The sequence below is a fragment of the Balaenoptera borealis genome (genome assembly GCF_965194805.1).
Source record: "Balaenoptera borealis genome assembly, chromosome: 3".
Classification (NCBI taxonomy): domain Eukaryota; kingdom Metazoa; phylum Chordata; class Mammalia; order Artiodactyla; family Balaenopteridae; genus Balaenoptera; species Balaenoptera borealis.
In genome coordinates, this window is record NC_138866.1 from 79,325,312 (window position 1) to 79,564,727 (window position 239,416).

General features: G+C 36.1%; 1 long non-coding RNA gene across 1 annotated transcript; it reads left to right on the forward strand.

Annotated features, from left to right (window-relative positions):
• Positions 1-3,267: 3,267 nt before the first annotated feature.
• On the forward strand, positions 3,268-156,829 carry LOC309625515. Its single transcript, XR_014242554.1, has 3 exons — positions 3,268-30,397; positions 31,094-31,174; positions 156,240-156,829. It is a non-coding gene; the product is annotated as an uncharacterized lncRNA (long non-coding RNA).
• The last annotated feature ends 82,587 nt before the right edge of the window (positions 156,830-239,416 follow it).

Here is a 239,416-nt window from a genome sequence, read left to right on the forward strand (position 1 = left end):
GGTGTGTTTTTTCTAGGTTTTATCCTGTATGGGATATCCTGTATGGGACTCTCTGTGCTTCCTGGACTTGGGTGACTATTTCCTTTCCCATGTTAGGGACATTTTCAACTGTAATCTCTTCAAATATTTTCTCAGACCCTTTATTTTTCTCTTCTTCTTCTGGGACCCCTATAATTCAAATGTTGGTGCGTTTAGTGTTGTCCCAGAGGTCTCTGAGATTGTCTTCAATTCTTTTCATTCTTTTTTCTTTATTCTGCTCTGTGGCAGTTATTTACACCATTTTGTTTTCCAGGTCACTTATCCGTTCTTCTGCCTCAGTTATTCTGCTATAGATTCCTTCTAGTGTATTTTTCATTTCAGTTATTGTGTTGTTCATCTCTGGTTTTTTTTGTTCTTTAGTTCTTCTATATCTTTGTTAAACATTTGTTGTATTTTCTCAATCCATGCTTCCATTCTATTTTCGAGATTCTGCATCATCTTTACTATCATTACTGTGAATTCTTTTTCAGGTAGATTGCCTATTTCCTCTTCATTTATTTGGTGTTATAGGTTTTTACTTGCTCCTTCATCTATGACATATTTTTGCCATTTTTTTTTTTTTTTTTTTTTTTTTATGAGTGGGATTGTATTCCTTTCTCTTACTGGTTGTTTGGCCTGAGGCTTCCAACACTGGGGTTTGTAGGCTCTTGGATAGAGTTGGGTCTTGGCGCTGAGATGAGGAACTACGTGAGACCTCACCCTGATGAATATTCCCTCGAGTGTGAGGTTCTCTGCTAGTCCGGTGGTTCGTACTCGGAGCTCTCACTGCAGGAGCTTCGGCCCAACCCCTGGCTCATGAACCAACATCCTGCAAGCTGCCTGGGGCAGAAAAAAAATAAAAATAAAAATAACAAAGTAGAAAATAAAATTAGACTAGGAAACTAACAGATATGTTAGGAAGAATATAAAAATAAAAATATAGATGAATCAACAGGTGGAAGGTACAACAGTACGACAATAGTAAAAAAAAAGGGAAAAAAAAGGGAGGGGGAAAGCCATGACTCTTGAGGGCAGGGCCTAAGCAAGGGTGAGGTTTTGGCGGTTGGCAGGGCCAATGCTCAGGACCCACAGGACTGGATAAGGCCCTGGGGCTGTGGTGGGTGGGGCTTAGGCTCAAGGAACAGAAGGGGCCAAGATGTGCCCCCCACTCCTGGTCTCAGAGGGCAAGGGACCTCACCTGGGGACCCAACAGGCTTCCTGGGCTCGAGCGGGTGGGGTAAATTTCCTCCTCTCCTCTCCTGCTCCTCTGGTCTGGGAGGGCCCCTCCTCCTGCCTCTCCTGATCTCCCTGGCCTCCCTCCTATGCCCACAGGGACACATGTGGCCTGAAAGCGGGTTTGGAGTGTGGGGGGGTGGGTATCGGCCTGGGAGCTCAGCAGGCTCCTGGCCCTGAGTGGTTGGAGCAATCGCCCTCTGCTCCTCTCCCACTCCTCCTGGAGGGCCTCTCCCACCTGCCTCTCCTGATCTCCCCGGCCTCAGGGGTGCCGATCCTGTGTGGCCTCCACTTCTCCTCCCCCCTCAGTCCCCCTACATCCTAATGGTTCATTTTGTGGTTCCTCCCGTCTCCTTGGGCATCAGAGTCTGCCACCAGTGGCCCGCAGGCACCCTACTAGTGCAGAGACGTTAACTCCACGTCTTCCCACACTGCCATCTTGACTCCGCCTCCCCTATTTCCTCTTCATTTGTTTGGTCTGGTGGGTTTTTACCTTGCTCCTTCATCTGCTGTGTATTTTACTGTTTTCTCATTTTGTTTAACTTACTGTATTTGGGGTCTGCTTTTCGCAGGCTAAAAGTTCATAGTTCCTGTTATTTTTGGTGTTTGCCCCCAGTGGCTGAGGTTGATTTAGTGGCTTGTGTAGGTTTCCTGGTGGAGGGGACTGGTGCCTGTGTTCTGGTAGGTGGGGCTGTATCTTGTCCTTCTGGTGGACAGGGCTGCGTCTGGTGGTGTGTTTTGGAGTGTCTGTGAACTTAGGATGACTTTAGGTAGCCTCTCTGCTAATGGGTGGTGTTGTGTTCCTGTCTTGCTAGTTGTTTGGCATGGGGCGTCCAGCACTGGAGCTTGCTCGCCATTGGGTGGAGCTGGTTCTTAGTGTTGAGATGAAGATCTCAGGGAGCGCTCTCGCTGATTGATATTACGTGGGGCCAGGAGGTTTCTGGTGGTCCAATGTCCTGAACTCAGCTCTCCCACCTCAGAGGCTCAGGCCTGACACCCAGCTGGAACACTAAGAGATTGCCAGCCACACGGCTCAGAAGGAAAGGAAGAGAGAAAAATAAAACAAAACAGAAACAAAAACAAAAAAACAAACAGAACCTTTGGACAAATGGTAAAATCAAACCTATACAGACAAAATCACACAAAGAAGCATACACATACATACTCACAAAAAGAGAAAAAGGAAAAAAAAAATATATATATATATATATAAAAAGGAAGAGGGCAACCAAACCAATAAACAAGTCCACCAAAGATTATAATCACTAAATACTAAACTAAGATAAACATAAAACCAGAAACAAATTAGATGCAGAAAGCAAACACCAAGTCTACAGTTGCTCCCAAAGTCCACCACCTCAATTTTGGGAACATTCGTTGTCTACTCAGGTGTTCTTCGGATGCAGGGTTTATTAAGTTGATTGTGGGGATTTAATCCACTGCTCCTGAGGCTGCACAGAGAAATTTCCCTTTCTCTTCTTTGTTCACACAGCTCCTAGGGTTCAGCTTTGGTTTTTGCCCCGCCTCTGCATCTAGGCTGCCCTCAGAGTCTTTTCCCCTCCCAGACAGGAGGGGGTTAAAGCAGAGGCTGATTAGGACTCTCTTGCTTACTCAGGCCGGCGGGAAGGAGGGATAGGGTAGTCATAATTGGAACACGGGGTGAGACTGAGGTGGCAGAGGCTGGTGTGACATTGCAACAGCCTGAGGCGTGGCGTGTGTTCCCCCCAGGGAACTTGTCCCTGGATCACGGGACCCTGGCAGTGGTGGGCTGCACAGGCTCCTGGCGGGGGTGGGGTGTTGTAGATAGTGACCTGCACTTGCACATATGATTCTTGGTGGCAGCAGCAGCAGCGTTAGCAGTTCATGCCCGTCTCTGGGGTCCAAGCTGATAGCCACGGCTTGTGCCCATCTCTGGAGCTCATTCAGGCAGTGCTCTGCCTTCTGTGGGCACATGAAGTCAGAATCCCCTCTCCTCACAAAGGTCTCTTGCCTCTCCGGCAGGTCCAGACATTTTCCCAGACTCCCTCCAGGTTAGCTGTGCTGCACTAACCCCTTCAGGCTGTGTTCACGCAGCCAACCCCAGTCCTCTCCCTGGGATCTGACCTCTAAAGCCGGAGCCTCAGCTCTCAGCCCCCACCCACCCCAGCTGGTGAGCAGACAAGCCTCTCAGGCTGGTGAGTGCTGGCCGGCACCAATCCTCTGTGTAGGAATCTCTCCACTTTGCCCTCTGCACCCCTGTGGCTGCACCTTCCTTCGTGGCTCCGAAGCTTCCCCCCCAACCCACCCCCCATCTCCGCCAGTGAAGGGGCTTCCTAGTGTGTGGAAACCTTTCCTCCTTCACAGCTCCCTCCCAGAGGTGTAGGTCCTGTCCCTATTCTTTTGTCTCTGTTTTTTCTTTTTTCTTTTGCCCTCTCCAGGTACGTGGGGAGTTTCTTGCCTTTTGGGAAGTCTGAGGTCTTCTTCCAGCGTTCAGTAGGTGTTCTGTAGGAGCTGTTCCACATGTAGATGTATTTTTGATGTACTGTGGGGAGGAAGGTGATCTCCACGTCTTACTCCTCCACCATCTTGAAGGTCTCTGACAGCCTGTATTAATAGCTACCCATGGAGTGTGCCATTTTCAACGCCCAGCCCAGCTGAGTTTCAGATGACCCCCAGACCAATCTGACAGCTGCCTGTAAGTGCATGAGAGACCCCAAGTGAAAACTGACCAGATGAGACCTGTTAATTCACAGACCTTAAGATACACTAATTTTTATTTTAATTCTACTGAGCTTTAAAGTGATTTGTTACAGAGCAAAAGCAACTGGAATAGTTGGCACAGAAGTCAGCAGTCCTGGCTGCCCACAGATTCATAACATCAAACCTCAGATGCACTCTCACCTCTGCCAGGCAAGCCCCTTGTCAAGCCTCACCGACTCCCGCGAGTACCACTCACCTTGACAGATCCAGCTCTCCCACTCTTCCTGTTAGTGAAATCTGTCAGGTTTGAAGCTGATGGCTGGGTATGTGGATTTTCAATAGAAATTCTAGGAACTTCGAAGTTTCTTAACATAGAAAAAGAATACTCTACTTCACCATATGGGTATCTCCCTTAGGTAACAAGGGACAACAGAGGTCATAGAGCCCATGAGCAAGTTGGATATAGTGTTGACCTTTCCAGAAGCCACAGAACTAAGTTTAATACTCAACAAAGTAACTATTTTAACCTGGAGGAGCAGTATATTGGCTTTCTTTTTCTGCAAGTTTCTGATATTTACATTTTTTACCTTAACATTCTTTTTGCATACATGTCTTAAGTTGCCTTTAAATCCTTCTGATGCAGGATCTAAATTGCAAACAAATAATATTAAGTCCCTTCCCCTGGTCCCTGCTGGTCAGGTCCTCCTCCAAAATCTGTGACAGATGTTTCACTCTTCATATTTAGAATAGAGTTTCCAAAGCACAGGACTTGTACCAAAGGCAAAACATGAGAAATTTTAAGGTAGACCAGAGATTCCTAAATTTTTAATTTTAACAGTTATGTATTTATTTTTAATATATATTAGAAAAGATAAAAGATATACTACATATATTATCACACAGAACAAGGCTAGGTAAAAAAGTAACTAGGTTGATTTAAGTAAAAATATTAATTTAAAAATACTTGTGGATATGCCTAAACCATGAAGGTGGTAAATAGATCATTGGGAAACACTGATTCGGAATATCTGAAAAACTGTCATGTTCTAGGTTTCCCTGGTCTTACCAATGGTTTGTTGCTGGATAGTTACACCTTTCTGACTTACTGATTTCCTGCCTTCTTTCTGATTCAGCAAACTATTACCTGCCACAGTTGGAACTCACACAACCAACGTTTTCCCTATATCTCATTCCAGCAGCAAGCCTAATTCACAATTTTTTCCATTTAATAGGAGCTTACCAAGGCCAGCTCAGCAACAACTTCATGGACTAAAGGCCTATTTTCTAGAGATACTCTTGCTTTTCAGAAGCTTCCCAGAGCTAAGTAGCATAGGGTTGGATCTCCAGACCATGCTCAGCCCAAGAGAGCCCTATACCTGAGACAGAGGCATGACTCTCTCTCCCGTCCCCTTGCCTCCTCTGCCACAGCCTCACCCTCAGATTCTTAAGATGACTGAGTGAGCATATGCACTCACCTCCTGCCTCTATCTCCACCTTTAGTAACCACCACCATTTTCTTTATCTCTGCATCTTCATCTACCCCCTGCCACCTTCACCTTACACATTTTGTGTTAGAGTTGGAAATAGTGTATTAACGCTTTCTGCAAAGTTACAATTCATGTGACTGATTTAAATAAATTACCATTGAAAATGATTCTGGAGACATCTTTAAAAGGATAGCTTATTATGTTCTTTTATCAATGGGAAAAGGAACTATTTCCATTTTGGGACTTCAAGCACCGCTTAGGAACGTGTGCCTCTTCAATCTTAACATCAAATCAACTATCCCCTGTAAGCCAGATCAAGATCCACGGGCACATGCCCTGGTCTTAGATGCCTCACAGACATCCTCATTTAGGACCTTTGAATTTACCGCCTGCTCTGGAGATACAGTTCTCATCAATTCCCATTTATTAGTAGGTGCTTAAAAAGAGGCACTTTCTGACATGCAATAAAAAGCAAACCTAATGAGCAAATGGCAGTGAACTTGAGGGGCACTTTAGGAGAAGGTCTATCAGTATTCATAGCTCTGACACACTATAAAAGACATTTCAGTGCAACGAAAATGTGTCAGAAAAGATATTGAGTTAACCAAAGGGAGAATTTTCTGGTAAAACACATAAGAGCACCCATTTCAAGTGATCTGCAGTATTAATATATTTTCACCATTACTGACAACTCATTTACCAAGTGTCAGATGAATGGTACTGGAGACAGCCCTGATATTAACTCCCAAATGAGGTTCTATAACAATGAAAGGTGCATCAGTATTCCTCCCTAGCATCTTCTCTATAATTAATACCCTTGGCCTTGTTTAGGCAGCTGATGCCACTCAAAAATTAGAAAAATTCTTTGAGAATAATTCTCATCATGCTATAAATGGCACATTATAGTTTATTTTTCACACAACTCATCTTTCACATGATACAGACAAAAGTTAGGATGTCTTCAGATTCTTAAGGCAACTTAATATTTCAAAGCACCATAGATAATGTCACATTAAGATTTTTTAGTCAATATTGTTTTCCTCAAAACAGTTTTTTAAAGCTAACTCAGCAGAAACAAAGCCCCAAACCTAAATAACAAAGTCAAGGCACAAACTATGCATCTCACATCATGGAGGAAAAAATGTATGATCACATTTGCACTTAATTAATATAATGGTAAGCATGGTCAATAAATGTAACCATTCCCTAAATCATACTGGTATGCTATTTATATAAAATAATGGGAAATTTTTTTCTTTTTTATCCTCTTTTTTAATAATGAAATTCCAAATAGCTTTCTGTTTAACCCTTGATTTATAGCATCTATATTTTTATATTTTCTTTAAAGCATGCATATATGAATGTTGCACATTATGAAAGTTAATAATAATATTCACAGAAAACGGAAGACAGTACTTGGAAGCAACATGAATAACGAACCTAATAAGAGCATACTGTGCGTTTTACTGCCCACGTCAGACTCAATTATTCATACTTTTCTGTATGATTTCCACAGGTGTTAATGTGGATTATGGAAGGGCAGCATATTTCCAGAACTATTACCTCTTTTGATCTCTGTGTCATTTAAATGAAAATACAGTTCATAAAGGTAATCTGATTAAATACTGGACTTTCTCATGTGAAATCTAGAGAAAAAAAGGCAAAGGGGAAGAAAGCAAATAATTCTATGGCACTGGCCAGAATTCAAGACCATCTTAAACTCCATTTAATGGTGAAACACAAAAGACTCCAAGTTGGCCTGCATTACATTTCTACATTCATTATAAATTTGCTATGAAAGCCGTGAGGCCACTTTATGCAGAAAATTGCAAAAATAGACATAAGAATTTCACTGGATAATTTCAGGTCAAACTATGTTAGTTTATTTGTTTTCTAGCTAGTGTAGGTAGTAAAGACATATTTTATGTTATCATGAATCTTTTACTTTCATCTGTAAGCTGTATTGCTAAATGCTCCAATAAAAACATGCAAAGCTCTCAGGGTATACAGGAAAATACTAATCCATTGTTGCTAATATTCTTTGTGATCTTACTGCATTCATTTATTCCTTCATCTATTTGCTCACTTATTTGTCATTCTACCATAATTTATTGAGCACGTAACATGGGCCTGGTTCTCTGCTAAGGCTTGGGTGATTCAGATGTGGTTATTGCACAGTTTGTAGTCTACGGGGAGGCTGAGTGGTGAGAAGATACCCTTGATACAATGTGGTAAATATCATGTTAGTGCTTACCCAGGGTGCTCAGTCATTGTGTGTACAGAGATGTGAGAGTGAGGTGATAGGGTGAGAGAGGAGTTAGCAAGGAAAGATTTCCTGAGGAGAACTCTGGACAGAATTTTCAAGGATGAGCAGGAAATACCATCATTTAATGGACATTCAGAAGACAAGTACCATCCAGCAGAAGGAGACTATGAACAGATATTTAGGGTGGTAGGATGAAAAGCAGAGTAGAGATTGAAGGCAAGGAAAGAACAAATATTGAGTGTATTTTGATCTCTACAGGAAAAAATATTGAAGATTCAATGAACTCTTTTAACTGGAAGTGGTAGAACTGAGGCTTCAGCGCATGGGTGAAGTGGTGAGCTTAGTTGTGGATTTATGTTTGAGGCAGCAGTGAGCCATATATTGGGATGCCAAATATCTAGTTGAAATTATATGTCTGGGAAACAAGAGATTTCATTCCTATATTTGTTTATTCATTTATATGTCAGGCAAATGAATTATTCTACAGGTTGCAGCTGTAGACATAGGACACAGCTCAAAATTCCTACCCTCTTGGAGTTTATATTCTAGTGGGAATAGGGTGAGGTAGGGGGAGAGATAACAAGTGAAAATATTAAAATATATAGAATGTGAGTAATATTCAGTGTTAATGAGAAAATAAAGAAGGTAACAGGGATGGTGGCATTACAGTTTTGAGTAGGTGTCCAGTAAAGACCTCAATGAGATGACATTTATAAAGGAGTCAGGGGAGTGAGTTATGTGGATATCAAGGGAAGAAGGAACAGCAAATGCAAAGGCCCCAAGCATGGAACACGCCTGGCAAGTTTGAGAGAAAAGAAGATGAGCAGTGAGGCTAGAGCAGAGTGAGGGAGAGATTAGCAAGAGGAAGCAAAGAGCAAGCCAGATTATATAGGATCTTGTAGGACATTGTAAATGCTCTGGCTTTTACGCTGACTGAGAAACCATTATAGAGTTTTGAGCAGCAGCATGATGTGATCCGACTCACATTTTAACAGGATTACTTTGGCTGTTGTGTTGAGAACAGACTAAATGGGACAAGGGCTGGAAGCAGAAAAATCAGTTGGAAGGCCATTGTGATAATCCTGGAGAGAGATGATGGTGGTTAGACAGGGTGGTAGAGGTGGAAAAGGAAAGAAGTCGTGAGCTTCTGGATTTATTCTGAGGAAGAACCAACAGTATTTGCTTATGGATTAGATATGGAGTGTGAGGGCAATAGAAGATGTAACGATGACTCCAAGGTTTTGGCATGAGCAAATGGAAAGATAGAGTTGCCATTAACTGAGATGGTGCAGGGAGTGAAAAAGATAGAAAACTTGGTTTTGAAAATGTCAAATTGAAACGAGTATCAGATACCCAAATGGAGATGTTTAATAGTTGGTATATGAGTCTGGCATTCAGATAAGAGATCCAAACTAGAAATATAAATTGATAGTCACCCATGATATTTATGATGATATTTAAAGCCTTGTTATAGGATGAGATCACCAAGGCTAGTGTAGATGTAAAAGAGACAAAGTCCAGTGTGAGCCCTGGGACACTTGACAGTTGAGACACCTGGGAGGTGAGAAGTAACCTGTGAAGAAGAATGGGAAGAAACAACTAAAGAGGCAGGAGGAAACCCAGGGGAGTATAACATTCCAAAAGCAAAGTGAAGAAAGTATTCCAAGAGAGAGGAAGTGATACCTTTGTCAAATGCTGCTGATAGGTCAAGTTGGATGAGGAATGATCATTGACCTGTGAGTTTACCGATATGAAATCCTTTGGGACTCATTAATATATATACATGATACTAGAAACCAGTTTGAAAATTAACTAGTTTCAAAGATTGATGCGGTCAGAAATCAGATTACAGAGTTAAGGGTGGAAAGGAGGTGAGAAATTAGAGACAGCAAATGATGACTATTCTTTCCAGAAGCTTGATTATAAGAAAAGAAATAGGCAGAAATCCTTGCAATTAGTAGGATACCAATGTGGCAAGGAGAAAATATATTTTTTTGTAAAGACAGGTAGGCCAGAATTTATTCCTCTGGGCTAACAAGAGGAAGGAGCTAAGGAACAAGGAAAAGTTGAAGATTTAGAGGAGAACGAGTGTGACAGACAAAGGCTCCTGTGTGATTTCAGAGCTCCTTCAGCTCCTAGCCCCTACATTCATATTTGCCAGTGAATTGTCACCTAAGCAAATTCTTCAGTAGTCTGATGACGGCAGCCAATTGTCAGGGTACCACAATCCATGTGATCATCAATAAATGTGATAAAAGGATATATGTAATAGGTATATACACATATGGATAAGTAAGTATGCCAACTGGTGTGTATGTGTGTGTATATGTATATATGAGTATATATATAAATGAGTATATATTATAAACAGTATATGTTCATATATGAAATATAAAAATATATTTCCTCCCTTCCTTCCTTCCTTCCTTCTTTCCTTCCTTCCTTCCTTCCTTCTTTTTTTACCAGTATTACTCTTGAAGAAAGAGTATAAGAAATTTCACATTAATTGCTTTCACTAAGAAAGGAATCTGCTAAACATATCCATAAAAGAATATTTGGCTGAGCCTGGGACCCAGTAAAATTCTATGGTTCTCTAATGAAAGCTAAACTGAATTGTTTATAATCCAGTTTATATATCTAGTAAAGTAAAATACCAACAAGGATAACACAAACACTTCCAAGACAGATGTCTTCAGAGACAGCGAACATATCTCTGATAATATTGCAGTAAACTCAGAGTTTTATGATAAGAAATAGATTACATTTCCTTTATCATATAGAATAAACAATAGCATAAGCTGGATTTTCTTTTTTCAGTGAAAATAATTGAAATATAGAATGCAGTGTGTTTCATCTTTTCCCACATGCAAAGAAAGCCAATCACAAGGGGCTGGTGTGGGTATAATGGAGGTAATTTGAGTTTGGTTTCTGGATATTTTATCTCTTTCAAACACAATTTGTTTACCAAACCTAAAAAGAATAACAGCATAAAAACAGAAAAACCCTTTCACAATCTTAGATGAAAGCTTATCTTTCTTTGGACCATACTTTCCAATGCCCCAAAGTGCTAGCATAAATTGAAAATTAAACAAACTGCAGCGTTGTCAGAAATAATCACACACCAGGCCAGCCCTCCCACTTCTGTTCCTCTCCTACACAAAGCAGCTACAGTGCTGCACGGAGCAGCCCCTTAAATCTTTATTGTATTTTGCCTCTGGGGTTTGCTCATCACTGCAGGTCTAAAAGTATCTGTTACGGTCAGAAATAACTTAAAAAAAATATTGCACCACTGAGCCCACGAGGAGTTCAAATGACTTCAAAACTGTAAACTTGTAAAATGTAAGGTAGAGTAAGCACTTCAGCATTTGGAATAAACTAACTACTTCACTATGTCATCCTCGGTGCTCCTGTTTTATGAAGGCTAGAAATACTAAGTTGAAGCAAGAGAACCTATAAAGCCCCTGGAGGTACTTGAGAGTGGTCTTTCCTTCCTTGCCACGAAGATGAATAGCAAAGTCTGGATTCTGCAGCTGAAAGCTGTTCTTGAAACCTGCTGCACACTTCACGGAATGCTTTCCACATGCCTGGGTGGAGAATGGCTGGGTGAAAAACATTCTGAACTGAGAATTAGAAACCTGTGTTTCTTAGAAACCTATATTTTTAGACGTAACCACATGCAAGGGGCTTTCTGATATCAGTTAAGACAGTTCACGAGTACCGCTTCTCAGTTACTTCTTGGCAACTATGAGAAGAGTTTTCATGATCTTATGTTTTCATATTACTGATGTTGTTGGGCCATTTGCTTGTTGTTCTGTTTTTAGGCTGATAGCTAAAAGATGTAAAGTTTGCTTTAAGAATGAGGTTACAGAGAGTGGGAGTAGACGGTTTTTTCTACAGGTGAAATTTTTATTAAAATAATTTATACACGTTTCAAAAGCAATACATGACTTCATGTTGGTTAGTCAATCTATTTGGAAGTTGTGATCAATCCAAATAAATAAAAATGAATATGATATTGAGAACTTAGCATAATAAAACAAAGGCCACCTTTCTTACTTTCTTAAAATTAATTTTTTATTAATTACAACAGAAGTTTTAACATATGCTTTGATGATGTCATCCCCTAAATTTGGCTTTGGCTTAGCTGTCACAAATGGGGCTTCTATTTGGATAAGACTGAGAAGTATATGTGTATATGTGTGTGTGTATAAATATATATATATACAGATTTTTAATGTATATACATACACACATATGTAGATATAACTGTATATAGTATATATATATACATACGCATATAAACATTTTATATATATGTATGTGTATATTTATGTATATATGTGTGTATAAATACATTCATGCAGAGAAAGCAATAGTGAGCATGGGTCTTGGGCAGCATTTCTTGGAACATTTGGCCTTTAGCCCACAAGGCTAAAACTTATTAGAAAGTATAAATTATTTGTCACCAGGGGAAATCTCTGGTAAACCTAGAAGCACATCTCACTTCCAGATTTACATGATTAAAATTAAGCTGCCATATAGTTGGCATTTGTGCAGGAAGATATGATTGCACAACATTGGAGATTGCATACAGGAGTTGGCAGGCAACTGTGTTATTATCCAATTCAGAAACTATGAGATCTGTGTCTTCAGAGTTTAATGACAAGGCCATGACACTCTGTTTACATTACCAGATCTCAAAGTATAGCTCATACTACCTTAGGCCAGTTCAATCTAGCACTAGGACTCCGCACGCTCTTTTCCTTCTTTTAGGCCCAAGGCTATGGCACTTATGCAACAGAAGTTCTACGGAAGTTTTTTTTTTTTTTTTTTTTTTACTTTATTTATTTACTTATTTATTTTTGGCTGTGTTGGGTCTTCCTTTCTGTGCGAGGGCTTTCTCTAGTTGCGGCAAGCGGGGGCCACTCTTCATCGCGGTGAGCGCCTCTCACTATCGCGGCCTCCCTTGTTGCGCAGCACAGGCTCCGGACACGCAGGCTCAGTAATTGTGGCTCACGGGCCCAGTTGCTCCGCGGCATGTGGGATCTTCCCAGACCAGGGCTCGAACCCGTGTCCCCCGCACTGGCAGGCGGACTCCCAACCACTGCACCACCAGGGAAGCCCTCTATGGAAGTTTTAATGCCATCTTTTGGAAACACATACCTTTTTTTAAATTTAATTTTTACTTTATATTGGAGTATGGTTGATTTACAATATTGTGTTAGTTTCAGGTGTACAGATAAGTGATTCAGTTTACATATACATATATCCATTCATCTTCAGAGTCTTTTCCCCTATAGATTATTATCGAATATTGAGCAGAGCTCCCTATGCTGTATAGTAGGTCCTAGTTGATTATCTATTTTATCAACATATACAGTAGTGTGTGTATGTTAATCCCAAGCTCCTAATTTATCTCTCCCCCACCTTTCCCCTTTGGTAACCATAAGTTTGTCTTCTAAGTCTGTGAGTCTGTTTCTGTTTTGTAAATAAGCTCATTTGTATCTTTTTTTTTTTTTTAGATTCCACATATAAGTGATATCATATGATATTTGTCTTTCTCTGTCTGACTTACTTCACTTAGTATGATAATCTCTAGGTCCATGTTTGTTGCTGCAAATGGCATTATTTCATTCTTTTTTAAGGCTGAGTAATACTCCATTATATATATATCTGTACCACATCTTCTTTATCCATTCTTCTGTCGATGGGCATTTAGGTTGCTTCCATGTCTTGGCTATTGTAAGTAGTGCTGCAGTGAACATTGGGGTGCATGTATCTTTTCAAATTATGGTTTTCTCTGGATATGTGTCCAGGAGTAGGATTGCTGTATCATATGGTAGTTCTATTTTTAGTTTTTTAAGGAACATTCATACTGTTCTCCATAGTGGCTGTACCAGTCTATATTCCCACCAACAGTATAGGAGGGTTCCCTTTTCTCCACATACTCTCTAGCATTTGTTGTTTGTAGACGTTTTGATGATGGCAATTCTGACCAGTGTGAAGTGATACCTCATTACAGTTTTGATTTGTATTTCTCTAAAAATTAGTTATGTTGAGCATCTATCTTTTCATGTGCTTTTTGGCCATCTGTATGTCTTCTTTGAAGAAATGTCTGTTTAGGTCTTCTGCTCATTTTTTGATTGTGTTGTTTGTATATATATATATATATATATATATATATTATATATATATATATAAAAAATATATATAGCTGCATGAGCTGGAAACACAAACTTTTGATTTTTTGCAATCATGTATATATCCAAGGACTTAGAAGAGCCATGTAAGGACATTCAGAAACTTAAAATTGTCAAAAAAAAATAGTAACAGTTTTCTTACATTTTCTTCAACATCAATAAAACTTCATTAAATATTGTTTATTCAATGCATACTGTGTTTCAGGCACTGTTAGAAAGTTTAGGAAGCATTATCTCATTAAAAAGTACTTTAAATACTCTGTCCAAAGTCACACAGTAAATCTTTGTAAAACCAAGATTCAAATCCACATTTGCCTACTTCCAAAGCACATGTTCTTTTAAAGAAACATTTTTTAACTTTGTATTTTGATATAAGCTTAGACTTAAAAGTTGCAAAAGAATATAAAATGTTTTGTATATCCTTTCACCAGCTTCCTCAGAAGTTATTATCTCACATAAACGTAGATTAACTACTGCAGACAGAAAATTAACGTTCACACAATATTATTTATTAATCTATAGACTTCATTCAGATTTTGCCCATTTTCCCACTAATTTCCTTTTTCTTGTTCACAATCTAATACAGAATCCTACCTTGCATTTGGTGTCACGTCTCCTTAATCTCCTCTAGTACGCAACAATTCCTCTGTTCTTCTTTGTCTTTTCATACCTTGACACTTAAAGAGTATTGATCATTTTTGGGGTAAAATGTTCTACAATTGGGTTTGTCTGATGTTTTCTCATAGTTAAGGTTATGCATTTTTGACAAGAACACACCAGAAGTGGTGTGTTCTCAGTGCATTATATTAGGGGGTACTTGAAATCAATATTATGTATTAGAAAGTAGAAATTTACTTTCCTACATTATCTTTGCCTTTTAATTGTGTGACAGTATTAATGAACTATAATCCAGCATCACAGATCTCACAAGTGAGAAAGTTTAAACAGTTCAAAACATGCCATGTTACATCACTTAATAGAAATCACATTAGCTTCCAAGTCGTCATGATTAATTCGAAGGTTCTTTAAATTCTTAACCCAATTAGCACTGATTCTGTGTGCAGAGAAATGCTAGTAAATGTTTAATAATCAGCTTTCTGGGAGAGAAAACGCTCTTATTTGTAGCATTTGCTGATTCTGTGGTGTAAATACTCCCACCATGGCCCATTTCAAGCTACTAATATTATGTCAGTGAACTCAGAGCTGGGAGGAGATACACACAAAAGCAATTCTCAGGATCTGGTACAAGCAGGCTCCAACACATCACTGGAATAATATATATTTATAGATGGCATTTTCTTGATTCTAGGCTGCAGTTAGTAGAACAGGGGACAAATACATAAAGACAAGACAAAATTTAAAATATTCAAAGAATAGAATTACCATAAAAGACAAATCTAGTAATTCCTAGAGAGTCATATTTAAGAATTAGGATGAAATAATAATAATAATAACCTGTTGTCTTTTTCTCACATCTTTAAATAGTAAAGTTATTTGATTCAAAGTATTAAAGGATGTCATTTTAATTTGCCCAATTTCTAGGTGTTATTAAAAGTAACTTCAAAAACATAGGATGAGATAGTGCTTGCACAAGAGTCACAAAAACTACCCTCTGCCTTTACCTCAATTAATTTTGGTGGCACAAAATTTCCTTAACTCCTCATTCACTAGGACACCATTAGATTGGAAATCAGTTTAATAATACACTCTGGCCTTCCTTACTGCTTATTTTACTAATAATGTCACAGCTAATCTTATAGAGGCTATTGGCAAGAGACTCATGAATGCCAATTTTAAATGAAAACTATTTTTTAAACATATTCCACAGTACAAGTTTGGCTTAAAACACTTTTTCAAAATTTAAATTTTTGCATGCTAGTCTAAAAGAAGAAACACACACTCACACATTGGAAGACTGCTTTCAGGTATTGGATTTACTAATCAAATAGTAAGTGTATTTCAAAACAACTGACAGGTAACATTAACATCCCATGCTTTTTCTACACAGATCCCAATATCCATTTAAAGGAATCAATTCCACATAAGAGTATTTTTTTTCAAATATGTCATTATCTCTATGTTGATTTAAAAGTTATAATATTTTATGCACATTGTGAAGGGCAGAATGGCCTCCCAAAGATGTCCACATCCTAATCTCCAAAACCTACATGGAAAAAAGGACTTTGTGAATGTAATTAAGTTAAGGACCTTGAGATGGGGAGCTTATCCTGGATTATCTGCATGGGCACATTATAATCACAAGGGTCCTTATAAATGGGAGGCAGGAGGGTTAGAGTCAGAGAAGGAGATGTAACAATGGAAGCAGAGGTCAGAGTAATGTGGCCACAAACCAAGGAATGCAGGCAGTCTCGAGAAGCTAGACAAAGCAAGGAATGAATTCTCTGATAGAACCTCCAGAGGAACTCAGCTCTTTTGACACCTTGATTTTTAGCCCCATAAGACCCATTTTAGACTTTTGACATCCTGCATTGTAGGATAATAAATTTATGCTACTTTAAGTCACTACATCGCTGGTAGTTTAATAAGTATCAGTAGGGAACTAACACACACATAAAACACACTTTTATTGAGATTAGCTTCATTCCTCTATTTTATGATTCATTTTAGCCTCTATCTTCTTCATCTTTCTTACCTTCCTCACTCAATATGTATGACATTCAGGGAAAAAAATGTATATTACATTTATAGGCCTGGTTTTCAAGTGAAACTGATGATTACTGCATATATCTAAAATAAATATTCCATCTGAAAGCATAGTAAAGTGTATTTTCAAAATATTTGCAACCATCATTTTAATGAGAAAGAAGCCCTTACTTAGAAATAGTACACTCACATAATTAAAAGCCTTTTTTGTGTGTCAAAATGTGCAAGCACTTAAAATGTTTCTGCTCTGAAAAACAACAACAGCAACAACTTATTACTTTGTGGTTTATTTGTATTGACACAAATGCCAGATAGGAAAAAAAAAAAATGCTTTGGTGTTGGAAATCTCTTAGCTGACATTATCTCTATGAAACAATAGAAATTAATGGAAGAAATTAAAACCCTAAAGTCCTACAAGACTTTGAAGTGTTCTTTGAATTAATGTTAGTTTAAATTCTCTCATGATATTAAATGTATTTTTTCCAGGTTTGAATTCTTGGAAATAGAAACCAGAAAACAAAATTAATCAGATTGCTCCTTTCCTTCATCACAAATAGAGTATGATGGAGTAAGTTTTTATAACCTTATTCTGTTTAAAGAATTAAAGCTTAATTTTCGCTTTAGGTAGTACATATCTGATCTAATATTTAAGTAACTATGTAAAATAGAAAGAACCATGAGCTAGGAATCAGAAGACCAGGTTCAAGTCCCAGATTAGTACCTGACCTTGGAAAACCATTTAATTGTCCCCAATACCATTCCATTTCTAGTATTATTTGCCCTAGCTACCTTGCAGGAAGTAAGTGAGATACAATGTAGACTGTAAATTACTATTCAGAAGAAATTTATAACTCAAAAAGAATTCTGAAATATCCCATAGAATTGTAATACCTGGAAGTAAAATGTCCCTAAAAGGGATGCTTTCATTTTCTCATTTGGAATCATATAAGTATGTCTGTGTGTGTGTGTGTGTCCCAGGCTGCTCATCACTGGCTAACAAATTTTAGAAGAACACAGATTTTCACAATAACTATAGATATTAAATTTTACATAATTAATTTAAGCCTATTTTTCAAAATTAAAAAGTAATAGAGATTTACTTATTTGATTATTTGATTGTAGATATCTAGAAATAAAAAATAAACAAAACTGTTGTAAGCCTCTAAAGATGTTGTTATGCTTAGAGTTAAGGCTCAGGTTGATCTTTTTAATATTGCAACAAGCTCACACATCATTAATCACTTAGAAGTGGCCCCAGGTCACGGTAAATTGATGGCCTAATAATCAGACGAGATGTTTGCTATTTCCAAATTATTGTCAGTGACTAGAATGAGGAGGTGACAATTCAATAACTAATGCTTATTAACTGGACTTTTTATTTTTCTAATGCTAATCAAGAACATAAGAAGTAGGAACGTAAACTGGAAGCATAAAACATACAATTACAGACACATGCACAAAGACAGGAACAATCATGGTAAAAGATGTGTTTATTAAAAACAACTCACAACTATCATTATGTATGAGTTGTTCTGTAGTTGGATATATTGTTTCTGCTTGTCTCAACGGTGTGTATGCAACCCCAAAATGGACTCAAAATCTTTTTTATTCTGATGTGGGCAAGAAAATAGCAGTGATGGGAGTGTATAGAAAGCATGAAGAGGATGCGTGGGAATTGAGCAAAATGGAATGCTAGAGGGGCATGCACATGTGGAAATAGAAAGGAAAATAAAATAGTAAAAAAATGAACGGAAAATGGGAGGAAAAAGGCAAGAGTTTGAGAGGAAACACGATGGGAATATAGTCAATGCAAACAATTTTGGTAATAAAGGAGGGTTTGAAGCCAAGGACATAATCAGATATAGAGCGTATCTGGTAGTGCTGTGCTTTGTCTCCAACCAACAAACCACGATATAGAATGAATTGGAGAAAATTACAGGGTGGTATTCAGCATGAAGAATGGTCTGCATTCTTAGGAGCCTGGTCTCTTGATATTAGAGTGCTATAGGAAAAGCTGGGAAAATATTGGAAAACACAATAAAATGAAAAACAAACATTAGCATTGGCCCAGAAACCATGTGATAAACAAAATTAAAGGGAGAGTTCTCATTAGAGAGTCCAAGGGTCCTGGATAGGCCTGGATAAGCATGGGATAAGGAAGAGGGAGGCAAAAGGAAATTGCAAGACAGAGAAATAGAGACAATCAGCTACATTTTGATGTTCTTAACTTCTATTAGGATAGTGAGGTAAAATGGAACTTGTGCACTTACAAAAAACAAATGATATAGATTCAAATTCCAATTTTGGTTTTGGAGAGATGGGCATGGCTAGTTGAGAAAAGCACTGACTCTGGAGTAAAACTACCTATGTTCACATCTCAGCCCAATCATGAACTAGCAAAGTAAGATCTTTTATAACATGAGTTGTTATAAGTCTAAGATTTAATTGGTTTCTTGGTCTTTAAAATGAGGATATTAACAGTCCCAACCTCTAAATTCTGTGAGAATTAGAAGAGAAAGCCCATGAAAAAGTCATAGTATTTATGCTGATGGTAATGTTAGCTAAACCACTATTAATATTAACTATAGAACCTCAAGAAAAGCCCTGAAACTCTGTCCATCTTGGATGCCTAATACGTAAAATGAAAGTGATGATAACACATCCATGTTCTGGAGGGAAGCCTAAATGAGCTCATTTATGCAAAGTGTCTGACGTACTGTAGGCTCAAAGTAAGAAGTAGCTATTATTATTTTCAAATGCACTGGTCCCAAAATAACCCATTCCAGTTTGTTCAGATAACAAAAATATATTTAGAATGCCTGATTTATTTTTTAAGTTATATGCTTGATGCATTTTATATCAAGAAGAAGGGATCCCACACAGATTGATAGTGATATTTATACTTTTCTTAGGAAAAGCTCTGAAAATAAATAGCTTCTGAAAGTCATTAGACCACCAAAATTCTGTTTGTCTGTCAAATTAGCTTTAATTCTGCTTTCAATTTTCAAAATTCCATCCACCTCTTTTTACCATTATCATGTCCTCTGCTGGTGAAAAGACATAAGTAGTTGCCTCTGGGAAATAGTTCTGGATATACCAAGAGTTTTAAGATTTGTTTTCTGAAAGAGTAGATGGAAAAGACAAATCAAATTTATTTTAAAAACACAGCCTGATTTCCATTTACCCTTGTTTCCTTCATATTGCCATCATTTTTTCATATGCTATACAGCTAGCACCATGCTAAGTGCATAGAAGCCATGAAATAAGTAGTTGTTCATTCGGGTGTTTAGAAACATAAGATTGAGTTTTCCTCACAACATTTTCTATTTAATTGTATTCAAACACCCACATCAGCCATGTTTTGCAAAGAGATTTAGAGTAGGTGCTTAACTAGAAGCTACATTATTATAATTGATTTCCAAATTTTAAAAAATGCACACACAAATTTAAATGGTTATAATTAGAACAAAATACAACCCAGTCTTCTTTATTGGGGATCCATATTGCTGTCATTATAAATGTCACTTTTCAGCACCATGTCTCTTACCAAACAGAACTCAATTTGAAGTGCCAGTTTTTGTGAAAAACTTTATCCATTTGTCCAAATGGTATTTGGGCAAGAGAAGAAGTTTTTCTCTTTGGGTTCATTTTCAGGTTGTTAGCCTAACCTAAAATAGAGCTTCTTTAAAAGTCTGCCCAAATGTTTACTTAAAACAGAGAAGGGACAGCTGAGTGTTGAGTGGTAGTGTTACATTGAGTGAAGACACGACTGTAAATAACTCCGCAGTTTGGAAATGAATGATGCTTTTGACAGAGACGATTATGTCGTATTGACAACATTGATGTCAAACGTGGAGTGAAAATACGAGATTGACTATCAGCAGTTTCCACCAGTGATCACTTGAAATAGCTTCTCTGAGATAAAGGAACAGTAACAAATGCATTCCTTTTTACTTACACCCTTTTCCTTCCCTCAGAGCTAGCTTAGTCCGGTTCCATTTTGGAGGAAAAGGATCTAGTGTTCACACTTCATCAAAGGAGGATCAAATACTCTTAGCTGTTTCTTTTTAAGTTAATCATTTCCAGGGCATCATTAGTCACTTTCCCCCCTAAACAAGGGAAGCCAAAATACCCAAGAAAAGAAGTCAAGCCCTGAACTTCTATAGAAATAATTACAATTTCCAAGTTAGACCTGACATATCTGAAATAAGGTCTTTGTAATGAAAACCTCACATGGGGCTCTTAGCAGCCTTCAAAGTCATTGTTCACATAACTGCTAAATACTGGCTTACATTTCTGGGGTGGAGAATATTCTGTGTGGTAAGTTTTCCAGCTTGAAAAATGTCACATATTGGAGAGTCTTGATGAGGAAATAATTTCTTCCATATCTATCTCTCCCTTCCATTCATTTGTTGTATTATTGAGGCTCTTTGACAGGTATTTTTATTGAATGGAAATTTACTCTTTTTAATATGCACTAAAAGTTCTTGCATTCTTTAACATTCATATTTAAGCATGTAACATCATTTTAATATTTATTAAATTTAGGATACAGCATAAGAGTTGGCTGACCATATGTACATTCTGGAGTTAAAGTACTGTGCATAAGATCTGTGAGTCACTAAATCTGGATTTGGTCAGAAGAATTTGGAGAAGAATTTGTTAGGGCATAGAATGTCTGTATGAAAAATGTTTGGCCTCTCAGAACACTCTCAGAAGTTACAATGGGATATTTATATTGGCATAGAGCAGTGTTTCTTATGCCCTTGAGTTAATCCTGCCATTGTAGCCTTTCACGTTGCCATACGGCAGTGATGCTGGTCGTCTATAGAAATCACATTTCTTACAATATGACCTTTCTATTTGGGGTGGGGAGATAGATTGGTGACTCTTTTGTTTTGGAAAGACAAATGGGGTGAGCTTTCTGTAAAGGATATGTGATTTTTCACATGGCAAAGAAAGTATCCGGTATATGATGCTAGAGCCAAACTGTTTAAAGCAAGTACCCCTCTGTGAAATATGTGTCAGTTTTTGAAGGCTCAAAACTTAGTGAGAGATTTATGAATTCATTGTCAGAATCACTTACATAGAGATATTTTCTTCATAAAGTGAAAAATAAAAGCCATCAAAGGAGAGAAAACTAACCAAGAACACATTTTAATTAAAGAAAATAAAGTAATTCATTAACTATACGACAATAGTTGATACCTTATTTCACTGAAAACATGCTTTGAAATGTAATTTAATAATTCACCTTTCAGCTGGGTTCTACAAATCTGAATGTGTATTTTTTCACCACCACATCTTAATTTCTCCCTCATATTAGACCGATGGGTAGAAGATAGTTCTTAGTATAAAAGATTACCTAAAGGTCATCTTCTTATAGGCCTAGTATATTTATTTTCATTTCTAAAGAAGTACATATTATGTATTATTAAGATTTTGTATCAGTCACTATAAAATAAATATTTTTGTAATAGGTCTGTCTCATTATGCAGAAATTTGGGAGACAATTCATTACGGTGGACTTTCTAACTTTATCTCCAGTCCCTGTGTCTCAGCTCCTTTCCTGCAAGATGATAGAACTGAACTAGCTCATGTCCAGGGACTTCTGGCTCTAAGACTTCATCAATCTATGATCCTTAATCAGAGAACTAATTTGGTATGTGTTCTCATATGAATGCTTTTTTGTTTTAATCTGAATTTTTCATTAAGTACGTTATTTTCTTTTAATTTATTGTTTTGAGAGAGCTAATAAGATAATAAAGCTCCCCTATTGATCAAGGCATTTTAAACTATTGCCTGTGTGAAACTTGTCTCCATTGTGCTTAAATGATTTTGTTCATTTTCACAAAGTACTAGAAAATTTTATGTGCACCTCGTATGTTGGTGTTTTCTTTCAACATCTTCTTTGCACTCTAGTAGGTCGGAGTAGGAAGAGGTTTTGTATTTATTCAGATTTAGAAAATGGGTGTATTAAAAGGCCTCGATTGGTATTTCTCTCTCCTCTGTTCTCCATTCTTTTAACAATGTTAGAGAACACCCACAGTGGGGTCCAGGGCTGTGCTGGAATATACATTACTAAGTGGAGGATGTGTTTTCTTGCCTTCATGCTCACTATATAATGGGGAAGGTATGTACTAACAAATGAATGTACAAATAAATTTATAATTACATTAAAAATGAAAGTGAGAGGATAAAAAAAAGGAAACATCCTAGTGGAAATATTTATATGACAAAATTGAAAAAAGGCTGTTTTAGAAGGTGGCCTTAAATGGATTCTTGATGAAAGAGTAGGAGTTGCCCAGGTGGAGGCTCCAAGAGAGTATACTGTACACAGAGGGAACAGCATGTGCGAGGAACCTGAAGCAGAAAATAGTTGGTGCTTGCAAGTTGGCTAGTGTGTAATAACATGAGATGAGTTTGGAGTAAGTCTAATTACAGGAATTTGTATTTAAGAGTAGGGTGATCATATGATTTATTGTCCAAAATGGGGCCCTTTGGATAATGAAAGTGAACACTGCTAATAGTTAAGCTGGCACAAACCAGGACTTGTCCCAAGAAAACTCATACAACTTGTTATCTACTTAAAGATAATATGAAGACAAATCCTTTAGGCAGTGGAATAATAAAATTTGATTTATGCCTTTGAAAGATCATTCTGTCTACTCTGTGCAGAGTTGATTGGTGGAAAGCAAAAATGGAAGCAGACTCTTACAGTAGTCTAGATGAGGAATGAGACAATAAAAATTGGACAAATTTGAGACATAATTTGGCAGCAGGATTAACAGAACTTGGTAATGGGTTGGATGCAGGTAGGGAGAAGAAGGGGGTTGTCAAATGACTTCCAGGTTTGCATTTGTATAACTGAGCAAATGGAAGTGCCACTTATTAAGATGTGGAAAATTAAAGAAGAGGCAGGTTTGGGCCAGAAGTGGGGAAAGATCAAGAGAATTCTAAATATGAGATGCCTGGTGAACCTCCAAATGGAGATATCATGTAGAAAGCTGTACTTGGAATAGCAATCTACATTGTAGATAAAAATCTAGGGATTATAAACATTTTTATGCTCTAGATAGCATAAGAATGTCTGAGATTACTGGGAAGGGATATTGAAGAGAAGATGGCCCAGGACTGAGTTCTGAGGAACACAAAAATTAAATGATAGGTAAAGAAGAAAGAAACAGCAAAGTCTTTTAGACAATTAAGGGGAAGCATTCTATATACTTCTCAGGAGGCCTGAGAGGAATTAATCTCTTTGCCCCTCTTTCCTACCATGTTACCCTTGATAACACATTTCTATTGTTTTAGCCTCTTTGCCTATCTTACTCTACAAAGTCTAGGAACACCTGTGCCCTTGGATCACCTCTCAAATCAACTGCTTGCACACAAATCCTCATCTCAGGCTCTGCTTTGGATCCACGAAGGAAGGACCAAAGGAACAGAAACATGACCAGGAGCATGTGCTATTGCAGAAGCAAAGAGGTTTCTTCAGGAAGGGAAGAGTGGGAAAGGATTTTGAATGTAACTAAGACGCTGAGTAATACAAGAACTGGTTTGATGATATAAATCATTGGTGATCCAAGAAAGAGCTGGAATGGTGGGAATATAAGCAAGATTGACTTGGGAAGTAATAGCGTTGAGCTGGGGTTAAATTTTTTAAAATGTTACATGAAACACTGAAAAAGAATTTTGAAAGAAGTGTTACTTCCTTCTGTATAATAACAGGGAAGAAGGAGAGGACTAGATGACTGCAGATGCAGATTTAGTCATGAGAAGATTATGTAGTATTTATTATGTCGTTTCTATATTCTCAGTGACCCATAAGGTTGGGTTATCTGCTGCGAACAAAAGGCAGTGGGACAATTGACGGGGCATGGAGAAGGTGTTGAATAGTCACTGTGGTGATGAGTGCACGATCACTTTAGTCTCTGTTGAATGACCATTTGAGGCTGGGGACCATGAATGAACCATGATCCCAGTCTTCTCTATTGTAAGATTTTTGTCCAGCAGTGCTTAGTTCTGTGGTTGCTACTCAGAGAAAATGCATTGTTGGATTCATCACTGGGATTTGCAAAGTGGATGTGATGGAAGGAGAAAGCTCAGAGAATTGAGGACATTTGCAAAAGAGTCATTATAAAGAAGGGCTCTGGAACAAGAGCAATTGAAGGAAGGAAGTGAATTCCTGAGGGGGTTGGTAGATAGAAATGAAGCAGTAAGGATAAAGTACTGGAGTTCTCTGTGAGGTCAGTGTCACAGTGGGAATGCTCCAGAAGAATACGAGGTATGATAAGAGAAGAGGATCTTTAAAAGAATGATTTTGCTTTTGGTATAGTTGTTGATGATGAACTTTGTTAGGTATTACATTTCTCTAAACTCCTACAAATTCTGTTCTATGCTCTGATAGGGCTATGCAAGGATAATATACATTTTATTTTGTCTTAGAAAAAATTGCCTTTACTTTTTCCTTACTTGTGAAAGGCACTCCTTTGAACTGGGCTTGAATGATCACATTACCTATTTCTGGAAAGCGTCATGAATCTGATGGTTTTTTCTAAGATTCTAGGAGCCATACCTGTCTCCTTTTGCATTACCCTGGGACTTCAGGGACAAGCCAAGTTGAGGAGATTCTGATACTGAAAACAAATCACATTACTTCCTCCCAGGAATTTATAATGTCCAAATTCAGCAATATGCCAACTGTCACCTTATATTCTTTATATGCCAAACTACTGACAGCTATGTAACACTGTCATGTTGTTGTTGTTTTCTTCTGGGCCTTTGTATATGCCTTTGCCTGAAATGGCTTCCTTCTATTATCTCATATTCTTCCTTCAAAAACTGTTCAAACATTAACTTCTGTGTGATATCCAACTTGACCATTCCTGACCTTCCACTTAGTCAGTTAGTTCATCCATTCTCTGTGCCCAAATGTAATTTTATACATTAATTATTTTTTGTCATACGCTGTTATAATAATTTATTTACATGACTGTCTCTTGACTTGACTGTGAGTTTTTGAAGGCAGAGAACATGTTTCTTCATCTTTGTATTCTTAATGCCTAGCCCAATTCCTGGCATATTTTAGGTGTTAAGCAAATATTTGTTTTAAAAAAATTAAGAAATGAACTGATGAATTCCATTTACCTTTTTATAAAGCATGCAGCCGTCACTAGCAACCATCACAATATTAAATGGCATACACAATTATAAGTTGTTTACTGAATCTTACATTGTTGACTGTCAGAAGAAAAGTGTCACGAAACATTTTCATAATGGAGCAGATCTATAATCTGGCATTTTATAATTCCTGTGCTGTTGTGGACTGAGTGTGGTTTTAGGAGGTGGGGAGAAAGGGGAGATGCTGTAGTACTTCCCTATTTATGAGAGGACTGAGGAGCAGAGATTAAAATGCAGAATGGCAGTCAGATTAAAAGGGCTGATGAGATCCTAAATACAACCCTCAAGCCACAGGAGAGCCCAGGGGCAGCAATCTTGGGAGGACTACAGGCCACTGAGGGGAAGAAAAAAACTAACCTTCCCACCACTAAAATAACAAGAGATAAAATGAAACCTACTTATCAGATTTTAGAATTTTATCTGGACATAGAAAACCTTCAAATTATTTATTTATACATAGTGATATCAAGCTCTATCTACTTCCACTCCAAAGGGAACTCTTAAATAATCAAATAAAATGTTGAGTTTTCCTGCTGGAGTTATTCAAAGATGAAGAAGAAGAAGAAAAAAAAAGATACGCAGGGTTTTGAGATGCTCTTTTTCTAATAACATGTTTAAATGAAATATCAAGAGTTATTAGTTGTTTTATTTTAATAGAGAAAATGTTCACTTTTTACTAAGTGCATTTCTATGTATCAAATCTACATATTTTTAGTTTTACATAAGCGTAAGTACAAATACTTCCTTTTATCTTTATGTTACAGAAAAGTAGACATTTGCTAGAGAAAACCCTTCAAATAGGTCAATTTTTACTCGAAGTTAGGGTTTAAATGTTTCTATATTCTAATTTACAATAAAAACTCATTTTAAATTATTTTAACCACTTATGTTAGCATACATTATTAAAAGCATTTTGAATAACATGCTTTTAATAATGCCAATTTTACAGACACACCAGCTTTATTTTGGCTTTAAAAATATAGTACCTTTTTAACATAGTAGCTTAAATTATTAAATCTGTTAACAGTTTCAGGAGAATGATGGGGTAAATGATGGATATTTTTCCACATAGGGGAAACTGAGGGAGAGAACTTATCAGAGACCATTGCCAAAACTTGTAAGTAAATAACTAGTTTGGGTTTACAAAACACAAAGGCAAACTAATGACACAAATAGATTTGGATGCCCCGGTGCCCAAACAGATAGATTTTTATTTACATGTCTGTCTTTGTTTCTCCAGCTTTAAAAGATTCTAGGTTTGCAGGTGACGGAGAGGGACCAGCTGGGTAGCTTCAGAATATCTGAGAATAACTTTAGATTTAAACAAGAAGCTGGGAGGAAATAATAAAAAATAAAGACAAAAGGAAGTAGGAAGTTAGGATGATAGGAAGGAAGAAAAAAAAGAAGGAAGAATGCAATGGAAAGCGCTATACATGGTTGGCATTCTAGGGTTCCAATGATCACCTCCAAACCCCAGCAAGCCTCTGCTTAAATGGCCCCATTTTAGACAAAAGGCAAATACAAAGTCTCCTGATGACAATTAAATAAACAGGTTCATAATCTGCTTTATCTGGAGTGTCAAAGAATAATGAAAATAATGACAATGTCTACCTGACAGAGGCCAGGAGTTAAAAGTCATGTGATATGGGAGTTGACATGAACAATAGCCAGATATTCTAGGCTGAGAAGCAGAAAGTAAATCTCAGATTTGGGCCCTTGCATTTGGAAGAGAAGGAAAAGTAAAAACAAAACCAAGTGCCTTGAATTGTTTCTTCCGATTCCCATATTTCTAAGCAGAATAGAAGTCAACTTCCTAAATTTCAAGTTGTTGCTTACAGATCATTGATTTCCTGCATTTATTGGGAAATTGCTGTCTTTTTTTGATTGCCATGCATTAGATCATACTGTTTTCATCTTTCTTCATGGATATTTTCTACCAATCACCAGGGCACTTGCCTGTATTCATTGAATAATTGAGCCCTCCCCTAGATATTTTCTCATATCGATTATATTCATCATCTTGGAAGATTTCCACATTCATGTGGATGACACATTCAGCACCCTTCCTTAACTTCTTCTACTGCAATGATCTTGATCTTTCCTCCCCTTCAGTCACCCAGTTCATGGCTAGAACTGGTATTCAAACAGTATACCCTGGCTGTTGAAACAGTAAAATACGTGTGTACTGGATGTTAAACACTGTCTGCCCAGATGCTCCCTCCCCACTCTGCCATGTCCCTCCACTCCTATGGGACCTGTCCAGAATTCTCCACAGTCCAGCAACTAAAGGGAAGATCCCTGATTCTGAGGAACAGCAAGATGCTGCACCAGCTTCAGGGGCAGCCTGACCTGTCATGAAATGGTTTGAATGTCAGCCCTGTCCATGGCCATACACACAATTTTATCAGTATCTGAGACTATTTCACCTCTGAAATGATATGCCCCTAAATTTATACTCTAACCCCTCAATTTTGTCTTTCCATTTTTCTTATTCGCTTGCTCTTCTTGGCCTGTTCTTCCACCTCACTGAGCCCCCCACTACTCTGAGCGCTCCTTTTGCTCTCAGACTAACAGCTTTTCTCCACCTTCACTTGCTTCTCTATTAAACTTGGTCTGGTACTTTAACTCCATTCTCTCCAACACCCTCTTTTTATTGCCTTGTCCTTCTACCACATCTGCTCTGTAAGATGTAAATTAAATTAAGCCCACAATCCATCTACTTTGATCTTAAACCACCCACGCTTTGAAGAGAGCTAGAGAAAACCAAATAAGCTCACAGACCATTATGTGCCTCTGTGCTGCCTGGTGGCTTTTACAGTCCTTGGTCAGCTTCCTTGTCCCTTGTTATTTATTCCAAATTCTTAGCTCTCTCCTCTAGTTCCTAGTCTGCTTCTCAGGAAAGCCCCTTCACTTTCACCAGAGACTTCCCTCCAATTTTAGAGAGAAATTTGATATTCTCCGGCAGTACACTCATCTTTACATACTGCTACCTCAGCTTCTAGAATGTTGACCATTCATTTAGGTCCTTCGTTTCAGAGCCAAGGGAAGATGTTTCCCTTTATTGTCCAAGGCTAGGACCCCCTTTTTTTTTCCTTCTTCTTTTTTTTTTTTTTTTTTTCTACTTCATCCTTTTCCATCACCTCTTAGACTCTCCTCCATCAATGATTCTTTCTTCCTCTGCACTGGGTCACATCTCTAAGCTTGAAAATGTGCTCATGTCCCTTCCATATTAAAAAAGAAAACCCAATCCTTTTCTACCTGATGACTCTCCTTGCTATCACATTGTTTCTCCCTCTACACAATCAATTTATTTATTCCCTCAGCTCCCATTCACTCTTCCGCCTCCTAAAAAGAGACTTTTGCCCAAGTCATTGAAACCATTGTAGTTAAGGTCACCAACGTCTTCCCATTTGTAAAATACAATGGACATTTTTTGACTTTTATTTTACCCAACCTTTCTGAATCATGTGATACTGTTGACAGCTTTCTCTATCTTAAGCTGCTGTACACCCTTGACCTGTATATCTTCTGCTTTTCTTTCTGTATGACTAGTCCTCAGCTTTATCGAGTTCATCTATCAACTAAAGTATTTGTATTCTCCTGGATTCTATTAGTCCTTATTTCTTCAAGTGTTTCTCTCTCTCTGGATGGTCTTATCTGTAATAAAGTTTTAACAACCATCTGTATGATATTTTCATCTCTCTATGGAATATCTCCAGCTAGCTAATGATGATGACATTAAAATTAATAATAATTATTAGTATTATTAACATTTATTAATCACTTTCAGGCGCTCTGCTAAGGTCTTTTCTTATATTAACTGATTAACTTAAAAGTCTGAGTTTTTTTCCCTACTCTTACATCAGAACGGTAAAGCAACTTGTCCATGTCACATAGAAATTAAGTGGCAAAATTAGGCTCCAAACCCAGCTTATTGGGCCCCAAAGCCCACACTTCTAACCACTTTACTAAACATGATATATCCAAAATTTAATGCATATTCCCTAAATTACTCATCTCCCTATATAATCCATTTCAGCTAACATAGTCACCTAGAGCAGAACACAAAACAGGAAATTGGAAGTCATGCTAGATTCCTCCCTTCTCCAAGCAGTAAGCCACCAGATCCTGCTAAATTTTTGTACCTCTTTCCTACATTCTTATCTAATGGTACTTAGTTCAGTGGGCTCATTATTTCCCTGATGCTCCATTGAAAAAGCTTCCTGATTGGATTATGCACATCCTTTTAGTCTTGGTGTCCTGCAATTTATCCTCTTCTGGGAACTATTTATCTTCTTATCCCATATATCTGATTATATCACTCCCCTGATAAAATGACTTTTAGTACATACACTGCAGCAGTTTCTCAGAGTGAGTTTTGTGCATCACCTCACCTTCCATCAGAATCACCTGGAGAGCTTGTTAGAAAGCAGAGTCTCAGGAATCACCGCAGGATTTCTGAATTAGAATTGATGGTGGTAGGACCTAGACTCAGTATTTTTAACAAGCTCCTTACCCGTGATTCTTTTTCACCCTAGAATTTGAGCCTGTCTAGCCTCCATATCAGGTGCAAACACTTCAGAATTGCTGATAAGTACCATCTGACTGTGGCTTTTCCCCCTTGTTTCCCTCAGTTCTTTCCACTCCTCCACCTACTCTCTGCACTCCAGGTAAGCCAAACATTTTGCAGGCCCCCCCTAACATGAAGCTTGCTTAAATATTGGTGACTTCATATGTGCTGTGTCTTCTACCTAAAGTCCCTTTTCCCTGTATGTCTGGCAAGTTGCTTTGTGTGTGTTCATGTGAATGTGTGTGTGTGCTGTGCACCTTGAGTCCTCATTAGACTGAAAGTTTCTCCCAGGACATTGTGAGCTGTTTAGTCATAGGAACTGTGTGTCCTGAAATCATTAAAAAAATACCATTCCAAGTTCAGGCTGTGTGCAACACTGTGTTATAGCCTGGAAAATTAGAATTAATGTGAATTTCGTATGTGCTCCGTATGTAGGGACTTGAATCTTTCAGTAATTTCTCTGTGGTTCATGACTGGTTATTTGATTGACAATTCATATAAGCTTTTTGGAGGGAAATTTCATATTTGTTGGTATCTCTACCAATGAGCACACTAATGGAAATGGAATTCAAAAAAGCTGTTTTGGTCCTCTACAGAAAGCCCTAATCAGAGAAATGTTGGAAGGAGTAATTTAACTGAAATCTCTGTATGGTCTGTTTATATCAATATTTCACACACCCTGTAACATGAATAATCCAAGGGAGGGAGGGATATGAATAATTGTGTTTATGTGTCAGATGTTGAACTAAGCATTGCTCTTCACAATTTGCCTGTAAATGTGTAATCTTCATTTTAGAGATGAGAAGACTCTGCTCAGAGGTGTCAAGCGACGTGGAAGAATCACCTAGCTAATAGGAGACAAATTTGGAATTTGCAGGTATCCTTTTTCCTTTCTTCTATTATACCTATGTTGTTTTAATTTGGAGTACATATGGATGAAGAATTTGCCTTAATAAGTAAAAGTTGGTTCAGACATTTTCTTTTCTGTGAAGAGCGGAAATATTCTATTGGGTTTTTCCAATAAAAGACAATTTTACCCACCAAGTAAATTAGATTATTTCTCCAAGTTTTAGAAAACAACACTAAGGATATATATTTTTTAAATTCCTAGGAGGTCTTTAAGCCTTCAACAAGCACAGAGAAGAGTAATACGCTGCCCATTACTTAGTGAGGGAGACATTTAATGCTAATTGCCAGATTGGTTACCTGACTGGTGGTGACACAGGTGGAAAGTGAAATTCGGGGGCTACAGTCAAGGATTTCCCCATACCCTTCCTTTCCCCCTCCTTCCCAGCACCCTCTCTCTTCCGTGCCCCATCTCCAAGATGCTGGGACAGCTGGTTATCCATCTCATTTCCCTAACAGTTGCTTGCTAACTCTGTCACCAAGCTGTGCATTTGCTAGAACAGTGGATTTTCTTTATAAGACTGATGAGGAAGAGAAAAAGTACTTTGCATTGTTTCTGTTAAGGTTCGTCATGCTGTGTGTGTGTGTGTATCCCCCTAAGTCAGGGGGAACTATTAGGGGAGAGCCAGATCTCTTTAATGAGCCTAGAGGTAATGCAAAATTCATGTGCTTTCACCTGCAGTCGGGTGAAGCCTGGTGCACAAACAGAGAGAGGGAGGTGGGAAGAGTCAGTTATTTACGCTTTTGCCAAAGCAGGTGCCCTGGCTGCTACTGGGCATCCTGACCCACTTGTTCATTTTTTAGGAAGAAGTGGATACTTTCAATGGGGAAAAACTGAAGCATCAGATTTGCTCCTTGGAGCATTAATGAAAGGGCTCAGTTAGCTTCATCTCATTATTTTACTATGAGTATTGACTTTGGCCTAGAGTCATGTATAGATAAAATGGTGCAAGGGCTTGTCCTAAGTGATTACTCAGAATTACAAATCATTTCACGTGTAACTGAATACTGCAGTCTAGCTGGCACCCTGCCCCTTGCTTCTCCCCCCCTTCCCTGTCTTTAATAGGAGCGCAAATCCAGCTTTGTCTGAAGAGGCAATTAATCTTCTTCACTGAAAGCTGAATTTCAATTCACCAGCATGTGGAGGACATATTTGCCTATCACACAGAATTAGTTTAACAGAATTCAGGAAAAAAAATATTGGAGGTCCTGGCATTCTTGGGCAGGCAAAGTATCTTGTAGGTACATTCCTTTATTAGCTATCTACATACTACAGATAAGCTTCTTTTTGTAATGATAACTGTATTAGGGTAAACTGGGTTTATTTTGTATTTGAAAGTGGCTGATAACGTTTTATTTTCTATAAAGAAATCCACAAGATATGTGTGTTTTGGAAGAAAATGAGCATAAAGTGAGAAAGATAAATTTTAGTATTCTAGATATTCTAAAAGGCTATTATTTTTAAGGGCACAGTTTAGAGCTGATCATTAAAAAAGGCGACACATAAAAATCTTAGCCTACATACATCCAAATCAAATCACATAGAGGGGTAAGTGGTGAGGTACAAAGTACCTTGGAGACTTGTGCAAAATCTGTTAGGCAAATACTGGGTTTCTGTAGTGCTTCCGCTGTGCTACGTTTTAACAGTTTTCCCCTGAGCAAGACCCCAGCCTTGTGTCTGAGGTTTGTTTCCCATGTAGACAAAGTGTTTAAAAAAAAAAAAACAACTTCCTGAAACAGTTTCTTAATTCAAGAGATTTGGAGATTTGAACAAGAATATGATTTAATGCATGTCCGTGCTTAGTTAGATATCAAATTCCCATAAGGTCAGAAAACACATGGGCTTGGTTTTGTACCTCTACTTAACATGGCACTCCTCAAAGACTACTTTAAGGTAAGACAGATATCAAAACATGTAACTGTTTCTCCCCAGTGAATAGAGGGAATTTAATAATTGTAAAAAGCACAGATGATTGTCTATGCCAAATAATAATTAGTACAGCACAAATCTGAAGAGCTTAAAAGGTGCTATTGGCTTTTCTGTGGCTCCTTCCCCACTTTTGACTGTCTCATACCCCTGGAATTAACCCCCAAATATGATTGCTTCCATTACCTCTCCCAGGGATGCACTGTTGAATACTTAACAATGAGATGAGGACTCCAGGAACAATGGAACTCTTCAAAAATTATCCTAATGTTCTGAGAGTTTTCTTTTTCTTTTTTCTTTTTTTTTTTAACTCTTGGTGGGTGTGGAGTGGGAGTGGGCTAAGTGCAGGGAAGCTATCAGATTAAGTGTGCCTAATAGTCACCAAATGTCATGGCATAACTAAGCACAGGGCTGTAAAGTCACAAAGCTTTATTGCCTTGTCAAACCATTTGCAGTGCTAAACCAGGCAATTATTCTTAAAGGAAACATTTAAAATCCGAGGTTTTCACATTATTACCAGAAAATGTTGCTTTAAGTAGTGTCAGTGCCATAAAGATAGACTTTTGGAGTCCACATGTAAACATTGCATTATCTACATGTTAAGAATTTAAATTATGCAAAATTGGAATTTGGAGATGTGAAAGCCCAGCAACACGTATTTGCAAATAAACACTTGCAAATGTTCCAAGACTTGAACGATGCATTGAAGGTACAGCAGTGTTCATCCATTACTTAATTTTTTGTAAGCTCTGCCACTGTACTAGGTGCTTAAGCTTATTTTGAGAGACGGGGAGCTCTTCTGCAATTCTTTGGTCTGTTTTATGGTCAGATCTTCAGTGCTGTGACCATTTGACCTGGGGAAAAAAAAAATCAAAGGTGAGATGAGATCAAGGAAATGGCAGAGCTTTCAATATTTCTTGTTGCTTCTCAGAGTATATAAAAATGTTCTATTTCCATTCCTCTTCACAGACATAAAATGAAACATACACCCTTCAGGGAAGGTTCTGGGTGATACTCAACTTGGTGCTCTCATCTCAGCTTGGCAGGGCTCATCAGTAGTGTCCATTCCAGTACAAGGGTGAAGAAGCCCTCCATCAGCACTCTTTTTGGATAGAGGGCTTTTTTCTCCTGTCTCCTTCAAGAGACACAGGATTCTGCTCAGAATTCTTAATGAAGCCCCAAATAAGCAGTTATATTTCCATGCCTAATTATTCCTTCTAAGCCTGTAATCCTCTATCTGGATTGTCCTGAACATTCCCGAAGTCTGTCTATTGGCGGTCTGTCTGTCAAGGTAAATTTAATTGAAGTTTTAATGAACATAAAATAAGTTTATTGCAGTCAGCGCTAACTATGTTCCAGGTATAACCTTATGAGGCAGGTTCTATTACATCCATTTACAGATGGGAAAGAGAGGCCCTAATAGTTACAAGTGTCATATAATTTGCTCAAGGTAAAGACGATCATAACATTTGAACAGGGACCTTTGATTGCAGAGCCTATGTTTTAAACTACTTTGCTATCTTGCCTTTTTACAAGCTACAGAAGATAAATAACTTCAATGGTTTAAGAAATTAAAGTGGCAAAATGAAAAGCAGAGAACTAAAATCAGGAGAGGAATTTCTTTCCATGTCTTAAAATCCAAGATCCCATCTCTGTTACAGCAGTGAGTGAAGGTTTTCAGATGATTCCTTAAACCTCTTGCCAAACAGCCCTAGGAGTTTAAGGGCCTCAGATAAGGATCAGCCACTGTAGCAAATAAGACGATTCCCAGATTCAGAGATGCAGAGCAAGGCGTGTTTTTAAAATTCATTTTGAGAAATGTTAGGATGTTTTAGGTTGTAATTCATCAGAAATCTCAAAATATCCCAAACAGTTGGGAAGTTTTAAAAAAATGTCATATAATAAATCTGAGGGTATGGAATCTCAGGATTCGGTAATATAGCAGCTTAATTGCATCACTGAGAATCCAGATCCTATTCCGTTTCCCACTCTGTCATCCTCAGCGTAACTATTATCTCTACTGGTCTCAAGATGGGGACATAATTCCAGGTGTCACATCTCCAGGTATCACATCTCCATACACCAACACTAGAGACAGAAAATGTAACTGCCTGTATTTCGTGTATTTTTGTTCAAGAAAGAAACCTTTCCTAGAAGTGTCCTTAGAATGTTTCCCCTCACACATAACATATAGTGTCACCTACAACTTGGTTGCATGTCTACCCCAAAACCAACCTCTGTTAAAGGGAATGAAATGTATATATACACACACATATCTTTTTTTTTTTTAAATATGAGATGAGAAGATGAGGATGGAGTAGAGAAATTATTTTCCCTAGGAAAATAGGTAGCTTTATGCCAAAGTCCAAATAATGGTGAGTTCCCAGAATCTTAGTGGTTAAAAAATTGTTTGAAGAGAGGAAAAGATAGAGGGAATATCAATGTGTACTGGATATTTCATTTGAGAGTCTAATATCCTAAGGTGTATCTTAAGTCCTGTTCCCCTTGCATCTGTGGAGAGAGGACGAGTGGGCAACATACTAAAGTTTACCATCTATTCCTTCTTTCATCTTCCTAGGAAATAGAGTGAATGCCTCCATGTGCTATGTGCTGTGTCAGGTACTAGAGTGAGGAACAGTGGGAGTAAGGTTAGAAAAGTAGTAAACAAGTCAGAAAGTCTGTGTGAACTTCTGGGCCTTTCTCCTGGGCAAATCAGACAGGATTTGCTGAGATCAGTGAACTGTAACGCACTAATATATAGTATTTTTGGGAGATCCAACTGGAAGCAGATGGAAGGGGCTCATGTTCTCTGTTATAGTTCCATGTTGTTATCATTCCTATAATTGAGTGCTCTTAGAGGGGAGCTTCCCAGTGGAAAAGATCCCCATAATCTTTATTCCCTACCTTTTCTTAAAGATCTTCAAGCCATAAAAGGACTGAAAAGACAACTACCTTTTTGGGTAAATATGATTGTCATCAGTTGTCTGGTTCCTTAAGGCATATAGGAATTCAGCCCTTCCACCAAAGGAAGGCAAGTCCTGCCAGATTATCTAAGCAGAACCATATTTCTATTTGAAAGAAAACCTAACTTTAAAAGTATTTCTATATAGAAAACTTCTGACTTATGGTGAAGTCTAAAAAGCTGCTGTTTATCCAACTTATTCTCTGAATCATTTTAAAATAAATGCTCAAATTTATATATCTAAATAACTATTCAATAAAATGTCATAAAAATAAATAAATAAATGTCATAGGCCCTAAATACAACTTCAGAAGGGAAGTTCCAATTTTTTTTGTTTTTAGTGGTACCTGTTTTGTTGGGATAAGTAAATAGCCTACGAAGGTGACTATTTTCAATACTCCTCTGTATAATTAAAAAATGATTGACTTACATTGTGCTTTAGGGTAATGCTTCATGTAAAGCAGTTTCCCTTTCCCTCTATGTCAGTGCCTGGTTAATGATCCAGCTGACAGTGATTGGAATAAAGCTTGTTGGATGACCAGCATTTGCGGAAATGAAATATGGGGAAATGGGATATCTACCATACTATCAATAATGTTTTTTTCAACAAGTAAAAGGAAAGTGGAAGGGGGAATGGGAGAAGAATAAGAGGAAGGGTAAAGGAGATAAAGAAAATGAAGAAGCAGAAGTAGAAAAAACAAGAAAGAGGAACATATATGTGAAATCCCAATGGGTTATTATAAAAGTTACAAGGATAACTACAGAAGTGAAGTCTAGATATTTTTATAAAGAGATAATACATGAGGCACCTTTGAGAATTAGAATTGCTGACAACAGAATTTAAAACGATGTTATATTTATTGTGAAATTGCATTGCTTCTACTTATTTCATAAAATATATGCCTTTAGGGACTCTGGTTAACATAGTTTGGTTGATTATTGTGTTGTTTTAACATCCTGTGGTGAAAGCAATCTGGCAAACTAACCACATTACAGGACAGATTCTAAGGAAATTTACCAAAAGAAAGAAATCTGTCTGCTTCAACTCTATTTATACTTGGTGGTCCTATTGAGAATTTGATTTGGAAACACTTTTAAGAGCTTAGACTCTCTGAAATACATTGAACCTTCAACTACCTGATGCTGGATACTTGTTATTATCAACTTGTAAATATCATGCATGAAGCTCTGATTTCTATTTTATACATGCTGGATGCAAATGTTAATAAAATATAAATCCCTCTTCCAAGGAGCTTAGAGTCTGGCATGCCAAATAAATATTTAGGCTTCTATAAGAGGAAATAAAAATCAAAAGTTATGCTTCTATGATTATTATAGAATCTCTGGGTCTTAGAGATTATTTTTCTATTACCCTAACAACTTGAATATGGCATGTGACTTACTAATATGACTTACTAATTCAACCCTATAGAATTTCTCGAGTTCTTTGGCATTGGTCTGAAATAGCTGACCTGAGACTGGGGTAACAACAAGTTAGGAGTGAATTATGGGCAGGGGAGTACAAAAGAGGTTTCTCTTTAGCAATTCAATTTGACAAAATTTTTTTCAGCCTTACACATTACGTATTGATACTAGATCAGGTATTGGTTATCCTAGCCCAGAGAGTCATAAAGACATTGGTGAGAGGTATCTTGAGGGACTCTGGGATGAAACTGTGTGGCCCAGATGATCTGAGTTATATCATGGAGATAAAGATCTTCACTGACCAAGAGGTTATTGCCTCTTTACAGCAGGCTCAGGTTCTAATTCATCAGAACTTTGATTCCTAGAAGCAGTGGGAAAAAAACAACTTCTAAAATTGAGTCATTAAGGATGACCTGTTTATTGCTCTTTGAGATGGAGAATGCATATTTACAAGTTGCTTGTAAATGTGTTTTTAAACATTTTAGAAAAATCTAGCATAAACAGCAGATTCCTATTAATGAAACTACACCTTGTTTTTCTGAACGCTGCATTTTCTTATTTCATTGTTACTTTGGATTTTAGAATAAAAATGATATGAATAAGGGGCATTAATTCTGTACTCAAAAGTCATATAGTTCTAGTGAAGATATAAAGTATTCACTAAATGTAGAGGGAGAAATCTAAATAAACAAATTTCTAGCAACACAGGAGAACACACAAGTTCTCAGAAGATTTTTTAGAAAGATAAGCAAGATGCAAAGCACCCCAAATTAATTCCTGTCTATTTTTTTCCTGTATCTTTGTCTTTCTCCTCCTAAGAACAAGGTCCAATGTGATTTCAACCCTGAATACATTTCCTCTTGCTTTTGTAGGGTTGAAGACAAAACACAAGTTAATACAGTAAATATGTTTAGAAAATACAGCTCTCTTAGGTTAATTTTGTAGATCTGTTTTTGCAGGAGTAAGATTGTATTTTGTGGCACTTCTGGTCTTTCAGAATATTGACTGAGGCTAAGTCCCTGTTAAAGTGTTATTCATATCTATGGAATTCAAACACCTTGTTGATGGTACATAGTAACTATTGCGTAAGTGTATATTGAATTAATTGTCTAAGTTATAATAAAAACAAAATAAAGCTCAATTCAAATGAACAATTTTCTATTTGATAGGACACAGAAGCTTTCATGTGAGTTGCTGTTCCTCAATTATGTAGAAGAGTCCACATTTGTCCTGTAGCACAACCACTAGACAAAATCATGCTTATTTTTTTTTATTTGACCATCTGAGTTAATTAGCCCCACCTGGCTGAGTTATAGTTCAATGAAAGGGAATTCTGAAGAGTTTTTCTTTGTTAGTTTCATGTTTGAAGTAAACACCCTGAACCTTTTATAAATGTAATGATTTTCTCTTAAAAACTCACTAGTATCATAACTATACTAATAAAAGCATAATGTATATTATTAGGTCTGAACTCTTGGTCATGGATATCTGTGCATTTTAGAGGTGGTCTGTGTACAAGTGTCATAAATGACCATTTTACAGATAGATAATGTTCTTAATCCATAATTCTTTATTGCTGATGGTTATTGCATTAGATGATGACCCATAGCTGTTAAGAGTCAGTTTTTAATATCACAACCATTTAGAAAGGTTAATGGACTCGGTTTTGAGACTTAACCTTTGGAGGCTGCAGGTTAAGAGGTTATATTTTGTGCACTGAAATGCCAGAAAATATCTACTTATTTTCATTTCTCTATGTACTTTTAGTAGTGTGGTTATGTACAGTAACTGTTATTTACTAAGCAAACTGAATGAAAGTGTGACATATAAGATAACAAGTTTCTAGAGCAGTGAGATTCTTTCAAAATATACATTTCATATTTGGCTTCTATTATTTTTCATTTAGACACAAGAACTGAAATGTGAACAGATGTAACCTAAATCAGTTGAGGAATGTTTATTATGGTTGTTCAAAAAAAAAAAAAAAGACCAAGATAATAATTCATAGTTTTCTTAGCTAGTCTGAAAAGTTCACATGAATTGTAATGGGAAACTGGTCATTTAGGAAAATCATGAATCCCTTCTGGATGATACCTATCTCCAGCCCAGAATTTTCAGAGGAATAAAATAGTGTCTATCTGGATTCAGTTAATTTCATTTCAGAAATCTAAATAGGGTTCCACTGTGGCCATTTATCATTTATTTTGCCACCCATTACCCATTTTCTTCTTAATATTACCCTAGTCCCTTTTATTTCATTATTTTGTTCATTGTGAATAAGCTTTGTTGGAGGAAAATTGCAGGCACTCCCCTTCTATGAAGCCAGAAGCTGAATGTATAAATAGAGTAATGGCTCCCGATAAATTACACCTTCCGTACCCATTGGGTTGTGTCTCCCCACCACACTGACTCTGGGCTTGACCATGTGACTTGTTTTGGCCAATAGGATATAAGTAAACATGATGCAAGCAGAGGCTTGAAAAGTGCTCATCCATTAGGTTACCCTCTCTTGCTTGCTCCTTTTAGAACCCATCCACAATGTGAAAAGGCCTAGGGTATGATGTATGAAGAGAGACTCCTGAACCAGTGGCTTCTTTGCAAAATTATTATCAGACGTGGGAATGAGGTCATCTAGAACCAGACAGTCCTCAGCTGATGTGCCTGTCCCCATTTTCTGTTACCTAACCTCTCATTGGCTCTCTGAGCTTCTTGAACGTTTTCTAGGAAATTGCCTTTTACTCATTTAGCCAAAATTAGTTGCTAATGCAACCAAGAACCCAAAATAACATAGGGACTTTGAAAATGCAAAGGGATTACTTGAGAATAACACACAACCACCATGAACATACTTACACAGATTCACTTAGAAGTTACGAGTGAATCATATGTATGTTAATTAGTTTTGGTTATCAAATATTCCTTACCAGAGAGTAGTTGATAGAACATTTTATAAGACAGATGGTGGTATTAACTTAGCCACCTCTGGGTAGGAATCTGAGTTTCCATTTACTTTTCACATATGTTGTATGGAGCTCAGCCTAGAAGTTACTCAAAGAATAGTTACAGTATTTGAAGACTTTGTGTCCTAAACAGCATTCTTTTTCCCAGTTTCATTGAATATAATTGACATAGAATGTTGTATTAGTTTAAGGTGTACATAGCATTCCTTCTTTATTCCTGTATTCTCCTGAACTTTTTTGTGTGTCTATTTTTTCCCTTTGCCCCATGTTTCTACATTCTGTTCCCCATGCCATCTGGGGATTCTGCTGTTGCAAATTGCGCTACCCCAGTGCCTCCCAATGTTGTTCTGACATTTGGCATGTGCTGTTGCTCTCCTTTCACATCTGCTCTGAGCTCATCACCTGCTTTATGCTATTGGAAACTTGGTGTAAAATTCACATACAATGTGAATTATCCTAAAAGACAATGCATTAATTTTTTTTTTCCACCCATAGCTCTTCTCACAGGCTAAACTGCATATTGATACATGTTTCTGTCTTTACCACTTTAAGGGCAGTAGCTTTTTGTCATTTTATCGCTTCAGTTCTAACCTGGGGTTGATGGGTGGTTAAATTGGGGCATGTGTGGATGTAGGCAATTTATAGCGAGAAGATCCTCGCTTTTAAAGTTGGCTATCATCACAAAGAGGCAAAGAATCATGTTGCTACTACCAGGCACACTGCTTTACAGGTAGTTGATGCTCAATAAATGTTCATTGAATTGAAGTTAAGTAATTTTCCAAATTTGGAGAATTGGTCTTCATTCTAGAACAAAGGAACCCATAGTTTGTGATATTATGTAACTACTTTCATGGTAAAAAGAAAGTTATTCCCTTTTGATACACAGATAAATATTCAGTCACAAAAGATAAGGGGCCATGAGAAGACAGAAGAGGAACATGAAATCTAAAATCCAAGAGAAAAAGAGGCCTTGGAGGTTAAGTAACATTTCCCTTTTCTTGCACAGCATCACTCCACCAAAGCTGTCACAATCTATTCAAAGACTGTAAATTTGGTGTTTTGTACATTAGAAGGTACATTCAACTGACAATGCTAGGAAATCCATTTTTACAACATAACAATTTCTGTCAACGTTTAAAAAATGTTTTCTCTATCCATTTCTTGGGAGACTCATAAAGCTGGCTTTCCTGAGTGTTCTTGGTTTCTGCTGTTTGTTCGTTCTTTAACTTTTTTTTTTCCTTCCATTTCGAGAAAAGCTGTTGGCCATTTTCTCATCTTCTTTGGCTTTGGCTGTGATGCCAGGTGATTCCAATATAATTAGGTGAGATTTTTATAGGCCCTCAAAGGCTAACAAAATAATAAATGTGGCAGTTCAAATAATAGCAATCATAGCAGGTCAGGCAAAAAAAAAAAAAATCCTTTGAACTGAGTGACAAACCTTAACATTATCAGAGTTTGGAAATGCAACACTCTTTCCTTATTTTTAGTTTTTTTAAACTTTTTTTGTATTGCATAGGGATATTTTCATTCTGTCTCAACTGTTGCTGATATCTTTTAAAATTTGCAATGCATAGATTCTGCTTACTAAGAAAGACTCAAATATTACTGCAAAATGAATCCTTTTCCTTGATTATATTTTTTCTAGACTCTTTCAAAGGATACCTATTTGTCTACTCTTATAAATCAAGATGTTACAGATGTCTTTGAAATGCTTTTTTATTTGATTTTAAAAGTAATGTGTTTATTGCAGAAAATTACACTACAGAAAAGCACAAAGAAATTACAATAATTATTTTTCTAGTGATAACTAGCATTACCCTTTTATTTTGTATCTTTCTAGTCTTTTTTCTATGACTAGATGTACACATGTTTATGACATATATGTAACTGGATTCATGCTTTTTGAGTAAGCAGTATGAAACATAAATTTCTTGACAATAAACAAAAAGGCTTATAAAACTTCAAGTGATAAAATTTCAAATGGAACCCTTTTATAATTAAAATGTGACAAAAATCTATCAAATTTCTATTGTTTGGGTGGGAGTACAGTTACTCCTTAGGTACGAATAGCTCTTGCTGTTTTGATGGGAGCATGTCAAAAAAATTAACTATGGCATATGTGAAATGAGAGATTTCAGATGGCACTACAAATAACGTCCTGAGATCCATTTTGATACTTATTTTCCAAGTGACTTTAAGGCTGCTCACCTCTCAGTCCCCACCTGGCATCTTTTTCTCATGAAATTCAGCTGTTACATGTAACTGGTTGAAATAAGCAAAAAGAAAGCTCACAGCATTTTACCTTTTTAAGCATAGCTTTATTCATTTTTTTCCCTCAATGCTTAGAAATGTGGCCTGTGAAAGATAACAAGGCATGGTTTCGGAGCATGCGATAGCCTCTCTCAGTCTCCCCCACTCAGTGCTAACTCTTTTGTTTGTACAATGTTCTTTTATTCTGAGCAATATAACATTTTAGTTCTTGTAATAAATGCCTTCATGTGAAGCAGTTCAGCTAAGAGAATGTTATTAGACTGTGCTCCCAGGCAGTGCACCTCCACACGATCAATACAAAGCTGGGCCTCAGCTCATTCCCTCTTTGCTTAAATTCCCTGCAAATGTGCAAGAGAAGCAGCAGAGGGTGTCATCAATCACAGGCCACTGTGACATATGCTGAAACCTGACCAGGGCTGAGATGTTTTAATAAGGCATCCATTAAAACCCTCAAATAAATTGCAATTTGAAAACAGAACATAATACCAGCCAAGTTTTCCTCATCCATCTTGTGGCATGTCATGTAATGTAATTGCGTTGTTAATTTATCCAAGAACTTTCTCAGTACACTGTTACATTGGCACCGCTTAATTTCCCTGTAGACTGTGTGTGTGTGTGTGTGTGTGCGCGGGTGCGTGCACATGCACATGCATGCATGTGAGACAGAGAAAGAAAGAGAGTGAGCAACTGGAGGAGAAGAAAAGACAGAATCTGTGTTTATTTCTGTGTGTTTGTGTGTCTGTGTGTCTGTTGGTTCCTTGGAGGAAATAGCCATGTTTCTGCTTAGCATGGCATTAGCCAGAGAGCTAGTCAGAAATTTGAAATGTTTGACATTTTGTCAATGGCCCCAGAGCATCCTGTCGCTGCCTCACCAACTCTGGCCTACAGCTGGACCACCTCTCTGCCATGGGTTTATGCCACTCCAGAGTGGGATCACTCAGAGTGCCTGTGGATCCCATCAATAAATATTGACAGAAGTGTTTAGGGGCTACTTAGGATCACCACACAATGACACTCAGGACAGTACTTGTTTTGGTTCCCTAGCTCTTGGGTTATAAGTGAAAAGTTTTGACAAGTGTAAGAAAAGTAAGAATTTATAAATCAATAGGAGAGAATGAAACAGTATTTCTGGAATAATATCAAAGTGATTGCATTGAATATAATATATATATGTGTGTGTGTGTATATATGTGTTATTTTTAAGAGCTTAGAGGAAAGATGCAGGCAGGCAAGGGCTCATATAGATTTCTTTGTCTTCTAAAAATCTAAAAATAAGTAATGCAATTCTTCATGTAGGGCTGCATCAGCAGATTCTTCACCTTTATTCTTCTAGGTTTTCTTAATCTGTTCTCTTTTTTTTCTGTAAGAGAAGCCATTGGAAAGCAGAGGGTAAATCCACTTCACACATTCCATCTATATCTAGGATGTCACAGTAACCATGTTGCCAATCAAATATTGGTTTAAAACTCTCAAATATCTTTCCTAGGCCTACTGTTTTTAAGTGTTGAACTAATGACAGAGGAGAGAAGACAGTGTGACAAAAGGGAAAAAAATGCACCATTAATCTACTTGTGTAGTTGTTGTTTTATGGTTAATAATGAAGAGTAAAATAGTTATTTGAGACCCAGTTAGATTAAAAAAGACAGTTAAATGTAAAGCATGCCAGTTAATAAATTAACAGACACCTTCTCTCAATAGATTCTTATGTCTAAAGTTGTGTTATAAGTTGGCCCTAAGAATACAGTGACATTCTAATGTGCAACCTGCATACAAAGCATTCTCCAAGGCTCCACATTCTCACTATGCAAACTATTAGACAGTCACTGAGTATGAAAGGTGCCAGGAAAAGCCAAATTAGTTTCTGCTTTCTGCTAATGGATGACCTTTGTGATTTGGATCAGGGGCTGAAATTCACTTAGTCAGAAAGGCAGGAGAGTGGGGAAAACACCTAAAATCATTTTCTCTCCCTATAGAGGAGACGCCTGCCTACCACCTGTCCAATAAATGTCAATTGGGTCATTTTTTTTTAAAATAAGCAGCCTGATTCAAAAGCACAGAATGCTTGGTTGAGAGGTACAGGGCGGTAGGAGTGAAATTGCTTAAAAATATAACATCAGAAAACATAAAGCATTTATAGATAACAAAAAAAAAAAAAACCATTAAACATTAGACAGGAGAATGGTTAGTTCTTTCCTAGGGACTTGGTTAACACCTCAGTGTTCTACGCAGATTCTTAAAGCTTTACTGAAATTTGAGCTGATTTATTATGCTTAGGAGAAATCATGTTTGGTTTCTTAGAGTTGAAAATATTTTGAGGTTTAGCTGAAATTTGTTTGGAATTGGGAGTGTAATACCCCCAGCAACATTCAAGGGATCAGAACCAACAGGAACTGGAATATACAAAAACACTTTCTTTAGCTCCACGTGAGCCTGGGTTGCCAACTTTCACATGCTTCTAATGTTAGCTCAAGCTTTCTGGCAGTCCCATTGTAAGCTCCATTTCACAGGAATCCTCTGCTATTTTGGCATTTTAATGTTGGCCTTGCTGCTTTTTATTTCCTTGTCCAGGAATACAGTCATTTTAAAAACAGCATAATTATTATTGGATGTGCATTTTTTTTTTTAAAGTTCCAGCTTGAGATGAATTCTTTCTCGCATTTAGCTACTACCCTTGAAATGCACGGAAGGAATGCAACATGAAAGACACCGAGGACATGGACCTTTAATTCCTCTTGTGTATTGCGAGGGCAAAAATGAAATGTCAGTTCCCAAGGTGATTATATAGTGCATGTTGGCAAGAATGGAATAATTGTGTCCTACCCAGGGTGTGAGAAATGTATACATGGGGAGATAAAATGGTAAGGGGAGAGACAGTATAGGGTAAGCACATGTACAGCACAAAAGAATTCAATTGGGTGGATGACACAGGTCTTTGGCCTTTGTGGAAATCAATGAACTGCTGTTTAGGTGTCTTTTTCAAAGCACAGGGATGTTGAAAGGATAAAGCCTTGACTCTCTGATCCACTGAGGCTTGCTCAGTTAACCCTAGGATATTTTTAAGAAAGCTGATTTGTTTTTCTTTTTGATTTCCTTTTTCTCTCCCTTCCTTGAACTGATTTACAATTCCTGCATCTATTGCTGCCTTTAGCTATGAGCGCCATTATTCAGCTACCCTTTTTGTAATTAAATTCTGCTTGAATTGCTTATAGGCCTAACCCTCCTTAACTTCTGTCTGTGACCTCCTGTTTCTAAGTTAGTTAGTGACATTGTATTGGACGCACCATGAATAACCTTTGCTGGCTGCTAAAATACCCAGGTCTGAATTCAATTTGAGGTTTCTTTGTACAAATTCCCTGCAAACTTGCATTCAAATTCGAAGCCTGATCCATAAAAATCTTCTAGCAATATCATTCTAATTTCAGAAGCCTAGTGAGATGAAGCCATGTGTTATGTTATAAACACCCCAACAAAAGAACTGTGATCTTACCATGTTATTTTTTTCCCCAACGTAATTTTGTAAATGTTTTTGATTCTGCCTCACCATTTGGAGACTCTTGCATGTGTTACTCTTCCAAATTCCCTGCTTTAAAATCCCCTAGAGCCCCATAAGTGCTGGGTTTCTTAAAGAAATAGGTTACCCTCGCCCCTACCCCCAACACTCCCCACTCCTCCAAAAACAATCCCCATACAAAAGTGCCAATAAACTAACTCAGCCGCATACAATGATATTGTGAAGAAAACCTCAGGAGAAAACCATTTAAATTTCATGGCATAAATCTGAGCTCTTGGCCAGCCTTCCGTTAGCAAGTAGCAAGCACCAGTCTCGTGCTAATTCTCCACCAAACCTCGAGTTTTATGAAAGCTACATTTTATCTGTTTGGTTATTTGCAGTCACTCCAGAGTTTGAAAAGGATTATTAGCACCACTCACATTTTATTGTGGGAGTCACAGTACTTGGTTGACCCCCTTTTCAGGTCCTATTGAATTTCCTATACAAAGGAAATGAAAATGTTTTATATTTAATACAGCAGCACATAACAAGAGACTTAGTTATTACACAGAGAGCTGCAATTTTCTACCTTTGTTTCAGCTATTACTGTGGAGCTGAAATTTCCAAGCACATTTTTTTATGATTTGCTTACTGCTGGCTTTAGAGATGACAGTGAGGGGGAATGCCACCTTTATGCTACCTCCTCTATAGTAAGGGGCTTTCTGTTTGTACTTATTTATCTCACAAAAGAGTGGTCCAGCTTTTTACTGATGTCCCAGTTTCTTGCAGACAGATCAATTTAAAAAGTTAAGGAAAAAAAGTGATCTGCCAGAAACCATGGATTGAACAGAGAGCATTTTCCTGATTTTACTCCCATGTGCTCTGAGATTACGCTGGGGCAAGAACTCCTGTTGGGCTCTTGGCATGGGCCAGACCCTGGTGCTAAGCACTTCACCTTTATTATTCAATTATTACAGTGATGACAGTGGAATAACAGGTAGGTATTCTTATAATTATTAACCTCTTTCTATAGATAAGGAAACTGAGGCTTAGGGAGGTTTTCTAACTTGTCCAGTGTTGCCACCTAGGATTGGAACCTGATCTGATTCCAGACCCTGCTCCTCCCTCTTTTTTTTTTTTTTTTGGTAACAATAGTCATTTATTCTATCACTTTTAAAAACTTACTTTCTTTGATGCTTCTTTATTTTAACATTTAAAATTATTATTTTTTAAAAAAGTAGTATACAACAAACACACACATACTTTTTCAGATGGCTAAACCACCTAAAAGTAAGTTTGTCATTATGATACTTCTGAAAATAAGAACATTCTCCCATTTAACCACAGTGCCATTGCCACACCATAAAAATAAACATTTCAGTAATGTCATCTACTAGCCAGTCTATATGCAAATTTCCCAGATTGCCCCCAAAATAACTTTTTGACCCTATTATTTTTGATTCAGGGTCCGATCAAGGAAGAGCTTGCCCTCTTAACTACTTTATCTACAGCCTCTGCAGAATACTGGATTTGGAGTGAGATTGTCACAGGTTAAAAGAATTAAGTACAAAAGCCGGTGCCTAAGTGCAGCTATCATATTGATTTATATATTATCATAGTAGGTCTATACATTCTAAAGTCCCTTTCCACTCTGACATTCTTGGAACCTGTGATGTGTGACACTGGCTATCCAAAGAGTGGAATAATGGAATAGTTTCGTGATTCCCTAAGCTGTTCTACAGTCATTTAGTCTCAGAATTAGTTATAGCTGCCATATGGAGCCTGGTTCTATCTTGTCATTGCTTAAATGATTCTAAACTGGCCTCAGCCAATCTGTTCCTAAACAGGTAACTCCTGACACTCCGGGATTCAAAAAGTCATTATTGAAGGATAAGAAAAGGGAAAACATGAGTAAGAAATCAGAAATGAGGAAGAACTAGGGAGAGAATGTGAAGAGAAAAAAAAAAAAAGCAATCCGAATCAGGTTGATTAAATTTATAATTACAACAACATAGCAATAAATGGCCAAAACATATTAGTGCTTAGCATGCCTGGCAGAATAATGAGGATAATTATAATAATTGAGGATTTTAAATAATGAGGATTTAAAATACTACATTTTAAATAATGTAGTATTTCATTTAATCCTTAAAAAATAATGTTCCAAAATAGGTTACTATTACCCCTTCACCATTTTATGGAAGAATTATTGAGTCTCACAAAGGTTAAGTATCTTGTCCAAGGTCACCTAGATAATAAAATGCAGCTGTGCTCAAACCCAAGCTGAAGAAGTGGGGAGGGAGAGGGGGAGCTAAGGAATGGTGACATTGGCAGGGATGAGTGGGCACTTCTGTTCCTAGTGTGCCCTCTCTTCCCACAAGTTCTTAGTCAACACATCCTGTCACTGGTCGAGAATCTCATTTTTTCTGTCTCTACTACCACTGCTTTAATTCAAGCCAAGGCCATGTCTTCACCAGATGCTTGCAGTAACTCTTAACAGACTCCCTGCCGCCAGCCTCGCCCTCCTTTACTCTCTACTATACTGGTCAGACCCGTTCTTCCCCGTGATCTTTCTCAACATGTCATTCCTTTGTTTGAAACTCTTTGACTGTTCATCACTTAGACCGATTGTTGTTAACCCTGCCTGCACAGAAAATTCCTGGAGAACTTTAAAAAACGTTGGTGGCTAGGCCCCCACCTCGGAGATTCTGATTTGATTATTCTGAGGGGGTAAGTTTCCCAGAAAAAAATACAGGACACCCAGTTAAATTTGAATTTCAAGCAAACAAATACTTTTATTTTAGGTATGTTCCAAATACTGCACTGGACATATCTACACTTTAAAAAAATGTACTAAAAATAAATTGTGTTTATCTAAAATTCTGATTTAACTGGGTATCTTGTATTTTTATTTGCAAAATCTGGCTATATGCTTGCATGTCTTGTGAGGAAGCTGAACATAAGTATTTTAAAAATCTCCCCAGGTAAGTCATGTACAGACTTACATGGAAACCACTGGAAACCAGAATGGAAACCACTGGCTTATAGGAAAAAGTTTGAATAAAATAATATCTAAATGTCTTCTTATGGCATAAAAGATCCTTCAGACTTTAGCCTCTGCCTCCTTTCCAAGCCTCACCCCCACCCACTACCTCACCTTCACCCTCCTAAATGCTGTATAATCTATCTCCATGTCTTTGCACATGCTGTCTCCCAAGACTGGGATTTCCTTTCTGGGCTGTTTGATGAACTCCCAGTCATCCTTTAAGACCCAAATCTGACTTCCTTAGGTGAAGTGAATTGCATGGTCTTCTCTACTCCTGCAGACTTTTGTGTGTGTGTCTACTGTTCTGACTACTCCTGCTACTGACAGTTGTATACATTGTCTATCCGCTTTTTACTAAGCACTGTATTAGTTGCTTTACATTCATCTCAAACTCACATCAATTTTGTGCAAATTAACATGTATTATACTTTTAACTTTAGTATATTCTAAGGTAATAATATATATTAAAAACAACATATACTAGAATTGTATACTTTTTGCCAAGATTCCTTTCTTTCCCTCCTACCCACCAACCAACAGAACAGAGTAAAACAAAGCAGCTAGACAAACACTTGTCTCCATGACTTCAACATTTAAAAAGATGTTTATATTTCTCATCTCCCCAGCTACAACTTTGTAGTGGCACTACAGTTTTCCTCAATAACATTTTAGATGTACCATATATTAATTTATGTAAATCTTTGTTAAATGTAATTAAAATGTTACTATATTTGGTATTATGTATTTTCCATACCTAACAATGTTAACATATGTCGTATAGTAAAATTCAGTTAATTTGGATTCTATTAATAATAGATTATGATTTGGGAAAAGATTGTGCTGTGGTTACTTCTCATACTCAATGTTCATTTTACCAGATCACTTCTTTTGGAGTTGGAAACAGGAAGAAAGGTAGAAATGCCAGTTGTTTCATAGTCCCTAGGTTGAAACCTAACACAGATTTCCAATTGAGTAATGAGAGAAAAGCCCACTGAAGGAGGAAGTCAGGTGGTTGCAGTTGCCCCAAATACGTTGTTCATGTTGGCATTTCCCATTCGGAAGGCAGGTGGAACCTTCAGAGCAGGATGGTGACTTTTCCTATTTGAGCTCTGGGATTTAGAGAAGCTGCTGACAAAATTGATTTTTGATAAATTTTGTCAACTGCTATATGAACTTGTAGCATTTCTCATCACTTTACAAAGCAACCCAGAGTTTGCAATGTGATCTAAATTTTTGGTTGTATAGGCATCATATATTTCACTTCTTGTAACGGGAATAATGTTCTGCTCCACTAAGCTTTTCCCTTGTCCCATGTTTTCCTGTTTTCATCTTGTAGTGGATTATGGCCACTTTCTTCCATGTACTCTTAGGTAGTGTCAGGCTTCTCCTGCTTAATGTTAAGCCTTTCTAACTTCATTTGTTGGTTAAATGCCTGACTCCTCACTAGGTGGTGACTTCCTTAAAGGCAGACTGTCAAACATTTAGAGAAGAGCTAACACCTATCCTTCTCAAACTCTTCCAAAATATAGCAGAGGGAGGAACACTCCCAAGTTCATTCTACGAGACCACCATCACCCAGATACCAAAACCAAACAGAGATGTCACAAAAAAAGAAAACTACAGGTGAATATCACTGAACATAGATGCAAAAATCCTCAACAAAATACTAACAAACAGAATCCAACAGCACATTTAAAGGATCATACACAATAATCAAATGGGGTTTATCCCAGGAATGCAAGGATTCTTCAATATATGCAAATCAATCAATGTGATACACCATATTAACAAATTGAAGGATAAAAACCATATGATCATCTCAATAGATGCAGAAAAAGCTTTTGACAAAATTCAAACCCATTTATGATAAAAAAAAAAAAAAAAACTCAAGAAAGTGGACATTAAGGGAACCTACCTGAACATAATAAAGGCCATATATGACAAACCCACAGCCAACATCGTTCTCAGTGTTGAAAAACTAAAACCATTTCCTCTAAGATCAGGAACAAGACAAGGTTGCCCACTCTCACCACTATTATTCAACATAGTTTTGGAAGTTTTAGCCATGGCAATCAGAGAAGAAAAAGAAATAAGAGGAATACAAATTGGAAAAGAAGAAGTAAAATTCTCACTGTTTGTAGATGACATGATACTATACATAAAGAATCCTAAAGACGCCACCAGAAAACTACTAGAGCTAATCAATGAACTTGGTAAAGTAGCAGGATATAAAATTAATGCACAGAAATCTCTTGCATTCCTATACACTAATGATGAAAAATCTGAAAGAGAAATTATGAAAACACTCCCATTTCCCATTGCAACAAAAAGAATGAAATACCTAAGAATAAACCTACCTAAGGAGACAAAAGCCCTGTATGCAGAAAACTATAAGACAATAATGAAAGAAATTAAAGATGATACAAACAGATGGAGAGATGTACCATGTCCTTGGGTTGGAAAAATCAACACTGTGAAAATGACTATACTACCCAAAGCAATCTACAGATTCAATGCAATCCCTATCAAACTACCAATGGCATTTGTCACGGAACTAGATCAAAAAATTTTACAATTTGTATGGAAACACAAAAGACCCCAAATTGCCAAGCAATTTTGAAAGAAAAACAGAGCTGGAGGAATCAGGCTCCCTGACTTCAGACTATACTACAAAGCTACAGTAATCAAGACAGTATGGTACTGGCACAAAAACAGAAATATAGATCCATGGTACAGGGTAGAAAGCCCAGAGAAAAACCCACGCACATGTCATCACCTTATTTTTGATAAAGGAGGCAAGAATATACAATGGAGAAAAGACAGCCTCTTCAATAAGTGGTGCTGGGAAAACTGGACAGCTACAAGTAAAAGAATGAAATTAGAATACTCCCTAATACCATACACAAAAATAAACTCAAAATGGATTAGAGACCTAAATGTAAGGCCAGACACTATAAAACTCTTAGAGGAAAACATAGGCGGAACTCTCTATGACATAAATCACAGCAAGATCCTTTTTGACTCACCTCCTAGAGAAATGGAAATAAAAACAAAAATAAACCAATGGGACCTAATGAAACCTAAAAGCTTTTGCACAGCAAAGGAAACCATAAACAAGAAGAAAAGACAGCCCTCAGAATGGGAGAAAATATTTGCAAACAAAGCAACTGACAAAAGAATAATCTCCATAATATACAAACAGCTAATGCAGCTCAATATCAAAAAAAAAACCCAAACAACCCAATCCAAAAATGGGCAGAAGACCTAAATAGACATGTCTCCAAAGAAGATATACAGATTGCCAACAAACACATGACAGGATGCTCAACATCACTAATCATTAGAGAAATGCAAATCAAAACCACAAGGAGGTATCACCTCACACTGGTCAGAATGGCCATCATCAAAAAATCTACAAACAATAAATGCTGGAAGGGGTGTGGAGAAAAGGTAACCCTCTTGCACTGTTGGTGGGAATGTAAATTAACACAGCCACTATGGAGAACAGTATGGAGGTTCCTTAAAAAAAACTAAAAATAGAACTACCATATGACCCAGCAATCCCACTACTGAGTATATACCCTGAGAAAACCATAATTCAAAAAGAGACATGTACCACAATGTTCATTGCAGCACTATTTACAATAGCCAGGACATGGAAGCAACCTAAGTGTCCATTGACAGATGAATGGATAAAGAAGATATGGCACATATATACAATGGAATATTACTCAGCCATGAAAGGAAATGAAATTGAGTTATTTGTAGTAAGGTGGATGGACCTAGAGTCTTTCATACAGAGTGAAGTGAGTCAGAAAGAGGAAAACAAATACTGTATGCTAACACATATATATGGAATCTAAAAAAAAAAAAAGTGGTTCTGATGAAGCTAGGGGCAGGACAAGAATAAAGACGCAGATGTAGAGAATGGACTTGAGGACACGGGGAGGGGGAAGGGTAAGCTGGAACGAAGTGAGAGAGTAACATTGACATATACACATTACCAAATGTAAAATAGATAGCTAGTGGGAAGCAGCCGCATAGCACAGGGAGATCAGCTTGGTGCTTTGTGACCACCTAGAGGGGTGGGATAGGGAGGATGAGAGGGAGATGCAAGAGGGAGGAGATATGGCGATATATGTATATGTATAGCTGATTCACTTTGTTATACAGCAGCAACTAACACAACATTGTAAAGCAATTATACTCCAATAAAGATGTTAAAAAAAAAAAAAGACTCATTTTCTCTATTCCAGTGCCAAGTATTGTGCTACCACAAACCAGGATTTCAGTATGTTAATTTGTTCAAAAGCTGACATGTGACATACAAAGTGCAACTAACAATGTTAGTTGTCATTAACTTGAAATAACAAATCAACAAATGATTGCATTTTAATCATGAGAACTGAGATATTCAATATAAAGAACCAAATAAATTGCTTAGCAAAAAGCAAACAGACAGTGCATACAATGGTTAGTAGGAGTAGTCAGAATAGCAGATGTTCATGGAAAACCCTGCCGGAATAGTATAAGGACTATACATTGACTTTGCCTAGGGAAGTCAGATTTGGGTCTTAAAGGACCAGTGGGACTTAAACAGCTTAAGAAAATCTCAGGCTTGGGAGATAACGCATGCAAAGACAAGACAAGAAAGTGTAGGGAATTTAGGAAGATAGGTGTTTGGAGTGGAGGGACAGAGGAGATAAGACTTAAAGGCAGCAGAAAATTAAGACATGCAAATGGCCAACAGGTACATGAATAGATGCTAAACATCACTAATAATTAACGAAATGCAAATCAGAAGGAGATACAAGCTCACACTTATTAGAGCATCAACAAGACCAGAGATAACAAATGTTAGCAAGGAAGTAGAGAAAAAGGAACGCTTCTCTACTGTTGGAGTGTAAATTGGTACAGCTACTATGGAAAATAGCTTGGAGGTTACTCAAAAAATTTAAAGAAGAACTACCATATGATCCAGCAATTCCACTTCTGGGTATATATCTAAAGGAAATGAAAACATGATCTCAAAGAAATACTTGCACTTCATGTTCACTGCAGCATTATTCACAATAGCCAAGACATCAAAACAATCTGTTCACTGATGGATGAAAGAATAAAGAAAATGTGGTGTATATATGTATAAAATAAGATACTATTCAGCCATGAGAAAGAAAAATCCTGTCATTAGCAACAACATGGACGGACCTTGAAGGCATTATGCTAAGTGAAATAAGTCGGAGAAAGACTGATACTGTATGATATCACTTACATGTGAATCTAAAAAAGGCAAACTCATAGAAACAGAAATGTAGTTACACGGGTTAGTGGGGTGGCAGAAATAGAGGTGTTTGTCAAAGGATACCAGTTATAAGATCAGTAAGTTCTGGGGAATCTAATGAGTAAAGTGGTGATTTTAGTTAGCAATACTGTATTATTATATATTTGAAAGTTGCTATGTGAGTAGATCTCAAATGTTCTCACACATAAAAGAAATGGTGATTATGGGAAGTGATGGATATGTTAGCTAATGCAGCAGTGGTAATCATTTTATGATATGTAAGTGTATCAAATCTATACATTATACACATTAAACTTAACAATGTTATGTGTCAATTATATCTTAATAAAACTGGGGGAAAAAGGGAGGCAGGGGCCAAACTCTGAAGTACATTTTATGCCATAATAAATAGTTTAGATAATACTTCATTCATAATTTTTTCTGTAAGCCAGTGGTTTCAACCTTGCATGCACACTTGACTTACCTGCATGTGTTTATTCACTAAACGATTAAACACTGATCTCTTTCTAGACCCACAGAGTCTATTTTCACATGACCCATCTGCCTAATACTCTGATGTTTTTAAAAAATCTGTTAGAATAATATCACTTACATTTGCATGGTACTTTATACCTTTCAGAACAAATCGTTTTCAAAGAAAAAATAAGTAATTTATTTTGATCCTCACAACAACTTCGTGAAATTGATAGGAAAGTTGTTACAAGTTGAAAAGTTAAATTACCTTATGATTCGATATAACAAGCAAGAATACTAATAACAAACCATCTCCTGCCTCATTGCCCATTCTTATCTATTTTTTTGTTTTTTTTCCAGCTTCATTGAGATATAATTGACATGTATAAGTTTAAGGTTCTTCTGTTTTTTCCAGTTTTATTGAGATGTAATTGACATACGGTACTATATAAGTTTAAGGTATACAACATAATTATTTGACATACATATCAATACATCATGAAATGATTACCACCATAAATTTAGTGAACTCTTATTATCTATTGAACATGGAGCTATAATGCAAACAACACACAGAATATTTTATTTTCTTAGTAGCTGGTCTGAGAATTCTATGAAGGGAAAAGTCCACATTTGTTGGGACCCTTCCATGATGAGCCCCTTAAGATGAGTCTAAGACTTTTAAAGAGCATGCTAAAAACACAAGAAATAGCTTCTAATTTGTTTACAAAGACTAGTAGGGTCTGATAATTGTCAGGTCTTTGGTTTAAATGAACAAAGATATGCCATTTGGTGATATAATTTTGATCTAGATGAATTTCTCTGTATAATAGAGGGGAGAGGCATTCGAGGTTGGAGATTATCGTGTCTGGGGAGGAAAAAACAAGAGCCAACAAGGCTACATCACATGGGAAGAAGAGACTGCCCCATCTCATACCAAAAAGAGATAAGAACAAGATCTATGTCTGAGGTTGTGAATGTGATTGGAATCTTCCCTTGCACCTCCCTAAGTCATCTTCGCTTTCATACATTGCTCACTAATAATTATGCGTGGAAGCTAAAAATAAGGATGAAAGGATGCCTGGTATTTGGATGCTATAACATAGCCTTATAGATTAAGGCAATTTATGTACATTATAAGGACCATGAATTTTGAAACCAGGCAAACATACTACCTGTGTGACTAAGGAGACCTTTTTCCTAAATTGGGATAATGATACTTAAGACAGGGGATCATCTCAAGTTTTAAAGTAGTGATAAAATATGTATGGAAGCTAGACTGAGATAGGTACCCTATATCATGCAGTAAACCATGGCTACAATTACTGATGCAAATAGACTCATCTAAATTGACAGGTCATAGAAACTCACATATTCATGTCAAGAGACCCTTGGAGCTGGAAGCCAGAGAACAAAGTAGTCCTGGACGGAATGAAACAGGCTAGGTTCAGTGAGCCATTTTTATGTCATTATTTCCCTCTACCTCCATTAATCTTTATATGCTCTCCAATTTTACATTTTTTAGACAAGGATTAAAATCTCATTTACACTAAGGTTTTAAGATACAAGTGGCTTACAAGGTTCAATGATATCTTTCTAGGGGTTGAAAGAGCATTTTATGGCTGATGAAAGTAAAATTAATCTTTGATAATGGAATTTCAGGCATCAAAAGCTGAGGCAGTGGGATTGAGAAACACCTCAAGCACTTGAATTCATACCAAGCTGATAGTCTCTTACTCTCCTTGTGCATGAGGTCTGCACAGTTCCTTTGCTAAGATCACTTTCAGAGGGTCTTGGAGTCCTATAACTGAGCAGTATTCATGCAGGATACATGTACACGGGAGGCATGCATTTCCAAAGTCTATGTGGCAGCAGTAGTTTTTAAGGAAATAAATTTCCTGGTCCTCGACATCCACATGAACTTTTGTCTGTTAATGGGTCTGTGGCTGATGCATCATCCTGATTCTTTTTTCATATCTCTTCTTTAACAATTATCCTCCTACTTTATAAAAGAAAGTCATACCACTCACCAGTTTGGCCCCAGGTGTAAAAAGGTCCAGCATACCAAAAGAAGGGATAATTTTTAATACTGTTTATCTGCGAAGCTTCCTGTAACCAAAGTGCTGTGAGAATGAAGAGTGACATTAGAACGGGGTGGTGTGGCACAAGATGACATTTTCTTTTTTTTTCTTTTAATTGAAGTATAGTTGATTTACAATATTGTGTTAGTTTCAGGCGTACAGCCAAGTGAGTCAGATTACATATATATATATATATACATATATATATATATATGTATATATATATATATATGTATATATATATATATATATATATTCATTTTCTTTTCCCTTATAGGTTATTACAAAATATTGAGTATAGTTCCCTGTGCTGTATAGTAGGTCCTTCTCGGTATTCTATTTTATATATAGTAGTGTATATGTTAATCCCAAACACCTAATTTATCCCTCCCCCCTTTCCGCTTTGTAACCATGTTTGTTTTCTATGTGTGTGGGTCTATTTATGTTTTGTAAATAAGTTCTTTTGTATCTTTTTTTTTTAGATTCCACATATAAGCAATATATGATATTTGTCTTTCTCTGACATATTCTAATTCAAGTATATTTGTAAAGTAGGTAGCAGATGTTATATTTCCTTCCAAGAATCTTGTCTTTTTTCCTTTGTGAACTATTGTCAAAGAATGACTGATTCTCATTGGAGAGACCCTTGGGAGCAAAGCAAAGAGAGACTATGAGAAATATGGAGGGTCATGAGGTAACAGATTTATGGCAAATTTTCATGCCTAATCTATCTTTATAATTACCTACTTACCTACCAACCTACTTACTTACCTACCTAGTGTACCTTAGAGCTGGAATTCAGGAGTGATATGTGTAACAGGATGATGTAATAATGTCAGACTTTTTTTCCTATTAAAGGTAAATTTGATTTGATTGATTGGTTAGACAATGAGAACTGGTTTTGCCAAGTAGGTTAAATGGCGACCATTTTCCAAAAACGGAATGAACAAAATCTTCAGCTCTAAATTTTGAAAAAAATATATTCAAAGCATGTGATAAGATAAAAGCATTTTATTTAAAAATATACTGGCAAACATGTATTGAAATTAACCATATTTTAATTTTTCCGGCCTTCTTTTGAGTGTATCAGGACTCATACAAGATGCTTCAAAGTAAAAGAGTGGCAGGAATAATTAATAGTTATTTGATGGGTATTGATAAAACCTTCTTTGTATACTTCCCAGAAACTGAGGCAATGAATGACTCTAATGACTGGGTGACAGAGCCTTTCTCAAGACAGGTTGTTTATAGTTCTTTGTTTTCAGTGAAATTAAAGGAGCACCTAGTCAAGTTGTTAGCTGATAGAACACTAGAAATATTTTTTGATGATAGATCACTATGTGATATTTTGGCATATAACTCAGAGGAATACCAAGAATTGAGTGACGATGCTATAATAAAATTCCTTCCATTTCCATCTACCTACTTGTGTGCACAAGGTTTTGCAGTGTTTATATCCATAAATGTGGAAAGGAATAGAATTGATGCTCAACTCTGTTTCCTTCTGGCAGTAATATTCATCCATAAACACATGAATCAATTGAAAATGAAACCAGTCCCATCCATCTCATTATGAAATGAATTTCCAATGAAATTTATCATATATAATTATTATTTATATGATTTATATCTTATTTCTACTCTTCATCCTTTGTTTACTAGTACTAATAATATTTGTAATCATAACCAAATTAGAAAATTCTTTTGTAGAGCCTTACACCAAAGGGAAATAAATAAGATTTTAATTTACACACATTTTTATTTGAGAGAAGTAACATAGAGCAATCAGTAAAAGACCTTCACAAGTAAAAATGTGTGTCTTGGGATTAAAATTTAGTTGGGAAATTGGAATAAATATACAATTTGAAGAGAAGGCTATAAAATTCAACTGTTAAGGCAATCTCATTTATTTATTTATTTATTTTTTGAAAGTAGATTACGGTAGATTGAAATTCCAGAAGTATTTAGGGATTTTGTTTTTTAAATGTCAATATTCATGGTAAACCAGGAACTTTATACTCTGGCTGTTTAACTTGTTATGAAAAGTTTTAGATGTCAACTTTAAAGAGATTTTAATAATTATTTCAGAAATCAGGAGAGCAAAAAAAAAAAAAGAAAAGAAAAGAAAAGGAAATTTAAATACTGTAAAGGGGAAGAGACAATTGTGAAATTTTGAGTCATCTTCTCCTTTTGCCCATTAAATGAGTTTCTGTAGCTACAGCCAGGTCCTCACACAACTGCTTGTAAAAGCATCCCCAATGCCCCTTCTGCTATGAGAATGTGCAATAAAAATGCACCTGGGTAGCCGTATACCAGCACATTTTTAAAGGTTCCTAAGAGGGACCAAAAAAAATAATTTCTGATGTCACTATTTTACATTAAGATACAAATATTGCTAATGTAGAAGCTTAGACCCCCAAGTGCTCATTGTTTAGAAACAGTACACATTGAGTTTTTATGAAGACACTTCCCTCTCCAGTTCCTTTATCATTCTTTTCCAGTGGAATCCAATGAACATGATTGATATAAAGTTTAATGGGGATTTGGCCACAATCCAAATATACACTAACCATGGGAAACCTGGGACATGACACTGTGCTGATTCCACAGAAAATCCCTTCACTCCTATTAAGAATAGGTGATTTGGGAGTTAAGGATGAGCAGCTAAATTTTATCCAGATGTACTAAGAAATTGCATTTTCATGAGTATAGATGCAACTAGAAGTGGTCCCCTATAAAGATTTTAAAGACTACACAAGGTATATAGCCTTGACTAAAGACAGATTAATGAATCAAATGTCTAATAATTAGTATTCTTTTTTTTTTTTTTTTTTTAGTATTCTTAAAAAAAAAATAATAGGGTGGGGGAAGGAAGGATTGGGAGTTTGGATTAGCAGATGCAAACTACTATATATAGGTTGGATAAACAACAAGGTCCTGTGTATAGCACAGGGAACTATATTCAGTATCCTGTGATAAACCATAATGGAAAAGAATATGAAAAAGAATACATATATGTATAACTGAGTCACTTTGCTGTATAGAAGAAATTAATACAACATTGTAAATAAACTATACTTCAATAAAATTAAAAATAAATAAATAATAACCAACCATTTGAGGTCTTATACTGTGATTGTCCTAGTGCTTACCAAGCTGTTTGAATACATTACCTGAGGTAATCCTCACAATAAATCTAATTTCGATGAATATCACTCTTGTTTTATAGATGGGGAATCCAAGGTACAGAGAGGTTGAGTAACCTTCCAAAAGTCACGCAGCAAATAAGTGGCAGAACTGGGGTTCTAGAGCCTTGCACTTAACCCCTCTATTACCCATTATTTTATGAAAACTCTGCTGCCATAGACAAAGAAATTTATACTTCTTTAAGGTGGGTTTTTTAAAATATGGCAAGGGCAGATGGAGGAGGGGGTTTGGGATAATTTGGCCCTCTGCCTAGAATTAAACATTCACTAATTTTCTTTTGCTCTCTCCTGTTTCTGAGTAAATTGCTATACACACTTATTTTATTATCATTATTTCTATCTGACATGCTGTGCAAGAACATCACGATTTAAAATATCTTAATAACAACCCAAAGAAAGAGACTTAAAAGTAATGTTCAGAGAGAAAACAGATGGCCACCAAGTGCGAATTCTAAATTCTTATATTTTTGTATGGGGAGTAGATGTGGTTGGTAAAAGGTTATGCTAATAAGCAAAATGTTCTTGTATTGTTATGAGCTTATTTAAAATCATTTCTGAGATCTGTAAAATTGTTTAAATAGTAACCAAAGTAGATTCTGGCAAAATAAACTTCAAATCTTCCTTAAGAAGCTGATCTGATTTAAGCAGATTGCTGAGACTCAGTTAAAAACTCAGAGATTAAATGTCATCGATAGGATAGAACAAGGGCCATTCGTTTAAGGCCTGGCTATTAGCTCATATTGGAAAATACCAAGGTACTTGTATAAACCTGGACTCTACACTGAAGCTATTTTTAAATCCCTATAAACTTCCCGGGGAAAAGCTCAGTAATAGGGCCGGGAAACTTGAATCCAGGATCCAAACTCCTGAGGTCCTTCTTGGTTGCCTTTGAACCCTGTCTTGCTGTATCCACAGTGCAGTCACCCCCCTCCCCCTCCCCTTTCAGTGGCCGGCTGGAGTCTCAACTTCATGCAGGTTCATGCCCTAGTTCAAGAGCCCCACCACTGTCCTTTTCTTCACCTTTTTCTGGATGACAAATGTTTCCTTCCGTTTTAGTGATTTTGGGTTAAAAAAAAAGATAAGTCATCTTCAAAACCCCCTATACAATTCTACAAAAAGGATTTATTCCTATTCCTGGTCTGCCCTTGGCGTTATCCTCCTAATCCAGCTGTAGTGATGTATTCTACTGGCTGCCTGCCACATGCAGAATTCTACCTCAGGACATCCTGCTGGAGGCAAAGGCCAATCTGGCCTGTTTCTCAGCGGCTGGCTTGACAAGCCAATACCCTAAGGATGACAACAACAGTCTATGTGTATATATTTAGAAACACGCATACATTCCATGTGTGCTTGTGCGTGTATGTATACAAACACACACATATATACTGACTGTGCCATACATGCTCTGTGTTTGTATACATATGTATACATGTATTCAAAGTCCAGATGTGCTGTACACCTAAGTCTAATATGAAGTCAATATGCCTCCGACCTTACTTTTTGTCCCTCTTAGTCTAAAAGGATATTGCTCACCCTTCAGTGTACTCTCAGAGCACAACTCTATCCTATACTGTGTTGACATGTTTTCACTTTGGGAATCCTTAAAGTACTAACACACCTTCTGACTTGCAAGTGGTAAGTGTAATGTTAAACGTTATGTTTTGTATTTCCGGGTTACCCATTCACACATCATTTTATTTTTATAAGCAAGGAAACGACATACCAATCCAAATAGATATCAACATAAACCTTGAACTTCCAGACCTGAAGGTTTAACATGGATTTCCCTCTACTCTATAAATCACTGTCCTAGAGTCTACTAAATCTAGCTAAGCAAGGTCTATTAATATTTTGTCTGACAACACAGATGCAGTTTGGAAACAAGTGAAGGAAAAAAAAAGGTTACAAGTCCTGGAGATTCTTGGACGTTTCTCTAAACCTCCTATGCAATTAGAGAACACAAATTTAGATGGATTTTAACAGATTAAAAAGAGAATTGTAATGAAGCCAGGGCTTCCTTTAGAAGACTCTTTATTCAAAAAGGGTCTGGGATAACTGTGAATAAGACAGCAATGTGTTTTTTAAATAAAAAGATAGTGGGAAGCAAAGGTTAGGGCCAGAAGAATGAAAAACACCTAAAATATATCTTTCTTGATAAAAAAAAAAAGCTTATTTAAATGTATAAATATATACAATAAATATTTAAAATATTAAAAGAAGTCAAATAACTCTGAACATATTAGGTGGTTCCAAAAACACTGTGCAGCTTAACACACAGGCTCTCCTCTTAATTATCTTTTTTTATTGCTCTAAATTTAGCAACTCTTTCTATTTGAGACTATAATCTGATGAGGAATCATTTTCTTCTGGATTTTTTCATCTAGAAATAATTTACCACAGACTTCTGGCTGTACTGAGGCACAACGTTTGAGTCTCATGCTTGTGCCCCTTTTTCACTCTAGTGATGAAATGAAACACAGGTTATTATGAATGGAGTTTCAAATAGCCTTTGAGGTATTTGTGCACAGAATAGTTCAGTTTGGGACAGAATCAGAGTGAGAAATTTTAGGGAGAAAAACATGAAGTACTTTGAGGAATTGAACAATTAAAAACAAATATAGAAATAGTTACCCATGTGTGAGTACAGTAGAAACACAAAATACAGGATGATCAAATGAGTGAGTCAGGGAAACTTGGAGGGTGTGAGGTTTTGATTTGGACATTATATCCTAGTGCTATTCATCCTTTCTTATGGCAGTTGTCTGTAAAATGTGAAGTAGCTATCTCATTTAATCATACACAGTGAACTAAAATTGATTAGTTCAATGTCAATCAATATGTTATCTCTCCTGAAAGGCATTTCTGACCCTCCAATAGAAGAAATCACTCCCTCCTCTGTGCTATTTTTGTGCTTTATGTGTACCTCCACTGTGTATGAATCACCCTCTGTTATAATTTTGCTTTTTAATGGTGTTTTCCTGTACTTGACTGTGAACACCTTGAGGGTAGAAACTGTGAATCCTTGCGCTGTGTGTCTTACTCAAAATAAATGTTTTATGAATTGATAGATGGTTGATGAATAGGTAACAATATTAAGCTGAATACTTGTCATTAAAAGTGAAAAGGCTCTTCTGAGACACCTCACATCAGCTCTTTCACTAGGGCTTCACTGAATCACCTTTCCTTTCAAGTGCATTCAAGAGTAATGATTCTGAACTACACTTCCTAAAAAGTTTCTTTGTCCCTTTTTGTAAGGTTAGTAGTAAGGATTCTGAATGACATTTCCAAATACCTTTCTTTTTTTGATATTACTACATGAGGTGTCACGAAGTAATTTAAAGAATTTTATCCTCCTTCTTAAAATTAATCCCTACAATGAGATGAGGACCCACCAGGGAACATTAATGATTAGGTGAGAACTGCTGAATAGACAAACTGTACAGCTGTTATGAAATCCAAACTCTATGAGTACTATTTAGAATATATCAAGTCTGTTTTTCTTATCCCATACGAATAGTTTATTTATGATAGCCGTTGTAGCCAAAAATCTTCTAACTTATTTCTAACCACAACTGAGAAAAAAAAAGTTTCACTGATCTTGGGGGCCAACTTCTGAAGTGATATATAGAGCAGTATAGCATTAAAGAACCTGATTTTGACCTGAGTTTTTGACCTGTTAAGCAATTAATTTTTTTAGAGTTTTGTAGTATTCATGTATATAAAATCATGCCTTTATTTGTAATACACTGTTTAGTTATAAAATATTCCTTTCCAGGTCTCTTGCATATTTGCTGCAAATTGAGAAAAAAATGGCAATCATTTTACTGGTAGCATCGTAGACTTTCATTGCTATTGTAATCACCACTGCTCAGAACAAATATTTCATTATTATTCATTGAAGAAGCGTGTTTCACCCAGTGTTACACAGTAGTTGGCTGCAAAACTAGTTAGAACCTAAGTCTTCCTTCCAACAAAATACCCTAATATAAGTCATTTGACCTTCAACTGGTTGGTAACCTTAAAGCTATAAAGGAATCTGTGAGTGTTTTATGGGATTGTTTCCAAATAGAACAAAAACCCAAGTAATCAAGAATCAGAACTTTATTAAGTTCTCAACACTGCCTGCCAGCTCAGGTGTCTTATCAGCTACACAATTATTTCAGGTTTCTACTATTTTCCTCAAGCCCATACTCCACAGCCTCTCTTCTCAAAGAATATGCTCAACTTCTAATTCTGCCAAGTTTATGGGCATCTCATTACCTTCACCTCTCAAATCTTGATCTAAGAAGATTCTGTCCTCTAACTCAAGGCAGGAAATGGCTACCTAGACCACAGATCCCCTGCCTAGCCCCACCCCAGTCCCTAATTCCCTCAAAGACTTCAGTCATAGTTCAGATTGGACATTTATCTTTAGCCTCAACTTTCAGCAGCATATTGATATTTTTCTTCCTTTCTAACTTTAAATGTCCTCTACCTTCTGCACCACCACTCCACTTACCTTCACAGATAAGGTATTTGAAAGAACAGTGTCTATTACTTCACTTACGTTACCATCTCTTTATTTCTGAGACACATTGCAATATGGTTTCTGATACCATTAGTCCAAAAAAAAAAAAAAAAGCCTCACCACTGTGGTAAGTACATTGGATGCTTTTCAATTATTGACCTGACTATTATAGAATTGGAAAAAATGAATCATTCAGTTCTTGAAGATCATGCTTACTTTGGGCTCTATGACCAGTGTTGTCAGTCTTTCCCGGTTTTTCTCCTACTTCTATGTCCTATGGCCTCCTCTACTCATATTTACATGCTCCTCAGTCTCTGTTTATTTCTTCTCACCATATAAGTCACTCTTAAATGAACTCATCCATTTCTGTGGCTTAATAAACTAACTGATTTCACAAGTATATTTATTGAGCACTGTATGTGTCAGTGAGCTACAAACCTGCATCCCTGGTCCTGACCTCTTTTCTGACCTCCAAACCCATATTCATATCACAATCATCCTAGTTCATAACAACATAAAAAAAGCCAACAGGCCCCTCAAGTTAGTAGGTCCTTGATGAATGTAGGCACAGAATAAAGAATCAATGACTGACTACTGAAGGAATTGATGAATTTCCCCTGAATCATCCTAGGAATTGCAGAAGACTCAAAAATCAGAAGAAACTCCATACCTGTGAAAGAGAGAGGGGAAAACTATATAAATACATGTTTAGTTGTGATTAAATAAGCCTTCAAATGAACACTAGGTGCATATTTTAGAGCCTTGCATTTAAACATATGTCAATTCCTAGTTCCTCCTCCTGCCAGCTAGGTAACCATAGATAAAGTACTTCATTTACTCATTCAACAACAACAAAAAATGGATAATAATACCTATCTTGTAGAGTTTTGTGAATATAAAATGAGAACTAATATGTGGAGTTCACCTAACACACTGTGCTGGTAATAAGCAGGTTCTCAGTAAATGGCATTTATAATTATTACAAGGTTTCACCTATGTAATTCTGACAACTTGGTTTTAAACGACAAAGTGAATCCTGACTATACTGGGTCCTTGAAAGCTTCAGAATGGAGTGAAAATTATCAAGCTTTTGGGAGAAAATGGTTAACTGGACAAACTAAGGTAAAGTGGAAGGAGAAATACCACTGGATTTTGTTGGTTATTTGAGAATCTTAAGGCTTCTCTTTATTGTATTATTATAATACCCTATATTATAATAATATCTATTATTTACTCTGTAGAATTTTAAATAATAGTAGTAATAATAATGACAGTAATAGTACCATCTACTTATTGTGCACATCCCATGTGTCTTACCTTTTGTTTAGACTGTCCCTAATGCATGATAGAAACTACAAAGAGGTAGTGCTGTTACTTAGTATTTTATGAAAGAGAAAATTAAAGTTCGAAGAGTTGGATCAATGAGTTAATGCCACATTTAATAAATACAGGGGTAAGATTTTCATCTGGCTGTTCTGACTTAGAGCCTGTGCTTTTCCTACAATATATCACATTGCCTCAGTGACTCTTATGATTCTCTCACACATCTTTACTCCAGTTGAAGGACCTGATTCTGATAACTCTGTTGTTGACTATTTTAAGCTGTGTGTGTGCTAGTGGACTGTAGCCAGGAGGCCGAGGTTCATTTGGGTCAAGGTCTAGTGGAGTCTCTGTCCTCTAGTCTAATCTGTTTCCAAACCCTCCTAACAACAGAGGCTGGATTGTTCCATTGGTCTTAATGCTCTCTTGTAGGCTTCTGAATCTTGTACCCTATTGGCTCTAATTAACTAAGATGGAAATTCAAGAAAAGAGGCCCTTCATCTTTTCCCCTATGACCAGTTCCAGCCTTTTCAGTGACAGAAATCACCACCCTAGAGAGAGTGGTTCAGGATTACAACATTAATCTCTGTTCTGGGCCAGGACTGGCACAATAGCCTGGCCCCTAGCTCCAATAGAGGTTCTTAGACCTTGCTTGCTTGAAATTCTCCAGGGCGTGTTTCTCCAGGTCCCCAGCTCTCTGAACCCTTCGTTTCCCTGATCTTTGCCTTCACTAGGCTTTGACCTATCTGAACTATGGTGTCCTGAACTTACTTCTTGGCTAAAGCATAGAAGCACACACACAGCTTAACCCTTTTGCTCCTAATCCATCACTCATTGACTACATAGGTCACAAATCTGACAGTTGAAACATCTCATTCAGAGTCCGAACTCTTTCATGGTTAAGAAATTTTTGTAATTTCTTTGTGAAAATTAGAATTAAAATAATTATAAAACTGTATATGGTGACTCAAAAACCTATGTATTAAAAAAGTCAACAAAATTGTAAATAAGTAACACATATTTATTTTTATAAGGTATGTTTGATATTCATTTTCAACATTTATGATAGCTAAAGTACAATAAAAAAACTGCAATTTTCCTGCAAGATTCTCATAGACATTTTCCATGCTAAGTACATAAGGATGTTTAATTTATGAAGTGTTCCATTAGTAGTCCCTTCTTCGTAAAATTAATAAGCAGATTTGAAAAGTTAGTTAAAACATATTTTATAAACATTTTAAAACTAGCACTTATTGCAATATATGATTTTAAAACTTCTTTAGACATTTTAGATAACAAGACTACAAGAAGAAAGAGCTAAATTCTAAGATCTATGAATGTGTAGTTCAGCTGACTTCTGAGAAATCCCTGCCTTCTGAAAAATCCCTATGAGTATAGAAATTTGATGACAAATGGCTGAAGATATATATTTTTTAAATCCCAATTAACAACTACTTGTGTTCAAGAATATTCAATTCTGTTTAGTTTATAACAGTAAAACATAGAAAATAGTCTAAATGTCTAACACATAGGACATTTTATGTTTTCAAAGGAAATTTATTATCAGTGATTTTTAATATATTATGTTCTTTGCATTTTCCAAATTATCTGTGAATAGCATAAAAAACACTGTGGGTAGATATTAAAACACAGTACCTAGCAATGAATTTTTTTTTTTCCAGTTTTGAGGGAAGGGGTAGTAGAAGACCATATAGCTATGATCTTATGTAGGAAGTCAAAACGAAAACAAAATCTATTTAGATCAAACAAAGACTAGGGTTTGTTAAAAATCATCTCCATTTGTACAACAGATGTTTCATATAAAACTTCTCTACATACATATTTCAACCCCACCTAGTTATCTGGAATTTAGCCTGAAGTCGGCCAAGACTTAGAAGAAAGTTCTGAGATAGTCTCCATTGAGTGCCAAAATAGGCAAATTCTGACATGACTTAAAAGAAGCAGAAGAATAAGAGAAGTTCAGAAGTAGTGAAGAGGATGCATTATGGAAAAGTGATGAAAAAATAACAGATGGTGTGGAGGTTGGTAGAATTCACTTGTTTTAAGTACAATAATACCCTGAATTTTCGATGGCTTTGGTGAGCTCTATATTGGCAGTGCAAGGTTTACTTGACTTTATGAAAAGGGTCCTTTCCTATTGTTTCCAGGAATGCATATGATTTTAGATACTAATAATATTGTAAGCATCAAACTACAGGTCAACTAAATTTTATAAGTAACATGATTCACTGGAAGAATGCATATCATTGAGAAGCCTAGATCTTAAAAAATAAAAAATTAACCAGAAAGAAAAAATAAAGCAGAACATTTGTTAAAATCATTTATGTTTACTTTTATAGAGGTTCTAAATCATCACCAACCCTGTTTACTTTTAAGCACATGTGACGTGGAACAATGTGCTATGTAGTATCCTGGTTGAATTAAAGCTTAGGATGCAAATATTAGCAACTATGTGTCTTAAATGCCTAGTACCTATAGCGTAATGTGCATACATCTGTTTTATACACATGTAAAATATTAGCACATTTTGAGCACATATTTTCATCTGGAAATGTGATAGGCTTCAAGAAGAATCTGGGTGTATAGGACAAAGAATGAGTGGAGGAAAAAGAGAGAGTTGAGAGGTAAGAATGAACATATTTTTTCTGGGAATTTTCACATGGAAGGTATAATATTATTTCCCTGCTGAGCTCTTGTCATCCTTTCTTTTTACTTCATAAACTCTTCAGTCTATTCTAGTTGAGTTTTCCTTTGAAGGCCACCCAGAAGCTCTGACCTGGCAGGCAATGGGGAGAACAGCTGACTTAAAGACTGTCTCAGAGAAATCTAAAACAACGTGGTTTATACTGCAGCATTAGGGATTTGGGTCGTTTAAATGGTAAAGATTACCAGACACAGATCTGGAGTGTAAATAAGCTTTCAGATCTTCATTTACCTCTCAGCTCACCTTCTCTCATCATATTAGTATTAATGAAATGCTGTTCCTAACACAGAGAAATGTTTTTAATGGCTTGGTATAAGTTGATACCTTGTTCTTTGATTTATTTTTCTGAACATGATGATAGAGGCAGTATTGAAAAATGCTTCAAAGTGCAGCCTCAGACGCCAGATGACCTGGGTTCAAATCCTGGCTTGGCCACTGCTTAGCTGCGTTTAAAAAAAAAAAAAAAAAATTAGCCTCTCCATCTCTCAGTTTACTTATGGAAGTAGAAATTATAAGGATAGTACATATTTCACAGAGGACCTGTGCGAATGAGCTATTAAGTGTAAAGTGTTTGGCATATAGAGGGTGCTTAATAAACACTGGCTATTATCATCATGTTATTCTGTTTTCCATTCTCTCCTCTGCTCACTTTCATGAACATATCATTCTGAGGGTTAGAAATGCAGTCTGTGGCCACAAGTGTTTTACCTGTCTAGAAAGCATCTTGCAATGGTGACTTTCTCTTCATAGTTGATCTGAGCACCAGATAACCTGAGAATGTGTCAATGGTTAACATTCTCATGGATAGAAATCTTTGGGGGCAAAAATTGAGTACTTGATTAGGTCAGAATATCCCAAGGAAGTAAGACATTTGCCTTGCCTATGACTTCAGAGGAAGCTGACAGCCATTTTGACGCCAGGTCCAATTTTTCCAGAAGGCATCAGGTCTCAGGAAAGCCAATAGCCAGCTCTACTGGAAAGCCTCTTTGCTGACTCATACCTGTACGTTGTAGCTACTACTACTGCGAATCCATAGATTTTGGTCAAGAAAAGTGGTTTCTAAAATTCATCTGGAGTGTCTAATAATACCTTTTAGTTTTTGATGACATTATTGTTTTCATTATCTGTCTCAGAATTTATTTTTAAAATCTTTTCTATGTATCATTAAGAACAATCACAAGATAAAATGATCTGTGTCATAATCTCAGAACTATTTCTAGCATGTTTGGAACTGTAAAGGAAGGATGAGGAGATAGAAGCTAATATTTATTGGGGGGGGGTGTGATTATGTGCCATCCAATCCATTTAATCTTCATAACAATTTGATGAGGGAACTCTGAGGGTCAGAGAGATGAACTGACTTGCCTAAGGTCTTCCAACTCACAACTGGTCAAGCACAATCAGGTCTGCAGGACACTGAATTCTCTTTTCATCTCACCTTCTACACCATTAGCCAACCTATCTACAAGTCCTGAGTCCTAGATCTTCAAAAGTCGCAAATCCAACTACTTCTCACCACCCCCATTGCTACTATACTCATCCAAGCCTCCATCATCTCTTGCTTAGATTATTGTAAGAAGCTCTTGGCTGGTCTCTCTTCTCTACTTTTGCCCTGTTCGAGTCTATCCAGCACAGAGTGACAGCAGAATCTTATCTTGATCAGAACAAAACCCAGAGCCTTTATGCTGGCCTGCAACATCCTACATGATCCAGCTCTGCTAAGTCCCTGACTTCAACTCCTGTAACTCTGTATCTCAAATGGTTGGCCTCTTTGTGTTCATTCTAACATATTCACTTTTTATAAATAATACTTTGATTTGCAGCCATGGGAATTGAAAGCTAAACCTATGAAAAATGTACAAAGGCTTGATTTCTGATATCAGAAGAAGACAGGGGATGGGGATGATAAATTCGTGTGTGGTGGGGTAGAAGAGAGAAACATATTTCCTGCACCTTAAAAGACATGGGCTATGAAGAATGGTGGGAATGGATTCTGCTAGCCTTAAGACAGAAACAGAAAGATATAACATTTTAATCCTTGTATTCTATAACTATTGAGTCTACTATAAAAATGCATGACTTCTTTCTCACTTAATTCAGGTCTGTAGTCAAATGGCATCATTAGAGAGGACTTCTCTCACCATTCTGTCTAAAAGAGTATGACTTGACATTACTCTCAAACCTCTTACCTGCTTCATTTTTCACCACAGTTTTACTTGATATTGCCTTAACTTGCTTACTTACTCACTTTGTCTCATCTACTAAAATGTCAACTCCATGAGGACAGGGACTTGTCTGTCTTGCTCATAATGGATCCCCAGTACTTAGAAGAGTCCCTAGCATATGGAAGTGATCAATACGTATTTGTTGAATGAATAAATGATCTGGAAGGAATTTGGAGTGGGAAATGGGAGAGACAACTGGGGAATCAAATACTTGATTTCATCTAGATGAGTTAAGGGAGTTGCTCAAGCTCAATTTCTTGCTTATGGGCAGAACTAAGACTAAAACCTACACCTTCTCAGTTCATAGTGCACTGATCTTTATACTTTAACAACATACCTCTCTTTATAATAATTTAGTATATTAACTTAATAGCATACAAGAGAAAAATTTCAAAAGCCTCTTTTGCAGTAAAAATATCATCCTTATTTTTAATAGTATTTAAATCTGGGGCTCATACTTCAATACTTAGGGTGCCTTCATGATAGAATATGTCACAGAAAAAGGAAATAGAAAAGAAGGAAATAGGAAATCCATGGCCCTCCCCAAAAGTATTTTCCCAAGAAACATTAATGTGAATAATGTATAATGTTATGGCCTCTCTATAATGGCAAGAGAATATGCAAGAGGTTATAGGGATGAATTAATTAATTTTTTATTGGTCTGGATTTTCTCTAGAGAGAGATTATAAACTAGTTTGATTATCGTCATCATCATCATTACTACTGTCCATTGAACACTTGTTCAGCACTAAGCATTGCACTAGATACCTGACAAGTATTTGAATCTTTAATTCTCACAATAATTCCACATGCTCATTTTATAAGTATAGAAACTAAGGCTCAGAGAGGATACATTATACAGCTAGGAGGTGACAGAACTGTATTCAGATTGTTATCTGACTGCAAAGCTTTAATGCATCCCTCTATTTCATAAGATAAAAATAATTTCTTATATGTTCTCCAAAGCACCTCAGTGCTAGCTATACCATGCAAGCTTAAACTATTCAGAATAAAATTTAGAGTTGGAAAGAACTTTAGAAATTATTTTTCCTAGGAAGCAATCTGTGACTCACCCTTTGGAATACAACCTTAAGGAATATCTTATTTCTTTAGAAGCAGAATTGGCCAGAGAACCAAGACCCCTTCGTTGTTGGTTGTTCTTTCACCATACCATGGCCCTTTTGTGTTGACTGGTATGAATATGATGCTCATAAGCATATTAAATTATAAATATAGTTTGGTATATGAGATTGTACCTTGAATCTGTAAATCATTTTCATTTAGTAGAATTCCAATTCAAATCCTTCTATCTTCCACACAGATTAACCAAGAAAGCTGAAGCTTAGCCTGAATCAGAAAAAAAATTTACTATAAAACTGTACCCTCATCGCAAAAACTCACCCTTTGTATAACGGGTCAAATAATGCCAAGTCTACTTATATGTTGCGTACTATCTGCCTACATATTATACATAAGTACACACCTATAATCTGGCAATACACACTATGTGATATAAGGATTATGTAAATCAGAATTGTGAATAAATCCACTTAAATCCTTAGGTAAAATTAACATTACAGGAGAATTGTGTTGACATTCATAAGTTCATGTTTGCTTTCCAAAAATATTCATCCTGTAGATTGTAAGAAAAACTGGCCCCAACCAAAAGATTATATACCAGGTAGGGATACCAAAATGCAGTTCACACAAAGCAATTACAGTAAAAGCTGTGAGTTTTACTACTGCTTGGGGAATACTTTACACATTTACTTTTCCTCTATGAAAGAAACTTGTGCTAAGAAACCACTGCCTTCTCTATGCAAATGGAAAATATGGGATACCTGAGGAAAGGGTAAAAATACAGTTTAATTTCTATGTGAGCCTGGTCAAGTAATTTTAGAAGTCAAGCTGATGTGGGAGAAAAGTAAAATAAAATCCTTCTCATTTCTGAACGGGCTCTCCTTAGCATTTTCTTCTTAGGGTATAATCTGATTCAGAGCAGGAACATACAGTACAGTTAACATTCAACTTTAATTGCAATGAGGTGACAACAGACTGGGTAATGAGTTGTTTATGAGTTGTAGATGTGTTTACAATGAGTTGACAATGTGTTGGATAAAGTGTTCTTCTAAAGTTGTATATCTATTTACAGTGAGCCGTGGGGGATGTTCATTAGTTGTCGATTTGTTTGTTTACATTGTTTTCGATTTGCAATTGCTATGAAACAAATTGCACGTTGATGAAGGATGATTGTTTGTGTGCCTTAATGATTTACTGTAGTAGCTTGTCTGAAAAAGTACTTAACCCGGCCTCATCTGTCAGTTTCTACTGCAAAAGCTCCAAGTCACAATAGTTTTATTAGCATAGCATGGACCATTTGTAAGTACATTATGCATCTAAGAAATCTCAGGACTTTGTATTCAGCCCATTGTATTTGGGCCAGCAGACCTGAACTGAATTCTTTCTGCTTGGTACACATTTATATCTTTTGAAGTTATAACATGATTAATAGTTGGTTCTCAAACTCCCAGCTACAGAAAGAGTTCTACAAACCCTTTGTAACTCAAGGTAGTGCTAATTTTTAACCTTATCTTTGATCCACTAACTTCTGTAAAAAAAACCTTTTTTAAAAAGATCAGACTGATTTGAGGGTTACAATACAATTTTATAAAATATATTTTAACATATTGAGGGACAAAAGAGTAATATGCACCCTATATTTAAAAACACAATTTGCCAGTTCAATCTGCATCAGTATGTATTATTTCTACATCTTGTGTGTTTCAAGAGATTTTATTTATAGAAGGGAAGAAAAAAGAAACTGAACAGTACCCTCAACTTTATCATCTCAAAATTCACTTCATGTCCCCTTGTACATGTACTAGACCTATGTGTATTCATATAAGGGAGGTGATGTACACTGAGCCTCATTTATATTCCATTCATACGTTATGATAGATAAAGTCATCTTCTAATAATTTGAATGGAAAAAGTTATGAGTCAGAATTCATGGGCCAAGCCTAACTAAAGCTGTAGTCTTCAAAGCATCATGTATGAAATATTGTGGTTAATTCCTGAGATCATAAGAAGAAAAAGAACTAAAAAAATTAGGAGAAACAAAAGAAGCTACTAAAGTCAAGAATAATATGAGTTTAATAAATGGTAAATAATACTAATTTCAAGTTTCCAAAGTATATAACAATATCTTATTCACTCTACATAAAGGACACAAAGTAGTAGATTATTTTTATCCCCATTTTACATATAAAGCAACTGAGACCATAAGTCTATGTTTTTATGCAAAAACTGATTTTTAAATGCTGGCCTTAATTTTTTAAAATATGTGGAGCAAGTTCTTATGGAAAATCCTCATTTTATATATACAGCATATAATAGAAGCCCGATGACTTTTTGAAATCACATATCTAGAAAGGACAGAACTGGACTGTAAACCCAAATGTTCTGATTCCAATCTGGTGGTGTTATTGTCATTTCCTGTTCTATTTTGTTTTTATTATGCGAGAAGTAAAATCTCAAACCACGAGCCAACAATTTTTCTTGTTTAAGTCATAGATAGAGATCTAGTGTTTTATTTTTCCTCCTACTAGTATGTTATTATTTGCTATAATATACTTACCTCCGTTTGAGAGTTCTAACTTACAGAAAAATAAGGGAACTTGATGAAATCCCACAAAATTGATGTTCTCCTAAACTCTTGACCCTCACTTTTTAGAAGCACCCCAAATAGAAAGACTTACTAAGTCTGGTTTCTATGCTTGTCCCTGAGAATCATGTTTTGCCTCCATACCTTCAGTCAGCTTCGTAGGCATGGTTTTCCATGCTTAATAAGGAAAAGGAAGACATTTGAATTGTCTTAAAACTTGAATAGGTATATCAAGCAGTTATTTCTAAAGATATAATCCAAAAGGTCCTACATGCTAAATAGGGCTTTTGATTTCCATATAGGGGCCCTCATTTACTAGCATCAGTGGTGCCAAAGAAAACAGAAGAGATTACATTTTCCTCTCCCAATGTGCCATTTACCACTGTGAGCTTGAAAACATAAATTCTTGCTGCTTTCCAACATGCTGACCCTAAAACAAATGTGTCATTGGAATCTGAAGAAAACACACTGGACGAAGGGCTGAGGTGTTGCTTCCAGGGAGTCAGGTTAGCATATTCATGTTGGAAAAGATTTCATCTCGGAGGCTTCTGTTCATCTATCCAGATACTCTGCAAGTAAAAATGCATGAAATTTAAACCAGCTTTGCACATGGCCATTTTTCATGGCAGGCCATTTTAGCAGTGTACCAGGGGTAGACACCTATAAATGTATAATGTGATGGATTCAATTATAATGCAGCCTGGATACATGTGGAGGTTAGTGTTTGCCCTTCAGTGCAAATCCATTTTTATGTCAAAAGGAATCCATTGAAATTAATAGGGCATTATCCAAGCAATAAGTAATACTGTATATACAATGCAAAAATTTTTAGCAGGAAGACAGATTTTCTCTAAATAATGTGAAAAATAACCATGCAAAGAAATCGTAAATTAATGCATTAAGAATAATGCATTAAGAAACAGTAAAGCTTTTAATATTTTTAGAAGAAAATAGGCAGATAGATGACTGAGATCTCAACCTTTATTGGAATAATATCAACTAGCAAAATGTATTTTCTAAACCCACGTTTGTTTTGGACACTGGCATTCAGGTCATTTTTAAAAATGTTAGTGAGTGTACCAATGTCACTGTACATATTTTCACTGTATAATGCAGTTGACTTTGCTGATCGAGAAATTATTTCATTCATTCATTTAAGAAATATTTTGGCGTTCCTATCAAGTGCCAAAAAACATGGTAAGAAGAGGATAGAGTAATAAACACAAGAGACATGATCATTATGTTCATTGTGTTGAAGGGTGAACTTTTCAGTTTCTGAATCTGATTTCTAAACTTTCCTCTGAAGCATTATTTTTTAATACTGAATTATTTTTTAGTCTCTTGACTATTTTCATATTTCACCTTCTTATGCCCAGTGTTTCTTAATAATGATATGCTCTCATACTTTTGTTCTTTAAGTAACTTTTATCACCTTATCTAGGTTTTACTGTTGTGTGTGCTCAATTTTCCTTTTCCCATCCCCAAGAAGCATTTTCTTACCATAAGGAAGATCACATGTTCAGCTCTCAGCTGGTACTCCACACATATTAATTTCTCTACCCCACCTCCAAGATGAACTACAATCTCTTAATTCCTCTTGGGCTTTATGGAATTCAGTGAAGAATCATTAAAGGGAGTTGGGAACTGGGGTTATATTTTTATACAGTCAGTAGTTCTTTACTTTCACTGTCAGTACAAAGTCATGACTGGCTATGTAGATCTGGAATGACCAGATCCAGGAGTCAACTTGATTAAGAGAACTTGGCAAATGTTATCTACAGAAAGCAGGTGCTCAAGAAAAGGAGGGCGACAGACATGTAAGAATGGGAAAGGCCAGTGGCATGGCTGAGTATTGAGTCTAGCTTTCCATGGCTCAGAAAGGGACAAACAGGAAGCATAGTCTTTTTCAGGAGATCCAAAGCATATGAGGAAAATCACAAAATATTAATTGGCACAAATAAGCCAGTTAGGCACAGGACCCTGAACCTGAAGAATCAGTCAAAGAAAAGATGAATTCTCCCAGTGTAGGTTGATAAAGACATCCAGTGTCTCAGAGCTAGTGGAGCATGAGAAGGAGGGACACTAGGAGTTAGGACCCCAAAGAATACATTCTAGGCAGTAGGACAATAGTTTATAGCTGAAGCTCACTAAATATTCTTCCTTTTCAACAAATTATACAGGCTGATGGGTATGATCTGAGGATAGAAGGATATGCCTCTTTTCCTTTCTCAAAGCTGAATGAGGACTCTTTCATAAGATGTGTGAGGTGACCATTACCTGGGCCTGGAATGTATTGGGGTCTTACTGGCTTTTTGAGCCTTGACCTCCAGGGCAGGTGCATTTAGGAATGAGGAGACTTGATATGAATATGTTCCGGCCTTGTTACCCTCCTGCAATTTGCCTAACCTACAATGTATTTTCAGCTATTTTGTTGTGGGGAGATTGCTTTTTGGAACCTTTAAACCACAAAATTTGTTGAACTAAATATCAAATACTTATTTACAATCAATAAAACTTATTATGTAGTGGGTAAAGGATAAAATAGGTACAGCCTTACTTTTTTGAAAGAGCACGTTATGTCACCTGCACTCTTGTGATTGTGGCCCACTGACTGAATGATGGGACCACTGGCTGATTCAACCAATTCATGCTCAGCAAAGCCCTGATCACACTCTGCTCACACACAGACCTGTATCTGCTGCAGCTCTCAGACATTTCTAACAAGGCTGTAAAAGAAGTTTATGTGGCACTTCCTACACTACATAGGACAATTGAAAAGAAAAATTATCCACTCCTAATAAAATGATGTTATACACATCCCCAAAATGTCCACGAGCAGTCCACAATGTGCGAGACAGATCCTTTGCATCAGTCTGGACAAAAAAGTCAAGGATGAGTCATTTTGGAAAAAGGCAACTTGTTTTTTCATCTTAGAGTTAGAAATAGAAGTGATTTCCTGCTGGATGAGAATATGAGAAGTTTAATATGTGTGGAGGAAGAGAGGCAGGATTGAGCTCAAAGTCTTCCAATGGTCAGATTACCTGTTTATGGCACAGAGCTGTGGTTTTCAAAGGTATACTTAAGAATTACCTGGAGATCTTGTAAAAATGAGGTATCCTCAGCTCCACCTTCAGTGATTCTGATTCAGTTGATCTGGACTTTGACTCAAGTATCTGCATTTTTGATAAAACACTTCAGGTGCTGTTTTAAGATAGATGGTTTGTGGGGTCATATGGTAAGAAACACTGACCTGGAGTCCTGGTGGAGTTGACCCTGATTTCCACCCTTGAGCAATGTGATACACATTCGTCACAGTGGTTGGAAGAAGTTTCCTATAAGTCTCACGAGTGGGTATTGGTGTAGAAATATTTCTAGTTCTCTCTTAGGAAGGGAGCCACTTGTAACCACACAAATCTTCCCAAAGGAGTCAACTCCTTGACTCCTTGACTCCAAAGTTAAATTCTTTGTTGAAAATAGAGTGAGGCTTCAAGTGATAGCAAATCTGGATTAGAGAGGAAAAGATATATCGTCTTCCCCTTATAATAATGGAAACCTCAACAAGTACAAAAAAAAAAAAAAAGACAAATAGACTGTCAGGGATTTTATTGTGAGAAGAAAGATCTAGAAGTGGAACAGGCTATTTATTTGAATTTTCCTATACCCTTTAAATATAAGCTATTTCAGTGTTACTTTTCAGAGACCGTGACCTTTTAAGAAGTGAAAAGGCACCAAAATGCTATACGCTATATTGAAGCAGTTTATCAAAATGTCACCCAACAATTGATGCCAATTGCTAACAAGATATTGTGTTTCCTTATCTAATTGGCCAGCTTACCTAATTATGGTTGTCTTTGGATATCTATTGATGGGCTCTTTCAGAGAAAAAAGAAAGCATCATTTGAGGCAATTTCATATAAATACATGAGAAAGGGAGATAAATTAAGGGAACACCCCCAATGAGAATTATTAGATAAAGAAATTTACCTGTTTGCATGGATTCCTAATTTACAGAAACACCTCCATAATGTATCTAACACAAACCTGGATAATTGCCAATTACCCATGCTGCTATACCTTCCAAAAGTTATCTTGGCATACAACTCAGCAGAAAAATAGGAAGTACCCTGGAAATTACTCACAAAATGTGAATACCACATGTCAGAGTCAGTGAGCTTTGGATGAACTATAAAGAGTTTTCATTATTTAGGTCTAGGGTCTATGAAAGCAAAGGAAACAGAAATACATCCAATAATGTAAGGCATCGGAACCAGGAAATTTATAAGAAGGCTTAATCTATGGATGTAATTTAAAATACTGGGCCATGTTCAAACTGCGATGTTAAAAACATTAGCCCTGGCCATAGTAGTGATCACTCAGAGGTCAGGAAGAATACGATGTCAAACTTCCCGAGGTTTTTAGACAAAGGACTTTTAATGAGTCCTTTCCCTGAAGCTTTCCTTTTTTCTTATGTGGACATGAAAGACAAAACCTTAACACATTCCACAACCAATGGAGAGTCTGCCCAGTGCCACTTACCTTAAATACTATATTAATCTTATTTATTACCCATAGGCTGAGGCTTTAGATAATTAAGTGGGCTTAGGTCAATACATCCTCTGTAAAAATGCTAATAAAAAATTCCAAATCACAGAGAATTAGACATAATGATGTCAAAACTCACTTCTCTAGATGCTATCACCAACATTGTTCAGCTTTGGGAGATACAGAGAACATCAGAGGGTAGAAAATGATCTTAGGTTCTGTGTACAATGTTCATTAGGTTTGGAGCACTTCCTAGAGAGGAAGTTTGGGTATGTCTATACTGGATGGTCCCATTAATTCTCAGGACGTTTATACCCGGGGCTTGTTTATACCCAACAAGAACAGTATCTGCAGGCAAAATGAATCTTGGAACCTTTAGGACATACCCAAGGAGTTACAAACCTCTTGAGAAGGACCTTCTGAGTACCAGACCCCACTTAATAAAATAGAAGGCTTTGGTGTACACTGCAAGCAACATGTCTTAGAAGTCTCATATTTCAAATCCTCTGGATCACAAATCACTTGAGTTTTCATGGAGTAAATACTGGGTAAATATTCTGTGTTCCTCTAGCTTGCTGATTAATGCAAACTGTACCACTGGTCAGCTGTTTGATTTGTCTGATTTGTTTTAGAGCAGTCAAGAGCCCAGGTGAGATGAGGGAGTTTCATGTTCAGTGTAGAAACACATGGCCAAAAGTCAGAAGACAAACTTGCCAAAACTACTTGAGAATACTGTAAAACTACCATAGAAGGTATCCATGGATTGATGCCTCAGGTTATTAAGGATAAACTGTTTAATCAAAGTAACATCTCTTAATCACTGAGTAGTACTTTGGCTTGAAAGCAACAATGAGAAAAATACTTAAGTAACACTTTAAAACCAGTTACCAAAACTCTGATTAGAAGTACAAGGTTGCTCCAAAGTGTCCTGAATATTAACATCTTGTGATAAAACTATTTAAAATGAAAACACAAAGAAAAAAAAAAAACCCCATGGTGTGCCATGGTCAACTCCAGCGGCTAAGATGCATTTGGGCCACGTGAATGGTGTCCTACTGATTTGAGCAACCACAGTGACCCAGTTTATTTTGTTTCTGAAATATTTGTGGTGCTGAACCCTAAGAGAAAATTAAATGACGTAAACAAAACCAGTTAAACTTGTGTAGGGTGCTAAATTAACAATGTAACAAAACCAGCAACTGCCTGACTACATCCTGAGAGAGGGTAGAGGCATAAAGATTGGGCTTGAGACCATCAAACAGCCTATTACATCTTCCCTCATCTGGAAGGCATGACAGACAAAGAACTCACACTGAGACTTTCATCTAAAACTACCTAAAAATGCCAACTGCTACTTTGCAGATCAGCATTTTTCTTGAACCTAAAATTCTTTGTTTCCCCCCATAAGCATAACTACATGTAGGTTGCATTGTAAGAAAGAAATATTTATTTATTCATTCATAGATATATATTCATATATATATATAAAGAGATGATCATTTACATAATTGTGGTTCTAAAAATGGTGAATTTATTCAAACTAGTTCTTTGAACGTGGGCTGGGTGCAAAAATGACAGTTCTATCTGGCTTTAGTAGTAAGATTCTGCATGGTGTTGCTTCTTTTCTAAAAATGTTGAAAAGAGCTAGTAGCTTACTTAATCATTTTCAAATATTCAAATTAACCATGAAAGCAGCTTCAGGATGAGCTATTAGAGAGAAAGTATAATATGATAAAAAATAACAATACAGTTAACTTGGCTTACCCAGTAGAATTCCAACCTCCTGCAGACCCTGGATGAGGGGGTATGAATAAGATGGTTTTTATAGAATAGGGGTGGAACGGTGTTATGGACTGAATTGTGTCCCCTCAAAATTCCTAAGTTGATATCCTAACCCCCAGTGTGACTATTTGGAGATAAGATCTTTAAGGAGGTAACTAAGGTTAAATGATGTCATAAGGGTGGGACCCTAATCTGATATGACTGGTGTCCTTATAAGAAGAGAGACATCAGACATGTGCACACACAGAAAAAAGACCATGTGATGACACAGATAAGTTGGCCATCTACAAGCCAAGGAAAGAGGTGTCAGGAGGAATCAAAACTGACTAAAGCTTGATCTTGGACTTCGAGCCTCCAGAATTGTGAAAAAATAAATTTCTGTTTAAGCCACCCAGTCTATGTAATTTTGCAATGTCAGCCAAAGCCCAGTAGGATGGATTTCATGGGTGACTCCCATGTGTTCGCAAATGACCATGTTTTCCCCTTTTATCCTGTACATGGAGTCTCACTGCCATGCCTTCCATTGTTCCCATGATATGCTTGGTGTGCCTTTTTGTGGCCATTTGATAGCAGTTGACACTTCTGTCTTGTCTCCTGTTGTCCCCACATTGATTGTTTGAATCCCAAACTCCTAAGCAGCTACCTTGATGGCCTGGGCTGTTTCCATAGGAGATACCCTGGGGAGATGGAAAAATGCCTTCTAACTTATGGGATACACTTTGACACCAGGACCACAATGAGGCTTCCCGGTGCTCTGTTTGTTTGAGACACTGAAGTCAGACATGCTTTTTCATTTGCCTTATTCTAGCCCACCTCTCCCCAGAACTCTGCCCCTAAAATCTGAATAAAATTGGAGTTTTATGTTTCCAACTTAAGATCCATCTCAGCATTGTTATAACCAAACAAAATACCACTCCAAAGCATTAACAAATATTTCAAGTCTTTTTTTTAAAAAATCAAGATATAATTGACATATAATATATGTACAATATGATGTGATATCTGTATGTGTTGCAAACTGATCATCACGATAAGTCTAGTTAACATCTGTCACCAAAGATTTACAAAATCTACTTTTATTGTGATAAGTACTTTTAAGGTCTACTTTTTTAGCAACTTTCACATATGCAACAGAGTCTTATTAATTATAGTCACCATGCTGTACATTATATTCCCATGACTTATTTATTTTATAACTGGAAGTTTGTACCTTTTAACCCTTTTTACCCATTTGCTCACTCCCACTTTTTCTTTTAGATTCCCAATGTAAGTGAAATTATGCAATATTTGTCTTTATCTGACTTACTTCACTAAGCATAATGCCCTCAAGGTCCCTGTCCCTCTATGTTGTCCAAATGGGAAGATTTCATTTTTTTTATGGCTGAGTAATATTCCTTTTTGTGTGTGTACTTGTATATACAGCTCCTTTTCTATATCCATTCATCCATTGATGGACACTGAGGTTATTTTCATAACTTGGCGATGGTAAATAATGCTGTAATAAATATGGGGCTTCCTATATTTTTTCAAATTAGTGTTTTTGTTGTCTTCGGATTAAATACCTAGATGTAGAACTGTTGGATTACATGGTAGTTCTTTTTTTAATTTTTGAGGACCCTCCATACTGTTTTCCATAGTGGCTGGAGCAATTTACATTCCCACCAATAGTGCATTGGAGTTCCTTTTTATCCACATCCTCGCCAATGCTTGTTATTTCTTGACTTTTTGATAATAGCCATTCTGACAGGTGTGAGGCAATATCTCATTGTGATTTTGATTTACATTTCCCTGATGATTAGTGATGTTGAACATCTTTTCATGTACCTGTTGGCCATCTGTATGGCTTCTTTGGAAAAATGTCTATTCTCTGCCCATTTTTTTTTTTAGTTGGATTGTTTGGGTTTTGTCTATTGAGTTGTATGAGTTCTTTATATCTTGGATATTTGCCTCTTATCAGATATAATTTGCAAATAATTATTTTTTCCCACTTGTTAGGTTGCCTTTTCATTTTGTTGATGGTTTTCTTTGCTGTGCAGAAGTCTCCTAGAGTGATATAGTCCCACATGTTTATTTTTGCTTTGTTGCCTTTTGGCAACACCTGTTTGACACCTGTTTTGGTGTCAAATCCAAAAAACCATTGCCAAGACCAATATGGTTTCAGGTCTTACCTTCCAGTCTTTAATCCATTTTGAGTTAATTTTGTGTATAGTATGAGAGATTAGTTCAGTTTTATTCTTTTGTATGTGGCTGTCCAGTTTTCCCAACACCATTTATTAAGACTGTCCTTTCCCTATTGTATTTCTTGGCTCCTTTGTCATAAATTAATTGACCATATATGTGTACGTTTATTTCTGGACTCTCTGTTCCATTTATCTGTGTGCCTGTTTTTATGCTAATACCATAGTGTTTTGATGACCATAGCTTTGTAATATAGTTTGAAATCTGAGCGTGTTATTCCTCCAGCTTTGGTCTTCTTAACATTGCTTTGGCTATTTAGAATCTTTTGTGAATTCATACAAACTTTTGTATTGTTTGTTCTATTGCTGTGAAAGATGGCAATGGAATTTTGATAGAGATTGCATTAAATCTGTAGATTGCTTTGGGTAGTTTGGACATTTTAACACAATATTATTACAACCCATGAGTACATAATATCTTTTCATTTATTTGTGACTTCTTCAATTGATTTTCATCAATGTCTTAGAGTTTTCAGTGTATAGGTCTTTCACCTCCAGTTAAATTTATTCCTAGGTTTTTATTTTTTTGATGCAATTGTAAATGCGATAATATTTTAAATTTCTCATTCTGACAGTTTATTAATGTATAGAAATGCAACAGAGTTTTTTTTTTTTTTTGGCTGTGTTGGGTCTTCGTTTCTGTGCGAGGGCTTTCTCTAGTTGTGGCAAGCGGGGGCCACTCTTCATTGCGGTGCGCGGGCCTCTCACTATCACGGCCTCTCCTGTTGCGGAGCACAGGCTCCAGTCGCACAGGCTCAGCAATTGTGGCTCACGGGCCCAGCTGCTCTGCGGCATGTGGGATCTTCCCAGACCAGGGCTCGAACCCGTGTCCCCTGCATTAGCAGGCAGATTCTCAACCACTGCGCCACCAGGGAAGCCCACAACAGAGTTTTATATATTGATTTTGTATCTTAAAACTTCACTGAACTTGATTAGTTCTAACAGTTCTTTTGGTGGGGTCTTTAAGGTTTTTTTATGTATAATATTAAGTCATTTGCAAATAGTGGCAGTTTCACTTCTTCCTTTCCAATTTGGATGCCTTTTATTAATTTTACTTTATTTTTTTGCCTGATTTCTCTGGCTAGTACTTCCAATACTGTGTTGAATAAAAGTTTCAAGACTGGGCATACTTGTTTGTCACTGATCTTAGAGGAAAAGCTTTCAGTTTTTCACCTTTGAGTAAGATATTAGCTGTGTCATTGTCATATATGGTCTTTATTATGTTGAGGTATGCTTCTTCTATACCCACTTTGGTGAGAGTTTATAATGTAAATGGTTTTGAATTTTATTAAATGCTTTTTCTGCATCCATTGAGATGATCATATTATTTTTATCCTCAATTTTGTTAATGTGGTGCACAACACTGTTTTGCAGATGTTGAACAATTCTTACATCTCAGGAATAAATCCCACTTGATCATGGTGTGTGATTCTTTTAATGTATTGTTCGATTTTGTTTGCTAATGTTTTGTTGAGGATTTTTGCATCTGAGTTTTCTATGTTGATAAAGGATGTTGGCCTGTAATTTTGTTTTCTTGTCCACTTTTGATATCAAGGTAATGCTGGCCTCATAAAATGAGTTTGCAAATGTTCATTCTTCCTCTATATTTTGGAAGATTTTGAGAAGGATTAGTATTAATTCTTCTTTTAAATGTTTGGTAGAATTCACCAGTGAAGCTGTCTGGTTCTGGGCTTCTGTATTTGGTTTGTTTTTGATTAATAATTCAATTTCCTTACTAAGAGTATATTCATATTTCTGTTTTTTCATGATTTATTTTTGGTAGGTTGTGTGTTTCTAGGAATTTACCCATATCTTCTAGGGTGTCCAATTTGGTGTATATGAATAGTAGTCTCTTATGATCCTTTGCATTTCTGCAGTATCAGTAATAAATCTCCTAATTCATTTCTTTTTATTTTTAATATCTTTATTGGAGGATAATTGCTTTACAATGTTGTGTTCCTGTTGTACAACAAAGTGAATCAGCTATATGTATACATATATCCCCATATCCCCTCCCTCTTGAGCCTCCCTCCCAACCTCCCTATCGCAACCCTCTAGGTCGTCACAAAGCATCAAGTTGATCTCCCTGTGCTATGCAGCAGCTTCTCACTAGCCATCCATTTTACATTTGGTAGTGTATATATGTCAATGCTACTCTCTCACTTTGTCACATTTTCCCTTCTTCGCCAGTGTCCTCAAATCCATTCTCTACATCTGTGTCTTTATTTCTGCCCTGCCACTAGGTTCATCAGTACCGTTTTTTTTAGATTCTATCTATGTGTGTTAGCATACAGTATTTGTTTTTCTCTTTCTGACTTACTTCACTCTGTATGACAGACCCTAGGTCCATCCACCTCATTACAAATACCTCAATTCCGTTCCTTTTTATGGCTGAGTAATATTCCATTCTATATATGTGCCACATCTTCTTTAACCATTCGTCAGTTGAAGGACATTTAGGTTGCTTCCATGTCCTGGCTATTGTAAATAGGGTTGCAATGAGCATTGTGGTACATGTCTCTTTTTGAATTATGGTTTTCTCAAGGTATATGCCCAGTAGTGGGATTGCTGGGTCATATGGTAGTTCTATTTTTAGCTTTTAAGGAACCTCCATACTGTTCTCCATAGTGGCTGTATCAATTTACATTCCCAGCAGCAGTGCGAGAGGGTTCCCTTTTCTCCACACCCTCTCCAGCATTTATTGTTTGTAGATTTTTTTGATAATTGCCATTCTGACCAGTGTGAGGTGATACCTCATTGTGGTTTTGATTTGCATTTCTTTAATGATTAGTGGTGTTGAGAATCCTTTCAGAAGTTTGTTGGCAATCTGTATATCTTCTTTGGAGAAATGTCTGTTTAGGTCTTCTGCCCATTTTTGGATTGGGTTGTTTGTTTTCTTGATGTTGAGCTGAACGAGCTACTTGTATATTTTGGAGATTAATCCTTTGTCAGTTGCTTCGTTTGCAAATATTTTCTCCCATTCTGAGGGTTGTCTTTTCATCTTGTTTATGGTTTCATTTGCTGTGCAAAGGCTTTTAAGTTTCATTAGGCCCCATTTGTTTATTTTTGGTTTTATTTCCATTTCTCTAGGAGGTGGGTCAAAAAAGATCTTGCTGTGATTTATGTCATAGAGTGTTCTGCCTATGTTTTCCTCTAAGAGTTTTATAGTGTCTGGCCTTACATTTAGGTCTTTAATCCATTTTGAGTTTATTTTTGTGTATGGTGTTAGGGAGTGTTCTAATTTCACTCTTTTACATATAGCTGTCCAGTTTTCCCAGCACCACTTATTGAAGAGGCTGTTTTTTCTCCATTGCATATTCTTGCCTCCTTGTCATAGATTAGATGACCATAAGTGAATGGGTTTATCTCTGGGCTTTCTATCCTGTTCCATTGATCTATATATCTGTTTTTATGCCAGTACCATACTGTCTTGATTACTATAGCTTTGTAGTAGAGTCTGAAGTCAGGGAGCCTGATTCCTCCAGCTCTGTTTTTCCTTCTCAAGATTGCTTTGGCTATTCGGGGTCTTTTGTGTTTCCATACAAATTGTGAAATTTTTGTTCTAGTTCACTGAAAAATGCCATAGGTAATTTGATAGGGATTGCATTGAATCTGTAGATTGCTTTGGGTAGTAGAGTCATTTTCACACTGTTGATTCTTCCAATCCAAGAACGTGGTATATCTTTCCATCTGTTTGTATCACCTTTGATTTCTTTCATCAGTGTGCTATAGTTTTCTGCATAAGGAGGCAAAAGACCTCCTTAGGTGGGTTTATTCCTAGGTATTTTATTCTTTTTGTTGCAATGGTAAATGGGAGTGTTTCCTTAATTTCTCTTTCTGATTTTTCATTGGTAGTGTATAGGAATGCAAGAGATTTCTGGGCATTAATTATGTATCCTGCCACTTTACCGAATTCATTGAATAGTGCTAGTAGTTTTCTGGTGGCATCTTCAGGATTTTCTATGTATAGTGTCATGTCATCTGCAAACAGTGACAGTTTTACTTCTTCTTTTCCGATTTGGATTCCTTTTATTTCTTTTTCTTCTCTGATTGCCATGGCTAGGACTTCCAGAAGTATGTTGAATAATAGTCATGAGAGTGGGCACCCTTCTCTTTTTCCTGATCTTAGAAGAAATGGTTTCAGTTTTTCACCATTGAGAATGATGTTGGCTGTGGGTTTCTCATATATGGCTTTTATTATGTTGTGGTAGGTTCCCTCTGTTCCCACTTTCTGGAGAGTTTTTAATCATAAATGGGTGTTGAATTTTGACAAAAGTTTTTCCTGCGTCTGTTGAGATTATCATATGGTTTTTATCCTTCAACTTGTTAATATGGTATATCACGTTGATTGATTTGCATATGTTGAAGAATCCTTGCATTACAGGGATAAACCCCACTTGATCATGGTGTATGATCCTTTTAATGTGCTATTGGATTCTGTTTGCTAGTATTTTGTTGAAGATTTTTGCATCTATGTTCCTCAGTGATATTGGTCTGTAATTTTCTTTTTTTGTGACATCTTTCTCTGGTTTTGGTATCAGGGTGACGGTAGCCTCATAGAATGAGTTTAGGAGTGTTCCTCCCTCTGCTATATTTTGGAACAGTTGGAGAAGGACAGGTGTTAGCTCTTCTCTAAACATTTGATAGAATTCACCTGTGAAGCCGTCAGGTCCTGGGCTTTTGTTTGTTGGAAGATTTTTAATCACAGTTTCAATTTCAGTGCTTGTGATTGGTCTGTTCATATTTTCTATTTCTTCCTGGTGTAGTCTTGGAAGTTTGTACTTTTCTAAGAATTTGTCCATTTCTTCCAGGTTGTCCATTTTATTGGCATATAGTTGCTTGTAGTAGTCTCTCATGATCCTTTGTATTTCTGCAGTGTCAGTTGTAATGTCTCCATTTTCATTTCTAATTTTATTGATTTGAGTCCTCTCCCTCTTTTTCTTGATGAGTCTGGCTAATGTATTATCAATTTTGTTTATCTTCTCAAAGAACCAGCTTTTAGTTTTATTAATCTTTGCCATTGTTTCCTTCATTACTTTTTCATTTATTTCTGATCTGATTTTATGATTTCTTTCCTCCTGCTAACTTTGGGGTATTTTTGTTCTTCTTTCTCTAACTGCTTTAGGTGTAAGGTTAGGTTCTTTATTGTGACTTTTTTTTTAATGTCTGAAACATTTATATTAACATATTTCCATACAAATAACCCAAAGAAAGCTTAGTATTAATTGTTTTATTGTTTGTTTGTTTTTTTATACTGCAGGTTCTTATTAGTCATCAATTTTATACACATCAGTGTATACATTTCAATCCCAATCGCCCAATTCAGCACACTGCCATCCCCACCCCACCATGGTTTTCCCCCCTTGGTGTCCATACGTTTGTTCTCCACATCCGTGTCTCAACTTCTGCCCTGCAAACCTGTTCATCTGTACCATTTCTCTAGGTTCCACATACATGCATTAATATACGATATTTGTTTTTCTCTTTCTGACTTACTTCACTCTGTATGACAGTCTCTAGATCCATCCACGTCTCAACAAATGACTCAATTTCGTTCTTTTTTATGGCTGAGTAATATTCCATTGTATATATGTACCACAACTTCTTTATCCATTCGTCTGTCGATGGGCATTTAGGTTGCTTCCATGACCTGGCTATTGTAAATAGTGCTGCAATGAACATTGGGGTGCATGTGTCTTTTTGAATTATGGTTTTCTCTGGGTATATGCCCAGTAGTGGGATTGCTGGATCATATGGTAATTCTATTTTCAGTTTTTTAAGGAACCTCCATACTGTTCTCCATAGTGGCTATATCAGTTTACATTCCCACCAACAGTGTAAGAGGGTTCCCTTTTCCCCACACCCTCTCCAGCATTTGTTGTTTGTAGATTTTCTGATGATGCCCATTCTAACTGGTGTGAGGTGATACCTCATTGTAGTTTTGATTTGCATTTCTCTAATAATTAGTGATGTTGAGCAGCTTTTCATGTGTTCCTTGGCCATCTGTACGTCTTCTTTGGAGAAATGTATATTTAGGTCTTCTGCCCATTTTTGGATTGGGTTGTTTGTTTCTTTAATATTGAGCTGCATGAGTTGTTTATATATTTTGGAGATTAATCCTTTGTCCATTGATTCGTTTGCAAATATTTTCTCCCATTCTGAGGGTTGTCTTTTTGTCTTGTTAATGGTTTCTTTTGCTGTGCAAAAGCTTTGAAGTTTCATTACGTCCCATTTGTTGATTTTTGTTTTTATTTCCATTACTCTAGGAGGTGGATCAAAAAAGATCTTGCTGTGATTTATGTCAAAGAGTGTTCTTCCTATGTTTTCCTCTAAGAGATTTATACTGCCAGGTATTACATTTAGGTCTCGAATCCATTTTGAGTTTATTTTTGTGTATGGTGTTAGGGAGTGTTCTAATTTCATTCTTTCACATGTAGCTGTCCAGTTTTCCCAGCACCACTTATTGAAGAGACTGTCTTTTCTCCATTGTATATCTTTGCCTCCTTTGTCATAGATTAGTTGACCATAGGTATGTGGGTTTATCTCTGGGCTTTCTGTCTTGTTCCATCGACCTATGTTTCTGTTTTTGTGCCAGTACCATATTGTCTTGATTACTGTAGCTTTGTAGTATAGTCTGAAGTCAGGGTGTCTGATTCCTCCAGCTCCTTTTTTTTTTTCCATCAAGACTGCTTTGGCTATTCGGGGTCTTTTGTGTCTCCATACAAATTTTAAGATTTTTTGTTCTAATTCCAGAAAAAATGCCATTGATAATTTGATAGAGATTGCATTGAATCTGTAGATTGCTTTGGGTAGTAGAGACATTTTCACAATATTGATTCTTCCAATCCAAGAACATGGTATAGCTCTCCATCTGTTGGTATCATCTTTAATTTCGTTCATCAGTGTCTTATAGTTTTCTGCATACAGGTCTTCTGTCTCCCTACGTAGGTTTATTCCTAGGTATTTTATTCTTTTTGTTGCAATGGTAAATGGGAGTGTTTCCATAATTTCTCTTTCAGATTTTTCATCATTAATGTATAGGAATGCAAGACACTTCTGTGGATTAATTTTGTATCCTGCAACTTTACCAAATTCATTGATTAGCTCTAGTAGTTTTCTGGTGGCTTTTTTAGGATTCTCTATGTATAGTATCATGTCATCTGCAAACAGTGACAGTTTTACTTCTTCTTTTCCAATTTATATTCTTTTATTTCTTTTTCTTCTCTGATTGCCTTGGCTAGGACTTCCAAAACTATGTTGAATAATAGTGGTGATAGTGGACATCCTTGTCTCGTTCCTGATCTTAGAGGAAATGCTTTCAGTTTTTCACCATTGAGAATGATGTTTGCCGTGGGTTTGTCATATATGGCCTTTATTATGTTGAGGTAGGTTCCCTCTATGCCCACTTTCTGGAGAGTTTTTTATCATAAATCGTTGTTGAATTTTGTCAAAAGCTTTTTCTGCATCTATTGAGATGATCATATGGTTTTTATTCTTCAATTTGTTAATATGGTGTATCACATTGATTGATTTGCATATATTGAAGAATCCTTGCCTCCCTTTGACAAATCCCACTTGATCATGGTGTATGATCCTCTTAATGTGTTGTTGGATTCTGTTTGCTAGTATTTTGTTGAGGATTTTTGCATCTATATTCATCAGTGAAGTGGTCTGTAATTTTCTTTTTTTGTAGTATCTTTGTCTGGTTTTGGTATCAGGGTGATGGTGGCCTCATAGAATGAGTTTGAGAGTGTTCCCTCCTCTGCAATTTTTTGGAAGAGTTTGAGAAGGATGGGTGTTAGCTCTTCTCTAAATGTTTGATAGAATTCACCTGTGAAGCCCTCAGGTCCTGGATGTTTGTTTGTTGGAAGATTTTTAATCACAGTTTCAATTTCATTACTTGTGATTGGTCTGTTCATATTTTCTGTTTCTTCCTGGTTCAGTCTCGGAAGGTTATACCTTTCTAAGAATTTGTCCATTTCTTCCAGGTTGTCCATTTTATTGACATAGAGTTGCTTGTAGTAGTCTCTTAGGATGCTTTGTATTTCTGCAGTGTCTGTTGTAACGTCTCCTTTTTCATTTCTAATTTTATTGATTTGAGTCCTCTCCCTCTTTTCCTTGATGAGTCTGACTAATGGTTTATCAATTTTGTTTATCTTCTCAAAGAACCAGCTTTTAGTTTTATTGATCTTTGCTATTATTTTCTTTGTTTCTATTTCATTTATTTCTCCTCTGATCTTTATGATTTCTTTCCTTCTGCTAACTTTGGGTTTTGTTTGTTCTTCTTTCTCTAGTTCCTTTAGGTGTAGGGTTAGATTGTTTACTTGAGATTTTTCTTGTTTCTTGAGGTAGGCTTGTATAGCTATAAACTTCCCTCTTAGAACTGCTTTTGCTGCATCCCATAGGTTTTGAATCGCCGTGTTTTCATTGTCATTTGTCTCTAGGTATTTTTTATTTCCTCTTTGATATCTTCAGTGATCTCTTGGTTATTTAGTAACATATTGTTTAGCCTCCATGTGTTTGTGTTTTTTACATTTTTTTCCCTGTAATTCATTTCTAATCTCATAGCATTGTGTTCAGAAAACATGCTTGATATGATTTCAATTTTCTTAAATTTACCGAGGCTTGATTTGTGACCCAAGATGTGATCTATCCTGGAGAATGTTCCATGCACACTTGATAGAAAGTTTAATCTCCTGTTTTTGGATGGAATGTCCTATAAATATCAATTAAATCTATCTGGTCTATTGCATCATTTAAAGCTTCTGTTTCCTTATTTATTTTCATTTTGGATGATCTGTCCATTGGTGTAAGTGAGGTGTTAAAGTCCCCCACTATTATTGTGTTACTGTTGATTTCCTTTTTTATAGCTGTTAGCAGTTGCCTTATGTATTGAGATGCTCCTATGTTGGGTGCATATATATTTATAATTGTTATATCTTCTTCTTGGATTGATCCCTTGATCATTATGTAGTGTTCTTCCTTGTCTCTTGTAACATTCTTTATTTTAAAGTCTATTTTATCTGATATGAGTATAGCTACTCCAGCTTTCTTTTTCCATCCCCTCACTTTCAGTCTGTATGTGTCCCTAGGTCTAAAGTGGGTCTCTTGTAGACAGCATATATATGGGTCTTGTTTTTGTATCCATTCAGCAAGCCTGTGTCTTTTGGTTGGAGCATTTCATCCATTCACGTTTAAGGTAATTATCGATATGTATGTTCCTATGACCATTTTCTTAATTGTTTTGGGTTTGTTTTTGTAGGTCCTTTTCTTCTCTTGTGTTTCCCACTTAGAGAAGTTCCTTTAGCGTTAGTTGTAGACCTGGTTTGGTGGTGCTGAATTCTCTTAGCTTTTGCTTGTCCGTAAAGCTTTTGATTTCTCCATCAAATCTGAATGAAATCCTTGCCGGGGAGAGTAATCTTGGTTGTAGGTTCTTCCCTTTCATCACTTTAAGCATATCATGCCACTCCCTTCTGGCTTGTAGAGTTTCTGCTGAGAAATCAGCTGTTAACCTTATGGGAGTTCCCTTGTATGTTATTTGTCATTTTTCTCTTGCTGCTTTCAATAATTGTTCTCTGTCTTTAATTTTTGCCAGTTTGATTACTATATATCTCAGCGTGTTTCTCCTTGGGTTTATCCTGTATGGGACTCGCTGCGCTTCCTGGACTTGTGTGGCTATTTCCTTTCCCATGTTAGTGAAGCTTTCGACTATAATCTCTTCAAATATTTTCTCTGGACTTTTCTCTCTCTCTTCTCCTTCTGGGACCCCTATAATGTGAATGTTGTTGTGTTTAATGTTCTCCCAGAGGTCTCTTAGGCTGTCTTCATTTCTTTTCATTCTTTTTTCTTTAGTCTGTTCCACAACAGTGAATTCCACCATTCTGTCTTCCAGGTCACTTATCCGTTCTTCTGCCGCAGTTATTCTGCTATTGATTCCTTCTAGTGCAGTTTTCAGTTCAGTTATTGTATTGTTCATCTCTGTTTGTTTGTTCTTTAATTCTTCTAGTTCTTTGTTAAACATTTCTTGCATCTTCTCGATCTTTGCCTCCATTCTTTTTCCAAGGTCCTGGATCACCTTCACTATCACTATTCTGAATTCTTTTCTGGAAGGTTGCCTATTTCCACTTCATTTAGTTGTTTTTCTGGGGTTTTATCTTGTTTCTTCATCTGGTATATAGCCCTCTGCCTTTTCATCTTATCTATCTTTCTGTGAATGTGGTTTTTGTTCCACAGGCTGCAGGATTGTAGTTCTTCTTGCTTCTGCTGTCTGCCCTCTGGTGGATGAGGCTGTCTAAGAGGCTTGATGGGAAGGACTGGTGGTGGGTAGAGCTGACTGTTGCTCTGGTGGGTAGAGCTCAGTAAAACTTTAATCCACTTGACTGTTGATGGGTGGGGCTGGGTTCCCTCCCTGTTGGTTGTTTGGCCTGAGGCAACCCAACACTGGAGCCTACCTGGGTTCTTTGGTGGGGCTAATGACAGTCTCTGGGAGGTCTCACGCCAATGAGTACTTCCCAGAACTTCTGCTGCCTGTGTCCTTGTCCCCACTGTGAAACAAAGCCACACCCCGCCTCCGCAGGAGACCCTCCAACACTAGCAGGTAGGTCTGGTTCAGTCTCCCCTGGGGTCACTGCTCCTCCCCCTGGGTCCCGATGCGCAGACTACTTTGTGTGCCCTCCACGAGTGGAGTCTCTGTTTCCCCCAGTCCTGTTGAAGTCCTGCAATCAATTCCCACTAGGCTTCAAAGTCTGATTCTCTAGGAATTCCTCCTCCCGTTGCTGGTCCCCCAGGTTTGGAAGCCTGACATGGGGCTCAGAACCTTCACTCCAGTGGGTGGACTTCTGTGGTATAAGTGTTCACCAGTCTGTGAGTCACCCACCCACCAATTATGGAATTGGATTTTACTGTGATTGCGGCCCTCCTACCGTCTCATTGTGGCTTCTCCTTTGTCTTTGGATGTGGGATATCTTTTTTTGGTGAGTTCCAGTGTCTTCCTGTCGATGATTGTCCAGCAGCTAATTGTAATTCTGATGTTCTCACAAGAGGGGGTGAGAGCACGTCCTTCTCCTCCATCATCTTGGTTCCTCCTCCCAGGGACCTACTGCTGCTCCTGAAGGCATCGATTTGATGCCTTCCATGTTCAGGCCCCTGGACGCCCATTCCCAAGACCTGTCCCCATGGTGGACTGCTACGTCACAGGAGGGACATCCCACTGGCTGTGTATCCACTCTGGCCGGCTCAGCACTGCATCCTTCACGTGTGTGGTCACATCAATCCCCTGAGGGGCAACTATTTGTGATTTTTTTGTTTCTTGTGGTAGGATTGTATTGTTACAGGCTTCCATCTTAGAACTGCTTTTGCTGCATCCCATAGATTTTGGGTCATCTTGTTTTCATTGTCATTTGTTTCTAGGTATTTTTTGATTTCCTCTTTGATTTCTTCACTGACCTCTTGGTTGTTTAGTGGCATATTGTTTAGCCTCCATGTGTTTTTTTTTTTTTTACAATTTTTTTTCCTGTAATTGGATCTAGTCTCATAGCGTTGTGGTCACAAAAGATACTTGATACAGTTTCAGTATTTCTTAAATTTACCAAGGCTTGATTTGTGACCCAAGATGTGATCTGTCCTGGAGAATGTTCCATGTGCACTTGACAAGAATGTGTATTCTGTTGTTTATGGATGGAATGTCCTATAAATATCAATTAAGTCTATCTTGTTTAATGTATCATTGAAAGCTTGTGTTTATTTATTTTCATTTTTAATGATCTGTTCATTGGTGAATGTGGGGTGTTAAAGTCACCTACTATTATTGTGTTACTGTCAATTTCCCCTTTTATGGCTGTTAGCATTTGCCTTATGTATTGAGGTGCTCCTAGGTTGGGTGCATAAACATTTATAATTGTTATATCTTCTTGGATTGATCCTTTGATCATTATGTCGTGTCCTTATCTCTTGTAACAGTCTTTATTTTAAAGTTTATTTTATCTGATACTAGTATTGTTATTCCAGCTTTCTTTTGATTTCTGTTTGCATGGAATATCTTTATCCACCCCCTCACTTTCAGTTTGTATGTGTCCCTAGGTCTGAAGTGGGTCTCCTGTAGAGAGCATATATACTATTCTTGTTTTTGTATCCATTCAGCCAGTCTGTGTCTTTTGGTTGGAACATTTAATCTATTTACATTTAAGGTAATTATCAATATGTATGTTCCTATTATCATTTTCTTAATTCTTTTGGGTTTGTTTTTGTAGGTTTTTTTCTTGTCTTTTGTTTCCTGCCTAGAGAAGTTCCTTTAGCATTTGTTGTAAAGCTGGTTTGGTGGTGCTGAATTCTCTTAGCTTTGCTTGTCTGTAAAGGTTTTGATTTCTCCATCAAATCTGAATGAGATCCTTGCTGGGTAGAATAATCTTGGTTGTAGGTTTTTCCCTTTCATCACTTTAAATATATCTTGCCACTCCCTTCTGACCTGTAGAGTTTCTGCTGAAAGATCAGCTGTTAACTTTATGGGGATTCCCTTGTATTTTATTTGTTGGTTTTCCCTTGCTGCTTTTAATATTTTTTCTTTGAATTTAATTTTTGTTAGTTTGATTAATATGTGTCTTTGTGTGTTTCTCCTTGGGTTTATCCTGTATGGGACTCTCTGCATTTCCTGGACTTGATTTACTATCTCCTTTCCCATGTTGGGGAAGTTTTCAACTATAATCTCTTCAAATATTTTCTCAGACCCTTTCTTTTTTTCTTCTTCTTCTAGGATGCCTGTAATTCAAATACTGGTGTGATTAATACTGTCCCAGAGGTCTCTGCAACTGTCCTCCATTCTTTTCATTCTCTTTTCTTTCTTTTGCTTTGTGTCAATTATTTCCACCATTCTATCTTCCAGCTCACTTATCTGTTTTTCTGCCTCAGTTATTCTGCTATTGATTCCTTCTAGAGTATTTTTAATTTTAGTTTTTGTGTTGTTCATTACTGTTTGTTTGCTCTTTAGTTCTTCTAGGTTCTTGTTAAATGTTCCTTGTATTTTCTCTCTTCTATTTCCAAGATTTTGAATCACTTTTACTATCATTGCTCTGAATTCTTTTTCAGGTAGTTTGCCTATTTCCTCTTCATTTATTTGGTCTTGTAGGTTTTTATCTTTCTCCTTTGCCTATAAGATACTTCTCTGTCTTCTCATTTTGTGTAATTTACAGTATTTGAGGTCTCCTTTTTCCAGGCTGCAGGGCATAGTTCGTTTTGCTTCTTTTCTCTACCCCCAGTGGTGAGGTTGGTCCAGTGGCTTGCATAGGCTTCCTGATGGGAGGGACTGGTTCCTGCATTCTAATGGGTGGAGCTGAATCTTTTCCCTCTGATGAGCAGGGCCATTTCAGGTGATGTGTTTTGGGGTGTCTGTAAGCTTAGTATGACTTTAGGTAGTCTGTGTGCTGATGGGTGGATCTGTGTTCCTGTCTTGTTTGTTGTTTGATGTGAGGCGTCCAGTGCTGGGAGCTCCTGGCAGTTGGGTTAAGCCGGATCTTGGATTCAGATAGTGGTCTCCATGAGAGCTCTCAGTGGTTAATCTTCTCTGCGGCCAGAAATTCTCCAGTGGTCCGGCAGCCTGGACTCGGTGCTCCCACCCCCAAGCCTCAGGCCCAACTACTGGTGGAGATACCAAGAACCCACAAGTTGCTCATCCTGGTAATAAAGGTGATTAAAAAAAAAAAAAAAAAAAAGACTAACAACCCCCCAGACAAATGGTAAAAAGTAAAATCAAACAAACAGAAACAAGGAAACACACACACACACACACACACACACGAAACAGAAACAGAACCAAATAAATAAAAAACCAAGAGAACAACCAAACAACAGAACCCAAGAACGAAATCAAACAATTAAAAAGAAAGCTGACAAAAACAAAACCAAAAAACAAAACCAAAGCAGAGAATGGACTTGAGCACATGGGGATGGGGAAGGGTAAGCTGGGACAAAGTGAAAGAGTAGCATTACATATATACACTGGCAAATGTAAAATAGATAGCTAGTGGGAAGCAGCTACATAGCACAGGGAGATCAGCTCTGTGCTTTGTGACCACCTAGAGGGGTCGTACAGGGAGGGTGGGAGGGAGGCTCAAGAGGGAGGGGATATGGGGATATATGTATACATATAACTGATTCACTTTGTTATACAGCAGAAACTAACACAAGATTGTAAAGCAATTATACTCCAATAAAGATGTTAAAACAAAACCCCAAAAGCAGAGTGCCAACTGAAGAATAAAGCAAAGAAACAAAACAAACCAACAAAAATGATTAGGAAAAAAAAAAGAGAAATGGGAAAGAAGACAGAATAAAAGAAAAGCAACATAGAAATAGAAATATAAAAAATTAAAATAGAAAATATATTAAAGAAAAGAAAAAGACAAAACCCCAGAGAAAAGGTAAAAACAAAATGAAACAAACAAAAACAGAAACAAGGAAACACACATGTAAAAGAAACAAAAACAGCCAAGTAAAACAAAAAGCAAGAGATCAACCAGACAAATAGAACTCAAAAATGAAATCAAACATTTAGGATTGAAACTAACAAAAACACATAACCAAAAAACAAAACCAATGCAGTGTGCCAAGTGAAGAATACAGCAAGGAAACAGAAAAAACTAATAAAAATGATTTAAAAAATAATAAAATAAAATAGAAAAGGAAAGAACACAGGACAACAGAAAAGCAAAGTAGAAATTGAAATATAAAAATAAAAATAAAAAATAAGTTATAAAACACGGAGATCCCAAAGGACTAAATAACAAAATAACTAAAACAGCAAGCAAACAAACAAAAAGAAACAAAAAAAAAACAAAAAAACCCAGAACCAACAACAGAATGAATCAAAACATAATAAAATTAATAGTAATAATTTTGTTTCCCTGAGGTCTCTGTTGTAAGTGTCCTTGCACACACCGTGAGCCACAGCCCACCTCCGCCTCCACAAGAAGCTCTCCTCTGCCTCTGGGCTGGTCTCTGGACCTGGTGTGCGCCTTGTGGGGAACACTTAGACTCTGATCTGGCCCAGTTCCTGCATGTGCTTGCCCCCAAAGTCCACAGCTGCCAGAGCTAGACTGTTTTCATTTGTGGGAACACTCATTGTCTACTCAGATATTCCATAGATGCAAGGTCTACCTAGCTGATTGCGGGGATATAATCTGCAGCCTGTACAGCTGATGGAAAGATTTTCAATCTTCTTCCTTAGTCAACCCATCCCTGGGATTCATCTTTGGTTTTATCCCCACTTCTGTGTGTGGTCCACCCACAGGAATCTGGTCCTAAGGCTACCTTGGAGCTCTTGGGTCTGCCCCTGTGAGGACCAGGCACAGAGGTGGTATGACTGCTTGGATTGCAGGAGCCCTGGCAGTGCCAAATGTGCAGGGAAGCTGGCGGCCACGGGTGCAAGAGATATGGCCCTAGTCCTAATTCATTTTTTATTTTACTTGAGTCTTCTCTCTTTTTCTCTAATTGAGTCTTGCTTGTCAATTTTATCTTTTCAAAAAGTCAGCTCTTAGTTTTATTGATTTTTTTTTCCTATTGTCCTTTTTGTCTCTTATTTATTTCCTCTCTGATCTCTATTTCCTTCCTTTTACTCACTTTCTCACTTTGGGCTGCATTTGTCCTTTTTCTAGTTCCTTGCAGTGTTATGTTGTTTATTTGAGATTTTTCTTGTTTCTTGAGGTCAGCATTTACTGCTATTAACTTCCCTCTTAGACCTATTTTTACTGCATCCCATAAAATTTTGTATGTGTATTTCCATTTTAATTTAAGAATTTTTTGATTCTCTTTTGAATTCTTATTTGACCCATTGATCAGAAACATGTTTAATCTCCACATATTTGTAAATTTTCCAGTTTTTCTCTTATAACTGATTTCTCGTTTCATGCCATTGTGGTTGGAAAAGATGTTTGATATGAATTCAATCTTCTTAAATTTATTAAGACCTGTTTGTGGCCTAACATATGGTCTAAGCTGAAGAATGTTATGTGCATTTGAGAAGAATGTGTATTTTGTTGCTTTTGGGTGGAATGTTCTATATTCATCTTTTAAATCCATCTGGTCTAATGTGTTGTTTAATGCTGATGTTTTCCTGTTGATTTTCTATCCAGATGATCTATCCATTAATGAAAGTGGGGTATTAAAATCCCCTAATATTATTGTATTGTGGTCTGTTTCTCCCTTTAGGCCTATTAATATTTGCTTTACACATTAGGTGCTCCTATGTTGGGTACATAATTACTTACAAATGTTACATCCTCATGTTGAATTAACTCCTTTATCATTATGTAATGTCCTTCATTGTCTCTTATATCAGTCTTTGTTTTAAATTCCATTTTGTCTGATATAAGTATAGCTACCTCAGCTATCTTTTGGTTTCCATTTGCATGGAATAACTTTTCCATCCCTTCAGTTTGTGTGCGTCCTTACATCTGTAGTAAATCTCTCTTGTAGGCAGCATATAGTTGGGTCTTCCTTTTTAACCATTCAGCCACACTGTCTTGTTTGGAAAACTTAGTTCATTTACATTTAAAATAATTATTGATAGGAAAGTAATTATTGATAGTACTTATTGCCCTTTTGTTAATTGTTTTCTGTTTTGTAGTTCCATTGTTCCATTTTTCTTTTGCTCTCTTACTTTGTGATTTGATGATTTTCTGTAGTGGTATGCTTAGAATCCTTTCCCTTTTTCTTTTATGTATCTACTATAGGTTTTTGCTTATGGTTACCATGAGGCTGAAAGTCTTTATTGGCATCTCCTAATAAAGAAAAGAAGATAAAGGGGGAAAATTTCATCACAAAATATACTATAAAACTTCCTAAGTATCTTTTTTGCTCACTTATATATCAGAGTTTAATACCACGTGGCAAGTGCCTTGTGTAACAAGGAGTTAACATAGTAGGTCTGAGACTGCTGTCTTGGAAAGACCAGCTGCAAGGTTGGCTGATATCTGTGACCTTGGATTTCAGGAGGGTTCCCATCACCCTCACTGATAAGAATGGCTCACTATGCCTAAACTGTTTCTATTAACAATGTTGTTTATACCAAACACCTGATTTCTTTTGGGGAGTCTGTAATTTTTTTGAGTCAGGCAGAGAGTGCCTACATGACTAACCCCCAGTAAAAACTCTGGGCACCGAGTTTCTAATGAGCTTGTCACTATTGATTTTGCAATTTGTTGCTGGAGGATTTAAGTGCACTCTATTTGACTCCATTCAAAGACGACTCTTTAAAGCTTGTGTCTGGTTTCCTCTGGACTTTGCCTCATGTGTCTTTTCTTTCTCCTGGTTTTGTTTTGTGTATTTTCAGTGTAAAAGATCATCATCAGGAGTACAACTACATACCCAGTTATTCTAGAGAATCATCAAACCTCGGAGTAGTCTTGGGGACCCAGAACACATGCTCCAATCTCTCTTCTCCTTTCCCTGTTGACACTTCAGCTGTGCTTTTCAAATTCTACAATCATTTTAAAATACAAATCAATTGACTGAATGACATCAGCAAAAATGGAGTAGGGAACTCCAATCTCTCCTTCTACAAAAGCAATGATTAGGTCTCTGGAATCTAATCAAAACATACCACAACCAGGGGAATGCTCAGTGAAGAAAGAATAGCTACGTTTCGGTAAGAGAGCTTTGTAGTGTTTAACTTAGCTGTTACAATCACCTACTCCACAGCAGAATGAATAAAAAACAATGATCCAGCTATATGGTGTTTATAACAGACTCACATTAGATCTAAAGACACAAATAGGTTGAAAGTGAGAGGATGGAAAAACACAATAGCCAAAACATAATTCACTTGTTCCACTACCCCACTATTAGTTAATGTTTTTCAGGCAATGCTGACATTTGGGTGGAAACAACCCAATGTCCATCAACTGATTAATGGGTAAACAAAATATCATGTGTCTATACAATGGAATATTACTCAGCCATAAAAGGGAATGAAGCCATGAAAAAAGAATACATGCTACAACAGGATCAAACCTTAAAAACATGCTAATTGAAAGAAGTCAGACCAAAAAGGCTACATATTGTATGATTCCAGTTAAACGAAATATACAGAATTAGTATATCTATAGAGACAGAAAGCAAAACCGGTGGTTGCCCCAAGTTGAGGGTTTGGGGAAGAATTGGAACTGACTGCTTAATAGGTATGGTTTTCATTTTGGGGTGATGAAAATCTTCTGGAATTAGATAACTGTGATGGTTGTACAATATTATAGGTATACTAAAAGCCACTAAATTGAACATTTCAAAATGGTTAAAATGGGGAATTTTACGTTTTATGAATTTTATCCCAACATAAGTAATATAAATCAATTTAGCCTCTCTTAGCTTCTTTCAACTCTTTTCTTCTTCTAATCAGGAGTCAATAATCACCATAAATTTTTAGAAACCAATAATAATAGTAATAGCTAACATTTTGGGTACTTATTCTGAGACATGCATTCTTCTTGTTTTAATCCAATCACAATAACCCTAAATAAGTAGTGATATCATCCACATTTTATAGATAATAACTTTGAGGCAAGGCCAGACAGTAAGTAAGCAGCAGAACTGGGATGCAAACTAAGGAAAAGCTGCATTCTGAAAAAAAATTTTTTTTATAACACTCTCTTCCTGGGCAAGGGAATAGAGGTGGAACTGTGTGTATGTTTATTTTAATATTTTTTCACACTGTCATGCTACAAATTCCTAAAATTTGGGTCAGAGAATAATGTGAGGGATAAATGCAGGGATTTGGTAAACATTTATCACTCCTTTTTGACACAAAAACATCTTTGGAGCAAGTTTGTGTACAAAAAGCCATCACCTCTTAGAGTGAGCTCCTTCCCTTGGAATAAATCTTGGAGGTGAGAGTCCTTTGACCAGTGGCTTTGGGGTCTCAATGGTCTTAGTTTAGGGGGCTATGGTGGGAAATATTGCACCCAACTGCTGTCAGGGATCCTACTGTTTTACGTGTGAAGTTCTTGGAGTCACCAGGCAGGAATTCCAGAATTTTTATTAAGTACACAGAAACCTCCACCACATGCCAAACAGACATGTACATCAGAGAGACAGAGACAGAGTGAGTGAGTATGTGTTGGGGGGGGGGGTTGGGGGAGGTGTTAGGGAAAAAGTTGGGACATGGGCTGAGCAGAGGGAGAATTTGGGCTTCTGTACTTAAAAGAAAATGTACACTCAGACACATTCTGTATGAAGAAATTATTCTGTTTTTTAAAGATAAATGATCAAATAAGAAAAATATAGGAAAAATATCAGGGCACAGTAGAAAGCAAGTAAGATATAGAGGCTGGTGGGGCTGGGATAGAGACCTGGCTCAGACGTTTATGAGCTTCATGACCTTGAGTAACTTATTTGAATTCTAAGTTTCCTGACGAAGACCACCCACCTCTTAGGAGGGTGAAGGTTAGAAATAATAAACTCACATTCAAAAACAATGCCTGGCATAAAGAAGATATTGCCCCTGGGACTGCACACTGCAAAAATCAAACTTGAGAGTAGGAGGCATCACTAACCTATGCCCAAGTTAGACACTTTTTCAGAGCATGAGGGTCTAAGTAGGATGCCCTGTAATGAGTACTTGTCATGGGAGACACAATGATATAGTTTGAGGGACACTTTATACCAAATACACAAAATTAACTTGTGTTAAGAGACATGGGAGATGTATGCCAAAAAACTTGTATATTCAATAAGTGCTTTCAGAGGAGGAAAATGTTATGCCAACTGGAGAATCAGGAAAGGCTTCGTGGAAGAAGTGGAGATCACAGATGGGCCCAAAGTAGTGAATATTGCAGCTGGGGCCACTACTTGCACAAATAGTAAGAGGTTGAAAAGCAAGAGGCTTGAGTAGTTGATTTTGGCTAGAGCTGAAAATTTGTAAATGGAAGATAAAGAGGCAAAGAGGAAATGCATTTTAGGGCAAAATTCTGGAGAGTCCTTCCTGCTTGGCAAGTGTTCAGGATTTATCCAGAAAGCAGGGATGAGAGTTTGAGCCTCTGGTTGTAGGGAGCTGAGAGAAATAATGGGGCAATGGACAAAGACCCATGTACATGTAACACTCTTTCATAAACACAAGGTTCTATACATTTGGCCCTGCTCAATTAGGATGCCGTGAATCAAATTTCTGCAGGTCACAAGAATTATTTATAAACCTGCAATGCTTCACTAAATGTATACTCAGGTTAGAATTCAATTTATAAATTGGGTGCTGAGTTAGCACTGAACTGTCTGGACATAGAAATAGTCTCCTCCATTCCTGAGATTTTTTTTTCCTATCAAGCAACTATTTATAATTGATCTTTCCTTATTTTTATTCATGAGTCCCATTTGGCACCCATCTAAAATTCTGGCGATGTCTCTGTCAATTTTAATTATGTAGCTGAAGAGAAAACTTTACTAAGTAAAAATCTGTAGTTAACCTCTCCTCACTGCTCTGCTTCCTGAAAATGTGTCCACAGGGCAAGAGTGTTGTTCTAGGAGGCTGAAGGAAAATATCTGATAAAGTAAAGCTTAGAATTAAAGTCCTTGTCTTAACTAATTAAAATGGTCTTATTTTCTGTTTATTTTCTATCTGTGCATCTTTCCTCATTTGTTTTGGCTGTCCTTATTACTAATTCCAGTTTCTGTAATCCTTCCTCTCCCTTATACACAGTTCATAAAGCAACTCTCCTGTTTCCATGCCAATGGGAGAACACATGAGTACAAATAATCCAAAGGTCATTTGCTTTTAGTTTTGGAATATGATATTGTTTTGTTAAAAGCAGACTTACTACTTAAATTTTTTTGCTTAGAAACATATAAATATTAATTAGCATTGCCTGAAAAACATCACCTGAAGAGTGGGACAGTGGAACAAGTAGATTAGGTACCCTGCTGTGAGGCAAGGTGGACTAACCATGGATTAATAATCACTATAGAGAAGTCACTAAGTAGACAGATATATAAGAATTGATCAGAAATTTATGCACCAGGAAATAATATTACTTTATTTGGATGACTATTTTTTCTTTTCAAATTACTGGTTAAAATATATTTGACATTCCCCTCTCTAAATAGAATGTGATAGATCTCCAGTTCTGAACCATCACATATAGGGCAAGACTGAGAATAGACATCCACATGCATCTTCCCAACTTCCTAAGAGATACTTTCACATGAATATTATCTTATCACCTCAAAATCATCTTGTCTGAACAGAGCATTGTCTCTATGAAAGCTACTGGCAATTTCCATCTTCTGGTTATCCAAACTTCAGATCACTTTGCATGATTTTCCCTTTTCATCAATCTGTGCTGAGGGGGCACTCCTTTTCCCAACTAAACTTTAATAATTCAGAGTCAGCAAATGTCATACTATGAAGTATAGATGAGGACAAGGGTTTCCAGTTCCACATGTAAGGAGTTTAGAGATTGCTAATCTGTCCTAACAAGTAAAATGCTAAACAGATTGAAAAACCAACAACTCTTATAGTATCTGCAAGTGGTGGGGACAAAGGGAAAACAGCTGCCCCGCAAATTGGAGATGCCAACAGGTGAATACATAGACTAACAACTTTATCAAAGCAGAGACTCCTAAGTAGAAACCACTGTGGTACCCAGGGCTAGGTAGGAAATTCTGAACTGTAATTGGCAAATTACTAGAAGCTCACAATTTTGTGAGATTTACCTCTAGGAGCTTGACCAGATTCCCACAGTAAATACAGGAGAAAAATCCTCTCATGTTTCTGCAGGAGGAGGGGAAAGGGAACCATTTTGAAATATGCCAAAGCACTGTTTTTCTTAACAAGTTCTACACTCAGGAGAAACTCATTAACTAGAGCCTAAGCTGCTATGTTATGTCAGAGCCTAACTGACCTGGGGAAAGGATATTCCCAACTCCAGCCCACTCTACCTATACTCTCCCACCTAAGTGGGGAGAAAAAAAACTCAGAGACACTTGTGGAGTTCACAGTCCAGAAACATAAGATCACTAAAAGATTGAGACCTAATCAGGACTATGGAACATTTGTCTCCACCCTCATGTCTCACCACCATATTACAAAGGCCTATTGACAGCAGTTCTTTTTACTCAGTATATAGTGTCCAGTTATCAAAACAAAAGCCCAAACCAGTGAACAAAAAACAAAGGCATACTGAAAGACCAAAAAAAAAAAAAAAAAATCAAAACAATACACATTTGAAGAGTGGGCAAGCATCAGAAACAGACATCACAGGGATGTTGAAATGATCAGACTGGGAATTTAAAACAATTATGATTAATATGCTAAGGGACAAATGGACAAAGTAGATAGCATGCAAGAACAGATGGAAAATGTAAGCAGAGAGGTAAAACCTCTAAGGAAAGAAAAAAAATGCCAGAGATTAAAAAAAAAAAAAAGCACTAACAGAAATGGATAATTCCTTTGATGGCTTCATTAGTAGCCCATTAGTAGTAGGTGTGGCTAAGGAAAGAATATCTAAGTCAGAGCATCTCAATAGAAACATCCAAAACTGAAAAGTAAGGATAACAAAGACTGAAAAAAAGCAAGAATATCCAAGAACCATGAGACAACTAAAAAAGTTGTAATATATACATATATAATGGGAATATCAGAAGAAATATTTGAATCAATAATGACTGAGGATTTTCCAAGATTAATGTAAGATACCAAAACACAGATCCAGGAATCTCAGAGAACACCAAGCAGGATAAATGTCAAAAAAATCTGTGCATAGGCATATCATTTTCAAATTACAGAAAATCAAAGAAAAAAATATTGAAAGAAGGAGGAGGAAAGAACTTCCATATAAAGGAACAATGATAAGAACCACATCAGACTTCCCAAACTATGCAAGAAAAAGGGGAGTAAAGTGAAATGCTTTAAAGCATTGAAAGAAAAAAACCTCACCAACCTAGAATTTTGTACCCTGTGAAATTATCCTTCAAAATTAAGGAAAAATACTTTTCAAACAAACAAAAATTGAGGGAAATGTGTTACCAGTAGACCTGCCTTGCAAAAAATTTTAAAAGAAGTTCTTTAGAAATAAGGAAAATGATATAGATCAGAAACTCAGATCTACATAAAGAAAGAAAGCACATAAAAGAAGGAATAAAGGTAAAATTACAGCTTTCTTTTTTTATTCTTAATTGCTCTAACAAGTAACAGTTCAAAATAATAGCAACAATGTTTGATTATATATGCTTATGTATATATCTTATGTATGCTTATGTCAGTGTATATATAAGTATATATATTTATATGCTCCTAAGCATAGTTACATATGTGCATGTGTGTGTGTGTGTGTGTGTGTGTGTGTGTATATATATATATATATATATATATATATATATATACACACACACTTATGTATGCTTATATATAAAAATAAAATAAATTACAGTATTTATACAAGGGATGGAAGGAAGAATTAGTATGATTTTGTTGTTATAATGTACTCACACTACCTATGAAGTGATAGTATTGTTTGAAAGTGGACTTGGATTAGTTGTATATTGCAAACTCTAGGGCAACCATTTAAAGTAAAAAAATTATAACTAATATCTTAAGAGAGAAAATAGAATCATGTAATATTCTCAATTAAAACAAAAGCAGAAAAAGAGTAGAAGTCAAAAATGGAAACAAAGAACAAGCACAGCAATTCGAAAATAGTAAGAAATATGGTAGCTATTAATCCAACTATGTCAATAATTACTTTGTCAATTTTCCAAATGCATCAATTAAAAGGAAGAGTTTGTCAGAGTGGATCAAAAAACATGACCCAACTATAGGATGTCTACAAAAACCTACCTTACCTATAAAGACACATTTAGATTAAAAGTAAAATGGGTAGAAAAAAATACACCATGCTAACACTAATCAAAAGAAATCAGGATGTTAATTTCAGACAAAGAATATTTCAAAGCAAGGAAAGAGATCGGGGTAAAGAAGGGTGTTACATAATGATAAAGGCAACAATTTTCTGAGAAGACACAATAATCCTTAATGTCTATGCACCTAACAAGAGAGCATCAAACTATGTGAGGCAAAAACTGATAGAACTGCAAGGATAAATACATAAATCTACTATCACATTGGAGACATTTAACACTCTATCAGAAATGGGTAGATCCAGTAGGCAGAAAATCAATAAGTAAATAGTTTAACTCAACAACACCATCACTCAACTGGATATAAGGACCACAGTGGAATTAAACTAGAAATTAATAACAGAAAGATAACTGAAAATCCCAAAATGTATGTAGATTAAACAATATACTTCTAAATAACACATGGGTCAAAGAAGAAATCTCACTAGAAATTTAAAATATTTTGAACAAAATGAAATGAAAACACAATTTATCAATTTGTGGAATGCAGTGAAATTAGTTTTCAGAGGAAAATTATAAAATCAAACTATATTATAATTCTATAAGTATAATAAGTATATTAGTATCTATAAGAATAATATTTTCTGTCTACTGGTTCTAAAATGAATCATCTAATGTTCCAGCTTAGGAAACTAGAAAAATAAAAACAAACCCAAAGTAAGCAGAAGAAAAGAAATATTATTTCTAAGAAATACTTCTTATTAAGAAGTAATGCAGAATTTTTTTCAGAAGAAAATGGACTTTAACAAAAAGACAGTTGTTGGGTCAAACTACCTACTGTTTTTAATATAAGTATATGTGGTCAAATAAATATGGTCAAATTTTAGAAAATTGTGTTAATTTATCCATTTGCCCACATTTTTACTCACACTAATTTTAAAAATCTGGTCAACTTGTTTGACAAAATGTAAAATCCCATTTTTAATTTGCTTTTTCCTAATTACTTAATTTCTTAAATTACCCCAAATAACAGGGTTTAGGTTCAGGTTTTGGGAGGACATATGGTAAATAAATACTATCTGAGGTAATGGTTAAGTGAATAAGAATGGTAGACCTGAATAAGTAGTACTAAAAAATGAACAATCCATTTATTTACCCTAAACAATTTCACTTTTGTTTTCAGTAGAAGTGTGTGTCATATTCTATTTGAATAAATTTGTGTCTTAGTTTCTCTGGATTAAAAAAAAAAAAAAAGTAGTGCAGAAATCACTGAAAAAGAAAATAGTAAATCAATGGAGAAAAATCAGTGAAATCAAAAGCTGAAATTGGTGACTTTCTAACCAGGTCAACAAAGAGAGAGAGAGAGAGAGGATACAAGTTACTAATATCAGAAATGAAAAGAGGTAACATCCCTACAGATTCCATGAAAATGTAAAGCAATAAGAGAATACTATGAACAGCCATAGGCCCATGAATTTGATAACCTAGATGAAATAGACCAACTCCTTGAAAGACACAATGTGCCAAAACTCACACAAGAAGAAATACATAATCTGAATAGGCTTATAGCTATTAAAGAAATTGAATCAACAATTAATAACCTTCCAAAAGAGAAAGTACCAGGCCCAGATAGGTTCACTAGTGAATTCTACCAAACATTTAAGGAAGAAATCATAACAACTTCCTACAATATCTCTTAGAGGATAGAAGCAGAGGGAATTTTTCATAACTCATTCTAACTCGTTCTATGAGGCCAGTGCTACCCTAATACCAAAGCCAGACAGAGACATCTTGTTATAAAAGAAAACTACAGGCAAATATCTCTCATAAACATAGATGTGAAAATCCTCAACAGAATACTAGCAAATCAAATCCAACAATGTATAAAAAGAATTATACACCATCACCAAATGGGATTAATCCCAGCTATGCAAGGCTTGTTTAACATTTGAAAATTAATGTAATTCATCACATCAACAGGCTAAGGAAGAAAAATCACATGATCATATCAATAGATAGAGTAAAAGCATTTGACAATATCCAATAGCCATTCATGATAGAAAGTCTCAGTAAGTTAGGAAGAGAGGGAAACTTTCTCAACTTGATAGAGATGATCTACCAAAAAACCTACAGCTAACATTATACTTAATGGTGGGAGACTGGAAGCTTTCCCACTAAGAACAAGTACAAGGTAGGCATGTGCCCTCTCACCACTCCTTTTCAACATCATACTGGAAGTCTTTGTTGATACAATAAGACAAGAAATGGAAATAAAAGGGACAGAGATTGGAAAGAAGGGATAAAATTTTTTGTTCACAGATGACATGACCATCTATATAGAAAATCTGAAAAAATTGACCAAAAAAACCCTTTTGGAACTAATATGTGATTATAGAAAAGTTGCAGGATACATGGTTAATTATACAAAAGTCAATTGCTTTCCTGTATACCACCAGTGAACATGTGGAAATTGATATTAAAAACATAGCACCATTTACATTAACACTGCTCAAAATGAAATACCTAGCGATAAATCTAACAAGATATGAACAAGATGTATGTTAGGAGAACTACAAAACTCTGAAAAAAATTTGAACAAGAATTAACAGGGATATTCCAAATTCATTGATAGGAAGACTAAATACTGTCAAGATGTCAGTTCATCTCAACTTGATCTATAAATTCAATGCAATCGCAGTCAAAATCACAGCAAGTTATTTTTGTGGATATAAACAAACTGATGCTAAAGTGTATATGGAGAAGCAAAAGACCCAGAAAACCACGACAATTTTGAAGAAGAACAAAGTTGGAGGACTTACACTACCCAACTCAAGACCTACTATAAAGATACAGTAATCAAGACAATGTAGTATTGGTGAAAGAATAGATGAATAGATTAGTGGAACAGAATAGAGAGCCCTGAAATAGACCCCATAAACATAGTCAACTGATCTTTCATGAAAGAGCAAAGGCCATACAATGGAGCAAAGATAGTCTCTTTAACAAATGGCACTGAAACAACTGCAAATCTACAAGCAAAAAAAACACACAAAAAATCTAGACACAGACTTTACACCTTTTACAAAATTAAAATGAATCATAGACCTAAACATAAAACACAAAACTACAAAACTCCTAGATGTCAACATAGGAAAAAACCTAAATAACCTTGAGTATGGTGATGACTTTTTAGATACAATGTCAGAGATACTTTCTGTGAAAGAAATAATTAATAAACTGGACTTCATTAAAATTAAAAATGTATATTCTGCAATAGACAATGTCAAGAGAATGGAAACACAAGCCACAGTCTGGGAGAAAATATTTGCAAAAGACATGTATGATAAAGGACTATTATCCAAAATACACAAAGAACTTTCAAAACTCAGTGATAAGAAAACAATCAATCTGATAAAAAAAAAAAAAAAAAGGGCCAAAGACTTTAACAGATATTTCATCAAAGAATATACACAGGTGTCAGATAAACATATGAAAAGATGTTCCACATCATATATCATCAGGGAAGTACAAATTAAAACAATCAGATAGCACTAAACACCTTTTAGAATGAACAAAATGCAAAATATTGATAACACCAAATGCTGGCAAGGATGTGGAGCAACATGAAATCTCCTCTGTTGTTGGTGGGAATGCAAAATGGTACAGCCCCTTTGGAAGAGAGTTTGGCAGTTTCTTCCAAAACTAAACATACCCTTATGACATGATCTAGCAAACACATCCCTTGTTATTTACCCAAAGGAGTTGAAAACTTATGTCACACAAAAACCTGCACATGGATGTTTATAGCAGTTTTATTCATAATTGTAAAAACTTGGAAGCAACCAAGATGTCCTTCAGTAGATAAATGGATAAGAAAACTGTGGTACGTCCAGACAATGTCTGGTAGGAGCACAACCACGCCTGATGGTTCAGTCTCATGGTTGATGACAAAACCCATTAAAACAGAGATGGAAAATCTAGAGACTTATAGTAACAGGATGAGAGTGAGCCTGGTGAGTTCTATAGTAAATTGGAGAAAACATGGCCTGCCTTGAGGATATAACTTTACCTGGCCCAAGATAAATGTTGCTTTCTATATTGAAGACACAGTGTTACCAGATATTTTGCATTTTCAGTAAAAGTTGGCCTTAGGATTATTGTTTAAAATATCCTAAAGCTTTAAGTGTTGGCAGCTAATTTTAAAAATATTTAAATACCCCACTGACCCATAGTATTTCTAACAGTCTGAATTTTGTTGATTGCTCCCATGGTGTCATTTAGCATACTTCACTGTCCTCTGTATTTCCTGATTAGTGGTAGTTAGGTCTAGTGGCTTGATTGAATTCAGGTTTGACTTTTTTTTCTTTTTCAGTAAGAATACTTTTGGTAATACATATCTGTCAGGAGCCACATTGTATCTGATTTTTTTCTTTATCTGATGTTTGCATTAGGGGTTGAAAATGGTGATATTCTAAATCTATCATTCCTTCTTCATTTTTTTGTTGAAACATTTCTATCAAGAGAAACTTTCCTTGTCAAGTAATTTTGTAGAGGAAGTGCAGGATAAACACTTGTTTCTTTCCAGTTTTTATCAGTTGTTAAAACAAGGAGTTGCTTCCCTGGCATGTTTCAAATATGACAAATTAGCTGTTGTTTTAATATCATTGTGATCTCATGGATTTAAGTATAGTTTTATGCTTTAGTTGTCTTCACACATTGTCCCTTATTGATGCTCAAATTGTCCTGTGTAGGACAATGGGAGCCTCTTTCAGCTGGTTTCTGAAGTTTTTGTTTCGTTTTGACATGACCCTAGTAGTGATGAAGAATTTTATTTTCTAAAGTGATGAAATATTTCAGGCTCAGATTGTCAATTTTCTCACTCATCCCTAAGATCTCCTTTATGAGCAAATTTGAGCATCTTTTCATATTGTTAAGCACTATTTGCATGTCATTTCTATGAATTGCCTGTTTATGTCTAAAGTTTTTTTTTTCTCTATGGTTATTGATTATTGCTTATCTCTTTTTAGAAAATTAAAGAGTTGTTTTCATCTTGTCTAGGCAGGCCAACAAAACGCAACATTTTGGCCCCAGGCTGAAAGATAATATTCCCATTACAGATCTAAAAAATGACTCATTAGTCAAAAAGTACACAGAGATCATGTAACTAAAGAACATATTCCAATATAGGACTGCTCCAGTAATTCTATTCCACAGAAGAAACCAGATTTGGCCCAACTCCATCGTACAACTTCCACTATATGATTAAAATCTAAAGTAGCTTCTGGCTTCAAAGGCTTCAACTTTGACATTTTCCTAAAAATTCCCAAATTAGGTAAGATCCTCATGCCTGTTTCTCACTCAGCCTAAAGTTCTATAACGCCTAGTGACCCCACATTTCAGGTTTGTCAGGGTACCCAAAGTAGAACATGTTCTCAAAGATTGATTCTGGCAAGCCAAACCCTTGAGAGATTTTTAAGTTAGAACAAAAGCTCATTCTTTTATAATGAGGGAGGCGTGTGCACACACAAACATACGCACACATGTACACACATTAAATATATACACACATACATATATGTATAAAATTATTGACCAGAATATGCCTCTTTCTATCCCCTATTTCAGTAACAGAGTTCCAAAGAAGCTAGAAAGCAGTCAATAGGTGGTTATGATGTGTATACGTCAGGGTCCCAGGAAGAAGCAGATGACACAGAATGGGTAATTGAAGAGCATATAGTTAAATGTCTCTTTAGATAGGCATGATCAGGGCTTAAGGATAACGATGAGCTGAAGAAGAACCCAAGAAGTCTCAACACAATGGTCAGTATTCCCAATGCTTGACCGGAAAGGTCAAAGGGAGTTAGCTGTGACCAGAACCTGGTGAGAGCTGTAGCCTTTGAAGAGAGGCCACCTAACAGAAACTGTGGCTTTAGGTCAAGGACTGTACCCTGAGCTCTCCTCCTGGTTCCCTCCCCCTCTTGGTGCACTCCCACCTCTACCCCATTGACTGAGACCAAGTAGAAGTTTGAGTTAAAGAAGTCCTCACATACAAGCTGAGGAAGGTAACATCCTGGGGCACAGAGCAAAGCAGAGAAGAATGGAAACTGGATCTGGATGGGCAAATGAAGTTTATTCAGTCCATTGAGTCAGAGCCCATGGAAATCCTAAGTGAAATTTTATTGATGACATGGAAGGGCATAGAGAATGGTTCCTTCCTCAGAAGGCTCCTATCCTCCCGCGTTCAATATTCCTCTCCCTCTGACGGTGTTCACGAATGTTCATAGTCTCCAACTCATCTTTTTTTTTTAGACTTCTTTCAGACCAGCCTGTTTCTGCTCACACCTTTCTTTAGACTGGTCTCAACGTGACTGATTCTTTTCTGGTTTCCAAGTTCATTACATTTCTGGGCTAAAGTTGAGGTTGCACACTTATTACATAAATTGGGCCCAGGCATTCTCAAGGCTTCTCCGCCACACATCACAAACAGTGTCTTGGGTGATTTTCTGCAGATAGCTATTATAAACGTTTGACTTTTTCTCTTATTTTAATCTTGGATTTCTATGTTCTTATAGTGGGAGAGGGGGCCCCCTATAGATTCTAATATTCTTCTGATGCTATCCATCACACACTGAAAAACCACCATCTCCCCATTAAAGATAGATATATGTATAAATCTGTATATTTATCCCATGGCATAGTTTAGTCAACAAAAGTATTGACTGAATAGATAGTAGGTGCTGAGCCTGGCAAGCACTGTTCTAACTTTGAGTGAGAGAAGTAGAAGAGTTAGGAGTCTAATTGCAATGGCAGAATGCTGAATGCAACTGAAATTTATGCAAACCAAGAATAGAAGGGATTTATTTGAAAATAGATTTGGGAAGAAAGAAGAAAATGGTATATTCAAAAGAAACACACAAATTATATGTATTGAACAAAACTTACCTGAAAGAGAGTGAAACCAATTTAGCAAGTCAGACAGAGTAATTCAGATTTAATGTTACAAGCACAAATAAGTCCAAAGACCAAGGCAGTTCAAGGAAGCTTTACTAAAGTTAAAATCTGTGTGATTATCCATGTTTGGGTAATGGTTAGGGCCTAACTTGTGATGGGTAATATGGAGATGGAAAGAAGATACAGGTCTCTTTGTTATATCTGGTGCAAAGGTGCTGATAAGAAAGAGAAAACAGAAAATGACTGCAGGTGTCAAAGGAAAACAAAAAAATGGTAACAATGTAGAAAATAATGAAAAATTAAGGAGTGGCAGATTGTGGGGGAGGAAAAGTGCCAACTTTAGTTTCTGACATATCCACCTTTAGGTTTTGATAGTTAATCTAAATGATACTTTTCAGGAGACACCTGAACCTTCATAGCTGCAAAAGGCTACGTTATCAAACTGAGAGCAGACAAAATAAAGTTGGTAAAGTGTTTCTTCTGAGTATATGAATTCCCTAAAGCAAAAAGGAGAAGGAATTCTGTAAATATGCTTAGGAGTTACTAATTTCACGGCAAAGCGTAATCAGAGAATAGCAGTCAGAGAACTAAGGTCAGGAGAGTAATATATCATGGAAATCAGGAGGGGAATGCAATGTCAAATGCCCAGAAGAAAAAATCATTGGTTTCCAAACAACAGACCATAAATATAATGTAAGCTTCCATTTTTGAAGACTGTTCATTCATTTCCTGTACTAAATACGGCATTAAGATTTATTAAATATGTTACATACACATAAAATAATTACATCTACCCAATAATTACTTGGATGATAAATCAATCATCACAGCATTCAATATGGATTTTTGCATTGCAAAGTCTGTGAAGTATTACATGTAAGCAATCAAATTCTCTTGAATCCTGATCAATTAACACATTTGTTTTTTCTGAATAAATTTAAGGAATTTGATATGTTACAATTTGAAAACTTTTAATGTAATTAATGATCAAATGAGAGCTGTAACTGGGTAGTTTGTTCTGCTGTGGTGATTATACGGAATGCATCATGTATTTTAGCTTTTGCAAAGACAATTTTGACTACAGTTTGTGTATACGTGAAAGTGTGAGGTGACTGTGTGTTAGATCATAAAATGGAATATGTTAAAATTTCTCTTGTTGGTAAAAAGATCTTGAAGATAAACAGTTGAGATTCCTTTCCTAGTGTTATTCAAAGAGTGTTTGTTTAGCACTTAACTTTTTGATGTATATGTTTCTGTGTGTGTTTACGAGAAGGGGGTTCTTCAGTAAGGTTTTCCAGAACTATGTTGCTATAAGTAGCAATACGGATGTAAGTGGGATCAAACTTTATTGGAGAACATCAAAGACCATATCAGGAAGCCAAGTGATGTCAGATTATTATTCAGCATACTAAATAAACATCCATTGTAAAGTACAGTGCACTAACTAGAATTGCTGCTTCAATGAAAGCAGTATGGGCAAGTTAATGAATATCACAGTCTTCAATATGGAAAATAGTCTAAACGCAAAGCTGGAATAAAGCTTGTTTCCAGTCAGGTTGAATTAAGGATAGATGTTATGTACCCAAATATAAGTTATACAATTATGGGGGTAAGCCCAGTTACATGCTTCTGAATTTATTAGTTGGTAAATGTCAATCTCCTACTAGTATTAAAAGTAAGTTTGGGGAAGTTAGACCATAAGCTACTAAGGAAGGAGAGCTTCACATACAATATTATTGTCTCTAATTTTTTTTTTTTTTTTTTTTACAAGTAAAACTGTACTTTTAGAAACATGGTTCCAGTTCTTCACCTAAAGTCAAGTATTCTATTTTACAGATATTTGTATTCTTTATTACACACTAAAATTGATTTTTTTCTTTTTATTTTGTAAATTCAAAGATAAAACACATTTAAAAGGAAACAAATTTGCCATCTGAAAGACTGAGGAAAATTTTTTTTTCATCTTGAAAGGAATGTGTATTTGAAATCTTCAAGAATAAAAGTTGCTTTGTAATGCCTTGTATTACGATTTTATTGCTATTTTCCTTTTTTATTTCTGCTGTCCATAATGAAAGTGGTAAGTTTTATTTATAAAGCCTAATTGATATCTTGCTGCTGGTAACGTACATTGATACATACAGGTTGTAAAGCAATTTGGTAATATATAAAAGATCTTAAAAATGTTAATTCTACCTACCCAGTAATTCTAATTCTGATAAACATTTCTAAGGAAATAATCCCAAACATGCAAAATGCTTTATATGTAGATGTTCATGACAGGTCTACAGTTGTGAAAAACTCCAGAAATAACAAAAATAGCCAACAATAGAATGATTAAGAAAACTGCTATATATAGATAATGGAATTGTATCAGTCATTAATTAATATGGGTTTAAATACCAGATAGTAGCTTGGAAATTCTTATGATTTAATAAATTTAAATGATAAAGGCAATATAAACCAGCATCAAAAATAGTGTTTTAATAGATGTTTATTGATGAATGAATGAATTAGTGAATGAAATGATTGCAGGTAAATCAGCCACACTATTGTTTCTAGGCACGTCTACTAGTAGAGTTAGAAAAATTAAGCACTAATTTACTGCATGATAGTTGGGAATCACCACCAAAATGAAATTTGCATAAACAGAGAAAAGAAGAGTTAAATATATATTTTTTTCAGTCTCCAATAATGTTTTGACACTATTTTTTATTGCTGACATAGAATTAAAAAAACAATTTAAAAGTTTTATGTACACTCCATAATCAACCAAAGAGAAAACTCTTGGATGGCCTTATACTAAAATGATGAATTATTTTTTCATATGTATTTTTCTTTTATTATTGAGGCATAATTGACACATAACACCATATTTGTTTCAGATGTACACCATTTGTATATATTGCAAAATGTACAAAAATCATAGTAAGTCTACTTATATCCATCACCATACATAGTTCTAAAAATTTTTTTCTTGTGATGAGAACTCTTAAGATTTATTCTCTAAGTTATTTTCAAATATGCAGTTTTTATTAACTATAGTCACTATGCTGTACATTATATCCCTATAACTGGAAGTTTGGACATTTTGACTGTCTTCACTCATTTCTCCCACTCCCTTACTCCCCATTCCCCACTTTTGGCAACACCAATCTGTTCTCTGTATCTATGAGCTTGTTTTTCTGTGTATTTGTTTTTGTTTTTGTTTTAAGATTCCACATATAAGTGAGATCATACAGTGATGTCTTTTTCTGTCTCGCTAGCATAATGCCCTCAAATTCCATTCATGTTGTTGCAAATGGCAACATTTCCTTCTTTTTTAAAGCTGAAAAATATTCCGTTATGTATATATAAACCACATTTTCTTTATCTGTTCATCCTTCAATGGGCACTTAAGTTATTTCTATATCTTGGCGATTGTAAACAATGTTGCAATGAACATGGCAGTGCATAAATCTTTTTCAGTTCGCATTTTCAAATTCTTCAGATAAATACCCAGAAGTAGAATTGCTGAATCATATGGTAGTTTATTTTCAATTTTTTGAGGGACCTCCATACTGTTTTTCATAGTGCACGCAACAATTTATATTCCTACCAGCAGTGCACAAAGGTTCACTATTTCCCACATCCTCTGCAACACTTCTCATTTCTTGGCCTTTTGATAATAGCCATTCTAAGAGGTGTGAGGTGATAATCTCATTAGGTTTTGATTTGCATTTCTCTGATAATGGTGATATTTAGCATCTTTTCATGCACCTGTGGCCATCTGCATGTCTTCACTGGAAAAATGTCTATTCAGATCCTCTGCCCATTTTTATTCATGTTGTTTGTGGTTTTTTGCTATTGAGTTGTATGATTTATTTATATATTTTAGATATTAACCCCTTATCAGATACATGACTTGCAAATATTTGCTCCCATTCAGTAGGTTGCCTTTTCATTTTATTGATGGTTTTCTTTACTATGTAGAAGCTTTCCAGTTTGTAGTCCCACTTGCTTAGTTTTGCTTTTTTTCGCCTTTGCTTTGTCAAGTCAAAAAAATCATCAGAAAGATCAGTGTCAGAGAGCTTACTGCCAATATTTTTTTCTAGGAATTTTATGGTTTCAGGTCTTACATTCAAGTATTTAATCCATTTTGAGTTAATTTTTGTGTATGGTTTAAGAGAATGGTCTGGCTTTATTCTTTTGCAAGTGGCTGTCCAGTTTTCCCAACACTATTTATTGAAGAGACTTCCCTTTCCACACTGTAGAGTCTTGGCTCCTTGGTCATAAATTAATTGACCATATATGTATGGGTTTATTTCTGGGCTATCTATTCTGTTCTAATGATCTGCGTGTCTGTTTTTATGCCAATACCATACAGTTTTGATACTATAGATTATGTAATAGTGTTTGAAATCAGGGAGCATGAGGCCTCCAACTTTGTTTTTTCTCAAGATTGTTTTGACTGTTCAGAGTCTTTTTTGGTTCCTATAAACTTTTGGATTGTTTGTTCTATTTCTATGAAAAATGCCACTGAAATTTTGATAGGGATTGCATTGAATCTGTAGATTGCTTTGGGTAATATGGACATTTTAACAATATAATTCTTCCCATCCATAACCAATGAATAGCTTTCAATTTATTTGTGTCTTCTTCAAATTCTTTCATCAGTGTCTTATAGCTTTCAGTGTACAGGTCTTTCACCTCCTTGGTTAAATTTATTCCTAGGTTTTTTTTTTTGGATGCAATTGTAAATGGGATTGTTTTCTTAATTTCTCTTTCTGTAAGTTCATTATTAGTGTATAGAAATGCAAGAGATTTTTGTATATTGATATGGTATCCTGCAACTTTACAGAATTTGTTTAATCTAACAGATTTTTGGTTGAGTCTTAAGGGTTTTCTATATACAATATCATGTCATCCACAAATAGTGACGGGTTTACTTTTTCCTTTTCAATTTAGACGTTTTTTATTTGTTTTCCTTGTTTAATTGCTTAGGCTATAACTTTCAATACTATGTTGAATAAAAGTGGTGAGAGTGTGCATCCTTGTCTTGATCCTGATCTCAGTGGAAAAGTTTGCAGCTTTATATCATTGAGAATGATATTATCTGAGGGCTTGTCATATATGTCCTTTATTATGTTGAGGTATGTTCCCTATATACCTACTTTGTTGATTATTTTTAGATCATAAATGGATGTTGAATTTTGTAGAATGCTTTTTCTGCCTCTATTGAGATGGTCATATGCTTTTGATCTTTCATTTTGTTAATATGGTGTATTACCTTGATTGATTTCTGGATATTGAAGCATCCTTGCATCACTCAAATAAATCCCTCTTGATCATGGTGTGGGATCCTCTTAATGTATTGCTGAATTCAATTTGCTAATATTTTGTTGAGGATTTTTGCCTCTCTGTTTATCAGGGATATTGACCTGTAATTTTTTTCTGTGGTATCCTTATCTGGTTTTGGTATCAGGGTAATGCTGATTTTAAATGAGTTTGAAAATGTTCTTTCCTCTTCTATTTTTGGGGAAGAGTTTGGAAAGGATTGGTATTAATTGTTCTTTAAATGTTTGGTAGAATTTACTTGGTGAAGCCATCTGGTCCTGGGCTTTTGTTTGTTGAGAAGTATTTGATTATTGATTTAATCTCCTTACTAGTAATCCATCTGATCAGATTTTCTATTTCTTCATGATTCAGTCTTGGTAGGTTGTATGTTTCTAGGAATTTATCTGTATCTTCAAGGTTCTCCAGTTTATTGGTGTATATTTTTTTATAGTAGTCTCTCCTGATCCTTTGTATTTTTGTGGTAACCGTTACAATGTCTCCTCTTTCATTTCTGATATTGAGTCCTTTTTTTTCTTGGTGAAACTAGCTGATAGTTTGTCCATTTTGTTTATCTTTTTAAAGAACCAGCTTAGTTTCATTGATCTTTTCTAATATTTTTTTAGTCTCTATTTTATTTGTGTCCACTCTTATCATTTTTATTTCTTTCTTCTACTAATGTTGGGCTTTGTTTGTTCTTCTTTTTCTATGCATTAAGTTAGGTTGTTCATTTGAGATTTTTCTTGTTTCTGGAGGTAGGCATTTATCTCCATGAACTTCCCTCTTAGAACTGCTTTTGATGAACCACATAAGTTTTGGTATGTTGTATTTCCATTTTTATTTGTCCAAGTATTTTTTTATTTCTCTTTTGATTTCTTGACCAACTGGTTATTTTGTAACCAGATAACGCATGCTGCTTTATCTCTACTTGTTTGTGAATTTTCCAGTTTTTTTCTTTTAATGATTTCTAGCTTCCTACCATGATGGTTGGAAAAGATGCTTGATATAATGTTAATCTTATTAATTACTTGTTTTGTGGCCTCACACAGCAGTCCCCAACCTTTTTGGCACCAGGGACTGGTTTCATGGAAGACAGTTTTTCCACAGACCGGGGTGGGGGAGGGGGGTAGGGTTTGTTCAGGCAGTAAGGTAGCGATGGGGAGTGATGGGGAGCGGCAGATGAAGCTTCACTTGCTCACCCACCACTCACCTTCTGCTGTGTGGCCCAGTACCTAGCAGGCAGCAGACTGGTACTGGTCTGCGGACCAGGGGTTGGGGACCCCTGGCCTAACATATAATCTATCATAGAGAGTGTTCCATGATCACTTTAGAAGAATGTGTATTCTGCTGCTTTTGGATGGAATGTTTTCTGTCTGTTAAGTTGCTCTGGTCTAATTTGGTTAAGGACAATGTTTCTTGTTGTTTCTCTGTCTGGATGATCTATCCATTTATGCAATGGGGTATTAAAAGTCCTCTACTTATTATATTGCTGTCTACTTCTCCTTTTAACTTTATATTTGCTTTATATATTTAGGCACACAAATACTTACAAATGTTACATCCTTTTGTTGAACTGACCCATATATCATTATGTAATGCCCTTTTTTGTTTCTTATTGCAATATTTGTTTTAAACTTTATTTTGTTTGATATAAGTATAGCTATCCCAGCTTTCTTTTGGTTTCCATTTGCACAAAATATCTTTTTCATTCCTTCACTTTCATTCTTTGTGTGTCTTTACATCTAAAATGAGTCTCTTGTAGGCAGCATAAAGATGGGTCTTGTTTTCTTATCCATTCAGTCACTCTATCTTTGAAGAATTTAGTCCATTTAAATTTAAAGTAATTATTGATAAGTAAGTACACATTGCCATTTGTTAATTGTTTTGTGGTTGTTTTGTAGTTCTGGTGTTCCTTTCTTCATGTTCTCTTCCTTTGCAATTTGATGACTTTATCTTTTGTGCATTTGCTATAGGTTTTTGCTTTGTGGTTACCAAGAGGCTTACATATTACAACTTAAGTGAAAGCATGCTAAACTGTACATTTTACTGCCCCCCCGATGATTTATATATTTGATGTCACATTTTACATCTTTTTAATTTGTGTTTCCCTTAGCTAATTATTGTAGTTACAGTTATTTTTACCATTTTTGTCTTTTAACTTTTATACTAGCTTTATAAGTGATTAATTCCCCAACTTTACTATGTATTTAACTTTACCAGTGAGATTTATACTTTTATATGGTTTTTTTGTTTGTTTCTTAGTAATTAGCATCCTCTCTTTCATCTTAAAGAAGTCTCTTTAACATTTCTTGTAAGGTTAGCTTAGAGGTGATGAACTCCTTTAGCTTTTGCTTATCTTGAAGTTCTCTCTCTTCTTCAATTCTGAATGTCAGTTTTTCCTGGCAGAGTATTCTTAGTTGGAAGTTTTTTCTTTCAGCACTTTGAATATATTGTGCAACTCCTTTATGGCCTGCAAAGTTTCTGCTGAAAAATCTGCTTATTATCTTATGGGGATTCCCTTGTACATAACAAGGTTTTTTTCTCTTGCTGCTTTTAGAATTCTCTCTTGGTCTTTAAATTTTGACATTTTAATTGTAATATGTCTTGGTGTGGGTGCCTTTGTATTTAGCTCTGTTGCTTCTATTTGGTACTTATATTTTCTGTCTCTTTATTGAATTTTCACTGTGTTCATCTATTCTTCTCCCAAGTTTAGTGAACACTTATGACCATTATTTTCAACTCTTTATCAGGTAAATTATTTATTTCCAATTCATTAAGAAGTTTTTTTTTTTTTCCTGATATTTTGATCTTTTTTTTCACTTTCTGTGTTGGTTTCTATGCACTAGATAAAACAGCCACCTCTCCCAGTCTTGAAGGATTGGCCTCAAGTAGGAGATGAAACTTATTCTTTAACCCTGCCCTACATCTTGGTTGTCTCTATAAACCTTGAGATTGTCCAAGAAGCCTATTTTATTTTTAATGGTTCCCAGTATTTGAGGGTATGCCAAGACCTGTCTGGGTCCCAAAGGGGAGGATCTCATTCAGCACCTAGATTCAGGCTGATTGGAAGTCATACCCTCAGGCAGCAGCTTTTAAAGTATGCATATATATACACAGTTCTGTGGGACCACAGGTATAAGCCCACTGGCATTCCATAGGTGTTTACTGGCAGCAGACAGAAAAATCAAGGTACCAGACAAGGGCATAAGCTCCTTCCTGGGAGATACTGGTGAGCTGGAGTAAGGCAGAGGGAGAGCACAAAGATTGCATCACTGGCCTTTGTTCCTTGAGAATATTTCCACTGATTCCTAGATGTAGGCCAAACCAGAAGCCTGCCTTCAAGCTAAAGCTCTGGGACAAGCAAACAGGCCTCTTTCACTGAAAGACTGGGGCTGCGTTTCAGTCTGCTGTGTGTGCAGCGTCCTGGGGGTGTTAAGAACCATCTCTCTGATGGTTACAGTCCCATGGGACCTCGGAATGTTAGTCCTCCTGGCCACCAGTGCCATGTGATCAAGAGCAATCCCCTGGGTGGCACCCATGAAATCCAGGTCACCAGACATAAAAATCGGGGCTGCAGATGCATGTAAAGGTTTTCCTCCAGGAGATGCTGGCACCCTGGAGCATGACAGAGGAAGAGTGTAAAGATGGTACCTGTCTTCTGAGGTCTTAGGAGACCCCTTGGGTTGTAGCTATGCATATATGCTAATAGATCTCTTTCACAGAAAAGACTAGGCTCTTCAGAATGTTTCCTCTTGCTGTACCCTGGAGACGGTAGTCATTTAAAAACTTTTTCTCTGTTGGCTACAGTCCTGTGGGACCCTCATGTGTAATCCCTACTGGCCAACAGAGTCAGAGGATCTAGAAGTGTCCTGTGGGTGTCAGCCACGAAAATTGGGGCCCCAGAAGAGGGTACAAGTTCCTTTCTGGAAGAGGTCAGCACGTTAGAGCAAGGCAGAGGGAGAGTGCAATGATGGCACCTGCCAGCTTCTGTTCCCAGAGATTACCTCAACTGCCCTTAGATGTGTGTTCAATTAGATGCCTGCCCCTCAGGCCAACACTTTAAGATAATCATATCAGCCCCTTTCACATAAAGTCTGGGTGCCTCAATTGGCTGCTTCTGCACTGGGCCGCGGGGCAGTGAGTCTAAGCTTGTGAACCCATTAAAAGCCATTTCTCTATAGCCTTTTGTGTCTTGGGGACTTGAGCCTCATTGATTTTCAAAGCTAGATGTTTTGAGTGCTCCTCTTTCATAGGCAGACCTTAAAATTGGGGGTGCCGATGAGGGGTTCAAATCTTTGCTCATCAGAGAGAAGCTCTGGGCTTTGAGTTTCTTCCCAATTGTGGGTGGCTGTGCTGGGGGTTGGCTTTATAGCGAGATTACGTATCAACCCAGAGGAAATTGTTCCATGTGTAGCTATAGATTCAATGTGTCCATGGGAGGAGATGAGTTCAGGATCTTCCTAAGTCACATCTTAAACTGGAACCCTACTAATAAAGATAATTCCTTTTAATTTCCAGAGTATTTTCAAAATATGTCTCTCACACACATTTTACCTGTAAGATAGGCAACTAGTAAAATATTTTTTTTATATATAAATCTAGTAATAAACTGAAATATTTTCATTGAAGTCATTATAACCTCACAACTAAGCTATGAGATCTCTAAACACCAGATAGATAGGTCCATAGAGATCACTAGTATAAGAGGTACATGTCCCCTTACAAACAGTTCACCATCACTCACTTTTGCACTCTTGATGATATTGTGTCTGTAGTTGTTTATGTTTGTTAAAAGCCCTGATACTCACTGGATATTTTATTGGCCTGTTGCAAAATAACCTCTTGTCCAAGTGATTCTCTCTGTTCTGTGAGAAACATGAACACATTTAGAAAATCACTGTGTAGCTAGGGACCCAAACAATGCCTGAATATTCTAGACTCTATCAGTATTATATCTGAAAAGAAATTAATATAATATAGTTTCTGTCAATAGTCACTTTTGCTTTTTGGCATACTCAATATTCTAATTTCAAAGCAGTCTCATAAAAACTATTATGCATGTAATCAAGCTAGAGCTCCTCTTTCTTTTGGAATTATAACTAGAATGACCATATAATTTTTCAGCCAGAACAAAATACTTTTAGAGTGAATGGAGAAACTGTTCATAATTATTTGGGGACAACAAATATAAACTGGGAATGTCCCAGGCAAACAAGTATGTATGGTCACCTTAATTGTAATGGTCAATATAAATAAACTTACAAAAACTTGTTAGCTTAGTAATTTTAAAAGTCTTTGGTTATGTTAATTAAATTACAGTGAAAATGGAACCCTAAAGACAATCATTTTTTAAGCATATCTCTGATTTAATTACTTACTATTTCTTCTTCTTATGATGATGATGATTCTGTAGGATGGCCTACGACAGTATATCAAATTCTACTTATAAACTAACAAAAGTGTTCAAATCATGAGAATACAAACTCACAGAATCAAAGAGAGTATCTTGGAGCTTATCTAGTCTAATGTTTTTAATTTTCAGATAGGAAAACAAGGATGTAGGAAATCAAAGTAAATTGCCCAATGCTATATAGTTCATTAATTGCAGAGCCAGAGATATATCCCAGGTGTCCTAATTCTCAGTTAACAAATCAGATTTTTGAGTACACTACAGTTGAACTTTGAACAATTCAGGGGTTAATCCACATATATCTTATGATTGGCCCTCCATATCAGCAATTCCTCTACATTCATGGATTCAACCAACCACAGACCATGTAATATTATAGTATTTATTACTGAAAAATATCTGCATATAAGTGGACCCATGCATTTCAAACCTGTGTTCAAGGGTCAACTGTATTTCAATTACTTTTACCTACTTCTTTTCTTTTGAAATGATATTTAGGACAACTCTGGAGTAGAATAGAATAGCTTTTAACAGACCAACAATCCCATTGAGAACCACTAGAAAAGTCATCCATACCACCAAAAAAAATAATAATCTGTTAAAGACATTGGAGAACTACTGAAGCAACCAGAACAAGAGAGAAAAATGTTTACAGAGAGAGAGAAGTGCAAAGATGAGCTTACATGTAGCCATTTTCCTTTGAAGTCGTTTGTTGATTCCAGCACATGAAGAAAACTTGAAAATCCAGATTTTGTGTGGATAGAGAACCACTGGTGAGTCACAGAGAAACAAGCAGTCTTAAGAGACTGGGAGATAAAATTGGAAACTTGAGTACTTAAGGTCACAGTGAGAAGGAAGGGATAAAGAACTGGGCCTGATACACAGCTGGTTTCCCCCTCAAGGTATTTGCTGAGTTCTGAAGCTACAGAAGACAGGAGAACATGAAACTAAGCAGAACACCTATAAAAAGCAGAGGGGAATTTTTTGCAGTCTTGCCTTACTACAAAAAAAAGTGTTGAGTATAGGAGGAACCCCCACCCCACCCAAGAAAAGGGGGGATCCTGGTGAACACACCACCTCCTAAAATGAAAAACCATGGACAGCTACACCCTAAGAACGAGTGAACTACTCTGAGCTTTACTAAGCTTGCACTCTTGTCTTAGCTCAGCTCAATGATTGATTGGATTAAGGTGATAAACCTCTATCTGCCTAGTAGAGGAAAGGGTGAACCTCTCTAAAAGAAGATAATATCAACTGAATATTAGTTCCTGTGATATTCATATATGCAATGTCAACCATTCTGTCAAAAATAGTCATGCCAAGAGAGAGAACCATACAACTTCACCCAACAAATAAAACAAGTTTTTTTTTTAAAAAAGGGCAAGATAAGCAGGTGATCTAAATATTTATATTAGCAAAGACTGAAATAAACTATTAATAATGTATTTGAACAGATGGTTAAAAACAAATAGAAAATGGAGAATTTCACTAGAAAATTAGAACTATGAAATAGAATCAAATGGAAATTTTGGAAATGAAAACTACAACTAGTTTTCATGACTTGGTATGTGGATGGATAGAAAATATAGATAGAAAATATCCAAACTAAAACACAAAGAGACACAATAATGGAAAAATTAAAGAACATAAGAGACACATAGGACACATTGAAAAATAAAGAACATATTATAATTCGAGCCCCAGTAGGATAAAAGAGAATGGGGCATTACAGTATTTGAAGAAACAGCACCTGGGACATTTTAAAATAATTTTCTAATAACTATTAACAGCCTATATATATGTGAGGAAAAGCAATAGATCACCCAGCAGAAGATTAGTTCTAACCATCCTGGAAAGCTAAACAACACTGTAACTTTGTAAGCCAAAGCCTCCTTCCTGAAGTCCCTTGTTTCTCATGTGAGAATTTTTTCATCAGGTTCCCTCTTCTTAAGTGACACTCTATGACAAGCCATGTTCAACATTATCTGTCTCTGCACACAGATGCATAAAGGATGTATCTGGTGGTAATATTTTAGAGTCCAAAATCACTTATGTGAGTTAAAGCACTGTTTCTGAAGACCCATGTTAAAAAAAAAAAAAAAAAGCAACAATAACAAATTAGTATTTTCACATCCAAAACTATCTTAACTAGTTTGCCAGGTATATTCATTTTTCTTTTTTAATTTAATTTTAATTTTATATTGGAGTTTAGCTGATTTAAAATGTAGTGTTAGTTTCAGGTATACAGAAAAGTGATTCATTTATACATACACACATTCCATTCTTTTTCAGATTCTTTTCCCATATAGGTTATTACAAAATATTGAATAGAGTCCCCTGTGGTATATAATAGGTTCTCATTTGTTATCTATTTTATATATAGGAGTGTATATATGTCAATCCCAATCTCCCAATTCATCCTTCCCACCTTGGTAACCATAAATTCGTTTTCCACATCTGTGACTCTATTTCTGCTTTGCAAATAAGTTCATCTGTACATTTTTCTGGATTCCACATATAAGCGATGTTGTATATTTGTCTTTCTCTTTCTGACTTACTTCACTCTGTATGACAATTAGACTCTCTAGGTCTATCCATATTTTTGCAAATGGCATTCTTTCTTTCTTTTTTATGGCTGAGTAATATTCCATTATATATATGTACCACATCTTCTTTATCCATTCCTCTGTCGATGGACATTTAGGTTGCTTCTGTGTCTTGGCTATTGTAAATAGTGCTGCAATGAACATTGGGGTGCATGTATCTTTCCAAATTATGGTTTTCTCTGGATATATGCCCAGGAGTGGGATTGCTGGATCATAAAGTAGTTCTATTTTTAGTTTTTTAAGGAACCCCAATATTGCTCTCCATAGTAGTTGTACCACTTTAAATTCCCACCAACAGTGTAGGAGGGTTCCTTTTTCTCCACACCCTCTCCAGCATTTATCGTTTGTAGACTTTTTGATAATGGCCATTTTGACCTGTATGAGGTGATACCTCATTGTAGTTTTGATTTGCATTTCTCTAGTAATTAGCGATGCTGAACATCTTTGTATGTGCTTTTTGGCCATCTGTATGTCTTCTTTGGAGAAATGTCTGTTTAGATCTTCTGTCCATTTTTTGATTGGGTTGTTTTTTTTGCTATTGAGCTGCATGAGCTGTTTGTATATTTTGGAGATTAATCCCTTGTCAATCACATCATTTGCAAATATTTTCTCCCATTCTGTGGATTGTCTTTTCGTTTTGTTTATGATTTCCTTTGCTGTGCAAAAGCTTTTAAGTTTAATTAGGTTCCATTTGTTTATTTTTGTTTTTATTTGTATTACTCTAGGAGGTGGATCCAAAAAGATATTGCTGTGATTTATGTCAAAGACTGTTCTGCCTATGTTTTCCTTGAAGAGTTTTATAATATCTGGTCTTACAGTTAGGTCTTTAATCCATTTTGAGTTTATTTTTGTGTATGGTGTTAGAGAATGTTCTAATTTCATTCTTATACATGTAGCTGTATAGTTTTCCCAGGACTATTCATTGAAGAGACTGTCTTTTCTCCATCGTATGTTCTTGCCTCCTTTGTTGTAGGTTAATTGACCATAGGTGCATGGGTTTATTTCTGGGCTTTCTCTCCTGTTCCATTGATCTATATTTCTATTTTTGTGCCAGTACCATACTCTTTTGATTACTGTAGCTTTGTAGTATTGTTTGGAGTCAGCAAGTCTGGTTCCTCCAGTGCTGTTTTTCTTTCTCAAGATTACTTTGGCTATTTGAGGTCTTTTGTGTTTCCATACAAATTTTAAAAAATTTTTGTTTTAGTTCTGTGAAAAATGCCATTGGTAGTTTGATAGAGATTGCACTGAATCTGTAGATAGCTTTGGGTAGTATAGTCATTTTTGCAATATTGATTCTTCCAATATAGTGGTGTGTAATTTTCTTTTTTTTGTGGTGTCTTTGTCTGGTTTTGGTATCAGGGTGATGGTGGCCTCATAGAATGAGTGTGGAAGTGTTTGTTCCTCTGCAATTTTTTGGAATAGTTTCAGAAGGATAGGTGTTAACTCTTCTCTAAATGTTTGATAGAATTCGCCTGTGAAGTCATCTGGTCCTGGACTCTTTTTTTGTTGGAAGTTTTTTAGTCAGTTTCAATTTCAGTACTTGTGATTGGTCTGTTCATATTTTCTAATTCTTCCTGGTTCATTCTTGGAAGGTTGTACCTTTCTAAGATTTTGTCCATTTCTTCTAGGTTGTCCATTTTATTGGCATATAGCTGTTTGTAGTAGTCTCTTGTGATCCTTTGTATTTCTGCAGTGTCTGTTTTAATTTCTCCTTTTTCATTTCTGATTTTATTGATTTGTGCACTCTCCCTTTTTTTCTTGATGAGTCTGGTTAAAGGTTTATCAATTTTGTTTATCTTTTAAAAGAACCAGCTTTTAGTTTCATTGATCTTTTCTATTGTTTTCTTCATCTCTATTTCATTTATTTCTGCTTTGATCTTTATGATTTCTTTCCTCCTACTAACTGGGTTTTCGTTGTTCTTTTTCTCTAGTTGCTTAAGTGTAAGGTTAGGGTGCTTATTTTGAGATTTTTCTTGTTTCCTGAGGTAAGATTGTATTGCTATAAACTTCCCTCTTAGAACTGCTTTTGCTGCATCCCATAGGTTTTGAATCATTGTGCTTTCCTTTTCGTTTGTCTGTAGGTATTTTTTGATTTCCTCTTTGATTTCTTCAGTGGTGCATTTGTTGTTTAGTAGCATATTATTTCGCCTCCACATGTTTGTGTTTTTTTTTTTTACAGATTTTTCCTTATAGTTGACTACTAATCTATAGCATTGTGGTTGGAAAAAATGCTTGATATAATTTCAGTTTTCTTATATTTACCAAGGCTCGCTTTGTAGCCCAGCATGTGATCAGTCCTGGAGAATGTTCCATGTACACTTGAGAAGAATGTGTATTCTGCTGCTTTTGGATGGGATTCTCTATAAATATCAGTTAAGTCCATCTGTCCTAATGTGTCATTTAAGGCCTGTGTTTCCTTATTGATATCTGTCTGGATCATCTGTCCGTTGATGAAAGTGGGGTGTTGGGGTCCCACGCTATTATTGTGTTACTGTTGATTGCTCCTTTTTTGGCTGTTAGTATTTGCATTATACATACTGAGGTGCTTCTATGTTGGGTGCATATATATTTACAATTGTTATATCTTCTTTGATTGATCCCTTGATAATTATGTAGTATCCTTCTTTGTCTCTTGTAACAGTCTTTTATTTTATTTATTTTATTTTTCATATTTATTTATTTATGTATTTATTTGGCTGTGTCAGGTCTTAGTTGCAGCATGCGGGGTCTTAGTTGCAGCATGCAGGATCTTTGTTGCAGCATGTGAGGTCTTTTGTTGTGGTGTGCGGGCTCTTCATTGTGGCATGTGGTCTTCTCTCTAGTTGTGGTGCAGGGGCTCTAGAGCATGCGGGCTTAGTAGTTGCAGCACGCAGGCTTAGTTGTTTCGTGGCATGTGGGATCTTAGTTCCTCGACCAGGGATCAAACCCATGTCCCCTGCATTGGAAGGCAGATTCTTAACCACTGGACCACCAGGGAAGTCCCCAGTCTTTATTTTAAAGTCTATTTTGTTTGCTATGAGTACTGCTACTCCAGCTTTCTTTTGGTTTCCATTTGCATGGAATAACTTTCCATCCCTTCTCTTTCAGTTTGTATGTGTCCATAGATCTGAAGTGGGTCTCTTGTAGACAGCATATATATGGGTCTTGTTTTTGTATCCATTCAGCCTATGTCTTTTGACCCAAGCATTTAATCCTTTTACGTTTAAGGTAATTATCTACATGTATGTTCTTATTGCCATTTTCTTAATTGTTTTGGGTTTGTTTTTCCAGGTCTTTCTTCTTCCCTTCCTCTTTTGTTCTCTTGCGATTTGATGACTATCTTTAGTGTTGTGTTTGGATTGCTTTTTTTGTGTGTATGTGTGTACATCTATTGTAGGTTTTTGGTTTGTGGTTAACAGGAGGTTTTGATATAGCAGTCTATATATATACAAGATTGTTTTAAGTTGCTGGTTTCTTAATTTCAAATGCATTTCCAGTATCCTGCATTTGTACTCTTCTCTTCTCATGATTGCTGATTTTGATATTATATTTGTGTGTGGATGATACCTTTACTGTATTTTGCCTTTAGGGGTGAGCTTTCCCATTTTTAATTTTGTTTCTAGTTGTGGCCTTTTCCATCTAGAGAAGTTCCTTTAGCATTATTGTAAGCTGGTTTGGTGGTGCTGAATTCTCTTAGCTTTTGCTTGTCTGTAAAGCTTTTGATTTCTCCATCAAATCTGAATGAGAGTCTTGCTGGGTAGAGTATTCTTGGTTGTAGGTTTTTCCCTTTCATCACTTTAAATATATTGTGTCAGTGCCTTCTGGTCTGCAGCTTTTCTGCTGAAAAATCAGCTGATAACCTTATGAAGATTCCCTTGTATGTTATTTGTTGCTTTTTTCATATTTTTTAAATATTTCCTCTTTGTCTTTAATTTTTGTCAATTTGATTAATCTGTCTTGCTATGTTCCTCCTTGAGTTTATCCTGTATCCTGTTCCTCCTTGAGTTTATCCTCCTTGAGTTATCCTGTATGTGCTTCCTGGACTTGAGTGAGTGTTTCCTTTTCCATGTTAGGGAAGTTTTCATCTATTATCTCTTCAAATATTTTCTCAGACCCTTTCTCTCTCTCTTTTCCTTCTGGCACCCCTATGATATGAATGTTGGTGTGTTTAATATTGTCCCAGAGGTCTCTTAGACTGTCCTTATTTCTTTTCATTCTTTCTTCTTCATTCTATTCCACAGCAGTGGTTTCCACCATTCTGTCTTCCAGCTCACTTACTCATTCTTCTGCCTCATTTATTCTGCTATTGATTCCTTCTAGTTTATTTTTCATTTCAGTTATTGTATTGGTCATCTTTGTTTGTTTGTTCTTTAAATCTTCTGGCTCTTTGTTAAACATTTCATATATTGTCTCAGTCTGTGCCTCCATTCTTTTTTAAAGATCTTGGATTAGCTTTACTATCATTATTCTGAATTCTTTTTCAGGAAATTGCTTATCTCCACTTCACTTAGTTCTTCTTCTGGAGTTTTATCTTGTTCCTTTGTCTGGAAGGCAGATATTTCTCTGCCTTCTCATTTTGTCTAACTTTCTATGTTTGTGGCCTCCATACCACAGGTTGCAGGATTGTAGCTCCTCTCGCTTCTACTGTCTGCCCTCTGATGGGTGAGGTCAGTCCAGGGGCTTGTGCAGGCTTCCTGGTGAGAGGGACTGGTGCCTGTTCACTGGTGGGCGGAGTTGGGTCTTGTCCCTCTGGTGGGCAGTGGTGTGTCAAGGGGTGTGTTTAGAGGTGGCTGTAGGATCAGAATGACTTTAGGCAGCCTGTCTGCTGATGGATGGGGCTGTGTTCCCACCCAGTTGGTTATTTTGTCTGAGGCATCTCAACACTGGAGCCTGTAGGCTGTTGGGTGGGGCCAGGTCTCAGTGACAAATTGGTGACCTCTGGGAGAGCTCACACCAATGAATATTTGCTGGTTCCTCCGCCACCAGTGTCCTTGCCCCACAGTGAGCCACTGCTGACCTCCGCCTCACCAGGAGACCCTCCAAGACCCACAGGTGGTCTAGCCCATGTTCCTGTGGAGTCATTACTTTGTCCTGGGTCCCAGCACACATAAATAAAAGAATAACTGAATTGTGTAGTATTTTAAGAAAATTAATCAGATTATTGAGAAGATGAATAGAAGAGAAAATAGAAAATAATTAGGAAGTTTTTGTGATACTAAAAGGATTTTGAAACTGAGCTTACCTGAATTCCTACAACCAGAACTTAGAATGACTTAAATACCATGTAGAATGTAGGGTGTTAGAAAGGAACATCCTCATTGAGCTATAGGAAAAGAAAATTAGATTAATGAGCTGATTTTTCTTCTACCTTCTACCCATGCACCACTCCATTCTATATCCTCTGCCCTGCTTGGTGCCTCAGTTGGCCAACCCCTACAGATGCATCAGCGACTGGGCTCCCTTGCACTCTGGCTTCTGGCTGAGTTGAGCCAATGGGAAACATCAGCAGGAGAACATGTTTGGGGCATATCTTCCTGCTCTCTGCCTGCTTTGTCATCACACCTCTAGAAATAGCTGCCTCCTTCTATGACTCCAGCTCTCTCTGAGGTCCACTAATACTGTTTTTCCACTTGCTCCTTCAGCAGTAGGAGTGTTAATGGTTTCTTCTGCTGCTGGTTTCTGGGTTCCTCACCATTCTTCATTGGTTCTCTTGGCCCTGCCTACACCTCCAAAAGGTTTCCTTTCATAAGAGACTCTTCATTTGAATGATCTGGGGAAAATTCTGTTTTGTACTGATAACCAGACTTATCCAATGAAACACTAATGGGTAAACTAGATTTATAGAAAATAAACTAAATTATTATCTTATAGGTGCTTATTTATTTTTAAACATAGCAAATATTTTTTGAGGACAAAAACCCTTAGTGGTCATCTTCACCAACTCTTATTTTTAAGTGTAAGGTCTATACCTGGGATTGGAGGAGACTTGGTATAAAGGACAGACATGAACAAGGGTGCAGGAATAAGAGGGAACAGGCATCAAAGCAAACTTGTGCCTACTTTGTATTTTTCTTCAGTGCCAACTTTGGCCTTGAGCTTGAGTTGCTGATTTTTTAAGAGACTGAGGGAAAAAATCAGGAAAATCTGGCTAGTGGGCAGGGCTATGACTACCTGATACTCTGGGGACGCTGTACTATGTAATGCACAAAGCAGATCATTCTATCTATTTGTTGGAGCAACACACACTCCCTTACATGTTTGTTTTGTGCAGTTTCTAGGACTCATATTTTTTGTGCTGACCCTTAGTCACTTAGCATTAAGTAAGAACTCAGAAGTTCCATAACTTTTCCAAGAGACCTATTTTAGCTTGTTATATAACCTTGTCATGGCTTTCCTGCTTATGGCAGTTTGAGGACCTGGTGGCAGTTTTTTGTCTCTATTTACATTTATCTACATCCTACATTCTGTGGCAACTTCCTGAACTTGGGAAACCTCTTTAATAATTCAGACTATGATTAGGAAAGGCCTAGGGTCCTGGTTCCTGTCCTGTCACTGAGAGAGGTCCCTTCAGACCAGAGACCATCTGGGAAGCCTAGATACTCCTGATGGAAGTAGTGCAGACCCCCAAGAAACACTGGAATAAGACTATAGCTTCTGGCATCTTCTGGATGTGGGGTAAATTCCTGCTCAAGGCTTCTTTGATACAGACATGCAGCTCTGAGGGCATCTTAGGCTCCCAGAAAACTCTTGAGCTATCTCTGGACTAAAACTACAGCCCTGGGAGCAAAAGTTGTCCTTAAGTGACTGAATGAATAGCACTCATGTATTCTCTCATCCCTGCTCTGCTACAAACCAGGAATGGGCAAGCTGTCCTTGCTTCAGTCTCTTGTGGCTCTAGTGTGTGTGTTTCTTTCTCCGTGATCAGCCCAGATTTGATCAAATCTGAAAACCCTACATAATGTATGCCAAGCACATTCAGATTCATTTGCATGTAAATCATCCCAGATGACGCTTTATAAAGATTTCTAAGATGCCTCTTAATAAGCATTTTCAAGCCTCTTTTATTTTTCTGTAAACACTCCCTTTAATCTCAAGCTCTGGAAGGTTTGAATTTGGTTTCAAATGGCAAACCCAGGAATTTTGAGCAGATTCTGACAGGCCCGAGTTCTCCCAGTACTACTTTTCATCCGTCAGAGATTGACTCAGAATCCCTTGGCCAGACAGATGAAGAGTCCCAGCTGTCAACTCACGTCTCCCACTGGTACTTTATACTCATTGGCTTTAAAAGCAAGAGTGTTTTCATGTTTTAAATGCTCATTTACAAACCGTTTCTCATCTCTTGAGTTTCTCCAATGTTCCCGCTGAGGCCTCCATGCTCCCAGGGGAATTTTCTCTCGTTTAGGAATAAATAGGAAGAAGGGGGGTGAGAAGAACAGCCCTCTTCTGATAAGCTGTCCCAGCTGACAAGCCCTTCCCCTCAGACCCATCCACTTAGATCAATGAACATTTCACAGGCTTAACCAGTTATCTTCAAGAGAAGACAAGGCCGTTACGTAACCACACATACAGAGAGGTACGCAACATAAAAAATGCTTCCCACAGATTTCAAATAGGAAAAAATGTGAGTTTCCTATATTATGCAACCCCATAGGAATACCCTTCTCCTCTCATTCAATTCTTCTTTAAACCAGTCATTCATTTTGTTATTGTTTCCTTATAATTAAAAAAATAAAAAATTCCACTAACCCTCTCTTAAGCAGTGTCCTCATTTGTCCTGTATATTTTTCTGTATGCATATTTTCTATATTCATAAACACAGATCAACAAATGTGCAATTTGGAAATCTGCTCTTTAGAGACATTTGTTTTAGAATCTTGTGTGAATATTTATCTGAATTCAAACATATATGAAACTTGAGTTTTTGTAGGATCACTGTTACATTGACCTTCTATGGTATATAGTCAGGCCCTTCTGCACATGGTCCACAAATACATACTGAATGAATGATTGCAAAGATTGAAACATACCTTTTTCTGATTTTTAAAGTATACTTTAAATAATAGCAGAAATATGTTCTGTTTAGGTCTCTGAACTGGAAAAAACACAAGTAATAATGATTATTATTGGTAAAATAATCATTAATAATTATTATGTAACTAACACTTTATGGTCCACAAAATTCTTACATATACAATCTATTTTTACATACAGTTTCATTTTTCATCTTGAGATACTGGTTCGGTTTATTTGCAAGCTATATTAGTCTCCATGTTAAAGGTATCCAGGCATCTTTTATTACCATTTCCATGATGTAATTGTGGGATTACTTTCCCCCAAACCTAGGCTTCCAAAATATAGAAGCTGATTGAGTTCACTAATTTACTACACTTTCTGGTATATGATATAATGCATGTGGAATGTCTCCTCTCTTCTCAAACCTAGTAAATTGGTTAGAATAGAGGTCAAAATGCTGTAATAAAGATACTCAACAGTAGAGTAGAACAGATGAGTTAGAAGCCTATATTCCTCTCGCATTACAGCTCAGAGTTGAGCAGTCCAGGGGTGGAGGCTTCCTTTTGTCCATAGGAAATGTAGTGCTCAGGCTGCTGGATACTCTGCCATCCTCAGTGTGTGCCTCCCATCTCTGGCCCAAGGCAGCTATTCCAGCTGTTGCCATTTCCCAGCCACGAGAAAGAGGGAAATGTATGTGGGACAGCCTTTAAGGTCAAAACCTCAAAAGGCCACTTCTTGTCAAACCTACTGCAAGAACTTAGTCACTAAGTCATATGTTACCATAAGGGAGGCTGGGAAATATTGTGTCTAGCTGACTTGCCACATGCCCTGCTGAGATTCTATAACTAAAATGAAGAAGGAGCAAATGGACACTAGAAGAAAATTAGCAGGGTCTGCCACAATTTGGCCAAACTATCTGTGTACTTGGGGTATGTTCACTTGTCTGGGAGTCGGGATGAGCAGAGGAGGCATCTGAAAAAAAAAAAAAAAATTGTCCAAAGAGGAAGCCAACGTCAAGAGCTTTGTCCCATAGCATTTCTTCCATTGTTGAAGGAAAGGAACAGCACTGAGGATAACATCAGGTAGGTCACCTGCACATCTTTTTGACTGGCCCCTATGCACATGTATCTGAGTCCTCAGGAAAGAGAAAGCTAAACGTTTTTAACAAGAAACAACATTTTCCACCCAAAGTCTGTTTGGAAAGAGCAATGCAGAGTTAGTTGGGAGCAACCTTCCAGGGTCTCCAGACAAGGCAATACAGGGAGGCAGTTTCAATGGTAAAACCTGTCTCAGTGGTGCTGAGGCAGCACAGGTGGCTTCAGGACTAGATTGTTGGATTGGAGTTGGCATTAGCAGGCATGGGGCGGGGGGCACATGGGACGCCTGGAGGTCCTACCTCGGTAGAGGAAAGTAGCTGGAAATGACTCCATGGAAGGCACAGTTGGCAGTGAAAAGGCACTGTCTGCCCAGCCCCAATTCCCAGAACCACCATATTGGAAGATGATTGATTGGAAGGAATCCCTGGGAGAGAAAGTTGACCCTCAGCTACGAATAAGAGTACAAAGTTAGTGTGATGTCATTCGAAAAGTCCATTTTTATTTTTCTACTATAAAAACAGTAAAACAAATTTACACCTCTGTCTACTTCCCCCCCAAAATATTGACACATGGTATAGTTTCTGCTTATCTATGCCTAGGTGTTAGTTTCCCAAATCCAACAGTCTACAGTAATTGGGTACACAAAAGTTAAAATAATAGCATTTACTCAAATGACTCTTTTCATTATTTAATGGACAAAGTACAAAATAATCCAAAGGGCAAATGCATTTCTCAGATACATTCACCAGCAGTTTTTCTCTAAATTACAAATATAGAACTCAGAATTGTCCCCCTTCTAAAATTATCACAAAAGCCAAACAAGACGAAAGCTATTTCCCCTCTTCATATATTTATAAAAGGTCCATCATTTCTGTCTCTCATTACACAGTAACCCTATCTTCAAAGTGACAAGAGATGCATCTTTATGTAAATGCTTTGAACTACATGTAGTACAGATTTCCACATGAGTCAAGTTAAAATTCATTTCACGTGGTCTGAAAGTATAATACTCTACCAGATGAATTTGGGTGGAAGCAAAATGGTTCAGCACATTTGATTTTCCATTGACTTGATATTTATGTTGGGTATTCAATTGTTTTAAAGCATGACTAAAGAGTGTAAAAATGCTATAGGAATCCATGAGTCCAGCAGAATTCTCTGCTCGGCTGAATTCCCTGAGCTACATCTATATGTATTTTCTAGACCTGTTAGAACACTCAAGCCTTTTGAGTATTCTGGGATTGCAGTGATTGAGGAAAGTGGTCATTGTAAATAACAATTTTCTATTTAAAACCCTTTCAGCAAAGAAGCTTCTTTCTTTCCCATACAGGTGCAGGATTCCTCAAAAATTTCAAGCGAAAGAAAATGAAAAATAAAAGGTGATTTTTCCATAGGGCAATGAAATGGCTCAGGGATATATTAGTTGACTTTTATATTTTTATTTCTCTCCTTAAAGCCAAGGAAGATTTCTAAATTTTGACAGTACACAGGGTGGGGGCCAGCAGGGAAGAAAGTAAGCTTGGCAATGTGGAATAGATTCGTAGAAGTAATTGACTTTACTTAGGATCTAACTCTGAGGGAAAATGCTGCAGGAGGCTCAAGTTTTATTGCCATTTTTTATTATTTTTGTTTAGTATTGGCTTTACCCTTAAAATATTTAGCCTCTTTCACTTGCTGTGATCCTCCCCAGCAAACACTGAACACTGCTTATCATGTGGTCAGCCTTGGATAAGACTAAGTATTAGATTTTCACTTTCCTCTCCCCTCCACCTCCTCCTAAGACTCTGAGGTTCTCACATTGTAATTTCAAGATTTCTCTCTTTTTCCCTTTTTTATGCTGGCAAAAACTGCTTTTCACTTGTATTAAAACTGTCAAAACTGCCCAAAGGGGGAAAATATATGTTTTCCCATTGGTACTGAAAAGAGTGAAGAAGCATATTTTGGCAGTTTCAGTGTAGGTGTGAAATTTTCACACAGCTCTACTAGGGAGGTACACAAGTCTGGCCCTGTTGGAGCATCTGATATTTCATGGATGGCAATTTCTTTAAAAGGTATGGCCTAGGGCTAAACTAAAAGATGGGGATTTAAACTAGAAATGATAGCATTACGTTGAAACAATTGTCAATTATGTGAAAGATGCTTTTGCATATTTAGAAAGCAAATGGTGCCCCTTTAAATTTTCCCTATGGCAAGTTTTTTTGTAAAATAAAGATTTGGAGTTATACATCAAAAATGTAGTTTAGCCTATAGAACCCACACCATAACAATGCAAAATATATTAGACTGTGAGGTATTGATTTTACATGAAAGCATATCAGTTAGTGAAATGCAGAAACCAATAAAGCATCACCATGGCTGGGTAGGAGATCTCTAGACACAATTTATTTTTACACTTAAACCAATGATTGGCTTTGTTGCATTTTTAAAAAGTATGGCATATATTCTTAGAAGGTTTTTTAAAAATTCAATCAAATCAATTACATCGATTTCATATCCTATATTAAGCAACAGTCTTACATTAGAGTTGACACATTTTGATGAGTACTGTGAAAGTACCAAAACTGGGCTAAATTCTCTGAATTTTTTCCAAGGATTTGGCTGCCCAACATGAATATAAATATTGATTTTTATTTTACACACAATTTATAGGCTGGTCCGTTGCTGATATTACCTTACAATTTAACAATGGAAATTTATTGAAATAAAATGTTTACCGCCCAACCTGTTTTCAAGACAGTTTTAGAATATTAGATTAATAATTGATCAGCTTCACAGAAGAGTGAGCTGTAATTTTTAAATCAAATAGGTTCATGCAAGCCAATCCTCTATACATATACACAAGGATGTCTCAATACAATTGAATCTTATTTTATTATATTTAGTATACCTAAAAATTCATGACATATAAGAACTAGTTATTTCTATTCCTAATAGAAGATATCTAAGAAATACTTTAGGTTCACAGTCTCTTTCCAGTTCTTGCATATTAGGTGTTGTTGAATCTTCTTCTCAGATTTTATATATAGCCATAACTTTTATTTTTATTATAGAATCAGTTTTTGAGATACGGGAAATCTCTAATGGAGGAATCTCAATGTATCACTCAGTCTTTGCTTGAATTTTTTTTTCCAGGAAAAACAGGTATATTTTGTAATCACTCAAATTTTAGAAGTGGATTCTTATGGTAAAATGAAATCCTTTTTCCTATGATTTTTACTTAAATTAATTCTGTCTCTGGAGCCATAGAGAACAAATCCAGTTCATATGATTATAATTCAGGTATTTATGGATGTATATCATTCTTTCCCTTGGCCTTCTTTTCTTTAGGTTTAAAGCCCTTGGTTTCTTTAGTCTATTGGCCTCAAGTTTGTAATCTCTTATCTAGGACATTCATTAAACTCTTTTCTCACCATTTTGAGTTCATCTCAATCTTCATGTTTCGACCCTAGTAATTTCTCTCCCTTACTATCTTTTCAGTTATTAGATGCTGTTTCTGTAAGGAATTTAAAACATTAATTCTGATCAAGAAACCAGAAAAAGTTGTCCAGAATTTTGTAAGTTCCATGAATCACAATCTGGGTTCTCAGGACACTGTGTAGATCCTCTTGCCATTGTGCATCTCAGCATTCACCCCATGCAACCATCAAACCAACAGCTTAAGAACCAGGCAGGGAATTTCTCAAATGCTCCAAATAGCTGCACATCACTATAGATTATGACTGCTTGGATTTAGGGAACATTTTTTTTGGCTGGGGAAACATTCCAATGGGATAGATTAATCTATGTAAACCACGTAGCTCAGCTGAAACTGCTGTTCCGCATTCTAAATTGCCAGCTCCGTCTCCTTTCTGCACAGAAATGCACATTTCTTCCTATAATAAAGATATTTTATAATAGCAATAAGGCAACTCCAGGGTGTGTGGTTATCACGAGATAATCATACCCTAGAGGGATTACAGACACTTGGCTGTGCCTCATAACACCCCATGTGTGTGTTTATCTCATGATAACCACACTCGCTTTTGTATCTTATTGCCTAATTATCCTCTTCTAATGCAAAATACTAATTTTTTGTCTGAAACAATATGCGCAAGGATGCATTGCTAACAGTCACATGAAGACATTGACAAACAATGCTGCTGTTACCCTATATTCACTTCTCACAAGAAAATTGATACACAAGAAGAACATTCTGAGAGTGAGAGGAGAACATTCCAGTCCATTTCTGAATGAGCTGCTTCTTAAAATGACTATATAGAAGCCTCTGTTTTACCCATTAATGCTATAAGATAAATTACCCAGACATTTTTTTTTCCTCTTTTAGACTTAAGTTCTCTCAATTATAATTGAAAACTAGAGAATAAGCAGGAATTTCAAACCTGAAAAAATAAAAAGACACTAAGTTCATTTACTTCCAGAAAGTTAATGGCAGAGATTGATTTTGATTTATTGAGTTATCTAATTTAATAAGAATATCTGTATGCTGCTTAGTATTCCTTCACATATATTTCAACTGTCAGCCTTTCCAGTTGAAAAATATAAAATTTTGTACCTTACAGTAGTGTGATTCATACAAGTCTATCAATCTTGAATCCTTTTACTAACTTTTATAAAGTGAAATTATTGCCTACATAATTATCTCCATTGTGCATAGTAATATTTATTATTTTTACATTACATTATTATGTAACAGTTAAAGCCAATAGTGGTTACATGTACAGATTTCCTATGAATCTGATCTCAGGAATGAACATTTTCCAGTTTTATTTTCTGAAGTTTTATTTATACATCTTTGAATATATTTAAGACCCTGCAAAGGCCATTAAGGACTCTACTGTATTTCAGTACTTCAATTAAATTTAAATTATTCTGAGTAAAAAGAAAGCCTAGTTTTAGAGGACTTTTGCAGAGAAAGTAATGATATATTCTTAGAAGTTCATTTCATATATGTATGTGTGTGTGTGTGTGAATTCATGTGTGTATATACATACTACCTGTATTTTCAATAAATATTCTTTCAGTACTTATTTCCGCAGAACATGACAATTGTTCTCAAGGTCACTCCTTATATTTTCTTAACCTTACAAACTCAGTTTCCTCTTCCTGGTTTCTGACTTCATAAATAACACTGGGTCGAATTTGCCTCAGGTTAATAAGCCTGTTCTTTCTGAACTCTCTGGTTACGGGATGCAAGATGAGCTATCGCTCTCTACCGGGAGTCCTGTTCCGAGGGTACATACTTGAAATTTGATTTTAGGGATGGATTACCCACCTGCATTTACTAACAAAGACTGCGCTAAATCTCAATCCATAAATCACAGGTAAATACAGCAACAATTATTAGTGACTTGAGGGCATTAGATTGTTGTAAGGACTAAAGGGTGAAAAGATACTTTAGAAGTTGCTACTCCATTAACAGGGAAAATGCAATGTTTACTTAACTCTCATTTATTTACTGGCACATAATTAATGGGAAATACTGTTTTATTGTTTATAGACACAGGCATATTTTCTTAGAACTGAAAGGCATCTTAGAGCTTATCTATTCCAATCACCTCTTTATATAGCCAAGAAAATTTGACAATACCATCTATTCCGTTTACTTGTTTTTCACTAAGAGCCAGAAAGGAAGATCTCTTAAACCAATATACATAATTACGTACACCAGAAATGGTGTGAGCCTGAAATTAAGCAAACTCAGTTAAAGCAAACCTTTTTAGACTACTAGTTCTGGACATTATTCTTCTTAGCATGCAGTTGGGGAACCATAAAGAGTTGAGTAGTCTGAATAGGTGAAAATATTGGACAACATTCCAAGCTTTTGAATGCCCTATATTTTCATTTGACTTTGTGAATAAAAATTGCCAACATGTAGTTGGAGAAGATTCTTAGAGTTTTCTAGGTATTAAGCAGTTGTTATGAAAGGCTTCACTACTAGAAACTAACTAGGTTCTGGATACACTAGCACAACTATTCTTTAATGCATTGCTGAAATCATGTGTAAGAGCAAAACTTTCCTAGAACGAATAAACACATAAGAAAAAGAACAGTGAGCTGAAAGTGGAAAAAGAGTGGCAAGATAAAAGCAAATAGGAAAGTAAATTCTGCCTTTGGGGTAAATGCTAACACTAGTACTGGGATAAGGAAAGGAAACTATGCCTTAGGCCCATGATTTTTTGTGGCAATCCAATTTAGTAAGAAATTAATAACAAAAAGATACATTTTAAAAACAATTTAGAAACTAAAAATATAGTTCACAATTACTGACAATATAAAGAAGATAGAATGGAATTGGAGGAACAAAACAAAACTGAATGTAATTAAACTATACAAAATTTGTAGAATGCAGCAAAAGTGATAATTTGAAGGATGCTTACAGCCCTAAGTCATTACATTACATTAAAAAATTGCTGAAAAATAACAACCTAAGCATCTAATATAATAAATCAGGAAAAGAACAATAAACTTAAATATGATAGATAGACCTAAAGCAATAGAAGACTAGAAATAATACAAATAAAATTAAAAATAAAAAACAAAAATGCAAAAGAGAGTATCTACAAAGAAATGGTTCTTTGAAGAGAACCTAAAGTAAAATTGATTAAAAAAAAAGAAAAATGGAGATGATGCATAAACAATATTAGTAAGAAAATGGGAAATAATTGTATACAGGTTAGATTTTTTTCTTTAACAGTAATTTAAAAAAATTTTTTTATACAGCAGGTTCTTATTAGTTATCTATTTTATACATATTAGCGTATATATGTCAATCCTAATCTCCCAATTCATCCCACCCCTGCTTTCCCCCCGTGGTGTCCATACGTTTGTTCTCTACATCTCTGTCTCTATTTCTGCCTTGCAAACCGGTTCATCTGTACCATTTTTTCTAGATTCCACAAATACGCATTAATATACGATATTTGTTTTTCTTTTTCTGACTTATTCCACTCTGTATGACAGGCTCTAGGTCCATTCACGTCTCTGCAAATGACCCAATTTCATTCCTTTTTATGGCTGAGTGATATTCCATTGTATATATGTACCACATCTTCTTTATCCATTTGTCTGTCGATGGGTATTTAGGTTGCTTCCATGACCTGGCTATTGTAAACATTGCTGCAATGAATGTTGGGGTGCATGTGTCTTTTTGAATTATGGTTTTCTCTGGGTATATGCCCAGTAGTAGGATTGCTGGGTCATATGGTAATTCTATTTTTAGCTTTTTAAGGAACCTCCATACTGTTCACCATAGTGGCTGTATCAATTTACATTCCCACCAACAGTGCAAGAGGGTTCCCTTTTCTCCACACCCTCTCCAGCATTTATTGTTTGTAGATTTTCTGATGATGCCCATTCTAACTGGCGTGAGGTGATACCTCATTGTAGTTTTGATTTGATTTGCATTTCTCTAATAATTAGCGATGTTGAGCAGCTTTTCATGTGCCTCTTGGCCATCTATATGTCCTCTTTGGAGAAATGTTTATTTAGGTCTTCTGCCCATTTTCTGATTGGGTTGTTTTTTAATATTGAGCTGCATGAGTTTTTTATATATTTTGGTGATTAATCCTTTGTCTGTTGATTCATTTGCAAATATATTCTCCCATTCTGAGGGTTGTCTTTTCATCTTGTTTTATAGTTTCTTTTTCTGTGCAAAAGCTTTTAAGTTTCATTAGGTCCCATTTGTTTATTTTTGTTTTTATTTCCATTTTATTTCCATTACTCTAGGAGGTGGGTCAAAAAAGATCTTGCTGTGATTCATGTCAAAGAGTGTTCTTCCTATGTTTTCCTCGAAGAGTTTTATCGTGTCTGGTCTTACATTTAGGTCTTTAATCCATTTTGAGTTTATTTTTGTGTATGGTGTTAGGGAGTGTTCTAATTTCATCTTTTACATATAGCTGTTCAGTTTTCCCAGCACCACTTTTGAAGAGACTGTCTTTTCTCCATTGTATATGTTTGCCTCCTTTGTCATGGATTAGTTGACCAAAGGTGCATGGGTTTATCTCTGGGTTTTCTATCTGTATACAAGTTAGATTTAATTGTGACTAAGAACTATGAATCTCTTAATGACAAATTTGAAAATTAGAAAAATGACACATTTCTAGAAAAATGTAACTTAGTACAAATGACTTGAAAAGACATTGAAAAAGTATATATTCTATATTCATTAAAGTATTTGAAAGCCAGAACCAGATGATTTTCCTGAAAAGTTCTACCGATCATTAAAGGAACATACCATTTCAATCTTACATAAATTTTTCCAGAGGACATAAAAATAGAGGGCACTGTAAGTCATAATATGACTGGTATAATTCTGAAATCAAAAAATGGTGTTCAAGGTAGGAAAATCACAAGCCCATTTCATTCATGAATTTATATGAAAAATTCCACAAAAACATATTAAAGCCTGATTACATTTATTATAGGAATTTCAGTGTGATTTAATGCTATTAAATATACAACTATAATTTACTATACAGGTAGATTAAAGGAGAAAATGATTTTCTTTTATTTATTTTATTTTATATTGGAGTATATTTGATTTACAATGTTGTGTTAGTTTCAGGTGTACAGAAAAGTGATTTAGTTATACATATACATGTATCTTTCTTTTTCAGATTCTTTTCCCATAGAGGTTATTACAGAGTATTAAATACAGTTCCCTGTGCTATACAGTAGGTCCTTGTTGATTATCTGTTTTACATATAGTACTGTGTATATGTTAATCGCAACCTCCTAATTTATTCCACCCTGCCGCAACTTTTCCCCTTTGGTAACCGTAAGTTTGTTTCCCAAGTCTGGGTGTCTGTTTCTGTTTTGTTTATAAGTTCATGTGTATCTTTTTTTTTTTTTTAATTCCACATATAAGTGATATCATATGATATATTTGTCTTTGTCTGACTTCACTTAGTATGATAATCCCCAGATCCATTCATTTTGCTGCAAATGGCATTATTTCATTCTTTTTATGGCTGAGTAACATTCCATTATATATATGTACCACATCTTCTTTATCTATTCCTCTGTCAATGGACACTTAGGTTGCTTCCATGTCCTGGCTATTGTAAATAGTGCTGCAATGAACATTGGGGTGCATGTATCTTTTCAAATTTTGGTTTTCTCCTCATATATGCCCAGGAGTAGGATTGCTGGGTCTAGAGCTAGATTGGTAGCTCTGTTTTTAGTACTGTTCTCCAAAGTGGCTGTACCAATTTACATTCTCACCAACAGTGTAGGTGGGTTCCCTTTTCTCCACACCCTCTCCAGCATTTATTGTTTGTAGACTTTTTGATGATGGCCATTCTGACTAGTGTGAGGTGATACCTTATTGTAGTTTTGATTTCCATTTCTCTAATAATTAGTGATGTTGAGCATCTTTTTATGTGCTTTTTGGCCAACTATATGTCTTCTTTGGAGAAATGTCCATTTAGATCTACCACCCATTTTTCGATTGGGTTGTTTGTTTTTTTGCTATTGAGCTGCATGAGCTATTTATATATTTTGGAGATTAATCCCTTGTCAGTCACATCGTTTGCAAATATTTTCTCCCATTCTGTGGGTTGTCTTTTCATTTTGTTTATGGTTTCCTTTGATGTACAAAAGCTTTTAAATTTAACTAGTTCTATTTGTTTATTTTTGTTTTTATTTTCATTATTCTAGGAGGTGAATGCAAAAAGATATTGCTACAATTTATGTCAAAGAGTAAATTTATGTCTACCTATGTTTTCCTCTAAGAGTTTTGTAGTATCCAGTCTTACATTTAGGTCTTTAAACCATTTTGAGGGTTTTTTTGGTATATGGTGTTAGCAAATGTTCTAATTTCATTCTTTTACATGTAGCTGTCCAGTTTTCCCAGCACCAGTTATTGAAGAGACTGTCTTTCTCCATGGTATATTCTTGCCTCTTTTGTCGTAGATTAATTGACCATAGGTGTATGGGTTTATTTCTGGGCTTTCTATCCTGTTCCATTGATCTATAAGTCTGTTTTTGTGCCAGTATCATACTGTTTTGATTGCTGTGGCTTTATAGTATAGTCTGAAGTCAGGGAGCCTGATTCCTCCAGTTCTGTTTATCTTTCTCAAGATTGCTTTGGCTATTCAGGGTCTTTTGTGTTTCCATATAAATTTTAAGATTTTTTGCTCTAGATCTGCAAAAAAATATCTGTTAGTAATTTGATAGGGATTGCATTGAAGCTGTGGATTAACTTGGGTAGTACAGTCATTTTGACTATATTGATTCTTTCAACCCAAGAACACGGTATATCTTTCCATCTGTTTGTGTCATCTTCAATTTCTTTCATCAGTATCTTATAATTTTTTGAGTACAGGTCTTTTTGCCTTCTTAGGTAGGTTTATTCCTAGGTATTTTATTCTTTTTGATATGACAGTAAATGGGACCGTTTCCTTAAATTCTCTTTCTGATCTTTCATTGTTAGTGTATAGGAATGCAAGAGATTTCTGTGTATTAATTTTGTATCCTGCAACTTTACCAAATGCATTGATGAGCTCTCATAGTTTTCTGGTAGCATCTTTAGAATTTTCTATGTATAGTATCATGTCAACTGCCAACAGTGACAGTTTTACTTCTTCTTTTCCAATTTGGATTCCTTTTATTTCTTTTTCTTCTCTGATTGCCATGACTAGGACTTCCAAAACTATGTTGAATAAAAGTGGTGAGAGTGGCACCACTTTTCTTTTTTTTTTTTTTAGGAACATACCCTTTTATTGTCTAGCTCCTTTGACAGTTTCATGTCTCTCTAAAGGAGACAGGAAGTTTGGAGTATTAGTGTGTCTTTCAGTGGAAAAGAGGAGTGGGCAGGAACACTGGAGGTGAGTGAATATCTTAACACATGGAAATGTGCCACTGGAACATCCAAGCCCACACCTGGCATGCTCCCCATCACAGTCTGCTTTATTGTCCCTTTAAAAGAAATATGGAACAATATGTAGCAAAACAAATAAATTACTCTCCATCTCTCAGAAAGCAAGTTCACCTTCTGGACAGGTGCTTCCAAAGAAGTGAGCTTTTCAACTTCCTTGGCTCCAGCCAGCAGGAGATGAGAGGCCCCTGCTTCCCACATCTCAAGATTTCTTGTGGTGTTTAGTTAGACTTAGGATCTTGTTGCTTGGGCATCTCTCTTCCATCTTCCAAATCCATCTCTGCAGCAACTGACATACATAGGACCTGGAGATACCACGTGGCAGATGCCACAATCCCGTGGAGGCAAAGAGGTCATTTGTGTTCTGGCACTCTGATGATAAAGAAGTAAAAGGGCACTTCTTGTCTTATTCTTGTCTTGTTCCTGATCTTAGAGGAAATGCTTTCAGCTTTTCACCATTGAATATGATGTTAGCTGTGGGTTTGTCACATATGACCTTTATTATGTTGAGGTATGTTCCCTCTATGCCCACTGTCTGTAGAGTTTTTATCATAAATTGGTGTTGGATTTTGTCAAAAGCTTTTTCTGCATCTTTGAGATGATCATATGGTTTTTATTCTTTAATTTGTTAATGTGGTGTATCACACTGATTGATTTGCAGATATTGAAAAATCCTTGCATCCCTGGGATAAATCCCACATGATCACGGTGGGATTTTAATGCATTGTTGGATTTGGTTTGCTAGTATTTTGTTGAGGATCTTTGTGTCTATGTTCTTCAGTGATATTGGCCTGTAATTTTCTTCTTTTGTGGTATGGTATCTTAGTCTGGTTTTGGTATCAGGGTGATAGTGGCCTTATACGATGAGTTTGGGAGTGTTCCTTCCTTGGAAATTTTTTGAAATTGTTTCAGAAGGATAGGTGTTAACTCTTCTCTAAACGTTTGATAGACTTCACCTCTGAAGCCATCCTTGTTCAGTTTTGGGAGATTGTATCTTTCTAAGAATTTGTCCATTTCTTCTATGTTGTCCATGTTATTGGCAGATGGTTGCTTGTAGTAGTCTCTTATGATCCTTTGTATTTCTGTGGTGTCTGTTGTAACTTCTCCTTTTTCTTTTCTAATTTTATTGATTTGGGCCCTCTCCCTTTTTTTCTTGATGAGTCTGGCTAAAGGTTTATCAATTTTGTTTATTTTCTCAAAGAACCAGCTTTTAGTTTCATTGTGTTTCCTTATTAATTTTCTGTCTGGGTAATCTGTCCATTGGTGTAACTGGAGCGTTAAAGTTCCCCACTCTTATTGTGTTACTGGCCATTTCCCCTTTTATGGCTGTTAGCATTTGCCTTATATATTGAGTTGCTCCTATGTTGGGTGCATATATATTTACAATTGTTATATCTTCTTCTTGGATTTATCCCTTGATCATTATGTAGTGTCCTTCCTTGTCTCTTGTAACATTCTTTATTTTAAAGTCTATTTTGTCTGATATCAGTATTGCTACTCCAGCTTTCTTTTCATTTCATTTGCATGGAATACATTTTTCCATTCCCTCACTTTCAGTCTGTACGTGTCCCTAGGTCTGAAGTGGGCCTCTTGTAGACAGCATATATATGAGTCTTGTTTTCCTATCCATTCAGGCTGTCTATGTATTTTGGTTGGAGCATTTAATCCATTTGCATTTAAGGTAATTACCAATATGTACGTTCTTATTGCCATTTTGTTGACTGTTTTGGGAGTGTTTTCATAGGTCTTTTTTCTACTTTTCCTCTTCTGTTCTCTTCTCTTGTGATTTGATGGCTTCCTTTAGTGTTGTATTTGAATTCTTTTTTCTTTTGTGTGTGTATATCTGTCATAGATTTTTGGTTTGCATTTACCATGAGGTTTCAGTATAGCAGTCTATATATGTACAAGATTGTTTTAAGTTGCCGGTCTCTTGATGTCTTTAACTCATTTTGGTATCAGGGTGATGGCGGCCTCATAGAATGAGCTTGAGAGTGTTCCTTCATCTGCAATTTTTGGAGTAGTTTGAGAAGGATAGGTTCTAACTCTTCTCTAAATGTTTGATAGAACTTGCCTGTGAAGCCATCTGGTCCTGGACTTTCATTTGCTGGGAGTTTTTAAATCATAGTTTCAATTTCAGTACTTGTGATTTGTCTGTTCATTTCTTCTTGGTTCAGTCTTGGAAGGTTGTACCTTTATAAGAATTTGTCCATTTCTTCTAGGTTGTCCATTTTATTGGCCTGTAGTTGCTTGTAGTAGTCTCTTATGATCCTTTGTATTTCTGTGGTGTCAGTTGTAACTTCTCCTTTTTCATTTCTAATTTTATTGATTTGAGTCCTCTCCCTTTTTTTCTTGATGACTTTGGCTAAAGGTTTATCAATTTTGTTTATCTTTTAAAAGAACCAGCTTTTAGTTTCATTGTTCTTTGCTATTGTTTTCTTTGTCTCTGTTTCATTTATTTCTGCTCTGATATTTATGATTTCTTTCCTTTTACTAACTTTAGCTTTTGTTTGTTCTTCTTTCTCTAGTTGTTTTAGGTGTAAGGTTAGGTTGTTTATTTGAGACTTTTCTTGTTTCCTGAGGTAAGATTGTATTCCTATAATCTCCCCTTTCAGAACTGCTTTTGCTGCGTCCCATAGGTTTTGGATTGTTGTGTTTTCATTGTCATTTGTATCTAGGTATTTTTTGATACCCTCTTTGATTTCTTCAGTGATCCATTGGTTGTTTAGTAACATATTGTTTAGGCTTCATGTGTTTGTGTTTTTTACAGTATTTTTCCTGTAATTGATTTCTAATCTCAGTGTTGTGGTTGGAAAAGATGCTTGATATGATTTCAATTTTTTTAATTTACCAAGGCTTGCTTTGTGGCCCAAGATATGATCTATCCTGCAGAATGTTCCATGTTCACTTGAGAAGAAAGTTTATTCTGCTGCTTTCAGATGGAATGTCCTATAGATATCATTTAAATCTATCTGGTCTGTGTCATTTAGGGCTTGTGTTGCCTTATTAATTTTCTGTCTGGGTAATCTGTCCATTGGTGTAACTGGAGCGTTAAAGTTCCCCACTCTTATTGTGTTACTGGCCATTTCCCCTTTTATGGCTGTTAGCATTTGCCTTATATATTGAGTTGCTCCTATGTTGGGTGCATATATATTTACAATTGTTATATCTTCTTCTTGGATTGATCTCTTGATCAGATCATTATGTAGTGTACTTCCTTGTCTCTTGTAACAGTCTTTATTTTAAAGTCTACTTTGTCTAAGAATTGCAACTCCAACTTTCTTTTCATTCCATTTGCATGGAATACCTTTTTCCATCCCCTCACTTTCAGTCTGTATGTGTCCCTAGGTCTGAGGTGGCTCTCTGTAGACAGCATATATATGGGTCTTGTTTATCTATCCATTCAGCCTGTCTATGTCGTTTTTTGCTTGGAGAATTTAATACATTTACATTTAAGATAATTATTGATACGTATGTTCCTATTGCTGTTTCTTAATTGTTTTTGGTTTGTTTTGGTAGGTCTTTTTCTTCCCTTCCTCTTTTGTTCTCTTCTCTTGTGGTTTGATGACCAATGTCGTGTTGTGTTTGGTTTGCTTTTTCTTTTTTGTGTGTGTATCTATTGTAGTTTTGGGGTTTGCTGTTCCCACGAGGTTTTGATATAGCAGTCTATATATGTACAAGGTTGTTTTAAGTTTCTGGGCTCTTTCCCACCTAGAGAAGTTCCTTTAACATTTTTTGTAAAGCTGTTTTGGTGGTGCTGAATTCTCTTAGCTTTTGCTTGTCTGTAAAGCTTTTGATTTCTCTGTTGAATCTGAATATGAGCCTTGCTTGATAGAGTATTCTTGGTTGCAGGTTTTTCCCTTTCATCATTTGAAATATATCATACCACTCCCTTCTGGCCTGCAGAGTTTCTGCTGTAAAATCAGCTGATAACCTTATGGGGATTCCCTTTTATGTTACTTGTTGCTTTTCCCTTGTTTCTTTTAATATTTTTTCTTTTTCTTTAATTTTTGTCGTTTAGATCACTATGTGTTTTGTCATGTTCCTCCTTTGGTTTATCCTGCCTGGGACTCTCTGTGCTTCCTGGACTGGGCTGGTTGCTTCCTTTCCCATGTTAGGGATGTTTTTAGCCATTATCTCTTCAAATATTTTCTCACATCCTTTCTCTCTCTTTTCTCCTTCTGGGACCCCTATAATGAGAATGTTGGTGTGTTTAATGTTCTTTTATCTTTATTCTGGTCCATGGCAGTGGTTTCCACCATTCTGTCTTCCAGCTCACTTATCCATTCTTCTGCCTCAGTTAGCTATTGATTCCTTCTAAAGTATTTTTCATTTCAGTTATTGTATTATTCATCTCTGTTTGCTTGTTCTTTACATTTTCTATCTCTTTGTTAAACATTTCTTGTATCTTCTTGGTCTGTGTGTCCATTCTTGAATCATCTTTACTATCATTCCTCTGAATTCTTTTTCAGGTAGATTGCCTATCTCCACTTCACTTAGTTGTTGTTCTGGAGTTTTATTTTGTTCCTTCATCTGGAACATATTTCCCTGCCATCTCACTTTGTCTAACTTTCTGTGTTTGTGGTCCCATAGGCTGCAGGATTACAGTTCCTCTTGTTTCTGGTGTCTGCCCCCTGGTGAATGAGGCTGGTCTAAGAGGCTTGTATAGGCTTCCTGGTGGGAGGGACTGGTGCCTGCCTACTGGTGGGCACGGCTGTGTTAAGGGGTGTGTTTAGAGGCAGCTGTGGGCTCAGTCAGACTTTAAGCAGCTTGTCTGATGGCTGATGGGTGGGGCTGTATACCTGCCCTCTTGGTTGTTTGGCCTCAGGTGTCCCAGCACTGGAGCCTTCAGGCTGTTGGGTGGGCCAGGTCTTGGTGTCAAAATGGTGGTCTCCAGGACAGTTCACACCACTACGTACTACCTAGGATCTCCACCACCATTGCCCTTGTCCCCACAGTGAGCCACAGCTACCCCCAACCACCCCAGAAGGCTCTCCAAGGCCATCAGGTTGGTCTGGCCCAGGCTCCTATGAAGTAAATGCTTTGTCCCTGGGTCCTGGTGCACATGAGACCTTGTGTGCACCCTTCAAGAATGACATTTCTGTTTCCCCCATTCCTGTGGAGTTCCTAAGATCAAGCCCTACTGGCCTTCAGAGCCAAATGCTCTGGGGGCTCCTCCTCACAATGCCAGAGCCCCCGACTGGGGAGCCTGACATGGGGCTCAAAATGCTCACTCCTGTGGAAGAACCTCTGTGATATAATTATTTTCCTATTTGTGGATCACCCACCCGGCAGGTATGGGATTTGATTGTATCATGAATGTGCCCCTCCTACCGTCTCATTCTGGCTTCTTTGTCTTTGGAAGTAGAATATCTTTCTTGGTAGGTTGCAGTCCTTTGTCGATGGTTGTTCAGCAGTTAGTTGTGATTTTGGTGTTTTCATGAGAGGTGGTGAGCTCAGGTCCTTCTACTCTGCCATTTTGTCTGGGGATTGATTCTGAGAAAATGATTTTCTTAATTGATAAAATGCAGTTTATAAAAGTCAATATTAATATATTTTTATAAAATCTTTCAGCAAACTACGCAAATAACATCTTAATGGTGAAACATTATAATCATAACTTACTATGAGGATGGATGTCCAGTAACACCAATTGTTACCAACATTGTCCTAGAGTTTCCAGCCCATACAATAAGAGGAGAAAAAAATTTTTTAAGGTTTGGAGAGGAAGAAACAAAACATTTGATAAACAATTGGTGTAATATTTCTCAATATAGACAACTACAAAGAATATGCAAAACAATTTCTGGAAGATTAGATAGATTAGTAAGTTTGCTAAATATAAGATCATTATACAAAAACCCATTACATTTGTACACAACAGCAAAAAGTAGAATAGTTACAATGTACAATAACAAAAAAATAGATGGTAACTAGAAATCTAAAAAATTCAAGGCTTTTATGAAAAATATATATAGAAAGAGAAAATCTCAATAAATAAAGCATACACCATATTCATGGTTTACAAAAACTCAAAATTACTAAAAAGTTTCAGTGTGATTTTGATCATAACCTCAATGGTTATTTTTACAGGAAATTGACAAACAGATCCTAAAATGTATAGGAAAGAACTAAGACTAAAGAAAGTGAAACTCTTCCTGAAGAAATGATGGGAGCTTACTCTACCAGACACCAAAATTCATCATAAAGCTGTGGCAGTTAGGGCAGTAGGGTACTAGTGCAGGGATAGATAAATAGATAAATGTAAGAGGAAGGAACAACCATAAACAGATACATGCATCTATGGAAATGTGATGTACAACAAAGGAGATGTTACAGATCATGGGAAAATGAGCAACTCTATTAAATGGTGCTGTGGCGATTGTTAATCCATATAGAAATATCAACATATAGCCTTACACAATAAGATACAAGAAAATAAGCTCCAAATAGATTAGAATTAAATGTGTACGTCTAAACTTTAAGCTTTTAGAATAAATTATAGGAGACTGTCTTTAAAGACTCAGAATTGCAAAGGTTTTCTTCAGCAAGACACACACACACACACACACAAATGCTAACTAAAAAATAAATCTTGATAAATATAATTACTTTATAATTTTAAATTTACTTATTAAAATATGAACATGAAAAGATAAACCACAAACTGGGAGAATATGTAATCAACAAGGATTCATATCAGTATATCAAAAAAAAAACTACTACAAATTAATAAAATAACCCAATAGAATAATGATGGTAAAATTCACCAAAATGAGGAAATTCAGAAGGGAAATTAGTTTTAAGAGGAAAATGAAGTTTTGTGGCCTGTTGAGTTTCAAGGTTATGGTAGAAGTTGTAGATCAATCTGACCAATAGACCACAAACTGTTGTGGAGATGCAGGGTGTAGGAGGGGACATTTGCTTAGCCTCGTAACCTGGGGAGGGGAGAGTGCCAGGGAGCTGAACAAATGTTAAACCAGTCATCTTGTTTCAGCCTTGTCCGGCATCCTGGCTTAGTGCTCTGTTGCCTCCCCCAACCCCCACACTCCTACACCTCTACAACCCCAACCCCATTCTGCAGCATGAATTGACTTGCTTCTCACTGGCCTTGCCTTCCCTTATCCCTTGTGGATAAGAAGAGTTCAACTTTATTTTTTTGTTGTGCTTTGTTATATAATGTGCATCATTCTCAAATGCCATCTTTTTGTCCCCTATTAGCTTTGTCCTTGTGAGCTTTCAATGCTTTTTATCCTTTGTTGTTGATTTGGTGAAGGGTAAAGATAAATTCATATGTCCAATAGGCCATAATTAACTTGAAACTCTCTACTTGAAAGTTATCACTGAATTATCACCGTGCCTATCAGCTGAGGTCTGTAGGTTCTCTAGGTCTCAATTATGTGCTATTACTGAAAACTATATTCCTTGGATGTGAATTTTTGGCTCCAGCACTTACTAGTTGTTTCAGGCAAGATAAGCTATTTAATCTCTTAGCTGACATTTTCTTATCTACAAAATGAGGCTTTTTGTTGTGTAACCCACAAAAATATTTTAAGAATTGATAATGTAAATAAAATTACTGAGCGGTGTAGCATATGTGCATTATCTTGCCACTTCCACCTGGTAGAATAATTGTAACACCTACAGTATGAAATCTTGACTGTAATCGACTATGTTTTTCCTGAATTTTCTGGGCTGCTTTCAACTAGAGGATAAATGTCCTTCCCTAAGAGACACTATAGAGAGGATTTCTGTTTTGGTTGGAATATTGGACTGAGTGACCACTGAGATATTTTCCTCTGGAGATTCTGATTCCACCTTTCTCTTTTGTTTTTTTCTTTACTTTGAGGGTTGTCAATAGCAGCATTTAACCTGACTGAGAAAAGCTTAAATTTAATGAAACTGATCATTCATCTATTCTTCTTGGACCCCTCTTGGGGACCGCCATAGAATATCCTACTGAATTTGACACTGTGGCCTGGATGCCCAACAGTTTGGTGATCCGATCTCTGTCTTGTCTCGAATATGCTAAATGTTATATTCTTAACCCCAGCACACTGCTTTAGTTTCTTTATAGGAAAAAGAAGGGGAGAGCTTGGCCAAGAAGGTTTGGTCCAGCCGTGAATGAATATGAAATCGTAGGAGGCTGGGCTCATAGTGAGAAAATAATGCTGGCATTAATCCACTTAGAATTGCACAGTGCTCCCACCACCCCCCCCCCCAACACACACACAATGTGGATTGGTTTAACACCCTTTGTTGGTGTTATTTGGCCATTCCCTTCAAATGCTAATGACCAGTTAGTTTTAACACCCTTTATTGGTGTTATTCGGACAGTCCCTTCAAGTGTGAATGAATAGCTTGCTTTGTTTCCATAGACAGGGGAGCCAAATAACTTCGGGGCCTAGAAGCAAATTATTTCTCTGGTATAGACCCACCCTGAATGATGAATTGGGCTCTATGGTGGCTGTTTCACTGAAGACTGGCATTTCCCTACCCATCGCAAACCAGGCCAAAAAGGAGCTAAACCATTTTCTCCTCATTATCACCTCATTAAGTTCCCCAAGCCAGTGCAGGGCTGGAGTAGAGGCCTGCTACAGGTAGCTTAATGAGTTTCTTATTTATAGGTCCCTGTGCTGTTATGCAAAAGCTTGTTATTCCCAGGCCTAGAGTATGGCATTTTCTAAAGGGAGTTGAGAAATGCAATTATCAAGCATCTTAGTATGGGCCTCACACCGCTTCTTGGCCACTTGATCGACAATAAATAAATACATTTGTTAGATTTGTAGAATTTGATATTGTGCTGTGGTGTTTACCCTACTTTTCTTGTTTTTTTCTTCTAGCAACACAGAACAGATGCTGCCCCAGATGTGGAAGATGCAGATGTTTGCCAGTTTCAGAATAACTCCAAATTCATAACTATATATGGTATTCTACAGATTCCTCAGTTTGATTTTGAGGAGAAAAGTTGTCCCCCCCCCCCCCCCACAAAACGTTGTTTAAATATTTTTTCCTGCTTTATATGTGACTTGGTGGTCACATTTAATTGAGAATTGAAAACCAGTTCCATTTTTAGTTACCACAGAAAGATACTAAAAATTGCTATAATTAATATGCAAATATACAAATCAGTGCTCTGTATTTTGAGTTTTCAAAAAATCAATTTACTAAACATTCAGGCACTGAACATTTACTAAGCACTGTGTCTGGTAGTGAGTGAGGTACTGACAGGATGTAAAAAGATAAACACACAAGTCATTGTCATAGATTCAAAGAAATGTATCATCTAAAGACGTCCTAGCAGTTATAACTTAGATGTATATAGAGACATATATTTATTCAGGTATATGCATATAAATATGTATGTGCATATATTTCTTTACAAAGATATTATACTAAAGGAAGCAGAGAATAATATTAAAGCAAAATAAAAGTTGACCAGTAGAAAAGAGATCAAATAACAGGTACAACATCTGTTGTCATATAAAAATATAAATAATTAGACTTCTGATGTCAGAGCAAACGCCACACCACTGGACCTAATTAAAAGGGGGGAGAATCTGGCTATATTCAAACTATTATAAACAGTTAGTTAAGCAGGCACAAATAGTTCAAATATTTGAGTGCCTGTGATGGACAATATGGAATATACAGAAAGCATATTATGAACCCTCTCCTCATCTTGTCTATAAATAAGCAGGGGTAAGGTAGGTACATAAAGACATATAATACTGTACAGAAAATAGCTCATTGGAGAAGTTAAAGAAAATGCTAAAAGTGCCAGGAGAAATTCTTCCAATTTAAAGAATCAAAGAGTGTAATGGATGTGTTAGAATTTGAGTTTAGATTTAATAGGATGGGAGGGTTTCAAAAGAGTGGTTGCTTCAATATTTCCATGTGGGACAGACTTAGCAGCAACATGTGATTGTCAGGAGCTTCAATGATAGAGCCTTGTCTTGAAGTTATATTTTCAGTACCAGTTCCCTATTTCCACTTGGGTTAGAAAGTGTGGGTTATATTTGAGGTGGCTAACTGGCCAGCAGACATGGATAAGGAAGTGGTTAAGACTCACCCAACTCTGTACTACTTCTGCACAAAAAATTAGCAAAGGTGTAAGATTTCAGGTTACATTCAGAAAATATGGATTAATTTTTCCTGGTAAGAACTTGAAGTATATGTATAAAAGAATAGTACAAGATACACATTAAAAAATAGAATAGAGAAAGAGAATATGAGGACTAGAGAAAAGTTGGATCAATAAAGCAGATTAGGAATTTCAGGCTTTGCTCTCTAGCCAGTAGAAAGCATTTTTTTCTTCCTCTAATTGTTTTGTTTTCCAAGCAATAAGACAGAATGATCAGACGGTTAATATAGAAGTGACTTGATGGATAGACTAGACTGGAAAAGGGAAAAACTAAAGGTAGGGAGATCATTTAGGGGCCTATTCAATAGTCTAGGTTAAGGTGAAAAGATGAATTTATAGATAAGGTAGAAAGAAGAAAATGAATTCAAGATGAATTCATCACAGTTTAAACACTAAGTAATTTAGTTAGAACACTTTCATGGTGAAAGGTTGTATAATTAAAGGATAACTAAAATTTCAAGCTTGGATAACTATGGGAATGTTATCCCTAGTTAGCAGTGACAGAACTGTGAAAATCTATGTGTGTTTTGCTTTAGAATTTAACAGTGGGAGAGATGAAAAAAAAACTCTTCTTTGGACTTTTAAGGTTGGAAGTTGATATCTTTTACAATAGACTATCCAACAGGCAACAGAAAACTGGAACTGTAGTTTTACAAATAATTGCTGCTATAGAATGAATGAGAGAGACTTACTTAAGACAATGTAGAAAGAAAATAAAGAATGGGAAGATCAATTAGGTACGTTGTATGTAGGGAGGAAAGAGAAATCGGAGGAGAAAATGAAGAATCAGAATTGTGAGAGCAACAGTAGATTAGTTCATTTTTGCAGTAGTTTATGTAAGAAAGAGGAATATTCAAGAAGAAATGGTAAAAGTGTCAAACAGTCTAAATAAGTCAAGTTCAATAATTGAGAAAAATTCATTGTATTTGTTGAATAAATGGTAAAAAAAATGGAAAGAAATGGACAGTTGAATATTAAGCTTTTAACTTTTATATATATATAAATATATATTTATATTTTTATATATATAGAACAGTTCATCCCAAAGCAACAGAATGCACATTCTTTTCAAGTGCACATGGAACAGTCTTTAAGATAGATCATATATTAGGCCACAAAACAAGCCTTAATAAATTTAAGAAGATTGAAATTATATCAGGCATCTTTTCCCAACCACAATAGTATGAAACTAGAAATAAATTATAAAAAGAAAACTGGAAAATTCACGAATATGTGGAGATAAAAAATATGCACTGATAACCACTGGGTCAAAGAATTAAAAGAGAAATTTTAAAAAAAAACCTTAAAACAAAAATGGAAGTACAACATACCAAAAGATATGGGATGCAAAAAAAAGCAGTTCTAAGAGTGAAGTTCATAGTGATAAATGCCTACATCAAGAAATAAGAAAAATCTCAAACAACATAATTTAACACCTCAAGGAACTAGTGAAAGAAGAGCGACTTAAGTGCAAGGTTAATAGAAGGAAGGAAATAAGAAAGATCAGAATGGAAGTAAATACAATACAGACTGAAAAGACATTAAACAGATCAATGAAACTAAGAGCTGGTTCTTTGAAAAGCTCAACAAAACCAAGAAAAAAAAAAGGACTCAAAATCAGAAATGAAAGAGGAGATATTACACCCCAAACCACAGAAATACAAAGGGTGAGAGAGCCTAAACAATTATACACCAACAAGTTGGACAAACTAGAAGAAATGGCTAAATTCCTGGAAGCATATACAACTTGCCAATATTGAGTCATCAAGAAATAAAAAATCTGAACAGACTGATTACTAGCAAGAATATTGAATCAGAAATAAAAAAAAACTTCCCAACAGAAAAAGCTCAGGACCAGATGGCTTCACTTGTTAAATGTTTGGTAGAATTCAAAAAGAATTAATACAGAGGCTCCTCAAACTCTTCTGAAGAATAGAAGAGGAAAGAACACTTTCAACCTCATTTTACGAGGCCAGCATTAACCTGATACCAAAACCAGACAAGGATGTCACACACACACGAATTACAGGCCAATATCCCTGTGAAGCATAGGGGAAAAAAATCCTCAACAAATATTAGCAAATCAATTCAAGAATACAATAAAAGGATCATACACCATGATCAAGTGGGATTTATCCCAGGGATGAAAGAATGGTTCAACATCCACAAATTAATCAATGTGATGTACCCCATTAAGAAAATGAAGGATGAAAATTACATGATCATCTCAATAGATGCAGAAAAAGCATTTGAAAAATTCAACATTTATGATAAAACCTCTCAACAAAGTGGGTATAGAGAGAATATACCTCAACATAACAAAGCCCATGTATGATAAGCTAACATCATACTCAACAATGAAAAGCTAAAAGCTTTTCCTCTAAAATCAGGATCAAGTAAAGGATGCCCACTCTCACCACTTTCATCCAACTTAATATTGGAAGTACTAGCTTGAGCAATTAGGCTAGAAAAAGAAAAGCATCCAAGTTGGAAAGGAAGAAGTAGAACTGTCAATATTTGCAGATAACATGATATTATTTATTCAAAACCCTGAGACTTCACCAAAATAACTGTTAGAACTAATCAACACATTCAGTAAAGTCACAGGATACAAAATCAATGTATTGTAATCTGTGGTATGTCTATTCACTAAAAATGAATTATCAGAAAGAGAAATTAAAACTATCCCATCTACACCTGCATCAAAAAGAATAAAACATATAAGAATAAATTGAACCAAGGAGGTGTTAAGACCGGTACACTGAAAACTATAAGACATTGATGAAAAAAATTGTAGAAGAAACAAAAAAAGTGGAAGATACTCTGAGTTCATGGATTGAAAGAATTAATATTGTTAAAATGTCCATACTACCCAAAGCAATCTATTGATTCAATGCAACCCCTATCAAAATCATTAGAGAAATGCAAATTAAAACTACAATGAGGTATCACCTCACACTGATCAGAATGGCCATCATCAAAAAATCCACAAACAATAAATGCTAGAGAGGGTGTGGAGAAAAGGGAACCCTCTTGCACTGTTGGTGGGAATGTAAATTGATACAGCCACTATGGAGAACGGTATGAAGGTTCCTTAAAAAAATAAAAATAGAAATACCATATGATGCAGCAATCCCACTACTGGGCATATACCCTGAGAAAACCATAATTCAAAAAGAAAGATACATGTACCACAATGTTCATTGCAGCTCAATTTACAATAGCCAGGACATGGAAGCAACCTAAGTGTCCACTGACAGACGAATGGATAAAGAAGTTGTGGCACATATATACAATGGAATATTACTCAGCCATAAAAAGAAACGAAACTGAGTTATTTGTAGTGAGGTGGATGGACCTAGAGTCTGTCATACAGAGTGAAGTAAGTCAGAAAGAGAAAAACAAATACCATATGCTAACACACATATATGGAATCTAAAAAAATTAAAAATGGTTTTGAAGAACCTAAGGGCAGGACAGGAATAAAGATGCAGACATAGAGAATGGACTTGAGGACACGGGGAGGAGAAGGGTAAGCTGGGACGAAGTGAGAGAGTGGCATGGACATATATACACTATCAAATGTAAAATTGATAGCTAGTGGAAGCAGCCACATAACACAGGGAGATCAGGTGCTTTGCGACCACCTAGAGGGGTGGGATAGGGAGGGGGGAGGGAAATGCAAGATGGAGGAGATATGAGGTTATATGTATATCTATAGCTGATTCACTTTGTTATACAGCAGAAACTAACACACCATTGTAAAGCAATTATACTCCAATAAAGATGTTAAAAAAATAATTCCAATGACATTATTTACAGAAACAGAACAATCCAAAAACTGAATGGAACACAAGACCATGAATAATTAAGGCAATCTTGAGGTAGAAGACCAAAGCAGGAGGTATCACCCTCCCTGATTTCAAACTCTTTTACAAAACTATAGTAATTAAAACAGTGTAGTATTGGCATAAAAACAGACACACAGATCAATGGAACCTAATAGCACAGAAATAAACCCACTTATGTAGTGCATTAATTTACAACAAAGGAGCCAAGAACAATGGGAAAAGGACAGTCTCTTCAGTTAATGGTGTTGGGAAAACTGGACCATTATCTTACACCATACATAAATATCAATCCAAAATACATCAAAGATTTGAACTTAATGCCTGAAACCATAAAATTCCTAGAAGAAAAATAGGTGGTAAGCTCCTTGACACTGGTCTTGGGGATGATTTTTTGGATTTGACACCAAAAGGCAAAAAATGCAAAAATAAACAAGTGGGACTATATCAGACTAAAAACCTTCTGCACAGCAAAAGAAACTATAAACAAAATGAAAAAGCAACCTCCTGAATGGGTCAAAATATTTGCAAATCATATATTTGATAAAAGGTTAATATCCAAAATACGTAAAGAACTGATAGAACTCAACAGTAAAAAAACAATCTGACTAAAAAGTGGGCAGAAAATCAAAATTACTATGAGGTAACACCTAACACTGGTCAGAATGGCCATCATTAAAAAGTCTACAAATAACAAATGCTGGAGAGGGTGTGGAGAAAAGGAAACTGTCCAGCACTGTTGGGAATGTAAATTGGTGCAGCCACTATAGAAAATAGTATGGAGGATCCTTAAAAAACTAAAAATAGAGTTGCCATATGATCCAGCAATCCCACTCCTAGGCATATATCCAGAGAAAACTCTAATTTGAAAAGATACATGCACCCCAATGTTCATTGCAGCACTATTTACAATAGCCAAGACATGGAAACAACCTAAATGTCCATCAACAGATGAATGGATGAAGATGTGGTACATATATACAATGGAATACTACTCAGCCATAAAAAAGAATGAAATAATGCCATTTGCAGCAACACGGATGGACCTAGAGATTATCACAGTAAGTGAAGTAAGTCAGAAAGAGAAAGACAAATACCATATGATAATCACTTATATGTGGAATCTAAAATATGACACAAATGAACTTATCTACAAAACAGAAACAAACTCACAGACATAGGCAACAGACTTGTGGTTGCCAAGGGGGAGTGGGGTTGGGGAGGGATGGATTGGGAGTTTGGGATTAGCAGATGCAAACTATTATATATAGAATGAATAAACAACAAGGTCCTACTGTATAGCACAGGGAACTATGTTCAATATCCTGTGATAAACCATAATGGAAAAGAATATGAAAAAGAATGTATATATATATGTATAACTGAATCACTTTGCTGTATAGTAGAAATTAACACATCAATGTAAATCAACTATATTTCAATAAAATAAATTAAAAAATAAAAAGTGGACAGAGTCTGAATAGACATTTTTATAAAGAAAACATGCAGATGCCAACAGTTACATAAAAAGATTCTCAACATCACTAATCATCCAGGAAATGCAAATCAAAACCACAATGAGATATCACCTCACACCTATTAGAATGACTATTATGAAAAAGACAAAAAATAACAAGTGTTGGCAAGGATTTGGAGAAAAGGGAGGCCTGGGGCACTGTTGGGATTGTAAGTTGGTGCAGCCACAATGGAAAACAGGTGGAGGTTCCTCAAAAAGTTAAAAATAGAACTACGATATCATCCAGCAATTCCACTCCTGGGTATTTATTCAAAGGAAATGAAAAACACTAACTCAAAGAGATATATACTCACCTATGTTCATTGCAGAATTATTTACAATAGTCAATATATGGAAATAACCTAAGTCTATCAATGAATGACTGGATAAAGAAAATGTGGTATATATATATACAACAGAATATTATTCAGCCATAAATAGAAGGAAATGTTGCCATTTGTGACAACATGGATGAACTTTTAGAGAGTGTGCTAAGTGAAATAAGTCAGAGAAGGACATATGCCATATGATCTTTTACATCAATCTTAAAAAAAAAACCTCATAGAAACAGAGATCAGATTGGTGGTTGCTGGGGGCAGGGTGGGGGACAGAGTGTAGGTTTGGTGAAATGGGTATCAAAAGGTACAAACTTCTAGTTATAAAATAAGTCATGGGGATATAATGTACAGCATGGTGATTAAAGTTAATACTGTAGTGCATATTTACAAGTTGCTATGAGATTAAATTAAAACAGGTAGAAAAAGAAAAATACAGTTAGATAATAGAATTCAATTCACAAATATTACTAATTGCATTTCATGTAAACAGACTAAATATTACACTTGAAAGACAAATTCTGTCAGACTGCAAGTGAACAACAATATGCTAATCACAAGAAACACACCTTAAATATGAATATACAAAAAAGTTAAAAGGATTAAAAAAAATTAGCAAACATTTTCTTTTGGAAAGCTAGTATAACTACACACATAGAACATTTACCAAAACAAAGTATTCAAACCATACAGAGTATGTTCTTTGACCATAATTAAACTTGAAATCAATAACAAAATGTTAATTAAAAAATACCCCAAATATTTTGTAAAAAAAGCAATAGATTAAATGAAGAAATCCAAAAAGTTTTTATTTTGGAAAGATGAATAAAAGTAATAATCCTCTAGAAATATGTATTTTAAAACAAAGAGGAAAAAGCACAAGTAGCCTTAATAGGAATGAAAAATGGGGTATTCCTCTATACGTACAGATATTACAAAGATTATACAAGGATATGATGAACAACTTATCAATAAATTTGAAAAATTAGATGAATAATTCCCTTGAAAAACATATAACCAAAAATGGACGAAAGACAAGAAAACTGAATAGTTCTATATATTTTAAAGAAACTGAATATTACTCTAGAAGGTGTGTCAAAAAAGATCTTGCTGTGATTTATGTCAAAGAGTGTTCTACCTAAGTTTTCCTGTAAGAGCTTTATACTGTCTGGCCTTATATTTAGGTCTTTAATCCATTTTTGAGTTTATTTTTGTGTATGGTGTTAGGGAGTGTTCTAATTTCATTCTTTTACATGTAGCTGTCCAGTTTTCCCAGCACCACTTATTGAAGAGACTGTCTTTTCTTCATTGTATATTCTTGCTTCCTTTGTCAAAGATTAGGTGACCATAGGTGTGTGAGTTTATCTCTGGGCTTTCTTTCCTGTTCCATTGATCTATATTTCTGTTTTTGTGTCAGTACCATACTGTCTTGATTACTGTAGCTTTGTAGTATAGCCTGAAGTCAGGGAGCCTGATTCCTCCAGCTCCGTTTTTCTTTCTCAAGATTGCTTTGACTATTCAGGGTCTTTTGTGTTTCCATATAAATTGTACAATATTTTTGTTCTAATTCTGTGAAAAATGCCATTGGTAGCTTGATAGGGATTGCATTGAACCTGTAGATTGCTTTGGGTAGTATAGCCATTTTCACAATATTGATTCTTCCAATCCAAGAACATGGTATATCTCTCCATCTGCTTGTGTCTTCTTTGATTTCTTTCATCAATAGCTTATAGTTTTCTAGTACAGGTCTTTTGCCTCTATAGGTAGGTTTATTCCTAGGTATTTTTTCCTTTGTTGCAATGGCAAATGAGATTGTTTCCTTAATCTCTCTTTCTGATCTTTTGTTGTTAGTGTATAGGATTGCAAGAGATTTCTGTTTATTAATTTTGTATCCTGCAACTTTACCCAATTCATTGATTAGCTCTAGTGCTTTTCTGGTGGCATCTACAGGATTTTCTATGTATAGTATCATGTCATCTGCAAAGTGACAGTTTTACTTCTTTTTTTCCAAATTGGCTTCCTTCTATTTCTTTTTCTTCTCTGATTGCCGTGGCTAGGACTTCCAAAACTACTGAATGAGAGTGGCAAGCGTGGACATCCTTGTCTTGTTCCTGATCTTAGAGGAAATGCTTTCAGTTTTTCAACATTGAGAATGATGTTTGCTGTGGGTTTATCGTATATGGCCTTTATTATGTTGAGGTAGGTTCCCTCTATGCCCACTTTCTGGAGAGTTTTTATCATAAATGGGTGTTGGATTTTGTCAAAAGCTTTTTCTGCATCTATTGAGATGACCATATGGTTTTTATTCTTCAATTTGTTAATGTGGTGTATCACACTGACAGATTTGCATAATGAAAATAAAAACAAAAATAAACAAATGGGACCTAATTAAACTTAAAAGCTTTTGCACAGCAAAGAAAACCATAACCAAGATAAAAAGACAGCCCTCAGAATAGGAGAAAATATTTGCAAACGAAGCAACTGATAAGGGATTAATCTCCAAAATATACAGTTCATGCAGCTCAATAACCAAAAAAACAAAGAACCCAATCAAAAAGTGGGCAGAAGACCTAAATAGACATTTCTCAAAAGAAGACATACAGATGGCCAACAAACACATGAAAAGATGCTCAACATCACTAATTATTAGAGAAATTCAAATCAAAACTACAATGAGGTATCACCTCACACCAGTCAGAATGGGCATCAAAAAATCTACAAACAATAAATGCTGGGGAGGGTGTGGAGAAAACAGAGGTCTCTTACACTGTTGGTGGGAACGTTAATTGACACAGCTACTATGGAGAACAGTATGGAGTTTCCTTAAAAAACTAAAAATAGAACTACCATATGACTCAAAAATCCACTCCTTGGCATAAACACAGAGAAAACCAAAATTCAAAAAGACACATGCACCACAATGTTCATTACAGGACTATTTAGAATAGCCAGGTCATGGAGTCAACCTAAATGTCCATCAACAGAGGAAAGGATAAAGAAGATGTGGTACATATATACAATGGGGTATTACTCAGCCATGAAAAGGAACGAAATTGGGTCATTTGTAGAGATGTGGATGGACTTAGAGACTGTCATACAGAGTGAAGTAAGTCAGAAAGAGAAAAACAAATACTGTATATTAATGCATATATGTGGAATCTAGAAAGATGGTATAGATGAACTTATTTGCAAAGCAGAAATAGAGACACAGACGTAAAGAACAAATGTACAGATAATAAGGGGGGAAAGGGGGCTGGGATGGATTGGGAGATTGGGATTGACATATATACACTACTATGTATAAAATAGGTAACTAATGAGAACAGACTGTATAGCACAGGGAACTCTACTCAATGCTCTGTGGTGACCTAAGTGGGAAGGAAATCCATGGAAGAGGGGATATATGTGTATATGTGGCTGATTCATTTTGCTGTACACTAGAAACTAACACAACATTGTAAAGCAACTATACTTCAAAAAAAAAAAAAAAAAAAACTGAATATTGAAATTAAAATCTTTCCACAAGGAAAACTGGCCCAAATAGCTTCACAGATAAATCCTTTCAAATATCTAAAGAAAAAATAGCACCAATCAAACACAACTCTTCCAAGGATATAAAAAGAATACTTTCCAACTTATTTTATGAAAATAGTATAACTGTGCAACCCAAACCTGACAAAAACGTTAAAAAAACGTGTAACCATGTTAACATACTAAAGGAAAAAATTCCTATGATTTCAATAGATCCAGAAAAGTTTGTGATAAAATCCAACACCACTTTCTGGTTTAAACACACACACACACAAACCTAGAGCATTATGCTTCTATTAAACACTGTACTAGAGGTCCTAGTCAAGAAATAGAAACTAAAAGTATAGGGAGGGCAAAAACTTCCATTTAGAAGTTCTAGATATAATACAACAATAAAGTACACTTGAGGATTGCTAAGGAAGTAGATCTTAAATGCTCTCACTACAAAAAAGAAATGGTAATTATATAGGACGATGGAGGTGTTAACTAACCCTACTGAGGTGATCATTTCACAACACATAAAGGTGTCAAATAATGCTGTGCACCTTAAACTTATACAATGTTATATGTCAATTATATCTCAATAAAGCTGGAAAAAATGATATGGAATGGAAATGTAGAAATAAAACAGTAATTATTCACAAAAAACATGATTGTTTTCCTGAAAACTCCCACAAAATCCAATAGGATTAATAAGTGAATTTAGGTGGGGTGGGGATGGTGGTGTGCTGAATTGGGCAATTGGGATTGACATGTATACACTGATGTGTATAAAATTGATGACTAATAAGAACCATAAAACAAACAAACAAACAAAAAACAAACAAAAACAAACAAAAAACAAACAAAAACAAAAAACAAACATACATGCAAACAAAACAAACAAAACAAACAAACAAACAAACAAAAGTGAATTTAGCAAGATCCCTGGCTACACAGTGAATCAATACATATATATAACTAAATAGTTTTCTGATATACTAGCCACAGACATTTGGAAAATGGAACTTAACACCATTTACAAGAGCATAAAATAAAATACTAGGAATAAATCTAACAAAAAATATGCAAGTCCTCTGCACAGAAAACTACCAAATGCTACTGAGAGAAATTAAAGAAGACTAAAATAAGTGGGAAATATGATGCATTTATAGATTGGATATCAATTTCCCCAAAATACAATCTCAATCATAATCCCAGAAAATTTCATTTTGCAGATATTGACAAACATTCTAAAGTTTTTATGGAAACACAAAGGACCAAGAATAACTAAAATAATCTTAAGAACATATTCAGAAGATTCATACTACAATCTATACTACCAGATATGACTTCTAAATCTACACTAATTAGAATGTATTATTGGTACAAAGATACACAAATAGACCAATGAAGCAGAAGAGTCCAGAAATAGACCCACAATTATATAAGCACTTGCTTTATAAAGTTACTGCTGAAAAAGTTTCTACACCAGTGTCAGCAAAATTGCCATTGTCTTAAATAATTATATACCTAATATTCATATCAGTTTGAGAGATATTGTCACACCATTTTACAGACAAGAAAAATATAAATTTTAACTCATCTTAAGGTGAATTCTCTATTTTCCTAAATATTGGCAGGACTTCACAATCTTCTCAGAACAAATCAATTTTGACATCTTTCAAGTTTCATTTAGTAAATTGACATTTCAATGATCATATTAGTACCTAAATATATGTTAAATGAGATTTACTGGCATATTAAAATAAAACAACTTTAAAGAGATTATATAGACATAACTGAAATGATATTTTAATTTCTAGGCCATTTCAAAAGCTCATTATATAAATTTCTATATTCATGTAAGAACTTCAAAATGTTAAATTTATTTACCTCCAGGGAATGTCTAAGATGTCGGATCTTCCTAAATACACAGTTTTCACACGTAACACCATCTTGAAAACATCTGGACTTCCCAGAAACCACAGGGAAAGGAATAGTCCTTCAACACCTAAAACAACCGCATTCCTATCAGGGTAAAATAATTTTCTAAGAAAATGTTTGATTTTTCTGTAACTACAATTAAAATATAAATATATACAGCCCTGTTGTTAGTGTAGCTATCTGATCTTTGTATACTTTTGTGGGAGGGTCAGGCAAACTTGCTCTCTGAAGATTCAAAAAGCTGCTTTTACCCAGAGACAAAATCTCGGAGAATTCAGTAGGCTGACAAGAGAGACGACCTTTTGGTAGCATGTACATGTAGCTGAGTACCAGTGCAATTTAGAAAACAGAACAGGTTTCTTTTCAGTCGAGAGTTACAAACAGTATCCTTTTGTATCTTCCTGGTGCCTCACAGTAAAAGGGAGATAAGTTTGAATGTTTGTCAGCCAATAAAACAGAGAAAGTATACCATAACATAAGACAGGAACAAGGAAAAAATCTTGTATGATAAAAAAAATCAAAGAATCACAAAAACAAAAAATTAATATAATGATGAGAAATAATAGTTTTAAAACATTTTTTGTAAGTAAATCTCATAAAAAGTTTGAAATCGAATTCTGTGGGGGCATTTCTTCTGTAAGCAGCCCATCATTTTGTGTTGCTTTGCCCACAAGTCTCAGACTCACCCCGTAAGGGAAACGTGTGCTACCTCTCCAGTTTGACCTGAGCTCTAGTACCTCCCAACACGGGTGTATTCTCTGCCTGCCCTGGAGTCAGGAGAGACACGTCAGGGCAAACGACTGATTCAGCACGTTTAGAGAAACCGAGCCTATAGGGTTTCCCATCCAAACTGAATCAGAACTCAATGAAAAGAAGTTCACAAGGCAACAGTTTGAAGAGAACTGACCCTGAAACAGAGGCTGGGCGATAGCTGTCAAAGGGGCACTTCTCATCCCAGGGCTTGCTGCCACTGGGCTGCTGACATACACAATTCCTGCCAACTCACTAGGATTCAGGGATTCAGGCAGGAATCTTGGCTTAGGCTCTCATTCCACCATTTATATAGGATCTTGGGTAAGCCACTTTCCTCCCCTCTAGACTTCAGTTTCCTTAAATCCATAATCAGGATTAAAACACTAAGGTTTTAGGCTTATTTTTTTCTGCAGAATGATCAAACTTATCTTGACTGATATAACAATGAAATGATTTTTCCATAAAGTTAAACCTATTCAGTTTAAAGGACTGGACTTTATCCTCAGTTTATATTCTTCCAACATTTTTATGCTGTGATAAAATATCATTTCCTGTATGAAACAATTATCATGCTGTTAGGGGTAGAATTCCAAAATGTTGGAATTATGCAAATGCAAGAAGTTACATGAATACAATAAAAATATACCATATGACTGCTAGTTTAGGAGAAATTAATTCCAATAACTGCTAAAGTATGCTTTCAAAAGATCTGCTCACTAAGCCTTACATCATAGACCTTCAGACTTTCTATGTGAGAATATCAAGTTTTGGGTTTCACATTGGGAATCATGATAGCTTTGTTTATGACCTTAGAGACACTGTAACCAGTCTCTGAATATCTCACTGATAACAATCTCCTATGGAGGGATGAAGTTATCAGATGGTGTGTACTAGATGGCTGCCTTACTATATTAAGGCATTTCAAGGCCATATTACAATTGACTGCCTTCAAACATCTGCCCAAGGATTTTAAGTGGTGTAAAAACTGGTCTGTAATTCCTTTACAGACTGGTCTGTAATTCCTGTTGTAACATCTGGTCTGTAATTCCTGAAAAGGCTTCTGATCAAACACCAAACAGTCCAGGACTCAAGCCTGTTTGAAAGAGCTTTTAGGCTAGAAGATGCAATTTTTAGAAAAATAAGGTAAAATTCTAGAAGCACGTCAAAGACTGTTATGATATGAGCAGTTTCACGTAATGAGTAGATTAGATTGGAGGTGAGGAAAGAAGAGAGAGAGTAAGAAGGATGAAAACTGTCAAAGCGGGTACAACTCGGCCTTTGCCAGTTCAGAATTATGAAGGCCTCCCTACAGCCCTGCTGAGTCTTTGCACTGCTAATTCCTTGTGTTTTATTTTTCTTTTAGCCTTTCCAGTGGAGCTAACAAAAAACAAAACAAAATAAAACGCTCCCCAAATACTAAACAGCTGTCTCCAAGACCAGAAAGCATCAGAAAAGACCCTAAAGAGTTGTCTAATCCCAGAGGAAGATCTTATTTAAGTGGAGAAGTGCTTACAGCAGAAACCTTGGAAATTTCAGGGAGTGGAATTTTATCGTCAGAACTTTCAATAAAAGTGCAGCCACAGATCCTGGGAGCATTAAATAAAAATTACCAACAAGCTGTCTTACCTGTGTGCACTCTACTGAAAGGAAGGGCAAACGTGAGCAAGTAGCACTTGTACATCAGTCAAAACTCTGACAGCTACCCTGTGAAATCTGACGAGCTGCCATGTGCTCGACTACCTAAGATACTCTTAACTGAACCATAAAAAGACAAATACATTAGTAATTGTATCCCTCCTGTCAATGTCCTTTTTCGTGAACTTCTCAAGCTGTTGGTTAACATTGTCTGGAGTGATTTATCAATATCTTCCTAGCTTTCTTATATAAGACAGAGGCGCTTGATTTTTCTCCAAATTGTTTTTTGAATTGATTTAAGAAAATGATACAGACGTTGCCAGTTTCTGGACCTCTCCTTTCACTCCCTGCTCCTTCTCCTCCTATTAGGAAATCAAACCAATAAGATTAACATAATCTTTCTTGGAATTGACTGATCTTTTTAAATAGATCCCATGATAGACATGTGTAAAAATCAATAGCAGGCACCTCATTTGTCAAAGCTAATGACTAAACTCATTTTGAAGTTCAATAGTGGTTACTGAAGAGTGGCCACACATTATATATCTAATCCTGTAGGTCCCTCCACTCATTCTGCAGAACAGAGAAAACAGAGGCTTCGTTGCTTGAGGCACAATATAAAAGCTCAGGTTACCATTTTATTTGTGTATGTTCATTTTTCCTCCAAAGCATGACTATTTCTTGATTGTTCAAGCTAATATGTTAAAGAAAGAAATGAAGAATCAATTTTACAATTTGTAACACCTTCCCCCTTTTAAAACCAGTTCGATCGTAAGCTCCTTCAATTATAAACTTAACTCCTTGAGGTTATGGGCCATGTCTTAACATATTTTTAACATCCCCAGAGAGACGAACATAGCGATCGGGTCACGGGTTAGCACATAATAAAGATTTGGTTGAATTAAACAGAATTAAATTATCCAATATTTTGGTCCATGGCATAGCAGTTATCTCAGACCAGACATCCATACCCACGATAAAGAGCAAAAGATGCAGTTTTCTAGCAGACCCTTCTTTGATGGATGCCCTGCATTACAGAGTGGTTTAAGCAGTGTTTGCTTCTGAGGTGTTCTTGCTACCTCCCACAAAACCTTTTCCTGGATTTGCAAAAGTGTGAAAACGGACAGTTTTTTATACAATGCCCTCCCCCCTTTTAAATATCCTCTGGCTATGGGTGTATGCCAGCAACAAAACATCCTGAAATCCAGAAGAGAGATCTGGATGAAACACATGTAGCTCCTAACAAATTCAGATTAGATTTTAAAATTATTATTAATAAAGGCAATATCTTATACCTGCCTAATGCTTTATGCTTTACTTAGATCCTTTACATACACCATCTCGTTTCCCAACCCCATATCAGGACACTTCATAAATATTTCTTTCATTTCCCTCGAAATTCCAAATTGTGGTTTACTGTTCCGTATTCCTTATTTCATCAGTGAGTTGCCTTTTTCTGGGCTTCAGGTTGTATATTGTATTGCATGCCCATTGGACACAGACAGCCCATGGAATCAATAGATCAGATACAATTTGAAACTCCCTAGGTAATGGATTTTAAAAACTGCTTGAGGGTGGGGGAGAGAGACAGGAGGAAAAGGAATCCACAGAAACAATAACTGAAGTGGAGTGATACATTCAGGATGGGAGCTGGAGAACTCCTGTTCTTTATAATAGCTTCTCAGGGGAGAAGCCGCCCTTTTCCAGAAGGAAGTGTCCTGGGAATAGCAGAGCCACTGCCATTCCACTGTTTTGATGAACAGAAACCTTATCAGTGCAATTCCTCTTGAGAGTTGAAGGGAGAAGGAAGGAGTTTAAAGACTTTTGAAAAATGTGGGTTGTGAGGGGATGAAAGCCCAGCACTTGGCTGGTTCCTTTGGAATATCTCTTGTGAAGGGGAGGGTATCCTACCAAATTTAGGTCCCTCTCAGAGCTCACAGATCCTGACAGCTGATCAGAGCTCCCTGCATGAGTTTGTTCTTGCCAGGGGAGAGAGGGAGCACTGAAGTGAAAAGGATGTTGAATGAAGTAAATACAAAGTATAAAAACAAAAATGCTTGCCCCCAACATAAATATCACAATGTGATCATATTTTCAACTGCAGCTGTGCAATGAGAATGTCAAAGCATCAGTCATTAAATAATAAACAGCATAAATCATTTTGACTTAAGAATAAGTCACAGGCACCTTGCAGCTTCTAATTATTTTTGCATCGCATGGCTTTGTCTCTCATTGCTATGAGACTCGCGGAGGTTGGAAAAATCAAGGAAGCAGGTGAAACTTATACTGTCTCACATCCTGGTTTTGTGGCATTTATGAGGCAAAATAGGCTTTTTTTCCCTATTCATGGAATATGGAATCCTCGAAGCCTTAATTATCTGGTGGCTTAGGAGGGGCAGTCTAAAGCCACTCCATATCCAGCAATAGGCTGTTTATGTGGTACCAAAAAATCTGGGTTTTTAATGAAAAGCATCTTGGTGTTATTAATACCTCTCGTTTATATTGTGTGTATTTTTTAAAAAAATATATTGATATTTCTCCCCAGTGCCTTTATGCCACAAGGGTCTGTTTCCGGCTCACAGCCCGTGTTCACTGTGGGGTGGTGGGCTGCTCTTCTCTTTGCTGTCACACAGAGGCCCAGGCTGACGGCAGCTGTGTCGTAACACTCCCATGACCACTGAGTCAGAGGAAAGAGATCAGGTGACTCATGTGCTGGCTGTCAATGTTTCACCTGAAAGTGACACGTGTTCAATTTACTCATGTTTTGGTTACCAAGCACAATCGCACCTCCTTTTTTTTTTAAACAGCCTTATTAAGGTATAATTGATGTACCATAAAATTCACCCATTTTAAGTATTCAGTGATTTTTAGTAAATTTACAGAGTTGTGCATCCTTTACCTCAATCCAATTTTAGAACATTTTTCTCACTCCCTGAAGAAGCTGCATGCCCATCTGCCATCTACCCCCATTCCCACGCCAGGCCCAGGCAACCAGTGGTCTCCTTTCAGTCTCCATAGATTTGCTTTTCCTAGGCATTTAAGATAAATAGACATAAAATAGATGGCCTTTTTCATCTGGCTTCTTTCACTTCGTGTGATGTTTTTGAGGTTCATTCACAATGCAGCCTTATCTGTAACTGTTCCTTTTTATTGCTGAGTAGTATTCTATTGTACCGATACTTTACATTTTGTGTACCCTTTCACCCATAGACGGACATTTGGAATGTTTCCACTTTTTAGCTATCATGAATAATGCTGCTATATTTGCATACAAATTATTGTGTGGAAATATTTCCCTTTTAAAAAGAAATATTCAATAACGTAATAAGATGGGGAAATTTTTATTCTCCATTAATTCCTTTTGAGAGATGAGTGAATAAGAGGCTAGAAGTCTCTTCACACTCCCTACTTTAAATCCACTGCTGCCTCATATCAAGACTTCCTAGACAGAAAAAGAAATCAGAGAATCTGGACACTTTCTCTGGGAAGAGTCTGAGCGAAGTAACACCCGATAAGGGACAGTTGAAAAGAAAATTGGGAGAGGAAGGCAACCATAGCTAAGATGGAATTTTCTTATCAGTTATGCACTGTGATATGCATATAACACAACTAACTCTGTGTTGCTCAGAAAATCTTTGGTAACACCTACATTTTTCATTAAGCTTTGTGTGTAGGTAGATTCTTTGGAAACTGACTTGTATGTCTGGGTGTATATAGTAGACATTTTTGCTTATGTACCAAAAATCAGTAGTCTGTTGTTCGCCTTTCTTAACAAAAATCCAGATTTCATTCTGGTGTCTATCCTTCAATCACTGTTCTTGTGCTTGAGGAAGGGTAACTCCACCCCATAGAGTACATTATTTTCCTGGTCATAGCCATAGCTTCAGTGGTAGGCATGTAACCTTAGCTGGTTCAATCAGGATGAAGTTTAGGAATTCTGCTGGAATTTTAAGAGGAAACCCCTCTCACGTGGACTTGAATGAAGAAGAGTGCAGCTTTGGTTGCATCCTGTGACCATGAGGGAGCCAGGCTTAGATGAAGCTTACACGGTGAACAGCAGAGCACAGAGGTAATGATGTGGGAAAATGGAGTTCACTAATCTTCACCCTTCAATTTAATTTTCCAGATAGGAAATTCAGTAAATCCCCTTTAATATTTAAGCCCCTTATAGTTTGAGTTGGAATTTTTATTCTTTGCAACATAAAGATTCCAAACTGACATATACTTGGAGTAAAACTACACACAGTACAGGTTGTAGGTGGCAGTAGCCCTGGGACCCTGAGATGATAAATTCTCGAAATTAGTAGATAACATAGGCTGTAGAGTTGTCTGGAGTCTGGGTCAATTATATACCCTGAAATCTAAAGAGCAGGAAGCCCCCAGCTTATATATAGGTTACATTCATTTCTTTCCCACAGTGTTTTTGTAACTAATATGTAGTGGAAAATAAAGAGCTAAAAGTACTTTGACCCATCTCTGTGATACCTGGGGAGCTGTACCCTTTGATCCTATATAGCAGTAGGGACCTTTTAAATGGAGAAAATCGGAATGTGCCATAGTGACAGGATTTGTTTTGTTTTCCTCCCCAACTGTCTGACTAAATGAATCTCCTTGTCCTCTGTTTATGGGAGAATCCTATGCACATGTCTATGACAGCACTTAACACCTGAACTCATCATATGTTTACTTTCTTGTCACCCAACTGGACTGGGAATCCTTGAGGATAAAGATAGTGCTATTACTCTGTCTATTTTCAGCACGTAGCACAGCACCAGAACAGTAATGGGATACTCAGTAAATCTGTTTAACAAATTGAGTCTACATGCTTATATTTTTTTCTTCAAAACCATAGTCTTTCTTATAAGAGACAGCCTCATTTCATAGTGGAAAGAGAAACAATACAAAAGGCTGTGATTGTTAAAGTTAATGTATTTCTACTTCAGTTAGTGACTAGAAAATCTGAATAAAGTCTGAAAAACATCTATTTGGAATCATCAGAGACTTTTCAGGGAGTTCATAACTGGAGGGACCAAAATCCTGAATAGAAGGAGAGTTCACTGAGGTGATCCCAACGGTCTGCTTACTACTTTTCTCCTTGGGACATATGACAGTTCTTAAGCAGTACAGGATAGAAGGCTGAGAAGCCAGAAAAAAGTAACTGCTAAGAGGAGAAGTATAAGCAAAGTTTTGGTGATCTCATGGCACTAAGGAGATAAAAATTAGACTTAGGATTTCTAAGGTAAGCAGGATTTGAGATACCAGGATCTTGGAGAAAAGTGAGGTCCCTGACACTCCACATTAGTTTCCCTTTTGAATAATTTGCCAACTCTTAAGCTGTGTGGTACAAAAGGCAAACAAAAAACTCAATAAAACTTTCAATCGTTCTCAGCACTTTGAAGAAAAAAATGTGAGTTCAGGACCCAGCAAATGTGAAAGGTCCTGATAAACACCCTAGAATCTCATTTGGGGCCCCTATGGGGACTTCACCTTAGGAGTTGAGATGAAATAGAGGTAGGATTGATATTAAGAGCTCTGAAACTTAGTCTGAAATCAAATCATTTTCTCATAGGATTTAGATGTCTACTCTAGTCACTTACCAGAAAAAAAGGGAATCCTCTGTAGTGAGAGAATAACACCCATTGTCTATAATTTCTCACATACGAAGTCTGTCATTCAACAAAGATTACCTAACATACCAGAAAAGAGGACCCAAAGGAAAAATTGACAATACGAACAGACCCGCAACTGACCAAGACACTAGTTTATATAACTGTGACTAATTTGTTCAAGAAAAATGGGTAAAATAATGAAGAATTTTACTATATATAAAAAGTCTATAAAAATAATAAAGTGAAAATTCTGAAACTGAAAAATGCAGTCACTGAAATAAAAATTTTAACATATGGCTTTAATATCAGATTGGACAAAGAAAAAGAGATGAGTATAAACTGTTCAAACTCACACATGGAGAGGAAAAAAAAGGGAAGGTACAGAAAATATCAATAGAGATATATGGAATATTAAAAAAAAAAAGGTCTAACCTATTTGCAGTTATAGGAGTTATAGGAGACAGAAAATGGACAGAATGAATTTTTAAAGAGAATGGCCAAAAATTTTTCAAAACTAGCAGAAGTCATTATGCCAAGGATTCAGAACTCTACAGCCTGATGAAGGATAAAATACATAGAAATTATATATATATAAAATAGAAGTGATAAAAAATATATTTTATATATATAAATAAAATAGAAGTGATTAAAATCAAAGGCTTAACTGCAGTTAGAGGAAAAATGCACATTGTCTTCAGGGGAGCGACATTAAGACTTACAGCTGGTTTCTCAACAGACATGATGGAGTTCAGAAGACAGTAGAGTGCTATCTGCAAAGTGCTGGGAAAAATTAAAATTCAAATTTAGTATTTTATATCTGATGATATTAATCTTTAATAGGAAGACAAAATATATGTCTCTAGACAAACATGTACAGAGAGAACTTATCTCCAGTATATCCCAATTGAAGTAAATACTAAAGGGAGTTCTTGAGGTAGAAGGAAAAATGTTTCTATATTAAAACTCCAAGATGCAGGAAGGGATGACGATCAACAGATATGATAAAAATGTAGCATAATGACTGTACAAAACAATGATAATGACTTCTTGTGAGGTTTGAGATGTATGTAGAATAGAAGTTCATGACATAAAAAGGGGATGAGAGCAGTATTCTAAGGCTTTAGCATTACCTGAAAAGTGGTTAAAAATTACTAATTTATAAATCAGGTGAGACAAACAGAAAACTAATATAAGATGATAGACAAAATATAACTACATTAAATGTAACTGGACAATAAATGGTAAGGTGGATTTAATAAAAATAAAAATATATGGTACATGTGAGAGGCACACCTTAAATACAAGGATGAAAGTAAGACGTTGAAACAGGAATACCATGAAAACACTAACCAAAAGAAAGGTGGAGAAGACAAAGATCTTAGGTAAGATTCAATACCAAAGTTAAAGAGGAATATTTCACAATGATTAACAGTTAAACCTGTAAGAAAAACATAACAATTCTAAATTTTTATGCACCTAATAGCATAGCTTCCAAATATACACTTAGGGAAGATTCAACAGTAAAACAAGAGAGGAATATTTTATAATGATTAAGAGTTTAATCTACAAGGAGAAGATAAAAATTCTAAATTTTTATACCTCCTAATAATATAACTTCAAAATACATAGGACAAAAAAATAAAAGGAGAAATAGTAAAATCTGCAATCCTTTTAGGAGACCATCAGTAACTGATAATGTGCAGTAACAAGCAGACAAAGAATCCACATGATAGAAAATAAAATAACAGACATAACAAAATTAACCTTATTGACCTCTATCGGGAATTCCTGAACAGTGGCAAAATATTCATTAATTTCAAGTGCACACGGAATTTTTACCAAAATGGATCATATGCCGGGCTATGAAACAAGTCTTCAAAAATTATAAAGAGCATATTCTCTGACCATAGGGCAACATATGGGATTGCTTCCGAGGGAATGTGATTGGAGCCTGCTCAACATTGGTCACCAGAGCAGTGGCTGGAACTAGAAACAGGTGAAGCAGAGATTATCTGCAGTGGTGCCTAAGGAGGAGGTGTCCAATAGGCTTGGGCTTTTCTGTGCAGAAGTATTTTTAGGTGTTGCGGTGAATATCCATATTTTTACATTGTCAGTTAATGGAAAAGGTTAGAACAGCTGTACTAATCAAGGAGAAGGTGAGGTATATGCAAACACACACACACAAACACCTGCTCTTAAAATAGTGGGAGTGCAGGCAGAGTTTGGAATGGCCCACCAAATCACATGTATTCTATCACTCAGGTCAACCCTTTGTTACTCTACCTGTGTCCGCTTGAGTGACTATATAAATGAGACTCTAGTAGCTAATAATGCTGAATATATGTAGAACTGGTGCTGGGTCCTGCCTTTTAAGAAAACAATTAAGTTTGCCCTCTCCCCCTGGAAGCTTGGAAGATATTTTTTGAAAGGTAGAGAAGAAGTCTAAATGTTACTAATTCAGAGTGTGGGCTGTGCAAGTCTTCATTCTAGTTACATTTAATCAAATAACTTAGGGTTAATTTCTGGGGACCTGACCCTTCCCACGAAGCCCATTTAACTCTGTTCCCCAAATACCAGCTACAAAATGAATAATTAAAACATAATATGAAAGGGCTGAAATAAAGGAATGGTTAACATGATGGAAAACAGAGAGAGGCTTTTGAGAAATTCCTTGAGGGCACAGGGGTAGCAGGGAAATTTTATCTGAACTGAGTCCTAGAAATTGATTAGGACTTTATAGATGGATCTGGGCATGTAAAGGGAAAGAAGTTGGCCACAAACAAGGGCACAGGCATTTGGACATACGTAACACATTCAAGGAATGGTGAGTCAGGGATTTGTCCACTGTACGTACAGCACAGAGTGAACGACAGGAAAGAAATGAGAAGAGATGTCGAGTGTAGGTGTGGAAAGTCTCACATAACTTGTTAACATGTTTGCATGTTACCCTGCCTGTAAACAAAGAGTCAATAAAGGTTTTTAAGTGGGGAAGAATCATGATCAAAGCAAAGTTTTCCAACAATAATTTCAAGTCACAGGAAGGAGGATAGAGTGAGGAGAATTAGAATCATGGTTTATGGGCACATTTCAGAAAAGAGATAAGGGTTTAAATCTGAGCGGTGACAGCGGAAATGAGCAGAATGGGAGTTATTTGGGATCAAAGACATTTTGAAGGTAGGATTAAAGAACTTGGTAGCTGAGTATGATGACTGAGTGAAAAGAGTCAAGAAAAGTGTAGCATGGCCTACAGGGTGGATGGAGATACTGTTAGCCCAAGTGGAGAATCCAAGAAAAGGGTGAAATCTGAAAAGGAGGTACCAGAAAGAGGTCTTGTGTCCCAAAAGCTATATGGTTACAACTGAGATTTTTTTAGAAAGTAATGGAACGATCTCTTCTAGGAAATTTTTCTCCCAAGCTTAAGCAACAATCATTATTATGACTTCAATATTGTATGACATTTATGTTGGGATATACAAAGAGTTTTTAAAAGGTCTGGAAATGACAATAGAATCAGGATGGTAGAATGGAAAAGTCATTAGATTATAAATCAGAAGTCATAGTCTTCATCAGCAACCTGGTTGACCTTGGACAAACAACTTGCTCTCTACAAATATCCATTTTGTAACTTGTGAAAAGAGAGTAATAATGCTTTCTCTTCCCTTCTCCCACTGTGTGAGGATCAAGTGAGATGATGAATTTTTCGTGAAAACTACAAAATGTAGCACAAGTGATTTAGATAGCATTTTATTGTCTTTTGTTAGTTTGATAGTTAAAAATAAAACCTCTTGATTGAAAAGTTCTCAAAATATTTGCAGGGAAAGGGATTTAAATTCTATTGAAGGGTTTAGTCACAGTGGGGTTCCTCTCTCGCTCTCTCAGTAATTCCTGAATACAGCAAATCTTCCCCTTGCTCAAATATTAAATCTTTGAGGCTGCAAATGTAACATTACACATGGTATACATTATAAAAACAAACCCTCAAACATTTGTCTAGGGTAAAATAAAAGAAACTGAAAAATTGAAGATGTCAGGCATTTTTACTTAATGCAAGATATTCCCATTATTTCTTTTCCTTTTAATAAAGTTCACACTTAGTTGCTCTCTTGAAAACCAATTCCTCCTAAAGCTTCTCTCTTCATCTTTAATATGACTCTTCTCTGAAGCTCTCATTTCTATCCAGGCAGTATTATTACATATCTTACAAAATTGAGCATTAGAGATTAATTACATGTGAAGTACATCTGATGGCTCTGGGGTTTCTTGGGGTAGTGGTGAGGGCTACCCACTGGTGTCATAAAAGCTGCACAAATTTAATTAAAATGTAGCTATTTCATTGGGTCTACTATGCAAGTAGGGCCTCTGGTCTTCTGTTAAAAAAGAAGTTAAAGGAACAAAATACTCTGTGGCGAGTGATAGGCAGCTAAGAGCAGCTGAGCGCAGGATGGAGAAGGCTGACAAAGAGAGGGAGAAGGTCCCCGATGGAATAGTCACTCCTTCTAACCTCTCCAAGCCTCTTTCCAAGTGTTTCAAGTCAGAGAAAATCCTAAGTGCACTTTTCAGTCCCCACTTGGCTGTTTATTCAGAAAGCCCCAGGGGTTTGTAAGCAGATACTAGTCTACTCCATGGTGATTCAATTGGCATTTCATTCTCCCAAATAATGAACCTTTCCACCCTTACTTCTCCCTGGCACTTCCCCAATATTGAGTAAACTTGAAGAGCTGAAGGGTCAAATTCAACATCAGGAGTCTAACCAGGAGACCCAGCCACAGCTCCTAAGCCTCCCTGTAAACATCTGTGAGGAATGGGTCAGAGGTTTTGATTCTCTGGAGGAATAGCTTTCTCTGAAAGCCCCAGCAAATTTGGTTGTCTCTATTTTGTATATAAGTAATAAGTAGCCACAATGTGATCTAAAAATGGAAAGCAGACGTTCTATAAATTACTTCTATAAAAGTAGCACAGGACATGTGCTAATCCATTTGGAGGAAATGTGCAATAACAGTAATGACTGCTAGCATTTATTTCATGTTACTACTATGTGCCAGATATGCGTGTAGTGTTTCCAGCCCTCACACTATACCACCGCACTATAGCACAGAGAGTATAAGCTTAGAAGAGAGACAGAAATGGTTTGAATCCTGGCTCATCTCCTTTCTGGCTCTCTGAATCTCAGTTTCTTTATCGATAAACTATTAATATTTGGCTGGCAAGTTCTAAGTGATGCTTAAAGATTGCACACATATATACACACATCATATATTCCTACACACACACACACACACACCCCTCCCTAACATATTATCTGGCACACGATATTAGTTTCCATCTTAGTCTTCAGGAAGACTATTTGGGTCTTAATATTATTTTTTAAAAATTCTCTGAGGATGGGGATTTGGGGATTTTGTGATTTCTCCACTGGTAGTAGCTTCTACTAGTGTTTGTTTAATTTTATAATATAGTGTTTTGTCCTATCCAATATAAAAACATGCAAGATGTGAAAGAAACCATTGTGTGATGTTAGATGAGCCCTTTTTTCTCTCATCTGGCATGAGCAGAAAACTGTAGGTTACCCTGCATTAGAACATCTCTAGAACATCTCCTCCAGAACTATACTTGTTCCCTTGGTGTGTATGAGTAAAAATAGGGAATGGGTAAAGGAAGTGAATTTCAACATTTAACCAGGTCCAGGGGTTCCAGGTCAAGATGTGATGTAGAAAGATCCTGAACCTACCTCCTCCTATAGACACACTGAATCCACAGCTACATATGGAAACATTTCCTCTGGAAAAAAACCCTAAAAACCAGCTAAGCAACTGCTACCCACTGGGCAAATGAGAAAAAACCCACATCGAAGCGAGCAGGGAAGGCTTAGACACAGTCTCACCATAAAACCCACCACCAGCACAGTGACCCATAATCTGGAGCGAACTCAAAACCCAGAGCTTCTCTCTGAGGGAGCAGAGGATTTGAACCCCACATCGGGCACCCCAACTTTTAAGACCTGCACCTGAGAGGTGACATCCCCCAACGTCTAGCTTTGAAAACCAACGGAGCTCATATCCACAAGACCCGCAGGCTATAGGGAACTGAAAAACGCCTCTTAAAGGGACCCATGTGCTCAGACTCTCTCCTCCAGAGTCCGGCACAGAAACAGCCTATTGAGAGATGCCCAGGCTTCCTGTCAAAGAGGCTTATTTGCTTAAACTGTTGGCCTGGTGGGCAGGCGTCTAATTTAGCACACACCTAGGGGCCTGCTGGGGTACCCTCTGGGGACGGAGGCTAGCAGGCACCATCTTTATGCTCTCCCTCTGCTCACGAGTACCCCCAGAAAGGAGCTGGTACCATCCTCTGGTGCCCCAATTTCTGTGGCTGCCACTGGGGACACCTGTAGACCACCTGGCTCTGATGGCCAGTGGAGCTTATGCTCGTGGGTCCCACAGGAGTGTAACCAATGCAGAAAGATTCTTAAATAATGACCACCCCCAGGGCACAGCAAGAGGTAACAGACCCAGGACCCCAGTCTCTCTGTGAAAGAAGCCTACTAGCATATCTTCATAGCAGCAGGCTTCTAATTAAACACATTTCTAAGGGCTGGCTGTAATCCTTTGCAGAAACCTCCAAGGACAGGCCCTACCATTGCATCTCCCTCTGCTGTGCTCCAGAGAACCAATATCTCCGATATCTCTGGAGCAGGGGTTTTACACACCTCTAGGTAAGCTTGCATTCCTGGGTCCTGTGGAGCTGTAACAATCAGAGAGAGAGTTCTCAGCCAGCTATCATCCCCAGGGCCCTACACAGACAGCAGACTGAAACATACCCTCAGTATTTTTGTGGAAGAGGCCTGTTTGCTTGTCCTAGAGCTTTGGCCTGAGGGTCAGCCTTCTGGTTTGGCCCACATCTGGGGGCCTGCAGAGGCGCACTCTGGGCCCAGGGGAGCCTGTCTCTGCATGCTCACTCTGCTTCTTTCAGCTCCCTTCTTTCCCCTGAAAAGAACTCATAATCTCATACAGCAATATACACAAGTGTTGAATCATTATGTTCTACATCTGAAACTAATATAATGTTATATGTCAATTAGACCTTAACGAAAAATAAATAAGAAAAAAATTTAACTAGGTCCTACTGTGAAATTCTCTTTTGATCAGAATTACTTTTGCCCAGGATATTTTTTTCTTTTGTTCTTATAGCCGTCATCCTCAATCCTGGGAAGTCTATGTTGTCTCCTTTGTCCTTTATCCATACATGTGAGACATAGCAATCATGAGGAACTCTCATTCCATGTAAGGTCAGGAGCTGTCCAAACTCTGAAGAGTCTGGAGTGTGGACTGAGGGTGTGGGCAAGATTGGAAAGAGGACCTGAGATAGATTCTCTCTGTTCATACTTCAGCTGTTGACATAGTTATGGAAAGTGGTTAAAATTCCTCAGAATTATTATCTGCAATTTTTAATTCTCCATTTTTGGATATTTCATTTCTCAAACTTTTACTAGTCTCATTCACTTATTGGGACCATTTCTAAGTTATCTATACCTTAAAAATTGGGGAAATTGTTTTTAGAACATCTAAGTCAACAGCAAATATCAGGAGCTTTGATTTATTTTTAGGATGACGTATTTAGGACACAGAAAAGATTATAGTTATAGCTTTTTCTAAATGAATTTGAAAACTCCAAATTGAGACTCTCTCAGTGCAACTTAATGTTTGTAGAAGGGTACAAAAAGGTGGATTTTCCCTTCTCCCCCCAAAAAACTCACATATAGAAAAAATTAATTTAAAAAGGACACATACAAAATAAAGTGTCAAAAGAAAATGGTTTCCACGAGCTTTGTGTAACTATAATTTTCCATTAGGCACCATTCCTTTCATTTAAATAAGAATTCAAAAAAACATAATCTAAATTTTTAAATTCTATGATTTTATCTAAAATAAAAAGTAATAAATATCCAGCTGCCATAGGACAGTAAAATTACACTTTGTAGTATTCCTCTGCCCAAATACACATAAATGATTGGTAAAATATAAACGTAGAGCACCAAAATACACAGCCAGATTAAAAAGGAAAACAAGTAACTTTGCAAAGTGTAAGTTTAAATAATGCAAATCAGTGAAAGGGTCTGAAGTTACAATCTTGCTCTCCTCCAGGGTAAGAAGCAGGTGATGAGCAGAATTTAACATTCTGCATAGTAAACAAGACTGCTTAAAGACAAGCCTCTCTAGATAAAATAGGACTGAAAAAAGTTTCTGAACATTCCCTACAGCTAAGGCTTTTTAACAAGCTTCAGGTTGAGGTGAGAATGTAGACACATTCTTGCAACAAGGTAGTGGTCAGAGAAGCCTAGCTAGCAGCCCATTGACTGAAACTACATTACTCCCACAGTGTGCGGGACAGGTGCCTCAGAAGGTCACCATGTGCTCTTGGATGCATATGGGCTAAGGATGGAAGGCTGGATAAATGCTATGCTAAAACATCTAAAACATAGATAAAGGGAGAGAACAAAATACAAGTGAAATTCCTCTCACGAAACAAATTCCAAAACGTGAAAAGATCTAATCCTGTAATAGATGCTCTTGGTGCTTTGACTTTATATCCTTGCTCTCACCACTTGAGTGCCCGTTGGTCTGACTCCCAACACCTGCATTTAAAAAAAATTTTTTTGGCCCCACCAGCTTGTGGGATCTTAGTTCCCTGACCAGGGATCGAACCCACGCCCTCAGCAGTGAAAGCGTGGAGTCCTAACCACTGGACCCCCAGGGAATTCCTGCATTTCTTTGTTTTAGTTTTCTTATGGTCACTGAAGCCTGCTTTGCCCACTGATCTGACAAACTAAAAGTGGTGGAGAACTAATGTCTTCTTGGCACATCCTTACACTGACTAAAGGAAAACTATGCATAAATATTCTCATGATCTATGGATGGGATAACCCTGAGACGTCTGTTCTACACTGAATCCCAGAATTTTCCTAGTAGAAGTGACCTCTAGTTACACACAGGGGTAACTGACTTGGTGATGTATCATTTTATTACCTGTTTTGCTTCCCTGTCTCCCTTCTCTATTCTTCTATTGGTGTTTCTTCACTTCCCAAATAAACTAGTTGCACTCAAATTTTTTTCTCAAGGTCTGCTCCATGGAGAATCCAAACTAAGGTGGATGCTGAGAAAGACAGCCAAAAACATCAGCAGAAGAAACATATATTGTCTCTAGAAGAAGTTAATATGATGAAACAATCTGATAAATCTTTAAAAAAGCAACAACATGAAACAAAAAAAGGCAGAAATGAAGCAAGATCAACAAGATATGAAACAAATCCAACTGAAAATGTTGGAAAGGAGTTATACAGCCTTCATAATCAAACACTAAAGGATGTAGTAACTTGGCACTGGACAAAATTAAGAAATAAATTAGAGGAATAAATTAGTGAATTAAAAGAGAAATTCACCAGAATGCAGCATGCAAGATAAAACAACAAAAAGATAGGCAAGTGGAGTGGAAGATAATAAAGCAACGGAGGATAGATTGTGAATGTGCAGTTCTAACTTCTATCATATTATAGTTTCAGAAGAAGAGAATAGAGGAAATGGCACAGAAGAAATTTTTGAAGAAATGAGAATTTCACAAGTGTCCTAAGATCAACAGTGGACCCAAAGTAACAAGCAGGGTAAATACAAGCATATGAATAAAAATAAAAATAAACTTAGACACAGCTAAGCTAAATTTCAGAACAATATACAAAATTATTTTAGAAGCTACCAGACAGAAAGGACAGATACCCTACAAAGGAAAGGTATTCACACTGACAGGAAACTTCTCATCAAATGTAATAGAGAAAGACAACTATCATATGATATTGCTTGTATGTGGTATCTAAAAAAATGATACAAATGAACTTACTTGCAGAACAGAAATAGACTCACAGACATAGAAAACAAATTTATGGTTACCAAAGACGAAAGGTGGGGAGGGATAAATTAGGAGTTTGGGATTAAAATATACATGGTATTATATATAAAATAGATAACCAACAAGGACCTACAGTATAGCACCTGGAACTATATTCAATATCTCATAATAACCTATAATGGAAAAGAACCTAAAAAGAATATATATACATATATATATGAATCACTTTGCTGTACACCTGAAATCAACACATTGTAAATTAACTATATTTCAATAAAAATTTTTTAAAAAAAGTAAATGGGGAGGAACCAAGATGGCGGAGTAGAAGGACGCGCTCTCACTCCATCTTGCAAGAACACCAGAATCACAACTAGCTGCTGGACAGTCATCGACAGGAAGACACTGGAACTCACCAAAAAAGATACCCCACATTCAAAGACAAAGGAGAAGCCACAGTGAGACGGTAGGTGTGCAATCACAGTAAAATCAAATCCCATAACTGCTGGGTGGGTGACTCACAGACTGGAGAACACTTATACCACAGAAGTCCACCCACTGGAGTGAAGGTTCTGAGCCCCATGTCAGGCTTCCAAACCTGGGGGACCAGCAACGGGAGGAGGAATTCCTAGAGAATTAGACTTTGAAGCCTAGTGGGAATTGATTGCAGGACTTCGACAGGACTAGGGGAAACAGAGACTCCACTCGTGGAGGGCACACACAAAGTAGTCTGCCCATCGTGACCCAGGGGAAGGAGCAGTGACCCCCGGGGAGACTGAACCAGACCTACCTGCTAGTGTTGAAGGGTCTCCCGCAAAGGTGGTGGGGGGGGGGTGCTGTGGCTCACCATGGGGACAAGGACACTGACAGCAGAAGTTCCGGGAAGTACTCCTTGGCATGAGCCCTCCCAGAGTCCGCCTTTAGCCCCACCAAAGAGCCCAGGTAGGCTCCAGTGTTGGGTTGCCTCAGGCCAAACAACCAACAGGGAGGGAACCCAGCCCCACCCATCAACAGTCAAGTGGATTAAAGTTTACTGAGCTCTGTCCACCAGAGCAACAGTCAGCTCTACCCAGCACCAGTCCATCCCATCAAGCATCTTAGATAGCCTCATCCACTAGAGGGCAGAGAGCAGAAGCAAGAAGAACTACAATCCTGCAGCCTGTGGAACAAAAACCAAATTCACAGAAAGATAGATAAGATGAAAAGGCAGAGGGCTATGTACCAGATGAAGGAACAAGATAAAATCCCAGAAAAACAACTAAATGAAGTGGAGATAGGCCACCTCCCAGAAAAAGAATTCAGAATAATGATAGTAAAGATGATCCAGGACCTCGGAAAAAGAATGGAGGCAAAGATCCAGAAGATGGAAGAAATGTTTAACAAAGACCTAGAAGAACTAAAGAACAAACAAACAGAGATGAACAATACAAAAACTGAAATGAAAAATACACTAGAAGGAATCAATAGCAGAATAACGGAGGCAGAAGAACGGATAAGTGACCTGGAAGACAGAATGATGGAATTCACTCCGGCGGAACAGAATAAAGAAAAAAGAATGAAAAGAAATGAAGACAGCCTAACAGACCTCTGGAACAACATTAAACACAACAACATTCGCATCATAGGGGTCCCAGAAGGAGAACACAGAGAGAAAGGACCCGAGAAAATATTTGAAGAGATTATAGTTGAAAACTTCCCTAACATGGGAAAGGCAATAGCCACCCAAGCCCAGGAAGTGCAGAGAGTTCCATACAAGATAAACCCAGGAGAAACACGCCAAGACACATAGTAATCAAATTGGCAAAAATTAAAGACAAAGAAAAATTATTGAAAGCAGCAAAGGAAAAACAACAAATAACATACAAGGGAACTCCCATAAGGTTAACAGCTGATTTCTCAGCAGAAACTCTACAAGCCAGAAGGGAGTGGCATGATATACTTAAAGTGATGAAAGGGAAGAACCTACAACCAAGATTACTCTACCCAGCAAGACTCTCATTCAGATTCAATGGAGAAATCAAAAGCTTTACAGACAAGCAAAAGCTAAGAGAATTCAGAACCACCAAACCAGGTCTACAACAAACGCTACAGGAACTTCTCTAAGTGGGAAACACAAGAGAAGAAAAGGAACTACAAAAACAAACCCAAAACAATGAAGGAAATAGTCGTAGGAACATACATATCGATAATTACCTTAAACGTGAATGGATTAAATGCTCCAACCAAAAGACACAGGCTTGCTGAATGGATACAAAAAAAAAGACCCATATATATGCTGTCTACAAGAGGCCCACTTCAGACGTAGGGACACATACAGGCTGAAAGTGAGGGGACGGAAAAAGATATTCCATGCAAATGGAAATCAAATGAAAGCTGAAGTAGCAATACTCATATCAGATAAAATAGACGTTAAAATAAAGAATGTTATAAGAGACAAGGAAGGACACTACATAATGATCAAGGGATGAATGCAAGAAGAAGATATAACAATTATAAATATATATGCACCCAACATAGGAGCTCCTCAATACATAAGGCAACTGCTAACAGCTATAAAAGAGGAAATCGACAATAACACAATAATAGTGGGGGACTTTAACACCTCACTTACACCAATGGACAGATCATCCAAAATGAAAATAAATAAAGAAACAAAAACTTTAAATGACACAATGGACCAGATAGATTTAATTGATATTTATAGGACATTCCATCCCAAAACAGCAGATTACACTTTCTTCTCAAGTGCGCACGGAACATACTCCAGGATAGATCACATCTTGGGTCACAAATCAAGCCTCAGTAAACTTAAGAAAACTGAAATCATATCAAGCATCTTTTCTGACCACAATGCTATGAGATTAGAAATGCATTACAGGGAAAAAAACGTAAAAAACACAAACACATGGAGGCTAAACAATACGTTACTAAATAACCAAGAGATCAATGAAGAAATCAAAGAGGAAATCAAAAAATACCTAGAGACAAATGACAATGAAAACACGACAATCCAAAACCTATGAGATGCAGCAAAAGCAGTTCTAAGAGGGAAGTTTATAGCTATACAAGCCTACCTCAAGAAACAAGAAAAATCTCAAGTAAACAATCTAACCTTACACCTAAAGGAACTAGAGAAAGAAGAACAAACAAAACCCAAAGTTAGCAGAGGGAAAGAAATCATAAAGATCTGAGCAGAAATAAATGAAATAGAAACAAAGAAAACAATAGCAAAGATAAAGAAAACTAAAAGCTGGTTCTTTGAGAAGATAAACAAAATTGATAAACCATTAGCCAGACTCATCAAGAAAAACAGGGAGAGGACTCAAATCAATAAAATTAGAAATGAAAAAGGAGACGTTACAACAGACACTGCAGAAATACAAAGCATCCTAAGAGACTACTACAAGCAACTCTATGCCAATAAAATGGACAACCTGGAAGAAATGGACAAATTCTTAGAAAGGTATAACCTTCCAAGACTGAACCAGGAAGAAACAGAAAATATGAACAGACCAATCACAAGTAATGAAATTGAAACTGTGATTAAAAATCTTCCAACAAACAAAAGTCCAGGACCAGATGGCTTCACAGGTGAATTCCATCAAACATTTAGAGAAGAGCTAACACCCATCCTTCTCAAACTCTTCCAAAAAATTGCAGAGGAAGGAACTCATTCTATGAGGCCACCATCACCCTGATACTAAAACCAGACAAAGATACTACAAAAAAAGAAAATTATAGACCAATATCACTGATGAATACAGATGCAAAAATTCTCAACAAAATACTAGCAAACAGAATCCAACAGCACATTAAAAGGATCATACACCATGATCAAGTGGGATTTGTCAAAGGGAGGCAAGGATTCTTCAATATACGCAAATCAATCAATGTGATACACCATATTAACCAATTGAAGAATAAAAACCATATGATCATCTCAATAGATGCAGAAAAAGCTTTTGACAAAATTCAACACCCATTTATGATAAAAACTCTCCAGAAAGTGGGCATAGAGGGAACCTACCTCAACATAATAAAGGCCATATACAACAAACCCACAGCAAACATCATTCTCAATGGTGAAAAACTGAAAACATTTCCTCTAAGATCAGGAACGAGACAAGGATGTCCACTCTCACCACTATTATTCAACATAGTTTTGGAAGTCCTAGCCACGGCAATCAGAGAAGAAAGAGAAATAAAAGGAATACAAATTGGAAAAGAAGAAGTAAAACTGTCACTGTTTGCAGATGACATGATACTATACATAGAGAATCCTAAAAATGCCACCAGAAAACTACTAGAGCTAACCAATGAATTTGGTAAAGTTGCAGGATACAAAATTAATCCACAGAAATCTCTTGCATTCCTATACACTAATGATGAAAAATCTGAAAGAGAAATTATGGAAACACTCCCATTTACCATTGCAACAAAAAGAATAAAATACCTAGGAATAAACCTACCTAGGGAGAAAAAAGACCTGTATGCTGAAAACTGTAAGACACTGATGAAAGAAATTAAAGATGATACCAGCAGATGGAGAGATATACCATGTTCTTGGATTGGAAGAATCAATATTGTGAAAATGACTATACTACCAAAAGCAATCTACAGATTCAATTCAATCCCTATCAAATTACCAATGGCATTTTTTACGGAACTAGAACAAATCATCTTAAAATTTGTATGGAGACATAAAATACCCCAAATAGCCAAAGAAGTCTTGAGGGAAAAAAACGGAGCTGGAGGAATTAGACTCCGTGACTTCAGACTATACTACAAAGCTACAGTAATCAAGACAATATGGTACTGGCACAAAAATAGAAACATAGATCAATGGAACAAGATAGAAAGCCCAGAGATAAACCCACACACCTATGGTCAACTAATCTATGACAAAGGAGGCAAAGATATACAATGGAGAAAAGACAGTCTCTTCAATAAGTGGTGCTGGGAAAACTGGACAGCTACATGTAAAAGAATGAAATTAGAACACTCCCTAACACTATACACAAAAGTAAACTCAAAATGGATTCGAGACCTAAATGCAAGACTGGACACTATAAAACTCTTAGGGGAAAACATAGGAAGAACACTCTTTGATATAAATCACAGCCAGATCTTTTTTGATCCACCTCCTAGAGTAATGGAAATAAAAACAAAAATAAACAAATGGGACCTAATGAAACTTAAAAGTTTTTGCACAACAAAGGAAACCATAAACAAGACGAAAAGACAACTTTCAGAATGGGAGAAAATATTCGCAAACGAATCAACGGACGAAGGATTAATCTCAAAAATATATAAACAGCTCATGCAGCTCAATATTAAAGAAACAAACAACCCAATCCAAAAATGGGCAGAAGACCTAAATAGACATTTCTCCAAAGAAGACATACAGATGGCCAAGAAACACATGAAAAGCTGCTCAACATTACTAATTATTAGAGAAATGCAAATCAAAACTACAATGAGGTATCACCTCACACCAGTTAGAATGGGCATCATCAGAAAATCTACAAACAACAAATGCTGGAGAGAAAGGGAACCCTCTTGCACTGTTGGTGGGAATGTAAATTGATACAGCCACTATAGAGAACAGTATGGAGGTTCCTTAAAAAACTGAAAATAGAATTACCATATGATCCAGCAATCCCACTACTGGGCATATACCCAGAGAAAACCATAATTCAAAAAGACACATGCAACCCAATGTTCATTGCAGCACTATTTACAATAGCCAGGTCATGGAAGCAACCTAAATGCCCATCGACAGATGAATGGATAAAGAAGATGTTGTACATATATACAATGGAATATTACTGAGCCATAAAATGGAACGAAACTGAGTCATTTGTTGAGACGTGGATGGATCTAGAGACTGTCATACAGGGTGAAGTAAGTCAGAAAGAGAAAAACAAATATCGTATATTAACACATGTATGTGGAACCTAGAAAAATGGTACAGATGAACCGGTTTGCAGGGCAGAAGTTGAGACACAGATGTAGAGAACAAACGTATGGACACCAAGGGGGGAAAACCGTGGTGGAGTGGGGATGGTGGTGTGCTGAATTGGTTGATTGGGATTGACATGTATACACTGATGTGTATAAAACTGATGACTCATAAGAACCTGCAGTATAAAAAAACAAACAAACCAACAAAAAACAACTAATACTAAACTTTCTTTGGGTTATTTGTATGGAAATATGTGAATATAAATGTTTCAGACATTACATGAAATTTCCAAAAATCTTATATGTTCTGGTATAATGTTATAAGTCATAATTCTAGTTATTACTTTAAAATGTATATCTCAGAAATAACTAAATTTCCTTGTCAATTGCATTATTATGAACTTTCATCAAATCTTTAACCGTGGTTATTTTTAAGTCTTTTGTCATTTACAGACAGTTCTGGGTGTACTCTGATGCCTTCGCAAAAATGTTCCTATAAAAGGGCTTCATCTTCAAGGAATTCATGGAAAAGACTCTGACAAGTACAGGTTTCTGGTAACTGACTATACTGCTGAACTGAATGAATAAACATTTTCAGAACTCTAGTGGAAAACTGATGAATTCATAAAAGTGCTAACAAAAGATCAAGATGAAAAAAAAATTAATTACATGGTACTGAGTGAACTGATGAGGATGATTATAATTTTTGTGACTTTCTGTTTGAATAAAAAATAAATAAATAAAATAAAATGTAATAGAGATCAGATTATAATGAAGGAATATCAAAATTCTGATGGTAATTATTTAATATTACAAAGGGAAAATTGCATGTAAAGGCCATGAGTGCACAGCACTAGCGAGATATGATGTAGAGGCAAAAGTTTATAGAAAAAGTCACAAGCTTAGAAACGTCAGTAAATGTGTTCTCCCCAAAGCCCATTATTCCATAGAGAGACTTGGGTCAGGCACTTCTTGAAGCACCATGGAGAGCATTCTAGGAGATGGGTAATGCCCTTTTACACTCTTACATATTTATTAGGAAGTTGGAGTTGGGGGGGGTGGCAGAGAACCCCCGCTCAACTCCATACAAAAGGGCACTTCCTGGCTGGGATGTGACTTTGTTAGAAAGAAGATCTTTGGAAGTTCATCTAGACACTGTTTTGTTCTGCTGTATCAGCTCTGCTGAGCTGGCTCACTGAAAAGCAAGCACAAAGGGAAAAACAAGAGCCACCAAGACCATTTATGAAATCCATGTTTGTTTCCCCTAAAACACACACACATTAAGACACACAAAGACTAAGATATTTGCCATTCATAGATCCCAACTGCTGCATGGCAAGTCAAATACCCTGATTTGGCTCTACTAATTTTCACCTAAACATACTGATAGTTTTGTTATTTTAATGTGTTGATCAGCTGGCAAGAATTCTCAAAGATGAAAAGTAAGTGGAAATATGAACTCAGAGATGCAGGAGCCTGCATTTACTCTGGGGCTTGCTAACCCTGGGTCATCTTGAGCTTTAGTTTCTAGGTCTTCAAAGGACCTGAAGATGGTAAACACAGCATATTCCAGATGAATAGTCTTATAGAAGACATGCCATATACATAGATCTAAGACCATGATTGTTATATGCTCAATGTAAAGAATGATAGGAAATAAATTGGCCTCCTTTTACCATCACCATGTAAAGACAAGTTATAAGAAAGTTGGGAATGGATGTTAAGTGCTAACCTTTCAGCTATGCAGAATCCACACAACTGTTACGATTAATTACCTTACAAATAATAGTGAAAACAACATATTCTCATTTTATGTAATACAGCTAACCCTTGTATCATAAACAATCATGCTAGTCCTCTCCTTAAAATAAAAAGAGGTCCAAAGTCCAAAATTGCTAGGACCATCCTGGAGAATGTTTTTGCCTTTTCTAATTGGTAACAATTCTATCTTGGTATCCTTTAACTTAAAAATTAAATGACAAATCTAACCATGAAAACACATTTTATATAGATGTTAGGGAAATGAAAGGTTTTCCTCTGAAAAAAACCTAAAAACTATATGAGGGACTCCTATACATCAGGAAAATGAGAAAAAATCCACATCAAAGTGGGTAGGAGAGGTGAAGACAAAATCTTGCTATAACCCTACCCCCAGTGCAGTGACCACAACCAAGAAGGAACTCAAAACCCAGAGCTTCTCCCTGAGGAGTGAAAGGTTTGAGTCCCCATTGGGTGCCCCATCTTTTAAGACCTGCACTGGAGAGATGAGAACCCAAAACATCTAGCTCTGAAAGCTAATGGGCTTGAATCCACAAGACTTACAAGTTCAAAGTGAATTGAGAAAACATTCTTAAAGGGCTCACACATGGATTCACCTATCCCAGGGCCCAGTGCAGAGTGTTTAAACAGCACCAAGACTGTATGTGAAAGAAATGTATTTGCTTATCTTAAAGCATCAGGCTGAGGACAAGGCATCTAATTTAACAAACAACTAGACTACTGGGGTCCTCTCCAGGGATGAGGGTTGGCAGGTGCCATCTTTGTACTCTCCCTCTGACTTGCTGCAACTCTCTGGTACCTCCCAGAAAGGAGCCTGAATCTCATCTGCCACCCTGATTTTTGTAGCTGCTGCCAAGGATACATCTAATTCATCTATAAGTTGCCTACAAAAGGCTCACTTCAAATGTAAGGACACACAGGACTGAAAGTGACAGGATGGGAAATGATATTCCATGTAAATGGACACTGAAGAAAGCTGGGGTGGCTATACTGACATCAGACAAAAGAGACTTTAAAACAAAGACTGTTATAAGAGACAAAGAGGTCATTACATAATGATAAAGGAGGCAAACCAATGAGAAGAAATAATATTTTAAAATATTTATGCATCCAACAAATGAGCACCTAAACATATACAGAATACTAACAGACCTAAAGGGAGAAATAGACAGCAGTACAATTATAGTAGGGTAATACTCCACCTTTATCAATAAATAGTTTACCCAGACAGAAATTAGTTAAGAAAACATTGGTCTTAAACAACACATTAGACTAGAGGAACTTAACAGATATATAAAGAACATTCCGTCCAAAAGCAACAGCACAGATTATATATTAGGTCACAGAAAAAGTCTTAATAAATTTAAAATGATTGAAATCATATCAAGTATTTTTTCCAACCACAATGGTATGAAACTAGATATCAATTACAAGAAGAAAACTGGAAAATTCACCAAGTTGTAGAAATTAAAACATGCTACTGAATAACCAATGGGTCAAAGAGGAAATCAAAAGAGAAAAAGAAAAAATATCCAAGACAAACACAATGAAATACAACATACCAAAACATGTGGGATGCAGTAAAAGCAATCCTAAGAGAAAAGTTCATAATAATAAGTGCCTACCTCAAGAAGCAAGAAAAATCTCAAATAAACAACCTAACTTAACATCTCAAGGAACTAGTGAAAAAAACAAAACAAAACAAAACCCAAAGTTAATAGCACAAAGGAAATAACAAAGATCAGAGAAGAAATAAAATAGAGATTAAAAAGACGAAAGAAAAGATCAAAGACAAAGAGGTGGTTCTTTGAAAAGATAAATAAAATGGACACATCTTTAGGTAGACTCACCAAGAAAAAAAGAGAGAAAAATGAAATTAAGAAAATTTAAAATGAAAAAGGTAATATTACACCTGATACCACAGAAATACAAAGGATCATAAGAGACTAGTATGAACAGTTATATACTAATTGGACAACCTAGAAAACATAGACAAATTCCTAGAAAAATATAACCTACCAGGACCAAATGATGAAGACATAGAAAATCTAAATAGATTGATTACTTGTAAGGAGATTGAAGTAGTAATCAAAAACCTCCCAATAGGGACTTCCCTGGTGGCGCAGTGGTTAAGAACTCACCTGCCAATGCAGGGGACACGGGTTCGAGCCCTGGTCCAGGAAGATCCCACATGCCGTGGAGCAACTAAGCTCATGCACCACAACTACTGAGCCTGCACTCTAGAGCCGGCAAGCCACAACTACTAAGCCCACATGCCACAAATACTGAAGCCCATGTGCCTAGACCCCATGCTCTGCAACAAAAGAAGCCACCGCAATGAGAAGCCTGTGCACCACAACAAAGAGTAGCCCCCGCTCACCGGAACTAGAGAAAAAATAAACAAAACCTCCCAATAACATTAAAGAGTCCAGGACAAGATGGCTTCATTGGTAAATTCTACCAAACATTTATAGAAGAATCACATCAATCACTCTCAAACTCTTCCAAAATACAGAAGAAGGAACTCTTCAAAATCATTTCACTAGGCCAGCATTTCCTTGATACCAAAATGAGAAAAGGATGCCACAAGAAAAAAGAAAAATTACAGGCCAATATCCCCAATAAACATGATGTAAAAATTCTCAAAGTATTAGCAGACTGAATTCAATAGTGTATTAAAAGAATCATACATCATGATCAAGTGGGATTTATTTCAGGGATGCAAGGAAAGCTCAATATTTGCAAATCAATTAATATTATATAGCCCATTAACAAAATGAAAGATAGAAACCATATGATCATCTTAATAGATGCAGAAGCATTTGACAAAATTTGATATTTGTTTATGATAAAAACTCTTAACAAAGTGGGTATAGAGGGAACATACCTCAACATAATAAAAGCCATATAAGACATGCCCATAGCTAACATCATACCCAATGATGTAAAGCTGGAAGCTTTTCCACTAAGATCAGAAACAAGATGCTCTCTCACCACTTTTATTCAACATAGTTTTGGAAGTTCTAGCAGGAGTAAGAGGCAAGAAAAAGAAATAAAAGCAATCCAAATTGGAAAGGAAGAAGTGAAACAGTCAATATTTGCAAATGACATGATGCTATATATTCAAAACCCTAAAGGCTTCATCAAAAATTGTTAGAACTAATCAAAGTTCTAATTCTGTAAATTTTCAGGATACAAAATCAATATACAAAAATCTGTTGCATTTTTGTACACTAATAAACTATCAGAAAGAGAAATTTAGAAAGCAATCCCTTTTACAGTTGCATCAAAAAGAATAATATACATGGGAATAAATTTAACCAAGGAAGTGAAAGACCTATACACTGAATAATATAAGACATTGATAAAAGAAATTGAAGAAGAAACAAATAAATGGAAAGATATTCTGTGTTCATGGATTGGCAGAATATTTTTAAAATGTCCTTACTACCCAAAACAATCTATTGGTTCAATACAATCCCTATCAAAATTCCAATACCACTTTTTTACAGAAATAGAACAAACAATCCTACATTTTTTATGTAACCACAAAAGACCCGGAATAGCCAAGGCAATCTTGAGGTAGAATAACAAAGCTGGAGGCATCACCCTCCCTGATTTCAAACTCTACTGCAAAGCTATAGAAATCAAATCAGTGTGATACTGGCAATAAAACAGACACATAGATCAATGGAATAGAATATACAGCCCAGAAATAAACCCATACATATATGGTCAATTAATTTATGACAAAGGAGCCAAGAATATACAATAGGGAAAGGACAGTCTCTTCAATAATGTTTGTATAAGTAACAATTTGTTGTTATCAATAAACAATGTTTAGAAAACAGAACAGCCACATGAAAAAGAATGAAATTGGTAGACTATCTTTCACCATAGAGAAAAATTAACTCAAAATGGATTTAAAACTTAAATATAAGATCCGAAACCATAAAACTCCTAGATGAAAACATAGGTGGTAAACTCTTGACATTGGTCTTGGTGATGATTTTTTGTATCTGACACCAAAAGCAAAGGCGCAAAAGCAAAAATAAACAAGTGGGACTACATGATTAACTTAAAAGCTTCTGCACAGCAAAGGAAACCATCAACAAAATGATAAGGCAACCTACTGAGTAGGAGAACACATTTGCAAATCATATATCTGATAAGGGGTTAATTTCAAATCTATATAAAAAGCTCATACAACTCATTGGTAAGAAATAAACCATCTAATTTTAAAATGGTTAGAAGATTTGAATGACATTTTCAAAAGAAGACATACAGACGGCTAAGAGGTACATGAAAAGGTGCTCAGCATCAAAAATCATTAGAGAAATGCAAATCAAAACCACAATAAGGTATTGCCTTCCACCTGTTAGAATGGCCATAATCAAAAATATAAGAAAAAACAAGCGTTTGCAAGAATCCACAGAAAAGGAAACCCTTCTGCACTGTTGGTAGGAATGTAGCTTTTGGTGCCGCTTTTGTGAAAAATTGTATGGAGGTTCCTCAAAAAATTAAAAATAGAAATACCATATGATCCTGCAATCTTACTTTTCAGTATGTATCTGAAGAGAATGAATACACTAACTCAAAAGTATATATGCACCCCCATATTCATTGCGGCATTATTTAGAATAGCCAAGATATGGAAACAACCTAAGTGTCCATCAATAAATGAATGGATAAAGAAAATATGGTATATACATACCATGGAATATTTTTCAACCATAAAACAGAAAGAAAGCTTGCTATTTGCAACAACATGGATGGAACTTCAGGGCATTATGCTAAATGAAAAAAAACAGGCAGAAAAAAGACAAATACTGTATGATTTCATTTATATGTAGAATCAAAAAAAAAAAAAAAAGGGCTCATGGATATAGAGAACAGATTGGGGGCTGCCAGAGGCAGAGGATAGGGGGCTGTTGAAATGTGTGAAGGGGTTTAAAAAGTACTATCTTACAATTATAAAATAAGTAAGTCATGGGGGTTTAATGTACAGCATGGTGACAATAGTTAATAATACTTTATTGTATATTTGAAGGTTGCTAAGAGAGTAGATCTTAAAAGTTCTCATCACAAGAATAAAAAATTTTGTAACTATGTATGGTGATGGACCTATTGTGGTGGTCATTTTACAATAGATACAAATATTGAATTATTACGTTGCATATCTAAAACTCACAATATGTTAATTATATCTCGTTTAAAAAATACATATGGAGAGAATTAAAGTACTGTTAAATAGGACCTCTTAAATAGAGGTAAAATGCTTTAAGGTCCAGAGACCTTAGCGGTACATTCTTATGTCTTATGGCATAAGACTCATGCATTTGACTTTGACTTATGCATTCTAAAACATAGAAGGTTGATTGTATAAATCAACTTACTGAAATTAGAGGATTTAAAAATAGAATGATATAAATGTACTCAACCCACCCAAAAAAAGGCAAGGAGGAGAAAAGAAAAGGAAAACAACAGTGGATCAAAGAGAATGCACAAAATAAATTTAAAAATCAGTCATATAAAATATGTGACTGCATTTACATTTAAAATATTTAAAGAAAAGAGCTTTATTTTATTATATTAATATAATAAATATTTATAATAAGAACTATTTTAATATTTAAAGTCTAACAGGACTGAAAAAATAAAAAGCTATATAATATTTACAGAAGGTCAATCTAAAATGTAAGGATAAAAAATGCTTGAATACAAAAGTGTTAAAAAAACAAAACAAAACAGAAGTAGAGTCACAGATGTAGAAAACAAACTTATGGTTACCAAGGGAGAAAGTTGAGGGTGGGGTGGGATAAATTTGGAGTTTGGGATTAATATATACACACTACTATATATAAAATAGATAACTAATAAGAACCTACTGTATAGCACAGAGAACTCTACTCAATACTCTGTAATGAGCTATATGGGAAAAGAATCTAAAAAAGAATGGATATATGTATGTGTATAACTGATTCACTTTGCTGTACAGCAGAAACTAATACAACATTGTAAATCAACTATACTCCAATAAAAATTAATTTTAAAAAAAGTGTTAAAGAGCACAGAAGACACATAATTATTCAAAGAAACCCCTCATAGACATGCTATATCAGACAAAAGAGCCTTTAAGGCAGAAGCAAAAAAAATGATAAATTTCATATATAAGAATTCTAAACTTTATGAAGCAAAGCATATAATGCAAAAATTGACAGAACTACAGTGAGAATCTGATTAATTCACCATTATAGTCAAATATTTTAACACACAATTCTTAGTAATTTATGGATAAAGTAGGCCCAAAAAATCAGATAGAAACAAAGAGAATCTGAAGAAACAACCTTGATTTAATACACACACAGAGAATTATACACTACACCAGTAGCAAATAAATATTCCTTCTAAGCACATAAAATATTTATGAAAAATGATCACAAACATAGCCATAAAGAAGTCTTCACAAATTTGACCATAGTGCAAGAAAATTAGAACTAATAAGAAAATAATACTAATAAAACAAAACCCACACCATACTTTTGAAAATTAATGAGCTCCTTTCTAAATAACTCATGAGTTAGAGAGATCATAGTAGAAGTTAAACATTCAGAATGGAATTATACTGAAAATACTAAATATTATAATTAATGAAATACAGCCAAATTAGTACTTATTCATAAAAGAAAAGAAGAAAAACTCAATGAGCTAAGAACATAAATTTAAAAACTTAGGAAAAGAAGGGGGTGGGGGTGGGGATTAAAAGAAGGAATAATACTTAACAATAAAAAAGAGAACAAACTACTACTACTTTACAACAATCTGGATGACTCTCATAAATATAATGTTGATTGAAAGAAATCAGGTGCAAAATGTTATAACCTGTATGATTTCATTCTATGAAGTCCAAGAGCAGTCAAAATGAATCGGTAGTGACAGAAATGATAGAGGTTTCCTCTGAGGAGGTTAACTGGGAAGGGGCACTAGGGAACTGAACTCTCTGGAATGTTCTGTATCTTGATCTGGATGGTGGTTTCACAGATGTATTCATCTGTAAAATTCATTTAGCTGTATATTTAAGATTTGTGGACTTTATGGTATACGTGTTATACCTCAACAGAAACGCTTAAGAAAACAACACAAAGTATTTTAAAAATGAATCTGTAATAGAGACAGTAAAGCCACAAGTTATGTTTTTCTAAATAGACTAATGAAATATACAAGCATCATGTAGATTGACCAAGAAAAATAAGAGAGAACAAATAAAACAATTTTAAGAAAAAAAAAGAGGACAGAACCTAGATGATGTAGGGATTTAAAAGATAAAATGTGAATATTAAGAATAACTTTTTAACAACACTTGAGAACATAGATGAAATAGATTAATTTCTAGAAAAACTAACTAATGAGGAAATAGAAAACCTGAAGAATTGTATAATTAGAGTTGCACTCAAAGCTCATTTTGGTCATATGCTATCGCCAAATATTAAACATTCAACCAAAGCCAAGGCCAAAGTCAAATAAAATCATCACAGAATGAATTTCTGGGATACAGTATTAAATCTGAAATTTATTTGAAATATTTATTTCTAATAGCAATTATAATGTCGAACTTTAATAATTTGCTAAAGAACACTAATTCTTTTCAGGGTCAGCTGCTGTATTTCTCCTATAGCCATGCTATTGTATAGTTGTGATACCAAATATACTCTTTTTCAACTGGCATATTTAATAATATCACAAACTTCTTTATGGCTGGCTGAATATAATAGAGGAAAAAGTTTTTCATAAAATATTTTCTACTAGTAAATTCATATGTGGAATCCAAAAATTGGAAAAATCTTTTTTTAAAAAAAGAAGTCCCTCTACTTTTAGTTACTAAAATTGGTTATGAATCCATGGCTGTTATTTTTACAAACATTTTTTACATTTTTAGCCTTCATAAACTAAAAATCCTAAGAATCATCTTACATTATTTCCAAGACAACTTTTTTTCAAGTTTTATTAGTAAGAAGAAAATTTCTTTAGCACATTATTTTCTTCATATTGCTTAAACATTTATGTGTGCACTTAAGGTGATTCATGGATTAAATTTTGTGTGATATTTGAGTTTTCTTTTTCATAATATTTATAGCTGATAACATATATATTATATTTATAATCCATTTGTTGATGGAAATCATGGCAAAATAAATAACTTTCCAAGTTTAGGATTAAAATATAATCCAATATCCACTCTTCTCCTTGATATTAATACTTAAATTTTTAAAAGCATAATTTGGCTCAAAACAGTAAAATAGTCTTACTAAATTAATATAGTATCTTTTTTTTCCTCTTAATATAGTTTTTGACTATTTGAATGTTTATACTGATGGTGAATGCTAGGATGAGTATAAAAGTTATTTTAGCATTCATCATGAATATAAATGTTCAAATAAATAGATAAAAACATATATTAAAAGAAAAAACAGCTAATATATACGGTAGAAATGTATACTACCTCTAGAATGCTTATCTACATGAAGATTTGTACTTTAATAGTAAATCTGAATATTCAACTTGTTTCTCTCGAGACAGTGTTATCCTCATTAGATGTGGTGGAAATTGTGCATGACCACATGATCATTGATCATGCATAAATGCTAGTTTGCAGAATTCTTATTGAAGTGGTATTTGGCTTCTCAGCCTTCCAGAGGTTGAGGAAGAAGCTAAATAGTGGCTTTTAACCAAATATTAAGACTGAGGTCAAATTTAGCATATATCTAAATCATAACTAAAATTGAAATACTCGTAAACAAAAATAAACAAACAAAAACCCTCCCAACAAAGAAAACACTAGGCCCAGATTTTTTTTCAAGAAGTCTATCTAGTAATAAAGGCACAAATAATTCTAAAGATACACAAACAATTACAGAACACAGAAAAAGAAGAAAACTTCCACCATATTTTATGAAACTGGAATGAATAAACTTGATGCAAAAATAAAGAAAAATACATAAAAGATATAAGTATTGGAAAGGGGAAAATGGATATTATTCACAGATAATTTGATTGTCAACATTGTTCCAAAGGAATCAACATACAATTTGTTAGAATTAAAATTTGTATATAGCAAATTTCTTGGAGACCAAATCAATTTCATTTCTGTTCATAAGATGCAAAGAATTAAAAGTGCAATTCACAAAATAGCAATTATTTATAAAGAATAAAAATATAAAATACTTAAGGATAAATGTTACAAAGCATGTGCAAACTCATTATGGGAAAATGTATAAATTTTATTGAAAGAAGTTCTAAAAATAGAGAGAGATATCATATTCTGAAATTACAATATTGGGAAAATGTCGGTTCTCCCCAAATTGACCTATGGATTCAATTTGATCCAATCAAAATGCCAACAGGGTGTGTGTGTGTGTGTGTGTGTGTGTGTGTGAGAGAGAGAGAGAGAAAGAGAGAGAGACAGGGAAAGAGAGGGAGAGAGACTTGGAAATACCTGAAAAATCTAAAATTTATGATCTAAAATTTATGAAGAAGAGTAAAAGGACAAAAATAGCACATTGTTCCTGAAGAACATGACTTAATAGGGGAATTTTGTCTTAGTAGATATCCAAACTTAGAATAATACTGTACTATTTCAGACAATGTGGTACTTTTGCAGGGATATACCAATTAAACAGAATAGAAAATCTGGAAGTAGAATAGAGATGTAAATGTTTGACTTATGGCAGATAAGTGTAAGATATATAAATTTTTCAATAAATGGCATTGAGATACTTGGTTATGCTAATGAAAAAAAAAAAGAAACAATCTCTATGTCATTCCATAACTAAAAATCAACTGCAGGTAAATTAAAGCTTAAATTAAATTCTTAAGGCAAAAATGATGAAAATTTTAGGAAACAGTAAGAGAATATTTTTTCTGTCCTCAGGGTAGGGACGTATTTTTTGAGTAAGACACAAGAAGTGCTCGATGCAAGGAAAAAATGATATTTTCAACAATGTGAAAATTGAGAACTTCTAGTTCATCAAATTATGCCACTAAAAAGTGAGTAGACTTGGAGGAAATATTTGTAGCATAAAAACAATCAAATGATTCAAATCCAGAACATTTAAAGAGCTCTAATGAATCATTAAAAAAAAGGAAATCCAATGAAAAGTGGGCAAAAGGCTTGGACAGGCACTTCCTTAAAAAAGGAAATGTAAGAAGCTAACATGTTTCAAAAAGATGAACAGATTCATAAATAACTAGAAGAATATTGGTTTATGTGATTGAGGAGGAATTTCTCTACACTGCTGGTGGCAGTATAAATGGGTGCAAGCATTTTAAAAGCATTTTGCCATACCTACTGGAATTGACAATGACTCACCTGTGACTCAGAAATTCCATCCCTAGGTACATGTCATAGAGAAATTTTTGTATATGCTCATTATCATGACATATGTGTAAGAAACATTCATATCAGCATTCTTTGTAATAGGAAAAAATCTGGAAATGGCCCAAATATTGCATTACACTTACACAATAGAATACTATACAGCAGTGAAGCTATGGGCAACAGGACACATAATTCAGCAGGACAACATTAAACTACAGTAAATCACAAAATATGATTGATATAAATACACATGGTACAATGTACATTTACAGTTATCTGAAGTTCAGAAATATACAATAAATAATATATTGTTTATGTTAGTGATATGTGTGGTAAAAATCATAGAAAATAAACACATTAACACAAAAAAGGGACAGTAATTACTTCACAGTTGGGAAGGTTTGAATAGGAGAGGAACACACAAAGGGACATTCCAAGGGACACACAAAATCCTTAAAAGAGCTTTCCACACTTAACTGCTCAAAACACAGATACAATAAAACAAACAATGATAAAGTTGAATTCATAATTTTTTAAAAACCATTTTCATGAAAAAATTAAACAAAACACTAACAAACTGAATAAAAATATTTGTAATATATCAGAGGTAAATGATTGACATCTCTAGTATTTCAGGAAATCTTAAAAAATAGAGGAAAAAAGAATCAAAAACCTTAATAGACAAATTAGCCAAAGATATAAACAAGACAATTTTTTTAAAAAAGGCATTAAAATAGTCCTTCAGTATATGGAAAGATATACAATATATGGAAAGATATATACCACCTCACAAGTGAAAGTAAATTAAAATTACAAGGAGACAATCAGATTAGCAAAAATTAAAAAGTATGAAAATACACTTTTTTAGAAAGGCTGTGGAGAAACAGGCACTCATAATTTGTTAGTGAAAATGTCAATTTTTCTTATGGAGGGGGATTTGGCAATATCTACCGAAACTATTTATCTTTAACCCACCAATGCCACTTCTGGGATTTAGCCTAAAGATACACTTCTACATATATGTAAACTCATATGTACAAAGCTATTTATTGAGCATTATTTGTAATGTCAAGGCATTATAAACAATGTGAATGCCTATACATAGGATAGTTATTGAATAAATATGATTGTACACTCTCTCAATAGAGTATTATGCAGCTATGTAAAAGAATGAGAAATATCTGTATTACTTTATTTTACAATGCTAGATAAGAAAAAACATAACAAAGAAAGAAGATATGTAAGGAAAAAAAGTGGAATAAGAAAATATGCCTGTATCTGCTCATATATGCAAAATGCAGGGCTCAATTAAAAACTAATGATACAGATGACCTACATGAAGTGGATGGAATGGGCAGTATTGACATGGAAGAAATGAAGCGGAGATTATAGACACTTCTCTAAGTATACTTTTTTGTATAGTTCTTATTTTTGGAATCACGTTAAAAATATACTAATCAAAAATATAACCTAAAAGGATAAGGGAAAAACCTTCAAAATGAAAGATAAAGAACCAAATGGACCAAACTCAATTTCAGTTGGATAGTATAACCACGGTGAAGGGGAGAGGGGTAACATAAGTATTTCTGCAACAGTATTTGGATTATATGCCCTCAAGCTAAAGACAAAAGAATTGTAAACAAATGTTGAACCCTGATGGTAGTTTTCTCTTCCCCTGCAGAGGTATGAGTAAGCGATTTTGAAATTACTTTCTATGTAATCTAGGATTTAGTAAAATAAGTTGATATACTGTGGACAATGAAAGACAGATTTCTCATCGTCCAGAAGGAAATTACAAATAGGGAAAGGGGAGAAGCTAGAATGAACCTTGTGGAACTGGGTTGGAATTAGAGTTATCTGAATGAACTCATGATTATACATGTGTGCGTATACACATAATACATATATATATATGAAATATATATTTCTGCATATACATTGGGTTATATATGTTCATATATATCCATCCATACACATCTATATCTATTTCTCTATCAATCTACATATGTACCTATCCACTATACATGTAGATTGATAGAGAAATAGATATAGATGTGTGTAGATGGATTCACACACACAGAAGGAGAGAGAGGGCTGGGTAGGTGGATATGTGTTTGCATATACATTTGTATATATGTGTGTGTACATACATATATTTCCTAGCTCTGTTCACTGAGGGTCCTAGAAGTAACTGGTAGCAAGAAGCATGCCCCGTGCTCAGAGCTTTGTTTCTAAGTATCATCCTCTTCACTAAAGGAAAGAGGCTGTCTTTAGGGGAATGGCTGATTTCAGTGCTGAGGAAGTACAAAATGAACGTAAAATGTCTCATTGTGTCAGAGAATAAGGAAGTTTTCAAAAATGATGGAGACATATCAGAAAAGCCTATATGCAATACAGTTAAGCACATCGAGTCTTCAGCATTTGAAAAATGGTTTAGTTGTATAAATCTCAGATTTTGAAGTATTATAAATCCGGAATATTCCCACTGTATCTCCTCCCACCTCTTACCAATGGAGCCTTGCCATGGATTTGAGATTGACAGAAGCCAGATTGAACTGATGCAATGAATCTGGTACAAAGAGTTTCACTACAAAAAAATGAAAACCAGAATTATGATTTAATGTTGAGAGCTGGAGATGATACAGGAAATTATCCTTCTCAGTTGTTATACAAAATCACTGGTGCCTCAGAATCATCTGGGGAGTTGGTTGGTTAGTTGGTCGGTCTTGGTACAGATAGCCATCCTCCCAATTTCCGCTCTCTCCTCTGATTACAATAAAGCCCATTGTCCATTGTACCACCACCTCTATCATTTTATAGGACATGAGAGTTAAGTTACTATATTTGTCTAACTTCACATCACTAGTTCATGTCAGAGCCATAATCATAAGAAAAATCTGTAAAAACTGAGATAGAATTGCCTTGCTCACTTGGGGCCATTACCACAAGGCTTCCTAGGTCACCACTTCTACCAGCACTGCTTCTTCTGTTTTGTCATTTATGTCCCAATAGAGAAAGCCACCAAGGGTGAACAGAGCTGACAGAGAAAGGAATTTGGAGATGATTATGTCTCAGAAACATAAATATTTATTCTTACACATAAACTTGTAATATAACAAGTGGAATCATGAATTTTCAAACCAGGAAACCCTGGGTCCAACATCACTCTTCCATGTACACTTGTGTGACCTTCAGGGAGTTACTTGACTTCCCTTAAGCTCACATTCTCTGTCTGCAAAGATCTTTAATGACACCCCATCCTTCACCCCCACAAAGTCATAAAGTGGCTACTCTATATCAGGTGCTTAGAAAAAAAGTTAATTTTTCTCTCTTTACCCTTCCTTTACCTCTTAGCAATAGCCTTGTATAAATCTTAGGTTTGGAAGTGGCTTTTTGAGAGGAGTCTAAAACTAAAGCATCAAAAACCTAGCAGAAGATTTAAAACACTGAACCTTTTCCCCTACATTTCAAGAGTTTCTGTTTTGTCTCCATGTCTCTTCCCATTTCCCTAAACCAGAATCTTTTTGCCATTTGGGATTCAATAAATTTGAGAACATATCCAAAATATTTTTCTTAGAAATTGTAACATATACTATGCTCCTTGAATACAGACTAGAAAGGGAGCTATTACATTGTACAAGCACCACTATTTGTGTTTCCCTAAAAATTAAGAAATTTTAATTTATCTGAGATCTCTTTATTCATATAGCTGATTACTATGTGGTAGGGAGCACCAGTTAAAAAAACCTAAACAAACAGAACAAACAAAACAACCACTTAGGGTCAGAACCCCAAATTGTTTATTGCAGAAATTTCAGGAAAGAAACACTTACACAAAGAAAATGCTACCTTAGTTCTCCTTATGGTAATAAGATTATTTCCCTCAGTCAAGCTAATAAGTTAATACCATCAATATTTCCCCAGCTCAACATTAGATTAAGTATCTTTATCTTCCAATTAACCTGCAATTATGTGTCTTAATATCTGACATTCTCTTGGATTTTGCTTAATCCATACAATGCCAATATTTAAAGATAAGGTCCCCAGGTCAATCAGCTAGAAACCATTCCCAGAAGTTGATGCTAATCAAATTTGTTCATGCAATTCAGTGACTATATTGCCATGATAAGTTTTAGAACAGATGTTTGACACTGAAGAAAGCTCTTTATAGAAGAATTTAAATCCCTTTTGTTCAGTAATGACAAAGGTTATTAAAATACACTTTTTTTTGGTGACCTAATTAAGGCACTCGATCAAAAACAATCAAAACAGCAGCCTCCTTATAGCCGTCCCAAGAATGAGGTTTCTCAGCCTCGCAATGTAGCCCTGATGAAAGCACAGCATGAGAAATGAATAAAATTATGATCTAGGCTGAGAAATTAGCCTTAAGCACTTGTTAATAAAGGCAAATAGAATTTTACAAACCAACATATAAACTTTGTGAGGTTATTTTATTGCTTTCTGCACCAAGGTAAAGCAGATTGATATAATTATCTCCCTTATATTCTTATTTAATTCATTTTTAAAAATCTTGGTTGATGATGGGAGGTCTAAAAATTAGAACAGATTGAATCTGGCTATTATTTTAGCTCTATGCTGCTTGATCCTTGATTAAACAGGTTTTTCTCCTGAAAAAACCAAATACTCTGCAGTCCCTACTTCTATGATTTTCCACAATAAAAAATTATTATATTGATTTTCCTAGAGTATTCCTGTTTTGAGGTGAGTAGTGGAGAATACACACACACACACACACACACACACACACACACACACACACACTTTCTCTCTCTCTCTCTCCCTCCCTCTCCCTCCTCTTCTTCTTTCCTCAGTGTCCAAAATTTATCATTCTATTAAACTAGCCATTTCATATTTAAAGTGGGCATTGAAATATTAAGCACTAAACAGTTAAGTTGAAATGTTTCCCTCACCTAATTAAAAACTGGAAAACTATGGAACATTGAATAAAATGTCTAAAAGAGTATCTTTTCACAAAGCTAGTCTTTCCCCTAAAATATTTTGAGTATGGGGCTTTCATTAGATTTTTTCTTTTCATCTTAAAATTTTTTCAATCCATCCTCATTTAGAAATTACCAATGCCAGTAAACTCATCTTACACACCATGATGATGAAATTCAAGTGTATGTCATTTGGTCTCTATAGGCTGACATTTTGAATACATTTATAAAATGACCTCAAGTTTAAATACTGTATTGCTTAATCAGAAAGCTTCCCAGTACTATTAGCATTTTTTTGTTGTTGTTTTAATAAGATATAATCATAGAAAGCTAGATTATTATCAGGCTAATCAGAGCTCCTTATAGCATTTACTAAGAGAAACGATGATGTCCCTTGTAGACTAACCCTTCAGACCACATGTACGCTAAAGTTTCCCTGCATGATTCATATCCTTTCAACCAGGTCTGAAATGCTATAATAAAAAAATATTTCAGTGACAATCTTCATCGTGACTCCCCATGGTGAAAATGAAATTCAACTTTTCACTAAACAAGTTCACTAAACAAGTCTCTTTACCCCTCCACTATCCCCTTCATAGATTCTAAACCAGAATTACTTAACCAAAGCTATCAGAATGTATGTGAAAGAGTTCCAATAGCACATCTGTGAGAAGTTAAAATAGGCTGTATCAATTAAAGGCACATGACAACAGGTCACAATATTTTACTTCCAGGTAGAGTTAAAGTCGATCTTTCCTTTTAAGGATGTTAATGATGCAAGTGTTCATCTGTACACCAAGCAAATTCGCTGCTGGCTTATATGTTAAAGGAAAATCTCAGAATAAGGGTGAAATCTATATTATTAGATAAACAAATTTTGTAAAAAAAAAATCTTGTAAATGAGCTGTAGCTTTAAAAACATACCATTGCCTAGTCCAAAAAGGGACCTTCCCGAGATCAGATGCCTATTAAAAACCAGAAATGTTAGCCATCTGTTGCTGTGTTGCATGAATGCAAAGACAGAGATATATTAGTACCGTATGTGAAGGGATAGGGTTCCAAAATCCAGCTTTGCTGGTATTTCCCAAAATAAGTTGCCAGGTTTATAGAATAAATAAAATCAAAGATAAATGGCTTAAAAAAGAAAAAAAAAGAAACCTCATCTTAAAAATTAAGCAATCCATCTATCAAAAAATGATGTATCTTTACATAGGCAACATATCATAACAGGTGCTTACAACTGGCTCCTTGAAGCAGACCACAATTATAGGTAAAGTACAATATACATTCAAAGAGAAATATGTGAGAAAACCCTTTTAGTAAAACGTGACTCCTGGGTCAGATGCTTGAGGGTGATGGGGGAGGTGGGGACCAGAGCTGAAATTGGATCTCATTTTGTTTGTTATACTAGCAGTTCCTGATTCTTTGTAAGTTCAAGGGTGATCAAAATTTGCCTCACAGGGCTGCAGCTTTACTCCGTGCTTCTCACTTACAGGCCGATAGATGGAGTGTAATTAACAAGCTGTAGTGTTGGCTCTGCTTGAGACCTTTCAGCTTGGATTGTGACTTAGGGTTTGGTGACTGGTTTAAAAAAAAAAAAAAAAAAGCCTTCTAATGACCCAAAGAAAGCCCCAAGGTCTGAGGAATGGCGTTCATTCTTTTGACAGAATAACTACATCACTAATTCTTTCAGGACATAGCAGGGAAAATATCAACCTTCCCATTCACAAGTTGGGGGGTAAGGGTATCACATTTAGTCATGAGAATTGGATCCTCTTAGTAGAAAAAAAGCAAAACAACAGTTGAATTATCTTGGCAGTGGTCAAAATGAGGAAGTGGCTAAGGCACTATCTAATTTAGGAGGGCTCACTAACCTTGTAAAGTATTGATTAATCTAACTAATCTTGTGTAATCACATTGTTTCTGAAGTAATAACTAAGCCTATCTTTAAGAAAGGAGAGGGTGGCTTCCTTAATCAGTTTATAGCAATAATTTCCAAACAGGAAAATAGTCTTAAGGGGGAAATATCTCAGGGAGTAGATGCAGTAACTAGATCTAGAGTCAGTAGAAGCAAGAAGTCTATACTCATGAAATTAAAGCCAATATATTACTAAGGGACTCTTCTGGAAATGAGAGACAAAAGGAGGAATTGCTGCCTTCCTGGGGTGTGTGCAATAACGTCTCTGAAGGAAAAGAGAAGGCCTCATGAGGAAGCTTATGTCCTCAGGATTTCAAAACAATTCCATCTTTTCCCAGGAACATGGAATATTTTCCACCATCACTGGGGAACTTATAGGAGAACATACTTGCAAAGAATCAGCAAAAGGAGCACAGAAGCAATGTTTCATGCCAGTTCCCCAGAATCATATTCATCAGGAGATGGGAAGCATGACAAAATTCCTTTTCATAGAAGTTCATATGGGGAAAGAATGATAAACTCTAATTTGGGCTCGATGTGACCAAGTATATATGGAAAATACCAAAGAGAGGAGAGAGAAGAAGTCGACCTGCACTCCTTGATTAATTTCATGTTTTCTTGGTATGTTACATGATGTACGAGTCAGCTTTTCTAGGTTACACGGAGGGAACTAACCTCTCAAATCTCAGAGGCTTATAACAACAAAAGCTTAGCGATTGCTTAGGTTAAATGTTGGCTGGAGACAGCTGACTATCTCTGCTCAGCAACTCCGCTCAGAGTAGTATCTTCTTTCTGGGTCTGTGATGAAAGAGCAGTTTCTTTTGCAGGCATGCCTTCTCGTTCTCAGAGGACTAGCAAAAACCATGTGGTGGCTCTTCAGGTTTCTGCTTACATTTCATTGTCCAAGTAAGTCATATAGCTGCATCCCCACAGCAGGCACTAGGGATCACACAGCAATGGACAGGGATGAATAATGTTTTCACAAGGAGGATAGAGAGTAGTTGGGAGCAGTAACACAGTCTGTCACAATGGAAACTTTGGACGTGAACAAGAAAAGATAATCTTGACTTTCTTAACAATTGGCCAAGTAAATTTCAAAACATAATCTATTGACATATTTTAATTGGGGATACATAGGGACTGGGCAAATAAATAACCAAGACATCAGGCACAACTTTTTAAAAAAATATTTTAAGTAAGCTTTTCTTGCTGTTGGAAATTATGTCATTCAAAGGGTACTTCTGGGAGTAAAGAAAGCTCAGGTAAGTTCAGATGAGTTCCAGTCACCAAGCCAGACCACTGACTTAACCTAACCAAGCTGAATGGTACAAACTCCACAGTCTGGGCTAGGATAATATTAAGAGATTAAAATATATAATGAAAACTTAGTTAGCTATAACCTAATGAGTTGGAATATTAAATAAATTGGTATATTTTACTCTGCTCCACTTTCAGGAGAAAAAAAAGCACACAATAGCAAAATATGTTGAAGGATCTGGCATATTGTCTTAGTTTCTTAGAAATTCACCTAAATTTCCTCCATCTCCACTGGACTAGATGGTGACCTAGGTGTGCTGCCACACACACAAAAACAAAGAACGGAAGAAAGAAAGAAGAAAATTATCCAGTAACCATACGTTTAATCTGTATTATTTAAAAAGAGGAATCTAGGTGTGGATCTGCTTTAGAAAATTTGAAACCACTTTTTTTGGAATTATTTTTAAACACTAGTTTTAAGAGTTAATCAGAAAATTCAATAAACTACTCTGTTCCCTGAATTTCTAGTTAATCTAAGTTTACATTCTTAAGCCCTAATAGGAATAGGTTAGCATATATCCATACAAGTGTGAGAGAATTTATTATTTACATCAGACATCTGGCCATTCATGATTACAAAGTTCTTTAAGACCTCTCGAACGTGTTAGTCTCAGTTTCCTTTTTTATAACAGGAAATTAGTTCTTATAAGCACCAAATGAGATAGATAATTATCCAAAGATTTAGACCAGTACCTGACACCAAGAAAATACTTGATAAATGTTGGTTATATTTTAAATGATTTATCCATCCATTTAACAAACATTACAATTGGGTCTTATAGTAAACTGGGCCAGTTGTTGGCAGGGGTGTGAACATAAATGAGCAGAAAACTTGAGCCGAATATAAGAGAACTTTCTGTTCTCTTTGAAATTAGCTTTTCTAAAACTCTTTTCTCAATGGCATAACATTGCTTAATCTGAACAACTGATTATTTCTCAACCTTAAGTAAAATGTTTAAAAAAAAAGGATTATTAGAAAATTTTGCTAAATAGATAAGTAAAAACTAAGCCTTTTGTATAAATACCACTTTAAGATAATTCCCTAGTTCCCCTCCAAGTAGATAACTGCTTCTAAACCCCAGTGTCAAGAGCTGTTTATTTTCATTTAGAAAAAAAATAAACGTAAGCAGTAAAAGGCAAATATATTTAACCAAACTTTTAAGAAGCACATTTTTATGTCTGAAGTAGTAATTTATTCTTCTCTAATATAGATCCAATTGATGGCCTAAGCTGACGACCTACCTACTTTTGTCAGAGGTACAAGAAGATTTCAAGATGAATAAGGAACCATTCCTTCTTTCTGGAGGCTTAGAATCTAATCCAAGGGTTAATTTTCATATGCAACTTGCTAACTAGAGTAGAACATTAAATTACTTGCAATTCTCTGAACCTCACATGTTCTCTTACAACCGGGGGTGTCCTGGTTAACTTGCTTTCTGCAAACAAATCAAAAAGCCCTGGTTTATAATGTTTGCCCATATCCATGGTATAAATACTCCCAGCATGGCGGATGTCAAGTTATCAATGGTTGAACAAGTGGCTCTTAAAGTTCCTGAATATTTAACAGTCATTCTTGTGAGGCAGCACAGCCCAGCTCAGTATCCTACTGTTCCCACCTCTATGCCTTCTGCACTAACTTTGCTTAAAACTCCCTTTTCCTTCCAGCCTGGCTAATTTCTATACACATTTTAAGCTCCCACTCATACCATTTGCTTCAGGATGTCTTTCCCAAATCATCTAGTCGGAGGGTTTTGTTTTCTTCCTTTATTCTTTAATTCTCCCCCAGGACCCTGGACTTAACTCAACACGATATTGAGAGCACTTGTGTGTTTTCCCAGCCTTTTCCAGGGAACTGTGAACAACTTGAGTCAGAATCTTTGACTTACTGCTAATTTCTCATTGTTTGACGCACTTCCTTTCTGGTTAGATTAAATCAACACGTGTCTGAAAATAAACGCCAAGGGAGAAGTACCACATACCCTTGGAGTTCGGCTAAGAGAGAAACAGTGATCAAGAAAGGCCTCATGGGACAGATGACACTTGAGGATAGGCTTGAATGTGGGTAGAATTTCCATTAGGGAAGATTGGAAAGTGGGAAGAATGTTTTATGCAGAGAAAAGAGAATGAACACAAAGTTCCAGGATAAGACTATGGGGCATGTTCAGTGGAAAAATGAATCATCCAGTAAGAGAGGAGTGTCAGTTACAGGATGGAAAGGATAGTAGGAAATCAGTCTGCTTGGATTCTGAGGGTTGGGTAAGGAACCTGCATTTAATTTGGTAAGCAGTGGGGAATTATAAAATTAGATCTAAGCTTTAAAAAGACTATCTGACAGGAGAGTGAGGGAGAGACTGTTATAAGGAAAGAGGAGGTATGGGAACATATGAAAAATAAGGAAAATTTAAATTAAGGGGTTTTAACAAGGGTGTGGATTGGGGATGGTGAATTTTAGAGATGTAATATAGCCAGAAATTGTAGAGTAGAGGTATATCAACTTCAATTTTTCTCTTCAAAAACAAATAAAGAGTAAGCAGACAGATCAAACAACAGAAAAAGTGAAACTGTATATTTCCTTGGGCTTCAAATCATCTTCTCTCTCTCTCTTACCCTCCTTCCCTCCTCCTCCCTTCCTCTCTCTTTCAATTTTAAAAAGCTTTATCTCTGTATCAGAAATGAAAAATTCTTTCTCTACCACAAGAGTGGTAGTAATAACCAATATCACTCTCTTTACTTCCAATATTTCTGCCAAAGAAAATGTATATTCTTATTAATATGAAAGTGATTTTTATATTTAAAAAATGACGTACACAACCATCATGCTTTGCACGTCCCAAGTACTATGGAATAAATTTTTCCATCAGCTCTTTAAAAACATTATGTGAAACAATATATCATTATATATTGGTGAATCTAAAAATAAGTTTATAAACAAAAATCAGAATCATGCATCCAACTCAGGGTTATAAAAGCCAGATGACATAAGTAGTAATTCTCCTGTAGCATACCATATAATTACTAACAAACTCTCTCCCTTGACTTAATCATAAGCTTGCTCTTCAAAGCAAATTTATATGCTTTGTTTTAATCTCTAATGAGTAGGTCACCTCTGAATTACAAAAATCCCAAACAGGAGGTGCTCTATCTCAATTTTTATTATATCTTTAGAGATTATCAACGTAGGTAAGCTGCCTTTCACAATGTATTCTCTTGTCAATTATTTTAATTTTTCAAGTTTAGGGTTATGAATAGCTCACAGACAGCTGATGGATGAATTTATGTTATGCCATAGAACTAAGATGTATATCGTATGGATTTTCTTGGTAAAGCTATATATTAAATAAAAAGACTTTAATAAGTCATTAAGGCCTAACCCCTTTAAACAAATCACAAAACTCTGGATAAACAGAGAACTAAATCCCGCTGGTACTTCGTGGTAGTATAATTTCTACCAGCTTCTCTATTTCCCGAGTAGAAAGAAAATGAGGATTATCATGGGTCCCCCCCCTGGCCCAAATCCTCTTCAGCTATCACCTTCTTTATTGAGCCTACTTTGGTTCTATATCATATGTATAAAAATATTTATTATTCTATGTGTCATATTTCACTGAAATGATCTTTATATGTCTGTTTTCCCTCAAAAATGGGGGGGATGTCTTGTTTTTGTATATCTCAATGCCCTGAACAATGCAGAGTCTAGCACACAGTAGGCCCTCTATCGATGCCTGTCAAAATGAACTAGTGTGTGCTCACATTGAATTTTTGCTGTTTCACATTTATGCACGTATAAAACACAGCCACTTCTGTAGTCCATTTGCCCAAACTTCTAGGGAAGAAATATTAGTCATTTCATTATGAAACCATAAGTGCTCATTAGTTGACCGGAGGATACTTAAAATACAACAACACAATGTGAAGTGTGGCAATAAACAGACATCATCTTAATGAACAGCCTAGGTGTAGAAATTTTCAGGTTAATGTTGGATTTTTTTTTATTATATGGATAAAATGTCAATAGAAAAGAATGTGCCAATACCTTAAAAATTCCATTAAAGATGTAATTGTGTCAAATTGCTGCGTTAAGCTAATGCTAGATAAACGTAAAAGTTTCAGTTTATATCAGCCTATCAAAAGACAGGTCCTAGTGTGAAGGCAATCTTGAAGGCTATGCTTTTAATCACAAGAGATGGTGGTAGAAGAATGTTTTCCAATTAGCAGGACAAAAGCATAACTCTTTCCAACAGGTATGTTGAATATCAAGCCCAAGAAGAAACCCAAGGAATAAACTGGACAGTTAATTCAGTAAATGCACATCTGCTGAAAAGATGAGTAGCCATGAGATCAAGTATATAAAGATATTGCCTCCTAAATGGGTTTTGAGGTTTCCAATAGGTAATACAGTAGATAATATTTCCCTTAAAATTAAGCCAACAGGGTAACTGCTTATCCTATTCAGAAGACAACCATACTAGCCAATGGTTATTATTCAAGAGGAGGAAGAGGAGAGGAAAGGATCCCCCTTCTGGGTACCACTTTTATAGGACAATTCATTTGTGTTAGACATACTCATTCACCCAAGGCTGGTATTCACATCACCATCCTTAATTATAATTGTTGGCTGCAGTGAATAATCTGTGGATGGTTTTGAGTTACTGCCAAAGATAATATATCTCCAGGGGCAGGGGAAGGGGGAAGTGAAGAATAAGCTTGATGGGAAGAGAAGCTCTTTTCCCATAAATGATGAATCAATCCATTATATTTGTGATAATCAATGCCCTGGATCCTCTTCATGTCATGGTGGGGGGAGGGAAAACCTTAGTGTTCAATCATTATTAATTCATTTGTTGCACTAATATTAATCACTAGGAGCGTATGTGATAGTAATGTGACTATAATGCAGGCTTCAATAAGAGTTTCTCTCTAGAATAAAAACACGGTATAGATTTTGTTTTCTAACTTAGTTACCTAACATGTGCTTTTTAAAGATTTTAAGGGAGAAAGGTAACATTTGACATGCTCTCTACTTGAGAATGGAGCCAGGGGGAATTAGACTGAGGGCTCACCCGTAAATTTCCTGGTTGGCACAAGGCTTGTCTGAGTCAGTCAGCACTTCTGACATTGAAATATTCTTCCAGGAACTACGTGTTGCTGACTGCTGGGGCAGCAGTGGCAATGGACGCAGGTTCCTGGGAATAGAATCTAATCTCTAATGGTGCCTGTCATTTCCTGAAATGAGTTTGAGGAGGATGAACAAGTAAGGCAATAAAGCCTGACTTCCAGTCTTGGATTTGAGAGCTTTTCTGGAATGACTTTAGTCCAATCTCTTCAAATGTGTAATAGGATTCACTTCTGAAGACTTTGAGGCAAAAACAATCTCAATTCAATAGATTCAGTGCTTCAATAGTCAAGGAAAATGTGATCAATGTCCATTCCTGCTGGCTTAGCCCTAGTGCAGGCTACCATCTTATTGGACTAACTCAACAGCTGGGTGATCTGGCAAACTCTTGGGGCTATAGAAGCCAATAAGGTCCAGTACGATCTGGACCTCCTCACTTATCTCTTCCTGCTCATGTTAAAGGAGCAGCTCAGAATTCCTCACATGAACCACATTGTTTCTTGCCTCCTTGCTTTGTTCATGTCAACTTCTCTGCCTAGAACCCCCTTCTTTCCCATCCTCAGACTAGCTTCCTCCTCCTGTTTTAAAGTTCAAGTCAAGCATCCCTTCCTCCAGGAAGCCCTCCCTGTTACTTCCTTCCCCTCACTCATTTCTATGCTCGTTGAAATATCTGGGCACCTGTTTATTGGGATACTCATCACATAGTTCAAATGACCATTTTACCATTCTCTCACTAAACCATGAATTGCTCAACACTTAGGTGTATTTCTTATTTATCTTCCTATCCTCAGCACTTAACTGAATACCTGCCACATAGTAGAGAACTCAAAAAATGTTAAATGAATAAATAACATGGATATAGGATCTAATATGTTAACAGCATGTTTGAATATTGGTCTTTCATTTTATTTTAAGATCTCTTTGGTCATACTAGGCACATCAGTAGGCTCTCACGTAATGTTTTCCAGCATGCTTCTTCAATCTGTTGACTGTCTTACAATTTATTCATCTTTTTTTCTTGGTAATCCCCAATGTCACTCTTTTTCTAATTCAGCCAAGTCTCTGCAGCCCAGTCTAAATTTACACTACCATTAATTTCATCTTTTCCAAAAAGGTATTTCTTCGGTTGATTATGTTTGGGAGAAAAATCTTATGGATGTTTCTTCCTGACATAATCCATGATTTCTCCACCTATAAAACTGAAAAACTAATAATAATTAGATCCAAGTCTTGTGATTACAAATGATGTGATAGACCAAAGGTGTTGTTACAAAACCATGCTAATAAATGTCAGGCCTCTTCCTTTTCCATGCCTCTGATAGATTTTGATATACCTTGGAGCAAAGAGAGGGATGAAATACTTTTCTCCTTTGGGTCAGTGTTCTCCTAATTTTCAATTACATAGGAGTCTAACTTCCCACAGGCTTATAATTTCATGGATCCTCTTTAGGCTCCTCAAATTTGACACCTCTAAAAAAATTACTGGAGATCTTCAAACACTTTCCTCTTTATTCCCTACGAAAGTCAATCACAGTAACACTGTCTCAGTGACCAAAGGCTAGAAATCTTAGTCATACCTTCCTTTCAGTCCCCACGTGTGGTCAGTTACCTAGTGTGGAGTGCTATCACTCCACTTTCAAATTCTCTCTTGAGTATTTTCCTTCTTTCCCACTCCAGGGCCTCTATCTATTTATCTTTCATCCAGCCTATATAGTACCTCCTGAATTAACCCCTGCCATCCAGGCTCTCCTCCCTCTATCATGTCCTTCCCACCTGAAAACAGTTATTTAATCACATCATGCCCCTGCTTAGGAGCTTTAAGTTACTCTGTATAGGATTAACTCTAAAGTCCTTAGGCTAATATACATGGCCTTTTCCAATCCATCCCCCAAACACAGTTCCAAGTTCATTTCATGCCATTGAAAACTCACTTTCTCTCCTCTGGTCACATTCGGAGTTAGAGCAGAGTAGTTTATACTGAGAATGCTCTGGGCAGGCAGGAAATAAATATTTGTAAAGGGCCAAGGGTTATGCTGGGTCTTGGGTGTGTTGACTCCTTCCATCCTCACAAGAACTCCAAGAGGAGGCTATTAGTTTCCCCTATTTAAAAAAAAATTTTTTTATTTATTTATTTGGGGCTGTGTTGGGTCTTCGTTGCGGAACACGGGATGTTTTTCGTTGAGGTTGCCCCCCGGCATGTGGGACTTAGTTTCCCGACCAGGGATCGAACCTGCGTCCCCTGCGTTGGGAGGTAGATTCTTAACCACTGGGCCACCAGGGAAGTCCAAGTTTCTCCTCTTTTAAAAATGAAACAACAACAGCAACAACAAACCACGGCCCAGAAGAGTTCCATTCCAGATTTCCTAAACAATGGAGGAGGCACTCAGCCTGAGCTCTATCTGCTTCTACGGTCTTTCCATGGCACCACGCTGATTGGCGTTCCTCAGAAGTGCTTTTTGTCTGCACCGGTGTGCTCTTTCAAGGGGAGTTTCTTCTTTCTGTAACACTTGTGTCCCTTTTTTCCTATTCTACCTGATAATCTGTTTATTTAGCTTTTAGTACCCACATTTCATATAATTTATGAAATTTGCTTCATTTTCTTTTCTCTCTTGATGCTTCACACGTAGATCTGTCCTATTGCTTATTCCATTCAATTGCAATTGTGATTACCAAACTGTGCCACCTTCAGTGGCAAGGAGAATGCCTTACACATATTTGTAATCCCACACTTTATATGACATCTGGCACATAATAAGAGTTCTAAACACACTTTAAGGGATTGAGTGAATGAATGTGTTCCTAAAAAGGAGGTATCAGGTTAATATCTTTCTCTGAAAATTCAGGTGTAAAAGAAATATAAACTTCATTTATTATCTTTTTAAATCAATTTTTGATCGTATTAAATCTTACTCTAAGTCTCCATCCTACTGAGCTGATGATAAATTTAATCTCATTTTGGGAGTCCTCAAATCTAGAAATTTTATGAGGTGCACAAACAGAATAAAAGCGCTCATTTAAACTCCACCATGGCTACCTCAGATTTTTCCACTGTCCAACCTACATGTCCTTGCGGACAGGTGGTCCTGCTACTTGTGTCAAGCCTGAAGAGAGGAGCTTTCCTTAGGCTGAAAGACTAGTGCCTGGAGTCCTGCCTTTCTATATGTACCACCTGGCCATTCCCCTCTGAGTTTCTGCCTTGTCCCCCACAGAAGTCTTGGTCTTGGGGAATATCCACACTCTCTACTACTACTTTCACACCCCATTTCCTCCCCAATAAGCTAGAACTTGCCTCTGTCCCTCCCCCTAACATAACTTCTTCATAGAGTTAATGAGCTGAAGCTTCCAGAAAAAGAAATCAAGAGTGAAGTTTTGTTCAGTTGACTTTTGCTTTAGGTCCTAGAACAAAACAAGTGAGTGAGGTAAGCAAACACAGAGGCCTTAGCTACTTTCTTTGAATGAGAGAAAAGCAATAGAACAGGGAATAAAAGTCTGAGAGTACTTATTCTTTCTTATCCCTGTCAACTGTGAAAACACAAGTTCATATCTTAAAAATGTATCTTGCCATAATTGTCTATACACTTGTTTTGGATACCACGTAGTATATCATTTGGGGGGAAACTGGCAGTCCAGTGTAATAGTTTAAGCATGTATTCTGGAGCCAGATTGCTTTAGGTTTAAATCCCACTTCCATTACCTACCTAGCTTATCTCTCTCTGTCTTCATTCACTTATTTGTACAATTTGAAAAATAATAGCACCTTCTTCATAAGGCTGTATGATTACTAAATTAGTTAATGTACACAAAGTCCTTAGAATAATGCCTGGCACATAGTAAGTTCCATATATGGGTTAATTAATACTTCTGTGCACTGTGTTCTTTAGCTACCTAATCCAATATCTTGTCTTCCTCTCTTTATGGGTGACTCACACCAAGACTTTTTTTTATCTTTGATATGTCTTCTAAATACTAGTTCAAATTTCCAAATGGATGTTGCATACTATTCCTAGATGTTTGCTGACATCGAAACTCACATGTTAAAACCAAAACTGTCATTCCATCCAAACACCTCTATTCTCATTAACTTTGATTTTTTCCTTTCCCATGGCCCTCAAAGCAAGTCAGTAAGTCCTACTGAATCTCTACTCACCTTCCTTTTCACTAACAACATGTTAGTTGAGACCTAATTACAGTAAGCCCTTAGTATCCATGAGTCCCACAACCGAGGACTCAACCAACCACAGATATAAAATATTTAGAAAAAAAAAATTTCCTGAAAGTTCCAAAAAGCAAAACTTGAATTTGCCAGCCTGGCAACTATTTACATAGCATTTACATTGTATTTATAACTATTTATATAGCATTTATGTTGTATTAGGTATAAGTAATCTAGAGATGATTTAAAGTATACAAGAGGATGTGCATAGGTTATATGCAAATACTCTGCTATTTTATTTAAGGGACTTGAGCATCTACACATTTTGTTATTTGACGGGTCCTGGAACCAACCCCACATGGATGCAGAGGGATGACTATACATACATATGTCAGACAAACAAAACAGCATATGAATTTCCTCTAATTAGAAAGTATTTTAAACTGAATGAAAATAAAAACACAATATTATCAAAATTTGTAGGATGTCATTTAAACAGGATTGAGGGAAAATGTATAGCACTAAATGACTATATTCAAAAAGAAGAATGCTCTCGAATTAACAACTGCATCTTTAACAAATTATAAAAAGAGAAACACAAAAGACCTAGAATACCCAAAACCATCTTGATACAGAAGAACAGAGCTGGAGGAATCTAAAAAATACAACAAACTAGTGAATAAAACAAAAAAGAAGCAGCCTCACAGATAAAGAGAACAAACTAGTGGTTACCCGTGGGGAGAGGGAGGAGGGGCAAAATAAAGATGGGGAAAAAAAAGGGTTATTATTGGATTATATGAAATCATGTGTGTGAAACTTTTGAAAATTGTAAAGCACTATAGAATTTAAAGGATCTTTTATTCAATTAAAAAACATTAAAATAGGAAGGAAGGAAGGAAGGGAGGAAGGAAGGGAGGAAGGAAGGGAGGAAGGAAGGGAGGAAGGAAGGAAGGAAGGGAGGGAGGGAGGGAGGGAGAAAGGAGGGAGAAAGGAGGGAGAAAGGAGGGAGAAAGGAGGGAGAAAGGAAGAAAGAAAGAAAGTTAAAACATAGTGGAAAAAGAGGTAATAAAGAGGATCAGAGCATAAATCAATTAAATAGAAAATGAAAACATCGATGAAACGAAATTCTCTTTCTGTGGGATCAATAAAATTGATAAACCTTGAGTCTAAATGAACAGAAATAAAAGAGAAAAGCACAAATGACTGATATCAAGAATGAGAGGGGTCCTCACTACAGATCTGACAGATATTAAAAGGATACTAAGTGGACACTGTGAATAATTCTATGCCAATAAATTCAATAATTCAGAGAAAATGAACAAATTCTTTGAAAAGGACAAACTACCAAAGCTCACACAAGAAGAAACAGATAACCTGAATACCTGTATTTCCATTAAGAAATTGATTTATCTATTAAAACAAAAACAAAAAAACAAACAAAAAACTTTTCTGAAGAAAATTTCAGGCCCGGATGGCTTCACTGGTGACTACTACCAAATATTTAAGGGAGATAAAAATACCATTTTTACACAAATTCTTCCAGAAAATTGAAGAAGGAATGCTTCCCAACTTATTCTATGAGTCTAGCATTACCCTTATATCAAAACCAGAAAGAGACATTACAAGAAAAGAAAACCATCTACCAATATTCCTCATTTACATATAGATATGTATACAATTACATCGATCTATAATTTACATAGATATAAAAATATTCTAAACACAAATTTAACAATTCAAATCCAAAAATATAAAGGGGATAAATGCATCATACAAGGTAGGGTTTATTTCAGGAATGCAAGAGTGGTTTAACACTCAAAAGAAATCAATATAATTTACCATATTAACAGACTAAAAATGAAAAACTATATGATCTTAATAGGCATAGAAAAAGCATTTGACAAAATTTTGACAAGATTCAAAACTAATTTAAATGATAAAACTCCCAGAGAAACAGGAATAGAAGGTACCTTCCTCAATCTGATAAAGGATATCTACAAAATAAAACAAAACACTGCAACCAGCCTTAACACTTAATGGTGAGAAACTACATGCTTTCCCGCTCAGATCAGAAATAAGATAAGGATGTCTTTACCACTTAATTCAACATTGTATTAGTACAATAAGGTAAAAAAAAAGAAAAGGCATCTAGATTGGAAAGGGAGAAGTAACACTGGCTTTATTCACAGATGACAAAACCATCTATGTAAAAAATCCACTGGAATCTATAAAAAGACTACTAGAACTAATAAGTGAGTTTAGCAAAGCGACAGCTTACAATATCAATATTCAAGAATCAATTTTATTTCTACTCATTAGGAACAAATAATTGGAAATCGAAATTAAAAAAACCCATTTACAATAGCATCAAAAATATAAAATATGTAAAGATAAATTCAACAATGTGCTTAATCTGTAGTTTGAAAATTACAAAACACTGCTGACAGAAATTAAAGGTGACCTAAATAATTAGAGAAATATATACCCTGCTTATGGATAGAAAAATGCAATATTGCTAAGATGTCAAATCTCCCCAAACTGATCCATAGATTATCTGGATAGTGGTGACTATTTTCACCTTTTTGGACCAGGATGCTCATGTCATGAGCATGTATATATATCAAAATTTACCAAATTTTACACTTTAAATATGTGAGATTTCTTTCAAGTTAATTATACCTTAATACAGCTGTTAAAAAATTACAGAAACCTCTTCAGTAGTTCTCCATAGCTTTCACGTGATAAAATTCAAGGTTTTTAGTGGAAAAATATGGGCTTTAAGGTTTTCCTACCAGCTAAATCACTTCAGGAAAGTCATTTCACTTTTTTGAGTGCGGGTTCTCCCATCTATAAAGCAGAAATAATATCTGACTGAAATGGTTATTGTTAGAAGTAATTATAATATCCTATTTAAAGTGCCTAGGATAGTAACTGACACCTAGTTTTTAAAACACCTTAAACTCGAGATAACAAGTGTAAGCAATCATCAGCTGTTGCCTTAGAGATCAGTCACTGTTTAAAAAGAAGAGACTAGGGCGTAAAAGAACTACTGTATGTTCCTTAGTTCACATTCTGCCTAGGGCTTATCCTGAGTTTACATCACTTACTAATTTATAGAACCTTATGTTACACAATTTAAAAACTTACAGATGATCACAATGAATACCATGATTTGTTAACACCTGAATTTTCATACACTTTCCTTGGCAAATATGTGTTCATACAATTACAACCTTAATCTACTGAGAGGTAACTCTATTGCCATTGACTTTTTAAAAATGAATATGTATGAATCTCAACCTAAAACAAATTTGATAAACCATATATGCCATTTGAAGTGTATAGTTTTCTTTTCTTTAAAGGTTAACATGTATCTCTGAACTTCAGCAGTGAGTGTAACTAGCTTTATGACCATTGGCAAGTCCATAACATTTCTAGATCTGTTTCTTCATTTTCATAGAGTAAGCCTTGGATTCCATGACTTCCAAGATCTTTACCTGCTTCCAAATTGTATTGCTGGGATAATATATGATGAATTATTTGAATTCTTGAGTGCTATGAATTAATCTTGGATATTTTAAAGCATATTGTTGAATGTTTAATTTTATAACTATCATTAAAATACATCTGTGTTTTATCATAGGGCATCATTACAAACTTATGGAGTTTTTTTTTTGGATAATTTGGTTCGGCAGAAAATTCAGAGCTCTCACAAACTGGAAAAAGAATTGACTGGATCCACTGATACCAATGTCATAAAGTCTGAAGGATACCATTGTTTTAAAATAAATGTCAGTGAAAAGGGCCAAAGAGTGGCATGGATTGGATTATATTATTAAAATTATATTAATTGTTAAAGCTTTTTTTCTTTTTCTAGTATGCACAAATATTTAATTTTTCTAGTTTGTCGTACTTGGAATATTTACTTCAGAATACTCAGTTTTATTCTGTTTCAGAAGGTGAGGGGATAAAGTGTACTCATATTAAAGCTGGATTTCTCAATAGCTTATATTTTATTTTGGGTTACAAAATTTGGAAACAAAAAAGAGAACATAGGTAAGTAGGATTGATTTGTGTGTGGGAGCACATGTGGGTGTTACTGCCAAGATTTTAAAAGAAAAATAATAGTCAATAAATAGGCAACTTTGTTGCTCATTTGTCTCATTTATAAGGTTTTATCCTTAAAAATCATTGTTCTTTGTCTACTTGCCTAATACATGTCTGTGTGTATGTGCTGGTAAACCCATGTAAATATACCTTGCTGAATATAATGCTTTAGAATTCACAACAGAAAATTTAAACATAGTGATGTCTTTAATACTTTAAGAACAATATCAGGGAAGCTGAACTTGCATATTAGTAAAAATACTCTTGTACTTCTTACATTTGTTTGTGTTTGTATATATATATAGAGAGAGGCACATAGATATATATGTACAACTGAGAATATTTTAAAAGAAACTTGTCAAGATCACCATAGAAGTTGAAGAGAGCACTCACAAAATCTCCAAATCTCTAGATAATACCCAGAATAACTTTTTTAGAAATGGAAAAATAATTATAAAATATATTGTGTTAATAAATCAGAAAAGGCGCTTGAAATAATCTCATAAAATGTTATAGCTTAAATAATGCCCTTCATCAGTATTCTTTGTTTAACATTTTATGTTTATTGATAAATGAAGATGCATTTAAATAATTCAAAGAAAACATTAGCTGCAAGCAAGGAATTAATAATTGATAGGACTGGAAGGACTCTTTTCACTTGGGAAATAGATAATATTAGCTTAATGTGGGGCTGTAGGAACAGAGGAAATGTAATGGATATGCCTGCTTTAAACTGATGATGGTTATTGTGGTCTAAAAGTTGCTACAAAGGCAAAAGCGGGACAGCTCGGCAAGTGCAATAGATTTCACTCATAGGAGCTGACAGTGCAAATTGTGGTCTGATGTGCCAGATTTATACATGGGAGGAGACCTAATGAACATGACATATACTAAGGAGATGAGAAAAAAAAAATGCAAGTTAACCATAATTGGAAAATAGCTTTTTTTCTTTTAAAAGCCCTTTGAACATATCGAGATGATAAAAATAAAGAGATTTTACTTTTCTCCATCATTGTGTTTGAGGATGGAGGTCAGTTAGAATGTAGCTACCTTGCTTTTGACCAGAAACACCCATCATAATGTTTGAGTTAGATTCTCAGAGCAGTTCAGGCAGGGGCTCCAGCTGCACATGTGCAATGCCAGCATCTTTGGGGAGTCATGGAAGATGAACGCCCCCAGACAGAAGAGACACATATGCTGGCTAGTTTCATCTCACCTGTATTTTGTCCTTCTCCAAATATTAGAGAAAATTGAGTCATACACATGTGGGAGTTCCAGAGATCATTAATTTTGTGCTTTCTTCTCCATCTCCTCCTTCACTCCCACTCCCCGGGTGAGAGAGTTATTCTTGTGAGTGCCCAGGGAAAGTTCAGATTACTCCCTGGTAAATTCATCTTTGCCATTGGGAAGGACTCCTTAATTTCTAATCTGGCATAATTTAAATATGTGTCTTTAATAGTTATGTTTAACCCATCTCGGTCAAAAAGAACCTCTACATACAAACAGCCATTTCATAAGTCATCCCTCAAATTTGTCACTTTTACCTTGGAACATTAATTTCCAAAAATGCAGATTTGGAACTAGTTTCAGAAAAATTATTTCTTTGCTAAAATTTCAGCCACTTAGCGCCACTTACAAAGTTTACTGATTCTGCAGCCTTCCCTTTTGGGCTGATGTGGAATTCCAAGTTTCTGTATATACTCAACTCTAAGGAAACAATTATACATTACATAATTTCTTTTGGTTAAATCTTACAGTTCAACATCCTTCTCTTCTCACCTCCATCCTTAACACAAAATTCACAAAAGAGACCACATAAAGAAAAGAAAGGTAAAATAAATCTATATTTTTTCCAAAGTTCTGTTTCTTCCCTTGAAGGAAAAAGAGCTAGAATTAAGTCACATCCTCAGACACCTCTCTAGGCCCCAGGCAGGCAAAATAAAAGGGCACAGTGAGCTAGATGAAGGGGGAAAAAAACTAAATGAAGAATGTGTGACCAACTAATGGTGCTTAAGGGTTCCAGATTGTTGTTGCCATGCACAAGTGTGGATTAAGTATTGCCATATATTCAATTTTCAAGAGAAACCAGAAATGTGATTTTTATTCTGTGTGTGGCATCTTGCAAGCTTGAAATGTCAGACCAAATTCAAACAAACAAATCTTGCTTGAATTGGTCCATGTTGTACCAACCAAATAGATGTGCCTGTGTGACCATAGGCCAGGGGAGTGAGTCTAGCCAGAAACCCTACATGCACCCCGAGCTCCCTGCCTGCCTTCCCACTAAGGCATGAACTCACTTCCACTAGAAGTCTCTCATTTGTGCAGACTAAAATTTACTATCATTTTGATCACCCATTTACTTTGTAAACCAGTCTTCATGTAGTCAGCAGATATCATACTATTAAGAACTTTATATGACTTTGCATTTTCAAAATTATTCTTAAAATTAACTTTTTAATTGATTGATCATGAAGAATGTGTGCTTCTTGTAGAAACACAAAAATTACCCATAATTCCACCATCTCAGAGCAACCATTGTTCCTACTTTAAGATATTGCCTTTTCTTTTATTTTCCTATACATATAAAATTTATAGTATATAGTAACTAAAATAATAATGTATATTTAGTTCTGTTGAGACACTATTTTCAATGTTATGAGTTCTCACGTGCAGGCTAAAAGCACTTTTAGAAAAGGAAATTATTACTTGCATAGCTTTAAAAAATTTTTTCTTCTAAGACCTATATCTGATACCTTAATAAGTAGAATTGGAATAATTGAAATACTACTCAGCCAAAAAAAGGAATAAAATTTTGCTAATTACCACAACATAAATGGACTTGGAAAGTATTATGCTTAGTGAAATAAGTCAGACAGAGAGAGACAAATACTGCATGATATCACTTACATGTGGAATTAAAAAATAAAATTAGGAAATATAACAAAAAAGAAACAGACTCACAGATATAGAGAACAAACTAGTGGTTACCAGTGGGGAGAGGGAAGGAGAAACAGGCAAGATAGGGGTAGGGGATTAAGAAGTACAAACAACTATGCATAAAATAAATAAGCTACAAGGATATATTATACAGCACAGGGAATATAGCCAATATTTTATAATAACTATAAATGGAGTTAACCTTTTAAAATTGTGAATCGCTATGTTATACACCTGAATCATAATATTGTATTGATAAGTCAACTATACCTCAATAAGAAAAATTCTCTTAAGTCCTAGATCTGGTGCATTAATAATTGTCTTTGTTGAGACCAAAAATTTTATGCTAGCCAATAAGGAAACAAGTTAGAATTGGTGTAGGTCATGGACAAACTTACAGATGTACAGGAAAAATTTAAGATCAATTAGGAGATTGCTATTAATCAGCTGCTTACCTCCATTCTGAGTTTTCCAATTCCTTAAGAATATGTGTATTAATTCACTTATTTTTTTCATCCACATATTCTTTCAATTATCTAGCTTTATTTTTAATCTTGCTTTTGGTGTTCTAGGTGTTGCACTATGTTCTAGCAATACAAATGTGACACAAACCCAACCTCCCACCAACTTTTTAGTAGGGGGCACAGTTAAGGAAATGTATAACTAAAATCCCATGAAAGTACTAGGAGAGAATACTACAGAGGCTTAAAGATTTCATTCTTTTTTCCTTCTATATATATCCTGTTCTATATATCCTGTTCAGGCTGCTATACCCAAATGCCACAGCCTGGGTGGTTTATAAACAACAAGAATTTATTTCTCACAGTTCTGGAAGCTGGAAATCTACATCAGATTTCCAGGGTGGTCATGTTCTGGTGAGGGCCCTTTTCCAGGCTGCATACTACCAACTTCTCAACTTCCCTGTGTCCTCACATGGTGGAAATAGGGAGGGGGAGTGATGGGGTCTCTTTCATAAGAGTGCTAATCCCATTCCTGAGGGATCCACTCTCGTGACCTAAGAACGTTCCAAAAGTCCCACCTCCTAATATCATCACATTGGGCATTAGGATTTCAACATATGAATTTGGGGGAGACAAAAACATTCAGGCCATAGTAGAGCCAGAGCAGACACAGTGAGAAGATCAAGTCTAACAGAGGAAATCAGATAGCCAGACCTGACCAGATAGCATGGTGAACTCTGTAGGAGGAGCAAAGGCATGTATACTCCAGGACCCAGATATAATTCTATCTGATTACTGAGTATCACCTCCACCAATTTTTTATTCCAGCTTGCAGGTCTTTCTGTCCCATGCCATAAGAAGCACAATTTGGCTTCTGGTTTTAGAACTGTCCCACTATTGTCTATCCAACAAAATTGATGTCAAATATGGTTGCAGATATAAATTTCAGAAGCCCAGACATTCACTGTGCCTACTTATTTATAAAGCAGGCATAGCACTTCCTAAGAACCATAGTTATAATCTGTTGTAAGAACTATCAATACTTAAGAAGCTAGAAATTTAAATAGCTTAAGTTAAATATTAAACAAAATTTAGCTATTAATCAAGAATATATTCAGAAATAAACACACACGTACATAGTTAATTTATGACAAAGGAGTCAAGAATATAAAGTTGGGAAAGGACAGTTTCTCCAAAAAATGGTGTTGGGAATACTGGACAGCTACATGAAAAAGAATGAAACTGGACCACCTTCTCATTACCACCATCTCATACCAAACACACACACAAAATGACTCAAAATGGATTAAAGACTTTAATGTAAGACCTGAAACCATAAAATTCCTAGAAGAAAACAAAGGTGGTAAGCTCATAGACATTGGACTTGGCAATGATAGTTTGGATTTGACACCAAAAGCAAAGACAACAAAAGCAAAAATAGGCAAGTGGGACTACTTCAAACTAAAAAGCTCTTCACAGAAAAGGAAACCATCAACAAAATGAAAAAGGTAAATATGGAATGGGAGAGAATATTTGCAAATCATAAATCTGATAAGGGATTAATATCCAAAATATATAAAAAACTCATACAACTCAATAGCAAAAAACGAACGATCCAATTAAAAATGGGCAGAGGATCTGAATTGACATTTTCCCAAAGAAGACATACAGATGGCCAACAAGTACATGCAAAGATGCTCAGCATCACTAATCACCAGGGAAATGCAAACTAAAACCACAAGGGATATCACCTTACAACCTAGAATTGCTATTATCAAAAAGACAAGTGATAACACGTGTCGGTGAGGATGTGGAGAAAAGCGAACCCTCGAGCACTGTTGGTGGGAATGCAAATTGGTTTAGCCACTATGGAAAACAGTATGGAGACTCCTCAGAAAACTAAAAATAGAACTACTGTATGATCCACTTCTGGATATTTATCCAAAGAAAATAAAATACTAACTCAAAAATATATGCACCCCATGTTCATTGCAGCATTATTTACAACAGACAAGATATCGAAGCCACCTAAATGTCTATCGATGGAGGAATGGATAAAGAAAATGTGGGATACATACACACACAATGGAATATTATTCAGCCATAACAAAGAAGGAAGTCTTACCATTCACGACGACATGGATGAACCTTGAGGGAATTACGACGACATGGATGAACCTTGAGGGAAATAAGACAGAGAAAGACAACTGTTGTATGATCTCACTTATGGGTGGAATCTAAAAAAACCAAAATCGACAACCATCATCACCACTAGCACAACAATAACCAAGCTCTTTGACATGGAGAAAAGACTGATGGTTGTCAGGGAGATATAATAAATCACGGGGGTGTAATGTACAGCATGGTGACTATAGTTAATAATACTGCTGTGTATTTGAAAGTTGCTAAGAGAGTAGATCTTAAAAATTCTCACCACAAGAAAAATATTTTCTAACTACGCATAGTGCCAGATGTTAACTAGACTTATTGTGGCGATTATTTCATAATATATACAAATATTGAATCATTATGTTGTGTACTTGAAACTAATATAATGTTATATTTCAATTATATCTCAATTCAAAGAAAGAGTTTATTAAGCCCTCTCAAAGTCCCATGAATGGTGGCTAGTAAATAAACAGCCCCTACCTTCCTCTTACCTCCAAACTTACTGATGAAAAAAGACATACATATGTGAAACAATTGGAAAACAATACAAGGAAAAATTGCATCACTAAGGTCCAATACCTCCTGCTACTGCTTGGAACTTCTCTGTTACAGAGACATTTGGTTCAGGAAGAAATTCATTCTAGTTTATCCACGGTAAACATCTGAATGTGCTGAAGTTGTGAAAATACTCTAACCTCAACCCTTTATTCTTAGAAGCTTTCAAGCTGATTGAAAGTGGCCTGTTCAACAATTAATGAAATTCAAATTTCTGAGATTCTCCAGGTTGAACCTCTGACTTTGCCTGATGGGTTAAATCAGGACATGTTAGGTTAATTAATTATTTCTGGCAAATAGGAGAGAAAGATGAAGGATGATACACTAAAACTGAAAAGCAGAATTCAAAGTGATATTAGAAATAACCCATCAGTGGGAACCCACTGAACTGACCCTTGAGTTGAGATTCCTCACACTACCCACATAAAGGATGGGCTAAGGTAGCAGGGATCTCCTGGGTTTGAAATATCATGTCACTCAGATTCTTGCTCACAGTTGCTCACCAGCCCTTCTGTCTATGTTCGACCATAGACATGTATATAATGTTGGGCTTTAGAAACTGCAGTGGCAGAAAGCAACCTTGTTTTTCCCAGCCAATATGGCTCTTCTCAGCACAACATTGAGCTAGATGAGCCAGAAATGACAGTAGACACATATGTCTGGGATTTTGCTTTTTAAACTATATGTACTGCTTTTAATAGCATGATTACAGCTGTTCAGTAAGTGATGCCTCTAGACTGAAGAGGACCGCAATGAGCAGCAACCCAGCCAAGAGGGACGGGAGCAGCACGTTTTTCTCATTATTGCCAGCTAGTGAGGCTAGAACATATGGTCACGTTACAAAGGTGAGTTACCAACAAACAAGCAGGAATCCCAGCCAGATGGTCCCCAGCCAGATTCCTTCTTTTAAATTCATTTATGCTCTCTTTCTATTTTTCCTTCTCTCATTTTGAACTATGTTTTGTTTTTTTTTTCTTATGGGGGCGGGATATATATTAGGAAATTCATTTGCAGCCAGGAAAATAACTTAGGAAATAAGTGCTCAGAGTGACACCCTACCCACAACCTATGAACAATGAAGAGCTAGTTGCTGTAACTAAAGAATGTTGTCCCTGGCACTAGAATGGGCAGACCTGATCTCAGTTCTGGTTCTAATGTTTGGTAGTTGGGTGGTCTTACACGAGTCATGGATCCTTATTTTACCCAAGAATCTTCAGCTATAAAATGACTAAGCACCACCTTAAAGTCTGCTGTAAGGATTAAGTAAAACAATGCATCTGGCTAGACCAGCACTATGCCTGCAGTTGGTAGGTAGTGGATACTCAAGAAGGAGTAACTGTTATTGATATTAATCTTAAAATGGCATTTTTTTCTTTCCTGATGACAACACAGAGCTGGAGAGAATTTTGACTGTAACTAAGAGGCCTGAAAGTGAATGCAGTTCCAGTTTCTTATCTCTAAAATGGAGAGAGCTGCTGGAGACCCCCCAGCCCAGCCACCCTGCTCCCTTGTGAGAATGGCCCCATGCCCTTCCCTGGATGAAGAGTTGGAAAACACTCACCTTGGTGGCAGCCCCACTGATCCAGCCTTTGCCACTGGGGTTGACGTTCATCGGCACCAGGCCCTCCACCAGGTAACTGGGAGGGTCAGAGGAGAGGGAAGCGCCTTATAAGGTTTCAAGGTGCCTTGTTGACCCAAATGACTACAGCTGGGAACGTGCCTGGGCTCCACTTCCAGCAGCTCCCGTTCTTGCTTCTCCCGACCTGGAACCTTTCAAATTCTTTGATGTTCTTTAGAATCTATGCCTATATCCCTATTTTCCACCCTTTCAGTATATCTTTGAAGATGTTGCTATTCTAAGACTAAGGATTAAACATCTTCAATTTTAAAAAAGGATTGTACTTTTGTGTGTGCGAGAGAGAGACACACACATTGTTTGTTCTTTGTGGAAAGCTTGAACAAGGTAAAAAATATCCTTAGAAGGCACTGATCCATCCCCGTCCTGCAGGTTCCTGGTTAATTTCTTCCACCTGTTGGGGCTTTCAGTATCTGCAAAACAGCTCAAGGATATGGCTCAGAATATTATCTACAGCCTTTGATGAGGAACTAAAGGTCCTTGACTTTGTTGAATGGCTAAACTATTATTATTTTGTCTTGCTTGACTGTTTCCCTTTGTTTCTGCATTTTCTCACTTCTCTGATTAAATCTGCTCTTTGGAATTGGGGAAGGCCTAGGAGGATAAAGTTTTTCTACAAACAAGAGGCAGGCAGAGGACATGGATGGGTCTGTCCCAGGAAGGCCCCATAAGGTCTTCTTTGATATCCCCTCTTTTCTTTGATACTCTTCAGTCTTGAGGGGGAACAGGTATGGAACAAGAAAGGAAATAAAGTTTTGGATAGAGAGGTTAGTCATAAAGTCAGCAGAGCAACTCAATTTTAGGGGGAGTCAGTTTAAGAAACTTCTACTCGTGTGAATGTGTGATGTAGACATGGGAAAAAGAAGGCTAAAACCGTAAGAACTCTGTAATATTTTGAGTAAAATCATGATGTTGAGATTCTTGCTATGAAGAATTTCACGATACAATTGTTCTTCATCTCCCCCAATCATATTGCAATGTATACAGGCAAAAGAATAAAAAAAAAGAAAAATACAGTATTTACTTATACAGTCATCCCTCAGATACCTGCAGGGGACTGGTTCCAGGACCCCTGGGATACCCAAATTTGAGGATGCTCATTTCCCTTACATAAAGTGGCATAGTATTTGCATATAACCTATGTACATCTATGTATACTTTAAAGCATCTCTAGATTACTTATAATACCTAAACAATGTAAATGTTATGTAAATAGTTGTAAATACAATGTAAATAGTTGCCAGGCTGGCAAATTCAAGTATTGCTTTTTGAAACTTTCAGGAATTTTTTTTCTGAGTATTTCCAATCTACAATTGGTTGAATCTGCAGATGTGGAACTCACAAATACAGAGGTCTGACTATATTATTCAAGGTTGCTACCAAAAACACATGCATGCACAGACACACACACACATACACTATAAAGTAAAATATTTAAAATGGTGATGAAATTAGGGTAAACAAAAAATTAGAGTAAAAAATTAAAATAAAACCAAAAGTGAAATTAACTTACGGAACCCTCTTCGTAAAGTTTTCTTTCTACACTGGCTAGAGGGAAACCACAGGTTTTATTCTGAGCTTGCATTACAGTGGAGTAAGCCAGCTACATTTTAGCTACCTAGACTTATTCTTGCCTCTCACATGTTGAGTACCACTAGAGTTTGTTTTTATATTGGAAGCTCCAAAGCAAATATCACGACCTTCCTAACACAGAATACAGTCTACAGAAATTCTGTTTATTTGGTTGAAATCTTTGTGATGTTTAATTAAACATATTCTGCATCCTTTAGAAAAATGATGCTGTTTTAGGCCAGGTGCATTCTCAGATGCCTGTCAAGGCCAGAAGGGGAGATATAGGATAGAACTGAAGCTGGCTAGCTAGAGAACATACACCCCCATCTGCTGCTCAGCTCCAGACAATCTTGTCCTGTGGAAATGTGAGCCAGTGTGGCCAGCATTTATTTGTCAGTTCTTTCGTTTCCAGGGATTACTTAGTTCAGCTTCTCAGATCTACTTGTTTACTGGGCAATGAGCCTAATTAAAAAAAAAAAAAATGTAAGTAGATATAGAAGACAATGACAAATTCAACACTCCAAATAGAATAACACACTGGCAGTTCTATGTAAAAGAGTAGAAGTTAGATAAAAACCAGTTTGAAAGTCTACAAATAATAAGTGTTGGGGAGGACGTGGAGTAAAGGGAATCATTGTACGTGTTGCTGGGATTGTAAACTGGTGCAGCCATTATGGAAAACAGCCACTCAAAGAAACTACAAAAAGAACTACCATATGACCCAGAAATTCCACTCCTGGGTATATACCCCCTAAAAACGAAAACGCTAATTCAAAAAGATATGTGCACCCCAATGTTCATAGCAACATTATTTGCAATAGCCAAGATATAGAAGCAACCTAAGTGTCCATCAGCAGATGAATGGATAAACAAGATGTGATACACACACAAACACACACACACACAATGCAATATTACATAAAAGAATGAAATTCTGCCATTTGCAACAACGTAAATGGACCTAGAGTGTATTATGCTTAGTGAAATAAGTCAGACAGGGAAAAATAAACACTATATGTTATCATTTATATATGGAATCTAAAAAATAAAACAAATGAATATATATAACAAAACAGAAAAAGATTCACAGAAATAGAGAACCAACTATTGGTTACCAGTGGGTAGAGGGAAGGGCAGAGGGCAAGATAAGGCTAGGGAATTAAGAGATACAAACTACTATGTATAAAATAAATAATCAACAAGGATATATTGTACAGCACAGGGAAATATAGCCATTATCTTATAATAACTTTAAATGGAGTATAATCTATAGGAATATTGAATTACTATGTTGTACATTTACCTGAAACTAATATAATATTGTAAGTCAACTATTCTTCAATAAAAAATTTTAAAAGAAAATTAAATAAAAATAAAGATATTTCATGTTATAAAATAAAAAGGTTTTTGAGAATGCTCCCTTCCTTGACAAAATTACTAATGAGACCACAACCAAGAGCATGCATCAGTAGAGAGTTTTAAGTCTTTAAAAATGCTTTACTTTATAGGGTTTATCAAACTTCTTTAGTAAAGAATCACAAACAGCAGACAAGAATTAATGGTTGACACTGAAGTTCTGGGAGTATAGACCAAAGTAGTTCCCTAAAAGTAAGAAAATTCTTTGAAATCTCACATTTTATCTCAAAAGTTCATGCAAAATTCATGACATAACTTAGTTTAATTAAAAGGCCAAATTCAAAACAATTTCAAGTATTCTACAAAATCTTATAATAAAATTGATGCTCTAGGAAGATGCAGTTTTTATCCTGTGGTTTCAAGGACCTGTCACCACTGCTACGTGCTCCCCAGGAGAATGGGGAGCCCATCTGAGAGGCAGGCAGTTGCATAAATTCCTCCAAGTCTCATAATAGCCTTTACATGGAGTATGAGTAGGCGATATTCTTGTTCTTTTTTAGTAGATATAGGAAGTTAGACTTAAGGAAATGAAACGCTTACTTTTTACTTCTAGTTAGTGATGACTCTGGACCTGAAATCCAGGTCCTTTAATTCTAGGATGTTTTCCCATTTGGAACCTCCAAATGCAGCTTCTATGAACCTTCAGTTCATACTTTGGGTGAATGCTATTATAAATTGAGGTAGTCTTCCAAATCTTGGAGATGCAAAATTTGTCTAAAGAATTAGAGGGAATGAGACAGCGTTGTTAATGCTGCTTAATTTTCAAAATGTCTTTGTTTCTGATAGAGGATAGTCAACATATTGCATGTCAGGAATTTGATGTGCTGAGAAGTTCTGCTTTGCCATATATTTGCTCTCTGCCGGTTCTGTTCACAAATGTGAAGCAAGGGAATAATCTCTTGTGTAGCAGCGGTGGCCGTGTTATAGACTGTTGACAATGGGGCATGAAAATTGGCCCTATTCTTTTAAATGACTGGTATTAAATGAAACAGTCTTTGAGAGGTACCAGTTCTTTCTAACTGATGGTGGTCTTTTGAAAGAGGCTTTTGCAAAAGTGTTTGCCTTCTGAAAGAGTACTGGATGGGGGCAGTCTATAACCCTTTCCAATAGGGAAGATGGATTAGTTTCGACTGACTCTGTGTAAGAAGCTTGGTTCTGGTCCAGCTGGCAAGGGTATAAAGCAAAGTAATTACTTGAAAGTAAAAAGGAAAGAAAAGAAAAAGATAAATATTGTATCCAGTTACTTGGGATTCTGGCTTTCTTTTGAATTTAAAAAAAAAATCATCTTTCTAGGGCCAAAAAATAAAATTCCATAGTATCCCCGTGGAAAATCCCATCCAACAGTGGTTTGGGTGTTAATAGTGGTATTCATTTTGTTTCATCATTTCAAAATCTTTATTGAAATCATATTAATTAGTTTTGTGCCAGAGTTCCAGAATATACATGGAATCACGTGTAAGACAAGTGAAAGCATTAACTACAATGGAAAATGTGAACACAATTCATTTCTTGAGACAACTGTTATCTAATATATAAGCTATATTAACTCTATAACCTCTTCTATAGTGGTGAAATTCTAGAGGAACAGTTGGCAAGTAAATATATATAAGTATAATAAATATATACAATGTTAAACTGACATTGTAAAATACAATTTATTTTTTTATAGTTTTTAAGGGAGCAGAAGAACAAAAATAGCTTAAGATCTCAAAACATTTTAGTTGCATGATCTAATTTATATAAATATCCTTGAAAATTAAATAAGATCAGGGACTATAATTCCTAATTTATAACTATCAGAAGTGGGGCAGAAAGGTTTCATGACTTGTTCAAATCACCCATCATAGGTTTATCTAGCAATAATGCTATAATTGGCTTATTCACACACTACTAAGAATTTTAGAATTTGGTGGAACTCAAAAATATTAGAAAAATGTAAGGGCACTGAAAGAAGAAAAAAATGCTTTGACTCGATCAGTTTTCTCAATGATTACCCTTCCCCAGTTCTTCAGGATTAAAAATTTAAAAAGCATTTTCGTATTCAAATAACTCATCCAAATTATTTAATCCCACAAAAATGTTTCTTAGCAAGCGGGTCTCAAGAAAATATACTTTTCCATTTTTAAATTATTCTTCATAATTCACTGCAATTCAGGTTATTAAAATCTTTCCAGTGGTGAGCTCTACTTAGCAGAAACAAAGCTGTAGAGGGGTGCCACCCAACCCACAGATGTTAGGCAAACAGACTTATTGCTGGGTGAAAGCTACGTGAAGAAGGACTTTAGAGGGCAAACAACCGTATTTGAACACACAACATGGCAGTTAGATACGCTTCCGCACAGGACTTAGAATCCGGGTAGAGAAGGATAATTTCTATATAGTCCTATGCCCTCACTACCCAG